Source organism: Bos javanicus, chromosome X (genome assembly GCF_032452875.1).
Source record: "Bos javanicus breed banteng chromosome X, ARS-OSU_banteng_1.0, whole genome shotgun sequence".
Lineage (NCBI taxonomy): Eukaryota > Metazoa > Chordata > Mammalia > Artiodactyla > Bovidae > Bos > Bos javanicus.
In genome coordinates this window covers 3,068,296-3,356,653 of record NC_083897.1, presented here as the reverse complement: position 1 = coordinate 3,356,653, position 288,358 = coordinate 3,068,296, and the positions used below count along the sequence as shown (strand labels likewise).

The window sequence follows — 288,358 nt, the reverse complement described above, 5'->3', positions numbered from 1 at the left end:
TCCTCAAGTGTATGGGTACCAAGGAGGGAAAGAGGGCAGGTGGGATGAATTGGGAGATTGGAATGGACATATATACACTGTACTATGTATAAACTAGATAATTAATGAGAATCTACTGTATAGCATGGAACTCTACTCATTGCTCTGTGGTGACCTAAATGGTAAGAAAATTCAAAAAAGAGGAGATATATGTATACATACAGCTGACTCACTTGGCTGTACAGTAGAAACTAACACAACATTGTAAAGCAATTATACTCCAATAAAAATTAAAAAAGGAATGATTTCTCCCAAGTCCAGCATCCCATGAGGGATGGGATGGGATCCTCTGCACCCAGGAACGTGAGCAAACAGAGGTTCCAGAGCTAACTGGTTGGCCTCGAGCCTGCTGAGACATGCTGCCACCCTGGCCCCAGCTGTGAAAATGCCAGTCATGCTGACGACCTCAGAAAGCCCTGATTTGTGCATGGAAGTAGTCAGAGCCTGGGTGGAACTCAGCATCACAGCTGTACCACTCGGAGTGAATGCTGCCAGTCAGTGGGGTGACTGGCCATGTCAGAGACATTCTGATAACTGGTGGGCTTGTTAGGTGGGACTTCTAGAGCTCGTTATGTGATTTGAGGGGCAGCTGTCTCCATCATGGAGTCCAAGGGCCACATTTCAAGAATTGGCCAAATCTTTGGTTTCCTCCCACCAATCTCATGCAAGGAAAAGAGGAAGGGGGAATGATCACGTTCCATTAGAGGTTAGCTTATTTTACAACTAGTAAGGGGAAAAGGGGCCCTTTCTCATACTTTCATTTCAGGGGGAGCCCTGGTTCCTCAATGAGTTGGCATCCTGGCAAAAGACACTTCCTCTAGACATAGCTGGGTGCTTCTCCTCCCCCTTCCCAGGTCATGCCTCAGAACGATCGGCCCAAGAATCTACATCCACTGGTTGGTGGTTACACAGCACACACCTGGCTGAGGGGACAGAGTATAGGCATATTTGAAAGAAGTTGGTGACGTTCTCTTAACAAAGTGAGCCTTCAGGGTTTTCACCTGTTCTAATATTTGCAAGGTCTATCTAACCTGCTCAGCTGACAGGCCACTTGCGAGAGTGGTAACCTATGTTCTTGTGCTTGTGGTGGGATGGGTTGGGGAAGGGGATAAACAGTCCCCTCATGGACCTCTTACCAAATTCTGCCTTGTGGCTTACATGGCTCCAAACCTGCCCCACTTTTTACTTCATTCTCAATTGCAGCTGGGGCCCATAGGACTTGTATTTGTATTCTATTCATATTCATGTTCATTGCTGTGCAACAAATGCCAAAAATTTGAGTGTCCTACCACACAAATTTATTATCTCTCAGTTTCTATGAATCAAGAGACTAGGCATGGTTTATCAGGCCCTCTGCTCAGGGCCTCACAAGACTGCAGTCAATGGATCAGACAGGGCTGAGGGCCCATCTGAAGTTATTTTCCAAACTGACTGCTTGTTGGCAGAATGCAGTTTCTCTGAGGCTGTGGGGTTGAGGTCCCTACTTCCTTGATAGCCATCAATCAAGGGTTGCCCTCGGCCACTGCTGTTCTCTGCCACTTGGTCCTCTCCACAATATGGCAGTTTGTTCCTTCCAGGCCCACAGGAGAGTGTCCACTGCAGCTTTGAATCTCTCTGACTTCTATATGTGATCTCTACACCCACTTTTTTTTTTTTTTACTTCAGACAGCAAAGAGCATTTATTCACTAAGATAACTATATTGGTAAAGATGCTTTCAGATTTTTATGAAATTATTTCCAGTCATATATCTGAGACATTTAACAACTGTTAAATGTCTGTTTAACAATAAATAACTGTCACACTGGGATTTCTTTGGAAGGAATGATGCTAAAGCTGAAACTCCAATACTTTGGCCACCTCATGTGAAGAGTTGACTCATTGGAAAAGACTCTGATGCTGGGAGGGATTGGGGGCAAGAGGAGAAGGGGACGACAGAGGATGAGATGGCTGGATGGCATCACTGACTCGATGGATGTGAGTCTGAGTAAACTCCGGGAGTTGGTGATGGACAGGGAGGCCTGGCGTGCTGCGATTCATGGGGTCGCAAAGAGTTGGACACGACTGAGCGACTGATCTGATCTGGTCTGATATTACAGTGTACAGGTAAATCTTACCACTGTATTGCATGTGTGAATGCTAAGTCTCTCAGTCGGGTCCAACTCTTTGCAACCCCATGGACCATAGCCTACCAGGCTTCTCTGTCCGTGGGATTCTCCAGGCAAGAATACTGGACTGGGTTGCCATGCCCTCCTCCAGGGGATCTTCCTGACCCAGGGATTGAACCCAAGTCTCAGGCACCTCCTGCATTGGCAGGCAGGTTCTTTACCACTAGGGCCACCTGGGAAGCCCCTACTGTATTAGCTATGTCATTTTGAAAGTATTATTGTGCAACCTTTTTAACAAAAGTTCTACTAGAAAATTTTGCCCTAATGTCTTAAGACACATTATATATAAAGAATCCCATGGCTGATTCATGTGAATGTAGGGCAAAAACCACCACGATATTGTAAAGTAATTAGCCTCCAATTAAAATAAATAAATTAATTAAAAAAATAATTAACTTCTTATGATCCTCAGGGGAATTGATAAAGTAGCCATTCAAACATTGTTTGTAAGGCTTGTTTCTGGCTAAATCCCAGTTTAGAGGGTCCATTGATGACCAATGACTTTGGTACTGTTTCTTCCAAACTACCTAAAAATAAAGATCAGCATCAAAATACTGGGCAAGCCAATGTCTTATTAACGATATAAGAGTTTTGTATGAAATATGAAAACCTTTTTAGTTGTATCTTTGGGGTGAAGGACTGAGATCTAGAAAATGAAATACGGAAACACTAGTCAAATTTTATGATCACATCCATAAACCCACTGTGTTTTAATTGGAGGAAAATTGCTTTACAATGTTGTGCTGGTTTCTGCCATATAACAATGCAAATCAGTCATAATTATACATATATCCTCTCCTTCTTGAGCCTCCCTTCCCCCTCCTATCCCATCCCCCACCTCAAGGTCATCATAGAGCATGAGGCTGGGCTCCCTGTGCTACATAGTAACTTCCCTCTAGCTATCTATTGTACACGTTGTTGTTCAGTCACTAAGTTGTGTCCAGCTCTTTGTGACCCCGTGGACTGCAGCACGCCAGGGTTCCTTGCCCTTCACTTTCTCCTGGAGTTTGCTTAAACTCATGTCCATTGAGTTGGTGATTCCATCCAACCATCTCATCCTCTGTCACCCCCTTCTCCTTTCCTCAATTTTTCCCAGCATCAGGGGCTTTTCCAATGAGTCAGCTGTTCACATTAGGTGGCCAAAGTATTGGAGCTTCAGCTTCAGCATCAGCCCTTCCAATGAATATTCAGGGTTGATTTCCTTTAGGATGGACTGGTTGGATCTCCTTGCTGTCTAGGGGACTCTTAAGAGTCTTCTCCAACACACATGATAGTGTATATATGTCAGTGCTACTTTCTCAATTCGCCTACCCTCTCCATCCTCCGCTGTGTCCACAAGTCCATTCTCTATGCATAGATGCACTTTTAAAAGAGACCACCTGATTAGGCCAGGTCCACCCACACTCAAGGGGCAAGGATTTATAAGGCATGCAAACCAGGGAGGCAACAACCTTGGGGGTCATTGTAGAATTCTGCCTACCACAGACTCTATGAAAAACATTTTAATCTATCAAATTTTTAAAATGAGGCCAGCTGCTTCTCATTAGCATTCCCCACTCTGGGAAGGCAGCAAAGCTGTCTAGCAAATTGTACTGAATCTTTAAACATGACCAGGCTGTGGTTAAAACATTTCAACAACCTTGGAAGACAGGCCTTTTTACTTGTTTTTTCTCTCCTCCCCTCGCCTCCCCAGAGCCCTTGTTCAGCTCTTAAGTCAGATGGTTTGAAAAGGAAAAGGCTGTTCTGGGGCTTCAGCATCTGGGGCTGGCCTAGAGAGAGTTTCTATTTCTGCTGGGTCAGGCTTCCCGATGACCGTTATTACAGGGCTTTATGCTCTCTGGAAGTGGTTCTGAAGGCCTCTCATCCTTTGCTGGATAAAAACATACATTATCTCCTTTTTCCGTACTCAATTTGCCAGCTTTTTCATGGGACTTCATGTAGAGGGTTTTTTTTTTTTTTTTTTTTGCTGTGAGTGTATCTCAAGTTGTTCCCATATGTTTAAGCAAGCAAGTAATTCTCCCTGATTCCTATTTGTCACTACATCCCCCCTCTCCTAACTCCTGCACTCATCCATCCGTAAACAGTGGGCACCTTCATGAGCCTGGTATCATGCTAGGTGCTGTGTTAGTTGGTCCGTCATGTCCAACTCTTTGCAACCCCATGGATTGTAGCCCGCCAGGCTCCTCCATCCATGGGATTTTCCAGGCAAGAATACTGGAGTGAATTGCTGTTTCCTTCTCCAGGGGATCTTCCCAACCCAGGGATGGAACCTGGGTCTCCTGCATTGCAGGCAGACTCTTTACCATCTGAGCCATTAGAGTGCTAGGTGCTGGGGATCTCCAGATAAGTGAAATGGGGTCCCTGTCTTCAAGGGGATATCAACTACGACAGACACGTCCAAGGGGCCAGGGGCGGGGGCAGAAGGGGCAAGGGCGTGGGGTGAGGGCAGTATCTTTGAGCTGGATTTTGAAGAATGTGTAAGATTTCAAGGATGCGGGGCCAAGGGAGGCGGTGTTCTGGGCCAAGTGGACAGCTTGTGTGGAGCACAGACAATGCAAAAGAACACGCTGTGTTCAGGCAATGACGAGTGATTCGGGGAGACCAGATCATGAGGGTGCGAGTGGGGGTGGACTGCTGGAGAACAGAGCGGGCGGGGAGCACCTGCTAACTGAGAGCTTTGTTAAGATCTTGGCTGTGATCCTGCAGGCAACAGGAAGGGGGTGAACTCGTCTAAGCTCATGGTCAGATTGAGATAGCACTGAGGTGACAGCAATTTTTGCTAAACATCATAAATAAAACTATAGACCAGCCCAGAAGCAGTGCCAAGGCCACCGTTAAAGAGCACTGGTATAATTAAGGAACCAATTCACTTTAAACTTCTATAAGCCATAATGAGAAACATGAAAGTAATGCAGTCTGGGACTCCCCTGGCGGTCCAGTGGTTAAGACTCTACACTTCCACTGTGGGGGACATAGGTTTGATCCCAGGTCAGGGAACTAAGCTCCTGCATGCTGTGCAGTGCAGTCAGAAGAAATAAATTAAAAAAATAAATACAGCCTTTCCTCCTCTCTGAAGAGATACTGGGGAAACAAAGCTCTGGTTAATAAGGTCAGCCTGGGGGAAATGGAAAGAAGTTTTGCCTATGGTGGTGGCTGGAAAGGAGGATGAGGCAGACTGTGTTTCCCTGAAATCTCATCTAGGAGGACCTGGGCCTCGCCTGGCAGAGTGGGGCTCCACACACAGGCGTCTCGTGCCTGGGAGCAGAGTCTCTGTGACAAGGACAAGACAGCTTGGTTCCGTGCAGGTGGATAACCTAGTGGCGGGGCCTGCCTTGCTGGGAGCTACTAGGCTAGTGAATAAGAAGTTTCCTCTCCCAGGACGAGTCTTCCTTTGCCTCCTGTAGCATGCCTCGACTTCTAAGAAACTTCTGACCACAAAGATGGTTCTTTCGTTACTTCTCCTTTTATTGAATCTAGGCATTTACTCCACAAACATTAATCAAGTGACTTATATATCTGCCTGTGATGCAGGAGACCCAGGTTCAATACCTGGGTTGGGAAGATCCCCTGGAGGAGGGCATGGCAACCCACTCCAGTATTCTTGCCTGGAGATTCTCCATGGACAGAGGAGCCTGGTGGGCTACAGTCCATGGGGCTGCAAAGAGTCAGATACAACTTAGCAACTAACACTTTCACTTTATATATGTACCAGGTACATTCCAGGTGCTGGGAGATCCAGTCATGATCAAAACGGACAAGGCCCCTGCCCTAATGGAATTTACATTCTAGTAGAGGAGACAGATAAGACGTTGTAACTAAATTAATATAGAATATAATTTCAGAGAGTGATGACCAGCAAAGGATAAAGTGACAGAGACTAGAGGCTTTAACTAGAATGATCACAGAGGTTCTGTCTGAGAGGTAACCTCGGAGCTGAGTTGACTTCTATAAAGGAGGCATTCATGCAACCATCTGGGGAAAGAGCCCTCCGGGCAGAGGGAGCAGCAAATCAAAGACCCTGTGATTGAAAGACGTTGGGCATGCTAGGGATTAGCATGAAGGCCAGTGAGGCTACAGCGGAGGAAGAAGGTGGGAGGGTAGCAGGCTTGGTGGTCAAGGTGGGCATGGTTGTGGGACCAGAGCACATAAAACCCAGGAGGAGTGAGTGTGAGGGGACCCAATCATCTGATACACACTGTTAGGTGGAAATGTTGGCTGCATGCATGCGTGCTTAGTCACTTCGATCATCTCCAACTCTGTCCGACACCCTGGACTGTAGCCCATCACGCTCTTTTGCCCATAGGATTCTCCAGGCAAGAACACTGGAGTGGGTTGCCATGCCCTCCTCCAGGGCATCTTCCCCATCCAGGGATCGAACCCATGTCTCTTAGGTCTCCTGCATTGGCCAGCAGGTTATTTACCACTTGCACCACTGGGAAGCCCCCAGAAATGTTGGCTACACAGCTGCTATAGGAATGTGGAGTTCAGGGATGAGGCTCAGTCTAGAGACAGACATTTTAGATTCTAGTGTCTAGATAGTATTGATAAAGGATGAATGAGATCATCTAGAATATGGATAGTGAAGGAAATGGCAGCCCACTCCAGGATTCTTGCCTGGGGAACCCCATGCACAGAGGAGCCTGGCAGGCTACAGCCCATGGAGTCACAAAGAGTCAGGCACAACTGAAGTGGCTTAGCACACAGAATATGGTAGTCAGTAGCCCCATGGTGCTACTGAACATTTGAAATGTGGCCAGCCCAAATTGAGAAGTGCTAGACATATAAAATACAAACCAGATTTCAAAGACAGTATATAAAAAAAAGAACATAAAATACCTCATTGATATTATTTTTATAATGATTATGTGTTGAAATGATAAAACTTTGGTTCTACTAAGTAAAATACATTATTAAGATTAACTTCACCTGTTTCTTCTTGCTTTTTAAAATGTGGCTGCTAGAAAATTTTAAATTACCTCTGTGGCTTGAAATTGTGGCTCCTGTTAACATTTCCATGTGATGGTGCTGGTCTAGGAAATCACTGTACATACAGAAAAGGGCCAAGGGTAGAGCCCTCAAATGCTACAACATTTCACATCCAGGGAAAGGAGGAAGATACAGCCAAGGAGGGTGAGAAGGAACAGCCAATGAGGTAGGAGGAAAATGAAGGGAGTATGATGTGATGTTCAGAAAGGCAAGTGATAAAATTATTCAACAAGGAGGGAGTGTCAGATGCTGCTGGGAAGGCAGTTCAAGTAGCAGAGGGTTGGATTGAACATGAGCAGTTTTACTGCAGTGGTTTGGAAGTAGTTGGATTTGGAAAGCTGGTTGGAGAGAGCACAGAAGTGAAGACATAAGAGTGGTAAGCTAAGAGAGCTCTTTAAAGTTTGGCTTTAAAGAAATGCAGAGAAATGGGTGGTAACAGGAAGAGGATTTCAAATCTGGAGAAGGTTCATGTGTTTGGTTGTGGTTGTTGGTTTGTTGGTTTGGAAGGGGAGACAGCTCTGCTGATGGTGGTACTGTCCTCAGGGCCCTCAGTTGGGGAAATAAGGCAAGTATGCCAGAAAGAATTTGAGACAGTTGAAACTCAAAGGTTATTTAGATTGAATGATTTTCTTAGAGCTCTAGGAACACAGATGCTGGCAGGATGCCTTCTTTCTTTGTTTTCCCTTTGTCTTTCATCTTTTTTCTTTTTGGTTGTCCTTCCCCTTCTTTCTTCTACCCCTGACAGTGGTGGGTCAAAAGCAACGTTTGCCAGTCCAGGTTCCATGCACGGTACTGGATGCTTGGGGCTGGTGCACTGGGACGACCCAGAGGGAGGGGAGGGGAGGGAGGAGGGAGGAGGGTTCAGGATGGGGAACACGGGTATACCTGTGGCGGATTCATTTCGATATTTGGCAAAACTAATACAATATTGTAAAGTTTTAAAATAAAATCAAATTAAAAAAAAAAAAAGCAACGTTAACCTGCTGTGGCCTGGTATTTTGGAAAATGAGCTCCTTTTCCATGGGCTTCTTTAAAGCTCAGAGATAGTTTATTTCCCAAGTGTCTAAGAAGCCTTTCTTAGTGGCAGGGGAAAGGGACACGGCCATGTTTTTTAAGATGTCACAGGGACTCACCAGTGATGTGAATTGTTCCTGGCCTAAGGAATTCTCCTGTTCTCCTGTTGAATTTCTGAGGGGCTTCTGAATTGCTCTATCCCTTTGCTTCTTCCAGATCTCCAGATGGAACTTGTGTGTGTGTGTGTATGTGTGTGTATATATATAGTTTGTGTCATAATTAGTGAGTACTGTGTGGATCTGGGGTTGTCATCTTTGGGCAGAATTGTGATATTGGATTATAGACTTTGAGTGATTTGAATAAAGTGCCAATACCTTTCAGTCAAAGCCCACCTGGAACACATCTGCCATTGAACAAGCTGGTTTTATTATTCATTGCAGTGAGAAAGAACACAAACCCGTGGGGAACCATGAGACTTTTCAGTGAGAGAGTCTCAAGTCATTTTGATACCAGGACCCTGTCAGCTTTCCATGTGGTTTGGAAACTTTTGCTTGCCAAGGCCTCAGTCACTCTCAGTGGGTGACTGCTCAAGTTCACCTTCACCTCAGAGCCTGTGGTCACCACATCAGAGCTTACGGCTAGAGGGCAGTGCAGGCTGGGCCTGGAGCCCATCTATGAAACAGCAATGGCAGGTTGACTATTTCTGGAAGCAGAAGAGATCCAGGGTAGGGAGAGGGAATCCAGAACCTACTGAATTCAACTTGATGGTACTTGAATCAAGACCCCAAGGGGAGCTATGATAAGGAGCTGTGATAAGTCCCTGCCTGCCTCTCCACAGTGATCCTGCTATACGTGAATATAGCATCCTTTCTCTGGGTTATGGTACTGATCAGAACCCTTCCCCTCCACACACCAACTCTGATTAAAAATGTCAGCATAATTTATTGTAAAGTTTAAAAATAAAATAAAATTAAAAAAAATGTCAGCATAATTTAAAAAGTGTGATTATCAACTGATATGCTTCCCTAGTCGTATCATCTCTAGCTTTGGCTAGAATGAATGGAAAATGTATTATGATTAAGGTTAATATAAAGGGAAAAAATCTAAAGCATTATATTGTTGTTGTTTTAGTTGCTAAGTCATGTCTAACTCTTTTTGACCCCATGGACTATAGCCCTCCAGGGTGCTCTGTCTGTGGAATTCTCCAGGCAAGAATACTGGGTAAGTTGCCATTTCCTTCACCAGGGGATTGTGCCTAACCAGGGTTCAAAACTGGGTCTCCTATAGGTTCTTTACCACTGAGTCACTCGGGAAGGCCAAAACATTATATAGGAATACCTATATCTTGATAGCAAAAGCAGTACAGAAGATGAAAAATAAAATGAAATTTCAGAGTATTATTTTTAGATATGTAAGTAATTCCTTGTGCTTTTGAGTCTACAGAGGCTAAAGTTTAAACAAAAAGCTTGTTGAAATTATTGCTATGTATTATGCATCATTTCTTTAAATAAAAAATTTGAGACTTGCCTAAAAAAAAGAAAATGTACAGTAGACTCTCAGTTGATTATCTGCACTAATGGAAAGGAGGCCAAGGATAGATAATTCTCCTATGACGTAGAATCAGAGTCAAGGGAGAATTACCCTTTTGATGGTCACTTTGGCCGTTTCTCATTTTGGGCTACTTAAAACAATGCTGTAAGAAACATTCTTGCATGTATATTTTTGTGTGCAAGTGTGAGTATAGCTACAGGGTAAAGTTCCAGTTGTGATGTTACTGTATCAAAAGGTATGTATATATTTTTTATTTTGATACTGTGAAATTGCTTATTCAGAGAGCAATTTACACTCCATAATGTATGAACATGTCTATTTTTCCCATCTTTGTCAGCATGGAACATCAAAATTAAAACTTCTTGACAATCTGATAGGTGAAAATGTTGACTTGATATTTTGATTTACATTTTTTAAATTATGAGTAGGACTGAGCATTTCTTTATGTATTTCTTTTTTGATAAACTTCCTGTTGTATCATTTGCCCCATTTTATATCCAGTTGTTTGTCTTTTATTGATTTATATGCACTCTTGCCAGTTAAGAAAATCGACCCCGAAATCTATATTTGCTGTAAGTATTACTTCCTAGTTTGTTATTCATTTGCTGACTCTACTTTTTTTGGCCAAAAGTTTAAAATTTTTATGTAGTCGGGTATCTTAATTTTTTCTTTATAGCTTATCAATACAATTCTGTCTGCCTGGGTACACCCATGAATAGTAAAAGGCCTCCAAATCTAATGGGCCCCCACACAAAGCAATAGATCAGGTTTTGTATATTTGTCTTTTATTTTTTGGTAACAGCTTTATTTATTTCTTTATTTTTGGCTGAACTGCATGGCATGTGGGATCTTAGTTTCCTCACCAGGGATCAAACATGCACCTCCTGCATTGGAAGCATGGAGTCTTAACCACTGAACTGCCAGGGAAGTCCCAGTAATAGCCTTATTGAGCTGTAATTCATATATGATACAATTCACTCTTTTAAAGTATACAGTTCAGTGCTTTTTAGTATATTCAAAGATTTGGAGACTTCCCTGGTGGTTAAGAATCTGCCTTCCAATACAAGGGATTCACGTTTGATCCTTGGGGGAACTAAGATTCCACATGCCACAGAGCAACTAACCTGCGAGCCACAACCCTCTCACCACAACAAGGATCCTGGGTGCCACAACTAAGACCCTATGGAGCCAAATAAATAAAATTTTTAAAAAACCAAAGATTTGTGTGACCATCACAATTAATTTTAGAATATTGTTATCACTTCAAAAAGAAATTCTGTATTCTATCACTCAAAAAACACCTCTAGCCCTAAGCAAAATACTTTCTGTGTTTACCTATCTTGTACATTTCATGTAAATGGAACCATTGTCTTTTTTAAAGGAAGAATAGTTCTCTCTAATGGCAATTCCCTTTATATATCTTTTCTTGCATAGTTTAAGAATCTAACTGGAGGATAAGGAGTCAGGTAAAATGATTGTGTAATATACTGGATATTGAATGATTTTTTTTGGTTTCTTGCTCTATATTTTATTTTAGTGAACCAATTATGTCTGAATCACCAAGTGAAGTTTCTGGCAGTGTGGAAGTTCTGGAGACCAGTGATGAGGGTAAGTAACCCAATATAATCTTGATAACTAGAACTAGACTTGTTTAGTGTGTTTAACCCTTAGAAGACAGAATCAAGTCACAAGAAGACAAGTTCATATCAAATTTCTAATGATAATACTCAGTCAACATTTACTTTTCCATCTTCTAAGCTCTTCTCTTTCATCTCAATCTCTGATAGTCTAAAAAGTTTTGTCTAGACCTTGCAGTCTTCCTTGAAGATGGTTACCAGGTTCTGTTTACTAAGGCAAAAGAAGTATTTCTGCTTAATCAGAAAAAGAAATAAGAACAGGCCATGATCTGAGAGATTCAATTGAGGTTTTGCCATAGATAGTAATCCAGATCTAACTAATAGATAATTTGTAATTTTGAGGTGTAAAGGGGGTATAGTAACAAAAGACATCACCATAGGCTTCTATTAAATGGGAACAATTTACAAAAATTTCTTTTGCAAAATCTACTTAGATGTGTATTCATTTAAATTATAATTATAAACTATGAATCACCTGTGAGTGATAGGAGACCATGGATGGGGTAATAGGCAAAGGTCACTAAACAATGATAAGTTTTACTGACACTGAAAAAAAATGTGGAGGGAAGGGGAGGAACCCAAAGGTATAAGGTGAGACATTGAATTTAAAGACAGAACTGAATTGAAGAGTTCACTGGGTTGTTCTTCAATGATTGCTGAATTTTCTTAGTAGTGTGTTGGGCAGAAGACTTGGTCTGGAAAGACAGAGAGCAGGGAACCTTCTTGAGGCTTCCCAGAGGCCTGATTTCACTAATGAAGTGAGTAGGGGGATGCTGAACATGGTGCACGGACCCCTGAGGACAGGGCTTGGGTCTTCATCTCTGTGTCACCATTGTTCAGTATTGGGCCTCAGAGAGCGTGATTAGACGCTCAAAAGTTTTAAAGAAATGAATGAATAAATAAATGAATGATAGGCCTCCTCACCAAGGCAGCCCCAACAACCAAATGAACTGACCTATCTTTTTGGATATGAGCTAGACAGATGTCTACCAAAAAAGATGGCAATGCAGTGCATCTTGATGAAGAGTGGAGGTAAGGAAATACCCTTTCTCTATTCACAATCCTTTTTAAGAGACCAAACATTTGGGTACATTTGTAGTATGAGTCATTGCCAGACAGAGAATACAGTGGCTGTTGGGAAGTTGAAGGGAAGAAAGGCTAATTAGAAGAGTTTTCTTTCCAAGAAGCAATGCAAGAGAGCAAGGTCACCATTATGTGCCTTGCATTTTGAAAGCTCATTAAGTTCAACCCAGAAGGGCCTGTGTGCATGGTAGGTAAGCAAATACACAATCCGAGGTGATAATTTCTTCATTGGAGTTGTGTTTTTTTCTCTGGGGGAAGGTCAGGGGATGGCTTCCATGGGCTGTTTCCTGGCATGTGACATACTGCCGGCCCTCAGTGGATGGGGATGTTGAAAGCTACTGCCTGTTTGGGAATATGTAGTCCTTGGACTTGGACAGGGAGGTCAATGGCTTTGTTACAGGAGAAATCCAGACAGCTGTCAGCTCACTGACCATCACTGCTGTGCCTTGTAGGGGAATAAGTTACCCAGTGTATAGGTGTTGTTGTTTAGTCACTAAGTCATGTCCAACTCTTTGCGACCCCATGGACTGTAGCACACTATGCTCCTCTGTCCTGGAGTGGGTTACCATTTCTTTCTACAGGGGATCTTCCCCACCCAGGGAATTGGGAAAGCTCATAAACCCAAATGAGCTTTTTGGCCAACCAATATTTTACATCCTCATGGGAAAATAAGCTGTTTCTGCCGAAATGGAAGATTGGAGGGAAATTGGAATGTGTGCATACTTAAGTTTTAACACCTGTTATAGTTCTTACAGAGAAGGCAATGGCACCCCACTCCAGTACTCTTGCCTGGAAACTCCCATGGACGGAGGAGCCTGGTAGGCTACAGTCCATGGGGTCGCTAAGAGTCAGACATGACTGAGCGACTTCACTTTCACTTTTCACTTTCATGCATTGAAGAAGAAAATGGCAACCCACTCCAGTGTTCTTGCCTGGAGAATCCCAGGGATGGGGGATCCTGGTGGGCTGCTGTCTATGGGGTCTCACAGAGTCGGACACGACTGAAGCAACTTAGCAGCAGCAGCAGTAGTAGCATAGTTCTTAAGTCATTAGTCGTTTGGTTAATTTAGGAACATAAAAATGTGTCAAAACATAATTTGGTTTGTACAAATTATGAAGTTTTGTACAATTATGTTTGGTACACTCAGTTTTACAGCCTGAAAAATTTATTGGAAGTGTTTTTATTCAGTTATTAAGTGTTTATAGATTGTGTCACGGATCTAGCTACCACCTGCTGATTCTCTCCTGGCTCTCTTTGCTGGTATGTAAGAAGCAGGTTTGCAACTTGAAATCCTCTAGCTTTGCCCACCTCCCTTCCCTTATGGGATTTCTAGGCAAGAAGGACAATAACCATTATGGTTCCCGACACTGAGCAGAAAGTTGTTCTCATTTCAGAAGGCCAGAAGGAGATCTGCCTGTCAAGAATCAATAAATCCCATTCCTTCTGTTTGAAAAATGGCAGTGGCTACAAAGGCTCCTTCCTGTTTGTGAGATGGCACTGCCCAATTCTTAATCACTGGGCAGCAATTATTTAGTGGTCTGTTGGAGCTGGCTCAGGCTGACTTGAGAGGCTGTGCATGTCTCTTCCTAAATGTCATATTACTAGCTTGAAATTGACCACCGTGGGAGTATTTACACCACAGAAGTAGGCAAATACTACAGATAAGGGCATTTATCCTGAGATCTAATTGGTAAATATATCCCAGTAAAAAACTGAGTATAGTCATTAACAGAGTATAGTAATCAGGATTTTACATTAAAATATCCCTATTGCATGGATTTTAGGAATCCTTAGGGGGTGGGAAGATTAGAAAGCTGGGGAGCAAAATGCAGATTATTTTAGGGCCAGCCTACTCTGTCCTGTATACTTTTCAGCACTTTCACGTTGAATCCTCAAACATCATTTTAAATAATTCATTATCCTAGAAATTCGTTTAATTTTTTTCCTTAAAAAATTAAAAAAGGGAACTTGGGAAAATATATATTTCCTAATGCGTCTTCATGCTTTATTCTGTCTGTCTCAAGGTACACTTGCCAAATTTATCCTAACCATGACCCTATGTAGGTATATCCTAGTAAATGAGAGATTCCTCAGACCTTTCAGAACTGAAGTTACTTAAGCAAGGATTATCAAGCATAAATACTGCCATCTTCCTTCATTGCCCCAATGGTGCTTCTCTTTATCTATAGATGGTTAGATGGTTAGAATTGATAGATCAGTTTTATAGATAGAATTGAATCTGGTCTTAATAGACAATAATTGATTCCTTAATTCTAGCTCACTTATTAGCATTTACTACATGCCAGATCCTATGCCAAACTCTTTCCTACATTATTTACAATTTATATCAATCGTGATAAGGGCCAGCATTTAAATGATAGGATGCTTAAGAATGGCTGTGCCCAGTGATCTCAATTTAAGGAAGGGATGTGACAAGCTATGTTGGTTCTCTGCACCCCTCAGTGGGTTCAGCTGTCTCTGGAGTGTCACCGTGTGTTTGCACTGTGCTAGTTGCTAAAAAGGATGCTAAAGAGGGCCTGCCTACAGCCCTGAGCTGGGGGACAGTAGCTAAAACATAGAACCGTATCTTATTCCTTTCTCATTGATACACAAAACATAGTAAGTGCTTGACGTTAATAAATGTTCACTGAATAGTTGAATGAATGAATGAAGGCACAGACTAGAGACCATTCAGGTGCAAAATGTGTGGTGCCAGCAGTCAAGTTTTAAGTGTGCAAAAAGGAGCATGAATTGTAGTGATGGTGGAAAATTGGACTTAAGGCAGGCCTTGAGGTTTATAAACCTTTCTAAAGGTTCTAGACTAGGCAGGCCCAGGAGCAATCAGTACACAGACAGGCCATAGTATTTCAGCACTAGAAGGAGCCCTACTTCAGCATTTGCCTAAGTGTGTTTTGCTAGATGTTCTGCATACATGCATCGGGGAGACAACACTGATACCCAGTTTCTTGGCACTTCACCATCCACATAGGCATGTTGAAGTTTCAGAAAAGTTTTGTTGGAACACAGAGCCCTAAACTGTGTTTAATCAACATTTTCCAGATTGACTAGACTGCAGAACCCCCTTTTCATGCAATAGACCTATGAGCATCCCTCTGAACACGCTTTGGGAGACACTGATTAGCATGATCCCCTTATTTTCCAGCTGAGCCCCAGAGAGGTTGAGTGACTTGCCTGAGGTTACAGAGCTAATCGATAGCAGAGCCAAACCAAGCTCAGTATTCCAGAGTTTTCTTACTCTCTGGTGGTGTTTTCCATCACACCACTAAGCCTATCTTATAACAGTCTTGTTGGCTTCCAGAGACCAGGCTGTTGGGAATTGGAATGAGACACCTGAGTTGGTAAATTACTGCATGTGAAACAGTAAGAGCAGGTTCCTTCTCACGGATGAATGCAGCACAAACTCCCCTGCCCTCCCCCTCTTCTGAGCCGGGAGAAAGATACATGTGCTTATTAAGAAACTCAAGAAAACCCAGAGAGAGCCTGAAGAGCATTGAAAACTCACATTCCTCACTGCTGCCCTGTTTTGTTTTGTTTTGTTTTTAATGACAGTAGACCAAACTTTCAATTATCTGCATTTGCAGAGGGCAGCAGCCTTGTAGGTAATCTGAACCAATCAGCAATAATTGAGGAACAGTGCACATAATACACCCACACATACATGCACACACACACCCTCCCTTGCAAAATTCTTTGGTGATGTTGTCACGCCTTTTGCACAGGGTGCTTCTTTGCCCAGCACCCCTTTCTGCCCAATTCCTGGCCCTCTCCCTTCCTCATAAAGCCCTTCTTAGAAGACATCTTCCATGACCACACCAACCCCCTGCACTCGTTCCTTGGGTCTGCATCCTTGCAGCACACAGGTTGGGCAATACCAGCTCCCACATGGATTTCCAAAGGTCCTGAAGTATCTGTCACATGTGGAAGCTTGGCTTCCCAGCTGCATCACAAAAACTCCAGTGATCAGGGTACCAAGTGCTTATGTTGGCTCAAAAGTTGCTGTGTATGAATGAACTTCTTAGGGCCAGGGAAGAGGTGTGTGTTAATAGTTGAAATTGAGAGGCAAGTGAATGCAGGGTGAGTTGAGCATGAATAGAGGCTGCCTGGAGGCCACAGGCTGGGGCCTGAGCTTCTGCTTTCACCAGAAACTCAGATACTTTGTTGGTGAGTTCCTAAGAAGAGAACAAAGCAGATGAACAATGCCAGGGGCACTGGTGCGAAAGCTAGGGCCTTTTGGGATCCTACTCCTCATTCCCATCATGAAAGCCATTTCCTCTCCTGTGTTCCCTTCCACCATCACACTCTGTCTCACTTGCATTTATAACTTCCAGGAAAAAAGAAATCCAGATTTAAAGCCTTCAAGAGCTTCTTTGGCAAGAAGAAGAAGAAAGAGCCCAAAGATGTCCGTGGAGGGAGATGGCTCAAAACAAGCTTGTCCAGCAGCAGTATTGACATCTCTTTTCTGAAGTCAGTTCAAGGTCAAGAAACCATGCCAGGGTAAGCTCAGGACGGGTGGGGGCTGAGGACAAGGCAAAGGGCAGGGAGCTACAGCCAGGTCCTCGTTTGGCAGCTGAATCATCACTGGCCTTTGGTCCCCAGGGGCTCTTGCTCACCCTGTCTGTGGGAGGTGGGTCTGCAGCCTTTGCCAATGCAGCCACATCCTGGGGGGTTTGCCCTGTGCTCATAGATATATGCTTGCTGTCTGGGTTTCACAGCTCAGTGGGTTGGATGGGGCATACCAAATGCATATCCCACTCCCCTAAGAGCACTGGGTAAGAGGGTGTGGGTAGATCAGGGCAATCCTGCTGTGTCACAGCTACAAGCACTTGAGATGTGGAGCCTACCACTAGAGAGGAGCTGGTGGCCTCTGTTTCATAAGGGAAGGATAGTCTCCATCGTTTTGGAAGCTTGATCTGATTTGCTTGCACTGCCCTCAGACTCCAGATCTCATAATGTGTGATTAAAATCTTAGATGGTGAAGCCATCTAGCTGGGTTGAGACATAAGGGTGAAATCACTGTGTTAATTAAAAAAAAAAAAAAAAACAATAACAACAAGCAAGCAAGGAACCCAAGTCTATTTCTCCCTCCATCCCAAGAGACTGGGGCAAATGCTGTAACTGATCATATAAGTATGGGGAAGACTGTTTCTCAGCCACCACTGCCATTCCTATTCAGACTTTCATCTTTGAAGCCCCAAATTCCACATCTTAGAAATGTGGAAAATCTGGACGCCCAGTACCCCCCAGGCTCTTTCTGGATCAATTGAATTGCCCTCTATGGAGTTCCACTTGGGCCTGTTCCCCTGGCCTTAAACCCCAGACTTATCTGAAATCCCAACAAAACTCAAGTGTCCTGCTATCCATTGCCTCAAGGCTTTGCTTGGAGGTAATGAAAGCTAGTGGAGGTGATGGAATTCCAGTTGAGCTATTTCAAATCCTAAAAGATGATGCTGCAAAAGTGCTGCACTCAATATGCCAGAAAATTTGGAAAGCTTAGCAGCGCCCACAAGACTGGAAAAGGTCAGTTTTCATTCCAATCCCAAAGAAAGGCAATGCCAAAGAATGTTCAAACTACGACACAATTGCACTCATCTCATACGCTAGCAAAGTAATATTCAAAATTCTCCAAGCTAGGCTTCAGCAGTATGTGAACTGAGAACTTCCAGATATTCAAGCTGGATTTACCAAAGGCAGAGGAACCAGAGATCAAATTGCCAACATACATTGGATCATAGAAAAAGCAAGAGTACCAGGAAAACATCTACTTCTGCTTTATTGACTACACCAAAGTCTTTGATTGTGTGGCTAACAACAAAATGTGGAAGATTCTTAGAGATGGGAATACCAGACCACCTTACCTGCCTCCTGAGAAATCTATACTCATGTCAAAAAGCAACAGTTAGAACCAGACATGGAACAATGGACTCCAAATTGGGAAAGGAGTATGTCAAGGCTGTATATTGTCACTCTGCTTATTTAACTCATATGCAGAGTCAGTTCAGTTCATTTCAGTCACTCAGTCATGTCCAACTCTTTGTGACCCCATGGACTGCAGCACGCCAGGCCTCCCTGTCCATTACCAACTCCCAGAGTTTACTCAAACTCATGTCCACTGAGTCGGTGATGCCATCCAACCATCTCATCCTCTGTCATCCCCTTCTCCTCCCGCCTTCAATCTTTCCCAGCATCAGGGTCTTTTCAAAAGAGCCGACTCATTGGAAAAGACTCTGATGCTGGGAAAGATTGAGGGCAGGAGGAGAAGGGGAAGACAGAGGATGAGATGTTTGGGTGATATTACAGACTCAATGGATGTGAATTTGAGCAAGCTCCAGGAGTTGGTGATGGACAAGGAAGCCTGGAATGCTGCAGTCCATGGGGTCGCAAAGAGTAGGACACAACTCAGCGACTGAACTGAACTGAACTAATAAGACAGTTAGCAAATGTGTTATACTGCTTACTAACAGCACAGAGGTCTCATTAAAATGGACCTTAATGAGTGCATTGAATGTGAGGAATTTCAGATAGCTTTACTGGGGAGGGAGATGGTTTTGCACTGAGGGGCTGGCTTCATACCTCACAAACCATACATTATAGACCATTGCCTTATAGGTCTCAGTCAGTTCAGTCACTCAGTCGTATAGGTATAAGGAAGACTAAGATTAGCTCTACTAAAATCCAGAGGGTGGGGTGGAAGAGGGAAGATCTTTTATAACTTTCACCTTAATAATAGCAAGACTCAGGGTCTTCCTTCCCCTTCCACAGTGTTGTCACTGCTGAACTGTATACTTTCAGTGGTGAATTATATGGTATGTAAGCTATATCTCAGTAAAGCTATTATATATAAAAAACTATGTGTGGATCATTTGAAAACATTAAAATTATGCAGAAGTACGTAGAGTATAAAATGAAAGTACTCCTGCTGTTCCTAGTGCCATTCCTCAGAGGGAAACACTGCTAACAATTTGGTGGATATCCTTCCAGACTTTTCTCTATGATCAGAAACTATATATGTATGTAATATATGTGTGCTCAGTCACTTCATTCATGTCTGACTCTTTGTGACCCCATGGACTATATATAGCCTGCCAGGTTCATCTGTATATAAGATTCTCCAGGCAAGAATACTGGAGTGGGTTGCCATGCCCTCCTTCAGGGGATCTTGCAAACCCAAGGATCGAACAGGAGTCCCTTATGTCTCCTGAACTGGCAGGCGAGCTCTTTACCACTAGCGCCACCTGGGAAGCCCATGTCATATATGTATATGTATTAAATGGGACCATACTATTCTTTATTTTCCTCACTCAGTATCTCATGGAAGACTGTGTGTGTCAGCACATATGCTTCTGAGGTGTCTGTGGTAGGCCATAGTATAGACACACATGTATCTTTGGTTTCCTTGGCTGCTTTCATAAGACTTTTTCCTTCCTGGCCAGGGCCAAGAGCAGAATGGGGATCAGAGCCCTGTCTCATGACAGCATCTTTATGTTGGAGCCTGACCCTGAAAGATCAGAAAGGAAGCTGTACCCCTCTCCAGAGATCCCAAGAGGCAGACCTTTGCAGGTAATGGCGAACTGGAGCATCAGCTCATACTTGGACTCCTGATTCCACCCCCACTGTTGTAAACACTGGATAAGAGAATATCTAAGTATATGATGTGCTTCCCTAGTGCCTGACACACAGTATTGGCCAGGATCACCATCTTCACTTCTCTTTATGCACCCCGAAAATGCTCTGAGTATTATAATGGTGACATTAATATGCAGGCATTCCAACCCCCATGTTTTTTCTTTCTTCCACAGAGATCTCATATTTCTACTACTCTGCCTAGAGCTGGGACTGGTAGCATGCCTGAAGCTATGTTTGGAACTGTGCCAAGAGGTGCAGCCAGAAGTGAATTCCATGTTGCAGGCTACAAGACCACTGAGGTAATAAAGTAGAATTGTTCAAAGTCAAACAGGCAGACCTATGCTTGAATCCCTGCTCTACTATTTATTGGCCCTGTGACATTGGGCTGATTACTTAATCTCTCTGAGCCTTCCTTTCTTCATCTATAATGGGTATAATATAAATATCTAGTTCAAGGGGTTGTCTGTGAGGATTGAATAAAGACTCAGAGAGATTAAAGAAATTGTTCCAGCTGACCGTATAGTTAGTGGTAGCCCTGGAACTCTGACTCAAATGTGTCAACCTCCAACCTATTAGCCTTTCCATTAGCCCAGTCTCTAAGGTGTTGAAATTCTCTGGCCCTGCCTCAACAGGAAGGAGGGCACATCTTTAGTCTCCATTGTCTGAGGAAACCTCACAAATAGCTGAGGAAAGAAGAGAAGGGAAAGGTAAGGGAGAAAGGGAAAGATATATCCATCTGAATGCAGAGTTCCAGAGAATAGCAAGGAGAGATAAGAAAGCCTTCCTCGTGATCAATGCAAAGAAATAGAGGAAAACAATAGAATGGGAAAGACTAGAGATCTCTTCAAGAAAATTAGCGATACCAAGGGAATATTTCATACAAAGATGGGCACAATAAAGGACAGAAATGGTATGGACCTAACAGAAGCAGAAAATATTAAGAAGAGGTGGCAAGAATACACAGAAGAACTGTACAAACAAGGTCTTAGGTAACCACGATGGTAACCACATTGGCGTTATCATCTATCACCTAAAGATAGATAGATATCCTGGAGTGTGAAGTCAAGTGGGCCTTAGGAAGCATTACTATGAACAAAGCTAGTGGAGGTGATAGAATTCCAATTGAGCTATTTCAGATCCTAAAAGATGATACTGTGAAAGTGTTGCACTCATTATGCCAGCAAATTTGGAAAACTCAGCAGTGGCCATAGGACTGGAAAAGGTCAGTTTTCATTCCAATTCCAAAGAAGAGCAATGCCAAAGAAGGTTCAAACTACCACACCAGTAGTACGCATTTCACCTGCTAGAAAGGCCATGCTCAAAATCCTTCAAGCTAGGCTTCAACAGCCTGGAATTTCACACTATGTACTCTGCATATAAGTTAAATCCGGAATTTCACACTATGTACTCTGCATATAAGTTAAATAAGCAGGGTGACAATATGCAGCCTTGATGTATTGTTCCCAGATCTACCTGTTGCTTCTTGACCTTCATACAGGTTTCTCAGAAGACAGGTAAGGTGGTCTGGTATTTCCATTTCTTTAAGAATTTTCCACAGTTTGTTGTGATCCACACAGTCAAAGGCTTTTGAGTGTTCAGTGAAGCAGAAGTAGATGTCTTTCTGTAATTCTCTTGCTTTTTTCTATAATCCAATGGATGTTGGCAATTTGATCTCTGGTTCCTCTGTCTTTGCTAAATCCAGCTTGAACATCTGGAATTTTTCAGCTCACATACTGCTGAGGGAAAAAATGGAAACAGTGACAGTCTTTATTTCCTTGGGCTCCAAAATCACTGTGGACAGTAACTACAGCCATGAAATTAAAAGACACTTGCTCCTTGGAAGGAAAGCTATGACAAACCTAGACAGCATATTAAAAAGCAGAGACATCACTTTGCTGACAAAAGTCTGTCTAGTCAAAGCTATTTGGTTTGTCCAGTAGTCATGTATGGATTGTGAAAGTTGGACCATAAAGAAGGCTGAGAGCCAAAGAATCGATACTTTTGAACTGTCATGTTAGAGAAGACTCTTGAAAGTCCCTTGGACTGCAAGATCAAACCAGTGAATCCTAAAGGAAATCAACCCTGAATATTCATTGGAAGGACTGATGCTGGGAAAGATTGAGGGCAGGGGGAGAAGAGGGCGACAGAGAATGAGATGGTTGGATGGCATCATGGACTCAATGGACACGAGTTTTTGCAAACTTCAGGTGATAGTGAAGGACAGGGAAGGCTGGTGTGCTGCATTCCATGGGGTTGCGAAGAGTCAGACACAACTTAGTGAGTGAACAACAAAAGCCAAGTAAAGCCTTCCGTAAAAGTTAACTTTTATGGAATAATATAATATTCTGTATTATATTAATTATATTAATAGGATAAATAATAATCACTGCCATTATTACAGTGATTATTAGTACAATTGTGCTTTGGGATTGTTAATCCCCAAGGTCTGTTGTTAAGAACCCCCAGTGGGGCCTAGTAGTCATAAGAGGGCAACGTAGATGTTGGCCAGGAGTACTCCACAGACAGAAACTCAATGTGGCTCCTTTTCTTTGGCTTTGAGAGTTTGACATCCATCTGTCCTGAGCAGGAGCAGAGCCTATGACAGAATCAAGCATGTCAGCTCCATGTCAACAAGGATTTTGTTTTGTTTATTGCTATAGACCCAGTGCCTAGAATGGTGTGGCACATTGTACATGCTTAGCCAGTATTTGTTAAAAAGATAAAATCAGGGATTCTGATACACATCAAGAGGATCATGGCAGGGGCCAGTGCCTCAAATTCAAGTATAACATGAACTCCTAACTGGAATCAGCTAAATCAGTCTGCTGAAGCTCAAGGTAAAACCAAATGAACAATTTTTATCCCCTTCAGAAAACTAGTCATCCAGTTCTAACCAGGAATAGTTGTGTAGATTTTCTAAAATTGCCAGAAAATCAGTCTCAACAGGCTTAAGATAAGCAACCAACACAGTCAAGATTCCATCCAGACGATTCCTGGACAGAGAGAATGATAGAAATAAAGATTGTAGCCTGGATGCCAAGCCCAGAACATAACCCAAAGACTCATCTCCCCAAGATCTGGACTTCCAAAGATAAGACCAAAATCAAAACAAAGATCGGACTCAAATAAGATTTCTAGTTGGCATCATTAGGAGATAACACCAGGGTTCTGGTTTTGAGCAAGGAAGCAATTTGAAGTTTCTATCTTTGCGATTGGCAAAAGTGTGCAGCAACCCAGAGTGTGAACCCAGGCTATTTATTAGTCTTTGGTTTGTGTAGGTACTAGAAGTGAAGACAAGGAAGTAGGAGATTCTTTCCTTGGCTCGTTTTTTTTTTTTTTTTTTTTCCCACTTAGGGTTCTTAACCCTTCAACCTTTGAGCAACAGGTAATTTGGGGGAAGGCACACAGTTTTTAACTTTTTCTTTCTATACTCTTCCTTGACAGATCCCACTACTGCATCCATGCCAACCCAGCATCAGCTCACATCTCATTCGATCTGACTCCATCTCTAAGGATCTTGAAGAAATGTCTGTTAATTATGAGTCACCTAAGAAGAGTTCATCATACAACATCTTGACAAGCAAGGAGGTGAGTGTTAGTTCCAGCCAAAATTGCAGGTTAGGGGCAGCGGGTGCACAAGTCAGAGGCATCATTTCTTCTTACCTTTCTTTTTTCCTGCTGCAGCTCAATACTAAGGGGATGTTTGGGGAAGGAGCCGCCATTTTGGGCTTTTGATTTGCCTGTTGGTTTACATTTTCTGTCCAATTCTAAAAACCAAATAATCAGCACTGTAATTTATAAGGTATGGGAGACAGTATTTTTGGAAAAAAAAAGTTTGTGGATGTTTTCAGTTCTTTCATGAAGAAAACTGATAGAGATTTTTATGGAAGTAAAGCCTCTACAATTTCAAATGCCAAAAATACCAAAGGTTAGGGCATATAGTATGGTTTGATAAACACATATCCGTATGAAAAATCATTTGACATGAGAGGGCATGTATGTGTATTTCATGCATCTAGCTTTGGCCAGCCAACAATACCCATCAACAATAGGAAAATCAGTAGACTGTCCTCATTAACACTTCCATTCACAAACTGTGAATGGAACTGTGGTTAATTGGATTGGCTTTTTCCACATCAATCGTGATGATCATATTATTTTTCCTTCATTCTTTCAATATGGTATATTACATTTGATTTTCATATATTATATAGTGATTTTCATATGTTAAACCTCCTAATTCTGGGGTAAATCCCAGTTACTCATCATGTATAATTGCCCTTAAAATGCTGTTGGATTTGGTTTGCTAGTATTTTGCATGTGTATTCATGAGGGATTTAGGTTATACCATTCATTTCTTGTGATGCCTTTATCTGGCTTTGGAGTCCTGGTAATGCTTGCCTCGTAGAATCAGAAAGTGTTCCCTCTTATATGTGTTTTGAAATATTTGTGAAGGATTGGTATTATTATTTAAAAGTTTGGTAGAATTCACCAGTGAAGCCATCTGGTCCTGGTTTTTTCATTGTTTTGAGGTTTTGATTACTGATTCAATCTGTTGCTATAGGTGTATTCAGGTTTTCCATTATTTTTTTATTCAATTTTAGTAATTTGGATGTGTCTGGGAATTTATCCATTTCATTTAGGCTATCTACACAAGTATTCATAGTACTGTTTTATAATCCTTTTTATTTCTGTAAGGTTGGTAGTAATTGTTTCCTTTCAATTCTGATTTTAATAATTTGTGTCTTATTTTTTCTTAATCAATCTAGCTAAAGATTTGTCCATTTTGTTTTACTTTTTAAAGGATAGACTTTTGGTTTCATTGATTTTCCATATTGTTTTTCTATTCCCTATTTCATTATCTCTGCTTTAGTCTCTATTATTTCCTTCCTCTTTCTAGCTTTGGGTTTAGTTTCATCTTTCTGGGTTCCTTAAGGTGGAATAGGAGAAGGCAATGGCAACCCACTCCAGTACTCTTGCCTGGAAAATCCCATGGGTGGAGGAGCCTGGTAGGCTTCAGTCCATGGGGTCGCGAAGAGTCAGACATGACTGAGCGACTTCACTTTGACTTTTCACTTTCATGCATTGGAGAAGGAAATGGCAACCCACTCTAGTGTTCTTGCCTGGAGAATCCCAGGGACAGCAGAGCCTGGTGGGCTGCCATCTATGGGGTCGCACAGAGTCAGACATGACTGAAGTGACTTAGCAGTAAGGTGGAACATTAGGGTAGTGATTTGAGAGCTTCTTTTTTTAACAAGCATATACAGCTATGCATTTCTAAAGACTGTTTTTGCTGTACCATATAAGTTTATGTTGTGTTTTAGTATTAATTCATGTCAAAGTATTTTCTAACTTTCCTTTTGGTTTCTTCTTTGACCCATTCATTGCTTAAGGGTATGTTGTTTAATTTCCACCTATTTGTGAATTTTCCAGTCTTCCTTCTGTTATTGATTGTGTAGTTTTGTTCTGTTGTGAGCAGAGAAGATATTTTGCATGGTTTTAATCTTTTAAAATTTATTAAGACTTATTTTGTAGCCTAGTATATGGTTTATACAGGAGAATGTTCATGTACATTTCAGAAGAATACATATGCTCTTGTTGAATGGAATATTATACATACAAATATATATATATATATGTTAGGTTTGTATTATTGTTTCAAGTTCTCTATTTCCTTATTGATCTTCTGTCTAGATGTTTATTCATTATTGAAAGTGGGATACTGACATCTCTATTATTGTATAACTGTCCATTTCCTCCTTCAATTCTGTCAATTTTTGCTTCATGTATTCAGGAGTAGGTCTGTTTTTTTTTTTTTGGAGGGGGGTCTGTTGTTTTGTTTATGACTGTTCTATCTTCCTGATGGATTGACCCGTTTATCAATGTATAATGTCCATCTTTGTCTCCTATAACAATTTTGACTTGAAATCTGTTTTGTTTGATTTTAGTATAGTCGCCCTTGCTCTCTTTTGGTTATCATTTTCTTAGAATCCCTTTAATCATCCTTTCACTTTCAACTTGTTTGTTTTTGGATCTAAAGTGAGTTTCTTGTAGACAGCATGCAAATAGATCATGTTTTTAAAATTCATCTTGCTAATTTCTGCCTTTTGATTGGAGAGTTTAATTAATTTACACTCATAGTAATTACTAATAATGAAGGACTTCTGCTGTTTAGCTCTTTTTTGTACCTCGGTTCTTCCATTACTATCTTATTTTGGATTTAAAAAAAATGTATTTATTTTAATTGGAGGCTAATTACTTTACAATATTGTAGTGGTTTTTGCCATACATTGACGTGAATCAGCCATGGGTTTACATGTGTTCCCCATCCTGAACCCCCTTCCCACCTCCCTCCCCATCCCATCCCTCTGGGTCATCCCAGTGTACCAGCCCTGAGAACCCTGTCTCATGCATCGAACCTGGACTGGTGATCTGTTTCACATATGATAATATACATGTTTCAATGCTATTCTCTCAGATCATCCAACCCTCACCTCCTCCCACAAAGTCCAAAAGACTGTTTTATACATCTGTGTCTCTTTTGCTGTCTTGCATATAAGGTCATCATTACCATCTTTCTAAATTCCATATACAACTGAAGTGACTTAGCAGCAGCAGCAGCAGCATACTGTATTGGTGTTTTTCTTTCTGGCTTACTTCACTCTGTATAATAAGCTCCAGTTTCATCCACCTCATTAGAACTGATTCAAATGTATTCTTTTTAATGGCCGAGTAACATTCCATTGGGTATATGTGCCACAGCTTTCTTATCCATTTGTCTGCTGATGGACATCTAGGTTGCTTCCGTGTCCTGGCTATTATAAACAGTGCTGCAATGAACATTGTGGCACGTGTAGGTGTCTCTTTCAATTCTGGTTTCCTTGGTGTGTATGCCCAGCAGTGGGATTGCTGGGTTGTATGGCAGTTCTATTTCCAGTGTTTTAAGGAATCTCCACACTGTTCTCCATAGTGGCTGTACCAGCTTGCATTTCCACCAACAGTGTAAGAGGGTTCCCTTTTCTCCACACCCACTCCAGCATTTATTGCTTGTAGATTTTTGGATAGCAGCCATTCTGACCAGTGTGAGATGGTACCTCATTGTGGTTTAGATTTGCATTTCTCTGATAATGAGTGATGTTGAGCATCTTTTCATGTGTTTGTTAGCCATCTGATGTCTTCTTTGGGGAAATGTCTGTTTAGTTCTTTGGCCCATTTTTTGATTGGGTCGTTTATTTTTCTGGAATTGAGCTACAGGAGTGGCTTGTATATTTTTGAGATTAATTCTTTGTTCATTGCTTTGTTTGCTGTTATTTTCTCCCATTCTGAAGGCTGTCTTTTCACCTTGCTTATAGTTTCCTCTGTTGTGCAGAAGCTTTTAATTTTAATTAGGTGCCATTTGTTTATTTTTGCTTTTATTTCCAATATTGTGGGAGGTGGATCATAGAGGATCCTGCTGTGATTTATGTCAGAGAGTGTTTTGCCTATGTTCTCCTCTAGGAGTTTTATAGTTTTTGGTCTTGCGTTTAGATCTTTAATCCATTTTGAGTTTATTTTTGTGTATGGTGTTAGAAAGTGTTCTAGTTTCATTCTTTTACAAGTGGTTGACCAGTTTCCCCAGCACCACTTGTTAAAGAGATTGTCTTTTCTCCATTGTATATTCTTGCCTCTTTTGTCAAAGATAAGGTGTCCATAGGTGCGTGGATTTATCTCTGGGCTTTCTATTTTATTCCATTGATCTATATTTTTGTCTTTGTGCCAGTACCAGCGTGTGTCTTGATGACTGTGGCTTTGTAGTATAACCTGAAGTCAGGCAGGTTGATTCCTCCAGTTCCATTCTTCTTTCTCAAGATTGCTTTGGCTATTCGAGGTTTTTTGTATTTCCATACAAATTGTGAAATTATTTGTTCTAGTTCTGTGAAAAATACCATTGGTAGGTTGATAGGGATTGCATCGAATCTATAGATTGCTTTAGGTAGTATAATCATTTTCATTATATTGATTCTTCCAATCCATGAACATGGTATATTTCTCCATTTATTAGTGTCCTCTTTGATTTCTTTCATCAGTGTTTTATAGTTTTCTATATATAGGTCTTTAGTTTCTTTAGGTAGATATATTCCTAAGTATTTTATTCTTTTCGTTGCAATGGTGAATGGAATTGTTTCATTAATTTCTCTTTCTGTTTTCTCATTACTAGTGTATAGGAATGCAAAGGATTTCTGTGTGTTAATTTTATATCCTGCAACTTTACTATATGCATTGATTAGCTCTAGTAATTTTCTGGTGGAGTCTTTAGGGTTTTCTCTGTAGAGAATCATGTCATCTGCAAACAGTGAGAGATTTACTTCTTTTTTTCTAATCTGGATTCCTTTTATTTCTTTTTCTGCTCTGATTGCTGTGGCCAAAACTTCCAAAACTACGTTTTGAAATAGTGGTGGTGAGACTGGGCACCCTTGTCTTGTTCCTGACTTTAGGGGAAATGCTTTCAAGTTTTCACCATTGAGGATAATGTTTGCTGTGGGTTTGTCATATATAGCTTTTATTATGTTGAGGTATGTTCCTTCTATTCCTGCTTTCTGGAGGGGTTTTCTCATAAATGGATGTTGAATTTTGTCAAAGGCTTTCTCTGCATCTATTGAGATAGTCATATGGCTTTTATCTTTCAATTTGTTAATGTGGTGTATTACACTGATTGATTTGTGGATATTAAAGAATCCTTGCATCCCTGGGATAAAGACCACTCGGACATGATGTATGATCTTTTTAACATGTTATTGGATTCTGTTTGCTAGAATTTTGTTAAGGATTTTTGCATCTATGTTCATCAGTGATATCGGCCTGTAGTTTTATTTTTTGTGGCATCTTTGTCAGGTTTTGGTATTAGGATGATGGTGGTCTCATAGAATGAGTTTGGAAGTTTACCTTCCTCTGCAACTTTCTGGAAGAGTTTGAGTAAGATAGGTGTTAGCTCTTCTCTAAATTTTTGGTAGAATTCAGTTGTGAAGCCATCTGGTCCTGGGCTTTTGTTTGCTGGAAGATTTCTGATTACAGTTTTGATTTCTGTGCTTGTGATGACTCTGTTAAGATTTTCTATTTCTTCCTGGTTCAGTTTTGGAAAGTTATACTTTTCTAAGAATTTGTCCATTTCTTCCAAGTTGTCCATTTTATTGGCATATAGTTGCTGATAGTAGTCTCATGATCCTTTGTATTTCTGTGTTGCCTGTTGTGATCTCTCCATTTTCATTTCTTTTTTTTTTTCTAAATTTTATTTTATTTTTAAACTTTACATAATTGTATTAGTTTTGCCAAATATCAAAATGAATCTGCCACAGGTATACATGTGTTCCCCATCCCGAACCCTCCTCCCTCCTCCCTCCCCATACCATCCCTCTGGGCCGTCCCAGTGCACCAGCCCCAAGCATCCAGCATCATGCATCGAACCTGGACTGGCAACTCGTTTCCTACATGATATTTTACATGTTTCATTGCCATTCTCCCAAATCTTCCCACCCTCTCCCTCTCCCACAGAGTCCATAAGACTGTTCTATACATCAGTGTCTCTTTTGCTGTCTCGTACACCGGGTTATTGTTACCATCTTTCTAAATACCATATATATGCGTTAGTATACTGTATTTATGTTTTTCCTTCTGGCTTACTTCACTCTGTATAATAGGCTCCAGTTTCATCCACCTCATTAGAACTGATTCAAATGTATTCTTTTTAATGGCTGAGTAATACTCCATTGTGTATATGTACCACTGCTTTCTTATCCATTCATCTGCTGATGGACATCTAGGTTGCTTCCATGTCTTGGCTATTATAAACAGTGCTGTGATGAACATTGGGGTACACGTGTCTCTTTCCCTTCTGGTTTCCTCAGTGTGTATGCCCAGCAGTGGGATTGCTGGATCATAAGGCAGTTCTATTTCCAGTTTTTTAAGGAATCTCCACACTGTTCTCCATAGTGGCTGTACTAGTTTGCATTCCCACCAACAGTGTAAGAGGGTTCCCTTTTCTCCACACCCTCTCCAGCATTTATTACTTGTAGACTTTTAGATCGCAGGCATTCTGACTGGTGTGAAATGGTACTTCATAGTGGTTTTGATTTGCATTTCTCTGATAATGAGTGATGTTGAGCATCTTTTCATGTGTTTGTTAGCCATCTGTATGTCTTCTTTGGAGAAATGTCTATTTAGTTCTTTGGCCCATTTTTTGATTGGGTCGTTTATTTTTCTGGAGTTGAGCTGTAGGAGTTGCTTGTATATTTTTGAGATTAGTTGTTTGTCGGTTGCTTCATTTGCTATTATTTTCTCCCATTCTGAAGGCTGTCTTTTCACCTTGCTAATAGTTTCCTTTGATGTGCAGAAGCTTTTAAGGTTAATTAGGTCCCATTTGTTTATTTTTGCTTTTATTTCCAATATTCTGTGAGATGGGTCATAGAGGATCCTGCTGTGATGTATGTCAGAGAGTGTTTTGCCTATGTTCTCCTCTAGGAGTTTTATAGTTTCTGGTCTTACGTTGAGATCTTTAATCCATTTTGAGTTTATTTTTGTGTATGGTGTTAGAAAGTGGTCCAGTTTCATTCTTTTACAAGTGGTTGACCAGATTTCCCAGCACCACTTGTTAAAGAGATTGTCTTTAATCCATTGTATATTCTTGCCTCCTTTGTCAAAGATAAGGTGTCCATAGGTGCGTGGATTTATCTCTGGGCTTTCTATTTTATTCCATTGATCAATATTTCTGTCTTTGTGCCAGTACCATACTGTCTTGATAACTGTGGCTTTGTAGTAGAGCCTGAAGTCAGGTAGGTTGATTCCTCCAGTTCCATTCTTCTTTCTCAAGATTGCTTTGGCTATTTGAGGTTTTTTGTATTTCCATACAAATTGTGAAATTATTTGTTCTAGCTCTGTGAAGAATACTGTTGGTAGCTTGATAGGGATTGCGTTGAATCTATAAATTGCTTTGGGTAGTATACTCATTTTCACTATATTGATTCTTCCAATCCATGAACATGGTATATTTCTCCATCTATTAGTGTCCTCTTTGATTTCTTTCACCAGTGTTTTATAGTTTTCTATATATAGGTCTTTAGTTTCTTTAGGTAGATATATTCCTAAGTATTTTATTCTTTCCGTTGCAATGGTGAATGGAATTGTTTCCTTAATTTCTCTTTCTGTTTTCTCATTTTTAGTGTATAGGAATGCAAGGGATTTCTGTGTGTTGATTTTATATCCTGCAACTTTACTATAGTCATTGATTATTTCTAGTAATTTTCTGGTGGAATCTTTAGGGTTTTCTATGTAGAGGATCATGTCATCTGCAAATAGTGAGAGTTTTACTTCTTCTTTTCCAATTTGGATTCCTTTTATTTCTTTTTCTGCTCTGATTGCTGTGGCCAAAACTTCCAAAACTATGTTGAATAGTAATGGTGAAAGTGGGCACCCTTGTCTTGTTCCTGACTTTAGAGGAAATGCTTTCAATTTTTCACCATTGAGGATAATGTTTGCTGTGGGTTTGTCATATATAGCTTTTATTATGTTGAGGTATGTTCCTTCTATTCCTGCTTTCTGGAGAGTTTTTATCATAAATGGATGTTGAATTTTGTCAAAGGCTTTCTCTGCATCTATTGAGATAATCATATGGTTTTTATTTTTCAATTTGTGAATGTGGTGTATTACATTGATTGATTTGCGGATATTGAAGAATCCTTGCATCCCTGGGATAAAGCCCCCTTGGTCATGGTGTATGATCTTTTTAATGTGTTGTTGGATTCTGTTTGCTAGAATTTTGTTAAGGATTTTTGCATCTATGTTCATCAGTGATATTGGCCTGTAGTTTTCTTTTTTTGTGGCATCTTTGTCAGGTTTTGGTATTAGGGTGATGGTGGCCTCATAGAATGAGTTTGGAAGTTTACCTTCCTCTGCAATTTTCTGGAAGAGTTTGAGCAGGATAGGTGTTAGCTCTTCTCTAAATTTTTGGTAGAATTCAGCTGTGAAGCCGTCTGGACCTGGGCTTTTGTTTGCTGGAAGATTTTTGATTACAGTTTCAATTTCCATGCTTGTGATGGGTCTGTTAACATTTTCTATTTCTTCCTGGTCCAGTTTTGGAAAGTTGTACTTTTCTAAGAATTTGTCCATTTCTTCCACGTTGTCCATTTTATTGGCATATAATTGTTGATAGTAGTCTCTTATGATCCTTTGTATTTCTGTGTTGTCTGTTGTGATCTCTCCATTTTTATTTCTAATTTTGTTGATTTGATTTTTCTCCCTTTGTTTCTTGATGAGTCTGGCTAATGGTTTGTCAATTTTATTTATCCTTTCAAAGAACCAGCTTTTGGTTTTGTTGATTTTCGCTATGGTCTCTTTTGTTTCTTTTGCATTTATTTCTGCTCTAATTTTTAAGATTTCTTTCCTTCTACTAGCCCTGGGGTTCTTCATTTCTTCCTTTTCTAGTTGCTTTAGGTGTAGAATTAGGTTATTTATTTGACTTTTTTTCTTGTTTCTTGAGGTGTGCCTGTATTGCTATGAACTTTCCCCTTAGGACTGCTTTTACCGTGTCCCACAGGTTTTGGGTTGTTGTGTTTTCATTTTCATTCGATTCTATGCAAATTTTGATTCCCTTTTTGATTTCTTCTGTGATTTGTTGGTTATTCAGCAGTGTGTTGTTCAGCCTCCAGATGTTGGAATTTTTAATAGTTTTTCTCCTGTAATTGAGATCTAATCTTACTGCATTGTGGTCAGAAAAAATGCTTGGAATGATTTCTGTTTTTTTGAATTTACCAAGGCTAGCTTTATGGCCCAGGATGTGATCTATCCTGGAGAAGGTTCCATGTGCGCTTGAGAAAAAGGTGAAATCATTGTTTTGGGATGAAATGTCCTATAGATATCAATTAGGTCTAACTGGTCTATTGTATCGTTTAAAGTTTGTGTTTCCTTGTTAATTTTCTGTTTAGTTGATCTATCCATAGGTGTAAGTGGGGTATTAAAGTCTCCCACTATTCTTGTGTTATTGTTAATTTCTCCTTTCATACTTGTTAGCATTTGTCTTACGTACTGTGGTGCTCCCGTGTTGGGTGCATATATATTTATAATTGTTATATCTTCTTCTTGGATTGATCCTTTGATCATTATGTAGTGTCCTTCTTTGTCTCTTTTCACAGCCTTTGTTTTAAAGTCTATTTTATCTGATATGAGTATTGCTACTCCTGCTTTCTTTTGGTCCCTATTTGCATGGAAAATCTTTTTCCAGCCCTTCACTTTCAGTCTGTATGTGTCCCCTGTTTTGAGGTGGGTCTCTTGTAGACAACATATGTAGGGGTCTTGTTTTTGTATCCATTCAGCCAGTCTTTGTCTTTTGGTTGGGGCATTCAACCCATTTATGTTTAAGGTAATTACTGATAAGTATGATCCTGTTGCCATTTACTTTATTGTTTTGGGTTCGAGTTTATACACCGTTTTTGTGTTTCCTGTCTAGAGAATATCCTTTAGTATTTGTTGGAGAGCTGGTTTGGTGGTGCAGAATTTTCTCAGCTTTTGCTTGTCTGTAAAGCTTTTGATTTCTCCTTCATACTTGAATGAGATCCTTGCTGGGTACAATAATCTGGGCTGTAGGTTATTTTCTTTCATCATTTTAAGTATGTCTTGCCATTCCCTCCTGGCTTGAAGAGTTTCTATTAAAAGATCAGCTGTTATCCTTATGGGAATTCCCTTGTGTGTTATTTGTTGTTTTTCCCTTGCTGCTTTTAATATTTGTTCTTTGCGTTTGATCTTTGTTAATTTGATTAATATGTGTCTTGGGGTGTTTTGCCTTGGGTTTATCCTGTTTGGGACTCTCTGGGTTTCTTGGACTTGGGTGACTATTTCCTTCCGCATTTTAGGGAAGTTTTCAACTATTATCTCAAGTGTTTTCTCATGGCCTTTCTTTTTATCTTCTTCTGGGATGCCTATGATTCAAATGTTGGGGCATTTAACATTGTCCCAGAGGTCCCTGAGGTTGTCCTCATTTAATTCCTTTTTCTTCTCTGCTTAATGCATTTCTACCATTCAATCTTCTACCTCAATTATCCTATCTTCTGTCTCTGTTACTCTACTGTTGGTTCCCTCCAGAGTGTTTTTGATCTCATTTATTGCATTATTCATTATTGATTGACTCTTTTTTGTTTCTTCTAGGTCCTTGTTAAACATTTCTTGCATTTTCTCAATCCTTGTCTCCAGATTTATCTGTAACTCCATTTTGTTTTCAAGATTTTGGATCATTTTTACTATCATTATTATGAATTCTTTTTCAGGTAGACTCCCTATCTCTTCCTCTTTTGTTTGGTTTGGTGGGCATTTATCCTGTTCCTTTACCTGCTGGATATTTCTCTGCCTTTTCATCTTGTTTATATTGCTGTGTTTGGGGTGGCCTTTCTGTATTCTGGCAGTTTGTGGTTCCTCTTTATTATAGAGGTTCCCTCCTGTGGGTGGGGTTGGACGAGTGGCTTGTCAAGGTTTCCTGGTTAGAGAAGCTTGCATTGGTGTTCTGGTGGGTGGAGCTGGATTTCTTCTCTCTGGAGTGCAATGAAGTGTCCAGCAGTGAGTTTTGAGATGTCTGTGGGTTTGGTGTGACTTTGGGCAGCCTGTATATTGAAGCTCAGTTCCTGTGTTGCTGAAGAATTTGTGTGGTATGTCTTGCTCTGGAACTTGTTGGCTCTTGGGTGATGCTTGGTTTCAGTGTAGGTATGGAGGCTTTTGGATGATCTCTTATCGAATAATGTTCCCTGGAGTCAGGAGTTCTCTGGTGTTCAAAGGTTTGGGGCTTAAGCCTCCTGCCTCTGGTTTTCAGTCTTATTATTACAGTAGCCTCAAGACTTCTCCATCCATACAGCACTGATGATAAAACATCTAGGTCAATGGTGAAAAAATTCTCCACAGTGAGGGACACCCAGAGAGGTTCACAGAGTTACATGGAGAAGAGAAGAGGGAGGAAGGAGATAGAGGTGACCAGGAGGAGAAGAGGGGGAATCAAAAGAGGCAGGAGCAGTCTAGCCAGTAATCAATTCCTTATATGCTCTCCACAGTCTGGAACCCTCAGAGAGGTTCATGGAGTTACATAGAGAAGAGAAGAGGGAGGGAGGAGATAGAGGTGACCAGGAGGACAAAAGAGGGAATCAAAAGGAGAAAGACAGATCTAGACAGTAATCAGTTCCCTAAGTGTTCTCCACAGCCTGGAACACACACAGAGATTCACAGAGTTGGGTAGGGAAGAGAAAAGGGAGAGGGGAGATAGAGGTGACCTGGAGAAGAAAAAGGAGAGTCAAAAGGGGGAGAGAGTAATCGGGCCAGTAATCACACTCCTAAGTAAAAATGGGTATGGAAGATTGGATTCTTAAAGGTACAAAATTGATAAAAAATACCAAAAAGCAAAGATTAAAAATCTAGAGTAGAGGTTAGACTCTCAAAAATACAATATTAAAAAACAAAAACAAAACAAAATCATAAAAATTATAAAAAAATATATGAAGTTTGCTTTAAAAATAGGGTCTTTTTTGCAAGGTAATAGTAGGTTATAAAAATGAAAATTAAAGGAGTAATAGAGGACTTAAAAATAAAAAAAATTAATTAAAAAATTATAATAGTAAAAATATATCTAGGAATTTCTCTGCACCTGTTGTGGCAGTGTGTGGTCAGTTCAGTTTCAGATAGTTCCTTGTTCCAGCTTATACTTCTCAATGTCTCTGCTGCTGCTGCTAAGTCGCTTCAGTCATGTCCGACTCTGAGCGACCCCATAGATGGCAGCCCACCAGGCTCCCCCATCCCTGGGATTCTCCAGGCAAGAACACTGGAGTGGGTTGCCATTTCCTTCTCCAATGCATGAAAGTGAAAAGTGATAGTGAAGTCGGTCAGTCGTGTCTGACTCTTAGCGACCCCATGGACTGCAGCCTACCAGGCTCCTCCACCCATGGGATTTTCCAGGCAAGAGTACTGGAGTGGGGTGCCATTGCCTTCTCTGCTCAATGTCTCTAGGCCCCTTCCAGTGTAATCAGTGCTAACTACAGGGTTTTAATCTGTTGCACCTGTCACTTCCAAAGTGGTTCCCTCTGTTTATTTTGGCTTCTTCTGTTTGCAGGTCTCTTCAATGTCTAATTTCTGCCCTGACACAAAGGGGCAAAGGTGGTCACTTATTTAGTCTCACTTGTTCAGTGGGTAGGGAGGAACACTGCAAACAAATATCACTGGCATGTGTGGGGAGTGCTTGCAATGTCTGGGCCACACTGGGTTTGCCCCCGCTCACAGCGTGTGCACTTTCCCAGTCTACATTGCTCAGGCTCCAGGTTGCTCTGCAGGGGAACTGTCTAAAGCGGGCCCTGGGTTGTGTGCACTGCCCAGGTCTAAGCCACTCAGGTTCAGGTTCTTGGGTACTCCACAAAGGTGCAGATTCAGTTGGGCCTGCGTTTTGTGCCTTTCCCAGGTCCAAGCAGCTCAGGTGACCAGGTGCTTGGTGAGCGCACTCTCCCCAGGTGGGGAGATGAGTCCTATCGCCTCCCCCGTCCCAGCCGCTTGGTTTCCCAGGTGCACCGTCTCAGGTGTGTCGTGTGTCTCTTCTGGGGAGCTGATCTGTGGCTGCGACCCTCCAGGCGGATGTCAGTCATCCAGAATCCCAGGAAGTCTTGGTTAGCAACTGGGAGCCTGCTCGCAGTTTGGTAGAGAATGCCGCCTCTGGGGCCGAGTTTGCCTCTCACCTTCCAGCTCTGGCTGCCCCCTGCTTGCCTCCCTGCCTCCGGCGGGGGATGGGCTGGTCTGCAGCCAGCTAGCTCTCCTCTGGGATTTGCTCAGTCCTTTGCTCTGTGAATGGGCCTGGCAGTGCCTTAGTTTAGGGCTTTTCGCAGGATAGTTCTCTCTCTCTCTCTGGCTATCCCACAGTTTGGGTTACTATTTCATGTTAGCTCCCTCAGATTGCCCTCAGGGCATTCAGGCCCAGTCCTTACCCTGAGCAATGCAGCCCGGGCCTCCCTGTTTAGCTCCCTGCTTGCTGGTGGTGGATGTGAGCATCTGGGCTACTTCTCTGCTGGGAGTTGCCGTTAGGCACATAATCTGTGGGTTTTATTTATTTATTTATTTATTTATTTTTCTTCCCAGTTATGTTGCCCTCTGAGATTCCAAAACTCCCCACAGACCCACTGGTAAGAGGGTTTCCTGGTGTTTGGAAAATTCTCCTCTTTTAAGACTCCCTTCCTGGGATGGGTCTCCATCCCTAATTCTTTTGTCTCTCTTTTTATCTTTTATATTTTGTCCTACGTCCTTTCAAAGACAATGGGCTGCCTTTCTGGGTGCCTGATGTCCTCTGCCAGCATTCAGAAGTTGTTTTGTGGAATTTGCTCAGCGTTCAAATGTTCTTTCAATGAATTTGTGGGGGAGAAAGTGGTCTCCCTGTCCTATTCCTCTACCATCTTAGGACTGCCCTCCCTTATTTTGGATTTAATTAGAATTTTCAGTGTACTATTTTCATTCCCTTCTCATTTCCTTCTTTATATATTTTTAAGTTATTTTCTTAGTGGTTACCTTGGGGATTACACTTAAGAAAATTAACATTTTAAAACAGGTAGTTTTCTCTTTCTTTTGAGTAAGCTAACTATATATTTTATAGATTAATGAATAGAGTTAACCTATTTATAGTCAACATTTCCTAACATCAGTCTAAACATTTGTCTTGCTTAACGTAGTAAACTCTCTATTAGTAAATTCAAGAATTGAGTCAAGTTGTTATAGGTTAAATGTTGGGCTTACAGGAAGAAATTCTAATCTCTGATGCTCTCCCAAGCATGAGAGTTTCTTAGCTATTTCTGCTAAGTTATTGCTCTGGTTTATTAGTTAAGGAGGGTGAATACAAGGAGGGGGCATGTGGCAGCAACAGTAGCAATAGCAGCAGCAGTAGCATCCCATGAAGGAGCTTTAATCACCATCCCAAGCAGACGTGCTGGCCTGGATGCTTCTCTGAGCTTCTCATAAATTATGACACCCCCATCTCTTATATCCCCAAAGGCCTCCCCACAAACCCAGCTCCGACTGCCTTCTCACTAAGCATCAAGTAGGGAGCTAGGCAGAAAACCAAATCAAATAGAGAAGTCAGACTAAAGATGACCAAATCTCTATCCTCTCAAAGCGTCTGCCTGCAATGCGGGAGAGCTGGGTTCAATCCCTGGGTTGGGAAGATCCCCTGGAGAAGGAAATGGCAACCCATTCCAGTATTCTTGCCTGGATAATTCCATGGACAGAGGAACCTGGTGTGCTACAGTCCATGGGGTCACAAAGAGTCGGACATGACTGAGTGACTAACACACACTACCCTCTCAGTCTTTCCAAGTTTGCTGTTTTCTTCTTTCTTTTCTGAGCTGCTGCCTCCAACTGGTGACACAGGGAAATACATGTTATCTCTCAAGGACCCAAAGCTTACTTTTTCCTCCAAAACCCCTGGGGCAGAATGGGAAGGACTGCCTTAAGGCCTTGTTGTCTAAGACTACTTCTTCCACACTTCCTTGGGTAAAGAGTTGGGTGCCTTGTCCCTTTCAGTTCCAGTTTAGCAAAGCCCCCTCTTTCTTCCCCATCTTCGGACCAGAGGAGCCTCCTACTTAGAGCTTCCCTGACCCCTGCTACCTTCCCAACCCCGTTCATCTTCTTCAGTGAGTCAACTTCATATTCCCCAATGAGTCCGTAGAATATTTTTCCTCAATATGGCTTTTTATGGAGAAAAACAATTGTATGGAAAAGAAGTCATGCATTTTCACTCTTGAGAAAGAGCTGTATCAGTTATTTTGGTGCTTAAAGCTTGAGCTGATTAACTGCCTAAACTTTAGTCCCATTGCAGGATAAGTGTTGCTAACATTTAACATGGTGGTGGTTAAGTAGCTTCCAGTTATTCCACTGTATTGGCTAATGAAGAGTTCATTTAGATTGCTGCAAGGTTCTCCCCTTATCATGTCTCTTGCTTTGCCCATGATGGCTTACTTCATAATTCACCATTATTATTTACAAATAGGTCTCCAAATTGCTTTGCCCATGATAGCTTACTTCATAATTCACCATTATTATTTACAAATAGGTCTCCAAAGCCCAGAACAATATTCTTAAAAATCCTCTGATATATCAGAAGAGAGCTTAATACCCACTTCCCCATTGCTGCATAGAAATTTGTATAGATATAGGTGCATTTCATTCTCTCAAAAACTCTGAAACGTAGATAGGGAAGATACTATTATTCCCATTTTGGGTGGAAAAAACTGAGGTTCAGAGAGGTGAAATGACTTGACCAAGGCCGCAGTGCCAATCAGAGATACAGCTGGGACTCAAACTGAGGATTCCTCCCCAAATCCATGCCAGTTTTCACTCAGCCACGTGGACTCTAGCAGTTCTCTAAATTTGGACAATCAATGCCCACCAGTAACAATAGCAGCTAATACTTGCTCAGACTTTCCTGTGTGAAAGGCACTTCACATGTATCATTTCATCTAATTTTAAAAACAGCACACTAAAGTGTATATTATTATTATCCCTATATTAAAGACATAGAAACTGAGGCTCAAAGAGGTTAAGTAACTTGTCTCAGCTCAAACAGTTTTAAAAATGGCTTGGCTAGGCCCTCAAATTCAGGTCTTTTTGACTCCAAAGTTCATGTTCTTATTCTCTATACTACTTAAGAAACTGGGGAGCTTCAGATAGCAGGGAGCTCCAGGGGATATGTGAAATTCTACCTCCTACAACTTTCAGGATGGCAAAATGGCACGACACCTTTTATGAAACAGAAATTCTGAGTGAGGCTGCAGCTGCACAGGAATTCCCAGGAATGAGTACATAATGCACTTTGAAACACTTGGGAAATTAAAGTCCTAACAGCCAGTCATATCCTGTGCGAGCATACCATGGCAGAGAAGTCTCCTACTGAGAACTACTTTTCCCACCAAGAGCTGCTGCTTCTTCTGGAGATGTTCCAAAGACTACTTGCCAAATACTACTTACTACTTTCAGCTGAATGGCTCATACAGAACCTAGCTCCCTAGCATCCCAGTGTCAAAACCTCCCAGATAGTTTCAGAGTGAGGTTTTTCCTAAAGTGACAGCTTTTCAGGCCAAAGGCTTGATAAAATCTGGCCTAAATAGCCACCAGGTAATGCCATTATTTAAGATACAACAGTTGGGAACAGATAAGCTATCTCCTGCACACGCTGAATCTAGAAATTGCTAGAATTTTGCTGAGCTTGATTTGTTTGATATTCCAAGCAGCAGCCAAACTTCTCTCTATCCCCACTCAAGTGTTTCTTATCAATAGTTAAAATGGGAAAACCCTGACACCATACAACAGACAAAGAAACCATCAAAAGCATGATCAAAAGGGTGCATGTTTGATTGAACAATTTTATACAGGGTTCAGAAACTTGACAGAAAGGGGAAAGGAGCTAAAACGTGTTTTAATTGTTCAAAGAGCACTCCTTACCCCCACTAACAGCATATGACTGTCCAGCACCCCTCCCAATCAGTGCTGAAGGATCCCCTCCCCTGCCCTAAGTCCTGACCCAGGTTCCTTCCCCAGGAAGGTTCTGGGTTAGTAGCTGCCAGGCCGGGCACATCTCCCAGATGTTGAGGTGAAGGGAGCTCATTTCACTCCAGCTGTTAATTAGAAGCTGTCTGTGCTAACTCCCCTCTAAATCACAGGAGAAGGAATGAAAACGTCTTGGCCTTCCTGAATAATATGCACCTTGGGTGTGTTGGCTCTCCGAGCACAGAGAAGGAGGAGTGGGGTTGCAGGAGGGGTGGCAAAGGAAAAATAGAGGAGGGAGTCCCATTTCCTGCACTTGTTTTCTTTCAGGAAAGGATTCAGTTTGTTTTTCCTGGGTAGCCTGGAAAATCCTGTGGTTGATTCCTGTGGTAACTTTTCTAGGTTTCTCCTGACTAATGTGGCTGGAGGAAAAAGCAGGGCCTAAGAAGGAACCCCGCTTCCCAGAGGGAACAGATATGGCTGCCTCCTGTTCTAAGGCACCTGATGTGATTATTTAGGAGCTTGCTGTGCTTCTGTTTGAAAACAGGAGCCTTTCTCTTCATGGCAGATGACTAGACAGTGGTTCACAACTCTAGCCCCCAGAAGACTCACTTGGAGAACCTGTTAAGCCTATTCTAAGGCTCCCCTCCCCTGATAGTATTATTCATCAGATCTTAATGTGTCTGTAAAAGTGCTTTTTTAGCACTCACTCCAGGTGATTCTGATACTGGGGGTGGGGCGGGGGTTCCCAGACCATATTTTGAGAAATATTGCCCAGCATTCCAAAGAGCTTATTTGAATAGTTTATTTAATTCACTGGTGAATTTAAGGGAAGTTGTAAAATATATACAACGTACATATTCTAAACCCAACCACAGAGATGCTCTTAGGGCTGTTTTGAATCACATGCCTGAGCTTGAGTGCCATAATCAGGTGGAGATGATGCTTGATGGCTTCACACTCTCATTTTTTGTCCAGGTTTGAGGGTAGCTGTGGGCCTGTGTATAGACTGAATGCTCAAATATTCCTTAATGACACTCCATCAGGCATAAGGAGACTAGTGGCCATTATTAAGTTTGACGGACTCTTGGCTTAGGCTGTGATTGGGAACAGATAAGCTATCTCCTGCATACATTCAATCTAGTAATTGCTAGAATTTTGCTGAGCCCGATTTGTCTGTTACGCTATAAAATGTGTTTCATGAAACAGTGCTTTTACCTATAGTGTTTTTATTAAGTGTGCATTTACTTGCTGAATAGGCATCATATGTCAGTTTTCATGCAAAGTAGGTTACATGGTATCCTCTAGAATACCATGATATCCTCTAGCAACTCTATTTCTAGATCCACAGACTGCTGAGACTTTTTCCATCTATCTTTGGCTGGAGCTAGTGAGTCTCAGAAAGAATAACTAAAATGATACAGAGAACAGAGCAGCTTTTTCTGACGACCTCTCAGAAGGTCAATGTCTCTTTGGAGCTTTTAACATAATTAATTCACCCAATCAACAAACATTTATTGAGCAACTACTGTGTACTAAGCACAGTTGTAGGTGTTAGGAATACAATAGTAAATAAAACAGATGAAAACTCTTTATGGAGTTTATATTGCAGTGGAGGGCATGATATGGACAATAAACAAGAAAATAGGCAAGACATAGAGTATGTTAGACAGTGATAAAAAGTGCCAAGAAGGAAAAAAATAACCAAGGGAGGGGGATTGTGACGTGTCAGCGTAGAAGGCTAACATTTCAAATAAGTTGGCTGGGGAAAGTGTCACTGAGAAGGTGGCTTTTGTATCCAGACCTGAAGGGAGTAAGTGAGCTAACACTGACATGGGGGAAACGCAGAAACAGCAAGTGAAAATGCCTTGAGGAAAGAGTATGCAAGAAATGTTTGAAGAACAGCAAACCAACATTGGGTCTGGAACAAAAAGTGGTAAAAAGCCACAGTCAGAGAGGGAGTAGAGAGACGGATCACGTGAAGTTAGTGGGGGCACAGATGTTGCCATCCAGTTCCAAAGACCAGAACCCTAAGACTACTCTGAAGCATGAAAAAAAATATTCAGAACAATAAAACAAGAGCCACTAGTCTGTATACTGAGTACTAAGTTCATAATTCCAAGAGATAACAGAAGCTAAAGATAAATTAATAGTCTCAGGATGAGGTGTTATAAATTCATGGATGGCAGTTACCTAAAGAAGTTAGAAAGGGCTTGGGACCACTCTATATTTTGTGTGATGGGCCCCACAAAGATAACTATCATTCCGCTCCCTTTCCTAGAATCAACAAGAGGATGGTGAGCTGAATGTATTAGCAGTCTGATCCGCTAGCTATGTTAAGTCCTCAGGCGTTGGAATCACAGGCCATAAAAGAACCATTTTGGGAGCTAAGATAGTAACTAAGGTTATCACTGGATCAACATATAATGGTCAGGGGGAAATGTGAAGGGATGTGAAAACTGCAAATACCCTAGCACTGCATAAAGCTACTTTGGGAAGAACTAGTGAGTAAACACACATGGAAGTTCTGTCTACCTGCTAAACTGCATCATTTGCCACTGACATTCAGGAGAGAGAGGGGTCATCACCTTGACTTCAAAGGGGCTTCTGCTAGCACAAATACCTGGAACTTCTTAGAAAGAAGAGGTGCTCTGGGGTGTCTCTTCAAGGTGTAGAAAAAGCCATGTCAAGAAGCCTGGAGCTGTAAAGCAATTATCCTTCAATAAAAAAATTAATTAAAAAAAAGGAAGCCCAGAGGAGACTACTTTGAAAGTCCTACAGAGGAAGCCAACTAGGAGTCCCCTGGCCAGATAGTTTGGAGGCATAGAGGCCAGCCATAGCAAGGACAAGGCGACAGGCTCCATCCCCACCCTGTTGGTGGTGGCGCACTCCATCCCTCTGGGCACTGCCATCAGCCTTGCATCCAGAAACCGTAAATATAAGGTAGTGTACTGTCTGTGCAAATGCAGCTTTCAGACAAACCCTCTTCCAACCAGATTTCTTCCTTCCTCCAAGCACTCCTATGGAGAAATCGCTGAGCTCTGATGGGTTTTACTGACATAGATTGTGCCTCTCACCCCAGTCAGCCCCTTCTGTTAATATAAGAGGGGTACAAGACAAGAGAACATGCAAAACCTTTGACCTTGTGAACTCCGTATAATGGGGTTCCTATCCTGAGGGCAAAGGGGAGCTCCTGAATGCATTCTAACCAGGGGAGCAACCTGAACATTTTGTTTCTTGTTTTCACCTGCAAGGGAACCAGTTGAAATTGTGCACCTTGCCTCCAATGGGTCCATTGACCAGAAGCTTGACTCTAGCTGTAGGAAAAAGGGACAGCAGATCATGAAGGAGTTCGCTAGGAATGTTTCTTCAGCCAGAGGAATTTCTAACTTTGAGACCAAGGCCAGCATACAGAGCTGACTCATTTCTCTTTTCCTACTCTCTCCAGAGTGCCTTTGAGCCCTCGTCTGGACTGGTTCGCTCACAGTCCTTGATCACGTTTGCCATGCCCTCCTTGTCCAGCAGCACCCAGGTGCCTGTTGGCTTCAACACCCCAGCCACCACCCAGAGCTGTTTGGATTCCTCAGCTGCTCAATACAAGATGGCTTCTCTAGCTGTAGGAAAAAGGGACAGCAGATCATGAAGGAGTTCGCTAGGAATGTTTCTTCAGCCAGAGGAATTTCTAACTTTGAGACCAAGGCCAGCATACAGAGCTGACTCATTTCTCTTTTCCTACTCTCTCCAGAGTGCCTTTGAGCCCTCGTCTGGACTGGTTCGCTCACAGTCCTTGATCACGTTTGCCATGCCCTCCTTGTCCAGCAGCACCCAGGTGCCTGTTGGCTTCAACACCCCAGCCACCACCCAGAGCTGTTTGGATTCCTCAGCTGCTCAATACAAGATGGCTTTAGATCCCTGGAAACAAAAGAAGAACATCCAGGTGACTGTAAGTCCTTCAGGAGGCCTGGGAATACACTCCCATATAAGAAAATATGAGTTCTAGGAGTTCCCTGGTGGTTAGGATTCTAGACTTTCACTGCTGTGGCCTGGGTTCAATATAAAGTCAGGGAAGCAGAATCTGCAAGCTGCGCTCGTGCCCCACCCCCCAAAAAGATGAGTTCCAACCTTTGCAAACTGCTCCTAGGGAAGTGGTATGGTTTGGGGGATCCATACCCTAAGTAGGGATGGTAAAGTCAAGGACACTGTCCCAGGTTTGACAGCCCTGGAAAGAGGTGAGCACACTTGTGTCTAGAGCCTGGGATGTTCCATGTAGAGGGAACTTACATAAAAGGGATGGAAGAAAGCAGAAAGAGTGACCTAAGTCCTAAGAAATTGCTTACTGGCTTAGTATCTGGGAATTCACTCAGCGCTCTTTGTAGAAGACATTCAATCATAGCCAAGATCAGGATTCTGTTTAATTATGAACCAGATAAGACCCATGAGTTATGGCAGCTCTGTTCCACTTCTTTGGAGGTCAGGCTTCCAGCAATGCCAAGCATTCAGAACTCAGCTATTAGCCCCTCCAAAGACCTCTCCGTGTCACATACAGGTCGCCAAGTTCTTATGCTTTCTAGCACACTCAGGCAAGCCAATTATGTTTAAAACATGGCCACAGACCCAAATCAGATCTGATACCAAAGAGAAGTGACATTGGATAGCAGAAAGAAGTGACACAAACTATCTGGGGTCCTTTAGTATAGGGATCAAGAACCTTGGCCACCTGTATCAGGGCCACACTGTATCAGCATCCAGTGTAATAGGTCATGTTCACTACTCATCCACATCATCAAGAAAGTTGGACTATATTCCCTGATCTGTGTTTAGGAGGATAGGGAAGTAATTCCTTTGAAAAAGATTTTTTTACTAAAAACTAAGAATTAAATCAAGAACTTCCAGATGTACAAGCTAGATTTAGAAAAGGGAGAGTAACTAGAGATCAAATTGCTAACATCCATTGGATCACTGAAAAAGCAAGGGAATTCCAGAAAAACATCTACTTCTGCTTCGTTGATTGCAAAAGCCTTTGACTGTGCAAATCACAACAAACTGTGGAAAATTCTTAAAGAGATGGAAATACCAGACCACCTTACCTGCCTCGTGAGAAATCTGTATGCAGGTCAAGAAGCAACAGTTAGAACCAGACATAGAACAATGGACTGGTTCAAATTTGGGAAAGAAGTATGTCAAGGCTGTATATTGTCACCCTGCTTATTTAACTTATATGCAGAGTACATCATGCGAAATGCTGGGCTAGATGAGTCACAAGCTGGAATCAAGATTGCTGGGAGATATGCATATCCATACATGAAGGCTGATTCATGTTGATGTTTGGCAGAAACCAACACAATTCTGTAAAGCAATTATCCTTCAATTAAAAAATAAATAAAATTAAAAAAAAAAGTTGCTGGGAGATACCCGCTAAGGGCAGAAAGCAAAGAGGAACTAAACAACCTCTTTGACAAAGGTGAAAGAGGGGAGTGAAAAGCTGGCTTAAAATGCAACTTTCAAAAAACTAAGATCATGTCATTCAGTCCCATTGGCATTTCCCTTCACGGCAAATAATGGGGAAAAAATGGAAACAGTGGCAGATTTTATTTTCCTGGGCTCTAAAATCACTGTGGAGAGTGACTGCAGCCATGAAATTAAAATTAAAAGCTCCTTGGAAGAAAAGCTATGACAAACCTAGACAGCGTATTAAAAAGCAGAGACATCACTTTGCTGACAAAAGTCCATATAGTCAAAGCTAAGGTTTTTTCCAGTAGTTATGTACAGATGTGAGAGTTGAACCATAAAAAATGCTGAACACCAAAGAATTGATGCTTTCGAAATGTGGTGCTGGAGAAGACTTCAGAGAGTCCCTTGGACAGCAAGTAGATCAAACCAGTCAATCCTAAAGGAAATCAACTCTGACTATTCATTGGAAAGACTGATGCTGAAGCTGAAGCTCCAATACTTTGGCCACCTGATGTGAGGAGCCGACTCATTGGAAAAGACCCTGATGCTGGGAAAGATTGAGGGCAGGAGAAGGGGGTGACAGAGGATGAGATCGTTGGATGGCATCACCAACTCAATAAACATGAGTTTGAGCAAACTCTAGGAGATAGTGAATGACAGAGGAGCCTGGCATGCTACAGTCCATGGGGTCACAAGGAGTCAGACACGACTTAGTTACTGAATGACAACAACAAAGAATTTTTAAAATTTGGTATTTTAAAGAATGTGTCGGTTAGCTGGAAGAGTCACTTGGCTGAGTCTTTAGCCTCTAACTCTGGGATATAAGTAAAGGGCTATAAATCAGAGATGGAGGAGATGAAAAGATTTAATAGTTACAGGCATTTTACCAGGAAGGACATTAAAGCGCAAATAGATGTCCAAGGTCATACACTCTGGTAATGGCAGAAGTAGGACCAGAACCCCATCTTCTGACTTCCAGTTCAGTTCTATTTTCACCCCCATCACGTTGCCCCTAGCTTAAACATTGCAGTTTTGCTTTAGTAAGAGAATAAAGTATAAGATCAAAGAACAGCTGGCAGAATGGTGGGCCTAGGAGGAAGGTCTTCTAGTAGCACTGAGAGAATCTCCTTGGTTCAATGTCAAGCAGAGGGTGATCAATCACTAGGCCATATACATCCAGTCCTGTATATGCATGATCACCTGGACACTTCACCACAAACCTGGACACATAGGGAATGTTGATGAAGGAAGACTTAGCAAGACCCTTCTTTCTGACTTCTTTCTGCATAGCCTAATTGAGGTAAGGCCTGGGTAGCACTCTCTAACAAGGTCAGGGCATCTACTTCTTCCTTTTGCCTCTCTCCCTGACACATGGATGAATGAAAATAAAAGTGTGCAGGATCCTTTATGACAGAGAGGCTGCTGCTACTGGCTCCCTGCTTTGGAATTTCTTAGATCTTTAAGTCCCACAGGAGGGTTCCCCTTATTCTTAATTTATAGATGTGGACAGAGATATAGAGAGTAACTTGCCCAAGATATACGGAGAGCACGTGATGGAGCAGAGATCTGAACCCAGGTCTATCTGACCTGATCCATTCAAAAGTAAATAATTTTGAGCTGAGTCTGCTTACCAAGGCACTTCAAGTGGTAACATAGAGCTGTATGTTTGCCTTTAGATGTATATCATGGTTGTTATCAGGCCCCACAGCCCCATCATCAGGTTGATGGCCTTGCAGTGCAGGTCAGTGGTTTCTGGGGTGTTTTCAAGAGTTCCCTGCAGCGTATCACTCAGAGACCAGAAACTTCAAATCTAAATGAAGTACTGCCAGTAGGTAAAATGATCACCAAGTTATGGATACTACTGAAATAATTTCCATTGTGAATGGTATTGTTATGCTCCCAACACAGCCATTTGGATAGCAAGGATTTTTTTTTTCCTGATGCTTTTTTTGCTTTGGCAACCATGCAGGGGTGGGTGGAGAGCATTTCAGCCTGATTCAAAGTCTTTTCCTCTTCTAGGTGAAACCAAAACAGGAGGAGCCAAGCCTCCCAGTGGCTTCTGAAGAAGAGAAAAGCACAACCAAACTGAAAGAAGCTGACCAAAAGAAGCTGAAAAAAGACAGCACAGGTTGGCATATCTTCGCCATCACCCATAAACACATACTTAAGCTTAATGGCACAGTGCTATGTGACAAGAACTATATAATGGAGAATTGCCCAGGCCTCTATCCTTGGTCTTCTGAGGGCTTAAAATTTAAGATGCATATTAATGTGGTCCAAGTTTCTCCGTTTGAACTGCCCATTTAATATAGTTGCCACCTGTGTTAGGTAAAAGGCCATACCTCCAGTATTCTTGCCTGGGAAATCCCATGGACAGAGGAGCCTGGAGGGCTAGAGTCCATGGGGTTGCAAAGAGTAGGACATGACTGAACACATATAGTAATATTACAGGGAAGAGAAGACCGACCTGTAGAACTGCTGCCTTGTGTTTGACCTGAAGCCTGTGGATCAGTGCAAATGTTAAGGCTTTTCAAGAATTTCTTTGCATGTATATTATGCATGTATATTAGATTATTTTAATAAAGAGAGTTGAAAGCAGAAGTGGGGAGGGCATAATCCTACCTTGCAGATAACCCCTGTTGACACCTTTCTTAAAAAAATAAAAATACCTGTATATCATGTTAAAATTAAGTAGAATTAAGTAGAAAATATAAATACTAAGGAGGAAGTAAAATTTCCTTTCACCCTGTCCCAGTCAGTTTCCTAAAAGGTAATTGTTGTTACAAGTTCAAAAATTGCTTTTTGATGTGTCTTACTTCTAATGGTGGAACAGACTGTTGATATGATGGTGATGTGCTAACCTTGGAATCAGTTCATAAAACTGAATTTCATTTATATTTAAAAATTTCCAACTGCAGAAGGCTAACAGTGACCTAGTCATTCTCTATCTTTTGAGTAGCTACTTCTCCACACTAGGGAATTCAATAGCAAATAGGTACCCATTGGGACAAGGCAGAGTATTCTTATTTTAGAAAATCAAAAGAACACATTTTTCCTTTCCTTCCGTTTGGTACAGGTGCCTCAAGCCAGGAACAGAGCAACAAGACTGAGATTGCTAAACAGAAGACAATGGATCCGGCTACAAACACAGATGCTACTGAGAGTCAGAGTTACCCATTTCCAGCAGCATACATGAAACGCCGTGGAAAGAAAAGCTCAAGTACTTCAGGAATGAGTGAGTGTGGATCCAAAGGAAGAAGCTTTAAACAATCCACTGGAGTGCTTGGCCTAAGTGATGGAGCTGGGTCCCCACCTGCTGATAAGAACGCCAGGGATTGCCATTTCTGGCAACTGTCCTTGGAGAAGCAAGTCATGGAGCAGCCCACAACACCACAGACAGAGAGCACTACTCCTCAGGAGCTGCTGTCAGGTAAAGATGACCCAGGAAGGGGAATTGCTGATGCAGATTTTGAAACCAGAAAAGCATCAGTATCACAACTCAAGCCTGAAGACATGGAAGAGCCCGTGGTGGGTGGTCTGTCACCATCCCATGAAGATGGGACTTCTGGAGCCAAGAAGCCAGAAGCCAGGGCTGCTCTATCACATGTGGCAAGAAGGCCATCTACACCCCAAGATGCTCTCTCGGCGGCAGTGTACAGTCAGATGTTTATGGAGCCTTCTCAGAGCCAGCCAGAAAAGGAAGAAGCTTCTGGCTTTGATGTGAAAAGTGTCCAATTTAAAATGAAGTCCGCTCAAGAGACCCTCAAAGAAAAGCCTCCCAGAAGTGTTCTACAGGCCTTAACAGCAAGGATCTCCAGGAGCGTGAGTGCCTTGGTGGAGGGAACCCTTTGTGCCGGGAGACCACCTCCCAGAAGCCTTTCAGGGTCCTTCGGGAAGTCAAAAGCTGAAGTCATCATCGCAGATTCCAAGAGCACTTCAGAGGAGGGCGGTGATTCTGAGCAACAGCTGGCTCCTGGACATTCTTCCCTACCGTCCAAGATGCACAGGAATGAAGACATCTTCCCAGAATCAAAAGGTTCAGCTGTGGAGCTGAGCAGTCTCGAGCAGCAGCAGGCCCCTACGTATTCTTCACAGTCCTCGGGGAAGTCCAAAGCCACAGCCATCTTCTCTGATTCCAAGAGCACTTCCAAAGAGGGCAGTGATTTTGGCCAGCACCAGGCTCCCACACCCTCTCTCCAGCCCCTGAGCAAGTCCAAAGATGGCCAAGAAGTCTTCACAAAATTGGCTTCCTTGGGACAGATGAGTGGTTCTAATGAGCCACCGACTCCCACGTGTGCTTCTTGGGCTGTGGGAGAGCCTGAAGACAAAGTCTGCACGGGATCAAATAGCCATGTGGAGAAGTACAACAGTGCCAGTGACACAAAAGAAGTCTCCCTGGCTTCAAAGACCATACCTGAAGTGCAGGGTGCTTCTGAGTGGCAGGTGCCTCCCGGGGACACTTTCCAGTCCTGGATGAGCCCTCAATTCGAGCAACACGCGTCCACAAGCCCACAGAGCGTGGCCATGGAGTGGGGCATTTCCATGGAGCCACTGCCTCCCAGAGTGAATTCTAAGCGCCTGAGGAGGCGAAAAGTTGAGCCACCAGTCTCCTTGGATTCAGGAGTGATAACACTTAAAACGATGACTTCTGCCGGCGTGCTGCCTCCGAGACATCCTTCTCAGCCTTCATTGAAACCAGCAGCTCAGCAAGAAAGCTCTGTACATCCAGAGAGCCCCGATGTTGAGAAGACCACACCTGCACACTTGCTCACTTTCCCACATCCTTCCCAGCCTGCGGTGAGGCCAGCAGTTGAGTACCAAGACTCCATGGGTGCGGAAAGCACTGTGGTTGAGAAGAGCATTTCTATGAAGCCACTGCTTGCCAAGCATCATTCTCAGCCCCCAAAGAGAGCTCTAGCCCAGCAACAAGTCTCTGTGACTTATTGTGAAGCTGAACAGAGTGTATTTGCAGGTTTGGAGGGTTCTGTTGCTCAGAAGATCAGTCTGGTGGAGAAATTGCTCCCCAAATATTCTCCCCAGTCCTTGACAAATCCTCGAGCCCAGAAATCCTTGGAGAGCACTGCTGTTAAGGAGGGCAGCATTGTGGAGGTGCCACCTCCCCAGCCCTCGGTGAAGTCTAAATTCCAGCCACAGACCATTCCACTGGAGTCTGTGAGTGCTCCCACAGAGTGGAGCAGTCCAGGGGTGCCTGTGCCTCCCAGATCCACCATCCAGCAGTCCTGGGAGATCCCCATGTTTGAGCAACCAGCCTCTGAAGGTCCAGAGAGTGCTGCCTTCGAGTGGAGCATTATCATAGAGCCGCTGCCTCCCAGAGGGACTTCTCAGGCCTCGATGAGAGCAGGAGTCAAACAAGCAATCTCTGAAGGTCCAGAGAGTGTCGACACTGAAGGGGATGCATCTACTGAGCTGCTGCCTGACAAACATCCCTACTCCATCGTGAGACAGAAAGTCCAGCAAATATCATCGAGTTTTGAGAGTGCTGCTGCCAAAGTGGGCATTTCTGGAAGGCCACTGCCTTCCGTATATCCCAGACGAGTGCTTAAAAAGTCAAAAGTTCTGGAGATGTCCTCACGTCTAGAGAGCATGGCCAATAAAGAAGTCATACCTAAGAAATCGGTGATTGTCAAGCGTCCTTCTCAGTCATTTGTGAAGTATATGGCACAGCATGTCTTTTCAGAGAGGCCTGCTACAGAGGAGGGAACTCACATGGATCCTTCATCTTCAAATCCACCTTCCAAATCATTGAAGCCGAAAGTCGAGCAGCAAGTTTCCTCAGGCTGGGAGAGTACCAGTGTTGAGGGAGCCATTTCTTTGAAGCAAGCGCCCATGAAAAGCCTTTTACCAAGCTTAGCGAAGCCCAAAGGCCTGCAAGAAGTCCTCTCCCATTCAGAGAGTGCTCCTGCGAAGCTGAGCAGTTTTAAAGAGCAGCTGCCTCCCAGACATCTTGCCCAGACACTGGGGAAGCCTGAGTACCAGCAAGAAACCTCGTCAGCTTCTGAGAGCTCTCCTGAAGAATGGAAGAGTTCTGAAGAGTGGCTGCCCGGCAAATGCCCCAGCCAAGTCAAAGATGGAGCTGAGTTTCAGCTACTGATGCTCTCAACAGGCCCAGTGAGTGCACCTGTGAAGCGGAGCCGTTCTGAGCAGCATCTGCCTCCCAAACAAATTTTTCAGGCTCCTGCAGACCCTGAACATCAGCAACAGGTTTATCCAAGTCCCGTGAGTGCTGCCGCTGAGGGAACCATTTTGGAGAGTGATCCTAGCTGCTGGTCTCTACCCAGAGATCTGGCTTCTCCAAGCAGAATCAAGAAACCCAGCCAAAGCTCTGAAGACCTCTCTAAGAACGTCACAACTGCCCCTACCAAGCCCATGCTGGCCACTGCTCCTTTCTTGCAAGCGCCCACTTCTGGAAGCAGTTCCTCTCAGGAGGAAGTTCCTGAGAGTGATGATCAAAATAACAGCTATTCAGATTCATCCAACAATGGGGCTGATGTTGAAAAGCTTTCTGGAGTCCGACTGAGAAGAACCTCTTCCTCACAGAAGTATAAGGGTAAGAAACAAGGTTTTACCAAGCTTTCTTCACCCTCCTTGGGCTCAATTTCATCCTCTGTAGGTACAGCCCAGCCAATCAGAAGGGCTTCCAAGAGGGCCCTGGGCACCATGCAAAACCTCACCACAGTATCTGACTTGGCAGAGAAGCAACAGAGGAGGCCCAAATCTGAAAGGATGGCCAAGAAGCAACCTGGTTACAGGATTCCAGGTGAGTCTTTATCTTCCCAGATGGGCAGCAGGTATCAAGAGGAGAGAAGAACCAGAAAGCAAAGTCTTGAATGGGAGGAAGTCTGTTCTAGCCTTGCCCATTGCCTTGTGGCTTTGATAGGGCTGGTTTGGGGATTTAGGGGCAGAATAATGCTCTATTCTAGGTGAATAGATTTGGAGATGGTTAACTTGAAGTCTTCTCTTTCCCAATGGGGTCTCCTTTGGACATTTGTCCATATTCTGTAATGGACACGTAACCATCTCCCCACCCCTCTTACCCCATATACATGCAGATGGGATTTTATGCCTTTCTCAAAATACCTTTACATGTATTATGCTCCCTTGAACACCACGTAGCTTTTTATTTTTTACTTTTTTGTTTTTTTTTTTGCTACTCAGCATGTGGGATTTTAGTTCCCTGACCAGAGATCAAACCTGCTGTAGTGGAAATATGGAGTCTTAAGCACTGGACCTCAAGGGAAGTCCCCCATGTGTATTTTTGAAGCCAACTCATTAATAGAGCACTATATTCAGACTCTCAGCTTGAAGTCTTAACTTATTGTAAATGTTTGTACTTCCACAGCTTCTTAACTCACCTGAAATGTCTAAGAATCAAGAGCTAGGTGACTTTTTGAGCATTTATTCCTCTCCAAGCCTTTGTACCTTCAGAATTATCATCACATAGTCTTGTACATGCCTATAACCATATCCATAACCACACACTTTCATTAGAGACCATGAAGTAACAGATGCAATAAGATTTTCCTTGGAGTTAGAGAAATGACATCAGTGGCTTAATCATCTGGCCTCCTAGGAACTTCTCTAGCTCACTTGGAAACCATTGTCCTACGTGAACTGGGGATAGAAAGAGAGATGGACAAGGGAGGGAAAGGGACCAGGAAGAGGACAGTTGACAAACTTTGAAGTTGTGGGGAAGGCACTAAAGAATGGGGCCCCTCTCTATATGTTGTTTATTTTCATTTGGCAGTTAACAAGGATCCCATTTGAGACATTATTGTGGGTAGGTCCCAGTCAGTCTCAAGACCCAGCCTGCCTCACTTTAGTTCTACTTTCTTTCATTCCTTTCTCAGGAAAAGCTCCTGGTCGATGGTCAGAGTATGCCGCCTCAGAGGCAGCTTGGATAACCGCGATAAAGCAGGAGCAGGGGAGCTTCCAGGCCCACATTCCTCCCAAAGAGCCAAGACCCAAGAGTAGAGCTGCAGCCAAGGCTGAGAGGAAAGAACCCAGACATGGAGTAGGACCTCGAGCAGCCTCCAAAACACTCCAAAAGGTCATTGGAGCCAATTGATTAAGCTGGTGTTAGGAATTTTGCCTAATAGTTCCTCACTTCCTTGGGTGCATTAATCAAGGCAAAGGGACTTTGGAGGGAAAAAACTTGGTTTGTACTCATAGAAAGGTGCCCCCACTTTATGTTCCTTAAGGATTTGTGAAAAGTGGTGCATAGAGAAGATTCTATAAATCAAATCCTGTTCTAAATATTCTAGAATAGGATTCCTCCAAATTGGTTGAGGCATAAGTAGATATAAGAAAATCCCAAAGGTCACCACTGGGGTGAGTTGAATAACTATTCTTACAAATATTTTAGCCTCTAAATATGTACATGCATTTAAGAAAATATGAGTGGAATTAAACTATGTTTTTTTCACTTAACATTTTATTTCTGGGCACCTTTCCATTATCAGTACATAATGATTTACCTTTATGTAAATAAAGGTAATGTTTGATGTTCAAGCCTCCACATATTGATTTGGTTTGGTCTGGCACCTTCCTATAGATTAAAAGTGAAATTATGTGATAAACTAGGCTAATGGATCAGAACATGATAGGATGATGTCTTGCTTTTAATGTCCCATTTGCAATGTCTTTGGAAGTTTTAGAATGAGGACCCCTCTTGTCAGCCTCAAGAAAACTCAATGAAGTTCACATAACAAGAGATGTCTAGGTTCTTATACTTTTAAGTGCTTAAAGAATTTGTTGAAGAATCATGTGAAAATCTGTTTTCACTTTTTGCTTTAAAGATCTTTTCATTTCATCATTATTATTTTTATGGGAGCAGGATCATACAAGTAGAAAAGTCTACCTTGGTTAAAGTTTTGTCAGAGGGAAATACACTAAGATATGTAAACTAATTAATTTAGATCAGTTGTGGTGAGGTTAATTTGGAAAGCTTAAACTGTACCATTTTGAAAAGACCTATAGTTATATCATTTTCTAATGCAAGGCATGAACACAAAATGTAAACAAGTTTTGTTGTGTAGAAATCTATGGAACCCAATTAATTGATAAGATTTGTTTGCAACCACCACATTTCAGTTAGCTTTCTGTTAAGTGCTGGTAAACTGCTAGAGAAAAGGTTGTAATCGGGCTAAGTAATTCTCATGTTAACCTGTTTACACTGTTTATATGATTAGATAACCTTTTCTCACAGCTCAGAAAGGTGATAAAGTTGAACCAGCTTAGATTTTGTGATCCTAAATTCTAAACCTAGGTGCTTTCTGTGCTCTTTCCTTCCTTACCTCTCTCTCTTTCTTTTTGGTTAATGTTGAACTTATAATACCCAGGATTGGACATGCACCTATGATCTGACTAAGTAATTTGCTATTTTCATATCAGGACTTATAAGATCTTTCTCTTTTCATTTTTGTATTAAAGAGAACTGGCCTTGTAAGTGAAAGCCAACCAAGAATGGTTCCCACTTCTGATGTCAAGAGACAAGAGAAGATGGCACCAACAAAGCCTCCAAAGTCTACCAAAACAGGTAAAACAAAAACAAAAACAAAAAAACACCCTATCCCTCGACTCTCAGAAGAGCTCTCATAGAATGTGAAACTTCCCATTTCAAACTCAGGCAATACGTGTCTCTTCCCCCAAATCAGCTTGTGATTCTCTCATGGTACTTCCATTAGATACAGATATTAGCTTGTTTTAGGAAAATCCAACTATTATGACTAATATAAGTCAGTCCAGTGTGTAACTTTCAGAGGTCCTTTCAGTCTTTTACCCCATCAAGGAATCTGTATAGGAACAAAATTGTGATCATGCACTAGAAGGTTCCTGTGGCTGGTATTCAAAAGGAGAGAATACCAAGCCACTTTCTAGTTCACAGCAAAGTGGTATTTTCTCACCCTCTACATTCCCAGTGAAACTGTGAAAAATAATCTTGTATAAATGCCCAACAGTATTGGAATTTTAAAAACTATTTAAAACGCTTGTTTCAACCCCTCCATATTCTGAGCAGGGGTATGAGAGGTGGGGCATGTTGAAAGCTGAGAAAAACACTGTGCTGTGATAAAATCGAATGGGGTCTCACCAGTACAGTTATGTGTCATAGGGATTTTTTTTTTTTCTAGAAGGAGCAGGGAGAGGGGAGGATAGGTTTATACTGCGTCATCTTTGTTCTCTTCCTTAGTCTATCTCATGAAGAAATTAGACTAGGAATTTAGGAATCCACTGTCTGGCCATGATATAGCAGCACAGCAGGTCAAGTGAATAGCCTCTCATGGGCATGGTACTCTTATCAAGTGGTTTTCAACTCTCACTATGTGTTAGAATCACCTGATGTGATTTTTAAAAAATTATATATGGTCTTGGATCCATTGCTGGAGATTCTAATTCAGTTAGTTCATGAAATAGCATGTGCATTTGTATTTTTAAAGAGACCCTAGGTGGTTCTAATATGTGACCAGAGTTGAGAACCACTGGCTGACTCTAAGCCGCTAAGTCAATCAACCGTAAAGCAGGATGAGGAAGGAGGTACTTGTAGAACTGGGGCATAGCGAGGTAGTCTGCTCAGTAGGAGCAGTTGATATAATGTTATTTAGCATAGACTTTTCTTGGGTGGACCTATTGAGTCATCAACAGTGATTTCATACAACATAAGGGATTGGCAAAACAAAAACAATGTTACCTTATTTGAAATTTTAAAAACTGAACGGATACCATATAACATGTTTCCGCTCTGGTCTCAGTTCAAAAGTGTAAGACAGTCCAATAATGATGACCCAAAGATTGGCAGTTACAGCTGCAGGTATTTATTCTCAGGCCTTCCAATGTCCAGGCCTCTGTGGTTCTAGCCATATTGACATTACTCCTTTCACATACCACCCTATAGCATTGCCCATGCACTGACTTTTAGAAACCAGAGGAAACCTAAAAGGAGGAAAATTTTTATTGCATCCCATAAACATACTTCAGTATCTCTGGGGCTTCTTACTGCTTATGTGTTATTTTCTATGGTTTGGTTCCAGTTGGATTTGAAGATGAGAAGATAGTTCAAGTACCTTCGATGGAAAAAGAAACCAGGTCTGCTACACTTCCAGCCATGCTACCACAGCCGGTTGAGCCAGCTGAACCAGTCTGGTTCTCCCTGGCCAAGAAGAAAGCTGAGGCATGGAGCCATATAGCAGAAACGATGCAATAAGCCGCTCCTGGGTGGAGTATCAGCATTTCAAATTATAATTGCCAATAGCTATATTAATGCCATGTAGTGAATTATTTACAGTAGCCATTTTTATTAAGCATAAGAGCCTTAAAATGGGCATTAAAGCTAATAATTATTTGAATTAAATAGATGCCATGAATGCCTAACCTTCAGTACAGTCACTGCCAGCATCTGAAAACCCAGCATTTCCTTTATAAAAACTATGTAAAATGTTTGCACTTCTGTTGAATTGAGAAATCTTTAACTTTGGACCATAGACTGTAGAAGGGAAAAAGCTAAAACATTTTGTTGGAGCAACTAAGAGGTGGGCATTTCCCTTGATCAAATAAATTCACTCTAATGGAAATATCCAGATGATCTGGTCCAGGGATTGGCTTATATGTTTTATGAGCCTAATTAAATGCTTCAGTTCTTTCCTTGTTGCTCTGACTTCGTAAAGCCTCCTAAGAAGAGGTGGTATTGATAGAAGTGAAAATTCTGGGTTTCCAAGAAAAAATTTGCACAGCCAGCTCCCCAGTCTGTCCATTGCCCTTTGAAACACCTTGTTTGTATCCCTGAGGGCCCCCAAGCCCTGCAACTTACACAGAGCTCTCTTTGCACATGCCGCATGTCAACCTGTCGCAAGTCTGGCAGCTGTGAGCACCTTCCTATGAGGCATAACATTCCTTGGGGACTATCATACTCCCCTGAGGGCTTAGCCCTCCAATGTTTGACCTCTTACACCAGTGCTATTGTGGTCCTGTCTAGTTGCTCAGAAGCATAGTGCATGTCATACACATCCTATTTGTAAAGCACTTAAGGCCCTCTTAAAATTCAAAATTCTGCAGATGGGGGCTTCCCTGGTGACTCAGACAATAAAGAATCTGCCTGCAATGCAGGAGACCTGGGTTTGATCCCTGGGTCAGGAAGATCCCCTGGAGGAGGGCATGGCAGCACACTCCAGTATTCTTGCCTGGGAAATCCCATGGACAGAGGAGCCTGGTGGGCAACAGTCCATGGGGTCACAAAGAGTCAAACACAATTGAACAACTAAGCACAGCACAGCACAGCAGAGGCCAAAAGCTGTGCTTTTAATCAAGCAGATGGGAATCCTTCCACGAAGGAAGTCTGAGGCTCCTGGACACTGTCTTATGCCCAGGCTCCCAGTAGCCCAGTTTCTTGTTGCTTTCCCTCAGCAGCCTCTGTTTCACAAGATTTGGGCTCAAAGCAAGATTGAATTCTCAAAGCCACAGAACAGGTCTTTCTGCTAACTGGAAGCCTGGAGTGATTGAATTAGCCTTTCCCTGCCCTCATTCCTAGAGGCACACACACCCAACACTCACTAGGCTGGACAGCTCCCACCTCCCCAGTGAACCACTCACTCCAAGTCCTTGCCCTCCATTCCACTCCCCACCAACCTGCCACACACACACACACACACACACACACACACACACACACACACACACCACTAACGGAGAGCTCCTTCTGGATGCCTGGACAGTACCTAGCTCATTTTCTCAGGGAACCCAGAAGTGTCTTAGTATTACACCTTTCATGGTATCTGCCTCTGTCACCATGGAGCTACTTTGTTTAAACAGAAATGCAGCCCTAGATGTAACTGTGCCTTTAATTTCTGAGTAGGATGCTGCCTTATGCAAGAAAAATTCAGGGGCTATAGGGTGGCAGAGGTAATTTCAACCCTTGGTGCTTGGTTTTCCTGATGATGGTATAATGTGATACTGTACAATCATTTGCTGGATTTTGCATTTTCTCTATAAAACAAGTACTTTTCCTTATACTATATTTTTGCCTTTTTGATAATGCTAGGTTTTTGATTGATTGATTGGGTTTGATTTCTGTTGTATTTCCATAGTGAACAGTTCATTAAGGTAGATGCCTTTACCCAGGTAATCCTGGTAGGTTAACTGTTACACCTCCCTTTTCTCAGGCTGGACCATAATTAGGTTATTCTCACTGTAAGAACTCTCCATTAACAATTTCTTTTTCACAGTTAACAACAAAAAAATATGTTTTAAGTAAAGAGGTTAAGTCTTTTTTAATGCATAAAGGTACATTTTGATAAGTTTTCAGCTTCTTTTAGTATTCTTGATTTCTGCTGTATGCAAAGCAAATAAATTCAATAAAGCTTGTTCTATAGTCTGTCTCTGTCTGTCACATAGGGAGGGAAATTAAATAGGTTATTGACAATTTAGACCCAAGGGTTGTCAGAAGAGCAAATGATCTTGAGAGGTTGTGTGGAGCAGAAAGGACCCCTATGCAGGTGTGCCTGACCAAGCTGATGGCCTCCAGGTGGGCGTCTATATGAGGGAGTGGTACTACTAAAGAGGGGGTTTTCATATGTGTAAACACATGAGGAGCAAAGAGATGGGTGGGAGAGAAAATGCAGACAGGCGAGTAGAGGGGACAAGATGGAGGTTATACTGCAGCCTGGCTCAGGGACTAGGTCTGAGTCTTCCTGCAAGATGAGCTTCTAGAACAAGCCATTATCAAAAGGAAGGGGCCCCGCTGTGCTCAGCTAACAAAGTGTAACACAGAGTGAGCAAGGGGAAAGAGTAACAGAGCAGATATTTAATCTGGCATGTCCATAACATTTGTCCTATTTGCAAGGTTCAAAAAAAAAGAGTTTAGTTAGGGATCCACATAACATGTCTAAAAATATTTGAAATGTTCAAATCAAATGATAAACCATTAAATAAGTTGTATCTCCTTCCATGACAAATGTACCTTCCTAATGAGCTGAAAGGCCAGGTTGGGATTTAGTATTCTCAGACTCCTCTAAGTTCTGCCCTGATGGCGTGAGAAGAGCTGCCCTCCTTCCCTTCCCCCGCCCATGCCCTGGCTCCTAGGCCAGGCCGCATCCCCTTCTGGGCCTACAACCCCTCCTTGGGCCTGGGAGCACCCACCCCAGCAGTGAGTGCAGTCAGCCCTCCCCAGGACAGGTCTAAGAGGAGCACACGGGCCCTGGAAGCAGGCTAGGGACTGTTCAGGGCTGCCAGGTACCTGGAGCATGGGCTAGCAGGGACACAGCCCTTGTTCCCATGGGCTGGGCTCCTGGCCCTGGCGGGAGGGGTGTGGCTAGAAGAGGACCAAAGTGGCCCTCTAGAGCATAGAGCTCAAGACAGAGATACCTCTGCCTGGGCCTGGAAGCAATACTGTTTTAACAACTAGCAGTGCAGAAATACTAACAAATCAGAACCAGGTTGAAGGGCCTCAAATTGTCCTAGTTGACCTGCCCTTTCAGTTGAAATAATGGTGACAGGGAGTGTTTGCCTTCTGTCTCACCACGTGGTTCTAGCCATAAGGAATAATATAACACATTTTAAAACATCAGCATCAGTGACAAAAAAATGACAGTGTAAGTGTTAAGTTTACTTTGACAGATATTAGTGGAGCACCTACTAAGTGGACAACTCAGTGCCTAGGACTTTGGGAAGGATAAAACATTTTAAGGCCCCAACCATTCAGAATCACAGTCATGGGGGACGTGAGCTGGGGGCAGGAGATACACACATATGTAAATCATGTACAAATACTTGGACATACTATTCACAATAATCAAAAGGTGGAAACAATGCAAATGTCTACCAACAAAAGGAATGGATAAACAAACTGTGGTATATACATACAACAGAAATATTTTTCAGCCCTAAAATTAAATGCTGATACACTCTACTATGTAGATGAGCCTTAAAAACCTTATGCTAAGTGAAAGAAGCCAGACACACAAGTTCACATATTGTATGGTTTTGTTTATAGGAAATGTCCAGAATAGGTGTTCATTGATATAGAAAGCAGATTGGTGGCTGCCAGAGAATTGGAGGGTGAGGACATGGTGAATTGACTGCTTAATAGGTACAGAATTTTGGGGTGATGAAAATGCTCAGAACTAAAGATGTGGTTGCACAAAATTGTCAATGTCATTGAATTGTTCACTTTTAAATGGTTGATTTTAAGTGAACTTTACCTCAATTAAAAATGCTAATATAAGTTGTAATATAAGATGTGCTACCACAGAATATGAGAGAAGGTATCAATGTTACCAAGAGAGCACTTAGGAAGCTTTAATTAAATGCAGAAATGAGCCTGTCTAGTCTCAGGTCCCCAGGCCCATCCCCTTCTCTGATCCTCTGATCAAATGTGACTTATCCTTTTTTCCCTCTTAAACAGAGTCTAGATATCAAGCTTATTCTCTCCCTTTCCTCTATTTCACTCATTTTTAATTATGAAATATTTTAGACCTACACAAAGGTATAGAGAATAATACTGTTGACATCTATGTACTCACCACCCAGCTTAAGAAATGTAATATTACAAATATAGTTGAAGCCCACTGTGGATCCCTCCCCAATAGGATCACCATCCTTTTCTTTCCCCAAGGGGCAGCCACCATCCTAAATGCAGTGTTTATCTTTCCACTGCATGCCTTTCTGCATGCTTGAGTACACACACATCCTCACAGGCATCGCCTTTTACTCTGTGTCTATATCCACCATCCGTACCTGGTGAGTGAATGTTCTCTTAGACTTCATATACCTGGTATCTTGTCTGTGACCTTCTGAAACCAGCTCTGTCCCTTGGATATTTTTCTGGAAGTGTTAGTCATTCAGTCGTGTCCAACTCTTTGCGACCCCATGCACTGTAGCCTTCCAGGCTCCTCTATCCATGGAATTCTCCAGGCAAGAATACTGGAGTGCCATGCCCTTCTCCAGGGATCTTTCCAACCCAGGGATAGAACCTGGGTCTTCTGCATTGCAGGCAGATTCTTTACCATCTGAGCCACCAGAGAAGCCATCTCCTATACACAGCCTCTCTGTGTCTCAGCCCCTGTGAATCCTAATCTCCTCCCCAGTTCAGCCACTACCGTCCTATTCAATTTTTCTCCAGCATCCCCAAGCCAGTGAACGAAGGCTGGTCCTACCATAGATGGATCTCAACTTCTCCCCCTGTGGCTCTCAACCAGCACTTTTCAAACCTTAGCTGCGTCAGAATCCCCTGGAGGGCTTGTTAAAACACTGGGCCCCACTCCCAGAGTTTCTGATTCACAGGTCTTGGGTGGAGATTAAGAATTCCTGAGTGATGCTAATAATGCCATTCTAAGGACCAAACTCTGAGAACCAGTGCTCCAGATCAGCCTCTGGGCTGAGGTTCAGCAGCACCATCTGGCCTCCAGGCTAGCTGGGCCATCCATCAGGTTTCCTTCAAAAGCACCCAGTACTGTGAAATACACATATAACACAAGTCATGTATAATTTTAAATGTTCTAGTAGCCATAGTTAAAAAGTAAAAAGAAACTGGAGAAAGTCATTTTAATGCTATATTTAATACTAAATTATCATTTCAATGTGTAATTAGTTATTAATGAGACTTTACATTATTTTTTTACACTTGCAGCAGATTTCAACTCAGGTTAGCCACCTTTTGAATGTTCCACAACCACACGTGGCTAGTGACTAATGTAGTAAACAAGCTCAGTTCTAAAGGCTTGATATCCATTTCTGTCTTTACAAAAATTGTTTTAAACTTGATATTTCAATTTATTTGGGGCTGCAATAAAGAATTTAAAGCAAGCTTACCAAATGGTGGAAAGTGATGCCTTCCAATGAAAGTAAAGTGGGTCAAACAAGAGGGAAAGAGATTTGAGTCAGGATTATTTATCTAAACAAAATCTGCCTGCACTTAAGTTTATTAATGTAAAACAAACTTATTTTTAACTAGAACAAACACTCTCAAACATATCTGTAGATGAAAGAAGTCATGTTGTTGGATATCACTTTTAGGGAAATGAATTTTGGGATGGAATCAGCATTAATAACATTCCCATGGGCTTCTGCAAAATGAAAACCCTGAAAATCAGGATCCTTCTTTCGCCATCTTTCTAGTCTTCCAAACTGCAGGATGAAATGAGAGAAAATGAACAATTATTCAGCATTAACCAGCACCAGAGACTTTCTTAATCTAAGAAAACAGTTGGCCCTATCTATCTTTGCTGCTATCTATATCTGAGGGCTGTCATCTCAACAAGTAGGGAAGAAAAACATATTTTCCTCTTGTAACCTGCATCATAGATATTGGTGCATGTACAACCTGATGGCTTCAATTATGTGATCCTACCAACATTGTCTCCTCTTGCCCAACACCATAAATGTTTTTTCCCTTTGAGAGGCTATTCTGGGACTTAAATCACTCTTATCACCTTAGAAGTCTGTGCTCAGTCCACAGATGATACTCCCTTACTCTCCCAGACCCTCAGTTTCCATATCTACCATATGAGAAAGAGGCTGTTTTGAAATACACCATTATGAAAATGAGGGAAAAAATGTTAATCATTAAAGACAAGATATATCTTGTACCTTCATTATCAGCTCAGTGATAAGCAACAGTCATACTATGACAAAGTTGCTCTTCTTTTAACTGTCACATAAAATTTAAAAATCTACAACTGAACAAATGTTTAGCTATTAATCACTAAATGTGGTCCCTACTTGAAATTCTGAACTTTTTGCTATTTGTAAGTAGTCACATTCTAAAAGATGTCATCTCTTAGTGCAGGAGACTCCACTTCTGTGGTCAAGAAATAAACACTCTACTAGTGCAAAGCCCAGTTACTTTCACTGATGCTTCTAGTAACTGTTTACTAAACAAATACTGGTCTTAGGTATTGATACATTTACAACTTGTTAGTAGTCTTACAGGTAGAGGACAAAAGACCTCATAAAAATAAATGAGGAGCCATGAAGTATATTTCAGTACATAATGCACTTTATATTACTAGGTGCACGCTGCTGCTGCTGCTGCTAAGCCGCTTCAGTCGTGTCCGACTCTGTGTGACCCCATAGACGGCAGCCCACCAGGCTTCCCTGTCCCTGGGATTCTCCAGGCAAGAATACTGGAGTGGGTTGCCATTTCCTTCTCCAATGCATGAAAGTGAAAAGTCAAAGTGAAGTCGCTCAGTCGTGTCCGACTCTTAGCAACCCCATGGACTGCAGCCTACCACGCTCCTCCATCCATGGGATTTTCCAGGCAAGAGTACTGGAGTGGGGTGACTAGGTGCATGAGTGTTCTATAAACATTAAGTAGGCAAATTTGAATTGCTGAACTAATTTTAAACAAACTTTTTCTTAATTTACTGGGAGAATTAAAAAGCAAAAACAAAATTTGTAAATGCCTGGGAATAGCTGGGTTATTTTCAAAGCTATACACAGATACCTGGATTTTCTGGGCTTGTCCTTTGCTGGGTCCAGATTCTTTTCTGGTTCTTCTTGTTTTTTGTTATACTTCTCTTCTTTCCCCTCACTTTCAGTGTCTTGGACCTCTTTTTTGGAGTTCTCATCCTGGTGCTTGGCTATTTCTTTAGTGAAGAATAATACAGACTTTAGGATCAGAGGTTCACAGGAAGAAAAAAAAAAAAATCCCAACTCATAAGGAATAGCAACAGACATCCTGAACTCTACCCTCAGGAGAAGCAGGAGGATAGGAGCAACTAAGAAAAGAGTAACTGGGGGCCTTCCTTCTGGTGGATACAATACTTCCATGGCCCTCACTTTGCTGCTGCTTGATCATTTTCACAATCACATTATTTCTTCTCTAGTAAATCTGTCACCCTGTGCTACTGATTACTTCTGGCCAAAGATCAGAATCCTCTGGGTCTGATGCATTCTATATGTTTTGGTCAGAACTTTCTCACCAAAATATGTTTCGCCTCAATGACAAATTCTATAGTGAAGCTCATTAGTTCCTCAACCCCCTGAAACTTCATTTTGATCAAGTGCTCCTGTATCAGTTCATAGTATTTTGGGATCAACTTTCCAAGAATCTTGCCATTTTTAAAAGCTATGAACCAAGTATGAGGTATGCCACTTGCTTGTTCTCTTCCATGTCCTCTCAAGCTCCCTCCCAAACACCTGCTTTCACTGATCTTCACCTGTGGGCTTATAACTGGCACCGACCGATCATCTCAGACCTCTTACCAGGGTTGGCAGAGGGAAGCTTATTTCCTTCCTCCCCCGCCCCAAACCAGAGAGGTCGTTATGGAGTTGGGCTTCTACTGGGCCCCTCTGGCCTTCGATTCAAGGAGGCCCTGACTCCCAGCCTCCCTTCCCAAGGCCCTCCTCTGAGCCTGCCCCCCTTCTCGGGATCCCTGGTCCCCAGACCCGGCCTGCAGATGCCAGTGTCCCCGTCCACCCCAACCACCCCTCCCCGCCCTCCTGAAGGCTCACCCTCAGGGGCAGCCGGCTCCTGCGCCATTTCCCACAAGCTGGACTCCTCGGACTCCTCGGCGGCTGTCTCCCATAAAGAGGCTTCCTCGGCTTCCTCGGCTTCCTCCGCCTCCTCCACCTCCTGGGCTGGGGCCTTCCCCGCCGGCCCCTCCCCCGGTCCATCCGACGACACCAGGGGCTCAGAGAACTCGGGAACCGCGGCCGAGCCTTGATTGGATGAGTGCTGCCGGGCCCGGTGCTGGGCCGACACGTGGCCGTTGTGGGGCCAGATGAGGATGTAGTCGTTGTAGTAGATGCGGTTCAGCACGGAGCGCACCAGGTCCAGCAACGTTAAGCGAAAGCCAGCCATGGGAAAGTGGTGCGCTTCCACCGTGAGGTCCAGGCTCCCTGCCTCCTCTTCCCCCTCCTCAGCGCTCCCGCCCTCCAGGGCCGCCTCCCTTGGGCCTCCTGAGGACACGGCGATTCCGCCCGCCCCAGCCACGGCATCACCCCTGCGAGGCCCGGAGTTGCGGTCCACACCTTCGTGGGCTCTGGACGACCCGGCCTGCACCCCAGCCATGCCTTCTGGGCCTTCCTGCCCATCAGGGCCTGGATCTCCACCCCTCGTGGTGGACATGGCACTGGGCAGTTACCTCAATTGGGCGGGTGATGACGGCAACAGCGCAGGTGGTGGCGCCTGAAGTGGCTGCCCTGAGGGGAGGCTGAGGGTGGCAGGATGGGACGAGGCGGCCACTGAGAGGACGACAGGAGGCCCCACGACAGGGAGGGTAGGCAGCCAACGGCGGGAGCGTCCCACCGAAAGCTGGGCCTCAGACGGCAGTGGAGCCAGGCCTGACACAAAAGATTCCCCTAGGTCACAGAGGAGGGGCGGGGCCAGAAGAGTAGCCAATAGGACGTGCCCTCACGTCACGAGCTCTGAGCTCATTTGCTGACAAGTGAGGATTGACGTGCCCTGTGTCCAATGAACAATCAAGGCACTTAGATTGTAGAATTGTTCACAATCGTCTCCTGGTTCTTTTGACGCCCTGGGTTTGGTTCTAGCTTACATTTAAGTCCCTGTCCTTTTAGTTTTACGATTGTCCAAAAAATCCACAATGGTACAATATATCTATAACATGGGCTGAGGAAACTTCTGTAAAAGGCAGAGAGTTAACATTTGGGGCTTGGAGGTGCTCAAAGGTAAAATCAAGATGGTTATTATGCAGGTACTTACATAACAGAAGTCCACAACAAATGTCCACAAATGTTGCTGAAACTAAAAAATATTAATAATTGCTTACAATGTTTAAATAATATAGATCTATTAGTGAGATGAATGAAATTCTTTTGGCAGAATATAGTTTTGCTTAACTGAAGATCAAAGTGTTCTCTGTCATCAAAACTGCATATGTTCATCTGTTCTGTAATGAAGTTTTACATACCACCTTTGCAAATGTCTTTTCACACAGATATTGGCAAGTACTGATATCAGGCCATGAGATAGGTACTTCTAAATACTGGTATCAATCCACAAGCATATGATTTTAATTTAGCATATTCATTATTTGGAAGAAAATTATAGAATTCTATTAGGTTCTTTTGATATTTGCCTTTTAGCATGTCATTACACTGCAGAGTAATCACTTTCATTTGAAGTTTATGTGGAAGCTCCTCAACTGCACAGTTTAGTGGATCTGAAATATGGAATTTTCTTTGTACTTGCATGGTGGTGGTGGTGGTGGGTTAGTCGCTAAGTCGTGTCTGACTCTTGTGACCCCATGGACTGTAGCATGCCAGGCTCCTCTGTCCATGAGATTCTCCCAGTAGGAATACTGGAGTGGGTTGCCATTTCCTTCCCCGGAGATCTTTCCAACCCAGGAATAAAACCCGGGTCTCCTGCATTGCAGGCATATTCTTTCCCAACAGAGCTATAAGGGAAGCCCTTGTACTTGCATAGAGGACTGAAAAAAAGCTGCTGGAATTATAATATGAGCTTGAACATATATCTACTGTAAATTTGTATGTGAATAGAGAGCGCCCTTTGGAGAAGGCAATGGCACCCCACTCCAGTACTCTTGCCTGGAAAATCCCATGGACAGAGGAGCCTGGTAGGCTGCAGTCCATGGGGTCGCCAGAGTCGGACATGACTGAGCGACTTCACTTTCACTTTTCACTTTCATGCATTGGAGAAGGAAATGGCAACCCACTCTAGTGTTCTTGCCTGGAGAATCCCAGGGACAGGGAAGCCTGGTGGGCTGCCGTCTATGGGGTCGCACAGAGTCGGACACGACTGAAGTGACTTAGCAGCAGCAGCAGCAGAGAGCTCCCTTAATTTAACTTTTGAAAGCATCTAAAGATTATAAAGCAGTCTGACATTACTTTGATTCAAATAATGTTAATTGTCATTGAAATGACTTTACCACAATATGTTTTTTAATATAAGCACTGTTTGCTTTGTAATTTTAGGTTTAGTTCATTAAGAAATATTATCAAACCTGGAACAAAAGCTAATTTCCAAATCCATTCAGTGTTAAATGGTAATTGAGGGAGATGTTCTCAATCAAAAATAATTCAATCTCCACCATGAGCTTAAAAAATCACATACACATGGACATACACACACAGAGTGGTAGAGAAATTCAGGATATCCAACTTCTATTTCTCACAAAAGTTCACAGAACCATGATGGTTAAGTTCATGAGAGTGAATGGTGTTCCTCATTAACACGGTCAGTTTAATAACACATGAGAGATTCAAATATTGTCTGCAATGTGACTGCTGATAAATAATATAATGAATAACCCAGAGTTAAAGACCTTATATTTTCACAAATGTTGTATAGTTGTTCACTAACTCTTTTCTTCTCCACTCATATTTGTAACACCATCGTTTGTAACATCTTAACAGATTCCACTTCAGGTTATACTAAGTGCTTTTTCAACTTCTTCAAAAACATTCAACCCAGAGTAGTTACATGCAGATTGTTCACAGATACTAATTCTTCAGTCATTATAAACTGCAGTCACCAACCTCTCAGTCCTAGTCTGCCCAATTCTGTTATTGCCAAATTCATTGGATGACAAGTATGAAATTTTTGACATATTTTGTTAGACAATGCAAGTATTGATACTACCAGGAAAACCTCAGGCAGGCCTCGAAACTCAAGTCTCTCTCAAAGTAAATAAAAATGTTGACTGACTATATCTCTCAAATTTCTTAAAGAAAAGTCATAGCTCTGCCACTTGTCACCCCAAAGATGAGCTCATTAGGAAGCTGCCAATAAAAAACTATGGCTGTGAAATGACAAAGGTTACTGGGACTAACCATTTCAGAGCTGAGTCACTAGTGACTAATTCACACATAAGGAACAGTAGTACCAATATAGGATATGATGCAAAACAGTGCCTCTGTCCATACAGTGAAAGGTGATCTTCCATTTGGGGTCTAAGCTACCTTCATGTCCCTTACTGCTCACTCTGATTTAACAATAAACAGCTACATAGCTTAACATCAGAGTCAAATCTCTGTGATACTCAATATGAAGTGGACACAGAGCAACTACATAAAATTCATTCAAGGAATTCAGAGAAATCACTGGCAAAATTTTTGGTAGTGAATATCCACTGGTAGAAAAGCTTGAGGGGTATGTGGGCCTTTGTATAGTGACAGTGGTTTCTTCAATTTCTCTTTGTGATATTTTGCTGTCAATAAATAGCTGGCAAAGATAAGTATTTTATTCATGAATGAGCACACTGCTTCACCACTTCCAGTTCATCAGAAAGTTTCTCTGCTTCTTACAATCAGAGACAAGAAGCCTGGCTATAGTTATATGAACTTGTTAAGAAAAATCCAGTCCAATGCACTCTGCCCTTCATAAAACTCATACATGAAGAGAGTACCAGAAACACGATGTAAAAACAACAATTTAGCTTGACTCCTTAAATAAACAACAACCCAACAATATTAATATCTGTTGACCCATGAAGTTATAGAACATACACTACAGATACTAGCCATTCACTCACCAGGCAAGTATTGAGTACCCATCTATATACTCGGGGTTGTGCTAGGGAGGCCTCTCTCACAGATGTCTAAGACTAATGACTTGCTCTAGTTCGCGGTCTAGAGGGGAAGACAGACACTTGGACAATAATGACCCAAGTGACAAGTGCTAAAACAGGGATGAACCCAAAGTGCTATGGAAGTATGGGAGAGAGAATGATTAATTGGGAGGGGAAAGGAAAGAGGGGAAGGAAAAAGGGGAGGACAAAAGGGGAATGGAAAGAAGTAGAATAATTAACTGGGAAGGTACTCAAGGGGAGACATTTCACCTGGATCCTGAAGGATCTCTAGGAGTTTACCTAGCAATGAAGGATGGCAGGGAAAGAGGAAGAATGAGGGAAGGAGGTCTCTGCATGGAAGGAAATAGCCTGCATAGTAGAAGAGATGTGTGTGTGTGCATGTGTACCTGTCCAGGGAATGAAATGGCTCCAGGATGGGCAGAGTGGCAGATAGGCCTGGAAAACAGATTGAGGTCATAATGACTGCTGCTGCTGCTGCTGCTAAGTCACTTCAGTCGTGTCCGACTCTGTGTGACCCCATAGATGGCAGCCCACTAGGCTCCCCCGACCCTGGGATTCTCCAGGCAAGAACACTGGAGTGGGTTGCCATTTCCTTCTCCAATAATGACTGCTACTAATAATTAATTATTCCTACTAAAATTATTACTAAGAATGTCTTCTACATAAGGGCATATTTCTCTTTGTGCCATTAATCCCTTCCCCTCTCACTTAGTGCAGTGCCCTCCTATCTTTTTTGCCTCCTACTCAAACTCATCAGTTTTATTCATCAAATCATACATTTACACATCTACCAAATTTATTGGGTATCTTCCAATGTACCAATGCCATGTGCCATTAGAAGTGTCATTTGGATCAGTTTATGTTCGACACATAAAACTCAAACAAAGCAGAACTGTCCACAGTCCCCATCCTACTGTATCCCCCATCATCATTCCTGGGCCCTTGCTAGAGGGGTTGGCTGAGACCTCTGGAAGCTGGGCCCTCCCAGCTGTGTACAGTGTTGCTGTTCTGATATATTTGTCAAGATTCTATTTATACTCAATCACATCCTCTCCTGTTGATTCCTCCACTTATCAGTAGGGCAGAAACACAAGAGGATGTCTGCTGTCAATGAGGAAGTCTCTGGTAACAGATTGTGCACCTAGAGCCTCTTCTCTGTGTAGGGAGGTGGGATGGGACACCAGGCTTGCCATGGAGAAAGCTATTGTCATGGAGCAAGCTGTTTCCAATGAAAACCTGTGACTATGAAATGATGGGAGTATAGAGGATCCTGGAGGAGGTGGTGCTTTGGCAGCTGCAACAAGCTATCTCCCAAAGAGGTTGGCATTGGGTCCAGATTCCTGGGAGGAGAACTAATTTGCACCAGCAAACAAAGAAGAAAGGAAGATGCTGAGCAGGTATCCCTTTGCTGCTGCTGCTAAGTCACTTCAGTCACGTCCAACTCTGTGTGACCCCATAGATGGCAGCCCACTAGGCTCCCCCGACCCTGGGATTCTCCAGGCAAGAACACTGGAGTGGGTTGCCATTTCCTTCTCCAATGCATGGAAGTGAAAAGTGAAAGTGAACTCGCTCAGTCGTATCCGACTCTTAGCGACCCCATGGACTGCAGCCTACCAGGCTCCTCCATCCATAGGATTTTCCAGGCAAGAGTATTGGAGTGGGGTGCCATTGCCTTCTCCAAGGTGTCCCTTTAGGAAATAGGTAAAGCAAAACTGATGGATATCTCCTCTTACCTCTGACCTGGGACTCTCTTCATGGCAAGTGTGTGTCCCAGAAGTCCATGGGTCAGTCTCCAGGGCCTCATTCCTCTGCCTGAGCCTTCCTGTGGCTGCAAACCCAACCAGGATATCCAATCCCCTATCACTGGTGTTTGGTTGCTGCCTACTCTCCGTCTCAGCCATGACTTCTAATCTTCTCCAAGTCAGGAAGTTGGCACAATCTGGGGTTTCCGATTTTTTTAAGGGAAGGTGCTCGCTTTCCCCGCCCCACTTCCTGTTGGTCAACAGAAGTGGCCACATCCTTTCCCTTTGCAGATCCATCATCAGGGTAGGGAAAGGAGAAACAGGGGAAGGACCCAGGACAACAACAGCTGGAAGAGGTCTCTGCTTCCTGGCGGGCATGGCAGAGCACACTCCCTGACCAGTCCTGAGCTCTGCTTTACAGCCCGGCCCCAAACTCACCCCTCCAGGAAGCCTTCTCATCTGTATCTGCTCCCCCTGCAACCCCCACAGGCTCTCCTGGTTGCACTGAGATGTGTGGACACTGTTTGGCTCCCCTGGAAAAGCACAGGCCCTCCAGACCTTCTTCAAGACCCCCACGGGGTCTGCACAGGTAGGTGTCTGTTGACTGAATCACGGGGCTTTTGAATCCGTCTCACTGTCAGTGGTGCTTCTCTTCTACCTGCCCAGGCCTGGCTGTCTCCAGAGGGTCTTCCCGCCCTCTTCCCATCTCGCTTTGGCTCCTCTGCAAGGCCTCCCGGGAGGTTTCCACACCTGTGGCCAGGTGTGATGCTCGTGCTGCTGTGGTGGTGGGTACAACGAGGGCCTGCGCCCCCAGGTGAGGCCCCAACCCCACGGCCACAGGGAGTGACTTGTGCTGTCACTGGCCTCCTAGACCACGTGTCACGGCCAGACCAGGCTGTGGGTGCTCACCGAAGAGAAGCACACACACAGGGGTGCCATCTCCTTAGGAGAGACGAAGCCCTGAGGTAAAGAGCACAGGGTGCTGAGTCCCAGCCCCTTCTCTGTTCACGGAAGCCGCGGGAGGGCAGGGAACCAGCAGGCCTGCGGGAGTCTCTGGATTCGACCTGGCCTGCACATCTCAAGGGGGTCACTGCCCAGACCTGTGGCCTGGAGCCCAGCCCCTGGGAGTGGGGTGGAGTGTCAGGGCTCCATCCTTTCTGCTGAGCAGAAGTTCGGCCCTGAGGGGTCCTGGTCCTGGCCAAGTTGTCACTGCCTGTGAGTGAAAAGGGGCCATTGGCAGTGACCCCCTAGCTTGTGGGGTTTACACTTTCTCCTCAAGGCTCAGTTGTCCTCCCTAGGCTGAAGCTCGTTCATCATTCTTGGTGACTTTAACATCCACTTGGATGAGCCGTTGCACACCCTAGACTTTCACTTCCATTACATCCTTTTTATGTGTGTGTGGTGAAGGCAAGCACAGCAGTTACTTCAAGGTACCGAGCAAAGAGTAAGGGGCAGCTAATGCTAGAAAGACCTGAATTCCCTGATGGCTCTCAGGGAAGGGGTTTAAAGGCAAGGTGAGGGAGAGGATCATGGGGAATGTGATCACCTTATGCACAGTTCTCTGATCAGTGGGTGGTGAGGTAACCAGGTGAGGCCACAGGGTTTACCATTACCAATGTCCAGGCTCCAGTCCAAATGTGGGCTGTGTGCTTACCACTCACCACTCTCCATTTGAGAGGGGTCTGGTTTCTGCAAAACACCTCTGAAATGCATCAGCTGCTTCTTATTTCTCTGAGGTGTGCTTTTGATTTGTAATTCTACATTTCTACTGATCTTAGAGAGTGTCCTGGAGGGCAAAAAACAACTGTAGCTCACCTGGGAACATAGACACCGGTGACAGCCATTCCTGGGAGCTCCCTCCACCATATGGACACCTGGACCAGCAAGAGCCATCCTGGAGTTCACCCTCTAGCTCATCCACGCCAAGATCTCATGACTGCTTTATCTGGTCTTTTCTACAATTTTACATCAGATTCTCACCTCTATGATGTGATGCTACCCTAGCCTTTGTCATCATCAGAAGCTACATCATTTTGAAAATTTCTACTGTAGCGCTACAGTTCTTCAAGCTCATCATATTACTTCTCCAATTCATTGATTGCACCACTGTTTCATTTTTCATCTGCCCACTGTTTCCTCCATTTGTCTCCTTACCCAGTACAGAGTCCGTGCATTGGTATCATCATATCACTTTGTAGGGAGAATGATGCCTCCCACAAAGATGTCCACATCCTAATCCCTGAAATCCTGTGAATATTTTAGATTATATGGCAAAGAGAAATTGAGGTTAAAATGGAATTAGGGTTGCTAATCAGCTGACCTTAGAATAAAAGGAGATTATCCTGGTTTAGGCAGATGAGCCCAGTGCAATCACAAGTTTCCCTCAAAGTGGAAGAGAGGATTGGAAGAGAGAACTGGAGAGATGGCAGCATGAGAAAGACTCAGCCCAATGTTGCTGGCTTTTAAGATGTAGGAGGGGCTATAAGCAAAGGAACACAGGGAGCTTCTAGAAGCTATTAAGAGAAAAGGCAACGATACAGATTTGCTCCCAGAGTCTCCTGAACGAATGCAAACCTGCTGACACCTTGATTTTAGCCTTGTAAAACACATTTTGGACTTCTGATTTCCAGAACTGTAAGATAGAAAAACTTGTACTTTAAAGTCACTAGGTTAGTGGTAATTTGTTACCTCAGCAATAGGAAACCAATACACTCTCCCTTGTTAGTCAGTCCATTTCCTTTCTCCTCTTAGCTCCCTATCATATTCACTAGGCAATCCACAGTACTACTTGAACCACATGCTTCTCTGTCTGTATTGAAGCAGCTGAAAATACTAAAAATTGTATGGCTGGGCTGACCACAAATTTATGATCACGAGCACACTCAAGACTGCCTGGGGCTTCCCTGGTGGTCCAGTGGTTAAGAATCTACCTTGCAATGCAAGGGACACTGTTCGATCCCTGGTCTGGGAAGATTCCACATGCCACGGAGCTACTAAGCCTGTGTGCCACAACTACTGATCCCACGTGCCACAACTGCTGAGATCATGTGTTACAACTATTGAAACCTGGGCACCTAGAGTCTGTGCTCCACAGCAAGAGAAACTACCACAATGAGAAGCCCACACATGGCAACAAAGAGTAGCCCTCGCTGACCACAACTAGAGAAAGCCATATGCAGCAACAAAGACTGAGCACAGCCAAAAAATAAAATACATAAGTAAATCTTTAAAAAACACAACTGCCTGGCAACCTTACTACACTTCCTCTCCACCTCAAATCTTTGACAACTACACCACACAACAGCCAGCCCCCTCTGTGTCTTAGCTTCCTCATTTCACATGATTTGTCATCTACTCTACCTTAGTCGCTCATTTCTGGTGCCATGCCTAGGGTCCCAGACCTTCTTAATGAAAATCGATATTAGTTCCAAAAATCTCAACTTCAAAAATTCCACACTCTTATTTTTCCAGTCTGGTCCTCTTCTTCTTCTAATCCTCAATGATCACCATCTGGTCAAAGTCATGGATCACTTTTCTAATTCTTATCCTTTTTGATCCTTTAGTCACAGCTGTCCATACAATTTACATTCCCACCAAAAGCATACATGGGTTCCCTTTTCTCCACATCCTTGCCGACACTTGTTATTTGTGTTCTTATGGGGATAATCATTCTGACAAGTGTAAAGTGATAGCTCATTGTGGCTTGGATTTGCATTTCTCTCATGATTAGTAACAGAGAAGGCAATGGCACCCCACTCGAGTATTCTTGCCTGGAAAATCCCATGGACAGAGGAGCCTGGTAGGCTGCAGTCCATGGGGTCACTAAGAGTCAGACACGACTGAGCGACTTCACTTTCACTTTTCACCTTCATGCATTGGAGAAGGAAATGGCAACCCACTCCAGTGTTCTTGCCTGGAGAATCCCAGGGACGGGGGAGTCTTGTGGGCTGTCATCTTTGGGGTCGCACAGAGTCGGACACGACTGAAGCGACTTAGCAGCAGCAGCAGCAACAGCATGATTAGTAATGTTGAACATCTTCTCATGTGCCTGCTAGCCATCTGTTTGTCTTCTTTGGAAAAATGTCTATTCAGGTCTTCTGTCCATATTTTGTTGTTTTTCTTTAAATTGAAATATAGCTGATTTACAGTATTGTGTTAGTTTCAGGTATATAACAAAGTGAACCAGTTATGTGTATACATTTTTCAGATTATTTTCCATTAGAAATTATTACAAGATATTGACTATAGTGCCCTGTGCCATACAGTAAATCCTTGTTGCCTATGTATTTTATGTATAGTAGTTTGTTATTCCCATATTCCTAATTTGTCCCTCCCTTCCTTTCTCCTTTGGTAAATGTAAGTTTATTTTTTATGTCTGTGAATCTATTTCTGTTTTGTTTATAGATTCATTTGTATTATATCTTAGATTTCATGCATAAGTGATATCATATAATATTTGTCTCTATATTACTTACTTCACTTAGTATGATATTATCTAGGTCCATCCATGTTGCTGCAAAAGTTGTGCCCATTTTTTAATCAGGCTGTTTGTTGTTTTGATATTAAGTTATATGAGCTGTTTATGTATACTGGATGTTAACCCCTTATCAGTCATGAAGTGAAGTGAAGTGAAGTCGTTCAGTTGTGTCTGACTCTTTGCAACCCCATGGACTGGTAGGAGCCCTACCAGGCTCCTCCATCCATGGGATTTTCCAGACAAGAGTACTGGAGTGGGTTGCCATTTCCTTCTCCAGGGGATCTTCCTGACCCAGGGATCGAACCTGGGTCTCCCTCATTGTAAGCAGAGGTGTTTACTGTCTGAGCCACCAGGGAAGTCTTTAATCAGTCATATAATTTGCAAATGTATTCTCCTATTCTGAGGGTTGTCATTTCATCTTGTTTATGGTTTCCTTTGCTATGCAAAAGCTTTTAAATTTAAATAGATCCCACTTGTTTATTTTTGCTTTTATTTTCATTACTCTAGGAGGTGGGTCAAAAACCATCTTGGTGTGATTTATGTCAAAGAGTATTTTGCCTATGTTCTCTTTTAGGAGTTTTATAGTTTTAGGTCTTCCATTTAAGCCTTTAACCTATTTTGAGTTTGTATTTGTATGTGGTATGAAGAAATGTTTTAATTTTGTTCTTTCACATGTAGCTGTCCAGTTTTCCCAGCACCACTTATTGAAGAGACTGTTTTTTCTCCATTGTATATTCTCGCCTCCTTTGTCATAGATTAATTGCCTATAGGTATGTGGTTTTATTTCTGGGCTTTCTGTCCTGTTCTGTTGACCTATGTGTCTGTTTTTGTGCCAGTACTATGGTGGTTTGATTACTATAACTTTGTGGTATGGTCTGAAGTCAGGAAGCCTAATTCCTCCAGCTTTGTTCTTTTTCTCAAGATTGCTTTGGCTATTTGGGGTATAATTGACTTCTTATCCTCCATGTCTCAGTTCAGTGTCACCTCATCAAAGAGGTCTTCTCTTACCTCAGTTGCTTTCTGTCTCAACACCATGTCCTTTTCCTTCATAGAGCTTATTGCCATCTGTACAGATTTGCTTGTCTTCCTCACTATAAGCTCACTGTAAGACAGAAGCCTTATTTGTCTTGTGCAGTGTTGTATTCCCAACACCCAATACATAGCGTTCACTGAGAAATGGCAGTTGATGAGAAAGAATTAAACTCCTGATGAGAGAATGGAAAAAACAAAGTGATAGCCTACATTAGCACCTTGCCTAGGTGCCACCTGCCATTCCAGCTGGCACCAGGAAGTCTCTATGTCATAGGGAAAGTGCAAATTTGGCCAGCCATTCTCAAATGCAGCAGCACATCAGAGTCCCTGAGGATTAAAAAAGAAAATGGGACCTAATTAACCTTAAAAGCTTCTGCACATCAAAGGAAACTATTAGCAAGGTGAAAAGGCAGCCTTCAGAATGGGAGAAAATAATAGCAAATGAAGCAACTGACAAACAACTAATCTCAAAAATATACAAGCAACTCCTACAGCTCAATTCCAGAAAAACAAATGACCCAATCAAAAAATGGGCCAAAGAACTAAATAGACATTTCTCCAAAGAAGACATACAGATGGCTAACAAACACATGAAAAGATGCTCAACATCACTCATTATCAGAGAAATGCAAATCAAAACCACTATGAGGTACCATTTCACACCAGTCAGAATGGCTGCGATCCAAAAGTCTACAAGTAATAAATGCTGGAGAGGGTGTGGAGAAAAGGGAACCCTCTTACACTGTTGGTGGGAATGCAAACTAGTACAGCCACTATGGAGAACAGTGTGGAGATTCCTTAAAAAACTGGAAATAGAACTGCCTTATGATCCAGCAGTCCCACTGCTGGGCATACACACTGAGGAAACCAGAAGGGAAAGAGACACGTGTACCCTAATGTTCATCGAAGCACTGTTTCTAATAGCCAGGACATGGAAGCAACCTAGATGTCCATCAGCAGATGAATGGATAAGAAAGCAGTGGTACATATACACAATGGAGTATTACTCAGCCATTAAAAAGAATACATTTGAATCAGTTCTAATGAGGTGGATGAAACTGGAGCCTATTATACAGAGTGAAGTAAGCCAGAAGGAAAAACACCAATACAGTATACTAACGCACATATATGGAATTTAGAAAGATGGTAACAATAACCCTGTGTACGAGACAGCAAAAGAGACACTGATGTATAGAACAGTCTTATGGACTCTGTGGGAGAGGGAGAGGGAGAGGGTGGGAAGATTTGGGAGAATGGCATTGAAACATGTAAAATATCATGTATGAAACGAGATGCCAGTCCAGGTTCGATGCACGATACTGGATGCTTGGGGCTAGTGCACTGGGACGACCCAGAGGGATGGTATGGGGAGGGAGGAGGGAGGAGGGTTCAGGATGGGGAACACGTGTATACCTGTGGCAGATTCATTTTGATATTTGGCAAAACTAATACAATTATGTAAAGTTAAAAAAAAAAAAAAGAATAGTAACATGGGCACTCCTCCCTGCAATGTCAAGTTTCTGATGTAATCTGAGTGGCTCTGGTAGATATCCTTTAGGCACTATCTCAAGATTGCCACTGGGTGGAGCAGTGGGACTGTGTTTTGGAGTAGAGATAGGGCTCTGCTATAGGCAGATTTGTTTTGGGTGTTTGTTGGCAACTCTTACCTCAGATCTTATTCGAGGAGTGTTGGCTTGACAGTGCCTCCAGGAAAGTTCTAGTCCTGGTTTCTTTTCCTTGTCCTTTCAGGTTCACAATAAAAGAAAAAAACAAACCCTACCCAACCTTTCCTCACCTCTCCTAACCTGCCCTTTCAAAGCTCCAGCACCATTCTCTCACTTCTGCCCTCCATTTTCCTTCCCCCTGCCCACCTTTATTGAAATACAATTGACACATAACATTGCATAAATTTAAGATGCTCAACATGATGATTTGATACATGTATATGTTGTGAAATGACTACTACAATAAAGTTAGTTAATACCTTTATCACATCACATAGCTACCACTGTTTCTGAGAACATTTAAGATCTATCCTCTAAACAACCTTCAAGTATTTAATACAACATTGTTAACTATAGCCACCACCTTGTACCCTACATAGCCAGAATTTACTCATCTTATAATGGAAACTGTGTATGCTTTGACCAATATCTTCCCATTTTCCCCAGTCCCCAGTCCCCAGTCCCCAGTCCCTGGCAACCACCATTCTACTCTGTTTCTATGCTGCTGCTGCTGCTAAGTCACTTCAGTCGTGTCCGACTCTGTGTGACCCCATGGACGGCAGCCTACCAGGCTCTGCCGTCCCTGGGATTTTCGAGGCAAGATTACTGGAGTGGGTTGCCATTGCCTTCTCCACTTTGTTTCTGTAAGTTTGACTTTTTAAAAATACTACATATAAGTGAGACAATATGGTATTTGTCTTTCACTATCTGACTTATTTCACTTAGCATAATGCCTTCAATGTCCATCCATCTGTATTGTCATAAATGACAGAATTTCCTTTTTTATGGCTAAATAATATTCCTGTGTGTGTGTGTGTGTGTGTGTGTGTGTGTGTGTATCACATTTTCTTTGTCCATTCATCCATCTATGGGCATTTTGGTTGTTTTCATGTTTTAGTTATTGTGAATAACGCTGCAGTGAACATAGGTGTGGTGTACAGAAATCTCTTCTAGATAGTGACTTCACTTTCTTCAGATATACCCAACCAGAGGTAGGATTGGGAGAAGGCAGTGGCACCCCACTCCAGTACTCTTGCCTGGAAAATCCCATGGATGGAGGAGCCTGGTGGGCTGAAGTCCATGGGGTCGCTAAGAGTCTGACACGACTGAGTGACTTCACTTTCACTTTTCACTTTCAAGCATTGGAGAAGGAAATGGCAACCCACTCCAGTGTTCTTGCCTGGAGAATCCCAGGGATGGCGGAGCCTGGTGGGCTGCTGTCTATGGGGTCGCACAGAGTTGGACACAACTGAAGCGACTTAGCAGCAGTAGCAGTAGCAGACGTAGGATTGCTGAATCACATGATGGCTTTATTATATTTTTTATATTTTGAAGACCCTCCATACTGTATTGTATAGTGGCTGTATCAATTTACAATCCTATCAACAGTGCACAGAGGCACACTGCACTCCACATCCTTAAATAACACTTGCTATTTGTTATCTTTTTGATGTTAGCCACTCTATCATATGTTAGATGGTATTTCATTGTGTTTTTGATTTGTGTTTCCCTGATTATTATTGATGTTGAGAATCTTTTCATATACCCATTAGCAATTTAGATGTGTTTCGTAGAAAAAAAATGTCTATTCAGGTCCTTTGCCTTTTTTTAAATTGGATTATTTGATTTTTGCTATTGAGTTCCTTATATATTTGGATATTAACTCCTTACACATATATGGCTTTCAAATATCTTCTCCCACTCTGTAGGTTGCCTTTTCATTTTTTATTATTTCTTTTGCTGTGCAGAAGCACTAAAAGTTTGATGTCATCTTGTGTGTGTGTGTGCTCAGTCGTGTCCAACTCTTTTCAATCCCTTGGACTGTAGCTTGCCAGGTTCCTCTGCCCATACCATTTTCCAGGCAAGAATACTAGAGTGGGTCGCCGTTCCTTCTCCAGGGCATCTTCCCCACCTGGGGATCGAATCCAATGTCTCTTTTGGCTCCTGCATTGGCAGGCGGGTTCTTTACCACAGCATCACCTGGGAAGCCCTACTTGCTGATATTGTCCTGCTTATTAATTTTTGGTTTTGTTGTTTGTGCTTTTGGTGTTTTATACAAAAAAAGAATCACTGCCAAGACTAATGTGAAGGCGCTTTTACCTTACGTTTTATTCTTGGAGTTTTACAGTTTCAGATTTTATATTTAAGCCTTTAATCCATTTTGAGTTAATGTTTGTGAACTGTGTAAGATAGGAGTCTACTTTTATTCTTCTTCATGTGGATATCTAGTTTTCCCATTACCTTTTATTGAAGAGACCATCCTTTCCCCATTGAGTATTGTTGGCTCCCTTGTCAAGTATTAGTTGACTGTATACAGGTTGGTTTATCTCTGGCCTCTATTTCTATTCCATTGATCTATTTGTCTGTTTTATGCCAGTGCCATGTTATTTTGATTACTATAGCTTTGCAATATAGTTGGAAATCAGGAAGTGTGATGCCTTTTATTTTGTTCTTTCTCAGGATTGCTTTGGCTATTTGTGATTCCATATGATTGGACTATTTGTCTTATTTCCATGAAAAATGTCATTGGAATTTTAATAGAACTTGCATTGAGTCTGTACATCCACTTTTCTTTCTCTTCTTTTTTTTAACCTTTTTTGTCTTCTCTTCCTCTTTTTCTTTCTGGGAACCACTCTGCAGCATGTTTTTTTTTTAAATTTTATTTTATTTAACTTTACAATATTGTATTGGTTTTGCCATATATCAACATGAATCTGCCCAGAGGTATACATGTGTTCCCCATCCTGAACCTCCTCCCTCCTCCCTCCCCATCCATCCCTCTGGGTCATCCCAGGGCACCAGCCCCAAGCATCCTGTATCATGCATCGAACCTGGACTGGCGACTCGTTTCATATATGATATTATACATATTTCAATGCCATTCTCCCAAATCATCCCACCCTTTCCCTCTCCCACAGAGTCCAAAAGACTGTTCTATACATCAGTGTCTCTTTTGCTGTCTTGTATACAGGGTTATTGCTACCATCTTTCTAAATTCCATATATATGCAGCATGGTTTCTTTACCTGTAAAATGAGGATAAGAGTAGCATTGTGAAAGTCTAAGGAGATACCACATGCCAAATTGCATTGATCTATCTTCATAAGCCCTCACAATGCTTTGATAATCTGCATAGTAGTGGTAGCTCTTCTGTTTAAGCAAACATGGTTTTATTAATGTTGTTTTTAAGAGCATGTATTATGTAAAGTGAGTTATACTTGAAAAGTATTTGGGGAGAAAATCTCCACACACCACTCCCCTGCCTTTTGCTATCCATCATTAACCAGTCTCTTAGTTAAGTGGATGGGGAAGGGGTGGGGGGTGGGTAACAGAGGGTTAATAAGAGGTATTTTGTTTTCACCTGAAAAATGGAGATCATAATAGTGCTTACTTTGTAGACTTGTACTAAACGAATTAACATATGCAAAAACTTGAAACAGAACCTGAAACATAAAAAACATGAGTTTTCAGCCTATGATCCCTACCCTCAAACAGTTTAGGTTTCAGTTGGAGAGGTAAGTCTCTTGCAGTAGAAGATCTTTTAACAGTACATGTTACCTCTTATCATTACATACATGGATTGCATGTAGTGTTAGACCCTAAAAGTGCCAATCAGGTAGACTAAACAATAAAAGCACCAAGATCAGAGCAGAAGAAAGTCCTTTGGAGTGGAGTGATCAGAGATGACTTTATGGAAAATGTAGGACTTGGGATAGGCCCCAGAAGTATGCCAGGGGGTGAGTAGATGGAGCTAGAGCAATGCAGTCAGGGCAAAAGAACATGGGTTTAGAGACAGAAATGCCTGTAGGGTGGAGGGGGAGGTCAGACCTCTTTGAAATGCATTTAAGGAAGCCCCCTTTCACATGGCCTATTGGTAAAACACCAAACTAAAAAGAGAAACATCTCCTAACATCCAAGAGCTAGCCTAGTACTATCAGTTGGCCTTGGTGTTGGTAGGTGCTGGCGCCTGGCACTAGTAGCAACACCAAACTAAAGCTTGGTGTTCTGTCGATCCCCCCAAATTATCAGTATCAGATCAGGCAACTCTGCAACTATGATGGATCAAGACAAATCAAGACTACTCCATAATGTCTGAACCCAGACAAAATACGAACATTGTCCAAACCACAGAAATGACTGAATATTTCTCCTTCCTGACTAATATGAGTGACCACTGCTTCTTTATCAATTAGTCTCATTCTAGTCTGTCCCCCACCCTTGATAAAATTGACTAAGATACTCAATCACAGGACAGCTCTGTTTTCTGATGGCACCCAACCCAGACTGAACCACAGATTCCTTTGACCCTCCCCCAAGTCACTCAACCAAAGCTCAAAGCCTAGAATAAGTTTGTTCGGCGCCCTTTTTTTCTTGAGATGCCTCACAGTTCTCCGTGGTGTAGATTCTCACTAAGTGACAAACCCACTTTGTATGTGTGTTCCTGGGAGTCTTTGGCTAGTGGTGGTTAAGTCCCTAAATCATGTCTGACTCTTGTGACCCCATGGACTGTAGCCTGCAAGGTCCCTCTGTCCATGGAATTCTCCAGGCAAGAATACTGAAGTGAGTTGCCATTTCCTTCTCCAGGGGATCTTCCTGACCCAGGAATCAAACCTGGGTCTCCTGTAGAGCTTGATCAGTATATGTATGTTCCCGGGAGTCTTTTGCTAGAGGACATTGATATCATCACTAAAATTACTGAAGTCTATGGATGAAGGTCTGCCACTCAGTTTCATTTCAAGAATTCCCCAGACACATCCAAGAAACGTCTGAAACATTCACAATACAACACAGCATGATAAACGAAATGACAGAAGCAATTGCAGGCACTGTGGAGACAGAGAAAGACTACTTTTAGTAACAAATCACAACCCCACAATCCAGTGTGCATCATACTTCCTTTTGTCCTGATCACGCTCGTTACAGAGGTGACTCAGCTTCTATCTGCTGTTGTTCCTACACCAACACCTGTGCAGTGTCTTTTCACTTCCCAACAAGACTTTCAGCCACAGCTGGTTTTTCTCTGTAATATCTGCTTACGGGGAGACAGGTCCACACTTCAGGGTGGTTAAATACAAAACCCAACATAATTTGTTAACTAATGCTCATGCAGGAACCATCTTGTAGCTATTTTTAATGCTTTAGAGGAACATCAACTTTATGTTGATGATATTCCAAAGTATATTCTCAAGTGTTGTTGAAGATTTCTTTGGTTCCAAACTTTCCTAACCCACTGAGAGGGTGGACAAGGTGGTGGAAGTATTTCATGCTAACCTTATTCTCAAGGAGTGTACCATCTGATTTAAGAGACAGCAAATCATTGACAAATCAAATAAGAATATGGGAGAGTGTGCTAATTACATGGTTCTTTGAAAGCTACCTGAACTTGCCCCATAAATGCATGAGGAATTCTCACAGGAAGCTCACCATGTGTCAAGTGAGTCTAGGATGGCTTTGTAGAGAAAGAAGAGAGGGTAAAAGATGCTTTAGAGCAAAGGGCTTTTTTTGGAGAGGGGAGCATTTCATGCTTTGATTGACTTTAGTATAAAATGAATTGGGATAATTAATTAAATTTGAGGGGATAATGCAGTGCTCCTTTAAGACCACTGTAGCCAACCAAGGATCTCACAAAAACAATGTTAAAATGTTCACTGTTTACTGTAATCCTAGTTCTCTTGAGAAATGTCGCCAAGCAGCTATCTGCACATTTCATCAAATATGAATTTTCTTAGATTAGAAAAAACCACAAAATCACAAGTGTGCAAAGGCTTGCAACTTCTGATTGGAAGAGTTGCCAAGGAGAATTCCTACATCAGTGGCATCTGCAAACCCACACCTGTCACAAGTGATGGAATTCACTTTCACCTTCACTGTCACTATATATTTTTTAGTTATTCTGGTAGGTGTCATGTATTTTGGTCATATACTTATTTTTATAGAGAACAATTTGTATACTTTGTTCCCATGCATGTCTCTGTGGTTTCAATTTTTTAAATATATTACACACAGGATTCCATATAGTGTAGTTATTTTATATGCCCAGTTTCTGATCACAGTATAATTTTCTTTAGTATAATAGTAAGATGTCCATAATGAACTAAAAGTGAAAACTTCTTTCCAGCATGGCTATTAACATGATTTTTTTCAAATTTTTAAAAATTTTAAAACAATTTTATTTTATTGTTGTGAGAACACTAAACATGAGATTTACCTTAGAAAATGTTTAAATGTGTAATATGTTACCGTTGACTACAGGTGAAATCTTATACAACAGATCTCTAGAACTTATTCGCCTTGTTTAACCAAAACTTTATGCCAATTAATTAGTAATTTCTCATGTTCCCCTCCTCTAAACCCCTGGGAGCCATCATTCCATGGTTTGATTGTATGAACTTGACTTTTTTAGATACTTCATATAAGTGGAATCATGCAGTATTTGTCTTTCTGTGACTAGCTTATTTCACTTAGCAAAATGTCTTCATTATGGGAATACCAGACCACCTTACCTGCCTCCTAAGAAACCTTGTATGCAGGTTGAGAAGCAACAGTTAGAATCAGACATGGAACACAGACTGGTTCAAAATTAGGAAAGGAGTACATCAAAGCTGTATATTGTCACCCTTTTTATTTAACTTCTATGCAGAGTACATCATGAGAAACGCTGGGCTGGATGAAGCACAAGCTGGAATCCAGATTGCCGGGAGAAATATCAATAACCTCAGATATGTAGATGACACCACAGCTATGACAGAAAGCAAAGAGGAACTAAAGAGCCTCTTGATGAAAGTGAAACAGGAGAGTGAAAAAGCTGGCTTAAAACTCAACATTCAAAAAACAAAAATCATGGCATCTGGTCCCATCATTTCATGGCAAATAGATGGGGAAACAATGGAAACAGCGACAAAGACTCTATTTTCTTGGGCTTCAAACTCACTGCAGATGGTGACTGCAGCCATGCAATTAAAGGATGCTTACTCCTTGGAAGAAAAGCTATGACCTACCTAGATAACATATTCAAAAGCACAGACCTTTGAAGGTCTGTATAGTCAAAGCTATGGTTTTTCTAGTAGTCATGTATGGATGTGACAGTTGAACCTTAAAGAAGGCTGAGCACTGAAGAATTGCTGCTTTTCAACTGTGATGTTGGAGAAGACTCTTGAGAGTCCCTTGGACTGCAAGGAGATCAAACCAGTCAATCCAAGGAAATCAATCTTGACTATTCATTGGAAAGACTGATGCCAAAGCTTAAGCTCCAATACTTTGGCTACCTGATGCAAACAGCTGACTCATTGGAAAAGATCCTGATGCTGGGAAAGATTGAGGTCAGGAGGAGAAGGGGACAACAGAGGACAAGATGGTTGAATGGCATCACCGACTCAATGGACATGAGTTTAAACAAACTCAGGGAGATAGTGAAGGACACAAGAGCCTCATGTGCGGCAGTCCATGGGGTCGCAAAGAGTGGGACACGGCTCAGCAACTGAACAACAACATCTTCAAGGTTCATCAGTGTTATCATATATTGCAGAAACTCCTTTATTTTTTATAACTTTCCTTGTTTATTCTTTTTATTTTGTGTTTTTTTTTTTTTACTTTTTATTTTTATTGGAGTATAGTGGCTTTACACTGTGTTAGTTTCTGATGTACAGCAAAGTGAATCAGCCATAAGTATACATATATTCCCTCTTTTTTGGGTTTTGTTCCCATTTAAGTCACCACAGAGCACCAAGCAGAGTTCCTTGTAGGTTCTCATTAGTTATCTATTTTATATATAGTACTGTATTTTCTATGATGAGTATCAGTTCAGTTCAGTCGCTCAGTCATGTCCGACTCTTTGTGACCCCATGAATCGCAGCATGCCAGGCCTCCCTGTCCATCACCAACTCCCAGAGTTTACCCAAACTCATGTCTATTGAGTTGGTGATGCCATCCAGCCATCTCATCCTCTGTCGTCCCCTTCTCCTCCTGCCCCCTATCCCTCCCAGCATCAGGGTCTTTTCCAATGAGTCAACTCTTCTCATGAGGTGGCCGAAGTATTGGAGTTTCAGAGTCAGCATCAAGGAGAGATAAGGAAGCCTTCCTCAGCAATCAGTGCGATCAATGATGAGTATATGCTACCTTCAAAATCATAAATATTTTAAAATCATAAAAATATTAAGGTTAACTCATAGAAAAAGAATATCACACAGTAAAAACTAAAGTTTATTGAGTCTAAAATACAAAATATTTTGCATATTTTATAGATTTTAATTTCATTTGTTATAAAATAAGTGTTAATTTATCTTTTATGGATAATGACTCTATGGCCTTTTAACTTTAAGTAATTTAAATTAATTTTAGTGTGATTTATTTCAGTGTAAACTAGTAAAGTTTTGGGTTGATTTTCAGTTTTTTAATATTGTCCCATTTGTTTTTCCCTTGTGTTTAGCATAGTCACTTTTCAACAGTGTCACCAGTATCAAAATAATATCTAGACGAGAAAATCAAAAGTGCATACAGAATAATTGTTAATTGGCAAGGTGTTCCTGCATAGAAATATTTTAGTTTTATTTTATGTGCCTACTCTACATTGAAAACATGCTTACATAATACATTGTCAAATTTTTTTCTTTAATCTATTAAAAAAATATCTGGAAAAAATAGCTAAATTTTTACTTAATCTTTTTACAGATAATAATCTCATTATGTAAAGTGACATAAGTTGGACAGAGAAAGACAATACTCTATGTTAGCGCTTATATGTGGAATCTAAAATATAAAAAACAGATGAATATAACTGTCACTGGAAAAAATTAATCAATAGTCAATCTAATAAAGAAATGGAAAATTTTATCCAAGCCAACCCGAGGATTATAACCCATGAGACAGTCTTTCAGAAAGCTCTGAGGTCAAAGCACAGTTATATAACTTTGGGGGACAAAGGATAATGCATCAAAAGGTTTTACCTCAAAGTAGCATCTTGACAGTGTAAACTGTCCAGTGGGTGGGTAGTGGGTCATCGTGACCCCTTACAGGAAATGTTATCTCCCAAAGAATTACTTAGCTTTTTTATTTCCTGGTGAGCAGGTCTTCCAGTGTCCTCAGTGAGGATCTGCTGCTGCTGCTGCTGCTAAGTTGCTTCAGTCGTGTCTGACTCTGTGTGACCCCATAGATGGCAGCCCACCAGGCTCCCCCGTCCCTGGGATTCTCCAGGCAAGAACACTGGAGTGGGTTGCCATTTCCTTTTCCAATGCATGAAAGTGAAAAGTGAAAGTGAAGTCATTCAGTTGTGTCTGACTCCTTGCGACCCCATGGACTGTAGCCTACCAGGCTCCTCTGTCCATGGGATTTCCCAGGCAAGAATACTGGAGTGGGTTGCCATTTCCTTCTCTAGGAGATCTTCCCGACCCAGGAATCTAACCCACATCACCTGCACTGCAGGTAGATTCTTTACCACTGAGCCACCTGGGAAGCCAAAGAGGAAGAAGTAGTGGCCCAAAAGGAGAAAGAGATAATTTTATGTTTAAAATTTTTCTTATTTTAAAAATAATTTTATTTCCTCATAACAGAAATAGACTTAGATGTACAGAGAAAAAACTAGTGGTTACCAGTGGGGAGAAGGAAGGGAGGAGGAACAAGATAAGGGTAGGGGATTAACTACTATGTATAAAATAAATAAAAGATAAGGATAGATTGTACAGCACAGGTAAATATAGCCACTATTTTATAATAACTTTAAAAAATATAAAAAATATTGACTCCTCATGTTGTACACCTGAAACTAACATAATATTAAGTTCGGTTCAGTTCAGTCGCTCAATTGTGTCTGACTCTTTGCGACTCCATAGACTATAGCCCACCAGGCTCCTCTGTCCATGGGACTTTTCAGGCAAGAATACTGGAGTGAGTTGCCATGCCCTCCTCCAGGGGATCTTCCCAACCCAGGAATCGAATTCAGGTCACTTACACCTCCTGCCTAGGCAGGCAGATTCTTCACCACTAGCACCACCTGGGAAGGCCTCTGAAAGGATAACTGAGACTAAAGTCCAACTCTACAGATTACCAACTCCATCCACTAGCTCAAACTCTACTTCCAAGAAACAATAGAATGTATGGACAGTGTCATGGTGATTTGAATGGAAACTGAAGGAGGTATTCAATAAATAGTAAAACAGGGCCTCATAGACTGTACATTCCAGCATGGTTTCCCTTGCGGACTTTTGCTCATATAAGAGATTAAATGAGTTGCTTCAAAGTGTTCTTTATGGTTTATCTGGGTGATACAGAGGGTACCTAGTGCTCAGTTGCAGAGGAGGAGGGTAGGATGTGTGTATGAAGATATTTTGTGGGGGGAAAGCCTGATAGGTACAAACAGAGAGGATAGATCCATTACCTCAAGTGACTTATTCACTTGGCTTTATTCTAACAAAATTCAATGTGAGATTTATGAATAACTGGAAAAAACAAATGGAATAAATGGATGTATTCTTTGCAAACATGTCAGCATACCAATTCAATCAATATTTTAATTCTTCCATTTTACCTTCCCCTTTTCATTCCAACGTGTGCACATTTGCAAAGGCTCATCATAGTGGTGAATATCAGTGAGAGAATTCAGAAGGGAGAAGAACCTCCTAGAAATAGTTTTGTACGTATTAATGCAGAAAATTACAGACTCAGGATACAACAAAACAAATGTACAAATAACTTCTGACATTCTGCCTTGTAGAGTATAGTCAATGTAAATATCCCCTGTAGTCTGAGTACTTTTCTTCTTGGATTAGATTAGTTAGTTTAGTAAATTAAATATTAAGAGTTTTATGGTATGATGTGTAACCTTGGCTCAATTACTTCACATTTCAAAGCTTCCATCTCTTTGTCTTATAAACTTAGGAAAATATAAATCCCGACCTCTTAGTGTTGTTTTGTGGATTGAATACAATAATGTACTCAAGTACTTAGCATAATTCCTGGCACGTAGGAAATGGTCAAAAAGTATTAGCTGTTATTGTCTAAGGTAAAACAAATGCCATTACAGTGGAAAGTACATGCTGTTCCAGAAAGAGCACTGAACTGGATGGCAAGAGTCCTGGATTCTAGTTCTGATTCTGCTATTAAATTGCTGTAATGGCCTCGGGAAAATGACAAAACTCTCTCTGGACCTTAGTTGGTTCACTTGTGAAAAATAAAGACATTGGACTAGATGATTTCTAAGGGCCTGTCCAATTGTAAATATCATTTCACGATAATTCTATAACTCCCCTATGACAAAAAGTCCACTCTCTCTGTCTCCTACTAGCCCCAAAGTAAGTAGAACTAACAGGTGTAAATTACTAGATTCAAAAACAGGATTCACGAGATGATTAGAGGAAAATCTGTACAGGCTTGTCAGCTGTGCTGCACCACTTTTCTGCCCATGGCTGTAGTCTGTCATGACGAGGGGATGACAGTGCAAGCCGTGCAGAAACCTACAGGAGAAGGTGGCACAGGCCAGGAGTGTGTCATGAGCCTGCCAAACGAGGTTGTGGAGCCCACGCCTGATCATTGACATTTATGTGCCTCTACCTTTTACACCCATACAGTAGTTCTTTGATGACTGTGTCTGGAACAATGAAAACATAGCACTAAACATGCCTTTGGCTTTTGTGGATGAATCATTACTGCAAATTTGTTCCTGAAAAAAAAAAAAAAAAAGCTCTCTCCAGAGTCTGGAAGCATGTAGATTTCTCATGGTTATCATCTGGGATTGAAAGGCTATGTGGGAAATTGGTCCCTACTGATTATTTTTTAGTGGGGGGATATTAAAAGCACACCCAGTCCTGAAATTGTGTTTCTGCACCTGTTGTAGAAAAGACTAAGCAACATTTTATAGAAGCTCACTTGTAGACTTCCTTTTCTCTGGGGGCAAAACATAAAGAAAAAACAATAAAAAGTTAAAGAAGTTTAGAAGGAAATATCTCGATGAATGTGCTGTTTCCAGAGAAAGAAACTAGCAAAATATTGACACTTTCAGTCTGAGTGCTGGTCAGTTCCATTGGTTGAGTGTGTTGTCAGGGCATCCAAGGGACACCTACAAGGGATGTCAAGTATCCATAGAACCCAGGGGGCACCCAGGTGGCCAAAGGACAAGTTTTGCTGACAGTGAGGAACAGCATCATGTTTCCATATGAACTGGACAAACCATTCCATCAGCATAAATGTGGGGAAATCTGGGGCACCACTCCCCTCACAAAAATCTAAGAAGTGGAAGGTAGTTAATGCATAATTGACTCCTTATCATGTACAAGGAAGGCACAAAGACAAGCCCATATGTTGTTTCATGCACAGTTTTGTGGGGTATGTGTCTTTTGCTGTGGTCAACACATGTTTAGGGTCGGTCCTTCACTTTCAGGAGTGAGAAGTTAGATTGTATCCCTACCTCTTCCTCCACGGTGATGAGGTTCTGAGGAAAGGATTCTCAGTAAGCAAGTTCATAATAGAGGAATTTCCAAAAATATTTCCAAAATAATTTGGGGGAATGACTTAATAATGACTCACACTCATTCGGTACTTATGTGTGACAAGGACTCTGAACATTTCTTTGGATGATTGATCTCATTTAAACTTCACAATCATCCTCGGGAAATTAAGCCTCAGACAGAGGAAGTCTTCTATATGTGGTAAATGACAGGTCTCTGTGACTCCAAAGCCATCATGACATTTGTCATAATGATAATAGAAGACACAGCCCCTTCCTCGGGTAACGAGGAAGAATATAGGGAGGGGATAAGGACAAGGCTTATCATCAGAAAGCACAGTCTCTCTCCTGCCTATGACTCAGCTGCAGCTGTGACTCATAGAAGACTGAAGGTCACTCAGCAACTTGGAAATGGCCCTGGACTTTAGTATTGGAGCCAACACATGAGTGCTGTGATGCTGGCTGTTATCCCAAACTGACCTGCCTTTCCGCCACTCCCACGGACTTAAACATTCTTCCGCTTCCCACACCTACCTTCTCTCAGACAAATGTGATCAAAGACACAAATAAGATGCCTGGGTGTGCTGTTTGGGGGATGGGGCAGGTAGAGGTGGGTTCTGAGACACAAGAGAAGCTGACAAAGAATCAATTTCCAGGTTCCAGGAACTGAGCAGTGCCCCCCCCCCACCCAGATTCATCTCTCAGCATTTACATGGTAGGTGAGACCCCGGCCCCTCTGGTTGATCAGGTGACAGACATTCCTCCCACGGGATGCTGAGGAAATAGAATGTATCTCTCTCTCTCCTTCATCGTCTGACCAGACTGGAAACAAATTTCTCTAAGCTAAACCCCGTTCTCATCCTCAGGTGCAAAAATAAAATAGCTGCCTTATGTAAGGCTCTGCAGTTCCCCCACATTAAATGACAGTGGGTTGATCTGGTTTGCAGAGGTGTCACTGAGATCAAAGCCACTAATGGTGGGTATTCACTTCCAGCAGTCTCTGTATTAATCATCAATTTTCTACCTGACACGAGCAAGTATAAATGGAAATTTCCAGTTGTTGTCATAGATCGTGGAATGGGGAGAATGAGGGCTGCAGGGAACGTGTCTACTGGGCAGCTTAGCCCTTTTAACCTTGGAAAACTCTCAAGTTCCCAAGGCTAGGTCTTTTGTTGTTGTTGTTTCTTGGTTTTTTTGGTACCTACCATCCTGATCTTCCTGTGTTTTCTTGCCCACACATCACTTTACAGGCAAGTATTGGGCTGGCCAAAAAGTTTGTTCAGGTATGTCTGGACAAACCGCAATGAACTTTTTGGCCAACCCAATACATCTGGCTTGTAGTCATCTCTACCCCCACCCCACCCCTGCAAAAAAAAAAAAAAAAAAAAAAAAAAGGAGGCCTGCCCGTTCTTGCCAAGGAACCAGACTAGCAGGGATTACCTAGTCTGAGTAGCACCAGGCTTTTCAGAATTAAGCTTTAGGCTTTCTGCTTTTTGTTCTTTGTCCTCCCACTCTTTAAGGCACTCTCCCCAACCCCACCTCATCCTGAAGACATGTACACAATATATATCCTCCCAACCTCCACTCCCCACTCAGAATTGAAGGCCTTCCTGACAATAGGGCCATATGACACAGCCTCAGACATTTGTAAATACCTACTTGTCTCCTCCTTGTTGAGTGGGCTGTAACCTTCACTTATTCCAGTTATATAACCATTGGTCAGCCAATTCCCATAAGGCCCTTCTCTGACCTAGTTGCACCTCATAATTTAATGATTTCATAGGTTACAAGAGGTGCGGCTGCCAGGTTGCTATAGAAACTTTTGCTCCACTGACCTTTTCTCCCCCTAATAAAATGTTAAAACAAAGTTAAGTCAACTATCCAATGAGGGATTGGGTATATTTTAAGCATAATGTGTTCTTTCACACTGGTGAATGCTCGAAAGCCTTCTACCTCAGACAAAGTCAATTTGTCTCTTGGGTTTGGGTTTTGTTTTGTATTTTTACATTTTCAATCAAATAATCCTATTGAGTTCCCCCAAGGGAGAAATAACAAGCTGAAAATTACCCCTAATTGTGCATGCTCTTGCCAAAAGACTGACTTCATTGTCATGTCCAGACTCCACAGGCTGGAGTAGAAGAGGAAAAGCCAGGGAATTGATAAGATATGGAAAAGAGAGTTGGAGGTATGGAAGTCTGGCAAGCTTGAGGTCACACTGAAAAATGATCAGCTGAGAGTATGTTCTAGGCCCAAGGCATTAGGCCATGAAACCCCTGAATCCTGTGCCTGGGAGACCAATGAGCAGAGGTAAGGGGCCAGACCAGAAGTCATGCCCCAGGCAGGTGGCTGAGGAATAGCATAAGTCCTTAGAGCAAAAATTGAACTTGGGGCCGAATAACTGCCCTCTGACATAAGGTTGGGGGCCATAGGTGCCTACTGTCCAGCAGTGGGGCCACCAATGAGTAGACCCCCTTAAATCCATCTGTCTCTCAAAGTTACTCTGAAATAAAAATATGAAAAGCCTTCTTTCATAAGGACAACCTATATTTTTAAATATTCGGTAAAGTATTAAAAGGGCTTCCCTGGTGGCTCAGTGGTAAAGAACCCACATGCCAAATGCAGGAGACATAAGAGATAGGAGTTCGATCCCTGGGTCGAGAGGGTCCCCTGGAGAAGGGCGTGGCAACCCACTCCAGTATTCTTGACTGGAGAATTCGATGGACAGAGGAGCCTGGCAGGCTACAGTTTATGGGGTCGAACAGAGTCAGACACAACTGAAGAAACTTAGCAAACTTAGGGCCACACAGAGTGCCCCTCTGTCTTGGCCCACCTCACCATCTCCCACTTTTTGTGGCCTTAATGTGTGTTAATCATTCAGTTGTGTCCAACTCTATGCGACCCCAGGGACTGTAGCCCACCAGGTTCCTCTGTTCATGGGATTTCCCAGGCAAAAATACTGGAGTGGGCTGCCATCCCTTCTCTAGGGGAATCTTCCCAACCCAGGGATCATACCTGCATCTCCTGCATTGCAGGCAGACTCTACTGTCTGAGCCACCAGGGAAGCCAGATATTCTTCCTTTATACAGATTCTAGAGCTGCCATGCTGTCTCAGGCTAATGTTTGGTTCCAAAGTAATAGAGAATCAAAGTTTACACAGAAATAATGTTGTATTATCCTTATTTACTAGTCTTCATGTCTGAGTCCAAGCAGGGCTGAGATGGGGCGGAAGGGGATGCATTCTAAGGCAACTTTCACTCCCAAGACAGCTCAGATTGAGCAGGGCTCACAGCTTGCTTACTCCCAAGGGCCTAGGGCTGAACAATGTCTGTGGAGTCTAGTGACCTAGCCAAAGCATTGGGCTAAGGATGAGTAGTAAGACAAATGAGGACCAAAGGAAGTAGGAAAGAGAAAAGAGAAAAGAGTTCCTCTTGCAAGTGTCTCTGATGGTTGGAGCACTGCTCAAAATTGCCTCAATCCTGGGGGACTTCCCTGGCAGTCCAATGGTTCAGACTCTGAGCTTCCACTCTAGGGTACATGGGCTTGATTTCTGGTCAGGGAACTAGGGTCCTGCATGTGGAGCAACGCAACAACAACAACAACAACAACAACAACAAGAAATTGCCTCAATCCTGGGAACACTGAGGCCATCACCGATCCAACTTTGAATGTCCCTGACACCTAGAAACACTTGTGGTTGATTTACTCTCAGGATGTAGATGTAGACCTGAATCGTAGTGGTCACTGGTCTTGATTATAAGCCACAGAAACCACCTCTTATTTAAGGGAGAAAATGTATTCAGTACTTATTTATAGGTTCTTGGTAGCTCACAAAATCCCTGGGGGAGAGCTAGCCAGCCCAGGACATTCCGACAGTCATCTTCCATGGTACTAGACACTGCAGCCTGGCCCCTTAATGCTCTCAACATTGAACTCCAACTATTGCTGCTGCTAGAGAGGCTCTGCCTTCCCCAGTACTCATCAGTGAGTGAAAGTGAAAGTCACTCAGTCGAGTCCAACTCTTTGCGACCCCATGGACTGTAGCCCACCCTGTCCATGGAATTCTCCAGGCCACAATACTGGAGTGGGTAGCCTATCCCTTCTCTAGGGGATCTTCCCAACCCAGGAATTGAACCAGGGTCTCCTGCATTGCAGGTAGACCAGCTGAGCTACCAGGGAAGCCCTCATCAATGAGGACTTCCCCCAAATATTAGAAGGAGCTTCAGAGTCTAGAAAGTTAAAAAAAGGAGGGGGGGGGAGGGTATTCATTTGCTAGGGCTATCAGAACAAAATAACATATATGGGTGGATTAAACAACAGAAATGTATTCTCTCACTGTTCTGGAGGCTGAGTCCAAGATCAAGGTGTCAGCAGGTCTGGCTCTCCTGAGGCTTCTCTCCTTAGCTTTTTCAGATGACTGCCTTCTCACTGTGTCCTGGTGCATCTCTTCCTTTTCTTATAGGAACGCTGGTCAGATGGGATTGGGGTCTACCCTAGTGGCCTCATTTTTACTTCATTACTTCTTTAAAGGCACTCTCCCCAAATACAGTTGCATTCTGAGGTACGGGGTGGTGGGTTAGGGCTTCTTCAGCTTATGAATTTTGCAGGGGACACAGTTCAGCTTGCAACAGGGACAGATATTTGTTCTGTTTTTAGATCTTTTTTTTTTTTTTTAATTTGATTGGGTCATGCAACTTATGGGATCTTAGTTCCCTGACCAGAGATCGAACCTGTGACCCCAGCAGTGGAAGCGTGGAGTCCTCACGACTGGACTGCCAGGGAAATCATCTGGAACAAATGCTTATTATTAAAGAAATTACCTTTAAGTAGGTAATTAAGTGCTTCCCTGGTGGCTCAGATGGGTAGAATCTGCTTGTAATGTGAAAAACCCGGGTTCGATCCCTGATTGGAAAGATCCCCTGGAGGAGGGAACAGCTACCCCACTCCAGTATTCTGGCCTGGAGAATTCCAAGGACAGAGGAGCCTGGTGGGCTATAGTCCATGGGATCGCATAGAGTCAGACACAGGCAAAATGAGGCCATTAGTGTGGACCCCAATCCCAAATTAACAAGTGCTTATTTCCCTGAATTTGCCACCCTGCCTTGGGCACTATTAGTTTGGAATGGCTCGTTACTCCATCCCCTTGACCCTTCTAGGGCCAAACCAGGTTGTCTTCCCCTCTCACAATCTTGTCTAATGCCACCTACATATCTTTCTCTACTAGTCTTCTATTGAGGTCCCCACAAGCTTTGTGGGGCACTTACTCAGATTAAAAGATCTGGAGTTCTTAAATCTCCTGATCTGATATTCTTTTAGATAAACTATTGAACTTTAAATTCCATCCTCTAATGGCAGCTAGTTCTTCTGTGAATATCAGTGCATGTCCCAAGGACCAGAGGGGTGGAGATATCTAGGAAGATTTGACTCTCATGTTCCTCAACAGAAGTTCTAAAGAAAACAATTTAGAGAGTGGTCCTGCTGCCCTTGAAGGGATCACAGTGTATATGCACCACGTGTGCTCAGTCACTCAGTCGTGTCCGACTCTCTGTGACTCCATGGACTGTAGCCCACCAGGGTCCTCTGTCTATGGGATTCACCAGGCAAGAACCCTGGAGTGGGTTGCCATGTCCTACTCCAGGGAATCTTCTGGACTCAGGGATTGAACCCACATCTCCTGCATTGGCAGGTGATTCTGGGAAGCCCCGTGTATGTACCACTGGGAAGCTAAAAAAGTTTAGGTAAAGAAGCCATGTTTTCATGATCAGAAATACACTTTTTCTTTGTGCAAGGTTCTTCAAGGTCAAGGAGGCATGTTAAGGCAAGAGTTTGTCTATCTAATGCTTATTTTGCAAAACTTCATAATCCTGTTTTGTTAATTGATAGTCATTAATTTTCCCCAATGGATGGCTATTAATATAAGTAATCTAGCTAAAATTATATTTCAAGAGAGTAAAATGAGGTCATTTTATTTGTGAACTCCCCACATATACATCCCTGGGCTCAATCTTAGGGCCTCTTTTCTTTCGCCAAATAGGCAGAATGGTCTAGGCTTTAACCTCACAGCTAAGGGATGGAAGACATGCGGAAAGTGTAAAGTGTAAAGCTACTCCTGGCAAATGTGGGTTTTTGAATGGTGGAAGCCAGTGAAGGAAAGAAGGGGAGCCAAAACAAGACTCTTAAAAAAATATATCAACATGGCTTCCTGAGGTGTGGGTCTTGTTTTTATTTTGGCAAAGCCAAAATTGATGAGAATTATAATCAAAATGCAAATATATATTGAGAAGCCATAATGAAACTCTTCAGGAGAATAAGGCAAAGTCCATTTGTGTGAGATGCTGGGAACCTTGAGCTGAGCCAGGCATGCAGTGTTCAGAGGCTATTGGGGAAAAAAGGCACTGAAACCAAAAGGCCAGAACAGCATGGTGTGAGCCTCAGAAAATAATAGCCAAAAGTATAAAGGAGGGAAAGTGAATGGAAACATAACTATGGATCCAAGATGGGAGCACTTGGGTGTGTGGAGGTAGGGAAGCGGGCAAGGACAAAAACTACCAGATGAATAAAACAGAGGGGAAACCAGGAACTGAATGTCCAGTTGTCTTTAGCTTAGACTCTAGAATCGGAGAAAAACTATTTCAAGAAAGGCCCAGATCAGGAGCCAGAGAATATATAGAGCAGGAAGGTCCATAAGTGCATGTCAAGGGGGTCTAAGAGTCTGCAAATATATGTGCCTATGTATATGGCTTTCAGCAGATTCTCAAAGGCAGAATGACTTATATACATTTTCTATTTACACAGAATGGCCTCAGAGAGAGCCCATGAGTATTTATGTTTGCTTGTTTTCTGGGTTAATTCTAGGCTGTAGCCAAATAATCAGCATGCTGGGGAGACTAAGTCAGAGGAGGGTGTTGGGGGCAGTCTCTAAACTGGTCAGACTGTGAAAGTTGGGAGTTTAGCTCAAGTTCAAATTTAGCATGTTGTCCTGATATGCTGAACCAGCATCACATCCCTGAAATATTATGGGGCTTTCATGTTAACTTTGGTGACCCCAAACAAATACTATTAGTGTGGACTTTAGCATGTAGAAAGTTCTTCCACAGAGAGCACATGAATGGGCTTCACTGATCCGGAGGAGATCTGTAGACTGCATATATGCAAAGTGTATTCAAAATAGTGTGTGTGCCTTTTTCTAGAGAGCAGACACATAATGTTCTGCACTTGTAACACAATAAAGGTGATGACCTGTGACATACAGAAATATAAAGAATGATGAAACAACAAAGTCCTTCTGTATAGCACAGGAAATTATATTCAACATTTTATAATAAAGTATAATGGGAAAGTATCTGAAAATGAATATACATCCAGTTATTCAAGCTGGATAACTTTACTGTATGCCAGAAGCTAACACTAAATTGTGTCAATAAATCAACTATACTTCAATTTTTAAACTTTTTTTAAAAAAAGAATGATGAAATAAGGTTAAACTTTGTGTTTGAATGATCAAAAAAGTTAAGAAGAGGTTGTCTTGGCCTGGAAGGACTTTCAAGCTTGTGGGGTCCCTCTGGAAGCTACAGTATAGGTCAGAGCTATGAAACTGCGTGTGAAATTGACAGCACTTGTGAGAGGTCCTCTGCTGCCAGAAGCCTTATGTCAGATCAGGACAAAACATGGCCGGGGCAACTAGGAAAGCCATTTGATCAAGGCCTTACATTCACGACCAACCTCAGTGTTTGGGGTTATCTCACAACTAGGCTATTTTTCATACATTCACAGAGTTTCATTGATAGGTCTGGATAAGCACAATATTCGCCATATAGCTTAAAGCTTGTGTCCCATTTTCAGATGACACTACATACTGCTAAGTCACTTCAGTCGTGTCCGACTCTGTGCGACCCCGTAGACCACAACCCACCAGGCTCCCCCGTCCCTGGGATTCTCCAGGCAAGAACACTGGAGTGGGTTGCCATTTCCTTCTCCAATGCATGAAAGTGAAAAGGGAAAGTGAATTCACTCGACACTACATACAGTGCAATACAAATAAATTTCTATATAAATACTGGATTTAGCCTGTGAATAGCAAAGTCATACTGTATTAAACTGCTCTGTAATTAAATATATGAATGTGTTACCACAAATTTTATAACCTTATCTTTGACTTTTCCTCATTTTTTTCATATACTTGCTATAATTTTTTTAATTGCAGTAAAAAGCATTTAACATAAAATATACCATCTTATTCAACTTTAAGTGTAAAGTTCAGATGTGTTAACTATGTTCATATTGCTGTGCAACAGATTCTTAGAACTTTTTAATCTTTAAACTATCCTCATTGGACAAATGCCCCACTTCTCTCATGACTCACAAAATTATATTGCATTACGTTTCTCTGTATTAAATGTGTGAATGTGTCACTACAAATTTTGTAACCTTATCTTTGGTATTTCCTCATATTTTTTTTTTGTTGTAATACACTGGAAGAATCATAAAATGCAAACAGTCTGGGACTTTCTCAGCTTCTGTGATTTTCTCACTTAATGGTCAAATTCAGCCATACATATAAGCCCCGAGGTGTGCCATCCCTCAATGAACAGGGAGAGAATACAGTCTGGTCAGAGAGAGGAGTGGAGGAGTCCCGGCCAAGCCAAGGGAAGAACCATGAAGACAGCTTTGATGGGACCAAGCTCCCCTCCATGATGAGAAAGGAGCAATCTGGAAGCCGACTGCTTGGATCCCTAGCTCCCTCCATGGCTTGAGTGCTCTGTGCACAGGTTCCTTAACCTCTCTGAGCCTCAGTTTCCTCTTCTATAACATGAGGATGGTAATGGTATTTGCCTTCCAGGATTGCTGTGAGCACTAAAGAGCACTACCTGGTACATAGTAAGCACTCAATATATATTACCTGCTACTGGTATTGTTATTATTATGAACCTCTCCAGCTGGGAACACCTGGGCTAAGGACTTGTCAATCCATCTTAGTGAGATGAATGATGAAGAATCAACTGTTTAATTCCACTGAAATCCTAGGCCAGGAGAATAGTTTCAGGCTTGTGGTTTGAAGGGGGTGGATGTTGAGGGATGATCTTAAAGAAAAGCATAGAAGGGATTGTTGTCTATTATGTCCATCTCAACAGTGGTTGAAAAGGTTGGTCTGAAAATGTCTTGTCAATCACACCATCTTGGCATCCCCCCAAGACCTCTCTTAAAGCACGAATAAATTATGAGTCCACCAGAAATCTGGACTCCTAACACTTTGCATGTCCACACACGCTAGTTTTCAGGATTGCTGTTTCCTGAAAACAGCTATTGGCATTAGGGGTAAGTTGAGAGATGGACAAAGGAAAATGACCCAGAGTTGGTGCTGTGCTGGTAAAAATGTAGCAACCTGTTCTCTGGAAGAGAAGCCCTAATTTCTAGTGTGCTGTACATCTCCCACCATGGCTGGTTTCAGCTACCAACCTGATGTCACTGAACGAGAGGTGCTCAGTGAGTGGCGTACTGTGATATAGCATTTCCACCTACACATGCGGGAGGGCTCAATAACTTCAACAGCATGAATGAGAGTGAAAAGTAGTACAACAATTAGGAAGTGATAAACTTGGAGTATCCATTACTTTGTTTTTAACATAATTTATTTAATTGTAAGTTTATACAACTCATTTAAAAATAATGGCCATGTTTAACAACCAGCTTGTAAAATTTCTGAAATCTTAACAGTTGTCTTTCATGAGGTCAATAAGCCAGCTCTAGTGCCCCACTATAGGGGCCCCGTTTATGTCTGGTTGATCAAGGTGAGAAGATTCATCTGGGTCCATTGTGCTAAAGCCTCCAGATCTTATAAAGCACAACCCTTCACTCCAGCCCAGCCAACTCCTTTCTTTCCCTACTCTACCATGGCCTCCCCACTTCTGAAGGTTTCAATCACTCCCCAAAACATGTCCCTCCCACAACCATCCCAGCTTCTCTTTCTCTCGTCTGGATCATAACAGGGCTCCTGGGCTCAACAGCAGGAGTCAGGCTGTGCTGAAGCGGCTCCCATGGCAGTTACCCCATGAACCCTGACTTGGCCGGTAGGCTGGGCTCTCCCATGCTAGCCCACCTCCTTCTCCCAGAAGTTCACTGCACAGGTCTCCCCAGACAGTGGCTGGTGCTTTCAATCAGGATAAAACAAAAGTGTGAGACACTGGGGCCTGCTTCCCTGTCAGGAATTGCCAGGCCTTGGATCCTGTGCTCTGTTGGACTGAACTGTTCACAATATTACACACCATTGGCTGATGCTCTCTTTATGAACTTAATAGATTTTTTTTCATGTGTTTCTTCTGCCTGGAATGTTCTTCAATCCCTCTCCATACTTTCCTCTGGAAAACTTCTCATTCTTTAGGATTCAGCTTCTATATCACCTCCTCCAAGAAGCCTTCCCTGAATACCTCCCCAAGCAAAATTAGGTACTTTTCCTTTGAAGAAAGTAATGCTCTGTGTATCTATGTAATACCCTGCATTTTCTTCTCTAGGCTGTGAGCCTCTCAAGGGCACAGATATGTTGTGTTCTTCTCTGTAGCCCAGTGCCTGGCATATAATGTGTCCTGAAAATACTTGTCCTGCCCTTGCAGGACCTGGACTAAGAATTACCACTGTAGCTGAGCCTCTGTTTTGCTGCCAATTCCTATAGGTGGAAAGGCCTCTGGTGAATACCCTTCCATCTGAACTTTGAAGGAGATGTGAGCATCAGAAGATCCATCCCCTTTTCACTTATCTATTTTTCAAACACAAAGATTGTGTTTAACTTACAATTAATGAGGGAACCGGTAAGATGTCACAGGCTATTCTCAGGAGAATGCAAAACACCTTTTTCAACTTAAAAAAAAAATCCTTTCATCTGTGGATTTATAGTCCTGTATTATGGATGGCCGACAAAACCCCACCCCTTTTGGCACCTGGCTCCCAGCGGGAAGGATGAGGTAGACAGCCTTCTTTGCGAAGTTGTTTCATTAATGATGAGGCTTTAAAAACATTTAGGATGGACTTCCCTGGTGGTCCAGTGGTTAAGAATCCACTTGCCAATGCAGGGGACATGGGTTCAATCCCTTGTCCAGAAAGATTCCACATGCCATGGAGCAACTAAGCCTATTCGCCAGCCATAACTACTGAGCCCGCGCTCTGGAGCCAGTGCTCTGCAACAAGAAGCAAATGCAATGAGTAGCCCATGCACTGCAACGAGAGTAGCCCACGCACAGCAATGAACACCCAGTGCAGCCAAAAACCAACACAAAAGACAAACAAAACAAAACAAAAACATTTGGGAAAGATGGAAACAGACCAGGCACTTGATGGGATTATTGGACCTAAGAACCAACCTGAAATCTCTTGCTTCTGGTCTTCCAATAGGAAGATAGATGTCTTTTGGTGGGGGGTGGGGGGCAGCTGTCAGAATATAGGAAATGTGAGGCCTGAGAAATGAGAGTGGCGGAGTTCATGAAAAGCAGTCTAAGGACTGTGGAGTCAGACAGCCTGGATCCCAAGGTCAGCTGCATGGCCTTCAACAAGTTGCATTCTTTTTCTGAAGTGCAGCATCCTCCTCTGTAGAACAGGGATGATAACAGGACCCACCTCAGGACTAAACATGATAATGTGGAGCACAACACCCCGCATGTCGTTCATTATCGGTCAAGGGGCGCTGCTCGCACAGAAAATGTTGCTATCACCCTTTCTGCAGGTTCCCCAACCAAGTGTCCACCAGGTGAGTCTGTGGCACCCTGTGGGGGGAGCTCACAAAAGCGATGAAGGTCGAGGGCTCTGGAATCAGATTGCCCAGGTTTTCATCTGTATGACCCTAGGCAAGTACTGTAACCAGGCTGTGCTACAGTTTACTACCTATAACATGGGACTAGCGATCTACTTCACAGATTAGAGTGAAGATCTCATGAGAAGCTAAATATTTGAAAACCTAGAAAAGAGCCTGGCATGCTGGGAACACTCAGTGTATGTTAGTTGGGCCTTTGAACATCTAAGGGTGTAAGAACATGACTTGTGCTTCCTCAAGACATGACTTCAGTCTTGGTTTGGGCATAAGTGGCATCCCCAACCAGGATGGAAGATCAAATCCAGTCACCATGAGAAGAGGATGCATGAAGTTCTTCTCAGAAGGCAGTAAAAGGAAGTCACGTGAGTTGTCATGATTAACCTTTTCCTCTTTCCCTCCCTCCAGTTGGAACTCATCCTTGTAGACTGCTGAAACCAAAGTGCTTAACTCCATTTGTAGACTTCATGCTCTCCCAACCCTCAGCCCTGGTCCTCTTATGAAAGTGCTCACTGGAGCTTGTAGGAGAAGCACATGGTCCAAAGGGTCAGTGATCTCCCCTTTTCCTGTGACTGTGTTGGATGGTCCCATAAAGCACCTCTAAAAGCCAAGAGAAGCAAGATTTTATAGCAAAACTTGACTTCTGTTAAGTAAGCTATTTGGGGACTTAATTTTGTTGCACTTATGGTATCCAGAAATTGTTGATATTGACTTATTGAGAGGTAGGTGGTGTTCTGCAGGGGGGCTAGTGGGAAGCACTTCACTAAGTAGAGGAAAGGGTTTTTTAGGACTTTGTAATGCAACCATGACATTGGGTCATACATGTCTGGACAGTAAACATGACTAACCAGTCAATGTGAGGATCAATTGAAACGGGGAGATCAGTAGCAGAAAACTGGAAAGGGTGGGAGAGGTGAACTCTGAGATCTAGAGCAGGGCTCCTTGGGGCCTCCCCCTCCTCTGCCTTGACCAGGGCATGGCTCTGCAGTGGGCTGACCATGGACAAGTCTTGCTGGGAAGTTTCTGCATTGCCTGGAAAGCAATATGGAGAGTATTGACATCAGCTCTTTCCCATCCCACCCCAGTCCCTCCTAGGAGTGAAGAAATCATAGAACATAAGAGGGGACAGGAAAGTTTAAACATCTGGGAGCCTGTGGGTTGAGGGCATTTGTCCATCCCTTCTCTGGCTCCTGTTTTGTTTTGAGACCAGGAGTTCCTTCTAGGGAGGCATCTTTGGCCGTGGGGAACTCAAAGGGTAGATCCCAGAAGACAGAAAGCAGAAATGTTGGCTTTGGCTTTGATTGAACAAGACCTTCTTTTTAGATGATTCAATCCAGTTCTCCAGAGAGAATTAGGTGGCATTCTGGGCAGAAGCCCTGCCTTGAAGGGAAGACTGTGCCTTTGGCCTGTGTGTGCTCTATCTCATGAGAACCAGAGAGCAGCAAATGAGGCACAGAAGGGCCATGTCCAACAGAACCAAGCATTCCCTCTGGGACCTGGCTGGTAGGAGTTCGGATTTTTCTCAATTACCAGAAAGATTCTGTTACAAAGAACAAGGTCAGGCCCAAGTGGAGTTTTCTATCAGTTTTTTAATTGTTCTACTCCTATGTTTTTTTTTCTTCAGCGGTAAAATGGAACCTGTGTAAAGTCCTCAATGGCATGAGACTAACACCCATATGCTAAAGGAGGTGAGATGTTACTGAAGCTCTTACGCCAGTGTCAGCTCAGTCAACATCACTCACTGTCCTAGCCAATTTGACCAGTTTTCCTGTCAAACGGCTCATGCTGTGGGCCTTAGGTTCAGCCTATTGTTGAGACACCATTGAATCGAAATAAAAACATGTAATTTGCTTTCATGAACATTTTATCATGCCAAAGAAAATATACTAGGTATTGTGCTCTGCTTTAAACAAACCCAATATATGAACGGATTGACAAAGTAGTGGCAGGTTATTAGCAAAAAGTTTCAACATAATTAGTAACAACAAGCTTTTCTGGTGCAGTTTTAAACAATTAGTTTAATCAGTTCACACCTGCCTCGCTGTCACATACATAATGTCTATTTCCTTGAAACATCTTCCAGTCAAATGTATTACAACCAATAGGAACAAGAACAAAATCGATGTTCTTATCGTTTTCAATTCAGCTTCTGACAAAAAAATACTGAAGTCATTGGGGCAATTCTTGCCCTACAGTATGGGTAGAGTTGTGTTAGATACAAAGTGAGACAATAGGAAACATTTTTAAATGAACAACAAGCTTTCACAGAGACTGTCTCTATCACATTGTTATTACAACATAGATGAGCTGAAACTTCATTTGTATAGATTTAGAGGAAAGAAGACCCTAAAGAGACAACAAGCATATAGAGGTAGTTGAATAGCAATATGGGAAGAAAAAAAAGAAGCATTATATTTATTCCCCGTTTGGGTCATTACAATGCAAGAGTAAATGGCTGCTTAACAAACAATGGGAATTACAAACACAAAGACACATTTGCCACTGTTTAAATGGCTTGCTTGATATTTTAATCCTGGCATTACCAAGAACTGCATAAAATGATGGAACTAGTTTATCTAAGGTAAAGCCTATGAAGCCACACTGAACTATTTGCTCTCCTTTGATTTTGTTGTTGTTTATTATCATTGCTTTGACTATAGATAAATGTCAAGCAACTTTTAAAATGAAGCATAAGCTACAGTGTTGCTTTGTAAACTTGTTAATCACATTTGCTGCGACAAGGTTTTAAACGGCTACACAATCACGAAGCAAAAGCTTTAAAATGACACCAGGAACAGAGATTACAGGCACTTCTCTCTCAAGGTTAACTTAGCGCATTTGAAAACACCCATTTGTAAGGGGAAATGTCTTCATTTCACCTCTGGTTGTGCATAATCCAGATTATTAAATAGTTGAACAGTGGGAGCTATCATTCTAAGAGGAACCAAATGCATACATTTGACTTGGCTCCTTTTCCTTCTTTCTTGCACTCAGAAAAGGCCACAAATTGCAGGCCATGCAGCCGGCTGCTTCTCAGAACTGTCTTCGATCAAATCAAAACCTCATTCCTCATGCCCAAGAATGGGCTGAAAATCTGTCCTTTTCTCTTATTTGGGATGCCTTCTATTTGCATCTCGATTGCACATCTCTGCTATGATTCTGCTTTGGGAAACAGAAATGGATGCAAAGTCAACATGTTAGGAACTCAAGGAACGAGTCCCTGAATAACACTCCCATCTTGGAAAAGGAGTTGGTGAAGGGAAACATAGTCCCCAACGGGTTCCAGTCCATCAACAGTATGTGATCTATTGGCAGTGAGAGACCTCTGGGTGCTGTGAACCAGCCTCAGAGCTCCACCGCTGCAACACCCAGTCACAGGGGACTATCTGAACCCAGTCCAGCTCCACAAGCAGAACTGGAAGCGCCACACGCGCGGTGATTTGGCTAGCCCCAGAGTGCTACGCAGCAGTGGGCTAGGTGCAGTCGTCCTTCAGAAAAGGCGAATTGTTGACATAGTCAGTTCTCTACCCCGCTACAGAAGGGGCAAGCACTCTTTTCTCCAAGTTATCTACAGAAAATTAGCTTTTATCATTTTTCATTTTCTACATTTTGCTGGTTATTAGCTAGCAGCAATAATAGTACAGTACAAAGCAGAAAGGCATAATGTCTGCTTGGTACCTAATATATATATACACAAGTACACACACACACAAACACACACACACACATATATATGCACATCTATATACACCTATATACATCTTTATACACACACACACACACACACACACACACACACACACAGGGAAAATAACCTACTAGGAAAAGACTAGGTGAATCACAATAAACTAGCTGAATAAATGGCACTGACTACCAAGGGGGAAGTCTTGTCCTTCTGGCCTAGATTTAATTTTATGTTTTTACTGTGTATGCTCTTTATTCTTAAGCTTTGCAGCAAAATCAATTCACAAGCAGCAAAATAGTCATGTCCAATTGATTACCCCATTCAAGTACATATCAAAGAAAGTCAAGGCTTAGCTTTGCACCTTGCCTCCCACCACTACTGAAACAAAAGCTTGCTATAAAACAATCCAAATGTGTACCAAGGGTACTGGGAAGCAAGTGCATGTCGGCCTAGCCAAGATCTATTGCTACAGTTAGTCCTCACTCATCAATGTGAAATATCCTATGATGTGGAAGTTTATACATTTTGGAGAGCAAGAAGTGATGAGTTGGTTATTCTATGGAGTTAGAATTTAAGGATTCCATTTTACCAGAAATTCTAGACCTCCAAACAACACTACTTTTTAGTCCTCTTGAAAGAGGGAAAATTTGCTGGCATGGGATTTCCCCCTTATTTCTAACCCTCACTTGTTTTCCAGTCTTTTCACTTTCCCAAACAGACTTGACCCCCAAAAGAATTACATGTAAATCATCAAGTTATGGTCTGAAAATCAGGGGTGTGAATTCCCTCAACCAATTGTAAAGGGGTTGGAAATGGGTATTGTATGTAAAGGCAGGGTTTTATGGAAATGTAGCCCCTGATGATATTCTGTAACTATGAATAATCTAATCATAGCAGTTACTTGTTGAATGACTCCTATGTGCTAGGCACTATGCTAAGTGATGTATGTATATTATCTCACTTAATGTTGTATTAATAACAACCCTACATGCAGTATTCGTCATCACCATTTGCTAGATGACAAACTGGTTCTCAGAAAAACTGAAATCACAAAAGTAACACATCTAGCATCAGAGACACTTATGACCCTCTGCTGCATTTATGCCAGATAATAGGAAACTATTGTCCTAGGACTGTATTCTGACCATCTGGTTGGGCACCAGGTGCGAACGGGAGCCTTTCATTTCCTCCTCCCTGAGCCTGGGAGAGTTTGCGTGGGCAGTAATCACTCCTATACTTCCATTTTTTACTGGCCCAGTTGGGCTCCAAACACCCAACCTGGGACCACAATGTTCTGACAACACAGTGTTCGTTAAGAAAGTGCAGAAGAGGTTATTTGGTTTCTGCTTACATGAATCTCTTTTCTGTTGCCTGGATCAACTCATTCTCCCTTTTGTGTTTCTGGCCACAGGTGGTAATGGAAGAAGTCAGGCTGATTACTTGCGGCAATAACCTCTCACGGGAGTGAGATGGGCTGCACATGAGTCAAGCATCACAGCTGTCCAGAGTCACATGGGGGATTACTTACGTGAAGGTAGGAATAACACAATTCATTTCTTCCCTGCCCTAATCTTTTCACTTGGTTGTTATAACACTCCTGTTTTCAGGTTGTCCTGGCACTAAAGAAACCAAACTGCACTAAGCAAGCTAAACAAGACCTCACTCTTACCCTCTTATCACTGTTCCTCCCCTGTGTTGAAATCTTTAGCCCATCACAACAAGGAGGGAAGATCATGTTTATATAAAATAATGGATTAACTGTCTGCTTCCTTTGAAAAGACTTAAAAAGCAAAAAGGTAGTTGGAGAGTTTTTTTTTAAAAGGGTTCTACATCTTTTTTTCCTGGTTTCTTTACACTTTTAATAATGAACCATCCTCATCAAGTGTTTCCACACATGCTAGCCAGGCCATGATCCTCACAACCCTGACTGACAAGAGGCGGGGTATGGAGGCTAACTGGGCATGGCTGTGACATGCCAGACTGAAAACCATCACCTCTGAAGAGTTACATATTCTCCTGCCTTCCCATTCTAACTGAATTGGGGAGAAATTAAGATATAATTAGATTGCTGAAATAAATGCATCGGGGAGATTGTAATAAAATATACTCCGCTAATTCATCTCTTGAGTCCAGAAAAATAATTCCTTCATCCTACCTCCATAGCAAATGGATTATTTTTATTGCACCCTGGCTTATTCCATAACCTATGCCGAATCCCATAAGTGTTTTCTACTGTTGCATTCAAATTGAAAGCAAAATAGCATCTGTAAAGATAGATGATCTTAGCATGATGCTGAACTTTAAGCATCCAATTGGATAGATACTGAAATGGTTCAAGAACTGGGGTCACATGTAGCACAAACCATTAAAGCAAAAACCACACATTTCTAGTATTGTTACTTCCCCCTAGGTACATGGTAAACCACAGCAATAAATAAAGCAGTATTTTTCAGTAATGCACACTTAAATAGTTACAAACACACATGTAGGGGAAAAAAAGATATTGTGGTGCAAAAAATAAATTATTAAAACAGAAAGAACTATGAACATTATTTTACACAATGCTATATAAAATCTTAAAACATTTGGAATGAGATCTCAAAAGTCAGTAAGATAATGTAACAACATGATTAGGAACTGGGTATCACATTTCAACCACACAGTCATTCCTCTATGAAAGACAGAAAATTAAAGCAAAACCACTTTAAACTTTGAGAAAATTTTATGTCAAAATCAAAAAATTTTTTTTCTTCTGGGCTCTTAAACAACCTCTGCTGTGCATGTAGTTGTGCAGCATGTCAAGAAGCATCTTCAGGAAGAAAGTTGCAAACAGATCACATTTTTCTGGTCTTTTCACATAATTTCTCTCTGATCAATAGCAGGAGAGTGATTCTGTTTGATACTTCCTTCTAAGATGTTATTGCAATTAGATATATTTACAAGATGACTCCCCCGCAGTGGTGGGGGAGCGTGGGGGCTCCTTTTCAGCAATCCACTCACTAGTTCTGGTTTCGGGATATAAAGGCCAGGACTCGCCGAATACCATTCAGCCGATCCTTCAGGGACCTCATTGCTAGGAACGGGAGCTGAGCTCGGCTTTCCAGTGGAAGAACTGCTAACGTCCACCAGCACCAGGCCGGGCCATTCGGGTTGATCTGCAACAGAGAAATGGTATGGGTTCATCCTATTCCCACAGAAGCAATCCCAGTCTGCAGGCTTCCAAAGCTGCCAGGAAACAATCCAGGTGGAACTGCTTCTGTGTATGGCAGAGACTGCTAATTACACCCCATCCCCAATATCTATTTCCCTTTAGCTTAGCTGGGCATACAGCCACTGGGGCCGAGGCGGGGAAGCTACATTGCTCAGTCTCCCTTGCAGCCATAAGACAAAGTCCTGGCTAATGAGATGTAAGAGGCATTGATGCGTATAACTTCTGGGTCATTCTCTGGGAAAGGGGCATGTGCCCTCGCCTTCATCTTTTTCTCCCTTTCCCCTGGCCAGAGTGTGGACATAGTGATGATCATTTTCTTCACTCAGGAGGATGAGGGCAGCAGTTACAGGAGGGTAGAGCTTTGTCAGGAATGAGCCTGGGTGTCTGAAGATCTCACGGAATACGGCTGCCCTAGCTCCCCATCTCTATGACTTTTGCTCTCTATCTAGTTTACACTACAGTTATTTTTGGTAGTGGTTAAAGCAGACACATTGATACCTTAACAAATACCCCATACCTTCTAGCCAGTGTGAATTCATGAGCTGAACTAGCTACTGCAGTCAGCCCTCCATATCCACAGACTCAACCAACTACAGATTGAAATTGGTTGGCTGAATCTGCAGACGTGAAACCTGTAGATGCAGACGGCTGGTTGTACTCATTGCTCTGCATCACTTTATAGAAGGGGCCTCCTGGAACCAATCCCCCGTGGAGACTGAGAGATGACTATTGAGCCTCTTCCACCTCTTAGATTCTGTTTAGGCCCTTTGGCCTGGTATGCAAAGCATGTGAGCCTTCAGTTCTTATGGCTTCTTAGGCTTTGTGTGTCTCTTACCTCCCTTCCTTTCCCTGTTTCTGGCTGAAGGCAAGAGTCTACATATGCCAGGTCACTATATGGGCCACAGTTAGCTTCTCCCCAAAAACCAGAGCCAATGGTTCACAGTCCCAAAGGAAAACTTTGCAAAAATTCCAATTGCAAAACACAGTCACATGGAAATATATTCCACCCCAGGTTTCCTCAATAAAGAGCTTTCCCACCCCACAGAAATCCTGCACCCAAATTCTGTCAGCAGTGGCCCAGGCACACATTGTAGGCATTGATGACTTATTTTCTTGTTTGTTATTGTTTAGTTGCTCAGTCATGTCTGACTCTTTTGCAACCCCTCCAGGCTCCAGTGTCCATAGAATTTTCCAGGCAAGAATACTGGAGTGGGTTGCCATTTCCTTCACCAGTGATTCTTCCCCACACAGGGATCAAACTCATGTCTCCTGCGTTGCAGGTGGATTCTTTACCACTGAGCCACCAGGGAAACCCAACTTATTTCCTGCTAAGCCCCAAATGAGCTTCCTGCCCACATCCTTGGGAAGGTTGGCTTTAGGACTGCAGAGAACCACGTTCTGGTCAAACCATCTACACATGGGATTATTTGCCTCCAAATTGGTCACCTAATTTTCTCCCAACCCTTGCTTCCTCTTTGCTTCTCTATGTCTCTAGATTCATTTGGATTCTTTTTGTCCCTCGCTGCAGTCTGTAACATCTCCTCCCTCCTCTGATAAGTTCTGAATGTTAGATCGACATATCCTGAACTGTATTTCCCAAGATCATTAAGAAAGATACTTAAGCTGATGTTAATACATGTGGCAGTTTCTAAGAAACCCCCTCTGGAGCCTTAGAACATTCTTATTAATGGCACCACTGGGGCTTATAGAATTGAATTGCTCAAACTAGATGTGATTTTTTTTTTCTGCTGGTGCCGCCAAAGCAACATGTTAACAGTCCTCATAAGAAATGAAACAGAACCCAAGATTTCAGCTTTCTGTGTCACTGAGCCCTTATGAATCGCTCTGTGGCATCTGTGTTTTCTTTTATGGAAGATGCTGTCACCATTACTGATCTCTATCTTCTGCCTGACTGGGGGAGAATGCTTTCCAGAAGATGAAGGGGAATATTCAACTTGATCGTGAGCTTTCTCAGAGCTCTGTCATAATCATGAGTCACACTGGCCCAGAGCCAGGAGCCTGATCACTGGGAAGCATTTACTGCCCTTCTCCCTCCAACATTCATGATGCCTTTGAATAGGGGGAAGGAGCCACATTTGTGGTCTGGAGAAAACAAGACACTTCAGCCCATTAGGGAAGAGATTGGTGTTTTACAGCCTCAGAAGGCAAGAGGAAGAAGGAACTTTAGAGACCTCGTTGTCTACCTCCCTCATTTCAGAGATGGGGGGAAAGTTGACAAAAGGGAAAGGACTTGCTCAAGGTCACATAGCTAGATGTAAGGAGGATCAATCTTTTAGCATGGATGTCAGAACCTACATACTCTATTTAACTATTGTGACAGAGTCAACAATGAGTATAAGTCAAGAATCAAGGAAGTTATGGGGATGATATTGCAGAAGCTAGCTCAGAATGTGGAAAGGTGATGGTGTGAAAATATTAATATTTGACTACAACACCTCCAATCTTGTCCTAGAGAGACAGTATTCCCTGATTTACACTAGGCATGGAAAGCTTAAGGAAAATTAGCTACCGTCACTTTCCTGGGGAGCTTTTTTCTGATCTGTAGCTGGATCTCTCACATGGACCTATCCCTCCAGGAAATGGACTGATCTGTTAGAATCTAGTGAGCTCTTTTATAGTAGAGAAAAGGGTAGATTTAAGGATTGGGTCAGTTTTCTCAGGAAACTTGCTCATCCATAACAAGGACAATGATAAAGGTCTAGACCTCCAGGGCTAAGCTTCGAGGGAGCTGGGTATGGAAAGTTTCTGTGGTCCTGCAGCTGGAGCCTGAAAGGTGGCTGGCCCTGAGCAATGGGGAAGAGAGCAACCAGGAAGAGAGTTCTGAAGCCCCTGAGACATGGCAGCCTTTGGTCTCAGTTTCCCTAGATCCCCTTCTTTTAGGCCTGGCCTTTTGTGATTCCTGTCACCCTAACACATCACCACAGTGGGCATCTGGACTCCCATGACTTTTCTGTTGATGGTGCCTGTGTTCCCATCCTCTCACCTAACTAATCTCTCAAAACCTGTCTTTGATCCAAATTCCTACTGCTTTACTTTAGTTACCCCAAGTCTGACTTGGGGTCCTTTTGTTCTTAACCATGATGCCCATTGCCTAGCCAAATGAGACCAATTTGGATCCATCTTCCCCTCTACACTAAATCTGCTGGATGGAAAGCACACACCCATCTAATCACAAAACCCAGGCTCTCTTACCTGGTGGGAATGACTGATTACAAAAAGACATTCTCATATACCTGGGGGTCAGCATCCTTCTCTGGCATTGGGCCAAAATGACTGAGTATCCGGTTCTTCAGAGATGATTTGAGGGAATGGAACCATGATGACGCTTGCTCATAAACACAGCTATGTAATCCCATGAGCTCAGCACAATCCTCTCCTTGAACCTGAAAGTACCAAAGTAGAAGGAAGTGTTCTGTAGCTTCTCCATCACACCTAGAACCCGTTTTGACACGTGGCTCTTTGAGCATCCCTCCTGCCACCCTCTGGGAAGGCTCACCCTTCTGGTTGTCTGCTGTGTGATGTGTGAAAGGCTCTTCAGCTGGATGATGGACTGTGTGGAAATACTGCTGAGGGTGGTGGATTGGAGAAAGGTTCAGCTGGGTAAATGAGCTGAAACAGCCAGACATATAGAAAACTAGCGATGCAAACTGGCCTGAGTGGATGCGTGCTGTTCAGCTAGGTTGTGCTGGTTCACACCTCTCTCCTTTTCATTTTTACATCTGCTTTCCCATTGCTCCCTGGGAAGAGGGACATGAATGTGTCTGTGTCTCAGCATGTAACTCTATCTTCCAAGGCAAATACATTTATTCACTGAGCAAATGTTTATTACTCTTGTACTATGTAGTGAATATAAATATCAATGATTATGCGATAATTTACCCATTAATTCAGAAAACCCAGGATTAACTGGACATGTCCTCTTTCTCCCTTATGGAATGATGGATTATCGGGAAGGGCTCTTGGCCACGTTGCATGTTTAAAAATAGAAATGTGCACGTGAATCTACAATTGTCTCAAAGGAAAAAGTTGTAAAAGATAAATAAATAAATCAAATATATATACACACACACACACACACACACACACACATGTAGATCGAGCTCCAGATCTTGGTATCCCTGTCAGAGACCCAATTCCAGTGTGAATGGGCTGCAGGGTTGATCTGGCTCGGAACCTTTCATGCACAGATACAACTCAGCAAGTAAGCAGGGGAAGGCTGGACACGGCTGTGCACTGCTGCTCCACAATTGAACTGCAACCCGGCAGCATTCAGTGTGGCTGCAGCAGATGGGGAAGAAATCCCCAGGCTCCCATCAGTGCCGAGAAATCCTCCTGCAATCATCTTGATCTGCCAAGCTACATGGAGAGCCTGGCTTCAGAATTCTTGGCACCGGCCACCCTCACCTTTTGGTCTTCAATGTATTCGATGTCAGCTGTGTTGTAACCATCCCGCTGGCCCTGATGGAGGACCTTGAAGCGCCTCTTGCCTATGCTGTCGACCACTGAGCGGCCATCAGCAAAGAACTGAACATTTCTGATCTCTAGGATGCAGCCATATTCTGCAAACCTGTTTAGAGGGAATGGAGTTATGAAAGTAAATTCTTGATAAGCTGTTTCCCTTACCCGCTATCCCCACTCCATCTCTATACCCCATGTTGTGTCTTGAGGGACTTCTGCCTTCTTGTCTGTCCCAGGGTCTATGGCTGCAATAACACCACAGGCAATGCTTGTGTGAAAACTGATCTTAATGTGTAACTGTTACCGTTTATTGTGCTGTACTCAGTACTTTATCAGAGAAGGCACTGGCCACCCACTCCAGTACTGTTGCCTGGGACATCCCATGGACGGAGGAGCCTGGTAGGCTACAGTCCATGGGGTAGCTAAGAGTCGGACATGACTTCACTTTCACTTTCATGCATTGGAGAAGGAAATGGCAACCCACTCCAGTGTTCTTGCCTGGAGAATCCCAGGGACGGGGGAGCCTGGTGGGCTGCCGTCTATGGGGTCGCACAGAGGAACACGACTGAAGCGACTTAGCAGCAGCAGCAGCAGCAGTGCTTTATGTGCATTATTAACTCCCCAGTCCTTCCAACAAACCAGAGAAGTAGGCACTATTATTGTACACATCCTACAGATAAGGAAACGGAGTCACAGAAAGGTTGAGTTATTTGCCTGAAGTCAAACTTCCTCCAAGGCTGGAGCCAGAATATGAACCCAGGCAGTTTAATTCCAGGGCTCATACTCTTATAAAACAAGTTTTAGAATATGTATCAGCCATTTAACAAAAGGTTGATCCTGGGGTGCCTTTAAATAGGCAGCCTCTTACATGATAAAACTAGGGGCCAGAGGGATCCTGATCCTTACAAACGCACCTGGAAGGGCCCCGAAGTAAAACCACAAATCCTTTCCACCCAACCTCCCTTGATGCACCTAACTCCTCGCTTACCCTTTGACAGGATCTCCAAGGCACATGCCAAACTGTCGTGTGCCTGTCTCAATGCATCTACGGATCATCAGACGGTAGCAAGGCTCAAAGATGTGCAGGGGACAAGGAACCGTGGGGTAGGCCATGGTGCACACGAAAATAGGCACGTTCTTATTTAAGCTGTCAGGAAGAGCAAATGACATGGATCTCACAGCATGGGAGCAGAACAGAGAAAGGCTGGTCGAATTTCACCATGTGGATCCCCCACAGGAAGACAAGGAGGCATAAAGTGTGGACAGCTGATAAAAAATAGTAAAATGCATCTGATGCTGTAGGCTGAGTCCCATTACCTGATGCACAGGTTAGCCTAAGGGCTATGATTAAAATGGATATTCTATACATTCTAATTTGGGTAATGAAGTTGTCTAGTACCTTAACATTGTCGTTGATAGTTATACCTCATATTTTTATTTCTTTCATACTCTCCACTCCAAACAATCTCTCCAGGTGTCTTGCTGGCAGTATGGGGAAGGGCACTGGTGGTAAAAGTGAACCCAGCTCTCCAGAGGGATGGTGGGAAAATCTCTGCAAGATCCCTGTGAGCATCTCCCATTTGCAAAGCTCCCAGAGGATGTGCATGGCAGGTCCAGCTGGGAGGAGGGAGCAGTAGAGAGGCAAAAGTAATATAGCCCAGTGATGCTCAAATGCTCCCGTGCATTTGAGTCACTGGAGGACCTTAAACACAGACAACCTGGCCACTGCACCTCGCCCTCCCAGAGACTCTGGTGCAGTGGCTCTGAAATCAAGACCTACGAGTCTGCCTCTCAATCTGTGCCCATGAAGATTCAGACACAGCCTGATGGAGAACCACCAACCAGGCCAGCTCCTCCCGATCACAGTTCTGTTTGTCCAGTAAATCCAAGGGACATCTGAACCTAAACCTGCCAACAAATATAAGATTGTCTGCCCAAATCTCAAAAGGATTAAATTTGATTCCCCTAAAGGAATATCCCCAGTAAATTCCAGTTTTTATTAATAAGACATTAAATGATACGTGAGGGTTCAGAAAGATTCAAGGTGAACTTAATATCAGAAAGAAAGATAAAGACTCCTGCAGTAGATCTAATATGTCAATGAGAAAAGAAGGACTGCACTTCTGGCTTCCCAGGGAAACATGTTAGTCAAAGGGAGAGGTGCAAACGAACTGGTTTCAGTTTAACAATGTTTTCTATGGGGTGGGCATAAACCCAGAACAGGCTCCTCGGGAACTTCATCCTCAGAACACTGTAAGAATTCCACTGGGAATGGGGAGATGAGTGGGCAGCAGTACGAGAGGCAGAAATTAGTGACTTCCCGCTGCTTTTTCTGCTACCTGAGGCAGAGAGTTTGGAGCCCTACTTCCATCTCACCCCTACTCGCTACCTCTCACAACACCTGTGATGGAAGAGGAATCATAATAACCAGAAGCATTCTTACCATTACTTTTATTAAGTGCTTATTCTGCACCAGCTCATTTGATCCTCATAATGAGTCCTTGAGGTAGGAACTACTATTATCCCCAAGTTACAGATGAGGAAACTGAGGCCCAAAGACATTAAGTGACTTGTCTAAGGTCATGAAGTCTACTCACTTTGTGGCAAAACTGTGTCACAAGCCCAGGTCTGACTGACATCAAAGTTCTTAACCTCATAGAACCTCCTTATGTATCTGAAGACTGTCTCCAGAATATAGCTGACCCTTGAACAACTCGGGGGTTACAGGGACTGACCCTCTGCACAGTTGAAAATCAGCATGTAACTTAGAGCCAGTTCTCTTTATCCATGCTTCCCTGGTGGCTCAGCTGGTAAAGAATCTGCCCACAATGCAGGAGACCTGGGTTCAATCCTTGGGTTGGGAAGATCCCCTGGAGAAGGGAACAGCTACCCACTCCGGTATGCTGGCCTGGAGAATTCCACGGACTGTATAGTCCATGGGGTCAGAAAGAGTTGGACACAACTGAGTGGCTTTCACTTTCATTGATCTTTATCCACGGTTCAGCATCCATGGATCTGACCAACCACACATTGGATCATGCAGTACTGCAGTATTTACTACTGAAAAAAATCCACATATAAGTAGAACTGCATGATTCAAATCCATGTTGTTTAAGGGTCAACTATACTTCATTCAGTTCCCCTGATAACGTATTCCAATCTAATCCTGCCCATGACACCCAGCTACTAGTGCCAATAACCTGGTCAGTGGTTTGACTTAAGTTTCTTCAGTGGTGAGCTGGTAAATGAACAATCAGCTTTCTAGGGGTGGGGAGGGGAAGTCCTTGTTACTGCATTTGCCAATTTTCACGGTGTCAACACTCTCACTGTGGCCAATTTCAAGCTATCAGCATGGTATCATTAAATGGGGAAGATATGTGCACTTTCAGTTCTATGAGCTGGCGTGAATGAAACTGAAAACAGCAGTGTGCATACTTAGAAAGTTCTTCCATTTCCTCTTCATAAAGCCTCCTTCGTTCCTTGAGTTCTTCTGGAAGGAATTTAGCTATTAGCTCTTCCATTATGACGTTTTTGCTGTACTTTCTTGATGCCAAGCACTACATGGGGAACAAGGCAGTTAGATATTATGCAGTCATCAGAGAAATACAAAGCACTGCTGATGTAATCAGTAGAACATTTCAGTGACCAACATACTGGAGTAACATGGATAGACACATTGGCAGCTCATATGATCATAATGTATATAATCTCTGGAGGTTAGAGTTTACCTTAAAAAAAACACATGCAATGAATTACTTTTATAATTAGAACAAATATTTTAACAAGGAAAAACACCTGCATTGAAGTTTTAAAAATGCCATAGCCTTCCTAAAACACTGAAATTGATTATGATCATGTTTCTTGTCAATTAAGGGAGACAATCCTTTCCTTTCCTTTTTTCTGATTATTGTGTTTATAAGCTCCCAGAATGTTCTCCACTTGAGATATGCTGCAAGTCCGTGGTCAAATGGTTCAGGGAACTAAAAAGCAATTTTAAAATCATTCATCCTTTCCTGCCCTGCCACACTCTCAGTGCTTGGCTTCTGGATATTTTGAGTCTATATATTATAACTATTTTTCTCCTCTAACTTAAGTATTTTTAAAATAAACTAAATACTGGTGATTTCATTTCCCATTTTTTTTTTTATTATAACATCTAGATATCATTAAATTCACGTTATAAACCCTGATTTCAGAACCTAACTCAGGCTCAACTGTCACTATTACTCTTATCCCAAACACCCCTAGTCTATGCATATCCAAGGAGCTGTAAGGAGTGGGTGTTAACAGCATGAACCAGACAATGGGGATGACAACATCTGCAGAGAATTGCTGGTTATGGAAACTACCCACACAGACCCAGCAGGGGGAGCTCCTGAGTATAACACTGCAGGCTTCAGACATTTTCCCCTTTGCCAACGTCTGTCTATTCCGCAGTGAACATGATCGGAATAAGATATTTCTCTCTCTGGAAAATGGTGCAAGTATGACCCCAGGTGAATACCCAGAGACAGGTGGAAATAACTTCTAGCCCCTAAGTCCAGGATCCCACAGCCTCTGCTTCCAGGATGCCTTCTTAGCCACTGGCATTGCCTGGCTGAAGGAAAATCAAAGGCTTGCCCAGTCTTTGGGAGAAAGCAATGGCTCAGAAGGTAGCCTATCCAAAAAGGAGGTGACATCTCTGCTGATGCTAAAACAAAAACCCAGGAAAGGCACATATTAAAATGTCAACAGTATATTTTCCTTCTTTCTGCTGTTCTGAATGTTGTAATGTTCCCACAACACGAATGCATTATTTAAGTATAACAGCCATGGGCTTCTCACCTACAATCAGTACAGCAATCCCCCCTCTTTACCCAGGCCAGACATGACACTGACCCTCCCCCCATCCCAACACACACCCTCAGGGCTATCCTGGGTGATTATCTCACTTCCTTCCCTTAGTCTAAATGGTGGGGTGCTGGGAAAGCTCAACATGTGACGTCTCTGGATCTACATTCACCAAGAGAGAGTCTTGCATCATCTCCAGCTTCTCCTCAGGGATGACAGGGGTCAAGGAACATGAATACTAATTGTAAAATGTGGCAAACAAGTCCCTGGCAGGGGGAGAGGGGTGACAAGACGGATTCCCAGATCTTCTTGTGCTATAGAAAATTACAGCAAATCCACTTGAAAAGCAAAGGTGGCTGTTTGTGTGATTCATTTTAGAGGACCTGGAAGCCCCAGAGATTTTCAAGCATACAAATACCTGCTAATAATAAAGGAGGCAGCTGAGGAGAGGGACAAAGACCACAATGAAGGGCTGTGAGGTTTTCCTGGGGACCTGGGGGTGATCTCTTCAAACTATGGAATAAACACTGATGATAAAGGAACACTGGAGCTCATAGATGAATGAGCCAAGGCCAGTGAATCAGGGGCCATGATGGGATTAGAACCAAGATCCATGTTTATCATCAATTTGATCTGTGTTTATCACCACTTTGATTCATGTTTATTATCATTTTGATGTTTTTGTTTCCAACACAGATTGATCTCACTGCTAGCAGTTCATAAAAAGCTAGCTGTTGCCTCATTTCTCTGGAGGACTTTGTGGAGAGAGGAGGGGTGGCTCTAAGACAGGAGAAATTGATGGTCTGAAGGGGTGTTTTGCTCTAGCACAGTGCAGTGGCTTGGGATCCAATAGGATACTGTCTTCATGCCCAATTCCAAATAAACTAACCCGATCAAGAAAGAAACAACGTTTTACCTGGGAAAGACCGTCTTTGCACAGTGGACACTTCGCATTGTGATCTAGACATCTTTCAAGGCATTTTAAGCAAAAGGTGTGCCCACAGGGTGTTGTGACTGGTTCGTAGAATAATCTGAAATTTAGGAATCAAAATGGAAGAAAATTGCAATCAAACCAAACATAAAAGACAGAGCTATTGAATGTTAAGGTTTTTACAGTATTATTTGAGAAAGTCTATGCGTGGGAGTAAGAGGGGGGTTCTTTTTCCTTTTTAAAAAACAATCCCTTACACTTTAGAAAACCATTTGCTTTTTATTTCTGAGCTGGATTTAAATGCATCAAATAATGCATTTATTAAAATTTAGGACATAGCTAGATCATTTTATAACATTAGTTCTAGTCAGTCTCTTCCAGAGCATCCAGATTTTTTCCCTGTCAGGTCCCAGAAAAATGAAGATGAATGCCCAGAGTATCTGATTAGATTCCATTCTAAAATACTTAGCCAACCTGTTCACCTGGATATACGTAAACACATAGATAAAGAGACACAGAGATAAATACACACACTACCATATTTAAGCACTTCATATAATATTAAATGGGAAAGACTAGGTTTATTTGCTAACCTTGATTCCATTTTTCATCTAAACAATGTTTACAGTCTGAAGGATCTCCAAATTGCACCTGTAACAAACATACTGCCTTTTACATGGATGGACCGTTTACCCAGGGGCAGTAGAGTAAGATTATTACTATGCTTATTAATAGACAGACAGACACATACATAGATACATGTGTATACATACATATTCTCTAATTAGATCCTATTTTAATTGCTTTGCAGGAACTGGCTATTTTTTTCAAAGCAATCTGAGCCTCTTTTAAAAAGCTGTTCTGTACATTCAGAGATTCGTGGATTTATTTTGCTTAATGAAAATCTCACCTGCAGCAGGACCACTGGATGGAGGCAGCTGAAGATGATGCTTCAGAAGTGGAGCTCGCACTCTCCAAGAGGACAGAAAGAAGGGAAAGACGCCAGAACAGCTTATTTTGACCTCACTAGAGTGTTCAGTTGAGAGGAAGAGGCTGCAAGCTGCACAGCCCCCTCGTGTGGCCAGGAGGTGCACCAGCAGCCTGGCCACACAGCCAGGCGAGCAAAAGAATCAAAACATCAGAGCTGAAAAGTACTTGAGAAAACATCGAGCTCACCAGCCAGAATGAAACAGATCCAGAGTGAATGAAAGTCTTTCCAACTTCCCCTTCCAGCCGTATGCCCTTTCTATTAGAACAATAATTCTCAACCGTTGCTGTGTTTGAGAATCATGTGGATTGTTTTTTCTTTAAGTAGCTTTTTAGATATATTATTGACATGCAATAAATTGCACATACTTAAAGTGTACAATTTGATAAGTGTTGACACATGTACACACCTATGAAACCATCTCCAAGATCAAGATAATCAACATACTTGTCACCCCCAAATGTCTCCTTGTGTCCCTGGGCAAACCCTCCCTCTTGCTTCTCCCTAGACCACCCTCCCCCATCACCTGGGGAACTTTTAAAAACTATAGAGGCTGGACCTCACCTACAGAGATTCAGATCAGTTGGTCCAGGGTAAGAGCCAGGCATAAGGATTTTTAAAGCTCCCTGGGTGGTTTTAATGTGCAGCCAGAGTTGGGAGTCACTGAATTACACAATCCTACTAAACTCTGCATGGACAAATCTCCATTGGTCTCTAAACCTAATTATCAGAGTCCCCTGTGGAACTTTAAAAACACAGACATGGCAAAGTCTCACTTGATAAAGTTTGCAATTCAAGAGATTTGTTATTTTTAACAAGCCAAGAAAGGTCTGGACCTGGGAAGAAGTTTTTCATATATTTACTGTTTTCTACTTTTTAAATAGTATCAATGTGTTTAAAAAGTAGTTAATGTATCTAACTGAGTTAATAAATTTTAGTTACTAAATTGGGCAAAAAGTAAAATTAATTTTCAAAAACAGATCTTTAATGGAGGTCCTAACCAGTGTACTAAGGCAAGGGATAAAAAAAAAGTCTGAAAACTGAAAAGGAAAAAAAGCTGTTGTTATTCATAAATGGTATGATGATGAACTTAGAAAATCTAAAAGAATCTTAGAATGATTATTAAAATTAATAGGAATTGAGATAATTAGCAAGAATGCTAGACAAATACACATACACACAACTGTAGTTCTACATACCAACAAGAAGCATGAGAGAATAGATTTTTTTAAAGATGACATTTACAATTGCTTTTGAAAATCAAGTGCCCATGAGTGAAGTCAGACAAAGACAAATATGGTATCGCTTAAATGTGGAATCTAAAAAAAAAGTAGAAATGAACTTATTCAAAAAACAGAAATAGAGTCACAGACATAGAGAACAAAATTATGGTTACCAGGGGGTAAGGTGGGGAGGGAGATTCGGATTGACATATACATACTACTATATACAAAATTGATAACTAATAAGGACCTACTGCAGAGAACGCGATGGCAGCCCACTCCAGTACTCTTGCCTGGAAAATCCCATGGACGGAGGAGCCTGGTAGGCTGCAGTCCATGGGGTCGCTAAGAGTCGGACACGACTGAGTGACTTCACTTTCCCTTTTCACTTTCATGCCTTGGAGAAGGAAATGGCAACCCACCCCAGTGTTCTTGCCTGGAGAATCCCGGGGACAGGGGAGCCTGGTGGGCTGCTGTCTATGGGGTCACACAGAGTCGGACCTGACTGAAGTGACGCAGCAGCAGCAGCAGCAAGGACCTACCGGGGGCTTCCCAGGTGGCACTAGTGGTAAAGAACCCACTTGCCAATGCAGAAGATGCAGGAGACATGAGTTCTATCCCTGGGTCACAAGATTCCCTGGAGGAGTGGCAACCCACTCCAGTATTTTTGCCTGGAGAATCCCACGGACAGAGGAGCCTGGCAGGCTACAGTCCAGAGGGTCACAAAGAGTCGGACCACGACTGAAGTGACACAGCACACAGTGTTCAAGGACCTACTGTATAGCAGAGGGAACTCTACTTAATACTCTAGAATGGCCTATATGGGAAAAGAATTTTTAAAAGAGTGGATATATGTATACGTATAACTGATCCACTTTGCTGTTGAAATTAACATAACATTGTAAATCAATTATGCTCCAATAAAAATCTTTTCAAAAAGACAACCAAAAAATGAAAAAGAAAATCAAGTGCCCAGGAATAAATCTAACAGAAGTTCATGAGATCTCTATTGTAAGAAACTGCAAACATTTCATTGAAAGTAAAAGAAGACCTAACTAAGTCCCAATGAAAGACCCCAATGGGTTATTTCACTTGTTTGTTTTTGTGGAACTTGGCAAGTTGATTTCTAAACTTCATAAGGCAAGGCAAAGTGCCAAGAAGAGCCAAGACACTTTTGAAGAGCAGCAACGTGGGAGAACTTGCTCTACCAGACATGAGAATTTATTATAAAACAGTACTGATTGAAAAGCAGTAAGACTAGCACAGGAACAAACAGATCTGTAGAATAGAATACAAAACCCAGAAATAGATTCAGACCCAGATTCTTGATTTTTAAAACTGTGGCACTTCAAAACAGAGAGAAGATTTTCCACACATAAATAGAATCCTCAATAAGTGCTATTTGGGATAGTTGGCTATCCGTAGGGGGCAAAGAAGTTGGACTGATTCTCATACCATACACAAAAAGCAACACCATGTGGGTTGTAAAAATGAATGTGAAAGACAAAGAGTAAAGCTCTTAGAATACAAGATAGAATATCTGTATGACCTCAAGGGGAAAAAAAGATTTCCTAAACAACACACACACACACACAAATGCTAACTGTAAATGAAAAGATTGATCATTGTTACCATATTAAATTTAAGAACTTGTTAGTGTATTGAAAGATGCCATTAAGAGACCTTTCATGTTGAAAAATGTCTTTATTTAATAAGCCTCATAGAATGGCTTTCTTCCTTAAACTATATGCATGTACAACTTCGATAAAAATTGAAAAACCAAATTAAAAACTAAAGGCCATTAACAGGAAAAAAAAAAAAAAAGAAAGGTGCCATTAAGAGAGCAAAAAGGCAAGTCACAGAGTGGGAGAAGATATTTGCAACAAGGTGACTAATGAAGGATTTACATTTAGAACATACGTAGAGCTCCTACAAGTCAGTAAGAAAAAGAGAGATAACCCACTGAAAATGGGGAGAGTTATATATACACTTCCTTGGTGGCTCAGACAGTAAAGAATGCGGCAACGGCTGCAATGCAGGAGATCTGGGTTCGATTCCTGGTTGGGAAGATTCCCTGGAGAAGGGAATCTTCTACCCACTCCAGTATATTCTTGCCTGGAGAATTCCACGGACAGAGGAGCTCAGCAGGCTGCAGTCCATGGGTTCACAAAGAGTCAGACATGACTGAGCAAGTAACACACACATATATACACTAGTAGACATAAAAACTGTTCATAGTAGCATTGTCTGTAATAGCCCTAAACTACAAACAACCCAAATATCCATCTAGAATATAACTGATTTTGTTAAATTCATACAATGGCACACTATACACTAGTGAAAATGAACAAATTTCACCAACGTGCAATAACATGGATAAATCTTCATCCCGAGGAAAAGAAGTTACAACAAAAGAATCCATTCTGGATAATTCAACTTACATTAAGTATTTTTAAACAGGAAAAAATGAAATTGCACTATTTAGAGATACACACAAGAGTGGTAAGACTTTTTTTTTTTTTTTTTTAAAGAAGAGATAAAATTCAAGATAGTGATTTTAGGGGCAGTGGCGGAGGGGGTGGTGATTTAGAAGTGACATATGGGCAGCTTCCGGAGTCCTGGTAATTAACGTTTTCTTTCTTGGGCTGAAAGGGATTGCATGAGTAGCCTCTTTACAGTATTTTATGAGAATCCATTCCTATTTTTATGTACTTTCCCAGTGTATCTATTTCACAATTTAAAGTATTTCTCAAGACTGTGACTTGCAGGCTGACTTTGTGAACCACTGCTGTGATCTAACTACTAGAAGCAGCCAAGACAGACGATCTCATTTCCTCAGTAATTTGAAACCTGTTAATCTGAATGCCTTTTATACATTATTCGATGACATTAATGATGAAGACTGATTGATGAACCTGTATCTGTAAAACTATTTTTTCCTGAGAATTTCAAAATTGGGCCTTTTGTTCACTGAAGAATGTAATCCACATACAAATAATAATGATATAGCTGGCCAGTTAATTGCAATAACTACTGACATTTAATGAGCAGATGAATGTAGCAGACACAAAAGGATACAGCAACTCTTACCAAGAGCTATGATTAAAATGCCCCTGATTCGAGTGGTCGCAAACAAGAATGCTGCCACAGATGCTACATAATTATTGCTCTGAAATAATTCAAGGTTCAGATGCTTAGAATGTATCATCTTTCAATACTCAACCCACTTCTATTCAGGCTGACTGAGTAAAGAGACTGGGAACAGATGGAATGCATTTCTCTTGCTATCAGGAATGTGTGCATTGCTGTTTTTCATATCAATTAGCTTTATATAGTCATAGGCAGTAGTTAATTGGATTAGCTCTATTTTACTATGGAGGAAATTGGCTCAGGCAAGTTAAATAACTTGCCCAAGGCCACACAGCTAGCTAGTAAATAGCAGCACTTGGGATGTGAAGTCACATGTGATTCTCAAGCCCATCTTCCTTCTCCACTAGATGACACAGAGACGACTGTGTGTGAATCTAGATCTTGGAACAAACACCATCCATGTACATGTAGATACACACTCACACACAAACACACCCTTTTCTCCTTCTCTGTCTCTCTCCCTTCCCTTCCCCACCACCAGAGAGAGCGAGAGAGAAACTCTATATAGACATAGAGTTAGAAATATATACTCAAATTCCTCTCCCTTTTATTTATCACTTTAGAATGATTTCAGAAAAGACTTCAGGGAGGGATTTATAAATCAGTGTAGGGCCAGATTTTCTCACAAGAAAGCATTTTACATTGTCAGGGTGATGGAGTAAACAATAGTAATAATAAATGCTTTCAGTTAGATGTCAGCCCGGATAAAATGTTTGGCTTGTCTGGAAATAGCTATCTTTTCCCACCAGTTACATCCTTGTATTGTGCTCTTGTGTGGCTATCAAATGAGAGCAAAGGGGGAACAAGGAGGAGGGAAGGGGTGGAGGGAGGGAGAGAGAGAGAGAGCAGTGAACTGACTCCATAACACCCAGCTACTTGAGCAGCTCAAACTAGGTTAAATATAAAGCTTTTCATTTCAATGGACAAAGGGGCCACTGGGCCATTAGGTAACTGGTTCAAATATCCAGCATTCCTGCTCCACAGCAGGCCCAGAGGTGACCCCAGGGCAAGGGTATCCGGAGCAGGTAAATCTCAAGGGAGGATTGGCAGTCATTAAAGACGGAGGAGGAGAGTTCTGAGGTGTTGGAATCAGAGAGCAACTTCCCCCAGCAGATCTTGTTCCGTCCAGCAAGGGGGACTCGGAGACTGGGAAGTTTCTCTTTAGCTCACCCTTCAACGGTTGTTCCATTCACTCTTTCCACCATTTTCCCCTGAGGAATTTATAAGCAACTCCTGATTTTCTCTCTAGACTCACAACAGATCAATTCCTACTCTAACTCGTCTTCAACCAAGACAGCACCACGGCATTGGATTTTATTCTTGAAACCTGCACAGGAGGTACACATGTGTAGTTTCATGACCTGGCAGATTGCTTGAAAATATGTCTCACCATAAACTCTCTCCACCAAAGAGACAGGACAGTCATGACAGAACCTAAGAATAATTCTAATCATGATTAGAAAAATAAAAACACTACAGGAAACAGGAACTTTTTCAAGACTGCAATAATTCAAACTAAAGCATGTATCTGAAATGGCCTCTGTCAACATACGATTTCTGACTTGGAGACAAGCCCTGCTGGAAGGGGAACCACATGTTTCTGAACTAGGGCTCCAGATTTAAGAGCCTTGAGATCAGAAATGTTCTCTAGACTTGGCAGGTTTTTTTTCACCATCAAGCAGCTCCCGAGTGTCCCCCGTGTAACTCAGCAGCCCATACAATAGCTGCTCCAGGCAAAGATGGGTTTCTGCTTTGAAGTCTCATTTAGAACAGAGGGGCAGGATAAGGGAAATAATGGCTTTTCAACTCAGAGTGAGCAAACTCGAAGGGGGTCTTATCCTCTTGGTGTTTATTTCTTGGACCAAATTACTAACCCTTCTCTGAAGCCCCCTGTTGAGATCAGGGACAAACAAGATGAAAGGGAGAAAGCAGACGGAAGGGAACAAAAGAACTTCAACCTCAGAATTCTTAGCCCTCAGGGAAAACACAAACAGGATGAGTCTGCATGTTTGATTTTGCATCCCCGGGATGTCGGGAGGCGTGTCCAGGAGGATAAGCTGAATCAAGTCTATCAAAGTCTGACATCTGAAAGACCCTGGCTCTCATCACTGCCTGAACACCATAATGACATTACCTGTGGGGGCCCACACCTCAGCTTGGAAAGCAGAGCTTGTCTGTATCACACCTTGGCTCTGGCTTGACCCACCTGCTACATCGTTGTGATGGGGAGGGGGCACAAGGGACCGGGTTATACAGCTGGTATAACCCACTCCACCTAGAGCTCTGACAATATATGCAGGGCTTGCTTCAAGTGCTGCTACATTCCTTATCAAGTCTGTCTGAGCTTACAAGCAAATCTGACAATTCTTTTTTTTTTTGAGAGAGAGAGAAAAAAAGGAAAAGTACGTGTTCAGGTAACAGCTGCCTTACTCATTTTTATTCAGAGGACAAGAAAAGTCACTTTGAGCAGTGACAAATGCCTGGGATTGACATGGAAGGCATACGTACTTGTAAAGGGCAAGAAGACATCTGAGGGGCCTCCGTTGGCTGGACCAAAAGATTTTCCTTGACATCTCTTGTCTTGGTTCAGGCATCTTAACAACTTTTGTGCAAATGTCTCAGCCTCCTTTTAAAGCTCTTTTGCCAAGGGGAAGGCGCATTTGAGAATCTACTGAAAGCTATGGACCTTGTCCTGGAAAACTCTCTCTCTCTCTCTTACACACACACACATACTTTTACATATAACATCAGGGAATTCCTAGATTTACTAGAATCCATACACAGAACCCCCTCAGGGGTCAATGGACCTAAAGCTAAAGAACCTCTGGTCTAGGAAAAAAAAGTTAACATTTACTGAGTACTGACTAGTCAGGCACTCTTCTAAGTGTCTCAAATAGATTTTTGCAATTAATCATAACAACACCATAGAACAGGTACCACTGTTCTCTGTTTTACTGATGAGAAAACAGTGGTGGAGAAAGTCACTTGCTCCAGGTCAAACAGCCAGTAAGTGGCACAGCCTGGGTGGAAACCCAGGCCATCTGTTTTTGGAGACCTCCTCTTAGCCACAAAGCCACGGTTGTGAAATGAAACAAGTGAAAGTCATTTGTTTTTGCAGACCACGACTGCAGCAGTTTCCTATTTGTATATGTTGCGCGGTGGGGGTGGGGGGAGGCATGTATCTCTAGAGATCTGAGAAAGTTGAGACAATGTGGCAGTAGGTGGAGGAGAGACTCTTAGCCAAGTCGTACATGCCCACTACTGACCGCTGCGCAGGCAGGTATAGACCAAAAATGAGTCCAGCCCTCTCCTTGGCTTCCAGAGAATAGGCCTGTGAGGCTGACACTGGCACTCATGCTTTGAGATCTTGATCTAGTAGCCAGTAGAAATTAGTTCCAGGGTCCCAAACTTAAATAGAGGCCAGGAAAGTGATGCAAATGTGTGAGGAAGGCAGTGGCCAAGGGAGGGGGGCCATGACGAACTGGAGTGAGTGTCCTGTCTCTAAACATTCACCTTAACAACAACCTCCCAAATCCCATGAGGCCTGAACAAAAGACATCCAGCTTGTGGACTGTCCGTTTGACCTCTGAGTAGACAGTTTCCTTCGTGCTCTCTAGGTATTTCCAAGGCAGGAGTGTGGGGCATGTGATCCGTAAACAACGGACACAAGCTCACCCGTGTGACAGTCAACGTGACTTCCATTTTGTTAGAAGCATGCTTTTCTGTGCTAACCAACCAAGCCATAGGTCACTAGCAGAGAGGTGCAGACACCAGAGGGGAAGACCTCTCGGGCAGTAAGCAACAGGGCACCTCACATACCTCATACAGAGGGAGCATTCAAGGTCAGAGGCGTCAAAAGATGCCAGCGGGACACTGAGCGCAGGCCTGGCCCTGGGGTCAGTGGAAGGATCTGTGATGTAGAGAGCAGAAGTCAGAGGGGAACCAACCTTGGTGTCACAAGACAGCACTTCTAAGGCCAAAGAACCCAAATATTTTTTTTCAGTCAGCCACTCTCATCACCTCCCCGAGAATTGATTTAGTGGCCAAGTGAGCCACTGAGAATGGGGTACCCTGATACAGGCATGTGGAGGCTTCCAGCAGCCCCAAAGAAAGAAATGTGTAGGTCAGGGATTGTCTGGGAGCCCTGAGGGGGCTTCATTTAAATGGAACAGGCACCTCACTCTTGACAAACAGCTGCAACGACTCCACGGACTGAGCCAGGCCTTCATAGCTGACACTGAATCTTGGCACTGGCAGCCACTCTTGGAAAGATACCAAGCTGCAGCTGCTGCTTCTCAGATGCCTACGTACGGGGACATGACTGGGAACGAGCAGGATGAGGCGTGATGGAACTGCCCGGGTCTGACTTCCCCAGAATGGGGAAGGGGGTGCAGAGAGGCTGGCCTGGAAGGAAGTGACACCATCAAGGGCGTGAGATGTCATTACTTGACACTATGCTTGCCCATAAGCCCTGGCTTTCCCTTATAATTCATATGGGGCACCGGCAGGATGCTAGGAACTGCTTGCTCTCACAGAAACCCCACAGCCACCCTAGAAGTGGCAGAGCAGAGGAGCCATCGTGTGGAGGGTAGAAGCCTCCACACACTGCTGAGCCCGGGCTCCCTTCCAAGCCCCCAACTCCCTGGGTAGAGTCTGCACCTGGCTTAGACGCTTTATTAGGCCTCTCTGGGTCTTGGGGTTCAATTTGGCAGTGCTTCCTTTTCTTCTCCTGGCATTTGCCAGTCTTAATGGAGGCAGCTTGGGAAGAGGCAGCGACCCCCTTCTCCTCCTCTGCTCCAACCGAGTCTTCCGTGTGGTCCTGCGGCCCATCCCCTGTCACTGTGACTGGGTTCATCAGGCTGCCCCCCTGGCCCCTGGCTGCTGCCCCCTCCTGACTGGAACAATGTGGGCGCTCGGGCGTTTCCTGGAGGAAGAAAGAGCCAAACATCAGAATCTACTGGGGCCCAACATTGTCCTCTGATAATTGTCTCCAGAAGGGACGAGGAGAAAACACTGCCCAGTCCTGACCATGTAGAGGACAGGTAGCTTAACTGGGCGGCAGTCATAGGGCACAGAAGGCCCAGATGGGGCAGAGTAAGGCATGCAGGGAGACAGTCCTTGGGCAGCAGTGAAGGCAAGATGCCAAGTGCAGTGCCGGTCTCCACTCCTCTCCAGTCAGTCCCCAGTCACCACCTGAGGGGCACCAAGGCATGCAGTGCAGTGAGGGTAGATCCTGCCACTCGGCCCTTCCTCTCACCCTCACTGCCATTCCCAGCCATCCTCCAGTCCCACATCCAGCTTCCAAAGAACTTTCGGGAAGGTTCTGGTGCAGGTGTGTTCACAGGCCTACCAAGTGCCCTCACACTCCAGAGCTATGTTATACTGGTCAAAGGAACTAGGAACAAATGAATCCTTTCACTAGATTTTGGGCAAAAAGTCTGAAAAAGAGACAAGATCATCTGGCAAAATGATCAATAACATCTCTAGCCTTTTCAAGAATTTTTGTCCAGGAGAAAAAAAAAATCCAATGACAAAGTGTTTATGCAGTTTTACGTGGAGAACCCCTCTCTCTACATTCAAAGTGTATGGGTCAAAATGTTCAGATTGTTGTGTTCCCTCCAACTCCAATAAAAAAAAAAAAAAAACAACAAAAAAAAACCCTGGTAGATAGATGAAAAATGGGGAGTGCACAGCTGGGAGAAAATGATGAGGTGAGGAGGAAAAGACTTTTCTGAGTCTCTAACCTGGGGAGTTCAGGGTTTTATCAGCACTATGGCACTGCCGCATCCTCAGCTTTCCATGAGCCCTTGTCAGAGTCTACACAGAACAGTGCTTTGCAAGGCAAAGTTTGGGTAGAAACCCAGTCCCTACTCCTCAGCTTCGTCATACAAGAAAGCCAGGGGTGCTTTTTTTCTTCATTTCTAATTGGGCTGCAATTAGAAGTCACTCCAGGTACTTGGGTTCAGTATTATGGTTCTCAATTCGGTAATAATGATCTCAAAGAAGTATTGAAATGTAGGTGGTGCTAGTGGTAAAGAACCCGCCTGCCAATGCAGGAGACATAAGAGATGCAGCTTTGATCCCTGGGTGGGGAAGATCCCCAGGAGGGATCCCATGGACAGAAGAGACTGGCTGGCTACAGTCCATGGGGTCGCAAAGAGTTGGACACGACTGAGTGACTTAGCATGTAGCACTGCTTTGATTTCAGGATATACTCTAAGTTCTGCCCATTACCCCCCCCCCCCCGCCCCCACCACCCAGCCTTTTTGAGTCACGCACTGCATTTTGTTCATTCTCCAGAGCAGGGAAAGAGGTCAGGGAAATATGAGATTTTCACCTGTCAGAGAACCAAGAAGCCATGGAGAGCCTAGGGCTCACACACGGGAGGAACACAGGGCATGGACAGCAGGCAGGCAGATGCTTCGAGCTGCCTAGATCTTCAGAGCCCGCCTCTGTCTACATATCTGTGCTTCTGAGCCCCAGCTTCTGCCCACTTGCCCTCTGCTTGGAAAGTTGGGGCCTGGAGACCATGGTTTTCAAAGACTCAAATCCCAGAAAGTTAACACTTTCTAAGTTGCTTCCCTCTCCCCGGCTCCACATATGTGCTGGAAGTCTACTTACATGTAAGACACAGTGCAGGAATATGAAATGACCTCCACTTGGGGATCAAATGGAGATGTCTTTGCACAAGGAACTCAGCTGGTACTCAAAGACCAGCAGCTTGAACAAACAAAAAGTAGGACAGGAGGGGCTGTCAGGCCCTCTTCCCAGGCTCTGCCCCTAAGCTCACCCCAACCGAATGGCTCCTGGGGAAGTGGGCCTTTCTAGTTCTGTCACCTCTCTCAACTGGACCTGATAAAGAATTGAAAATTGAACATAATAAATCATCAACCTGGGCCCCTGCCTGAAATCCAGTTTTATCTTTAAATAGCCTTTCAGCAAAGAAGACAGCCACTAGCAACTCTATTTCTTCTTTCTCGGGAACCAAACAAAGTAGGAGGGTGAGGGCTTACTCTCCATGTTTGCCCACAAAACAGCCAAACGAAGCGTCAGGAGCGAGCTGGGTGAGTGGAGTTTTACCTGTGACAACTTTGGTAGATTATGGATGGTGCCTTCAGTAGCCAATGACTCTACGTGTTCCTTTAATCTAAGGTGAGGTGCCAACAGCTTCAGTATATCGGGAGAATGTTCCTGAGAGGCCCCCGGGAATGATGGTGTAAAGAAACTAAGGAGAAGCTGGGACATAAAACAGAAGACTTCACTACTTAAGTTTCTACAGGTGCTTGGGTGAAGGGCAGGGGTGGGAGGGCAGGAAGGGACAAAGGGTACAGCTTGTGGGGCAAAACCCCAGGGAGGAAGCCTTGGACCAAAGACCCCAACACAGTGGGGCAGGGATCCTCCTTCGGCTCATCAGAATCACCTGGGAAGTTTATGAGACTTCCAGGTTCCAAGTTCCCATGCCTGGCTCCCCTGGGTCTGAAGTGTGGCCAGGAATCTGAATTTTGAAAAGGCACTACAGATCTGCCTTTGTCTCCCTAGCCAGTTACACCACTCCGCTGCTACCCTTCCACAGAAAGATCTGCAGGGGGATTTCAAAACCTGTCTAGGAGGAAAGAGGCCGAGGAGAAGGCAGGAGCCCAACATCAGCTGGGGGACCTGGAGTCGTGTCCGAGATGCCCCCCTGGGTAGAAGGCAACAAATGTCACCAAGGTTCCTCTGTATTTCTTCCCTCCCTGTCTGCCTGTCCTGCCTCTCCTCCCCGACCATCAGCCCTGGATCTTGAATCCCTTCAGCAGTGATGTGTTTGTAAAAGCAGAGCCAAGTCTTCTTCCCTCTTCTCCCAGCCTCTCTTCCTACTTTCTAGCCTTCACTTTCCAGAGAATGTCAAGTCACTTCAATGATTGGGGTGGAGGTGGGGGGCGGCAGGCTGGTCTAGTCTATGGTTGGCTTCCTTTGCAACTGGATAAGCTGGGGATGGGGGTGGGGCAGATAAAAGATCCAGAAGGGACTGGGAGTCAAAGATGCATGATCTAGTGGAGGCTGCCCCATCAACCGCCCACATCCTTGCTTCAGTTCTCTCCTGTGATAAAGTGCCAATTATCTGTATACATAGGTATTTTTGTATGTAACACATAACCCAGGAAGGCAGGTCACTTGCTTCTAAAATATATTCACATGTTTTCTGCTGAGACCAACTAAAGGATGCCCTACCCCTTCCTCTAGGTAACAGGGTATTAACTGATCAGGGGAATCTGACCGAAACTGGGATCAAACTCTCTCCAGTTTGATTTCTTTCCTTACTGGGCCCCAGCAGTTCCTCATGATGTTTCTTCTGATGCCAGCACTTTCCACGTGGCTAAGCCTTGCTCATCCTTCAAGGCTCAGCTCCAGGTCTCCCATCTTCTCTTCCTCCAGTCTCCCTGATCTCTCCCATCATTCCGTGTTCTCAACTGCACCAGAAGATAGTGCCTCACCCTCCCCAGTCTGGTGTTAGCCTCAAATTGCATCGCAAATGTAAGTCTTGCTCTCTACAGATGCTCTGTTTCTGGAGGGCACACGACTAATGTCCAGTAAATACTCATCACACTGGACAGAACTGAGTTAAGACACTAGCCATCCTAGGGCCCAGAGAGATGCCTAGGGTTCAGGCCCAAAGTCCCCAGATGACAGATGTCTCTGTTTCCTTCCAATTCTAAGTTGGTGTAGGAATGAGATGGGAGGTTCTCACACTGACCAGGGCTGTAAATGCCAGCTTTCAGAGACTCCTCCTTTACTGGAACCAAACTGGGCTCTCAGGGGGCTCTGAGTGACCCACCAGGAACCACCTCTGAAGCACTCCCCCCTGGAATTCTCCCCCAGAGAGAAGTAGCAAGCCATAGGGAAACCCCCAGGTACAAGGATACGAGGGCAGAGTGTGGTGGGAGGGGAAGCGAGGCAGAAAGGGAAGCTCGAAGGAAACTAGGCAAAGGAACAGCAGCACTGAGCTTCCTCTTCCGCTACCTAAGACCTCATTGAAGGCCTTCCCAGTGGCTTTGGAAAACAAAAGTTGGGGTCAACTCTCAGTGAAAATGAGCATTCCACATACTAATGGAAGTCAACTTCACTTCAGCGTCAGCCTTGAAAAGGCCCAAGTGGGCCAAGAAGTCCAAAAAGAATCTGAAGTAAAGACAAACATTAAAAAGAAACCCAGGCCTGTAAGTGACAAGGGCAGCTAATTCATGGCAAGTGAACCTGGACCATCTCTGTCACATCTTTATCCCTGGAGAGGGGAACAACCCAGCAAACAAGCACAGAGGGTCCTCAGCGTTCCTAACTAAGTGCCATGTCCTCACCTCCCGCCGTCGAAATTCGCCTCTAAATTCTCACCTTAGCTTCAGAACTCTGGAACACTCATCACAGGCAAATGTTCGATTGTATTATCTGGCATTTATATCACATTATAGAACCAGTGCAAGAGTGTAAGGTCCTGGAGGCCTGAGACTGTGGCTTATGCCTCTTTGGGTCTCCAGAGCTTAGCACAGTTCTTGCCCCATCCCATTAAGGCAGCTGTGGAAATGACACTGCATGCATGCTTACATGCTAAGTCGTTTCAGTCGTGTCCAACTCTTCTTGATCCCATGGGCTGTAGCCTGTTAGGCTCCTCTGTCCATAGGATTCCCCAAGCAAGAATACTGGAGTGGGTTGTCATTTCTCCTCCAGGGAATCTTCCCAACCCAGGGATCGAACCTGCATCTCCTGCATTGGCAGGCCGATTCTTTACCACTCAGCCACCTGGGAAATGATACTAGGTGGTCTATAAAGTGGGTGGGAAAGAGGATCAACCCAAATCATGACACCAAGAGCCTCTCAGGCCAACTGGGAAATGGACAAATGAGAGTAAAGAAATCACTCTCTCCCAGATCCACACCTGCCTCTGTTGGTCTTTGCATACTCTGTTCTTCTAACCACCTTTGTGCATACATCCCAGAGCTGGATAACCCCACTGCTCCTCTCCCCCAGTCTCAGCAGTGGGTGCTGAGACTCCTGACTCAGCCTCCCGGGCCAGTAGGATAGTGGAGCAGCTCACAAGGCAGACTCTGGAAGCAGGAGGAGTTGGGTTTGGTTGCTCTTCCACCGATCATTAGGTTCATGACCTCAGGAAAGGCACCAAGCCTCAGCTTCCTCATCTGTTTCATCTGTAACATAGGGATAAATGATAGTACCTACTCTCATAGGGACGTTGTGGGGATTTAATTATAGCTTCCCCATAAAGTCCACAGAACAGTGCCCAGTGCACAAGAAACACTCAATAAATGCTAGTCATTATTACTATTACTCACACTGTGGACTACAGTTAAGATTTGGGGAAGGGTCCACAGCTTGGAGCAATTCCCTGCCACCAGCCAACAGCTGGTTAGCTCCTACTAACCAGCCCAAAGTAACTTCCCAGAACCTCCGGTGCTCAGCTGCCCCTAGTTCAATGATTTTGCTGAAGATTCCTTTCTGGAGCCTTCAGAAACCAGTCCTGTCTCTTGCTCCCTTTCTTCATCCACTGCTCTGCCAAAGCACCCTGGGACAGAGGCACCTAGGGCGCGGTGGTGAACAGGGGGTGGGGCACAAGCATAGCAGAAGTCCCCACTGACTGTCAACATCCCATTGCCAGGCCAACGAGCCAGACACTGAGAGAGCACACTGCAGAACAATAAGCAACAAAGTCTACGAATTGAGGATGCTTGAGCATTCACTAATGTGCCTAGTATCTCATGCAGTTAAAAAAAAAAATAACAACCACATCCTCCAGCGACTCAAGAGTTGGGATGATTGGATTATAGTGTAATGGTCCCCAACTTATATCACATATGTGTTTCATTTCTAGCAAAGAAGCTGAAGGTTGGAGTTCTGCATATGGCAAGGCAGATGGGACCCAACACCCCTTGTGAGGAGCTGGCCACCCTGTGTGGCTGGTGAAGCTGTGACTCAGCCCAAGGAAAGTTCTAAAACTGCCTCACACCCGGGATCTCTGGCCAACAGCTGGAGTCTCCTCCGTGGGCCTCCATCTCCACGTTAACTTATTTGGTTTTATTTTTTTTGTTTGTTTGTATTCTTACTGACCACCCAGACCCTGAGTCAAAGAATCAAGCACATTCCTCACAGGCTCCTACAGAAATGTAGGAACTGCTCAATCTGATTGTATGTGCCAAAAGGATGGTGTTTCTGGGTCATCAACTGGCACCTGTGTCTTGCTCCTGTCCCCTTAACCCAGGGAACCATCCACTCTGGACCCCCAACCCTAGGGAGCACAGTTCCCTCACTCCCTGCCCTGGAGAGGACAGAGGGCTGGAAGCCCATTGGGCAGCTGGACCTGACGTCATCTCAACTCACCCTTTGGGCTTCAGCTCTTGCTCTTTTGTTCCTTCCATCGAGGGATACACAATATAGAAACTCTCTTAGCGCTTCCTCCACCTTGCCAAGGGTGGCTAAGGCTTGCGCTTTTCTGAAGTGTGCCTGGAAGAAAACATGAACATTCAGTCCCATTCTTCTCCACCTCTTGACATTGCTATCATTCATAACATCAGCTAAATTACTTCCTGGGTGTTCACTGTCATGTGAGGGCTTTAAAAGGACTATGTTATCCACAGCCTTATTGTGTAAGCCAGGGCTCTCCAACCCCTAGGCCACTGTACCGGTACCAGTCTGTGGCCTGTTAGGAACTGGGCCACACATTAGGAGGTGAGCGGCAGGCGAGCAAGCAAAGCTTCATCCATATTTACAGATGCTCCCCATCACTCGCATTTCTGCCTGAGCTCCTTCTCCTGTCAGATCAGTGGCAGCATAATAAATGTAGTGCACTTGAACCATTCCCAAACCATCTCCCCCCACACCCCCCAACATCTGTGGAAAATTTGTCTTCCATGAAACCAGTCCCTGGTGCCAAATAGGTTGGGGACTGCTGGTGTAGGCAATTGTTCTGAAGCCCATTTTCAAGAAAATAAAACTGAGACCCAGAGAAGTGACTTGCCTGAAGTAACCTGGCTGGAAAATTGTGGAATCAGATTGACAGCCTGGGAATGACTGATATAGAAGACCAGATTCACAACCACTGTGCCATACTACCACCACCCCCCACCCCCTGCCCCACGATTGTATTGGAGGAGGCATCAGATGTAGCAAGAACTCCCATCTGAGGTCACACTAACCAGCTTTCAGGACCTGCCTGGATGGGCCTTCCTGTTAACCAGTCTGTCAAGCAGAGACCTAGTCCATGTTACTGGCTGAGTGACCACCCACACTCAGTGATCACTTATTAGAGGAGGCCCAAGTGAGCCAAGCCATGTGACCTCTCTAAGACCTTGAAGGCAGCTAGTGGCAAAGCTGGAACTAGCACTGGGAGCTTCCCCACCAAGCCCTTCTGAACGCTAACCAGGGGCTGCACAAATGCTTTGGCTCCAGTGAACTCAGCTCATGTCTGCTCCCTCACCACATCTTGAAATCGTATAAGAAATTTTAGTGTTTCTCAGGGTCCAAGTCAAACTGCCCTGGGGGAGAACCCTTAAAGGGTAGGAGAGGAGCATCCTGGGGAAGATGGGGGAGAAAGAAGAGAAGTGAGAAGAGGGTTGTCTTCTCTCCATGCCTGGCAGCTTGGCTTAGAGGCTGCCCCTCAGTGGCCTGCTCCCCAGGCCTTTGCCTACATGCTGACCCCGAGTCTAACTTAGGGAAGGCAACAATCCGGGTTGTGGCTGCTGGACACTCTAATACATGGACCTCCCCTTCGGACATGCCTCTGTGGGCCCTGGTGCCTCCTGGCTTGGGCCTGGCTTACAGGAGCCAGCCAGAATCTGCCTTCTTGAGCAGTGGCCCCTGCTCCAAGCCTCTTGGGGGCCTCTCCTCGAATTGTGCCCTCCCCCTCCTTCTGGAGCTGGATGCTCCCAGCAGTGCTTGCCAGAGCCCTCTGGAGAAAGGCCTGCCTGACATTTCAAGGTGGCTAGAGGGTGTTAAGTGCTGGGAGACTGGCAGTTTTGGGGATCTGACCAATCACACCAAGTAGCAACCCATATACTCCACCTGCTCAGGGCAGCCAGCTCAGTTGTCACGCTTGCAGGAGAGTTCCAGCCCTGGCTGGGTGGCTGGAATAGGGATGAATGAAGTGAACACCTCTCATAGGAGCGTTGCATAAAGAAATGGTGGGAAATCCATAAACTGGGGTGTGAGGTGGCTTTGAATCAGAAGCATCAGTTCCAGTCTTCCTTCAATTCCCAAGTCCATAAAGTTCTATCATCACTGCCTCTCTGCTTAACCCAGCACTTAGGGAAAATGAACTTCTGTTTAATATTTTCACCAACTCTTCCTTCACTGGGTAAGTCACTTTTCCCATTTCATCCAAAATGGTCCACTGCTTACTTAGCCCTGTTTCCCACTGCACTATCGAGGTCCCTGCCCCGATATGGTTTAGAATGGGAGCAAAAACAGTTACAAGAGACGTCCTCTTAACCCCAGGTAGCTCACTGGCCTGCACTGCTACAAGGCCTGAAATACTCCCAGTGAAGTTCCTTTTGGTTAAGACATTGATGAGTTTGAATAAACCGTAAATGTGTTCCTTGGGAAAGAGGATATACTAATCTATCATCACGCATGAAAACTTTCTTATGAAAGAGTATGAGATTCACTCTGACATTAATGACCCCAGTATGCAGCTCCCCAGTGTTTTATCTGAAGTTCCCCAAATCCAAAAAAAAGGCTGATAATCCAACATTTTCATAGGCTTGACATCAAAAGTCATTAGGTGGCAAATCTTGATCTAAAACGATATGTGTTACAGTCTTCTTCCCACTTAGTGTGAATTTTCATGTAATATGCTGCAGAAATATTATTGTGTTTGACTATGGGGCACTGTCCAGAGCTGATACCTGGTCTTAGTGAAATTGGAAACATTCTGGATTCTGAACATATCCAGCCCTATGGGATTCAGATAAGGGATTATGGACTTGGCCTTGGATGAAGTGGGTTTCAGAGGACATCATCCTGGGACATCATCCTGGGGCTGCGTAGAGAGAGCACTACACCAAAACCCAATGTTATGGTTCACAGAACAGACTCTTGGTCAAGCTGACCTGGAACCAGCACTGCCCCCCTGCAAGGTGATTACGGCAGAGAGCAAGATCTATGTTTTGCAAACAAGGACACCTAGGGTTCTGAGAGTGAAGTGACTTCCCCATGGTCACTCAGCTTGCAGGTATAGAGTCCAGGCTCAAATCTAATCTTCTAAACCAACTATAGACATGTGGCTGAAGGCTAGTCCTGAGGGAGGCCGGACACAGATGCAAGAAGTGACATTGTGCATCCTGGCATCTTGAGAGAGGCTGAACCTGTCTTTCTCCCCTCCCCACTCCCACCCCACACCCTCATGTGACCTACATGTTTAGGGAAAGCAGCAGGCTGACTGACTACATTAAGGACTTAAGATGGCAGAACCAAACTGCAATGTTTCTCTTCCCCTCCTCTCTCTAGTGTCATGGGAAAATAATGGTGATGATGCTGATGTTGGCAAATACATACAATGCTATATGCCGGGCATTGTTCTAAGTATCTGCCTGCATTAGCTCATGTAGTCCTCACAACAGGTAGTCTCCCCCTGTTAAGCAGATGCTTTGAATATCTTCATTTTATAGGTGAGGAGATGAGGCACAAGGAGGTTAAGTAATTTGGCCAAGGCCACACAGCTAGTAAAAGTAGCAGGGCTAGGACAGAAACTCGGGCAGTCTGGCTCCCAAGTTCAAGTTCTAAAGAATCACAAATTCCAGGCTGCTTTGCAAGTCATCAGTCTAAGATCAAATTGGGACAGAACTCACCTCTCTCGCAGACCCCTAAGTCACCCTTTGTCAAGGGACTCCCCCCACCAGCTCCTATGAAGAGCCTTTCCCCTGCTCTGAGTGCGCCCTAGTGCCCCTACCCACCGCTTCCCCCCACCCCCAGTGGCAGTCCTCCCTGCCACTTCCTGTCCTCACTACAATTCCTTCCCATCCTTCTCATCCCACACTCACCTTAAACCCCATGGGGCGGAGCTTACATGCTATTTCGGCATCATGCAATGCGTCCTCATGAGACTCCAAGGTGAAATAAATTTGAGACCGGTTGCTGTAAAGCAAATGGTCATTTGGAGCTGCCAAAATGAGAGGAAAAAAAACCTTGAGCAAAATGGCAAGTTATCTAGGACTTCTCTAGTAAGGACCCAAAAGAGTAAACTTAATCTCCAGCCCTAGTATTGCCCTGCCTACCACACCCCCAGCCACTCTGGGTCTGAGCTTTCCCAACTGTAAAGAAGTCATTATCCCCCCTCTCTCAAGCAGTTCCTTAGAGGGCCTGTGGGGTCAGTAGTGATTAGCAGTTCTGACACAGAGCAAATTCTGGCGCCCTGCTTCATGGCTGTGGCTAGGAACTGGCAGCCTAGCTTCTGAGTGAGGTATTGCCCACAAGGAAACAGGCCAGGGAAGAGGGAGAAGGTGGTGGCTGGATGTGATCCCCATTCTTGCCACCAGGAAGACAAGTCCAAGTTAGTCTTATCAGCAACATCTTTGTCTACAAACCCCAACACATATGAAGTTTCTCTTAAGAAAACAGAAATGCATTTGCAAGGCTCCATCATCTCATTATAGATGGGCAGATATGAATGGGCTGGAACAAGGCTTCTGGGAATAAAGTGAGGTTGGCTCTCATCAATACTCTAAATCGGTAGACCCAGGGCTGGAAAGGCCTTTAGGGATCATCTGGTTCAAGCAACCCAATCTTCAAGGAAAATCAAGTTTGAGAGCTGAAGGCATCTGCTCAAAGCCTAGCTAGCTGGTAGAGTCATTGCTACCGTGACAGACTTTGAATCTGGGGTAAGAGACAGGTTCCTTTTTTTCTGAAGTACAGTATAGCACTTAAAATAATAGAAAGAGAGACTGGCCACTTTCTAGCACAACGATACTCTTTGTTGGGGAGGCCCCTGGATTCTCTGGTGGTCCAAGGATGAACCCCCAGGGAAAAGTGATGACAGTAACCAAGACAGAGGAGGAAGAGGGAAGGAAAGGGCTTTCCTGGCTCTTAAGGGGCAGCTGGGGCTTTCCTTGTGGCTCAGCTGGTAAAGAATCCGCCGGCAATGCCGGAGCCCTGGATTCGATCAGGAATGGAACCTTCCTTTGAGATCTGGGCTTCAGCAGGCTCTGCCTGTCTCCTTCACACTGCCCTGCTCTTCCCTACAGACTGGGCTCCAGCCTCTGCTGTGGGGACAGGCTTTGTTGTTGTTTTCCCCAGGAGTGTGCAGAGGGTTTGCGTGGGTGCCCATTACTTGCTCTTAAGACATCAGTTAAGAGTTTACAGCCTCCTCTGTTCATTTCCTGCAGCACAAGCCAGCCTGGTGGCAGCTGACAAGGTGCTCTGCTTGGGCACATGCGTCGGGGCTTGGGGGGTGCCAGTGTTCCCCAGTCCACCTTCATTCTTCCCCCTCCCCCATTACCTGTTGCAAGGTCGGGTGAAGATTCAACACGTGGAGACTGCAGCCCATCCCCTCCTTCACCGTCCAAGCAGGGCTCAGGGCACCCTCGGATCCCAGAACCCTGTCTGCCCAACCCTGTCGCCTTCTCCCTGGCACGCCTCGCCAGACACCGCGCCCCACCGCTGAGCTCCTGGCAGCCGCCCGAGCTGGGCAATACCCGTCGCTCGTCGCTGGGCGGCCACTTCCTGGGTCCAGACGTGGGGGGTTGGGGTAGTCGTTGCCTAAGGGAACTCAGGCGCCCTAGTGCGGCCAGCGGCGTGGGGCTGCCCACTTTGCCCTTGAGGCCGCAGAGCCCACCCACCCATCCTCAGGCGGCACGGAAAAGCTGGGCAGAGGCGGTCCCCTTGGCAGTCAGTCCAGTGTCCTCAGGGATCCCTGAGCCGTCGCCTGGCCCGTCGCCCTCTGGGCTGGAGGGCTAGGGTTCGAAGCGAGGGCGCAGGCTGCGGGCAGGCGGCGCGGGAGGGGGGACGGGGAGGGCATCTATTTCAGCCGAGAACCGTGTGATAGGAAGCGGTGACAATGAGTCACAGGGCAGCGGGGCGCGAGAGCTCCTGCCCGCCGCCTCCCCCCGCCCGCACACGCTCCCGGGATGGTTTCCGAGGCGAGCGTGGCCCACTTCGGTTACCTCAGCCGTTACACAATCCCGCCCGCCCGCGCGGAGGAGGGGCCGCCCGGCCCGGGCCGCTCGCGGCCCTTATGCAACCAGTGCTCTCCTGACCTAATTCCATGCCGGACCCACCCCACCGCGGCCCCGGAAGGGACAACTCCCGGCCGGCAGGGCGGCCCCGGACCGGGAGGGAGCGGCAGACACAGGCGCCGACAGAACATCCCCGGCAGTCTGGAGCGCAGGGGCCCCGGCGCGCCAGTGGGAAGGGTGCGAAGTTCACCTCCCGATTTGCAAGGTGCGGGCAGGTGTAAGAGGGGCTGGGGCACGCAGAGGGAGAAGGAGAAGGCGAGCCCGAGAAACAGAGACGGTGACACCAACCAAGAGCCAGAGTGACAAAGATGCGGAGAGAAAGGAAAAGACAGAGGAAACAGAGTGACACAAAGAGAAGCAGGGACTGAGACACGCAGGAACACACGAGCTCACAGGAGACATGAGACAAAGAGCAGGGAGACATACAGAGACCCAGAAAAGGGGCAGACACAGAGAAAAAGTCGGAGAGGGAACTCCAGAGTTCCCCGCCCCCACTCCAGTCGCGGTCCATCCCACGGTCTGCGCGCCCTCCTCCGCCGGAGTCACCCTCAGCTCCCCTCCCGGATCCAGCCCCGGCCCGCCCCGGCCCCGGCGGTACGGTGGGCTCACCCAGCCTAACTGCCTCGTTGTACTTCAGCAGGGCCGCCTCCACCTGGCGCTCGCGGTACAGCCGGTTGCCCTCGTGCCGGAGTTGCGACGCCCGAGCTGGGCCCGGGAACAACTTGCCAAGGAGGCCACTGAGCACCACGTTGACCCGCAGCGGCGGCGGCGCCTGCTGCCCAGCCCGCCGGGTCCCGCGCGCCCGCCCGGTGGTCACCATCAACGCGGAGAGTTTGACGCCGCAGAGCGCACAGCGCCGATCGGCTGCCCGCCCGCGTTCCAGGCACAGTTTACAAAAGGTGTGGCCGCAGGACAAGGACACGGGGTCTGAGAGAAATCCATGGCACTTCCGGCACTTGAAGCCATCCCACACCTCGGTGGCCTCGGCGGCTGTCACCGCCCCTGCTTCTTCCGCCGCCAGCGCGCAGCTCCCAGCGCGGCTCCCGTCTGGGGGCTCCGGCGCCGGCTCCTCGGCTTGCGGGACGTTCTCGGCCAGGCAGCGCACCAGCTGCTCCAGCTGCTCGGCCACCAACTGCTGCCGCTCGGAGAGCTGTCGGTACACCTCGAGGGCTTCTCGGAGGCGCCCCCCAGACGCCAGGGCGTCGGCCTGCGTGAGCAGGACTTTGCACTCCGGCGTCGAGGCCCTCGGAGGCTGCTCCTGCTCTGGCGGCCGAGTCGGTAGAGGTGCGGGGCCTTCTGCAGCCGCCTCCGGGTGGGGGCCCGTGTCTCCGCGGGCCGCTGATGCTGCCGGTTCCTCCAGCTCTAAGTTGTTGCTGCCGAGCTCGGCGGGCAAGCTCAGCATCTGTCCAGCCTGAAATGAATCCATAGGGAGAGGGACACGCGTGGAGAAGAGGCGTCTAGGGGCCGGGAACGCGGAGCTGGGAGCGGCGGCTGGAGGGAATCGGGGCTGCCACCGCCGCCGCTCTGCCGCGCGCCGGTCCCTGCCGCGCCTCCGCGAGCTCCATGCCGGCCGCCCCGCGCCGCCTAATAACTGTCTTGTCTCAGCAAAGTGTTATATAAAACGGCACCACGTGATGCGCCGCCTCGCCGCTCATTGGCCGGCGGCGGGGCGATTGTTACAAAACCAGACAGTTTTGTAACAGTGTTGCGCTTGCTTCTTTTGGCTTCGCTTTTCTTGGCTTCTTTTTGCGGTTGTTTGTGTTTACACTCTGTCTTATTTCTCCCCTCGCGATGTGGTTCCTTTTTGGGAAAGTGAAGAAGAAGAAACAACAACAACAAAAAGCACCAGTGTCTACTCTTGGGCTTCTCCGTCTCCAAACCCTACTCCATCCCACCTCCAAAGCCGTCAGCAAACAGGTCTCCGCCAGCCGCTCACTAACTGCCCCCTCCCCGCTCGAGAAGCACAGTCCTCCAGGTCTTTAGGTTCTTAGGAGGTTTGCGCTCCCAGGGGCGACAGCGGCTGTCTGCGAACGGAAGCACCTTGGGAGTGTTCGGGGCAGCCCTTCACCTGGGTCCCTGCCCCAGCTCCTCTCATGCGGGGTCCCCGGCCACCTTCCCCAGGGAATCCCCCAAAGGTAGTAAGTGTGGTTATCCGAGGGCGCTTGGTCTCCTGTGCTGCGAGTGACTCCGAGCAGCGGGCCCGGCGGGCTCAGCACTTTGGCTGCGCTCGCAGAGCGGAAAGAACAAGCGGAGAAGATGCGCTAGCCGGCCCGGACCGGGAGGAGGCCCCCCGCGCGCCCTGCTTCTTCACCTCTCTCCCCTCCAGCGATGGAACCTGCGCCTGGGCGGGCGGCCGGCGCCCAGGCCCTGGGGGCCACCGGCTGGATGGGCGCGGCCGCGAGCCCAAGGCCTGCTGGGTCAGTGGGTATTCTGGGGGCGTGGGAGAACCGCGAGGGGAAGACAGGAACCCAGAGCGCGGCTCAGGAGAAAGTCTGCGAGTCCCGGCGCGCTCCAGCGGCCGGCTCAGCTGCCTCCAGGTCCGCTGCTCCAGAACGGAGAGTTCTGACACTGGCACGTCACAGTGGGGTGGGGGGTGGGGGACAGGGGGCTGCGCACAGCCTAAGTGCTTGGCTTACTGTGTCGAGGGTGCCCCGCTTACTTGCAGAAGGCCAGAGTGAACCGCCCACACTGTGTCTCCCTCCCGCCCCCACACTTCGGAAGGGAGCCAAAAGCACAAATAAGCAGACAGGCTCAGAGACTTAAAGGAATAACGCACTTCCCCTGGGGTCCCGCTACACCGAGCAGGGAGGGGGGGGTCTGGGCTCGCTTCTGGCTCAGCGGGCCTCGGGAGTCATCGTGCCCTGGATATTGCCTGGAGCGGTGTCTGGGGAAGAGTGCTGTCCCATAGGCCTGAGGACATACAATGGGCTTCTGCTATGGCCGTTTCTGAGCTGAATGACCTTGGGTAAGTGATCCAAGACTCTGAGAGGCAACGTTTTGGCTTCTGAACCAATGTCAAGAATGACAGGTTATGTTGCGGAGCTAAGAACCACAGGATCCATCCAGGCTATGTCTGTTTCCACTCTTTAATCCCCCTTGAGTCAACCCCAAGGTCCCAGAGAACAGGTACTGTGCAGCAATCCTTAGAGTCTCCCTCTGAGACAGTTCAGGGGGAGAGGGTCAAAGGGGAGAAGGGACACGGGCACATAGCAGGAGGGGACCAAGAAAAGAAACCGAGGAACTCAGGATATAGCCAAGAAGGCACACATAGGAAAACTTGGCTAGCAGCCCTGGCTTTGTCATAACTTGATGTGAGACTTTGGGCCAGTCCTCCCACAAGGTCTTACCTTGACAAGCTCTTGGTCCTAATGACCAAGTTCCCCTTGAACCTTGAGTGCCTTCTATCCTAAGACTAGATGTCATGATACCCAACTCAACTAATTAAGTACAAAAGACTAGTCCAGATGCTATAGGAGGTGGTGGCTTGGACAAGGGGGTGAAGTCAGCAGTACTGGTGGAAGGGCAGGTGATTAGATGGCTGTCCTCTTTTTCAAGTTCAGGCTTGAGCCAGATTTTGAAGCTAGGGAAGTCAGGGGACTGGCCAGGAGGCAGAGGAGAGGTCTGTGCCAGGCAATTGTGGAGAATCTGGGGCTCCTGTTGACTTGCTGTCTAAGGGGAGCTCCTTTTATCTTTCAGTTTCCCCTGTTATTCAATGGGGTCCATCTTAGTCTGTTCAGGCTGCTATTACACAATGTCATAGACTGGGTGGTTTACAAATAAAAGAAGTATTTCTAATAGAGAAATTCATTTATGGAGGCTGGGAAGTCCAAGATCAAAGTGCTGGCAGATCCACCGTCTGGTAAGAATCATTGTCCTGACTCAAGCCAGTTGTCTTTGTGCTAACTTCACATGGTGGAAAGGGCAAGGATCTCTGTGAGGTCTTTTCTAAGTGCACGAATCACATTCATGAGGGCTCCAGCCTCATGACCTAATCACCTCGCAAAGGCTGCATCTCTAAATACCATCACATGGGGGATTATGTTTCAACATATGAATTCAGGTGGAGGACACAGTCTGTAGCAGGATTCCCAGTATTAATTATCTGCCTGCCTCTTCTGGCACCTGTGAGGTGGGATAGTCTGTGGGGCAGGTAAAGAGATTCATATGAAAGGGCCATGAGATGGATAATAATGGAAACCTCTTAATTCAAGAATCATATCTCTTTGACAAGTTTTAAAACTAGATATTGGTTATCCAAAATTGTCTTCCGGATGCAGATTTGGGGTGTGCTTTGTTCCCTGGACCACCTTGACAAGTCAGCATCCCCTGAGTTGGCTTCCCTCCCTTACCTGTCATGGGTGGAGAGACAAGGAGAAGGCCAAGTCAGGCAGGCCTGCAGACTTGGAATAGAGATGCTCTCATTAGGTAGCCCCTCTGGGCAGCTGTGGGTGCCCATGGCTAACCATGAAGTTAGGATTGTTCAAACTACAGGGAGCAATGGTGCAAAAGGCAGAACCATCCACTCACCAGACTCCATGAGAGTTTTACATTGTATTTTCAAATCAAGACTGCCTGCAGGATGACACCAAATGGGTTTCTATTAAACACTGGAAAACATTACCACAATGCTTCTCTTTCCTTCTTTGTTTAAACAATTCCATTGATATTCATTGGTGAACCAACTTAAACAAATCTACTCAAAACTTCTTTTTCTCTGCCCTTAATAACTGAAGTTCCTAGAACTTGATGACGCTAAGGAGAGAGGAGAAATGGATGACTCTTTTTCAGATGCGAATATTCTCTTTAGAGGGCTGGATCCTTCAAACTTCCAATTTTATTTTATTTTTTTTGGCCAGGATCCCCTCCTAGCTAAGGTTAACCAGGAAAAAGCCCACGAATTGATCTGTCCCTTCTTTTCAGCTTACTCACAGCAAGTTTCCCACCTGAGCTCTGAGGATCCTCTCTGGGGCCCAGAGGAGAGAGCAGGCAGGGCTTGACTCCAGCTCCCCTCAACTGGGGCAACTGGGCATTCACCAGTTTCACCTAGTGAGCTTCGGGGATGATTTCATTGAAGAAAGGCTTTCCCTTCCTTAAAATTAAAAAGTTAAAACGTTGACAGTTTTCACCTCTTTTAACAAATTTGTTGAGCATCTTCTCTGAACCAGGCACTTGGCTCCCAGGTCTTCCCTTACATATGGTAGCACAGCTTTCCCCAGGCTGGCTAGGGGGCAAGGACTGGCCTCATGTCCTTCATCTCCTCCTCAGGGAACAACATGGAAACAGATTGTACTGAACATTGCAGTGGACATTCTGGCCCTAGATAGCAGTGAGCAGAGGGACAAGAGGAAACCCAGCTGGTCTATGTCACACCTTTGCCCTGGATTGTTCACAAAGAGGGTGGGCAGTCCTACACTTGGGAAAGACTGGTAACAGCTCTGGAAGGGAAGAATCCAGCCCTAGCCAGGGAGCTGCAGTGAGGAATGAGCAACCCCTGCCCCGCATCCCCTCCCCACACACACACATTAGGGGTGGAAGCTTGGCCAAAGCATTTACTTGTTCTTTAGTTGAGTTTCTCATTTTATAAACTGGGAGTGATCCATCAATGACATAGTTCTTACAGGAAAAAAAAAAAAAAAGTAAGGCATGGTGGACATTAAAGACGTTGACACGACAAAGGCTGCCCCTGGCTAACCACAGTAGTGAAAAAAATCCAGAGCTGAAAGAAACTTATATATCAGTCCTGGTTTCTCAAGTGAGGGACCGAGGGCTAGAGAAGGCAGGCGACTTGTTGCAGGTCACAATGGGAGTTTGTGACAGTGCCAAGATTGGAAGCTAGGGCTCTTGCCTCTTTGTTTAAAGTTCTTTCCATGTGACCAGAAAGCTTCCAAAGGACACAGAACCCCTCCCAAATAAATAAGAAATGATTTCAGATTTCCAAATTACAAGATCTGCCATTCAACAAATATTTATTGAAGAGGTACTAGGTGCTAATGGAGCTGGCATTTTGGGGGGTCAAGAAGAGAAGGGCAGGACACTGTTTTTATCCTCTGATAGCTAACTGAGGAAATAAGAGGCAAAGATTTGAAACAGTTAAGTAAAAATAACAAGCAGTATGTGAGAAGTGCCAAAATTGGGAGAACAGGGAGTCCAAGGGGGAGCTTGAAACAGAACGCAATGTCTCCCATGTCCTAGCAAAGGTTCCTTTAAGCTGAGTCGAGAGGATTTAAACAGAAAGGTTAAAGACCACCCCACTGCTCAACTCGAGGGGGTTCCCTTCATACTGGGGGCCACTTGGCCAGGAGAACAGAGAAGAAATCCAAGTAAGCCAGGTTGGTCAAGGCCCAGGAATTTGTATTTTTAAAGCCCACCCATGTGATTATGTTCAGCCGGGAAGTTCACCCGTGTAAAGGATAATGCAGAATAAACTGGATAAGGGTACACCGATCCTCTCCCTAGCTCATCCACAGCTTCTCTGGGGTAGGCACCAATAACTCTTTTCTACACTTTACTGAAGGGAAACCTGAGGGTCCAGGGACTTGCAATGATGTGTTCAAGGTCATTCAGTAAGTAGGGGGCACTCAGTTTCCTGCCAATCAATAGAAACAGGAAGACCACAATATACCGTCCCAAGGAAGATTTTGCTTCATTTCTCTGCAAGACAAGTTGGACCCTCTTGGTTAACCAGAGAGTTCATGGCCCAGAGTACGAAAAGGAGAAAGTCTCTGGAGCTGCCAGGTGTGCGGGATAGAGCCCAGGATGAGGCCAGTTGCTGGGAGTTGGGAGTTCTAACTTTGCTGTGTGACTCAACCCAAGCCACTTCCCCTCTCTCTTTGTCCTTCACCTATTAATAACGATGCCCCACGTCACTGTTGGGATAGCTACCAGTGATGGAAAATGCACAGCGAGCTTTGTCCTGATGTGATTCCTGGGATCCACAGCCATCTGCTGACTGTTGTGAGTAAAATATGTGCTGGCTGCCTTCAGAGTAGAGGTATTTTCTTCCCCAAAAGAGAGAAGGCTAGAGGCCTGAAGCTGGACTCTGCCTCTTTGGGGGCACTGACCGATGTGAGGCTCTGGAGATCTTGGTAGAGAGCAGTCTAGTGTCAGGAGGAAAAAGAAAGAAAAGGGAGGTTATCTGGAGGGAAAGCAGCAAGCATTCATCAGAAGGAAAATATCAGAAGCCTTGGGCAGGACTGGGAAATGGTTAAAATTAAGGCTTGGATCTTCTTTTACAAATTGTGGTAAAATATACAAAATGCAAAATTGACCATTTTAGTTATTTTTAGGCATACAGTTCAGTATTAAGTTCATTCATATCCTTATGCAACCATTGCCACCACCCATCTCCAGAACATTTTTTTTCATTTTGCAAAGCCAGAACTCTGTCCTCATTAAATAACCACCCCATTCCCCACTCCCTCCAGCCCTGGAAACCACCATTTGACTTTCTGTCTCTGTGAATTTGACAACTCTCAGTATCTCAAAGAAGTGGAATCCTGTGGTATTTGTCCTTTTGGGATTGGCTTATTTCACTTAGTATAATGACCACATTGTTTATTCATGTTGTAGCATGTGTCAAAATTTTCTTCCTTTTAAAGGCCAAAAAATAATCTGTTGTATGTATATTCATTTATCCATCAGTGGACACTTGGATTATTTCCACATTTTGACTGTTGTAAATAATACTGCTATGAACACAAGTATCAAATATCTCTTCCAGACCCTGCTTTTACTTCCTTTGGATATATATACCTAGAAGTGGAATTGCTGGATGTACAGTAATTCTATTTTTAATGTTTTTGAGGATCCACTATACTATTTTCCACAGTGGCTCCTACCAGCAATGCATAAGGGTTCCAATTGCTCCATACCTTGCCAACATTTGTTATTTTCTGTTGTTTTCTTTTTTATAATAGCCACCCTAGGGGGTGTGAGGTGGCATAGCATTGCAATTTTGATTTGTGTTTACCTAGTGATTAGTGGGAGAAGGCAATGGCACCCCACTCCAGTACTCTTGCCTGGAAAATCCCACCGTGGAGGAGCCTGGTAGGCTGCAGTCCATGGGGTCGCTAAGAGTCGGACTCGACTGAGCGACTTCACTTTCACTTTTCACTTTCACGCATTAGAGAAGGAAACAGCAACCCACTCCAGTATTCTTGCCTGGAGAATCACAGGGATGGGGAAGCCTGGTGGGCAGCTGTCTAAGGGGTCGCACAGAGTCAGACACAACTGAAGTGACTTAGCAGCAGCAGCAGCAGCAGTGATTAGTGATTTGAGCATCTTTCCATGTGCTTATTGGCCATTTGTATATCTTCTTAGAAGACTTGTCTATTAAGTGTTTTCCTATTTTAAAATAAGATTGTATGTGGCTGAATGAAATTTTGCCATTTGCAACAAGGTGGATGGAATTAGAGGGTATTGTGATAAGTGAAATAAGTCAGACAGAGAAAAATGAGTACTGTATGATCTCACTTATATGTGGAATCTAAAAAATACCAACTAGTGAATATAACCAAAAAAAGCAGATTCACAGATATAAACTAGTGGATACCAGTGAGGAAAGGGAAAGGAGGAAGGGCAACATAGGAGTAGGGGATTAAGGGGCACAAACTATTAGGTATAAAATAAGCTACAAGGACATATATAATACAACATAGGGAATATAGCCAATATTTTATAATAACTATAAATGAAGAATAATTTGTAAAAATTGTGAATCACTGTATTGTACATCTGTAACATATAATGTATATCAACTATATCTCAATTTAAAAAAAGAATGAAAAAAACTGGGTTGTTTGTTGTTGAGTTTTAAGTGTTTTCTGTGTATTCTGGATATTAATCCCCTCTCAAATATGTGATTTGTAAATATTTTCTCCCATTCCATGGGCTGCTTCTCACTCTGTTGATAGTGTCCTTATCTGAAACTCTGGCAGAACTGAGCGATGATTAGAACCAGGGTTTGGATCATGAACTCAAAGTTTCTGGATTCAAAATCTGGTTATTTGATATTGGGAAAGCTAATTAACCTCTTTGAGCTTGCCTTACTTTTTCCATCTGAAAAATGGGAATAATGTTTATAATAGCACCTAGCTTGCTATTGGATTAGCCAGAAAGTTCATTTGAGTTTTTCTGTAAAAACCTGAATGAACTTTCTGGCCAACCTAATATAATCAGGAATAAATGCAATCACATCTAAAATCTCACCACAGAATCTAGCCTAGATTAGCTGCTCAATAAATGGTAACCTTTATTAGTATTGGGCATAATAAGGGACCAGGATGATGTAACTGAAATCTGATATTAGTTATTATAAAATGGGTGAGTAGGCCAACAATATTAACCAACCTGAACACTGTAATATTACATAATACTTATTAACACTGGTGTAGCAAGTTGTAGTTTATGAATCATTTCAACATACATCGTTCATTCAACTTGTCTTTGCTGGAAACATAATGATGATAAGTCACAATCCTGCAGAGCTGAGTCGGAGAAAACAAGGCAAAAGGTCATTTCAATCAGGGCCATGAGTGCCAAGGAGTCAGAAGCATGGGATGCTGGGGAGCACAGAGAAGGAGCAGGTCAGACTGGGAGAGGACTTCCCAGGTGGGTGGAATGGATATTGGATTCCACAGGACTACAGGGTTAGGGGGAGGACAGGGTGCTGGAGCGGGCTGAGTGTTCTAGCTAGAAGTAAAAGCTATGCAAAGGCTGGAGGTGAGAGAGGCTGCCTCATTGGGGAACAGCTACTAGTTTATTGTGGCTTGAGCCTGGAACTTAAGAGAGAGGAGCAGTGTGAGATAAGCCTGGAGAGATAGACAGGTGCCAAAAAATGAAGGGCCTTGTAGACCAGGGCCAGGATTTGGGTCTTATCCTGAGAGTAATAAGAAGCTATTGAAGGGTTTTAAGCAGATTCACCATGTAACTGGCTTTGAGTTTTAGAAAGATAGATCTCTTTGGCTGCAGTGTGTACAGCAGAATGTAAAGGATGCAGCCTGGGGCAGACCAGGTAGAAAGATGAACTAAAGAAGGAACCACAAGGACAGAGAGAAGTGGGGGGTTCAAAAGACATTTAGGATAACATGGAGCAGATGTAGGGACTGATGGGATGACCTCAATTGACTGGGAATAACTCTGGTATTAGCATCATTCCTTCATTTGAGATGAGCAGCAGAGGCTGAAGAAGGTGAAATAATTTGTACCAGGTCCCAGAGCCAGAAAGTATCTTATCAGGACTCTGACTTTCCACCCTGACATCTCCTGTTCACTCCTCCCAAATATGCTGTTAGACGAATCCCTAGATCTTTATGTATAAATCCCCTTGCAGGAACTCAAGTCCTGTTTCCCCACTGACTGCTCTGCAGCATATAATCCTCTTAGAGGCATTTTATCTGAGTTTTTAATTGGTTGTCAATGTCCTAAGCCTTCACACCTCTGAGCTTCAAGACATTTTCTTTTCCTTCCATTCCACTTAGTGTTTAAACCTCAACCTGGAAGCAAACCCTGACCAAATCCCAGGGAGGCTCAGATGAAGAGTCCTGGACTCAGAAAGAGTGAGCCCAAGTCCTAGGCTTAGCCACAAATTAGCTATGGGATAGAATGAGTCACTTTCTTTCTACAAACACCTATCTGAAAACCCAGGGGAAGAGAACAAGCAAATGCATAGTCACTCAGATTCAATAACTTTGGAATCTCTTTAAACAAATATTCCTTTAAATTGTGAAAAACCACTCTGTCATGAATGTTGGGTCAAGTGGGTTTCTGACTCCGTAAGATGCTCATAGATATTAGGGATTTGCCTTGAAACCCAACTGTTTGCTCAGCAGGGCATATGTCCCTGTTCTGTAGTTGCTGAGCACGGTGTTATCAGACTTAAACTGCCGACCAAGATGTATGGGAATGTTTGGTTCTCTCTCAGACACTTGTACTGGCTAAGACTTTTTTTTTTGGTTGGGGGAAGTGCAATTCTTTGTTATAAAGCCAGCAGGAAGAGGGAAAATGAAGAGGTGAATTTACAGTTTATGGAAAAAGCCCACCAGGCAATATGCCTATCCTGAGGCATGGAGGAGACGGGGGAGGAGCAGTGTCTATGAATGGCGGGACCCTCTCCACCTAGACAGTGAGATGACACAATTATTCTTGCTTCAAACCCCACAAGCTAGGGGAGGCTGTGAGTGAAAAGGGGCCATTGGCAGTGACAACTCAGCCAGGAGCAGGGCCCCGCAGGGCCGGACTTCTGCTCAGCAGGAAGGATGGAGCCCTGACACTCCACCCCACTCCCAGGGGTGGGGGTAGGCTCCAGGCCACAGGCCTGGGCAGTGACCCCCTTGAGATGTGCAGGCCAGGTCGAGTCCAGAGACTCCCGCAGGCCTGCTGGTTCCCTGCCCTCCCGCGGCTTCCGTGAACAGAGGAGGGGCTGGGACTCAGCACCCTGTGCTCTTTACCTCAGGGCTTTCGTCTCTCCTAAGGAGATGGCACCCCTGTGTGTGTGCTTCTCTTCGGTGAGCACCCACAGCCCGGTCTGGCCGTGACACGTGGTCTAGGAGGCCAGTGACAGCACAAGTCACTCCCTGTGGCCGTGGGGTTGGGGCCTCACCTGGGGGCGCACGCCCTCGTTGTACCCACCACCACAGCAGCACGAGCATCACACCTGGCCACAGGTGTGGAAACCTCCCGGGAGGCCTTGCAGAGGAGCCAAAGCGAGATGGGAAGAGGGCGGGAAGACCCTCTGGAGACAGCCAGGCCTGGGCAGGTAGAAGAGAAGCACCACTGACAGTGAGACGGATTCAAAAGCCCCGTGATTCAGTCAACAGACACCTACCTGTGCAGACCCCGTGGGGGGTGTCGCAAACTTGAAGAATGTCTGGACCGTCCCCCTAAAGGGCCTGTGCTTTTCCAGGGGAGCCAAACAGTGTCCACACATCTCAGTGCAATCAGGAGAGCCTGTGGGGGTCGCAGGGGGAGCAGATACAGAAGAGAAGGCTTCCTGGAGGGTTGAGTTTGGGGCCGAGCTGTAAAGCAGAGCTCAGGACTGATCAGGGAGTGTGCCCTGCCATGCCCGCCAGGAAGCAGAGACCTCTTCCAGCTGTTGTTGTCCTGGGTCCTTCCCTCGTTTCTCCTCTCCCAACCCTGATGATGGATATGCAAAGGGAAAGGATGTGGCCACTTCTGTTGACCAACAGGGAGTGGGGTGGGGAAAGCTAGCACCTTCCTTTAAGGAAATCTGTCATTGAAGTCCAAGTGTCTTCCCCTCTAGACCATGAATTAGGGCAAGTCACAAATCCTGGACATCTGTCAATCTCCAGCCCCCAGCACAACTCCCAGTAAATAGTAAGTGCTCAGTAGATGCTTAGAGAATGGCTGAATAGCTAGGGTCTGGAACATTTGTCCTGTAACTTCAAGTGGACAAACCAGCTTTTCATGACCTGAGAAGACACTTGTTTTCCTATAATAACATCCCCTTCCTTCCCCCACCCCAAGACTCAGGCTTTTATTATAGCCAAGGAGACTCTGAGACGTCATGTGCACTTTAACACAACATCCTGCCTTTCTGGCCTCGCTCAGTCAGGGGATGCTACCTTCTTCTGAAACTCAAGTTCTCCATCCTCTTGGAAGACTTTCCTGACAAAAGCCCTCACACAGTGACTCCTCCTACCTCTCCTGGCTGCACAGTTGAGTGAGTCATTCGTTATATTATAGGTAAATGTGTTTGAATCATAGAGATGTTTCATGTACGGCCTTTTCTCCCAAAGAGATGGTGAACCTCTTGGTGAGTCAGAGATGGTAGTCCCTGCTTTTCTGTGCCCAGGAATGTCTCCCAAAATGTAATGCACACAGTCAGTTCAGTTCAGTCGCTCAGTCGTGTCCGACTCTTTGCGACCCCATGAATCGCAGCACACCAGGCCTCCCTGTCCATCACCAACTCCCGGAGTCTATTCAAACCCATGTCCATCAAGTCGGTGATGCCATCCAACCATCTCATCCTCTGTGGTCCCCCTCTGCTCCTGCCCTCAATCTTTCTCAGCATCAGGGTATTTTCAAATGAGTCAGCTCTTCGCATCAGGTAGCCAAAGTATTGGAGTTTTAGCTTCAACATCAGTCCTTCCAATGAACACCCAGGACTGATCTACTTTAGGATGGACTGGTTGGATCTCCTTGCAGTTCAAGGGACTCTCAAGAGTCTTCTCCAGCACCACAGTTCAAAAGCATAAATTCTTTGGCACTCAGCTTTCTTTATAGTCCAACTCTCACATCCATACATGACTACTGGAAAAACCATAGCTTTGACTAGACGGACCTTTGTTGCAAAGTGATGTCTCTGCTTTTTAATATGCTGTTTAGGTTGGTCATAACTTTCCTTCTGAGGAGTAAGCATCTTTTAATTTCATGGCTGCAATCACCATCTGCAGTGATTTTGGAGCCCAGAAAAATAAAGTCTGACACTGTTTCCACTGTTTCCCCATCTATTTCCCATGAAGTGATGGGACCAGGTGCCATGATCTTAGTCTTCTGAATGTTGAGCTTTAAGCCAACTTTTTCACTCTCCTCTTTCACTTTCATCAAGAGGCTCTTTAGTTCTTCACTTTCTGCCATAAGGGTGGTGTCATCTGCATATCTGAGGTTATTGATATTTCTCTTGGCAATCTTGATTCCAGCTTGTGCTTCTTCCAGCCCAGTGTTTCTCATGATGTACTCTGCATATGTCAAATAAGCAGGGTGACAATATACAGCCTCGACGTACTCCTTTTCCTATTTGGAACCAGTCTGTTGTTCCATGTCCAGTTCTAACTGTTGCTTCTGTTGCTAACTGTTGCTAGTGGAGGTGATGGAATTCCAGTTGAGCTACTTCAAATCCTGAAAGATGATGCTGTGAAAGTTCTGCACTCAATATGCCAGCAAATTTGGAAAACTCAGCAGTGGCCACAGGACTGGAAAATGTCCGCTTTCATTTCAGTCCCAAAGAAAGGCAATGCCAAAGAATGCTCAAACTACTGCACAATTGCACTCATCTCACATGCTAATAAAGTGATGCTTAAAATTCTCCAAGCCAGGCTTCAGCAATATGTGAACCGTGAACTTCCAGATGTTTAAGCTGGTTTTAGAAAAGGCAGAGGAACCAGAGATCAAATTGCTGACATCTGATGGATCATCGAAAAAGCAAGAGAGTTCCAGAAAAACATCTATTTCTGCTTTATTGACTATGCCAAAGCCTTTGACTGTGTGGATCACAATAAACTGTGGAAAATGCACACAGGTGTGCAGTAAATACTTGCTGATTGAAGGGAAGGCAGAGATCTGATCGTACGTTTTAGGGATCCACAAGGCCCAGACATTCACTTGGACTAGGTAACTAACCTTCAGCTCTCAAGTTGCCCTAGAAGCTGCAGAGGTGAGAAACAATCCTGTTTCAACTTCAGATTGAGAGATCAGGAAATCCTGGTTATAGACCCGATTCTGCCACTAGTATGAACTTTGGTAAGCCAGTTAGCTGCTTTTGGCCTCAGTTTCCTCAATTAAAAAATAGGGATATTGCTACATCTAGCTAAGACAGCACAGTAGAATTTGTACATACCCTCCTGCATGAAACAACCGAAAGAAAAAAATCCAGACAATATGAAGCAACAATTTTCAAGACACTATATATTAGGCAACAAAGAACAGTGATCCTAGAGAGATGGAAAGCAAATGAGATGAGCCCTATGAATGACTAGCTTATTTTTAAAACAACTTTATTGAGATATAATTCATATCCATAAACATTATAATTAATTATAATTCACATTCATCCATTTCAATTATACAATTCAATGGTTTTTAGTCTATTCACCAACATGTGTGATCATCACTAATGTTAGAACATTTTCATCACCTCAGAAAGAAATCTCATAGCCTTTAGTTTTCTATTCCCTATTCCCTCCAGCCCTAAGCAACTACCAATCTACTTTCTGTCTACAGACTTCCTTATTCTGGACATTTCAAATAAATGGAATCATATAACATGTGGTCTTTTGTAACTGGCTTCTTCGACTCAGTATAATGTCTTACAAGATGCATCCATGTTGTAGCCTGTATCAGTAAGCACTTTGTTCCTTTTATGGCCAAACAATATTCCATCGTATGGATATAGCACTTTATGCCTTCATCAGTTAATGGACATTTGGATTTGGGGCTTCCCAGGTGGCACCAGTAGTAAAGAATCCACCTGCCAATGAAGGAGACGCAAGAGACACAGGTTCAATCCCTGGGTCAGTAGGATCCCCTGGAGTAGGATATGACAACCCACTCCAGTGTTCTCGCTTGGAAAATTCCATGGACAGAGGAGCCTGGCAGGCTACAGTCCATGAGGTCACAAAGAGTCGGAGAGGACTGAACTATTGAGCACACACACACATACCTACCTTTTGGTTATTATGAATAATGCTGCTATACACAAGGTTTTTTGTGGGCATATATTTTCCTTTCTCTTGGAAGGAAGATATTCTTCAATTCTTGGAAGAGATTGTTGGATTTATTTTTTTTTTTAATTGAAGGATAAACACTTTACAGAATTGTGTTGGTTTCTGCCAAACATCAACATGAATCAGCCATAGGTATTCATATGTCCCCTCCCTGTTCTTCGTTTTCAAGATTCCTTTGACTATTCTGGGCCACGTGCAATTCCTTGTGAATTTTAAAATCAGCTTGCCATTTGCTAAAGAGAAGCCAGCTGAGATTCTTATATAGATTGCATCAAATCCACAGATCAATTTGGAAAGAACTGCCATCTTAATAATATTGTCTTCCAATCCATGAGCATAGAATGTGTTCCCAAATAATTTATTTCAGTAGTCTTGTAATTTTCAGAGTATAAGTTGTATATTCCTTCTCTTAGCTTTATTCCTAAATATTTCATTCTTTTTGATGCTACTGTAAATTAAATTTGTAATCTTCTTGGATTGTTCATTGTAAGTATACAGACACACAATTGATTATTGTATATTGATCCTGTATTCTGCAATCATGCTGAACTTTTTAATTACTTATAGTAGGTGTTTTGTTTTCTTTGCAGATTCCTTGAGATTTTCTACATACAAGATCATGTCATCTGCAAATAGAGATAATGTTACTTTTCCCTTTCCAATGCGGCTGCCTTTTATTTCTTTTTTCCCACCTACTTTCTCTGGATAGAATTCCATTAAATTGTTGAGCTGCAGACATTGTTTTGTTTCTAAGTGTAAGGGTATAAAGCACCTATACTTTCACCATTAAGTAGATTAGCTGTGGGTCATAGAAGTCCTTTGTCAAGGTGAGGAAGTTCTTTTCTATCTCTAGTTTGTTGAGTGTTTCTATCATAAAAGGCTATTGGATTTTGTCAAATTCTTTTTTTTTTTAATCTATTGAGATGATCATGTGATTCTTTTTTATTCAATCATTACAATATACTACATTAATTTATTTTCAGATGTTAAACCAACTGTATATTCCTAGGATAAATCCCACTTTTCATAGTGCATAAGTGAAGTGAAGTGAAGTGAAGTCACTCAGTCGTGTCCGACTCTTTGCGACCCCATGGACTGTAGCCTACCAGGCTCCTCCGTCCATGGGATTTTCCAGGCAAGAGTACTGGAGTGGGTTGCCATTTCCTTCTCCATAACTCTTTTATATGTTGTTAGATTCAGTTTGCTAGCATTTTGTTGAGGATTTTTGTACCTATAGTCATAAAAGATAATAATCTATAATTTTCTTTCCTTGTGATATCTTTGGTTTTGGTATAAGGGTAATACTGTAACTCTGAATATTCACTGAAAGGGCTAATACTGAAGCTGAAGCACCAATACTTTGGTCACCTGATGCAAAGAGCCAACTCAGTGGAAAAGACCCTGATGCTGGGAAAGATTGAGGGCAGGAGGAGAAGTGGACAACAGAGGATGAGATGGTTGGATGGCATTACCAAATCAATGGACATGAGTTTGAGCAAACTCTGAGAGATGAAGAACAGTGAAGCCTGGCATGCTGCAGTCCACAGGGTTGCAAAGAGTCGGACATGACTGAGTGACTGAACAACAATATATATATACACATATATCTATATGGTAATTGTATTACATGTTCTTAATTGTAAAAGTAATTGTATTACATGTATATACTCTATATACATATAATGTATATACATACTATATATATAGTAATGTGTATACATATATGCATATATATATATATATATATAATGTGTGTACAGGTATACATAGAAATGATACATACAAATGTAGCATATATATAAACACATGTATGGGAATGTTTGGAGAAGGCAATGGCACCCCACTCCAGTACTCTTGCCTGGAAAATCCCATGGGTGGAGGAGCCTGGTAGGCTGCAGTCCATGGGGTCACTAAGAGTCGGACACGACTGAACGACTTCACTTTCTCTTTTCACTTTCATGCATTGGAGAAGGAAATGGCAACCCACTCCAGTGTTCTTGCCTGGAGAATCCCAGGGATGGGGGAGCCTGGTGGGCTGCCGTCGATGGGGTCGCACAGAGTCGGACACGACTGAAGCGACTTAGCAGCAGTAGCAGCATGGGAATGTTACAATTTTCCCTGGTGGCTCAGATGGTAAAGAATCTGCCTGCAATGCAGGAGACCTAAGTTCAATCCCTGGGTCAGGAAGATACCCTGGAGAAGGAAATGGCAACCCCCTCTAGTATTCTTGCTTGGGAAGTCCCATGGACAGAGGAGCCTGGCAGGCTGCATCCCATGGGGTCATAAAGAGTCAGACACAACTGAGTGACTAACACACATGAGGATGATAGCACACTTAGGACAGTGGCTATCTCCTGGAAGGTGTATTAGTTAGTATGCAGTATAACCAATTACTCCCAAAACTTAGCTGCTTAAAACACACTTTCAGGAATCCAGGCATGGCTTAGCTAGGTCATCTGCTTCAGGGCCTCTCACAAGCCTGCAATCAAGGCACTGGCCAGGGATGCTGCTTCACCTGAAGGGAAGGATCTGCTTCCAAGTTCAGTCACATGGTTGTTCGCAGGATTCCGTTTTTCATACACTGTTGGACAAAGGATTCAGTTCCTCATAAGCTGTTGGCCACAGGCTTCCTTGAGTCTCTGGATGTGGGTCTCCCCATACAGCACGTGGAGATATGGCATCAAGCTTCATTAAAGTAAGAGGGCAAAAGAGGGTGCCAGTGGGATGGCAGTCACAATCTTCTGTAACCTAATCACAGAAGTGCCATCCCATTATTTTGCCACATTCTCTACATCAGAATAAAGTCATGAAATCCAACCTAATTAGAGATTTCTCTAAAGACAACATACAGATGGCCAAGAGGCACATGAAAAGATGCTTAACATTGCTAATTATTAGAGAAAATGAATATCAAAACTATGAGGTAGCACCTCACACTGGTCAGAATGGCTATTATCAAAAAGCCTATAAATAATAAGTGCTAGAGAGGGTATAGAGAAAGGGAAACCCTTCTACACTGTGAGAATGTAAACTGGTACAGCCACTATGGAAAACAGTCTGGAGGTCTCTTTAAAAACTAAAAATAGAACTACCATATCTAGCAATCCCACTCCTGGGCATATGTCTGGAAAAGATGAAGACTCTAATTCAAAAAGATACATGCACCTCAGTGTTCACTGCAGCACCATTTACAATAGTAAAGACATGGACACCTTAGTGTTCATCAACAGGTGAACAGATAAAGAAGATGTGGTATATATGTGTATATACACACACACATATGTATAATGGAATATAACTCAACCACAAGAAAAATGAAATACTTCCATACACATATCATACTAAGTGAAATAAGTCAGGCAGAGAAAGACAAATACATATGTGGAATGTAAAAAAAAAACAAATCAACTTATTTACAGGACAGAAACAGACTCAAAGACATAGAAAACAAACTTATGGTTACCAAAGGGGAAAGAGTAGGGGAGGGATAAATTAGTATGGAACTAATAGATACACATTAACGTACGTAAAATAAACAACAGGATTCGCTGTATAGCACAGAGAACTATATTAAATATCTTATAATAACCTATAATGCAAAAGAATCTGAAGCTATACACCTGAAACTAATACAATATTATTGATCAACTATAGTTAAATTAATAGATTAAAAAAAAATAAAAGCAATATAGCTTTCCTGGTGGCTCAGTGGTAAAGAATCCATCTGCCGGTGTGCAGGAGACAAGGGTTTGATCCCTGATCTGGGAACATCCCACATACAGCAGAGCATTTAAGTCTACTGTTGCAACTATTGAGCCCATGCTCTAGAGCCCAGGAGCTGCAATTACTGAGCCCATGTGCTGCAACTACTGAAGCCCGAAGGCCCTAGAGCCTGTGCTCCGCAATAAGAGAAGCCCCCACTCCTTGCAATTAGAGAAAGCCCAGGCAGCAACAAAGACCCAGCACAGGCAAAAATAAATAAGATAAATAAAAAAAGTAGTGCACCAGGAATTAAAGCAGCCATAGTTGGTGAAAAATTCATTTTCACTACCCTTAGGAAGTTCCAGGTAAGGTTGGAAACTCTTGGCATCGTTTGTATCCAATAAGGGTGTTAATCGCACACATGCTCAGAATGCAGATTTTCTGGCCAACATCAATACACTTTATGATTGCTCTACTCTATGAGCCACAGAGCAGAATAAAATCCTTCACTTTAGGACCAACTGTTTGGAGGAAATAGCCTTTGGAGGAAAATGAAGATGACAGCTGTATGCTCATTCTGTACAACTTGGAATGGTATGTTGCCCATTCTCCAAATAGTAATTACAAACTTTAAGCAGGAAATTCAGTTCAACCAAGCAAATCTGGAACAAACGCCAAGTATAGCATGTGGAGGCTCCAGTTACGACTGCCATATTCTCTCTCCCTTTCTTAAGAAAACACATCTGTGGCTCCATCACAGTTCTCTTAAGAATTGGTATGGAAATCTCACCTTTCTCTCTTGTGAAAGAGAAACCTTTCAGTACATACCCCACCCACTGCTTGCCCCTTGGGCCCAGAAGCACAGAACATGCCATTTTGGAAAGGTTTCAGGCCTGTGCTCTTTTTCTTTGCAATTATTTTAATTCCCCCAAATAATCCTTTGACTTTCCAATTCTCAGAAGAGAAACTGAAAAGATGAGGAGAGGGCAGAAACATCTAACCACACTGTCTCATACTATGCTTACGACCTCAAGCCCATTTCTTCACAAAGTGAAGCTTCTGCAGAATTCATAAATGAGAGCCTTAAGCAGGCTTTGAGAGAGTTTTCAAGCACTTCTTAAAATTCCCAGAAATAGGATTTACCAAATGTTCAAAAATAATTATGATGAATCACAATCGTGAAGAAACAGTTTTCCATCTTTATTACAAAGTTATTTTTAAAGTGTTTCTTCATGAATCATACAAAATAACTGATTGCAACACAAATTGTCATCTTCATAACTATTTCTGAGAGGGGGAAACTCTGGCTTAAAAAAAAAGGCAACCAATATTTTAATTGAAAAAACTAATTTCTGCACCATAAAAAATGATACAGTAATGAAACAATGCACTCCTCAAGTGTAAATTATCTCATTATTTAATGTTACTATTCTTAAATTTTGATGCAATTCTAATCCAGAGTAAATCACTAAACTCTCTGGGTAAAATGGCAAATTCTTCCAGATTATTCAATTCTTTCAGGATCAGAGCAATACTGTATGTCAGTTTTTGAAACGGGAACTGTAAACAGAGAGACATATTGATGATAGAGTCTATGAATTCTCTGTCCAGACAGGTTTCTATTCGGAGTGAAGGGATGAGCACTAAATACTTTCACAGGGACTGACACTGCAAACCATTCTTTTTTTTTTTTTTTAAAGGGGGAAGCATTTTAGTAAAAAGTGTGATCTCTACTCTCAGGTCCTTCTGTTCTCATCACTACTATGAATATCAAGCATCTGGTTGTACTGACACTCCTATTCTCAGGACACAGTGTTCTGAATGAAGTGGAGGGTGTTTGGTGCTTTATAGAACTGTACTGAGATGTTCTCCCTACTAGAGCCCTCTTCGTGTCAGCTGTTCCTCCCATCATGACCATTGGCATTTCTGAGAGCACCCATCAGACTTTATTATGACAAATTATACATCGTATTTCCTATTAGACTGTGAACTTCCTGAAGGTAGGGATATGCCTTTTAAGTATTACCTTAAGTGTTTTCTAACACAATGCCTCAAACATTGTTATGATGATAATAATCATAATATGATGCCCTTACTATGTGTTGTTGTTCAGCCGCTAAGTTGTGTCCAACTCTGTGACCCCATGGACTGCAGCACGCCAGGCTCCTTTGTCCATCACTATCTCCCAGAGTCTGCTCAAACTCATGTCCATTGAGTTGATGATGCCATCCAACCATCTTATCCTCTGTCACCCACTGCTCTTCTTGCCCTCAATCTTTCCCAGCATCAGAATCTTTTCCAATGAGTCAGTCCTTCGCATCAGGTGGCCAAAGTATTGGACCTTCAGCTTCAGCATCAGTCCTTCCAATGAATATTCAGGGTTGATTTCCTTTAGGATTCACTGGTTTGATCTCCTTGTAGTCCAAGGGACTCTCAAGAGTCTTCTCCAACACTACAATTCGAAAGCATTGATTCTTCAGTGCTCAGCCTTCTTTATGGTCCAACTCTCACATCCATACGTGACTGACTACTGGAAAAACCATAGCTTTAACTAGACAGACTTTTGTCGTCAAAGTGATGTCTCTGCTTTTTAATATGCTGTCTAGGTTTGTCATAGCTTTTCTTCGAAGGAGCCAGTGTCTTTTAATTTTGTGGCTGCAGTCACCATCTGCAGTGATTTTTGAGCCCAAGAAAATAAGCCCTTACTATGTACCAGGTCCTGCATTCTAAGCACTTTATGTGATTAACTCAACTGATTTGTCACAGTGACCCTACGTGGGAAGGACTATCCTGATTTTACAAATGAGGAAACAACAGGTTGAGTAACTTGTCCAAGACTATACAGGTAACTTAGGTACAGACACAGGATTAGAACCCAAGCAGTCCAGCTCCAGAGTAATGCTCTTAACCTCTAAATAGCACACTCTGTTCCCTAGAGTAGATGTTCAATAATTTTTAAGAGAAATATTTGAGTTTTCTCTAAACACATTTTAAACTTAAACATATAAATGAACTAGTCTTTCAAAGATACTGCCCTGGGAAGCTTCTATTGCTCAAAACCTTTTGTAATTCCTTCTTTGGAATTGTTTTCAAAGTCAGTTTATGAATTTCAGAGGAAAAGTAATCAATACATTGTGATCACAGGTCATTTTAATTAAAGACAGTGTCATTCAGTATGATGAATACCTTATTTTCCCAACAAATAACAAAGATACACTGATCCAAGCAGGGCTTGCTCTATTCTTGAGGCTTACCTGACCTTAAAAACCAAACAACCCCAGGATCACACAAAACTGTCCTCAGAGAGAGAAAAGGGGGCTTAGGAGGTGGGTAAGTACTGCTCACCATGGGTGGGCTCAGTGCTTAAAGAAGATGAGAGATGGAGGAAAGTACTATGGATACCCAAGTTGCATGCTGAGGCAAGAGTGTGAAGGCTCTCTTCTCTGTAATGCTCATTGGCCAGGTGGCCTAACCCTAATTTTGTGAAACCTTTGAAGAATGCAAGATAAGGAACACATAATGAGGAAGCTCAGGTGAGGTATGTGATGCTGCCTAGGAAGAACAGGCCTTTCTGGGATTTGAGAGTGAAACCATGGTGAGTCAGAGGACACAATGGGCACTCAGGAGACAGGACCACCTGCTCAGCAAAGGGCACCAAAGGCAAACTTGATCTGTTTCACAGGTCTGTCTAGAGCTGGGCCCAGTGAGCTCAAAAACGAAGGGGCAAGAGATGGTAGGATGGAAAAAAATATTTGCTCATGTACCATTTATCCATTGAGCACATGAGATGTTTAAAGAACTGTGAGAGACAGCTGGAGGAGCTACAGAAAAGAACGTAATACAGTTCCTGCCCTCAAGCAGTCTGTGATCCCAAGGGACTCCAAGGCTGTGCAGAACTTCTGTCTTGTTGGTAAGATATAGAACAGTGAGAGATGTCTTCTCTAGACTTGCCACATCTTCTCTCTAGCACTACCATTCCTGGGGGTGGAAGGTGAGAGCAATCTTCTCTGGAAAGTTCCCTCTCAGTCTTAGAACTCTACTTAAGAGGCTGAGAATCATTGGGGTTTTTTGTTGGCTTTTGTTTGTTTGTTTTGGCCGTACCACACTTCTTGCAAGATCTTAGTTCCCCAACCCAGGACTGAACCCATGCCTTAGGCAGTGAAAGTACACAGTCCTAACCACTGGATCACCAGGGAATTCCCAGAACCTGCATTTTCAAGCATGGCCTCAGAATCCTTTAGATTTTACAAAGGATGTAGGAATAGTCCTTCAAAAGATTTCCCTATGTGTTCCTAGTTCATTGGAAAATGTATTATTATTTTTAAATATAAATTTATTTAAACTGGAGGCTAATTACTTTACAATATTGTATTGGTTTTGCCATACATCAACATGAATCCACCACGGGTGTACACGTGTTCCCCATCCTGAACCCTCCTCCCACCTCCCTCCCCGTACCATCCCTCTGGGTCATCCCTGTGCACCAGCCCCTAGCATCCTGAAATTTTAAAAATCTATATTCAATTTTCCAATAACTTACTGTGATGATTTAATTTATGTGTAAACTTGACTGACCTAAGGGGTACTCAGATTAAACATCATTTTGGGGTGTGTCTATGAGGGTGTTTCTGGATGAGATTAACATTTGAATTGGTGGACTCAGGAAAGTAGACTGCCCTCCCCAATGTGGGCATCATCAAATCCATCAAGGGCCTGAATAGAACACCAGGTAGAAGGAGGCATTCATCCCTTTTGCTTCTTGTATGCTTGCCTGAGCTGGGACATTGATCTTCTGCCCTTGTACTGAGATTTACAGCACTGGCTTCCCTGGTTCTCAGGCCTTCGGACTTGGACTGGACTTCATCCATTTTCTAAGAATTATACCACTGGCTTTCCTGAGCCTCCAGTTTGCAGACAGCAGATCTTGTGACTTCTTACTTCCATAATATTGTGAACCAATTCTTCATTATATTATATTATACACACACACATATCTATCTATCTTATTGGTTCTATTTTTCTGGACTAATAGAATTTGCCTGACTAATACATTTGCCTATTGTATAAGGTAGTGTTATTCAAACATTTTTCTCTTACTAGGAGTTGAATTCATTTTGTAAACACATTTCACAGAGAAAATCCACACTTAAAACATAAAACAGAACAACTCTGACTAAGGTAGGGTGAGGTCTAAAGCCTCCATTTCTCAGCTCTTTCATCCATTACTGATAATAACTCTCAGCAAGCTAGCAATACAAAGGAACTTCATCAACCTGATAAAGAGCATCTATGAAGAACCTATACCTAACATAATACTTAATGTTGAAAGACTGAGTTCTTCCTCTATAAGAAGATCAGTAATAAATCAAGATGTCCATTCTCACTGTTTATATTAGCACTGACTAAAGGTTCTGGTTCCAAATAGGAAAAGGAGTACATCAAGGCTGTATATTGTCACCCTGCTTATTTAACTGATATGCAGAGTACATCATGAGAAATGCTGGGCTGGAAGAAGCACAAGCTGGAATCAAGATTGCTGGGAGAAATATCAATAACCTCAGATATGCAGATGACACCACCCTTACGGCAGAAAGTGAAGAGGAACTAAAAAGCCTCTTGATGAAGGTGAAAGAGGAGAGTGAAAAAATTGGCTTAAAGCTCAACATTCAGAAAAGGAAGATCATGTCATCTGGTCCCATCACTTCATGGGAAATAGATGGGGGAACAGTGGAAACAGTGTCAGACTTTATTTTTTGGGCCCCCAAATCATTGCAGATGGTGATTGCAGCCATGAAATTAAAAGACGCTTACTCCTTGGAAGAAAAGTTATGACCAACTTAAACAGCATATTAAAAAGCAGAGACATTACTTTGCCAACAAAGGTCCATCTAGTCAAGGCTATGGTTTTTCCTGTGGTCATGTATGGATGTGAGAGTTGGACTGTGAAGAAGGCTGAGCGCCGAAGAATTGATGCTTTTGAACTGTTGGAGAAGACTCTTGAGAGTCCCTTGGACTGCAAGGAGATCCAACCAATCCATTCTGAAGGAGATCAGCCCTGGGATTTCTTTGGAAGGAATGAGGCTAAAGCTGAAACTCCAGTACTTTGGCCACCTCATGCGAAGAGTTGACTCATTGGAAAAATCTCTGATGCTGGGAGGGATTGGGGGCAGGAGGAGAAGGGGACGACAGAGGATGAGATGGCTGGATGGCATCACTGACTCGATGGACGTGAGTCTCAGTGAACTCTGGGAGTTGGTGATGGACAGGGAGGTCTAGCATGCTGCGATTCACGGGGTCGCAAACAGCCGGACACGACTGAGCGACTGAACTGAACTGAACTGAAAGGTTTTGGTCAAAGCATTTGGGCAAGAAAAGATGTGCAAAACTTGTATGCTGAAAACAATAAAGCTTTGATGGGAGAAACTAAAGAAAATCTAAAAAGTGATTTATACCTATTCATGGGTCAGAAGACTCAATATTGTTCAGACAACAATTCTTCCCATATTGATTTACAGATTTAATACAATCCCTTTCAAATTCCCAATAGGAACTGTTATAGAAAATGACAAGTTGATTTGAAAATTCATATGTAAATGGAAATGACTGAGAACTGTCAAAGCAACTTTGAGGAAAGAACACATTCAAATGGTTTACACTACCTGATTTTAAGGTGTATTACAGGGACTTCCCAGAGTTTACTCAAACTCGTGTCCATTGAGTCAATGATGCCATCCAACCATTTCATCTTCTGTCACCCCCTTTTCCTCCTGCTTCAATCTTTCTTTTATGGACATCCATAGGCAAAGGTATTAAATGTAATAAGAAGACTAGACCTAAACCTCATACCTTACATATAAATTGACTCAAACTGGATCACAGATTTAAATATAAAATTATATAATTTTAGAAGAAAACATAGCAGAAAATATTCATGACCTAGCATTAGGCGAAGAGTTCTTACACATGACACTAAAAGCACAATATATAAAAGGAAAAAAAATCAATACATTGAACTTCCTCAGAATGAAAAACTTTGCTCTGTGAAATACCCTGTTAGGAAGATAAAAAGACAAGCTATGGACTGGGAAAATATATTAGTAAGTCACATCTCTAACAAAGGATTTGTACACAGAATATGTCAAGAACTCTTAAAACTCAACTGTGCCTTCACAAGAAATTGCAAAAAAAAAAAAAAAAACAGAAAATACTACAGAGAGGTTGCATATACTGACCATCTAGCGTCCCTCATCAGTAATATTTTCCATAATTAGAGTCATTGTCAAAACAAGACAATTAATTGGCACAATACAATTAAGTAGAGGCACAGTTATTTCCAAATAAAAATTACAAATTGATACTCAATTAAATTATTAGAAAACTTTGACCTATGTTTGGAACAACTTGATTTGGTGAATCTATATTTTCAACTGTAAATTTTATGAAATCTAAGTATAGATCAAATATTCCTGGTGAAATTTATCCTCCACATTGAAATGTGCTGTAAGTATAAAAGACACACCAGATTTCAAAAACTTCATATAAAAATATCTCATTAATAATTTTACAGTGATCATATATTGAAATGAAAGCAGATCAGATTGATATACACGATACATCATTAAAATTAATTTCACCATTTAAAAAAACTGTTTTAACGTGGCCACTAGAAAATTAAAAACTAGTATTCACATTATTTTTCTATTGGATACTGTTCCTCTAAGGTGCCACAAAGGTAAAAACTGCAGGGAGCAGCTATCACCCTGGAGCTTCAGGGGTGTGGGAAGAGAAGAGTTTGTAATTACTAGAACTTGGGAGAGGGGCTCCCTGGAGCTAAACCTCAGGCTTCTGAAAAGGGGGTACTTGCCAACTGATGCCAAGATGTCTGAATTTGGAGGAAGGTGCCTGTGTTGCTGGAACCAAGACTTCTGAAGAGGGGGGACAGATTGTTGGTAGTGTCTCTGAGCAGACATGATGAGGCAGATTCTTCCAAGTGTTGGAAAAACTGCAACCAGATTCAGCTGACGCTACAGGAAGGCACTGCTGTTTGCAGGGTGAACACACAAGGCTGCAGTGATACAGGAACCACAGACAGGAAAATCCACCACAAGCAAATAGGCAGGAAGTCTCTACCTTCTCCAGCTTTGCGGTCTCCTTCTACTGCCCCCTATTGGCAGAACCTAACAAAGCTACAGTTTTTCCAGTAGTCAAGAAGGGATGTGAGAGTTGGACCATAAAGAAGACTGAGCGCGGAAGAATCGATGCTTTTGAACTGTGGTGTTGGAGAAGACTCTTGAGAGTCCCTTGGACTGCAAGGAGATCCAATCCAGTCCATCCTAGAGGGAATCAGTCCTGAATAGTCATTGGAAGGACTGATGCTCAAGCTGAAGCTCCAATACTTAGGCCACCTGATGTGAAGAGCTGACTCATTTGAAAAGACCCTGATGCTGGGAAAGATTGAGGGCAGGAGGAGAAGGGGGCGACAGAGGATGAGATGGTTGGATGGCATCATGGACTCAATGGGCATGAATTTAAACAAACTCTGGGAGATAGTGATTGACAAGGAAGCCTGGCATCCATGAGGTCTCAAAGAGTCAGACACAACTGAGCAACTGAACAACAACAACAACATACAGTTGGCCAACAAAGCAGAAATGTGGCTCGTAGTGCCTTACTGCCGGCATTACAAAGCAGAGTTTGGAGTTGAGGTAAGAACTTAGTTACTACCACAGTACAACTTCGACAAAGTCACTTAGGTAGCCTCCAAATATCTATATTGTCCTTCCATCATTCCTGAGATGTGACTGGGAAGTGGCTCCACAGACAAGAACTACCGTTTCTCAGTTTCCTTTGCATTTAGGTGGGGCCTTCCTGACAAGTCCTTGCCAATGGAATGCTGGTAGAAGGGGTGTGGGTGACATTCAGGCCACTCTAAAAAGCTCACCTCCCTTCTCTACTCTTTCTGTTTTTCCCACCTATTGGCTGGTTATCAGCATCCAGGGTGACCTTGGATGCTGTATGTTGAAACGACAAAATTAATGTTACCTTAATGGATACATAATTCTTCAGACACTCTACTTTGGCCCCTAGGTAGAAATGGGCATAGTATCCCTAGTTGCCATGAGGTCACCAAGGAGGCATTTTTAAAAATTTTTAATTAGGGGATAATTGCTTTACAATTTTGTGCTGGTTTCTGCTATACAACACCGTGAATCAGCTATAAGTATACATATATCCCCTCCCTCTTCAGCCTCCCTCCTACCCACCCCCATCCCACCCCTCTAAGTCATCAAAGAGCACTGAGCTGAGCTTGCCAAGGAGGTTTTTAAATCTACCAGCAGGGAATTCACAAATGCTTATCAAAACTCTACTCACATATATATCCATTTTCCATATAAGAAGAAATATTTCTTTTACCTTTTGAACTTAAAGATTATTTAGCTGGGAAAATGGATACTCTTCCCAAGAGTTTTAGAGAATTTATTCATGTATTCTAAATTGGAGAGTACTTAGCATTGATAATACTTCTGGTATAATATTGCAATTATGTTATAACAGCATACTATTAAACTTGTTAGAAAATCTGAGTAATTTTATGTTAAATGTACGTTCAGGATGAGGTGATGAGGGTGAATTCTAGCACCTATCTTCACCACAACAAAAGTGTTTTGTTTTTTAAATGATTCATATGCCAAATTATTAACAAGGGGTCATCTTCAGTCTCTGATTAAAGTCATATGTTAACATGGATTTGAACTTCCACCAACCCCTTCATTTAACACAGGTGTAAAAGGTGGGATTTTGCTATGGGAATGGCCCTTGGGCACCAGTGTTATGGTGCACCAGTGTTGTTGTGGCTCAGTCCCTAAGTTGTGTCCTACTTTTTGAGACCCCATGGACTGCAGCACGCCAGGCCTCCATGTCTATCACCAACTCCTGGAGTTTACTCAGACTTATGTCTATAGAGTTGGTGATGCCATCCAACCATCTCATTCTCTGTCGTCCCATTCTCCTCCCACCCTCAGTCTTTCCCAGCATCAGGGTCTTGTCCAGTGAGTCAGTTCTTTACATCAGGTGGCCAAAGTATTGGAGCTTCAGCTTCAGCATCAGTCCTTCCAGTGAATATTCAGGGTTGATTTCCTTTAGGATTGACTGGTTTGATCTTGTTGTCCAAAGGACTCTCAAGAGTCTTCAGCAACACAATTCGAAAGTATCAATTCTTTGGCACTCAACCTTCTTTACGGCCCAACTCTCACATCTGTACACTACTGGAAAAACCATAGCTTTGACTACACGGACTTTTGTCAGCAAAGTGATGTCTCTGCTTTCTAATACCTTGTCTAGCTATCTCATAGCTTTCCTTCCAAGGGAGCAAGCATCCTTTAATTTCATGGCTGCAGTCACCGTCTGCAGTGATTGGAGCCCAACAAAACAAAATCTGTCACTGCTTCCACCTTTTCCCCTTCTATTTGCCATGAAGTGATAGGAGCAGATGCCAATGTCATGTAAAGTATAATCAGAATTCTCTCAGATGTGCAGACTAGATTCAAGGAGATGGAGAGGGACTTCCCCAGTGGTGCAGCAGGTGCAGGTTCAATCCCTAGATGGGGAGTGAAGATCCCACATGCCTTCCATCCAAAAAACCCAAAGAACATAAAACAGAAGCAATATTGTGTGCTGTGCTCAGTCGTGTCCAACTCTTTGCAACCCTATGGACTGTAGCCTGCTAGGCTCCTCTGTCCATGGGGATTCTCCAGGCAAGAATACTGGAGTGTGTTGCCATGCCTTCCTCCAGGGGATCTTTCCAACCCAGGGACTGAACCCAGGTCTTCCATATTGCAGGCAGATTCTTTACTGACTGAGCCACCAAGAAACCTTGGGCTAATGCTACCAGTTTCTCAGTGTGGTGGAGTCCTCACTGAGGCCACATCTGGAAAACATGCATCAGTGAAGCCCACCTTAGGGTCTTTGTACTTGCTATTGCCATTGTCATGATATACCCATGACTGGCTTATATTTTCACTGCCAGTTCCTCTGGATTTTCCCAATCTTTTTTTAAAAGATAATTTACTTATTTTTATTTTTGGTTGCACTGGGTTTTCATTGCTGTGCTCAGGCTTTCTCTAGTTGTGGTGAGCAGGGGCTGCTTTTCATTGTGGTGCTCAGGAAGACTATAAAAATGGTCCACATAAAAAAAAATCTTAAAAAAACAGGAGATGGAGGAAAGAGGATTTTTTGAGCTAGTCAAAGAGAACAGTTGCTTTAAAACCTTCCATGCATTACAAGAGGAAGCCTGGAACCTCCACAACAATGTCATAAGATTGCCCTAAATTCCTTTTTAGATGGTTATAAAGTTTAGAATTTCTACTTTCAGATTTTGAAATAGCATGAAGAAACTGGTTAAATATGTTTCTAGAAAGACAGTCAGCAACCTCTCATGATATTCATGTTGAGTGTTGGCTAAAGAGGCCAGAGAGAATGGAAAGAGGATCTATACCAGTGTCTTCATGGAGTGGCCCGAAGGTCTTCCAGAACTGTACAACTCTGTTTTGGAAGATAATGAAGATGTCTCTGTCTTTCTCCCTCTCACCACTAGTGCCATGGACAGGCTCTCTTGTATAGACCTGAATTCCCACTCTGCTCATTGATCCACTGGAGTGCAGATCTTCTCCACGCCAGCTCGCTTTCCTTTCACTTGCTTTCTCTCTGCCCAGTTCTCACTTCAGAAATACTTACTGATTTAAAAGGATATTGCCACTCTTTTCAGTGTTATCAACTGCCAGTTCCTTCTTCCAAGTGAGGCTCAAAAGGAGTGATACATAGTTCATACATACTGCTGCTGCTGCTAAGTCACTTCAGTCGTGTCCGACTGTGCGACCCCATAGACGGCTGCCCACCAGGCTCCCCTGTCCCTGGGATTCTCCAGGCAAGAACACTGGAGTGGGTTGCCATTTCCTTCTCCAATGAATGACAGTGAAAAGTGAACGTGAAGTCGTTCAGTCCTGCCCGACTCTTAGCAACCCCATGGACTGCAGCACACCAGGCTTCTCCATCCATGGGGTTTTCCAGGCAAGAGTACTGGAGTGGGTTGCCAGTGCCTTCTCCGTCATACGTACTAGAGGTCTATGAACCTCTAGTTCTAGGGGTCAGAGTGGATTAAGGCACACAAAAAGATTAAGCTACCTGTATCTGAGATCAGCTGCCAACCTCCAAATTACTGCCCTCATTAGTTCTCCACTATTCCTGAAATTCCCACCAATTCTCCCTCTTAAAGGGCCTGCCAAAGGAATCCAACTAGGTTTTCAGGCTCTGAAAACAAAGCAGTGAAGTAGTTCACATTTGGCTTTAGCACAGTTCCTGCTCAATAACTGAGGAGTGATTTAACCTCTCTGAACTTTGGTTTCTTCATTTGTTAAAAAGAATCCTTTATCTTCAGTGCACCTGACACCTATTTCTTGGAGTCTCTGAGCAGCTGGCATTTATTATTCAATAACATGCAAGATTGCAAGGCTGAAAGTGGTCTCTCTTCCTGTGGTATCTACATTTTCATAATAGTATCTCAGTAACTTATATCTGATGGATATTTGTAAGTTTCCACTGAATCCTCCCACCAGCTCTGTGTGATAGTCTGATTACATATCTATCTCTAATTAACTGTCAAGAAAATGGTCTAAAGTGGGTATATATGACCTGCCCGCCATTATGGGACAAACTGGTGGTAGAACCAGAATGAGAGACCGCATGTCCTCATGTCTGGCCCAGTGCACTTTTCTAGAGATGAACATTTCTGATCTCTGTGTTTCTGGACCCTCCAGGATTTATTTCTGATCATCTGGACAGAAAAAGAGAGGGGAATCCCAGGTTTTGCTCTAAGCATAAAACTGCTAGCCTCACCTCTAGTTTATTACACGCTCTATGGTCTCTGACTCATGCCCAACGCCTTTTCCTCAACTTGGGAAGCCCCTGCCATCAGAAATCTACCAACTCTTCACCATCTGCCTGGAGACCTTCTTCGGGCAGCCTGCCCTGACCAAACCCACACTCCAGGCATTATTCCTTTAGCATCTAAGCATCCAGAATCCTCAGTTAGTTGCACATTTTTTGTGTTAATGGGTGAGGTTCTTCTAAAAAAGAGAAAAATGATAGCGTAACAATCAGAGATTTAATCAAACTGTAAGATTTTAGGTTATGATCAGGATTAATACTGATGAAATAAAAATTCACATTTTAAGGCAAGTAAAGAAAAGCATAAACATAAATTTTTCTCTGCCTTCTGACCTCCTCCCTCACATCTAGTGTGCATTATGCACCAACCGGATCTCCCCAGTGGCAGAAATACCTGTTCAACCGTAAAGAACAATGTTCTCCCGGTGTGGGCAAGATCACTTCTAAGGAGACCAACATTCTTTCTTAATCTTGAAAGAGGTCATGATGACATATTACTGGATAACTCCTTTAGGAGATAATATTCTGTCTTAATGCTGGCAAAATCACTTTTTAGGAGACCAACATTCCTTCTTCATCTTGTAAGGGGTCATGATGACATATTACTCGATAACTCCTTTAGGGGATAATATTCCTTTTTAACACTGTAAGGGGTCACAGTAACCCAGTACTTTATAGGTACACATCTGAATTATGTAAACCATCAATATCTGATGTATAACCCTTTGTCTCAAAAATGGATATAACTGTTCTTTGATCTCTAATTGTCAGAACAGTTCTGAGTTCTCTGAGAGAGATTGTCTCCCAGGTTATAATCTTCAGGTTGGCTTAAAAATTTCCATTCTTTTTGATATTTGGCAAAACTAATACAATTATGTAAAGTTTAAAAATAAAATAAATTAAAAAATTTCCATTCTGTTCATAGATTGACTATTGAATTTTTTCATCAACAATTCAAATCTCTGGGATACTGGGAAGGAAATTTACATAGGAATTTCAGAACCCCAAAAGGTCAGAGATTTGATAAGAATGGATAGCCCTGGGGAGTTCTGAATCTCTTGGTCTTTTTCATTTTAATTTTTTAGCTGTACTGGGTTTTCATTGCTGCACGCGGGCTTTCTCTAGTTGTGGTGTGCGGGCTTCTCATTGCGGTGGCTTCTCTTGTTACAGAACATGGGCTCTAGAGCGTGCAGGCTTCACTAGTTGAAGTGCTTGCGCTTAGTTGCCCTGCAGCATGTGGGATCTTCCAGGACCAGAGATCAAATCCACGTCCCCTGCGTTGGCAGGCAGATTCTTATCTACTGGACCATCAGGGAAGTCCTGAAGCCTTTTCTAAGAAAAGGAAATGAAATGGAGTTCTCTTTTCAGTTTGAAAGATGATGAGATGACTTAGGATAACAAGACTCACTTCAAGGTGATGAGCTATCCTATTTGAGCTTCAGCTACAATAAAACTAATGGTTGCAAGGACCAGAATGATGCGCTTGTTCATTATATACCTGGAGAGTTCCAGGGCTATCTATCCTTTGGAGGTAAAACTCATAAGTTCCCTAGCAAAGTGAGACGGCACATCCTGTTTTAACTACAGGGGAGCAATTCTGAAGTCGTACACACAAGATATACTTCAGATATCTATGTCAGTCTACTGATTTCCATAATAGTTCAGTTCAACAAGTATTTCTCAAATGTTTGTTTTTCAGGCACTGTGCCAGTTGCTAGAGATGTGGAGATAATAACTATTTGTAATAATCAAGCATTACCAAGAGTTTTTCTTTTTTTTTTTTAAAGCTATGTCAGACCCTGTGCTAGGTGCTTTAGACATATCATCTCATTTCAGTTTTTCCATTGCCCCATGAGGTATTCTTATTCTCACTTTACAGATAAGGAAAAGGAAGCATGGAAAGGTTGAGTAAGGTTAGACAGCTTAGTACAGAGCAGAGGTGGGACTCAACCCCAGGTATGGCTAATTCCAAACTTCATGATCTAACCCTACACCATACTTCAGAGACTATTAAGCTTTAAGGTCCTGATGGCAAAGCCGCAGGCACATACTCAAAGAAGGAACTTCAAACTACTATACTAAATGCTGAGATAGAGGTATGTATATGGTGCTATGAAAACACAGAGCATCGCTTATGGATTTCTATACACACAGACTCTGCAGCCAGACAGCCTGGGTTTGAAGTGTGACTTGCCACTCATCAATTATGTGAACTTGGACAAGTTAAACCTTCATCTGCCTCAGTTTCCTTATCTAAAAAGAGGGATAATAATAGAACCTAATTCACAGAGTTGTTTTGAGGTTGAAAAGTGCTTAGAATAGTTCCTGGCATATGTAAGTGCTATTCAAATGTTAAATGCATGCGTGCATGCTAAGTTGCTTCAGTTGTGTCCAGCTCTGTGCTTAACTCCATCAGGTTCCAGGGAAGACTTCTTTAAAGGGTTAATTGCCTGAATTGAGTCATAGAGGGTGAGTGAGTATTAGCCAGGTGAAGGAAAGAGCAAAGGTGGGCTAGGCAGGTGGGGAGAGCATCATGGGTGGGGCTTCACTACAAGTGACTTGGTAATTCTAGACTAGAGTGTAAAGTACAGAAAAGAAAGTGGTAGGGGGTTGTCTGGCAAGGCCTTGCATGTCACTTGAAAGAGTTTGGACTTGATTTTATAGACAACAGGGAACCATGAAAGGGAAGGGTTTTATGCAGGGGAACAATATGGACAGATGTCCATGGGGAGGATAGATTTGTTATATAGCCTGAAATTTACCTTGACTCAGCACAGGGACTTCCCTGGTGATCCAGAGGTTAAGACTTCGCTTCCACTGCAGGGGCTGTAGGTTTGATCCTTGGTTGGCGAAATAAGATCCCACATGCCATGCAGCCAAAAAACAAAACAAAAACCTCAGCACAGACAATGCAAGATACACACACCCCTATACATATACATGAACATATAGATAAACTCTAAGGACAGTTACTGTCTGAAGCACCTCAAAGAGGAACACATTCTAGCAGTGCTTAGTTTGCATCTGAAGGGCTCTAATTATGAGTTCATGCTCCAGAAGCAGCTACTGGAAAGCTTCAACCACTCTACCTAAATCTACACTAGAGGGTTTGCTCATTACATACAGGATGGTAGAAATAAACTTTCACTTGTTAAATAAATAGTGTTCCAGATTTATGGACTGTTGCTTTTGTCTGCCCTTGCATCAAGGGGGCCTAAAACACTGGTACTTCCAGAGTGACATTCTAGGTCTAGAAATCCATTCGGTCCTGGCTCCTGACACTTGATGGATGAGTCTGCTGCCTGATTTGACCAGAAGTTTAGCTAAAATGATATTGCTGGAGAATTGCTAAATGTGCTTCAAATGAACCTTTCCTGCGTGGGGCTTCCTGGAGCTTATGAGGACAGGTTGTAGGACTATGCCCAACTGCTAATAAATGTATGCTTGGCAGAATTGGGTCGAAGTCCTGTTTTCAGTGGAACATACCAGCCGGTATGGAGGCCCTGAGGGATGAAGACTACAACCCACAGATAATTCTAGACATTGGAAACTACTGATATTCACTGAAAAGTACCTGATGGTGCTAGAGGCTAAACTGGCCTAGGTCAGTTTGCAATAGAATTAAATGAGGGCAAGAATGGAGGCAGGGAGACAAGTTAGGAGGAGGCTGCTGCAAGTGGTTCAATCAATAGATGATGAAGATCTCAACTAGGGCAGTGACAGTGAGTAAGAAGAAAAGAGAACGGAGTTTAGAAATATTTCAGAGGTAAAATCTGAAAGTCTTGGCGAGCCATTGGATGGCAAGGTCCAGGAACAATTTGTGATAACCCCCAAGTTTCTTTGTTATTATTATTATTGAAGGATAATTGCTTTACAATGTTGTGTTAGTTTATGCCTTACAACAAAGTAAATCAGCGATTAGTATACATATATCCCCTACTTCTTGAATCTCCCTCCCACCCACCCCTTCCCACCCCTCTACAGGTTTCTTGTTTGAGTTATTAGGTAGACATTACTGACATTCACTGATGAAGGGGCAGTATAATAACCAGAGGAAGAGCAAGTCTGGGAAGGACCAGGGGCAAGCATTTTAATTATGCTCTGCATACGCTGAGCTTAACATCCACATGGAGATGTCCAGCAAGCATTTGGATAATATAAGCCTGAAGCTCAAGGGAAAGTGAGGGTTGGAAATATAGATGGAAAGTCATCAGCACACAAGGCCTAGAGAATACTTCAAGAGTGGATGGATCTTCAGCTACCATAACACAAAATCAGTAAATGATGTTTAAAAAGTGTTTGATAAGAAAACAGTAGAATGTGGAAAACAACACAGTGCTCCTCAGAAAAGCAAACACTCAATTACCATATGATCCAATAATTCCATTTCTGGAGATATATATATATATCCCAAAAAAATGATAGCAGAGGCTCAAACAGATATTATACACTTGAGTTCACAGCAGCACATTCATAATAGCCAAAGATGGAAATAGATCAAATGTCCATCAATGAATGAAAAGATAAATAAAATAAGATGTTGCATGTGTACAAAATAGAATATGTTTCAACCTTTAAAAAGGAATGAAATTCTGATATATATGACAACATAGACAACCCTGGAAGACATTTGCTAAGTGAAATAAGTGTGACAACAGAGGACAAATATTGTATGATTCCATTTATATGATGTACCTAGAATAAAATTTATAGTGACATGACCTAGAAGAGTCATTACCAGGGGCTGGGCAGGAAGGGAATGAGAAGTTATTGTTTACTGGACACAGAAGTTCAGTTTGAGAGAATGAAAAACTTCTGTAGATGGCTTGTGGTGATGACTGTACCACAACACAACTGTGCTTAATGCCACTGTACACATAAAATAGTCGAAATGGTAAATCTGTGCAATGTATATTTTATTGGAAAAAAAACAAAGAAACAGTGGGATAATTGGGAAAAAAACAAAGAAACAGTGGGATAATCATATTCTTTTCAATGACTGAGGTAAACACCATAAGGAATACTTCAAAGAGAGATTGCTTTTGGGAAGCATGAAAGGGGTGGGCATAGGGTCTTCTGCTTATCACTTTGTATAAGCCTTTTTTTTTTTTTTTTGTATAAGCCTTTGGTATGCTTTTTTAAAAAGAAAAAAACTATATGCATCAAATAAAAACATTTTAAACTGAAAAAAGAGTGGAGGAGATCACTCAGGGTGAGGTTGAGGAAGTGGTGGAAGAAGAGATTGTTGTTGTTGTTCAATCGCTAAGTCATGTCTGATTCTTTGAGACCTCATGGATCCCAGCACTCCAGGCTCCTCTATCCTCCACTATCTCCCGGAGTTTGTCCAAGTTCATGCCTATTGAGTCGGTGTTGCCATCCAACCATTTCGTCTTCTGTCGTCCCCTTCTCCTCCTGCCTTCAATCTTTCCCAGCATCAGGGTCTTTTCCAGTGAGTTGGCTCTTCACATCAGGTGGCCAAAGTATTGAAGCTTGAGCTTCAGCTTCAGCATCAGTCCTTCCAATGAATTTTCAGGGTTGATTTCCTTTAGGATTGACTGATTTGATCTTCTTGCAGTCCAAGGGACTCTCAAGAGTCTTCTCCAACAGCACAAAAGAAGAGGTACCTTAGGATAAAAGTGGCAAGAAACAAAACCCCACTAAAATAAGGTAGTGAAAAGAGAGAGTCATTACAAGGATCCAGGAAGTCACGTGGAAATGTAGTGCAGCCAGCACCACAGCCCCTCACAGAGAGTCAGAACTCCCCTGGGTGCCCTCTCCCATGCTTCCTCTCCTCAGTCTCATCTCCCTCCTGTTCCTCTCACCATGCTTCCCCCTCTGCTACTCTGTCTGCTCCTCTGTACCCCTCCCTGTTTCAGGATCTCTTTCCTGTTTCTCAGGCGGAGTTGCCTTTATTTCTCACGCTGCCTCCTCTGCCCAGAAGTGCCTTCTAGTCACTCATCCACTCACACAATCACAACCATAGGGTCAGCCTCTGAGTCGGTGTGACCCCTCACCCGAGTTCCCTGCCGTCTGCTTCCTTTATCTCACTGCATTCTGGGGGAGAAAGAACGGACTCCCACAGGTATGGTATCCACCTCCCATTAGAGAGCCATCACTAGACCTATTGACTGTGTCGGGGGCTTTACCATCCCTTCCTGAGAGATTATGGGTTTGGGAAGTACTGCAGTAAAGGAGATGTAAGCTGGGTATGAACCCAAGATATAACTACTATCGATTAAGATCCTTGAGGGACAGAGGAGTAGAAGAATCCAGAGAAGAAAAGTCAGGAAAAAGAGTTTCAGGCAGACAAATACAGTGAGAAATGCTGCAGAGCAAGATCCTGTAAAATAAAGACTTAAAAGGTGCCCGTTGAGTTTGGCACTGGGGTGAATGAGAAGGAAGGACTTAGAACATCAAATACAAACCATTCTTTCAAGAGGCTTGGCTGGCAAGGCTTGGAGGGCAGGGAGACATAGGTTGAAAAGATTTTTGCTTGTTTTTATTCAAACAAAACAGAGGTTTTGTTGCGGTTACAAGTACAGCAGGGTATAAGGGAAGAGCAGAGATTTGTAAAGAGATGGACAGGTGACAAGGTGGGTGTTGAACTAGAGAAGGGATGAGTTATCCGCTGAGACAGGTAGAACAGCCTAAGAATTGCAGTAACATTTTACAGAAAACCCAAATGAAACTTTTGGCCAACCCAACAGGAGACAATCAGGCCAAGGACAGTACCTAGCACCTAGGGCAATGCCAACACAACACAAACGAGCGCCAACTCCAGATCTGATGGTCCAGGGGGAATGTTTAGTTTCGGTCTAGGTTCCCTACCATCCTACAGCTCTGTGCCACTCCTTAACCTAATTGGCTTTGTGCCGCAGGAGTGCCTAGTAATAACTTTTACAAATTATCATCAGAAAGGAAAGTATGGAGCACTAAAATCATATATCACATTCCAGAAAGAGGACAGAAAGGGGAATTATGACCCACCTTCCCTCTCGGGGTCTCTGTTTCCCCACGGTGAAAGTGAAGGGCTGGGACTTCCCTGGCGGTCCAGTGGTTAAGACTCTGAGCTACCACTGCAGGGGGTCAATCCCTGGAAGGGGAACTGAGATCCCACATACTGAACAGTGAAAGTGAAAGTGAGTCGCTCAGTCGTGTCCCATTATTTGCAACCCCATGGACTATACAGTTCGTGGAATTCTCCAGGCCAGAATACTGGAGTAGGTAGCCTTTCCCTTCTCCAAGGGATCTTCCCAACCCAGGGATTGAACGCAGGTCTCCTGCATTGCAGGCAGTTTCTTTACCAACTGAGCTATGAGGGAAGAGCGGCAAAAAACCAAAACAAAACAAAATAAAAAACAACAACAACAACAAAAACCACATAAACAAGTGAAGGGCTGGTCTCAGTTGTTTCTCTGGCTCCTCTGGCTGGAACACTCTGATTCTTTGACTTCTGGCTTATCTCTGCTCTTCTTGTAGCTGTATTGATATTCTCCTACATTCATACAAATGGGGGAACCTGACTACATTCTTTTACAAGCTAATGATAACAGGGGAAAAAATCCAAGGAACCTGAACAATCACAAAATATGATCAGTAAAAGAAAAGGAGAGTCAAAAGGAAAAAAATGTGATTGGCTTCTTGCTACTAATGTCCGTGCCCAGCCGTGCAACACTAAGGCTGCGTTCCCTGGAGATCAAATCAATGGCTCAAAAGGGGAAAACAAACCACCTTTTTTCTCTGGTCAAATCAAGATTTTCTACTCCAATAAAAATAAAATTAAGTAAAAATAAAGAATAACTTAAAAAAATCAAGACTTATTCCCTGTCCCTGCTAACTTTTGAGGAGACAGTGAATATGTTCCTCTCTCTGTAACATCCCTCACAGTTGTCATAAGCATTAAGAGTATTTTAACATATATAAAAGAATATATGCTTAATTATTATTCTAACTCACCAACTATTCTCACCAAACTTTCAGAACTTCATGGGCAGGGGGAGATTAGACTAGGGACCGTATGCCCTGTCCACCTTCTTCCATGCTGCCTGCTTGCAACAATTTACCAGTGTCAACGCCTGGATTCCTCACTCCTAGTCTGAAGTTTAAAAATACTTTTGAGTGGGATTACAAAGAAAGATCATGCTGCCATTTCTACAAAAAGATGGTACAACTGATTTGTGTATACATCAGATCCTTTCAGTTCTTTTCCCAGGGTCAAGGATGGGATTATTCAGTCTTGTCTACACCCTCAACCCTCTTGTGACCAGATGGCTTTTAATTGTGTCCAGGTGGCCAGGGAGAGAGGTAAAAGTGGTGGTCAAGAAATTCCCTTGTTCATGTAGATCAGACCTAGGCCCATGAATCAATCACAGGTGCATGGACCCACACAGGAAGGTAGTTTAGCCAAATATTTCACCACACAGGCTGAGTCCCCCAACTTCAGTATTAAACATCATAGGCAAAGGCTCCAGTCTGGAGAATGGGTCAAGTTCTCAGTTTCTGCTTCAATCTGTGAGGCTGAGTCAGTCCCCTGAGTAGGGCACAGGGGACAGTACACTGCCTTCTGGTTCATGTACCAGGGCAGGTAGAGGCAGGGAGATGGTAATGGCTCAGCTGCCAGCCTTTTCAGCAGATGGTATCACCACCATGAGATAATTAGTGCGCAGTCCCACAGTGGGGCTGGGTATAGAGAATGAACAACTGAAATTGAAAATCAGATGAACAGAAATGTAGGGGAGATTGTGGCCCAGTTGTAAATGGTCATGCCTCAACATGAAAGGCTCCAATTGCATCAGCTCTAAAGATGCAGAGCTTTTTCCATTGGCATTTGGGTCTCAAACACTTAACTAGCTTCCTGCTGTTGAGTAGCTAAGTCATGTCTGACTCTTTGAGACCCCGTGTACTGTAGCCCGCCAGGCTTCTCTGTCCATGCGATTTCCCAGGCAAGAATGCTGGAGTGGATTGCAATTTTAGTCTCCAGAAGATCATCCTGACCCAGGGGTTGAACCTGCACCTCCTGCATTGGCAGGCGGATTCTTTACCACTGAGTCACCAGGGACGCCCAACTAGCTTCCTAGGTCTACTTTATTTCTGCTCTTTCTCAGAAAGCACTGTCTCTGCGATTCTTTCTTTGCAAAGGTTTGAACCATCTTGCAACTCAGTTCTCCTGCTCCCTGGGCAGCCCCTCAGCACACCTGCCTAGAGCCCTAGGTGCCATGGCCAGAAGCCCTTAGGAAGGAGCCTGCGCTTGCCCCAGCGCTTCCACCCTCTGCCTGTGTGCTGCTTTGCTTATTTAACCAAGGGCTGCCGTTGAATGTTACCAAGATGATAAACTGCACTTTTGACTGTTCCTTTGTTGTTTTAAACATCCTTTTGATGCACTAAGAGCCACTTATATATACATAAAATAAGTGGCCCTCTGTTTTATGAACCGTTAGACTGAAAATGTGTCAGCTCAAGTGCAATCTACCAATTTACTGATTGTTGGTCTATGACTAATCAACAGAAATGAGCTGTGTTACTGGCAGACGTGCCAACAGTTACTTCATTAGTTGTACGTGTCTGCGTGGAGCAAGAGGTTGTAAAATAACAGTGGTGAAGAAGACCAAGGCCCCAGCTAACCCCAGGCTAAGGGGGCCCTGGCTTGCTAAATGGGTGTGCAAGGGTCGTCCTACTGCCCTCAGTTCGGGGTAAGTCTGACCACTCGAGGCTGAGTTCCCTCCCTCACAGGAAATGAGTTGGTTTACCCTCCACCTAGAGTCTCTGATACTTGGCCATCGAGTTGCTTTTATTAATACAAGCAGGACTTTCAGAGTGACGTGCCTTTGGGGAGAAGGAGAAAAGACTATAAACATAAAAGAAAGGGAAACTGAATAAAAAAGGAAAGCCCTCCTGCAGTCGGAAGGTGGCTTCCTCCTTCACACTGGCTAAGTACACTGGATTCATAAACACTCTTATTGAATTGGGTTTCAGAGCTTCGACTTCATATTGACTTAGTAGATAGATAAGACAGAAGCAAACACAGCCTCTAGCGATCTGACTCCAGAGTGGGGCCACCAGGGCATGACCTGGCTGTACTGAGGACACAGGCAATGTTTGTTCTTAGCATGTCCCACTGCCTCTTTTGACACATTCTCCCCACCCCTTTTCAGCCCACTTCCCTGGGTCCCAGTGTCTCCTGCTGTTAATGCAAGTTCGTGCACCTGACAGTGAGGTTAAACAAACTGAAAAGGTGGAGTTTGGAATAGGGAAAGGTTTACTGCAGGCCCATGCCAGGGGGCGGGTGGCTCCTGCTCGAAAAAGCCTTGAGCTCTCTGAAGGGTTTCTACAAAGCACTTTTAAAAAGTCAGGTGGGGCACGGGGTCGACAGGTATGTGATCAACTCACACAGGATTCTCTGATGGCTAGGGAAGAGGATAGTGCCACAGGGGTTAAGTCCTTAGGCTCCGGGAGGCCTGGGGCTATGTGCTCCTGATCATCAAGTACTTAACATTTTCAATTTGGTGGGGGGTTTTCACATCTGTGTGAAAAGGAGTACGTCAAGGCTGTATATTGTCACCCTGCTTATTTAACTGATATGCAGAGTACATCATGAGAAACGCTGGGCTGGAAGAAGCACAAGCTGGAATCAAGATTGCTGGGAGAAATATAAATAACTTCAGATATGCAGATGACACCACCCTTATGGCAGAAAGTGAAGAGGAACTAAAAAGCCTCTTGATGAAGGTGAAAGAGGAGAGTGAAAAAGTTGGCCTAAAGCTCAACATTCAGAAAACTAAGATCATGTCATGTGGTCCCATCACTTCATGGGAAATAGATGGGGAAACAGTGGAAACAGTGTCAGACTTTATTTTTGGGGCTCCAAAATCACTGTAGATGGTGATTGCAGCCATGAAATTAAAAGACACTTACTCCTTGGAAGGAAAGTTATGAACAATCTAGATAGCATATTCAAAAGCAGAGACATTACTTTGCCAACAAAGGTCCGTCTAGTCAAGGCTATGGTTTTTCCAGTGCTCATGTATGGATGTGAGAGTTGGACTGTGAAGAAAGCTGAGTGCCGAAGAATTGATGCTTTTGAACTGTGGTGTTGGGGAAGACTTTGAGAGTCCCTTGGACTGCAAGGAGATCCAACCAGTCCATTCTAAAGGAGATCAGTTCTGGGTGTTCATTGGAAGGACTGATGCTAAAGCTGAAACTCCAATACTTTGGCCACCTCATGCGAAGAGTTGACTCATTGGAAAAGACTCTGGTGCTGGGAGGGATTGGGGGCAGGAGGAGAAGGGGACAACAGAGGATGAGATGGCTGGATGGCATCACTGACTCGATGGACATGAGTTTGAGTAAACTCCGGGAGTTGGTGATGGACAGGGAGGCCTGGTGTGCTGCGATTCACGGAGTCGCAAAGAGTCGGACACGACTGAGCGACTGAACTGAACTGAACTTTCACATCTGCAAAACAACTGAGGAAATCTGCATCAAATCCTATCATCTAGGTACTTCAGAGAGGAGCTAAAGCAGAGGACATGGGAGAAGAGCTCTCCTGGGAAGGCCTCATAAAGTCCTGCTTGTTACACCCCTGCCACTTGGCCCTGTAGAGTCATCTGACCTCACCTCTAATTTAAGCTGGGGTGCCAGGTCTTAGCACTGAGCTCCACTCCAAATCTGGCCTCTGCCTCAGATCAGAAGGTTTTGTTTCAGCCCTTCAGGGCCCAACTTCATAACGGGATATCCTCCTATGTGACATGTTTGCATTTTTTAAAGAGAGGTCTTCTGGAACTCCTTAGCCTAAATGAGTGATTCTAATGGTAGAAGTTTCTGCTATGACAAATCTTTAGTAAAAGACATTTGGGGTTCCTCAGGAGGGCAGTTCAAGAATTCCTTAAAAAGTCACCTTAGGGACTTCCCTGACAGTCCAGTGGTTGAAACTCCATGATTTCACTGCAGGGGATGTGGGTGCCATCAGGGAGTATGGGTGCGATCCGTGGATTGGTGGTGGTGGGGATGTGACTTTCTAGACAATTGTACTCATTCTTCTGTGTGAAGCTGGCTCGAGAATCAACAGGAAGGCTTCTGCGCAGGAGGCATGTGTCTAGAGGGCCACGGCTGTCCTGGTAGGTTTCTCAAGTGGTGAGAGAAGTGGTTTGAGAACAGTTCAGGCAGTCAGGGGTACTGCTTGCTGGTTTTAGAACTCTATGATGCTTGTTTAGAAATTATTATCTACTTCTTGCCTCTTCTGCTTTTTTTATCAGCAGAAACGGATGAAGAACTGGATAAGAAAAACCTTAGTAACTGTCAGTCATTTTACCAAAGGTGATTTCATTGCATATAGATTATACTGTTGCTACACTACTACAAAGCCTGCTTAGAAAACTAATGAAATTGGGGAGTAATTCTTAAGTAAAAAAGGATCTTAAATGAACTACTGATAGATACACCAATGTGATGAATCCTGAAGACATGATGCTGAGAGAAGCCAGTTTTAAAGTTCTCTACTGTATGATTCCATTTCTATGACTTTCTCAAAGAGAGAAAACTACAGTGATGGGAAACACATCAGTGGTTGCCAGGGTTTGGGGGGGTGTAACTACAAAGGGGCAGCATGAGGGAGTTTGGGGGGAATCCTGATATAGGCGTTTCCCTGGTGGCTCAGATAGTAAAGAATCTGCCTGCAATGCAGGAGACCCAGGTTCGATCCTTGGGTCGGGAAGATCCCATGGAGAAGTGAATGGTTACCCACTCCAGTATTCTTGCCTCAGAACCTAAAACCTTACGGAAGGTCAAGGTTTTTAACCTGGCCAATTTAGTAATTTAGATATTAAATCATAAAACCAAAGCAAACTTCCAAATGATCTCTTTTGCAGACAAAAAATTTGTGAGGACTTTAAAAAAAAAAAAAAAAGCCAATGTTGCCAAGATTAAATTTGAGTCACTAAAGAAAAAAAAAAAACTACTATTAAGGGGAAATGTGCTTTCCCCACTGTTTGTTTAGTCCTCTGTGAAATGAGGTTTCTCTTTGATCAGAGCAAGTGATAAGTTCAAGATGTTCCAGGTCTGAAGAACAAGCAGGAAAAGAGCTTTTAGGAAAAGATCATAAAAACCCTCTAAGCTCTTCTTAAGGAAGATGTTGAATCTTAAGGTGGCGTATCCGTTTGGAGCCCTTGGCCGAGCAATGGAATGGGGTTTGCAGCCAATCGTCCACAGCCTCTCATTCCCCCTCAGCGTTTCTCAATGGTCTGAGCCTTCTGGTTGCCCAGGGTTAGGGGTGACAGCTGTTCACTATACAGACTTAACAGGCCCATTCAGATCTCAGACATTGACTGTATGAAGAATGATCAGGCTGGTGATTCCTGTTTTGGAAGGGCTAGGGTATGGAGAGGTTAGAGATACCCTATTTTGATTTTCTAGTGTGGTTCTCCAAGATGAAGATTTATATAGCAAATGTTTGTTATTTCATGAAAGTGATTTTCAATTACATTTGGTCATTGAGAATTTCCAGAAGGTGAACAATACCTCTTTGGATTATTACAGGCTCCCAAAGGGACTGTATCCCCAAGTTGGGGGAGTTACTGTTCTTCATAACTATCTACTCTGTAGTCAGATGGCCAACTAGTTTCATGCCCGCAAATGAGCCAGATTCCATAGTTCAGCTTCTGGCGAAATATTCAAGGCCCCAGTTGTTTTTTTTTTTTTTTAATTGAACTTTGTATTTTGAGATCATTGTAGAGTCACATGCAATTGTAAGAAATCATGCAGTGATACACCATGCATACTTTACCCAGTTTCCCAAAGTGGGAACAGCTAATAAAACTGTAGTACAATACCACAACCATGGCACCAATACTGCCCATGAACCATTGATCCTGCCTAGATATCCCCAGCTTTACCTGTAATCATTTGTTTGTATATGTCTGTGGATTGAGTTGTTTGCAATTCTATCACATGTGTAGGTTCATGAATCAACCAATAAGGTCAGAACTGTACGATCACAAGGATCCTTCCAGCTGCTCCCTGTGCATTCATACTTACCTTCTATCTACCCCATTTTCTAACCCCTGTGGCACCCACTAACTGTCCTCCATCACTATACAGTTTGTCATTTCATTAGTATTATATAAACAATCATACAGTATATAACTCTTTAAGACGTATTCATCCAAGTTATTACATGAACGGATACCCTATTTCTTTTTATTGCTGAGTAGTATTCCATGGCACATATGTCCTGCAGTTAATTTAAACATTAATATGTTGAAGAATACACATATGAATGATCCAGTTTCTCTGCATCCTCTCCAGCATTTGGTATCAATATTTTTTATTTTAGCTGTTCTGATAGGTGTGTCAAAGCTATGGTTTTTCCAGTGGTCATGTATGGATGTGAGAGTTGGACTATAAAGAAAGCTGAGCATTGAAGAATTGATGCTTTTGAATTGTGGTGTTGGAGAAGACTCTTGAGATTCCCTTAGACTGCAAGGAGATCAAACCAGTCCATCCTAAAGGAAATTGGTCCTGAATATTCATTGAAAGGACTAATGCTGAAGCTGAAACTCCAGTACTTTGGCCACCTCATGCGAAGAACTGACTCATTGGAAAAGACTCTGATGCTGGGAGGGATTGGGGGCAGGAGGAGAAGGGGACAACAGAGGATGAGATGGTTGGATGGCATCACTGACTCAATGGACATGAGTTTGAGCAAGCTTTGGGAATTGGTGATGGACAGGGAAGTCTGGCATGCTGCAGTCCATGGGATCGCAAAGAGTCGGACACGACTGAGTAACTGAACTGAAGTGATAGGTGTGTAGTAATATCAGACTGTGGCTGTGATTTGCACTTTCCTGATGACTAATGATGTTGAATATCTTTTCATGTGTTATGTGTCATCTGTATATCCTCTTTAGTGAAAAGTTTGTTTATATCTTCTGTCCATTTTCTAACAGGATTGTTTGAGTTTTCAGAGTTCTTTATATATTCTGGATAAAAATCCTTTTCACAGATGTATAGAACAGTCTTTTGGACTCTGTGGGAGAGGGCGAGGGTGGGATGGTTTGGGAGAATGGCATTGAAACATGTATATTATCATATGTGAAACGGATCGCCAGTCCAGGTTTGATGCATGATACAGGGTGCTCGGGGCTGGTGCACTGGGATGACCCAGAGGGATGGGATGGGGAGGGAGGTGGGAGGGGGTTCAGGATGGAGAACACATGTGCACCCGTGGCAGATTCATGTCAATGTATGGCAAAACCAATACAATATTGTAATTAGCCTCCAAAAAATAAAGAAATAAAATAATTTTCAGATATGTACTTTGCAAATAATCTCTCTAGTTTGTAGCTCATATTAATAGGATCTTTCATAGAACAAACTTCATTATTTTGATGAAATGCGATTAATAGTTTTTCCTTTTATGGATCATGTTTGTGGTTATTGAGTCTAAGAACACTTTGTTGAGCCCTAGACCATGAAGATTTTCTCCTGTGGCTTTTGTTCTACAAGTTTCATAGTTTTACACTTTAAGTCTGTGATCCTTGTTGAATTAGTCTTTATATACAGTGTGATGTTTAGGTCAAAATTCACTTATTTTGCCCATGGATGTCAATTGCTCCTGCACTATTTGTTTAAAAGGCTATCCTTCCTCCACTGAACTGATTTGATAACTTTCAAAAATCAATTGAACAAATTAGTGTGGATGTGTTTCTGGGTTCTCTATTCTGTTCCATTTATCTGTGTTATCATACTGGCTTAATTACTGTAGCTATATTGTAAGCCTTTACATTGGTTTATGCTTTATAAAAGTTTGCTCTTTATAAAAGTCATTTTTAGCTCCTCTAGGTCCTTTGCTATTTCATATAATTTGGCGGGGGGTGTTGCACAGAGTGGCTTGTGGGATCTCAGTACCCTGGTCAGGTACTGAACCCGGGTCACAGCAGTAAAAGCACGGAATCCTAACCACTAGGCAATCAGGGAATTTCTTCCACATAAATTTTATAATAAGCCTATCTCTGTCTACAAAAATCCTTGCAGGGGTTCTGATAGAGACTTCATTAACCTATAAATCAATCTGCGGAGAACCGACATCTTTAGTATGTTTAATCTTCCAGTCCATGAACACAGTCAATCTCAAGTTCTTTCATTAATGTTTTGTAATTTTCAGCATACAAATCCTGTACCTGCTTTGTTAAGTTTATACCTAAATATTGATATTTCATTGTCTTTGGAGCAATTGTAAATGGTGTTATTTTAGATTTCCAATTACTATATAGAAATGCAACTGATTTTTGTGTTGATTTTATATCATATGGACTTGCTGAGTTCAATGTTTAGTTCTAGGTTTTTTTTTTTTTAAAGATTTCTTGTGATTTGTTGTGCAGATGATCAAATTTTCTGCAAGACAGTTTTGCTTGATTATTTCTAATCTGTATTTTTTTAATTTCTTTTTCTTATCTTGTTATACTGTCCAGAACTTCCAGCACAATGTTGACTAGAAACGATAAGAACAGACATGCTTCCCTCGTTCCAATCTTAAGAGGGAAAGCATTCAGTCTTTCACCATTAAACATAATGTTAGCTGTTATGTTTAGATGTTCTTTATGAAGTTAAGGAAGTCCCCCTCTACCCCTAGTATACTGAGGGTTTTTATCATGAATAAGTGTTGAATTTTATCAAATGTGTTTTTCTTTGCTAATTGATATGGGCATGTGGATGGGGCTTCCCTGGTGGCTCAGGAGGTAAAGAATCCTCCTGCAATGCAGGAGACCTGGGTTCAATCCCTGGTTCAGGAAGATGCCCTGGAGAAGGGAAGGGCAACCCACTCCAGTATTCTTGCCTGGAGAGTACCATGACAGAGGAGCCTGGTGGGCTACAGTTCATGGGGTCGTAAAGAATCAGATATATATGGTAGCCTATGTTGACTGATTTTTTTTCAAGTTTTATATGTTGATTTTAAAAATATTGAACCAGATTTGCATACCTTAATAAATCGCACTTGGTCGTGGTGTATAATTCTTTTATACATTGTTGGTTTCATTTTGCTAATGTTTTGTTGAACATTTTTCTAAGTTCATGAGATATTTGTCTATAGCTTTCTCCCTTTTCTGCACTTTGATTTTAGTATGCTTCTGGGACTCTGACATGGATCTTTTGTAATTTCCCACAGGTTTCAGAGGCTCTATTTTTTTTCCAGTCTATGTTTTTCTGTGTTGCTCAGATTGAGTAAATTCTATTGGTGTATCCTCAAGTTCACTGATTCTATCCTTTGTCATCTCCACTACACTATTGAACTTAACCAGCAAGTTTTTAATTTCTGCTATTGTATTCTTCAGTTTTATAATTGCTGTTTCTTTTTTATAACTTGGTGTTTCTTTGCTCTGACTTCCTATTTTTTTTGCCTTCATTTTTTGGAAGAGACATGGCAATTGCTTATTGAAGCTTTTTTGTGGTGCTGCATTAAAATCCTTGTCAGATAATTCTCAGTATGGTACTGGCACAAAAACAGAAATATAGACCAATGGAACAAGATAGAAAGCCCAGAAATAAACACATGCACCTATGGGTACCTTATTTTTGACAGAGGAGGCAAGAATATACAAAGGGGCAAAGACAGCCTCTTCAATAAATGGTCCTGGGAAAACTGGACAGCTACATGTAAAAGAATGAAATTAGAATACTTCCTAACAGCACACACAAAGATAAACTCAAGATGGATTAAAGACCTAAAAGTAAGACCAGAACCTATAAAACTCTTAGAGGAAAACAGGCAGAACACTCGATGACATAAATCAAAGCAAGATCCTCTATGACCCACCTCCTCCTACTGCTGCTGCTGCTAAGTCGCTTCAGTCGTGTCCGACTCTGTGTGACCACATAGACAGCAGGCCACCAGGCTCCCCCATCCCTGGGATTCTCCAGGCAAGAACACTGGAGTGGGTTGCCATTACCTTCTCCAGTGCATGAAAGTGAAAAGCGAAAGTGAAGTCGCTCAGTTGTGTCTGACTCTTAGCAACCCCATGGACTGCAGCCTACCAGGCTCCTCCGTCCATGGGATTTTCCAGGCAAGAGTACTGGAGTGGGGTGCCATTGCCTTCTCCAGACCCATCTCCTAGAGTAATGGAAATAAAAACAAAAGTAAACAAGTGGGACCTGATGAAACTTAAAAGCTTTTGCACAGCAAAGTTAACTATAAGCAAGGTGAAAAGACAACCCTTAGAATGGGAGAAAATAATAGCTAATGAAACAACTGACAAAGGATTAGTTTCCAAAATATACAAGCAGCTCCTACAACTCAATACCAGAAAAACAAACAATCCAATCAAAAAGTGGGAAAAAGACCTAAACAGACATCTCTCCAAAGAAGACATACAGATGTCTAACAAACACATGAAAAGATGCTTTACATCACTCATTATTAGAGAAATGCAAATCAAAACTATAATGAGATATCACCTCACACTGGTCAGAATGGCCATCATCAAAACGTGTACAAACAATAAATGCTGGAGAGGGTGTGGAGGAAAGGGACTCCTCTTGCACTGTTGGTGGAAATGTAAATTGACACAGCCACTATGGAAGATGGTATGGAGATTTCTTAAAAAACTGGGAATAAAACCACCATACGACCCAGCAATCCCACTCCTAGGCATATACCCCGAGGAAACCAAAATTGAAAAAGACACATGTATCCCATTGTTCACTGCAGCACTCTTTACAATAGCTAGAATATGGAAGCAAACTAGATGTCCATTGACAGATGAATGGATAAAGAAGTTGTGGTATATATACACAATGGAATATTACTCAGAAATAAAAAGGAATGCATTTGAGTCAGTTCTAATGAGGTGGATGAAGCTAGACCTATTATACAGTGAAGTGAGTCAGAAAGAGAAAGATAAATATTGTATTCTAACACACATATACAGAATCTAGAAAAACGGTACTGAAGAATTTATTTACAGGGCAGCAATGGAGAAACAGACATAGAGAATAGACTTACGGACATGGGGAGAGGTGGAGAAGGCAATGGCACCCCACTCCAGTACTCTTGCCTGGAAAATCCCATGGACGGAGGAGCCTGGTAGGCTGAAGTCCATGGGGTCTTGAAGAGTTGGACACGACTGAGTGACTTCACTTTCACTTTTCACTTTCATGCATTGGAGAAGGAAATGGCAACCCACTCCAGTGTTCTTGCCTGGAGAATCCCAGGGACGGGGGAGCCTGGTGGGTTGCCTCTATGGGGTCACACAGAGTCGGACATAACTGAAGTGACTTAGTAGCAGCAGCAATGTAAGTTTCCATGTTACTCTTTCCATAATCTCACCCTCTCCTCCCCTCTCCCCATGCTGCTAAGTCTGCTACTAAGTCACTTCAGTCGTGTCTGACTCTGTGCGACCCCATAGATGGCAGGCCACCAGGCTCCCCGTCCCTGGGATTCTCTAGGCAAGAGTACTGGAGTGGGGTGCCATTTCCTTCTCCAATGCATGAAAGTGAAAAGTGAAAGTGAAGTCGCTCAGTCGTGTCCGACTCTTAGTGACCCCATGGATTGCAGCCTACCAGGCTCCTCCGTCCATGGGATTTTCCAGGCAAGAATACAGGAGTGGGGTGCCATTGCCTTCTCCGGAAACTTACATTGTTATGCTATGCTATGCTATGCTAAGTCACTTCAGTCGTGTCTGACTCTGTGAGACCCCATAGACGGCAGCTCACCAGGCTCCCCGTCCCTGGGATTCTCCAGGCAAGAACACTGGAGTGGGTTGCCATTTCCTTCTCCAATGCACGAAAGTGAAAAGTGAAAGTGAAAGTGAAGTCGCTCAGTCGTGTCCAACTCTTAGCGACCCCATGGACTGCAGCCTAACAGGCTCCTCCGTCCATGGGATTTTCCAAGCAAGAGTACTGGAGTGGGGTGCCATACATATGTAAAATAGATAGCCAAAGGGAATTTGCTGTATGGCTCAGGAAACTCAAACAGGGGCTCTGTATCAACCTAGAAGGGTGGGATGGGGAGGGAGATGGGAGGTTTCAAAAGGGAGGGGACATATGTATACCTATGGCTTATTCATGTTGAGGTTTGACAGAAAACAACAAAATTCTGTAAAGCAATTATCATTCAGTAAAAAAATAATAAATCCTTGTCAGATAATCCTAACATCTGATTCATCTTGGTAGTGATGTCAGTTGATTGTCTTTTCTCACTCTAGTTGTGATTCTCTCGTTCTTGGTATGATGGGTGATTTTTCATTGTATTCTGGACATTTGGCTCCTATGTTAGGAGACAATTTAAATCTTTTATTTGAGTGGACAATGTTTAGTTTTAGCACACAAATCTTAGCCTACTTTGTAGGCTGTGGTTTCAATGACAATTTACTTTTCAGAGCCTCTGTGGTGCAATTTTGTTCAGCTTGGTTAACATGGTGCTGACGGGGACCTCACTGGTCCCTGCTGGTGCTGCCTGAAGGAGCAGAAGATGCTTCACCAGGCTGCGCTGCCTCATGTCTCTAGGTGGAGGAGGTGAGTCTCTAGTCTTTAAAAACAGCACATCTTACCTGGCTTTGCTTATTCTGGTGGCAACTCCCCCACCCCTTGCCAGTGCTGTATGCCTGGTATATCTTTTGGGGAGAAGGGAATCCTTAAGATCATAAGGACAAAAGGCTTCCTGAGCCAGACTGCTTGTTCCAATAGGATTTCCCCTTGATGGTGCCCTGTTTGCACAGTATCTTTTCGAGGCCTAGGGGAGTCTCTGGCCTGGTGGGAAAGGAAAGCACTTCTCCTGACTGCTTATTGTCAGTGGGGCTCCCTGCTACATTTCCTTGCTGGAGTTGCCATGTTCACTTGGTATTGTCAGCAGGACTCCCATTCAATCCAGAGGAGCCTACCTGAGCAACCATCTGTTGCTAGGTTGGGAGCTGGGAAATGCTGGGCCTGTGTTGCCTTCTGTTGGGTGTTAAGTCATAAGGCTACCATGGTGTTTCTCCAGTCCTGGAATTCCCAGCCACTATGCCTTCTTCTTTACCTCTTTTAGAATTCTCCTTTGGTTGCCTCTTGAATTATTTCTAGGATTCATAATTATACTCAGCTGAGAGGAATAGGGAGCAATGAGTCTATGCCATCTTGTCCAGACTGAAAGTAGAAGTCCAATTTCACATTGGTTTCTGCTTCTGCTTCTCCTAGGAATGACTCTGGCTTTCATCTGCCACCCTTCTCTTGGTAAAGAGATGCTCAGGAGGCTTTGCTTTGGGTAATATAACAAGTTCTCAGTTCAGGAGGGTTTTTTCTGTTTATGACTGTGGTCTGTTTGTTTTTTAGAAGAAAGGCTGGCAGAGACCAGCCCTGAAGCAGCAACTGTGTTACCATGGGGAAGCACTCTTGATTGGAGGCTGAATCAGCTGTGGATCTGTCTGGCCTATATGACACTCTAGTGGCCCTGTACTCACAGGATCATATTTTGAGGAGTCAGAACAACCAAAATTTGGCATTAATATTTCCAGACAGGATGTAGGCAGAAAATCAGAAAATAAGATTTTAAAATATTCTCCTTTCTCTGCAGAAAACCTTGGCATATCAGTGTGCAGCATACTCTGTGCAGCACCGATCTTCAAGGAAAACAAGAGGCCACTGGAGAAGACTGCCCGTTCCAGTACGCTGAATCGTGACCCCCAGAGATGTCCACGTCCTAATCCTTGGGATCTGTGAAGATATTACCTTACATGGACTTTGCAGGTGTGATTAAGTTAAGGATTTAAGATGGGGATATTATCCTGGATTATCCAGGTGGGCCTAATCTAATTACAGAGTCCACATAAGGGAGAAACAGCAGGGTTAGAATTAACGAAGGCAATGTGAAGCAGGGGTCAGACACCCAGAGAGAGGTTTGAAGATGCTATGTGCTGGCTTTGAAGATGGAAGAAGGGGCCAGGAGCCAAGGAATGCCTGGGGCTTCTGGAAGCTGAAAAATGGATAATTTTAGACTTCTAATCTCCAGAAGTGTAAGATAATACATTTATGTTGTTTTAAGCCATGAAGCTTGTGGTAATTTATTATAGTAGCAACAGGAAGTAATACACTAACAGAGGGCAAGGAAGGGTCATGATGGGGGTGGAAGGTCAAAGAGTACTGTAGAGTAGTAGGAAGATGGCTGCTGTTTAAATGTTTGCTGCACAAGTTTCATGTTTAAAACTCCAGTCTGAGAGGAGACTGATTCAAAGTCTAGACCATGGCTGAAAATTAGAACTTTTTATGATGATGGGAAGGTTCTGTATCTGCACTTTCCAATACACTAGCCATTATTAGGCACATGTGACTACTGAGAACCTGAAATGTGGCTAGGGCTAATGAGGAAATGAATTTTTAATCTGATTTACTTAATTACATTTAAATTTCAAAAGTTTCATGTAGCTAGTGGCTGCTTGTATTGGACTAAGCAGGTCTCTACCATTAAAAAGAGCATGGATAAGGTAAATACAAACTTATTCATTCAATTCTTCAATGCTAGAAAACTAGCTTGCCAAAAACAGCTTGTATCAAATTAAAGAAGCACCAACACTTCTCTGGAGATCAGATTTCTCATAACCTCTGCCATAATACAAGCACAAACCTGGAAGAGGAAAAAACATCTAAACAAACTGCCAAACTGCTATCATAAAATCCATGAACTTCACAGGAGATATATGAGGTCAGCCCTTGGTGAAACATCTATACATTAGAAGAACCTAGAATACACTGGTCCCAGCCTCTGACACCAAAAAGAGTAAAGCTGGAAACGAAACAAGATAGAATTTCAAAAGCACAGAAATCTGGGACCCATTTAACAGGGAAAGACATATTACTACATGCCTCAGAGGTCCAGGGCAAAAGCAGATGGTCATAATGGCGACTCTGAGTCACAAAGCAAGGTTATATTATGTTCTGAGCCATCTGTTTAAGAAGGCAAACAGTGAATGATGCAATTTAAAAAAGAAAGAAAACCTTAACAAAGAAAATGGGTAAATGCAAAATAAAACAAAAAACTATGTTTCCAGTGTCATGCAAAACCCCTACTTTTTTTCTTAAACTTTTTATTTTGTACTGGAGTATAGCTAGTTAACAACATTGTGATAGTTTCAGGTGAGTGCCAAAGGGACTCAGCCATACATACACATGTATCCATTCTCTTCCAAACCCCCTCCCATCCAGGATGCCACATAATACTGAGCAGAGTCCCATGTGCTATATAGTCATTCCTGCTGGTTATCCATTTTGAATACAGCAGTGTGTACATGTCCATCCCAAACTTTCTAACTATCCCCCCTCTTTCTCCTGGTAACCATACGTTCATTCTCTAAGTCTGTGAGTCTCTGTTTTGTAGGTTTATTTGTATCATTGCTTTTTAGATTCCATGTATAAGTGATATCATATAATTCCTATGTCTGACTTACTTCACTTTGTATGGCAATCTCTAGGTCCATCCATGTTGAAAATGACATTTGTTGTGTTCTTTTTAATGGCTGAATACTATTACACACACACACACACACACACACACACCACATCTTCTTCATCCATTCACCCATTGATGGACATAAAGGTTGCTTCCATGTTTGGCTATTGTCAACAGTGCTGCAATGAACATGGGCAGAACCCCTACTTTTAAGGTACTGACCACTGTGCTATGTCACCCATTCCAGCTCTTTGTCTCTGTGGCTGTCACCATCATGATATGCACCAGGGCTGGTAACTCACTTCAAGCATTCTCTCACCATTACCACAACACCATTCTCACCTTATCCTTCTGCTTTAACTGCCACACAACTTCCAAATCTGGATCAATGCAATCAGCCACCACTGCTGTTTCTGTGTCCATGCTGCTGAGCCCTGGGGGAGGAAAGAGCAGAGTGGTACAGGACAGGATCATCTTGAAAAGGATGGTCTCTGTGGAATATTACATGTGGTTATATATGCAAGAAATCTATAAGTGCTAATATGGACAAATATTCAACGCACCCTAAATTAAAAAGCAAGTGATATCACACCCTGAGTATGGCAATCATCAAAAAGATAGATAACAAATGTCGCTGAAGATGTGGAGAACCTGCAGTCCTCTTGGGCTCCTGGTGAGAATGTAAAATGGTACAGCCACTTTGAAAATGTGTGGTAGTTTCTCAAAATTTCAAACATAGAGCTACTGCATGTTCCAGTGTTAGGGAAATTAAATGAATAGTCTTGTATAGGCTTCAGAGAGAAAGCAGAGCAGATCTCTGACCTTGCTTCTAACCTGCCTGGACACTGCCCTGACTGGGAGTGACTGGGAGTGACTGCCTGCTGTGAGTGCAAGACGTGCAGCACCATAGATAAGATGGGGGAGGAATCTTGAGATTGTTGAGAACCTGGAGGGGGCCTGGCCAACCAAGCCCCAGGCTTAGCAGTTCAGTTCAGTCGCTCAGTCGTGTCCAACTCTTTGTGACCCCATGAATCGCAGCACGCCAGGCCTCCCTGTCCATCACCCACACCTGGAGTTCACCCAAACCCATGTCCACCGAGTCGGTGATGCCATCCACCCATCTCATCCTCTGTCGTCCCCTTCTCCTCCTGCCCCCAATCCATCCCAGCATCAGGGTCTTTTCCAATGAGTCAACTCTTTGCATGAGGTGGCCAAATTATTGGAGTTTCAGCTTCAGCATCAGTCCTTCCAAAGAACACCCAGGACTGATCTCCTTTAGGATGGACTGGTTGGATCTTGCAGTCCAAGGGACTCTCAAGAGTCTTCTCCAACTCCACAGCTCAAAAGCATCAATTCTTTAGCACTCAGCTTTCTTTACAGAAGTGTTGCTATAGGCTTAGCAACATTCCAAGTTTTACAAGACAAAACACACAGCATTAACAGGAAACCAGGCTTGCAATTTGGTCACAGATTGATGATGATATCAGTTTGTGTCCATCCTGGGATTATAAGCAGGAATGCTGAACTGCCATCTTTGACGTCTCACCCACGGAGTGGACACACTGCCTGGGACCCTTTTCCCAATCGGGACTCCAGATGTGCTGTGACACAGGACTTTAAGTCTGGATGTTGGTCAAAACCCAATTTTGTGATGTATTCTCTGCTCTTTCTAGTTCTCTTTTCTTTTAATGCTAGTATGTTGAAAATTATTTATATTTATCTTTAAATTTATATAATTCATAAAAATTATCTATATTTATTAGGTAATCCTCTAATAAATATCTGTATTATTTATTTGTATATAACGAGTGGCTTATTTTGTTAACAAATCCTTTGAACCTGAGACAAAAGTGAAAACTTTCAGCAAAATACCAGCGATTCCACTCCTTGGTATATATTCAAGAGATATGGAAATAAACGTCCACACAAAAACTTGTAATTGAATGTTCATAACAGTATTATTCATGACAGCTAGCAATATGTGAACTGTGAACTTCCAGATGTTCAAGCTGGTTTTAGAAAAGGCAGAAGAACCAGAGATTAAATTGCCACCATCCGCTGGATCATGGAAAAAGCAAGAGAGTTCCAGAAAAACATCTATTTCTGCTTTATTGACTATGCCAAAGCCTTTGACTGTGTGGATCACAACAAACTGTGAAAAATTCTGAAAGAGATGGGAATACCAGACCACCTGACCTGCCTCTTGAGAAACCTATATGCAGGTCAGGAAGCAACAGTTAGAACTGGACATGGAACAACAGACTGGTTGGACTGGTTCCAAATAGGAAAAGGAGTACATCAAGGCTGTATATTGTCACCCTGCTTATTTAACTGATATGCAGAGTACATCATGAGAAACACTGGACTGGAAGAAGCACAAGCTGGAATCAAGATTGCTGGGAGAAATATCAATAACCTCAGATGTGCAGATGACACCACCCTTATGGCAGAAAGTGAAGAGGAACTAAAAAGCCTCTTGATGAAAGTGAAAGAGGAGAGTGAAAAAGTTGGCCTAAAGCTCAACATTCAGAAAACTAAGATCATGACATGTGGTCCCATCACTTCGTGGCAAATAGATGGGGAAATAGTGGAAAGAATGTCAGACTTTATTTTTGGGGCTCCAAAATCACTGTAGATGGTGATCGCAGCCATGAAATTAAAAGACGCTTACTCTTTGGAAGGAAAGTTATGACCAACCTAGATCGCATATTATAAAGCAGAGATATTACTTTCCCAACAAAGGTCCGTCTAGTCAAGGCTATGGTTTTTCCAGTGGTCGTGTATGGATGTGACAGTTGAACTGTAAATAAAGCTGAGTGCTGAAGAATTGATGCTTTTGAACCGTGGTGCTGGAGAAGACTTTTGAGAGTCCCTTGGACTGCAAGGAGATCCAACCAGTCCATTCTAAAGGAGATCAGTTCTGGGTGTTCATTGGAAGGACTGATGCTAAAGCTGAAACTCCAGTACTTTGGCCACCTCATGTGAAGAGTTGACTCATTGGAAAAGACTCTGATGCTGGGAGGGATTGGGGGCAGGAGGAGAAAGGGATGACAGAGGATGAGGTGTCTGGATGGCATCACCGACTCAATGGACATGAGTTTGAGTGAACTCCGGGAGTTGGTGATGGACAGGGAGGCCTGCTGTGCTGCAATCCATGGGTTCGCAAAGAGTTGGACACGACTGAGCGACTGAACTGAACTGAAAATGTGGAAACAACCCAGTGTCCACTAACTGATGAACTGATAAAAAAATGTGGTGTACATGTACAATGGAATGTTATTCAGCAGTAAAAAGAATGAAGCTCTGATTCATGCTATAACATAGATAAGCCTTGAAAACATGTGCTAAGAGAAATAGGCCCGTCAGAAAAGACCATGTATTACATGCTTCCATTTATAGGCAAGTCCAAAATAGGCTAATCTATAGAGACAGAAAGGAGATCAGTGGTGTCTTTGGGCTGTGGGTGGGCACTGGGGATAAGTGAGTAACAGTTAAAGGGCTCAGGGTTTTGTTTTGAGGTGATGAACATGTTCCAAAAACTGACTATGATGGTGGTTGTATATATCCATGAATATACTAAAAACCACTGAATTGTACAGTTTTAATGTGTGAATTGTATGGTGTGCAAAGTACAGCTCAATTCAATAAAGCTGTTATTTTTTTAAAAAAGCAAGCGCTAGAATAATGCATGTACTATGAGTTCATTTACATAAAACCCCAAACTACATATGCATGCAATATAAACATTTGTGAATGTATGTAAATATATAGAAGATGATTTGGAAGGCTCCCCACCCATCTGTTAGCATTGGTTACTTCTGGAGAGGGAAGCAGGACTGCCTTCTGTACTCTCACACTTTCTGGCTTCTCCTCCTACCACCCTGGTTGTTCCTTCAAGTTGCTTTTGTAAGCATCCCTTCCTCTGCACATCTCTTTGGAATCTCATTTTACTCTTCAGGCTCTCCTTGAAGTGATCCTAAGATCACACATTTCCCACAGCTTCAACTTCCATCCATATCCCGACCCATTCATTCAGCAAATATTCATTGAGCACCTACCAGGTACTGTACAAGTACCTTTGATCCTTCCTTTCCCTCACCTCCCATCCCTCACCCAGCAAATTCCACCAGTCCCCTCTCCAATAAACATACAGTAAGACCCCTACCTATGAATGAGTTCCATTCCAAGAATGCATTCATAAGTCCAGTTTGTTCCTAAGTCCATTTGTTGGACTAAGAGGAAGGAATTTTTACAAAGGCAACTTGAAGGAACAACCAGAGTGTCTGACCCTTGTTTCTCACTGAAGCAACTAGACAGACAGTGTGTGCCACTGAGACTGGAAGACAAGGGGAGGAGCAAGCAAGTTCTGGACATATTAAATTTGAGATGTGTGTGAGTCATCCAACTGGAGATCCTAAGTAGATGGCTGGCTATAGAAGTCTAGATAGACCTCAGTGAGGTGGTCAGGGCTAGAGATGGAAGTTTAGAAACTGAACTTATCAATATAGATATAGTATTTAAAGCCCTGGGAATAAATAACCTAGGAAGAAAGTGGAGAATGAGAAAAAAGGGGCCTGATGCAGAGTTCTAATTTCTCCCATATTTGTATGTCCAGTGCTAACCTCCTTCTTCCACGAGTTCCAAATGCCTTATATAAACCTGATATGGCCCCAAATGATTCCATCGACTTCCTCTTCAAAACTGGTCCTCCTTCTGTATTCATCAGTCAATTCAATCTCCAGTACTATTCCCCATCTTTCCATCCCCATGACAGTTACTTTAGGTCATCAACCTCATCATCTTATGCCTGGATGACTACAGTAGTTTCTTAGCTTGGCATCTCTGCCTCTAGTATTTCCCCCCAACTGATGCCAGTACTGCCGCTAAGTCGCTTCAGTCGTTTCCGACTCTGTGCGACCCCATAGATGGCAGCCCACCAGGCTCCACTGTCCCCGGGATTCTCCAGGCAAGAACACTGGAGTGGGTTGCCATTTCCTTCTCCAATGCATGAAAGTGAAAAGTGAAAGTGAAGTCGCTCCGTTGTGTCCGACTCTTAGCGACCCTATGGACTGCAGCCCACCAGGCTCCTCCATCCATGGGATTTTCCAGGCAAGAGTACTGGAGTGGGCTCCCACTGCCTTCTCCGATGCCAGTAGGGTCCTTCTAAAATGCCCAATCATGGTATTTCCCTACTTAAAACCTTTTGATGATTTTCCATTGTTCAAGATAAAGTACAAATTCTTAAACCTAATGTATAAGGTCTTTTAGGATTTGTTTCCTGCTGACCTTTTCAACCTTATCTTCCATTTATTCCCTCTCCTTTACATCCTAGGCATACCAATTGATCAACTGCCTTTAGTTCTCTGGACACATCATTCTTATTTATTTCTACAAACATGTACCTACCTTCAACGCACCCCACCACTAACTGTTCACCACTAACTGTTCTCCAGCTCTATTAAAAGTTTTCATATTGCCCTCCAAGCCAACTTGGATCTCTTCTTTCTTGATGTCCCTTCAGTATCCTGAGCATGCTTCCATCTTTATTGTCTATATCTTATTATATTTCTATTTCCATGTAGCTTTCTCCCTCTACTAGCCGATAACCTTAAGCAGTGATGGTGCTTGTTTTACCAGCACTTAATATGGTACTGAGCATATAGTTAATTACATCAGCCAATATTTATCAAGTGCTTATTATTCAATTCAGTTCAGTTGCTCAGTTGTGTCCGACTCTTTGTTTCCCCATGAATTGCAGCACGCCAGGCCTCCCTATCCATCACCAACACCAGGAGTTCACCCAAACTCATGTCCATTGAGTCGGTGATGCCATCCAACCATCTTATCCTCTGTCGTCCCCGTCTCCTCCTGCCCCCAATCCCTCCCAGCATCAGGGTCTTTTCCAATGAGTCAACTCTTCACATGAGGTGGCCAAAGTATTGGAGTTTCAGCCTCAGCATCAGTCCTTCCAATGAACACCCAGGACTGATCTCCTTTAGGATGGACTGGTTGGATCTCCTTGCAGTCCAAGGGACTCTCAAGAGTCCTCTCCAGCACCACAGTTCAAAAGTATCAATTCTTCAGTACTCAGCTTTCTTCACAGTTTATTATTAGTACTAAGTGATTTGATAAGTGCTTTACATGCACTGATTCATTTAATCTTTAAAAAAAATTTATTGGTGTATAGTTGATTTACAATAATGTGTTAGTTTCAGGTGTACAGCAAGTCAATCAGTTATACATAGATATATATCCATTCTTTTTTAGATTCTTTTCCCATTTAGGCCACTACAGAGTATTGTGTAGAGTTCGTTACTGTGTAGGTTCTTATTAGTTATCTATTTTATATACAGTAGTGTATGGGGCTTCCCAGGTGGCTCAGTGATAAAGAATCAGTCTGCCAATGCAGGAGTCTTGGGTTCAATCCCTAGGTCTGGAAGATCCCCTGGAAAAGGAAATGGCAACCCACTCCAGTATTCTTGCCTGGAGAATTCCATGGAGATTTCAAAAGGAGCCTTGTGGCCTATAGTTCATGGGGTCGCAAAAGAGTCAGACATGACTGAGTGAATGAAAACACACATACGCCACCCCAGTTTCCCGCTAGTAACCATAATTTTCTGCATCTGTGACTCTATTTGTTTTGCAAATAAGTTTATTTGTACCACTTTTTAAGGTTCCATGTATCAGTATTATCATGTGATATTTGTCTCTCTCTGACTTACTTTGTCCAGTATGACAGTCTCTAGGTCCATCCATGTTGCTGCAAATGGCATTATTTCACTCTTTTTATGGTGGAGCAATATTCCATTGTATGATTCATTTAATATGTACAACAGCCCTATGAGGCAGCTGCTATTACTATGCTCAACTGAGAAGTAGGAAATAGACACAGAGAGGTTAAGTAACTTTGTCCAAGCCACACAGCTAGTAAGTAATGGATACAAGCCCAGTCAGTCTAGCTCCAATGTCTGTGCTTGTAATCACTAGTCTCTCAGCAAATAAATGCCTGTTCAATGAATGGAAAATTGGGAACGTGGGACATGTGATTTTTTTTCATGTTATTCTGACCTTGACAATTTCATCTTTTCTTTCATTAAAAAACCTCATTTCATTCAGAGCTCAGACTCAATAAAGCTACAAAATCAAATAACAGATCCTGTGCTATGGAGCTCAAGGGAGCCAATAAGGGCAAATGTCATCATCCTCACACCTTCAGGCACTTAGCAAGTCAGGTTGATTTACTGATGTTCAATGACTAGGACCAAAGCACAGAAAAATAAGATAGGTCTAAACATCATTACATCTTAACATCAAAACATCCTGACAGTAACCATTTAGTGAGCACGTCACAGATGTCAGGCACTTTGCTGAGAGTTTTACATGAATTACCTCATTCAATCTTTCCAACAGCTTTCTGTGGTTTATGCACTGTTAGACTCTCCATCTTACAGATGAGAAAATAAGCTCAAAGAGGTTGGGTAACTTCTGCAAGGTTACAAAGTTAGTAAATGGCAAACCAGGATTTATGCCAGGGCTGTCGGCTGTAGTCAGTACTTTACAGCTCTGCAGTGGACGGCCCCATTTGCCTGAGTCAACTGTGACTCTAGGGCTGTGATGTCCCACTGGAGAAACACTAACCACATGCAGGTAGGTCAATTTATGTATTTATTTTTTACATTTTATTGAGGTATAATTTATTTACAATATTGTGTTAATTTCTGCTGTACAGCAAAGTGAGTCATTTATACATACATTATATATATACATACACACACGCATACATATACACACATTCTTTTTCATATTCTTTTATATCATGGTTTATCACAGGATATTGAATATAGTTCCCTGTGCTCTACACTAGGACCTTATTGTTTATCCATCCTATATATAGTAGTCTGCATCTGCTAATCCCAAACTCCCAATCTTTCTCTCCCCCACCCTCTTTCCCCTTTGATAAGTTTGCTTTCTATGTCTGTGGGTCTATTTTGTAAGTAAGTTCATTTGTGTCATAGTTTAGATTTCACATGTAAGTGGCATCATGGTATTTGTCTTTGCTATTTACTTCACTTAGTGTAATACTCTCCTGATTCGTTCAGTTGCTGCATATGACATTATTTCCTTCTTTTTATGGTTGAGTAATATTCCACTGTATATACACACCAAATCTTTATCCATTCCTCTGTCACTGGACATTTAGGTTTATTCCCATGTCTTGGCTTTTGTGAATATGCTACTACAAATATAGGGGTGTGTGTTATCTTTTCAGATTAGAGCTTTGTCTGGATATATGCCCAGGAGTGAGATTGCTGGATCATATGGTAATTCTATTTTTAGTCTTCTGAGGAACTGCCATACTGTTTTCCATAGTGGCTGTACTAACCTATACTTTCATCAACAGTGTAGGAGGGTTAGCTTTTCTTTATACCCTCTCCAACATTTATTAGAGTTTTTAATGATTGCCATTCTGACTGGTGTGAGGTGACACCTCACTGTAGTTTTGATTTGCATTTCCGTAATAATTAGTGATGATGAGCATCATTTCATGTAGGTCAATTTAATTAAAATTAACTACAACTAAAAATTCAGTTCCTCAGTCACACCAGCCACATTTTATGTGCTCCAAAGCCACATGTGGCTATTGACCACCATATTAGAGAGCACAAAGAAACACTGCCCTCATTACAGAAGGTCTCCTAGGTCAGTGAGGCATCAAAGTGCGCTGCCTATGACAAGATAGGCTCTGCAAGCTTCTTCCAATGTTATGTCCTTCTCTCTACCCTGCCAATCTGGCTCTTCTCACTTCAGAGTCTTGAGGAAACTCTGAGGTATCCTTTAAGGTAATAATTTTCATTATCATCCTTTCCATCATTCACCTCTTCAGTAACATCACTCTTTCTATCCACTGCCCACAGTTCATCCCAGTTACCCCCGCCCCTCTCCAGTCCTGGGGAGACAGAGGTCCTGTTGTTATTCATTCTCATTTTGCCTCCAATCAACCCAGATGGTCGGGCGGGGGGACAGACACTTCACAGCCACAAGTAGGAAAGGTCCCCCAAAAGCAGAGATCCCCAACTGTTGTCTGCAACTATGCCCTGTCTCCTCACCTGCTGCTGGCTCAGCTCTCTTGGGGAGGGCTCACCCCACCCCTGGCCCAGCTTGCTGCAGAGGTGCAGGCTCCTGTGGCCATCATGACTCTAATATAATTTTAGAGCTGGTGAAAAGGACCTGCAATCTTTTTGAAACCACATGTTACCCAATGTCAATGAAATCTGATAGGATGCTAGAAGACAGGCTGGTTGTATATAATCTGCTATACACACAGGGACGAGTTGGGAAGAAAGGAGACAAAGCAGCCAGGAATAGGGGAGCTAAATAAGATCAATTTGATTATCTACAGTCATGGAGAATAGACATGGCAGCTTATTAAAGCCCCTTGATAATCCCAAAGGCACTCTGGAATTCATTATATGACGTAGCCATACCCTACCTCTGAACCGCAGCAGACTTATCCACCTAATTAATTTTTCTCAGACTGATATTAAAATGGGCATGTATTTTCCAAGCTGATTGTAACTGATGGCTAGATGAAGTGGGCAATGGCATGCAGACTAGGAAGTGTAAAGACAGCTTAAAATGATCAATTTGCCACTAAAAATCTCAATGGAGAGTATTGCAGAGTCACCTGTGTACACCGTCCAAAGAAGGATTCTGCCTGTCAAGGCAACTACAGACTTGAGACACCTGAGACACTTTTCAGAGGCCCAAGCCAAAGATGTAGGAAATGGTCAAGCTGGATGTCTCTTAGTTCAACATGCCACCAGTCACAAAATCAGAGACACCCTGCAGATCTCCAAAAGGTTCTCATGCAGAAGCAAGCTCACTACAGCACATGGCACTTAACAGTGGGGGCTGTACTAGGGAAAGAAAGTGGTGGTTCATTGGTTAAGAATCTGCCTTGCAATGCAGGGGACACAGGTTCGATTCCTAGTTGAAGAACTAAGATCCAACATGCTATGGGGCAACCTAGCCCATGCAACAAAACTGGAGAGTCCATGCACGGCAAGGGAAGATCTCAAATGACACAGTGGAGATCTCATGCATCACAGCTAAGACCCAACACAGCTCAGTAAATAAATATTTTTTTAAAAAAAGAAGAAAAAAGAAAGGAAGGAAAGGTGGGCAGGGTCTGTCCCCATCCCTGTGATATGTGGGCCATGCTGCCTCTGAAAATACAGCTGTAAAATGGGGACAGCAAGCAACACTCAGGGTTCTTCTCCAGTCATGCTTGAAGTGGGCAGAGCAGAGTGATAATGGAGCAGGGAAAGGATGAGGGGCCAGAAGACAGAGTCACCATTCCTCTGAGCAAGAGTTCTCGCGAGACATTTATTGGTTTCTGTCTTTCCTCTGAAGGGGAGAAAGTAGGTCAACACACTCAAAGAACTGTGACCAGGAACAGTGGGACTGAGAGGGAGCTGCTGGCTAAGCCCTGCCAAGATGAAGCGGTGAGAGACACGCCTTTCGTTTTCAGGCACTTGGCTGAGGTCACTCTTGGCCTTGGGAAAAACTTGGGCTGTGGAGCCCTTGGTGTGTATTCTCTGCAGACCCTCGGAGTTGGGTGCAAGGGGAGCCTCACATTTTAAAACTGATATCTAAATGGTTGGCTGGCATGAGCTGGCAGGCACAGAACATTTATAAGCAAACTGCCTGCTTTGGCTTTCAGTCAAGGTGGACAAGGCTCGGGGCAGCTTGGCTAAATATAGACAGCACAGGGGGCCCAGGAAGCCAGAGAGCTCAGTTTCATGCCCAGGTCTCTTGGCTAACCTGGGGCAGACTCCCAGAATGTCTTTCTTTCATGGGCCAATTTGTTCTTCGTAAGGCAGGAGCACTGAGTAAGTCTTCCCAGGTCTACAGAAAGGTGGGGGGTGGTGGGTGTCACACTGAGTCTGTTGCGTTTTCTGGCCTCATCTTCCCTTAAAAGATCCCAGTTTAGGGAAAACACCAGTTGTGATCAGGAGGAAGGTGGAGTAGCGGATACACGCATGGAAATAAGACAAAGTGGTGATGACCCACTGGCAGCCACATGAAGCCCCCTAAACAAGGTTGCTGGTTAGTCAGAGCCAGAAGGAGGCTGCCTGAGCCCTGGTATAAGGGTAGAGGTGGTACAGCATACCAGAGATGCCAAGTTGGAACTCCTGTTACATAGGGCACAGCTACGAGGCAAGCAGTGTGAGACACAGGAATTCAGGGAGGCAATTTTAGTAGGAAATTAAAAAAGCAGGCCGTTCCTGCCCTTTGTCTCTGCCCATATGCTATTCCTTTTCTCAGCAAGATTCTACTTGTACAGAAGCACAGAACGCAGACCAAGGTGGCTGCTTGTCCAGTCCAGTGAAGGGGCAGTGTTCTCAGGCAAAGTGTGGACTAGCCACGGAGCTGGGGAGGCCGAGCCTCAGGCAACTCTTCAGTATTTCCGGCCCCAAGGCCCTTGGCCCTCCCTTTGCTCCTAGAGACTTCTGCCAGAAGTCGGTATATCCTTGGGTGGCAGGAATACCTGGGAGGAGCTGCTGGTTTTTTCTGATCATAAAACTGATAAGTGATGGTTGTATAAAATTAAGAGTATAAAAGATAATTTAAAGTAGAAAAAAGAAATCACTATAATCCTATCACTTAAAGATTATTACTATTAACAGCCTATATGTAAATTTAGAGTATTCAGGCCTGGATGCAAGCTCTGGCTCTACTGCTACTTACAGTGTGACTTTGGGCAAGTTCTATAACTTTCTGAACCTCAGTTTTCTTATCTGCAAAATGTGAATAATCATAGTACTCACCTCAAAGCACTGCTGCAACGATACAAGAATTCATTTAAAGAGGTATAGTCATCCCTGGCAAATAGTAAGTGATTAATAAATCCTGGCCACCACTACCATCATCATTATTCTATGTGCCAATATACAAAACCATCCATGCTGATGGCTGCATAATATTCTACCGTGTGATGATACTATTTCCTGAGTGTTAAACATCTCTGTTGTTTCCAAGATTTCAGTATTACAAAATTGTTGCAAGGCACATTCTTGCATGTAATCTCTCATCATTTCCTTCACATAAATCTCCTAGAATTGAACTTACTGGGAAAAAGAATATGAACATTTTCAGACCCTTGTTCCAGACTACAAACTGGGTTTCTAGAAAGGTTGTAATCATTTACATTTCTACCAGCAGGGCATATAAGTACCTGTGTCTTCATACTTTGGCCGACACTGAGTAACAACATTTTTGAAAAGTCTCTGCCAATTTGATAAGGGAAATGATGTTTTGTTTTCATTTGTAAGACTCTGACTATAAGTGATGATACACATTTTAAATTCTCTGTTAAACTCATACAGGAACTTACTTGTTCCCAGAGACAAAATCCATAAGGAAGTCTTCAGGGATCCTGAAATGAAAACACACAAGGGTATCTGCATTAAAATAATTGACATTTGAATAGTTGATATACATATTTGTAATTACTTTAAATTATAAAGTATAACATATAAAACACTGCACATCTTAATAGAGCATTATAAAGTCATACCTTCTTATTCTCATCTAGGTCAAGAAGTAGAACCTTGCCAGCTACCTCAGAAACCTGATATATATACCATCCCAATCCCTCTTTGCATTCTTTTAGTTTTCTTTTTTAATTTGTACCCAAGTTGCAACCTCGGATAAGGCAATGGCAAGCCACTCCAGTACTCTTGCCTAGAAAATCCCATGGATGGAGGAGCCCGGTAGGCTGCAGTCCATGGGGTCACTATAAGTCGGACGCGGCTGAGCGACTTCACTTTCACTTTTCACTTTCACACAATGGAGAAGGCAATGGCAACCCACTCCAGTGTTCTTGCCTGGAGAATCCCAGGGAACGGCAGAGCCTGGTGGGCTGCCGTCTATGGGGTCACACAGAGTCGGACACGATTGAAGCGACTTAGCAGTAGCAGCAAGTTGCAACCTTAAGCACTAAACTTTAGTTTTACTTTTTAAAAATATATTAAGTGTCTTTTTCTTAATAACTGAAATACTTATCAGCACATAACTGAAAGAAACAAATGCTTTAAAAAAAATGGAGCTTTGATGTTGTCATTTAGTTATCATGTCCAACTCTTTGCAACCCCCTGGACAGTAGCCTGACAGGCTCTTCTCTCCATGGGATTTTCCAGGCAATACTGGAGTGGGTAGGCCATTACCTACTCCAGCGGATCTTCCCAGATCAGGGATTGAACCTGTGTCTCCTGCATCTCCTGCACTGGCAGGCAGATTCTTTACCACTGAGCCATCAGGGAAGCCCAAGCAGATGAGTATTTCAAATGAAAGACGATGGTGGTTTGGACCAGACTGGTTGACAGAATGAGAGGTGGTCACATTTGGGATACACCTCAGAGTGAGAATCAATAGTAATTACAGGGACTTCCCTGGTGGTCCAGTGGCTAAGACTTCACGCTCCCAATGCAGGGGGCCCAGGTTTGATCCCTGGTCAGGGAACTAGATCCCACAAGCTGCAACTAAGAGTTATGCCACAACTAAAAATCCCAAGTGCTGCAACTAAGACCTGGCGCACCCAAATACATAAAAAAAATTTTAAAAATAGGAATTATGGATCGACTGTGGATGAGGGGGTGAAAGGAAGAGGAGAATCAAGGATGATGCCCAGGTTTGGGGCTCAAGCAATAGAGTGAATGATGCTGACAGTTACTGAGATGGGGAAGAGTGGTGGCGGGGTGGGGGGTGTTGAGGTTCAGATTTTGACATATTCACATGCCAGTGTCTAGGGGACTGGAGAAGACAAGTAGATAGTGACGTGTATCTGAGCGGAGCTCAAAGAAGAGGCCAGGTCTTGTGTAGCCCCACGCTGGGCACACTGAGAGGGGACATGAACTGTATCAGACACAGTTTAGAAGAAAGAGTTAATACAGAAAGTCTCGTGTATCAGTCCTTGTATGTCTCCAAGGGACCCTGGCATCATAACTGACCCGTGACCTATACCCCTGGGACAATGGCCCTCAGCAGGTTCTTTATGTCTCTGATTGACCATGCTGTCCAGAGAAATGGTGTGTATTGTACCAGCTCAGGAGGTCCTCTCAGGCGTGTTTAAGAAGAGTTATGATGTACCTGGCTTTAAGTACCTTTCATTTGAGACTTGAGTTTTGTCTTATAAATGCCTCAGACCTGGAGACTTGGTGGACTTCCCTGGGCACAGACATGTCATGAGTGTCCCTGTAGTTTGCTGTGAGTTGTTCCTGTGTGGCCCTGGGTAGGGAAAAATTCAGAAGGTTATCCTCGAGCGATGTGTGTATTTTTCCCACTGCCTTCCTCTGTATCCTTTGCTGTAAGACCTCAGCTGTGACTAAAACCTGCTGTTGCATCTTGTGAGTCATCCTTCTAGTGAATCACCCAACTTGAAGTGGTTGTTGTTGTTCAGTCACTAAGTCATGTCAGATACTTTGCGACCCCATGGACCTCAGCATGCCAGGCTTCTCTGTCCATCACCAACTCCCAGAGCTTGTACAAACTCATGTCCACTGAGTCAGTGATACCATTCAACCATCTCATCCTCTGTTGCCCCCTTATCCTCTTGCCCTCAGTCTTTCCCAGCATCAGGGTCTTTTCAAATGAGCTGGCTGTTTGCATCAGGTGGCCAAAGTATTGGAGTTTCAGCTTCAGTATCAGTCCTTCCAATGAATGTTCAGGGCTTTCTTTTAGGATTGACTGGTTGGATCTCCTTGCTGTCCAAGGGACTCTCAAGAGTCTTCTCCAACACCACAGTTCAAAAGCATCAGTTCTTCAGTGCTCAGCTTTCTTTATAGTCCATTCTCACATCCATACCTGACTATTGGAAAAGCCATAGCTTGGACTATACAGACCTTTGTTGACAAAGTAATGTCTCTGCTTTTTAATACACTGTCTAGGTCTGTCATAGCTATTCTTCCAAGGAGCAAGCCTCTTTTAATTTTGTGGCTGCAGTCACCATCCACACTGATTTTGGAGTCCAAGAAAATGAAATCTAACACTATTTCCATATTTTCCCCATCTATTTGCCATTGTGGAGCCCACAAAATATAGCCTCTGTCCTCAATGGGGCTTCAGTTTTAGCTGGAGAGAAGAAAGGAAGAAATATGAAGCCACCATGACCCAAGCAGGAAAATATATACAGTACAGTCTGCCTGAGGAAAGGGACTACATATCTATTCATCTTTGTATCCCCCAAACAGGGCTGGGGAATGGCGAGGTCCTCAGTAAAAGGTTGCTGAACTTCAGGCAAGAGGTGGAACTTGCTGGATTGTGAGGGTTTTAAATAAGCTAAGAAGAGAGGAAGGGCATGCCAAATGGAGAAAACAACTTGATGCAGGCCCAAAAGCCAAGAACAGGCAGGGTTTGTTTGTCAAAAGCTGCCTTCTTAGTCTCCCTGCTCCACAATCTCTGGCTCAGTTACCAGACAGTAGGCATTTAATAAAGTCGGCCATTTGTCAGGGATCCATGACCAAGCTTGCTGCCACACCCTCTCCAGCCTTCCCTTTCCTTTCTGGGAAGTGCTGAGGATGAGAGGGAAGGGCACAGCCTAGTCCTCCTGCACCCGCTCAACTCACGTGCAAGAGAGTAAACTGAGGCTGAGATGTCGAGTTCCAAACCTCACTGTGACATAGACGGGTAGCTGGGCTGGTCTGCCTGCTGTTCAATGATAAACTTTCAGATGGGACTACCATATTTGTATTAATCCTGGATTCCACATCAGTTCCAAAATAAAAACTCCCAGAACTCAGGCATCGAGAATACAATCTTGCCATATTCCCTGGCCAGCTTTTCAAAGAAAGAGATTCAGAATTTCTTCACCACAAGAGAAGCTCAGGTGAAGCGAGATATGGAGACAGAGGAAAAGAGAAGGTATGCTCAAAAATGGCCCATTTCTGTCTGTATGAACAGGACAGAGAATAGAAGAGTGAGCACTTGGACCTTCGAGATCATTGAATGCAACCACTGCCCCTCCCCCTTGGGCAGAGGAGTAAGAGCTCTAAGACCCCACAGCTGATCCAGGACCAGAACCCAGCTTTCCTGATTTCCAGTCCAGTGCTTTACCACGTTTTAGTGCCCCATTCAGTAGTCCTACTGCCATGAGAGTCATTCCCAAACAAGGAGGATGGGGTAAATGGACCAGTTAGCAAGCACCCCTTGGTGAAGTGCATTAAGGGACAGAACAGGGCGGAGGTAAAGGGCTGGGCCAGGGCATCATGCTGGCGAGGGCTAAGGGAGCCACAGTTCTGCCTGCTGCATGGGCTCTGCAGCCTCACTCTTCCTGTGCTTTGAGCTGAGGCAATCACGCTCTGTGTCATAGGGTGGGGAGTCAGGCAGTAAGAGGGGTGAACAAAAGACTTTGCTGCCAGCAGAGGTGTGTGCCCAGACTATTAATCAACCACCAAAAGGAGGGAGGTGATTGCACATGATTGGCTTAAAACTCAACATTCAGAAAACGAAGATCATGGTATCTGGTCCCATCACTTCATGGCAAATGGATGAAACAATGCAAACAGTGACAGACTTTTTATTTTGGGGGGCTCCAAAAATCACTGCAGATGGTGACTGCAGCCATGAAATTAAAAGGGGCTTGCTCCTTGGAAGAAAAGTTATGAATAACCTAGACAGCACATTAAAAAGCAGAGACATTGCCAACAAAGGTCTGTCTAGTCAAGGCTATGGTTTTTCCAGTGGTCATGTATGGATGTGAGAGTTGGACTGTGAAGAAAGCTGAGCACCGAAGAATTGATGCTTTTGAACTGTGGTGCTGGAGAAGACTCTTGAGAGTCCCTTGGACTGCAAGAGATCCAACCAGTCCATCCTAAAGGAGATCAGTCCTGAAAATTCATTGGACAGACTGATGCTGAAGCTGAAGCTCCAAAACTTTGGCCACCTGATGTGAAGAACTGACTCATTTGAAAAGACACTGATGTTGGGAAAGATTGAAGGTGGGAGGAGAAGGGGATGACAGAGGATGAGATGGTTGGATGGCATCACCAACCCAATGGACATGAGTTTGAGTAAGCTCCGGGAGTTGATGATGGACAGGGAGGCCTGGCGTGCTGCAGTCCATGGGGTTGCAAAGAGTCAGACACGACTGAGCGACTGGACTGAACTGATCACAGATGCCTCTGACAGCAGCAGAAAGCCCTGGCCCAACCAGTGTCCCTCCCACCCAAGGACTGCCAGTTCACAGCAGCTGGGCAGAGAGCTCAAGGCCATGAGAATGGGACAGGCTGCCAGAGTGGAGTCTGCATATTAGCCTCTGCACCCTGCCCAGACTTCTGACTCAGAGGTGGTGACAACGAGGCTGGGCTGGTTCATTGGCACAGTGAACCCAGGCAACAGGCTGGCAGTGACTTCTTTGAGGCCTGAGGTCACTTCCGGTTTGGTATCCCCAAGCCCTGAGCTGCCCTCCCATGCAGCTCGGGCCTCCATGCAGGATCACAGGCAGCTCCTAGGCCAATCACCAAAATGTGAGCAAAAGCCTAGAGGTAGCTGAGGGAGCCTCAGATGAAGTCTGAAATGGGATGCCTCTACTGAGGACCACATCTGAGAATGAATGAATCTAGGATTCAAATCACATTCTTGCTCAATGCCTGAATCACTCTCATGCTGCTGCTGCTGCTGCTAAGTCGCTTCAGTCGTTTCCGACTCTGTGCGACCCCGTAGATGGCAGCCCACCAGGCTCCTCTGTCCCTGGGATTCTCCAGGCAAGAACACTGGAGTGGGTTGCCATTTCCTTCTCCAATGCATGAAAGTGAAAAGTGAAAGTGAAGTCGCTCAGTCGTGCCCGACTCTTAGCGACCCCATGGACTGCAGCCTACCAGGCTCCTCCATCCATGGGATTTTCCAGGCAAGAGTACCGGAGTGGGTTACCATTGCCTTCTCCGAATCACTCTTATAAGACAAGACAATTTCAGCTTTGCTCAGGGCTTCAAATCTTACTATCAAAAAGCATTATATTGTCATTGCAAGAAATAGTTCATAATTCTGGCTTAGGCAAGGTATAGCAGTTAGAAACAACTGGATTTGTACAGATAAGCAAATCGTATCCTTTAAACATCAAAATGTTTAAAGATTATCTCTGATGACATGAAATATACATGTATATATTACATGCTTCCCAGAGTTCTTAATTCACTTGAATCTTTTCCCAGCTAACTCAGGGTAATCAGAATCAATATGCTTTATTATGTTGTGCTATTTTGTCAGTATGACTTCCCATCAGTATATCTGAGCTTCTTCCCCCGGCTGCCCACGCCATCCCCCACTCCAATATCTCTTCCTGTTGCTTTTAATCTGTATAGCTAGGAAACAGATGACAACATTCTTTAGAGCTATGTTGTAAGCAAGGCACTAGAAAAGGCCTGGGGAATAAAGTTGGTGACTCCAGTGCTATCGCTCTGTGTTTGAGGGAGTTTATGTCTATTTTCTTCTTTCTAGGTTTAGAGCAAAATTCCAGAGGACAGAAGTTGCCAGAAGCCTGACCTGGGGTTAAGTGCTGTGCTACTGGATATCTGCCTGGAATCAGGCCAGGCCTCAAAATCCCCTGTCCCCACACCAACTCCCTGGCTCAGACAGCTCTGAGTGACAGTAAATTGGGAAGAATAACCAAGAATAAACATGAAGCTGTGCCAGATTCTTCTTTCAGAGAGCCAACGCAATACTGTAGATCAATTATCCTTCAATTAAAAACAAATAAATTGAAAAAAATAAGAAAGGGAAGTGCCAACAAAGTGGGGGTAACATGAGCTTGGGGAATCTGCTCTAACCTGCAACTGAGGAACACCTCTGCCTTTTCCCCAAAACTGTGGAATGCTGAGGAAATTAAAAAGGTGACGTCTTGACCTTAGGCAGATCCAGAGAGAAACCAGATGATATTAAAAAAAAATGCACTGATAAATTTTTAAGCCTGTGATACCTTATTGCATTTCAGTCCCAAAGAAAGGCAATGCCAAAGAATGTTCAAACTACCACACAATTGCACTCATCTCACACGCTAGCAAAGTAATGCTCAAAATTTTCCAAGTTAGGTTTCAACAGTACATGAACCAAGAACTTCCAGATGTTCAAGCAGAATGTAGAAATGACAGAGGAACCAGAGATCATATTGCCAACGTCTGTTTGATCATAGAAAAAGCAAGAGAGTTCCAGAAAAACATCTACTTCTGCTTTATTGACTATGCCAAAGCCTTTGACTGTGTGGATCACAACAAACTGTGGAAAATTCTTCAAGAGATGGGAATACCAGACCACCTGACCTGCCTCCTGAGAAACCTGTAGGAAGGTCAAGAAGCAACAGTTAGAACCACATATGGAACAACAGGCTGGTTCCAAACTGGGAAAAGAGTATGTCAAGGCTGTATATTGTCACCCTGCTTATTTAACTTATATGCAGAGTATATCATGCAAAATGCCAGGCTGGATGAAGCACAAGCTGGAATCAAGATTTATGGGAGAAATATCAATAACCTCAGATATGTAGATGACACCACCCCACCACCCTTATGGCAGAAAGCAAAGAGGAACTGAGGAGCCTCTTGATAAAAGTGAAAGAGGAGAGTGAAAAAGTTGGCTTAAAACTCAACATTAAAAAAATGAAGATCATGGCATCTGGTCCCATCACTTCATGGCAAATAGATGGGAAACAATGGAAACAGTGAGAGACTTTCTTTTCTTGGGCCTGAAAATCACTGCAGATGTTGACTGCAGCCGTGAAACTAAAAGATGCTTGCTCCTTGGAAGAAAAGTTATGACCAACCTAGATAGCATATTGAAAAGCAGAGACATTACTTTGCCAACAAAGGTCCGTCTAGTTAAGGCTATGGCTTTCCCAGTAGTCATGTATGGATGTGAGAGTTGGACCATAAAGAAAGCTGAGTGCCAAAGAATTGATGCTTTTGAACTGTGGTGTCGGAGAAGATTCCTGAGAGCCCCTTGGACTGCAAGAAGATCAAACCAGTCAATCCTAAAGGAAATCAGTCTTGAATATTCACTGGAAGCACTGATGCTGAAGCTGAAGCTCCAAAACTTGGGCCACCTGATGTGAAGAACTGACTCACTGGAAAATACCCTGATGCTGGGAAAGATTGACGGCAGGAGGAGAAGGGGATGACAGAGGATGAGATGGTTGGACGGCATCACTGACTCGATAGACATGAGTTTGAGCAGGCTCTGGGAGTTGATGATGGACAGGGAAGCCTGGCATGCTGCAATCCACGGGGTCGCAAAGAGTCAGACACGACTGAGCAACTGAACTGAACTGAACTGAACTGAACCTTATTGTTAACTGTAAACACTATTTGTAATTCAGGTCTCTGGAACGTTCTCATACTGTATAGCTGTAACTTTCTATCCACTGAATACCACCCCCTCCCCCATACCCCCATCTTCCCACCTCCTGGCAACCACCATCCTTACTTTTGACTATTTTAGAGGTCTCATCTAAGAGGAATCTCATGTCGTATTTGTCCTTCTGTGACTGACTTATCTTACTTAGCCTAATGTTTTCTAGGTCCATTCATGTGTCCAAACTCACCAGATTATATATATTAATTATTTGCAGTTTTTGGCATACAATTATACCTCAGTGAAGCTGGAGAAAAAATAACTCAGCCATGGGCTCTACGTTCAAGCAAAACAAAAATGCCCTAATCAGAAGGTAAGCAAAGTGAATTTTGAAGTTTCTTAACCTGCCTCTTGAGAAATCTGTATGCAGGTCAGGAAGCAACAGTTAGAACTGGACATGGAAAAACAGACTGGTTCCAAATGGGAAAAGGAGTACGTCAAGGCTGTATATTGTCACCCTGCTTATTTAACTTACACGCAGAGTACATCATGAGAAACGCTGGACTGGATGAAGCACAATCTGGAATCAAGATTGCCAGGAGAAATATCAATAATCTCAGATATGCAGATGACACCACCCTTATGGCAGAAAGTGAAGAACTGAAGAGCCTCTTGATGAAAGTGAAAGAGGAGAGTGAAAAACTTGGCTTAAAGCTTAACATTCAGAAAACGAAGATCATGGCATCTGGTCCCATCACTTCATGGCAAATAGATGGGGAAACAGTGGAAACAGTGGCTGACTTTATTTTTGGGGGCTCCAAAATCACTGCAGATGGCCACCTGATGCAAAGAGCTGACTCACTGGAAAAGACCCTGATGCTGGGAAAGATTGAGGGCAGGAGGAGAAGGGGACGACAGAGGATGAGATGGCTGGATGGCATCACCGACTCAATGGACATGAGTTTGGGTAAACTCTGGGAGTTGGTGATGCACAGGGAGGCCTGGTGTGCTGCGGTCCGTGCAGTCGCAAAGAGTCGGACATGACTGAGCGACTGAACTGAACTGAACTGAACTGAACTACAGCAATACTTGAGATCTTTGATGTCCTTCTTTAAAATCTTGGCAGAAAAGCAACTCATGCAATTTATAATGCAATACCAATGGCCATCATGTGTTTCATACTTTTACAATTTAGAAACCATTTCACACTTGACACTTCGTTTGATAAGCTGCCGAGGTCATTCTCCCTTGCACCCTCAGCCATCACTTGTTACTTTAAGAAGCAACACTTGAAATTTTCTACTGTTTATAATATTATTGACAGCTAAACCCCCACTGTGTCCACATTCTATGTATAAAAGTATGACCACAGGATTCTGCTGGGAGTGCTGGGTCAGGCCCCGAAGACCCAGCTACGCACAAAATATGAAAGTAGGATTGCCTAGATGCTGGGGTCCCTATCTTCTGGGGGCCTCTAAATCCAGAGTCCTGCCTCTGCCAGACCATTAATCCACACATGATGGAAAGCAGTCTCCCTCAGCCTGTCCTAGCATCATTTTTAGCTTACAATGGAGGGAATAATGCAGAATCCATAGGCTAGCAATTTCTTACTTTGGCCTGGACATCAAACAACAATCAGGATGATGACAACGGAAAAGTTATCACCTCTGCACCTTGATTTGACCATTCTTGAGAGAGAAGGAAGGGACTTCCACGGTGGTCCAGTGGCTAAGACTCTGTACTCCAAACGCAGGGGGCCCAGGTTTGATCCCTGGTCAGGGAACTAGATCCCACATGCTTCGTCTAAGAGTTTGCGTGCCACAAATAATGATCCCGCATCTAGCATGCTGCAGTGAAGATCAAAGATCCCACATGCCTTAACTAAGACCCCACAAGGATAAATAGACAGTCTTAGCATTTAATGATGCTATGTTCATTGAACATAGTATTAAACACGTTAAAAAAAAAAAAAAACTAACAACAACAAAAGGGAAGACAGAAGGGATAAAATGTGCCCCTACCTAGTTCCCAGATAGAGATGATAAACACAGTACTACAATGGACTATTTTAGTTTTTAAGGTGAATTACTTTGAAGTCCTTAGAAAGATCACATAAGTCAGTGAGATTCTAACTGGCTCAAAGTTAAATATCTTTGATCACTTAAAAAAAAAGTTTTACTAGAATTCATACACAACATCTCAAACTGAAGACATGGAAAAGAGAAGAAGGCTTAGGTTTCAATGTTGGGAAGGGGGAGAAAACTTAGTGAGGAGAGTGGCAATTAACAGCAGGAATATGAAACACAAAGAGGAAGACATGAAAATGTCAAAGTGAAGAATTAAAATTTTGTTACTGGGAAAGAAAGAGAGGAACATAAACAACCACCATTGAATGATGTTTTCCCAATAAAGAAAACAAAGACATTTTAAAAAGTGGTTCAATCTGGAATAACTGTGAAACAATGAAAAACATATAAAGGACATAATGCTCATATGTATGAAATACATTTAAATGGTAGACTCTAACCGAGGTGAGTGCTGTACCTCGTCTTAGAAATCTTTTAACCATAATGAGCTTGTCAGTGACTCGAGAAGGTAAAGGGATGTGATTTGTATCTAAGAACTATTTGGATGAGTCTCGTCCAGATTCAAGCTAACAGGACCCACACAGAATATCACAATGAAGTCAAAGGAGAGAAAGGAAAAACTCATCATCATGACTCTCTTTCAGATAAAGCCATGCTAACCCCTACCTCATTACATTGCTGACCCTCCTACCCTTCGAAGCCAACCACGTCATCAGCCACCCAGCTACCCTGTGGATAACTTACATCGGGTCCAGGGCTCATCTTGCAGAGAGATACACATGCCAGAAACAAGGAAGATGGGCAGCAACTCTGGCAAATATACACTCCTTGGATTGGTCTACACTGACCCCAGCCACCCCTATCCTCTGGAAGACACTAAAAGCCAGAAGACTCAATTATTTCCTTAGTTTGCTTGCACCTGAGATTCCAAGGGAAAACAACAACAAAAAGAAGCAAATTGTTCCAAGGGCTGGGCAACCAAAGTCCCCAAGCACCACAGGACTGATTTTTACACACACACACACTCTAATATACTCTAGTGGTTATGGTTCAGCTACACACGATAAGTCAGGTCAGGAGCAGCCAACCACTTTTTAACTCTCAGGTCCCTTCTGGGAATTTGGTCTTCACCTCTAGAGAGAAATCTGGAAATGGCTCCATTGGTCATCCTCCTCCTGGGAGAAGGGCCACCATAACTAAAGAGAACTCGGCATTGGGAGGGGAGTAAGTCCTGGCTCTCAGTGATACTCGTGGACACTGGGGAACTCTGCTCCCTCAGTCTCGTCAGAGGGTTTGCTGTAGATTAATTTATGGTGCCTCAACTCTGGGGCCTGAGGACCACTAGAGACAGGGACTGCCTGCCCAGCCTTGTGAGAACTTTGGAAAGAGCAGCTCTTCCACTTTCTCACTTAATACTCCCACAGCTCCAGCCAGACCTGGATCCTGGGACCAGAGTGGCAAAGGTGTCTAAGCTGGGAGCCATTCTTACATGAGTGTGAGTCTTGAGACAGAAGCAGAATGAGGATGTGAGCGATGAGGGAGGACAAGGCAAAGGATTGCAGCTGACAAACAGGTAAGCACTGCCTGTCCTGTGTCCTCTCGTTAGCTACAACTAGCGCTGTCTGTCAGGTTGCAGAGCTGGTTTGGTGTTTGCAGAATTAGGAAATCAACATCACTCATACATTCCCTCAGAGTGTGGTGGCAAGTTAAGGGTCAGCTGGTCCCCAGAGGATACAGGAGAGACTCTTCACAGCCACCAGATAGACCAGGTATGCTTCTACATGACCCTGCCACTAGACCGGGCAAAGTGATAAGTTCTTGCCACTGAAATATGTGCAGAAGTGATGTGTCAATGCCAGGGTGAGGCAATGAAGGCCTGTGGGCTTCCACCTGTCTTTTCCTCTGCCACAGTGCCCTTGGAGGTCATGTATGCCAGATGGCACTACTACAAGATTAAAGAGAGCCAACCAGTCTGCATCAAGTCTTATTTATGTGAGCGACATATGCGTTCCCTATTTGTTACTGCATCAGAGTCTGGGGCTTCCCAGGTGGCTCAGTGGTAAAGAGTCCGCCTACCAATGCAGGAGATACAGGAGATTTGGGTTTGATCCCCAGGTTGGGAAGATGCCCTGGAGCAGGACATGACCACCCACTCCAGTATTCTTGCTTGGAGAATCCCATGGATAGAAGAGCCTGGTGGGCTACACTCCATGGGGTTGCAAAGAGTCAGATATGACTGAACGACTGAGCAGGAGTCCCTGCAGAATCTAGCTTATCCTGACTAATATAGGAGACAAAGCATTGGACCATCCCCGATGCTTGAGACTTTAGTGCACAAAATTAACCTAGTCACACTCATAAACTCTATGAGGATGACTGTTTCTCACATGTTTTCCAAGACTTTCTTCAACAAAACCTTGTCTCTGAGAAAGGAGGGTCCATCCTGAAACAGTAACTTCAAGTGTAAAGGCTGCCTCTCCCAAGACATGTGTCTTCTAAATATCATAAAGCATCTACAACTCGTTCAATAGCTCATGAAACCTCTGCCCAGGCACCTATAATCTCCTGCTGTCTCCCAATGTACTAATATGACCAGACACAAACGCTGGCTTATAGCCTCTATAAACACAACATCCTCATAAATTCAGGTTGCCATAAAAATCAAACAAGAGAAAAGTGAAAAAAAAAAAGAGCCACAACTAAGTTTTTCTCTATCAAGACCATCGCAGGTTCTTGAGAGCCTTGGCTCAGTTTCCTAAAGTTTAGAACAGGAGAAAGAAGAACTTCCCTCATTCACTGTCTCTAAAATGTCTGTATGTTTCTCAGGGAGCCAGTTAAGACCAGCGGGAGATAGGCGGTACGTGCTTTAACGTTAGAACCTAAAGGACAGGGGACAGTTTGGGCTGGGCACTCTTCAAAGTCCTACATTTCAGAGCATCTACCTACTGAGATGCCAGGGACCCTATACATGACTGTCTGTTGCAAATGACCACAGTGTGTCTTTAAAAACAGGTCTTTCAAATGCAGGTCACGTTATCAGTGTGAGTTGGAGAAATTACACACACATCTATTTTTCTGGGGCTGGGACTTGATGGAAATGTTCAACCCCTAAGGAGAAGGCCTGTCTGGTGGTTAGGGGTTGCAGGAAAGCCATGGCTTAGGTTCGCACTCCGCGCTGGAATCTGCTTCTGGCAGGAGGAGACAGAGCAGCCCTTACTCCCTGACCCAGAAGGCCTCTTCTGAGCATTGCCCAATGCTCCTGTTATACAACATGCAAAATAAATAACCAACCTTAAAAGTCAGGCAGCCAAAGCTCCACTCAATAATAAGCCCTTTTACAAGCTGCTTATCACTTGCCAAAATCAGCTCCAGAGGAACACCAGGAACTTTGAATTCTATTGTTCTTATGAACTACTTGGGGAATATAGACAAGCGTCACTGGCTTTATTGGTTTTCTAAGAGAAAAGACCAACATTTTCATCTACCCCTACCCTGTCCTTGATCTCAAAAATGTTAATATAGCCCCATCCCACCATCTCGGAGAGATCTCTATGAGAGGTGGGAGTGAGAAAAGGGTCCTGGCCTTTTCTTAGGAAACATGTCTCTCTGCTTTGCCTGTCACCTGATGGTGGGGGTGACGAAGGGAAGAGAGTGCCAACCTTTTCAGAAAATCCACTGGGAGGGAGGATGAAGGCAGGCCAGAGGCCTGTGGGATGTGCTCCTCTGCTCATGCGGGCCCTCTGGCTTAACGACAAAAGGAAAGAGGAGTTTTGCTGAAGGAAAACTGTTTAAAACCATTTTTGGTGCACTTAGGTTGGACTGATGATGCGTTGTTGTTGGCCCAGAACAGTTTCTCTCGGTTTCAAAATAGAGGGTGGGACCTCTCATAAAGGGGTCTTATTCAGGAAATCAGTGGGAGACGTCTGTTCTAAAACTCATTTCCAATGAACCACAAAAAGGATTTTGATACCTATTTGACATTCTTATTCCAGGATCCGCAACCCACAGATTTCAAAGCTCAGGATGTATCTGCTCCAAAAAGCCTTGCATGGGTCCTCAGTGGCTCATCATGCCTGACTCTTTGCTACCCTATGGACTGCAGCCCATTAGGCTCCTCTGTCCACGGGATTCTCCAGGCAAGAATACTGGAGTTTGTTGCCATTTCCTACTCCAGAGGATCTTCCCGACCCAGGGATCAAATCCAGGTCTCCTGCATCTCCTGCATTGCAGGCAGATTCTGTACCACTGAGCCACCAGGGAAAACCCTAAAAAAACCTTATGACCCTCCCTTTTCCCCTCACTGGTCCCTCTCAAAAAGTTGCTCCCTTCCTCTGCTAGGCTCTATACCTACTGACTTGCTGCCTTCCCCAGCAGAGGGGTTCTCTTAGAGCAGGAACCAAGCCTTACTCATTTCTGCATCTCTGTTGTCCAACACAGTCCATAGAACATTAGAGGTATATACTAAGTCACTTAATTAATAAGATTAGAAATAGATATAGTTAACATTTGAATGTTTAGTAACTGTTTAACTTCCTATATTTTTTCCTCCTTTTCCAGATGAGGAAGCTGAGGCTAACAAGCTAGTAAGTTACTAAGCAACAACACAGACCAAGGCATCAGGTTCTAGAACCTTCATTCTTAACCACTACACATTGTGGAACACAGCAATAAATAAGTGAGCTGATGAAAGGGCCATACACATATGAAACTGTTAAACACGAACTTGAATTTGATTTAGAAACCTGTTGAGTCACACAAATATATATTAAGCACCTAGTGCTCTGTGCCAAGCTCAGTGCTAACAAAAGGGCGTGGTCTTATTCCTCAAGGAGAAGAGAGACAAATAACAAAAGCTTATACTGCTGTACACCTAAAAGTAACACCACATTGTAAATTAACTCTACTCCCATAAAAATATTTTTTAAAGCTTATTGAGCACTTACTACATGCTGGGCACTGTTCTAAGTACTTCACATGTATTCATTGCTTTCATCTTACTACTTACTACATCATGAGACAGAGGAGAAACTGAGGCACAAGGAGATGCAGCCAGGACTTCCCCGGTGGTCCAGTGGCTAAGACTCAATGCTCCCAATGCAGGGGGCCTGGGTTTGATCCCTGGTCAAGAAACTAGATCCCACATGCCACAACTAAAGATCTCATGTGCTGCAACTTAGACTTGGTACAGCCAAATATATATATATATATATATATATATATATATATACATATAATATTATATATATTATATCATTATAATTATATATTATATATGTTATTATAAATTATATAATATATATATATATTATTTATATAAACCCAAGCATCCTTGCTCCAAAGCCTGTGTTCTTATCCACTGTACTCTGCCATCTCTTGCATTCACAGGCAGACCCACCTCAGTGTTACAGGTGTGAGAAGAGAGAAAGAGAAAAAGTGGTCTGGAAACTCAGGGAAGGAAATGATGCATTTTGTCTGAGATGGGGCTCACAGAAGGTTCTGCAGAACAAGTGACACTTGAGCTGGGCCTTGAAGACATGAGACATGGAAACAAGTTCAAATACAAAAAAAGAACATGGTGACTGGTGATCAGTGAAACTTGTATGTGTTCCCAAAGCCATCGCTCCTAGTACACACAGCTAATAATTGAGCCCAGCTAGACAGGGGGTTCTGCTGTGAAGCCCACTTCTGCCCAGGGAATAAGGACATCATTAGTGGTCAGTTCAGTTCAGTTGTTCAGTCGTGTCTGACTCTTTGTGACCCCATGGATTGCAGCACGCCAGGCTTCTCTGTCCATCACCAACTCCTGGAGCCTACTCAAACTCATGTCCATCAAGTCGGTGATGCCATCCAACCATCTCATCCTCTGTCATTCCCTTCTCCTCCCACCTTCAATCTTTCCCAGTATCAGTGTCTTTTCCTGATGAGTTGGTTCTTCACATCAGGTGGCCAAAGTGTTGGAGTTTCAGTTTCAGCATCAGTCCTTCCAATGAATATTCAGGACTGATCTCCTTTAGGATGGACTGGTTGGATCTCTTTGCAGTCTAAGGGACTCTCAAGAGTCTTCTCCAGCACCACAGTTCAAAAGCATCAATTCTTTGGTGCTCAGCTTTTTTATAGTTTAACTCTCACATCCACACATGACCACTGGAAAAACCATAGCTTTGACTAGACGGACCTTTGTTGGCAAAGTAATGTCTCTGCTTTTTAATATGCTGTCTAGGTTGGTCATAGCTTTTCTTCCAAGGAGCAAGCATCTTTTAATTTCATGGCTGCAGTCACCATCTGCAGTGATTTTGGAGCCCAAGAAAATAAAGTCTCTCACTGTTTCCACTGTTTCCCCATCTATTTGCCATCAAGTGATGGGATGGCAGAAAGTGAAGAGGAACTCAAAAGCGTCTTGATGAAAGTGAAAGTGGAGAGTGAAAAAGTTGGCTTAAAGCTCAACATTCAGAAAACGAAGATCATGGCATCTGGTCCCATCACTTCATGGGAAATAGATGGGGAAACAGTGGAAACGGTGTCAGACTTTATTTTTCTGGGCTCCAAAATCACTGCAGATGGTGATTGCAGTCATGAAATTAAAAGACACTGACTCCTTGGAAGGAAAGTTATGACCAACCTAGATAGCATATTGAAAAGCAGAGACATTACTTTGCCAACAAAGGTTCTTGTAGTCAAGGCTATGGTTTTTCCTGTGGTCATGTATGGATGTGAGAGTTGGACTGTGAAGAAGGCTGAGTGCCGAAGAATTGATGCTTTTGAACTGTGGTTTTGGAGAAGACTCTTGAGAGTCCCTTGGACTGCATGGAGATCCAACCAGTCCATTCTGAAGGAGATCAGCCCTGGGATTTCTTTGGAAGGAATGATGCTAAAGCTGAAACTCCAGTACTTTGGCCACCTCATGTGAAGAGTTGACTCATTGGAAAAGACTCTGATGCTGGCAAGGATTGGGGGCAGGAGGAGAAGGGGACGACAGAGGATGAGATGGCTGGATGGCATTGCTGACTCAATGGACGTGAGTCTGAGTGAACTCCGGGAGTTGGTGATGGACAGGGAGGCCTGGTGTGCTGCAATTCATGGGGTCGCAAAGAGTCGGACACGACTGAGCGACTGATCTGATCTGATCTGATCTGATGGGACTGGATGCCATGATCTTAGTTTTCTGAATGTTGAATTTTAAGCCAACTTTTTCACTCTCTTCTTTCACTTTCATCAAGAAGCTCTTTAGTTCTTCTTTGCTTTCTGCCATAATGGTAATATCATCTGTGTATCTGAGGTTATTGCTATTTCTCCCAGAAATCTTGATTCCAGCTTGTGCTTCATCCAGCCCGGCATATTGCATGATGTACTCTGCATATAAGTTAAATAAGCAGGGTGACAATATACAGCCTTGATGTACTCCTTTTCCTATTTGGAACCAGTCTGTTATTCCATGTCCAGTTCTAAGTGTTACTTCCTGACCTGCATACAGATTTCTCAGGAGCCAGGTCAGGTGGTCTGGTATTCCCATCTCTTGAAGAATTTTCCACAGTTTATTGTGATCCACACAGTCAAAGGCATTAGTGCTACTGTGGTACTGTGACCTTAAATTTTACGTCAGTTTTCCTACTTGCTTCACACCCCACCTGGGGTTTTGTCATGTTCACAGCATCTACAAGAATTTATTTCCCTCTCCCTTCTGTAAATAATAATAGATAATGTTTCTGGAGGTAGATGTACAGGCTGTCTTCAGTATAATGGAGGCCAGATCCACCAAAGTGGGCACAGGAGGCTAGAATCACCCAGTAGACTAGGGGGCTGGCTATAGCTCATGACCCCAACTGTTTGCTTCCACACGTGGAGGTACTCTCCCCTTTCCTAACTGTGGAGGTTCTGGGTCCAGTTTTATTAAAGGCTGTCCACGGGTTTCCTTGGAGTTTGTTCCAGTCAAACCTGCTGGCAATTTCCCCTCCCTCAACACCTTGCTTCTCTGAGAATTACCAGAAACGTATGTGACCAAGGACTAGTGAACTCCGATGACCGGTGAGTACTCCTGGGGCAAACGTTCCATTATTCCTCCCACCGTGAGTTTATTTTTGTCTATGGTGTGAAGGTATGTTCTGACGTCATTGTTCTGCATGTAGCTGGCCAGCTTTCCCAGCAGCACTTGCTGAAGAAACTGCTTTTCCCAGCATATTTTCTTGCCTCCTTTGTTGTAGATTAATTGACCATAGGTGTGTGGGTTTATTTCTGGACTCTATTTTCTCCTATTCTGATACTTTCTCTTGATCCTCCCACACACCATTCCAGTTCCTGCCTCATCTCTCTCCTATTCTTGACAGCAAAATTCTTCAAAATATTTGTCTATATTCCCCATGTACAATTTTTCTCCTTCCCTTCTCTCTTGGCCCCACTCCCATCAAGCTTTTGTCCACTGAAAAGGCTTTTATCCAGGTCACTAGGGGCCTCTATGTTGCGAGAGTCCATCGAACATTCTGGGCCCTCACCTTGCCTGGCCAACCAGAAGCACTTATCACAGTTGATCATCCCCTCTTCCTGGAAGCACCTTCTTCACGAGGCTTCGGCTGCACCACATGCTTCTGGTATTCCTTCCACCTTACTGGCCACTCCTTGTCAGTCTCCTTTGCTAGTTCCTCATCATCTTCCTAATCTCTGGCTGGCAGAGTGCCCCAAGTCAGGGTCCGTGGTCCCCTCCTCTTAACTATGCTCACTCCTGGAGATTTCATCTATCTCAGAGCTTGAAATACTATCTGGACATCTGTGACTTCATAACATTTACCTCCTGCCCTAACCACGCCTGTGAGTGCCATGTTCCTGTACCCTGCAGCTCACTCATCAACTCCACTTAGATGTCTGACTGGCATCTCAAATTCAACACATCCTCAATTTAACTTCTTTTATCCTGTTTTTCCCACAGTCTTTACCACTGCAGTTAGTGCTAACTCCATCATTTCAGCTACTCAGGATGAAAACCTTGGCATTGTCTCAAACAGAAACACTGTGTTGTGTCACTCCAGAGAGCACCAGCCACATTTTAGGCAATGCTATTGGTGCTATGCAACATGGTGACTCTGTTTTCCTTGATTCCTCTTTCACATCCCACATCTAATCTGTCAGCAAATCCAACTTCAAGATGCACCCCCAAATCCAACAAGTTCTCCCAAATTTCACTGTTACCAGTCTGGCCCAAGCTTATTCTCTTAGATATAGTGTATTATACAGAAAACAATAGTGATCCTTTTAAAACGTGTCAGATCATACCATTCCCACTCAAAATTCCCCAATGCTTCCCATGTCATTTATAGTAAAAATCAAAGTTCTTACAATGGCCTATTAGACCTTGCATTGTCTTTCTCCTTTAGCACTCATCCCCATCTAATATACTACACATTGTATCTATCTATCTTACATATTATCTGTTACCCACCTGCGTCCACCTCATGAATTCCATGTGCTCAGAGACTTGGTAGGTTTTGTTCACAGATGAAGCTCAGCATCTACAATACTTGACAGAAAGTACATGATTGTTATATATCTGTAGATGAAATAAATGACTGGGGAGAGGGAAATCTTTACACATGGGCCAGAATCATACTGAGACCCAATATGACAAATGAAATGGTATTTGGGCCAACTGGTGCTGGAACCAAATCAAGTCCCAAGTCCCAAGTTCCTACTTCCTATTGTTTGTATTCCCATTGCTTCAATATTTTGCCTGATGAAGTCTCCTTTCTTTTGCCTCTAAAGAAAAAGAAATTAACCTAGATATGGTAAGGAGCTCCCCCTGGTGGAAGCAGTTCCATCAACACCATGGCAAAGAAAATCATAGAACACAGGCTTTAAGTTACAAAGGAGATTGCTGGGGACAAAGGAAATGACTCTAGTATTTTCACAGGAAAAGTCCTCACTAGAAACAAGAGAAACTAAAGATTAGATTCCAAGTACACTGGGGAACTTATCAACTTACCTCACTGTTGAACCTCTTTTGTACCTGATGATGAGAAAGAAAATTATTCATTTAAAGTTGAACAACCTAAGTACCTTCCCTTAAGGAATTTAAAATCAGGTAGAGGATATAAGTCATGAATATGAACAAGTACAGGGACTTCCCTGGCAGGGAAACTAAGATCCCACATGCTGCGGCATGGCCCAAAACAAAGCCAAATAAGCACAAAGCAGTGAGTATGACTGTAAAAAAGTGAATGGGGTCTAAATAAAACAAATAAACTAAGAGCTATGAGAATCCCTTGGACAGCAAGGAGATCAATTCAGTCAATCCTAAAGGAAATCAACCCTCAATATTCATTGGAAGGACTCATGCTCAAGCTGAAGCTCTAATACTTTGGCCACCTGATATAAAGAGCTGACTCACTGGAAAAGACCCTGATGCTGGGGAAGATTGAGGGCAGGAGGAGAAGGGGGTGACAGAGGATGAAATGGTTGGATGGCATCACCGATTCAATGGACATGAACTTGGGCAAACTCCAAGAGATGGTGATGAACAGGGAGGCCTGGCATGCTGCAGTCCATGGGGTCACAAAGAGTTGGACACAACTTAGCAACTGAACAACAACAAGATTTATGACTTACCTCAGAAAAAGAAGGATTACTTTGGGCTGAGAAAATCCAGGAAGACAACTCGGAGTGGGTGGTTCTTGAACTGAGCCTTGCAAAACAGATAAAATTTTATTGAGTGTATTCCAGGTAAAGACCTAAATGTAGAGAAAGGCACATCACAGGGAAACCCAAACTAACCAATGGGGCTCTGTAAAGGTCACAATTTGAGTGAGAACACAGAATTCAAACCCTTTCATAATAAAAGCAGAGAGACGGTTTCCCTGGTGGCTTGGTGGTAAAGACTCCGCCTGCCAATGGAAGGAGACACGGGCTCGATCCCTAGTCCAGGGAGACCCTACATGCCATAGACCAGCTAAGCCTGTACGCCACAACTACTGAGCCTGGGCTCTAGAGCCCAGGAGCCGCAACTAGTGAAGCCTGCGTGCCCTAGAGCCCGAGCTCCGCAACAAGAGAAGCCAGCGCAATGAGAAGCCCCCGCACCACAACTAGAGTAGCCAGCGCCTCACTGCAAGTACAGAAAAGCAGCAACTAAGACCCAGCACACCCATAAATGAGTAAGTCAAATCACTGACAAAAAAGACATAGTCCTAAGTTTAAAAAAAGAGCAGACAGGGATTCTCAAGACAAAAGTCCTTGGCAGAAGCAAACACAGGAGGGAACCAAAGAAAGCTTCTTTCCTAGTTTTCCCTTGGATGAGAGGAACACTACTGAAAACCATAGAGGAAAAAAAGATAAAATAGAGTTTCCATACTCAAGAATTTAGAATCCAGAAAACTAACAACAACAAAAAGAACCCATATGGACATGCAGGGTCTCTTCTGCTCTGTATTTTATCTGAAGATAATGCCCAGAGAACATCCTTTTCAGAGGAGATGGTTCTCCCTTCTATTCCTTCCTACTCAATGTCCTTCTGGTGGAGATGCCAACAAGTATCCTGAATCCATCCACCCATCTCGATCTCCACTGCCATCCCCTTGTCTGAGCCATCATCATCTTTCTCCTGGTCTACTGCCACTGTCTCCTGACTGATCCCCCACTTATACTCTGGCTCCCCTATAAGCCAAACTGCAGATTGCAGTCAGATCACCTATGGCTATTTGGGGGTGTGGTAAATGACTCCCATGTCACTTTCACCTTTTCATTTTGAAACTACAGAAAACAAAAAACAGCTGCAAAATAGCCCCAAGAATCCTCACATATCTTTCACCCAGATTCTCCAAATGTTAACATCTGCCATAATCATGAAATAATACTATTAATATAGATCAAGAAATTAACATTCATACAACACAATTATCGAATCAATAGACTGTATTCAGTTTCCTTCAATTGCCCCAACAATGTCCTTTTCCTGGTCTAGGATCACACCTGTCCCTTTCAGCTCCTTTAACCTGGCATAGTTCCCTAGTCTTTTTGTTTGTTTGTTTTTTGGTCTTTCATTACCATGACACTTTTGAAAAATACTGGCTGTTTCAATTTTGGGTTTCTCTGATGGTTCATCATGACTCAATGTAGACGATTTGTTTTGGCAAGAATACTAGAGATGTGACACTGTGTCCTTTTCAGTGCATCCTATCAAGAGGCATATGATATCAGTTTGTTCCATAACTATTAATCTTAACTGATCATTTGGTTAAGGTGGTGTCTGCCAGGTTTCTCCACAGTGAAGTTACTAGGTTGCCCTTTGTAATGAATAAGCATTTTGTGGAATGTACCTCAAAATTACCAGTAGAACTGCCATATGGCCCAGGAATTGACTTCTGAGTATTGATATGAAGAAAACAAAAACACTAATTGGAAAAGATATACGCACCCCAATTTTCACTGCAGCACTATTTATTGAAACAAAAGCAAAGATATGGAAGCAAGCTAAAGGGTCCGTTGATACATGAATGGCTAAAGTAGATGTGCTATACACACACACACACACACACACACACACACACACGATGGAGTATACTCAGCCATAAAAGTTCTCCCATTTGCAGCAATGTGGATGAGCCTGGAGAATATTATGCTAAGTGAAATAAGTCAGACAGAGAAAGACAAATACTGTGAGCTCTCACTCATACATAGAATCTTAAAAAACAAACAAAATGAAAGCAGATTCACAGATACAGAAAACAAATGGGTAGCTACCAGAGGGAAGGAGGGCGGTGGGAGCAAAATAGATGAAGGGAATAAAGAGGTGCAAACCTCCAGTTATAAAATAAGTAAGTCACATGAATGTAATATACAGTATAAGGAATATGGTTCATAACACATAATAACTGTATGGGAACAGATGGCTCCTAGACTTAACCAGGGCAATCATTTTGTAACGCATGCAAATATCAAATCACTATATAGTACAACTGAAACTAACATAATATTTCATGTCAACTATATTTCAATTTGAAAAAAAAAGAAATCCAATCTAAAGAGTAATCTAGAGTCATCTGAAACTGGGAATACTGACACATGCTAATAAAGCTTAGAAGAGAATGAAGTTTATAAATTAGAACATCAATTTATTAATTTAACTGTAAAATGGGCATTCTCTCCCCCACAGGCTCACCTACTAAGACAGTTTTCTTGTGAGCCTAGAACAGAGATCCATAAACTTGTTCTTTTTTAAAGGGCCAGATGGTAATTTTTTTTATTTTGTGGGTCATATACTTACATCTGTCACAACTACTCAACTCTAGCATGGCGAGGCAAAAGCAGTGATAGACAATATGTAAAGTGTTGCAGTAAGACTTTATTTACAAAAATAGCTGTCAGGGTCTATGGATCCCTGGCCTAGAATAAAAGGAGTAGGAGTTACATGATTTAAATGCTTGATCACATCTGGCTTCAGTATCCTGATGTGTCCATCACTGGAGGAGATAAACCTGTATCCACTATCAGATTAGGCATGGTGCTTAGCTGAACATAGTCAACCTTGGCCTTGCTAGGCCTTCTTTTTTAATGCCAGCCATCCTACAGAATCCCACCCCATTTTAAAGCCCAGGGTATAAGAAAGCTCTACTTACCAGTAGGGAAATGCCAGGAGCCTCCGTTTATATTCTACAGCCATTTCACAGAGCAAGACTGAACCTTTGTTAGCTTCTGGGGAGAAGAGCACCCTCCATTCTTACTTGTGTTTCCCTAGGAAAAAAAACGACAGATTTGGCAATATTAATACTTAAAGGGGCACTAGCAGGTAAGCACCATGAAGACAGATTATGCTTTAAATTAGGAAGAATCTTTTATTTTTACAAAAGCAATGTATATTTGTTCATTGTGGAAAATTAGAAAATAAAAATATTAGAAACAAGAACAGACTTGTGGACACAGTGGGGGAAGGAGAAGGTGGGATGAATTGAGAGAGTAGCATTGAAACATATATATTACATATGTAAAACAGATAGCCAGTGGGTATTTGCTGTATGTTGCAGGAAGCTCAAACCGGTGCTGAGTGGGTGGGATGGGGAGGGAGGTGGGCTGGAGGTTCAGGACGGAGAGGACATATGTATACCTGTGGCTGATTCATATTGCTATAAGGCAGAAACCAATACAATATTGTAAACAATTATCCTCCAATTAAAAACAAATAAATTAAAATTAACAAACTGTCTATTTCTATCACCCAGAAAGTGTCACTATTAACGGCTAAGTATATATCCTTTCAGATCTTTTTCCAAGTATATATAATATATATATGTATTTTCTACCAAAATGACATAACACATGCACACAATGCTTTGTAACTCTATAACTGCTTTTTCTCAATTATCAACCTCTACCATTCCATGTTAAGAAGCTTCCACTGCAGTGAACCTAAGATCCCACATGCCATGCTGCTGCTGCTGCTAAATTGTTTCAGTTGTGTCCGACTCTATGCGACCCCATGGATAGTAGCCCACCAGGCTCATCCATCCCTGGGATTCTCCAGGCAAGAACACTGGAGTGGGTTGCCATTTCCTTCTCCAATGCATGAAAGTGAAAAGTGAAAGTGAAGTCGCTCAGTTGTGTCCGACTCTTAGCGACCCCATGGACTGCAGCCTACCAGGCTCCTTCATCCATGGGATTCTCCAGGCAAGAGTATTGGAGTGGGGTACCATGAGGCATAGTCAAAACACTTAAAAAAAAGTTTTCATCTCATCTAAGACCCATCCATACTTATATTTGCCTACTTTCCCCCAAAATTCCCTATAAAGCTAGTTTATTCAAATTAAAGATCCAATCTCAGATCACACATTGCAACCTAAATCTCCTTTCATTTAGAGCAGTATCCTTCTTCAGGACAAGAACATTGTTTCCTGCTGTATCCTCAATACCTCTAACAGTTCTTAGAACACAGTAGTATCTCAAATATTTGCAAAACTAAATCATTTATAAAAATTTAGGGGATGGACGGGTTTTCACTCTAGAGCTTATCTCATCCACCCATCACCCTTTATCTCTATTTTATAGATAATAAAAATCAAGGCCAGAGAAGTAAAGTGACTTCCCAAGGCCACCCAACAAGTACATGGCAACTGCTTTCTACGTCTGTTTATTCTACTAAACCAGGAGTTGGCAAACTTTTTCTGTGACGGTCAGATAGTAAATATTTTAGGCTATATGGGCCAAGAAGCAAAATTGAAAATACTATGTAGGTACTTATATAACAACAGAAAAAAACAAATTTCCATAATTTTTTATTGATGAAACCCAAAATATAATAATAATTGATTACATGGTTTTGTAATATGGTCTACTAATGGAAAAAATGGAATTGAAAAATTACACTTTTTTTCATTATGATTGAGCTTGGGATTAACAGATACACACTACTATATATCAAATAGATAAACAACAAGGACTTATGTACAATGCAGGGAACTATATCCAATATCTTGTATGTATTCAATATCTACAATGGAAAAGAATCTGAAAACATATGTATAGAACTGAATCACTTTGTTGTATACCTGAAACTAACACAATATTGTAAACCAACTATATTTCAATTAAAAAAATTAATACTTTCCTCCATCCTCTCCCCAGGCTACGTTAGGTTTCTTCTGCTCCCCACAGATCGTGGGGAGCTGTGCTCAACTCCTTCAGAGCATTTAACACACTGTAACTGTAATTATCTGTTTCTCTACCTGTCTCCCTGAAGGAACTATACATTAGCTCCTTGCAAAGAGTGACCATGTGTTATTCATTTCAGCTCCTTCATTAAAATATTAAAACAGGTATTCATTAAAGTGAAGTAAAACTAGCTAAACCAACTACCACTCAGTCTGGTCAAATTAACATCACAATAAGATACTGACAATAAGACAAAACAAGTGTTGGTGAGGATGTGGAGAAATTGGAACCTTCATACATTTACCAGTGGGAATATTACATGGCAGCCACTTTAGAAAAGTCCGGAAATTCCTAAAGAAGTTAAACATGCAGTTACCTTATGATCCAGAAATACCACTCCTAGACCAGGGAACAAGTGAACATGGTCCTTGCCCTCTCTAGAGGAGAGACAGAAAATGAACCCAAGCTTACTCTGCAGTGTGTTAAGTGTTATAACAAGGGTCTGCTAAGGGTGATATGGCAGCACCGGAGCAGAGCAGTGAAATCAAGAGAACTGAACACATATGTCATCATATGTGTTCACAATAGGATTATTCATGATAACCAAAAAGTGGAAATAAATGTCCTTCAGCCAATAGATGGGTAACAAATGTGCTATATCCATACCACGGAATACTATTTAGCCATAAAAAGCAATGATGTACTGATATATGTTACAACATGGATGAACCTGAAAAACATTATGTTAAGTGAAAGAAGTCATTCACAAAAGACTACATATTGTATGATTCCATTCACATGAACTGTTCAGAAAAAGCAACTACAGAGACAGAAGGCAGTTTACATGGCTGCTCAGGACTAGAGGCGGGAGGAGAGATAAACTACAAATAGTCTTTTGTAAATTTAGGGGGTGGAGTGGGGTGATAAAAATGCTCTAAAACTGGACTGTGGTGACAATTACTAAAGTTTACTAAAAACAAGTGTACACTCAAAATGAGTGAATTTAATGGTATCCAAAATATAAGGCTCTTATACCATTAATTTATTACATTATTTCGTTTTTATCTAAATTAACTTTTGTCCTCCATGGCAAGACCTGGTAAGAATTGTGGTGAATGAAATTTCGGATGCATTTTTGTCGACTGGGGCTTTGGGTTGTGCTGACAGAAACAGCAAAGTCAGCATCTCTGAATACTGCACGATGAGGTGTAGAATCCATTTCCGATTGGGTGATCCCAGTGTGTACTCTGGACAATCTGTGGCCTGCCAGTTTAAGTGTGAGTGTGCCTAGGCCCCTACTCCAAGCAATAAACTGTAGTCAGGTAACAAGTTCATTTCTTGCAGCTCTCAAGCCCTGTTCATAAACGGTGAATTGTTCTATTCTAGCATATCTGTGAAAATGTTAATGATTTTTCTTTGTTTGTTTGGGGGTTTTCTGGCAATTTGGTTAATCCTTACAGGGCTAGGAAGTACTGCCAGAACAGCTGAAAGATCCAAACTCCACTCCCCCAGGCCCGTCTCCTGGGATACTCCAGAGGAGAGCACACCCCTCCAAGGGCAAGAGGATGGAAGGGCACCTCTCCGATCTAAGGGAAAGGTTGGGACCAAGTCCCTCCTTTGCGTTACAGGATGGCAAAAACTGCCACAAAGTCAGGGTGAGGTGTCTCCTCCCAGGGCCTCCTGGTACCCGGGAAACTCACGCTGCCGCTCCTCAGGGTTGCCAGGAGGTTACAGCGCCCCAACTTCAGTCGTTTTCACCGCTGCAGTTCCACTGCGTGGCCCGTGCACAGCGAAAGGAGAAGGTGATGGAAGAAGAAAAGCAGCTTGAGTAGGCTCGCAGCCCTCCCGGGCTCCAAGCCACGGTCCCCTACGCCCCAACGCGCGGCTCCCGGACCACTTGGCCGCCGCCCCTCCTAGCACGTGCGATTGGGTCCTAGCGCCCCCTGGTAGCCGGAAACCAGAAAAACCGGCGCGGCGGGCACCTGATGGTCGGAGCATGCGCGGGAGGGGGTGGGGTGGCTTCCGGTCTGCCGAGCAGCCAAATCCGAGGCGGGGACCTCTGCAATGAGAGGGGTCACCGACCCCAGGGTGAAGCCGCGATGTCGAAGGAAGCTGATGGTGCTGCTGTTGCTTAGTTGCTCAGTCGTGTCCACCTCTTTGCCACCCCATGGACTGTAGCCTGCCAGGCTCCTCTGTTTATGGGGATTCTCCCCATGGCTAGAATACTGGAGTGGGTTGCCATGCCCTCCTCCAGGGGATCTTCCCAACCCAGGGATCAAACCCAGATCTGCCGCACTGCAGGCGGATTCTTTACCATCTGGGCCACCAGGAATCCCAAGGGGGGGGGGGGTGACCCAGATCCAAAGTGGAGCAGATGGAGGCTGCCTCCATCACTTCCTCAAAGAGGACAGAATGGCCAAATAATCTTGAACCTGGATCCCTTCGGGGGGGGAAAAAAAACGAATAGAATAAGGCAGCTTTGTTGAAGTTGTGTTTTCCTGATGTTCTGAAAAAATGAATTAGTGCCAACTTCACAAGGTGTTTGTGAGAATTAAATAAATAATCCACCTAAACGGCTTAGCAAACTGTTAAAGCTAGCTATTTAATTAGTATCTCAGGGCTTAGCAAACACCTAGTAAGAAGAGTAGGTGTCATTCCCCGGGGTTCAGGGGAACAGAAGGATCATGACACTACAAAATAAACGCATACCTAAGGTCAATTATTTGTAAAATGTTTTGTGTATGAGAATTAAAACAGTCCATCCCCACACTCAGCCTGGACACTAAGAAACTAAGTGAAAGTGATGTCACTCAGTGGTGTCCGACTCTTTGCGACCCCATGGACTGTAGCCTATCAGGCTGCTCCGTCTATGGGATTTTCCAGGCAAGAGTGCTGGAGTGGATTGCCATTTCCTTCTCCAGGGGATCTTCCCGACCCAAGAATCGAACCCAGGTCTCCCACATTGCAGGCAGATGCTTTACCGTCTGAACCACCAGGGAATTAGCTACATAAATGTGACTTTGTTAGTCCACTGTCTTCACTGACATTACCTTTCCAGGAAGTTCCTCCCATCAGGAAGCTTCCACAAGCCTCCTAGCCTTATACACCAGAGGGCAGAGAGAATGAAAACCACAGTCACAGAAAACTAACCAAACTGATCACATAGATCACAGCCTTGTCTAACACAATGAAACTATGAGCCATGCCGTGTAGGGTCAACCAAGATGGATGGGTCACAGGTGGAGAGTTCTGACAAAATGTGGTCCACTGGAGAAGGGAATGGCAAACCACTTCAGTACTCTTGCCTTGAGAACCCCATGAACAGTATGAAAAGGCAAAAAGATATGACACTGAAAGATGAACTCCCCAGGTCAGTAGGTACCCAATATGCTACTGGAGAAGAGTGGAGAAATAGCTCCAGAAAGAATGAACAGGCTGAACCAAAGGGAAAACAACGCCCAGCTGTGGTTGTGACTGGTGATAGAAATAAACTCCAATGCTGTAAAGAACAATATTGCGTAGGAACCTGGAATGTTGGGTCCAGGAATCAAAGAAAATTGGAAGTGGTCAAACAGAAGATGGCAAGAGTGACCTTGACATTTTAGGAATTAGTGAACTAAAATGGACTGGAATGGGCAAATTTGATTCAGATGACCATTATATCTACTACTGTCAGCAAGAATCCCTTAGAAGAAATGGAGTAGCCCTCATAGTCAACAAAAGAGTCCAAAATGCAGTACTTGGGTATAATCTCAAAAACGACAAAATGATCTCTGTTCGTTTCCAAGGCAAACCATTCAATATCACAATAATCCAAGTCTATGCCCCAACACCTAATGCCCAAAAAAGCTGAATTGAATGGTTCTGCAGTGACCTACAAGATCTTCTACAACACCAAAAAAAAAAAAAAAAAAAGATGTCCTTTTCATCATAGGGGATTGGAATGCAAAAGCAGGAATTCAAGAAATACCTAGAGTTCCCCATCCTGATATATGGCAAAACCAATACAATACTGTAAAGTTAAAAAATAAAATAAATTAAATAAAAAAAAGAAAAGAAATACCTAGAGTAAGAAGCAAGTTTGGCCTTGGAATACAAAATGAAGCAGGACAAAGGCTAACAGTTTTTCAAAAAGAACACACTGGTCATAGCAAATATTCTCTTCCAACAACACAAGAAGCGACTCTACACATGGACATCACCAGACAGTCAATACCGAAATCAGATTGATTATATTCTTTGCAGCTTAAAATATAATCAGCAAAAATAAGATGGGGAGCTGACTGTGGCTCAGATCGTGAACTCCTTATTGCAAAATTCAGACTTAAATTGAAGAAAGTAGGGAAAAACACTAGAACATTCAGGTATGACCTAAATCAAATCCCTTATGATTATACAGTGGAAGTGACAAATAGATTCAAGTAATCAGATGATAATGTACCTAAAGAACTATGAACAGAGGTTCATAACATTGTACTGGAGCCTGTGAGCAAAATGATCCCCAAGAAAAAGAAATGCAAAAAGCAAAATGGTTGTCTGAGGAGGCCTTACAAATAGCTGAGAAAAGAAGAGAAGCAAAAGACAAAGGAGAAAAGGAAAGATATATCCATCTGAATGCAGAGTTCCAAAGAATAGCAAAAAGAGATAAGAAAGCCTTCCTCAGTGATCAATGCAAAGAAATAGAGGAAAACAATAGAAGGGGAAAGACTAGAGATCTCTTCAAGAAAATTAGAGATACCAAGGGAACATTTCATGCAAAGATGGGCTCGATAAAGGACAGAAATGGTGGGGACCTAACAGAAGCAGAAGATATTAAGAAGAGGTGGCAAGAATACACAGAAGAACTATACAAAAAAGATCTTCACGACCCAGATAATCACGATGATGTGATCACTCACCTAGAACCCACCATCCCTGAGTGCGAAGTCAAGTGTGCCTTAGGAAGCGTCACTATGAACAAAGCTAGTGGAGGGGATGGAATTCCAGCTGAGCTGTTTCAAATCCTGAAAGATGATCCTGTGAAAGTGCTGCACTCAATATGCCAGCAAATTTGGAAAACTCAGCAGTGGCCACAGGACTGGAAGAGGTCCATTTTCATTCCAATCCCCACAAAAGACAATGCCCAAGAATGCTCAAACTACCACACAATTGCACTCATCTCACATGCTAGCAAAGTAATGCTCAAAATTTTCCAAGCTAGGCTTCAACAGTACACAAACTGAGAAATTCCAGATGTTCAAGCTGGATTTCGAAAAGGCGGAGGAACCAGAGATCAAATTGCCAACATTTTGGATCATCGAAAAAGCTAGAGAAGTCCAGAAAGACATCTACTTCTGTTTCATTGACTGTGCCAAAATCTTTGACTGTGTGATTCACAACAAACTGTGGAAAATTCTTCAAGAAATGGGAATACCAGACCACTTCACCTGCCTCCTGAGAAATCTGTATGCACGTCAATAAGCAACAGTTAGATCTGAACGTGGAACAATGGACTGGTTCCAAATTGGGACAAGAAGACCTTAACGCTGTATACTGTCACCCTGTTATTTAACTTATATGCAGAGTAGATCATGAGACATGCCAGGCTGGATGAAGCACAAGCTGGAATCACGATTGCCAGGAGAATTACCAATAACCTCAGATATGCAGAGGACACTACCCTTATGGCAGACAGTGAAGAGGAACTAAAGAGCCTCTTGATAAAAGTGAAAGAGGAGAATGGAAAAGCTGGCTTAAAACTCCACATTCAAAAATGGAGATCATGGCATTGGGTCCCATCATTTCATGGCAAATAGAAACAATGGAAACAGTGACAGACTTTATTTTTGGGTGGCTCCAAAATCACTGCAGATGGTGACTGCAACCATGAAATTAAAAGATGCTTGCTCCTTGGAAGGAAAGCTATGAACAACCGAGACAGCATATTAAAAAGCAGAGACATTAGTTTGCTGACAAAGTTCCGTCTAGTCAAAGCTATGGTTTTTCCAGTAGTCACGGATGGGTGTGAGAGTTGAACTATAAAGAAAGCTGAGCGCCGAAGAATTGATGCTTTTAAACTGTGGTGTTGAAGAAGATTCTTGAGAGTCCCTTGGCCTGCAAGGAGGGCAAACCAGTCAATCCTAAAGGAAATCTGTCCTGAATACTCATTGGAAGGACCGATGCTGAAGCTGAAGCTCCAGTACTTTGGCCACGTGATGCAAAGAACTGACTGATTGGAAAAGACCCTGATGCTGGGAAAGATTGACGGGAGGAGGAGAAGGGGACGACAGAGGATGAGATGGTTGAATGGCATCACCGACCCGATGGACATGAATTTGAGCAAGCTTCTGGAGTTGGTGATGGACAAGGAAGCCTGGTGTGCTGCAATCTATGGGGTCGCAAAGAGTTGGACATGACTGAGAGACTGAACTGACTGACTGACTTTTCCAGGACTCCTCTGTCCAGGCAAATGGTTTCTTCACTACAGCATCCTCCCCAAAGATCCATAAACTTTTCTGTGGAACGCATCAACAGTTTACACTCTGAAATTCTTTAAGTCTCCCTCCTCAAAATCCTCCCCTTGCAGCTTCCACCAATCCCAGGCTTTTGGTTTCATGATCTATGCTATGTGTGCTAAGTTACTTCAGTCATGCCTGACTCTTTGCGAGCCTATGGACTTTAGCCTGCCATGCTCCTCTGCCCATAGAATTCTTCAGGCAAGAATACTGGAGTGGGTTGCCATGCCATCCTGCAGGGGATCTTCCCAACCCTGGGATCAAACTCACTTCTCTTATGTCTCTTGCATTGGCAGGCAGGTTCTTTACCACTAGCTCTACCTGGGAAGTCCATCAAGGTCCCTGCTGCTGCTGCTAAGTCACTTCAGTCATGTCCGACTCTGTGCAACCCCATAGACGGCAGCCCACCAGGCTCCCCGTCCCTGGGATTCTCCAGGCAAGAACACTGGAGTGGGTTGCCATTTCCTTCTCCAATGCATGAAACTGAAAACTGAAAGGGAAGTCATTCAGTCGTGTCTGACTCTTCGCGACCCCATGGATTGCAGCCTAACAGGCTCCTCCGTCCACGGGATTTTCCAGGCAAGAGTACTGGAGTGGGGTGCCATTGCCTTCTCTGATCAAGGTCCCTACTCCAATCCTAATCAAGTCCCAGATTAAAAGACCCTCAACCATAAACCATGCTTTCATTTCTCAATCCACTGGAACTTCCTTCCTCTCTAAAACACCAGCAAAGCTTTGTGAGGTGGGGGTTCTCGCTTACAGAGGTAAGTGATAAATTCAACTTTGTCATATCAACAGGTGTGTTGGAGATATTTGGAGAGTTGGCACTTGATGGTTTTGAAGTCCCCACTGACATCCAATGCAGCTGAGACCTCAGCACAACAGCTCAAGAACTTCAACTTGGAAACAGTGTGCTCCTCTGTCCTCTTGGACTGCCTGCTTGGGGCTCTCTGACCACAATGGTAAGGTAGGTAGGTTTCACACTGGTTAGATCTGATCCCTTTGATCTCCCAGCTGCTGAGGATACTAGTCCTATGGCCTACACTTGACACCCTGTGAGAAGATATTTCTGACCCCCTGGATTATAGGGCCCTTCTCTGTGTTCTGTCCCCTGGCTCCCCCTGCCATGGTTCTCATCACTCTTGTTTTATTCTAATTAGCTACTTTACTCAGGGCAGAGGATCCCTGCATTCTAATTGTGAGGTCAGTCTGTGATGTGGCTGGGGCCTGGGTGAATTTATAATCATGTCTTCCTCTCTACAGCTACCAAGCTCACTCACTATCTTCTAGCTTAACTTGAGTTCTGCCCTTTCACTCGTATCCTCTAAAAATAAAAAAGTTCTTCTTATAATTTTCCTTTCCTAACCCTTTCAGATTTTACATTAATGTCCCTCATTATTTTCAGAAATGTTCCCACCAATTCTTTTGCTTTGTCTGTGAAAATAATCATACTTACTACAGTTAATGATCATTATTTGTCAGCCAGTAACAGTTTACTTCTTGTAGGTTTTCTTGGTATGTTTTTATATTTGCTCAGATGTTACCACCCCCTTACTTCTCTTTTACCAATCTTTATTTTGTGCTTTTGAAGTTATTGTACTTGTTAATAGAAAAATAACAAATTTTACTCAATAAATCGTACATATATCTACACTCACACTCTCAAAGTTAGAAAAAAGATTTAAAAGAAATATGCCAAATGTTCAGTACTTACCTATGGCTTTTTATTCTTTCTGTATACTTTGATGCCTTTTAAAATATTAACCATATAAAATTTTTATATAATATTATGGTATTCTAAATATCCTACTTTTATAACAACTCTAAAATCATTTCGTGAATAAAATAGTTTTACCAAACATTCTGGCAGACAAAGAAGGAAAAAGTTTGTGTGTCAATTTCTTGAGCTTCAGAGATCAGTGATTCTAAAGAGATTCTATTTTCAATTATGTTTCCCTGAGCTAAATTAATCTTGGTCCATTCAGGATATTTAAAATCAACTTCCAAAAAAAAAAAAAATCAACTTCCATCATGTTCCCTCTAGTAAAATTTAAGTTCTTTCACTTACAGATTTTCAAACAGCTTTAACCTGTACTTGATGAACGGGAAATTGATCAGATGTTCATATCTGTCTGTTACCCCTGCCCCAATAACTGATCTTCTACTGTGATACAGGTTTTCTCATTAATGTTGACACTTTTACTTCAAATATATAATGGAAAGTTCACAGGCTTTGGTACCCGACTTACTCTGTGTTTACGGGCATATAGCACCTTAATCCTCTTGCTGTCTCTTACTGAGACCCATTTAACTCCTCTAAAATGGGGTTAATGATTCTTACTATATTACTGACATGTTCAACACATAGCAAATGAAAATAATATTCATTATTACTCTTTTTTTACATCTTAGGCTGTTTATTACACACATAAGTCTTACGTATTTTTATTGAAGTATAGTTGATTTACAATACTGTGTTAATTTCAAGTGTACAGCAAAATGACTCAGTTTCTTTTCCATTATAGGTTATTGCAAGTTACTGAATATAGTTCCTTGTGTTACACAGTAAATCCTTGTTGCTTAACTGTTTTATGTATAGTAGTTTGTATCTGTTATCCCATACTCCTAATTTATTCCTCCCCCCTTTCCCCTTTGGTAACTATCAGTTCATTTCCTATGTCTATGAATCTGTTTCTGTTTTGTAAATAAGCTCATTGTACAATTTCTCAGATTCCACAAAGGAGTGATATCATGTGATATCATAGTATTTGTCTTTGTCTGACTTACTTCACTTAGTACGATAATCTCTGGGTCCATCCATGTTGCTGCAAACGGCATTATTTCACTTTTAATGGCTGAGTAATATTCCATTGTATGTATAATACCACATCTTCTTAAACCTGTCATCTTTTGATGGGCTCTTGGCTTGTTCCCATGTCTTGACTATTATAAACAGTGCTGCTATGAACACTGGGGTGCATGTATCTTTTTAAATGAGAGTTTTCCTCTTTTCTGGATATAGGCCCAGGAGTGGGATTGCTGGGTCACATGGTAAGCTCTATTTTTAATTTTTTAATGAACCTCCATACTGCTCTCCATAGTGACTGCACCACATAATTATTCTTTTTACTTATCCTTTAGTAAAAGGGAAATAGCAAAGAGTACCCAAAACATCCAGGGCAGTTGTCTTTTAATACTTACAAGTGCACATGAAATTGGGAGTTTGAAACACCTAAACCTAAGATCTGTTGATGTGATATGGATGAAGCTACAAAGAAACCCATCTCTCTCTTTCTGCCTTGCTAGGAGTGAATGGTCCAACTAACAAGTCACAGAGAGTGAGTGGGAGAGAAGAAGCAAGCAGTTGATTTAGAATGTCTCCCAGGTTCCTGATCTCATCAACTCGATGGATGGCGGTTCAGCAGTATACACTGTTGTTTCCTTGACTGACTCCCCTCCAATAACGTTTCTTCTGGGAGCGTAGCAATAATAAAGGCTGCCATTCTCTGTGTACCTACTGTGTGCCAAGCACTTGGTTCGTTCCATTCACTAACATTTATTGAGATCCAGCTTATGTTCCAGGTAGTGTTCTAGGAGCTGGGGATACCACAGTGAACTAAGCAGACTAAAATGTTTACAGTCTAGTGGGGGATAGACAGGAATAAACAAATAATATAATAAATCAGTAGTTTATGTGTTGTGCTAGAAAAGAGGCATGTGATGGGCAAACAGAGGAGGGAAAACAGAATGAGAATGCTGGTCCAGGCATGCAGTTTTATTTATTTATTATTGATTCATAATGTGTTAATTTCTGCTGTACAGCCAAGTGATTCAGTTATATATTTCTTTTTTATGTATTCATTTCCATTATGCTTTATCATAGGATACTGAATATAGTTCCCTGTGGTATAACGAGGACTTTGTTTGTTCATTCCACACATGATAGAATGTGCAATCTGCTTCCATCTGCTAACCTCAACCTCCTACTCCATCCTTCCCCCACCTCCCTCCCCATTGGCAACCACCAGTCTGTTCTCTGTGTCCATGAATCTCTTTCTGTTTCATAGATAGGTTCATTTGTGTTATATTTTGTGTGTGTGGGTGCTTAGTCACTCAGTCATGTCCGATTCTTTGCAACCCCATGACTGTAGCCCGCCAGGCTCCTCTGTCCATGGGATTCTCCAGGCAAGAATACTGGAGTGGGTTACCATGTCCTCCTCCAGGGGATCTTCTGGACTCGGGGATCCAACCTGCATCTCCCACATCTTCTGCATTGGCAGACAGGTTCTTTACCACTAGCGCCACCTGGGAAGCCCGTCAAGATCCCTGTGCTGTGCTGTGCTTAGTCGCTCAGTCATGTCCAACTCTTTGTGACCCCATGGACTGTACCCCACCAGGCTCCTCTGTCCATGGGATTCTTCAGGTGAGAATACTAGAAGCCCATATTATATTTTAGATTCCACATATAAGTAATATCATATGGCAGCAGTCCCCAACCTTTTTGACACCGGGGACTGATTTCATGGAACACAATTTTCCCACAGACTAGGGTGCAAGGATGGTTTCAGGGTGATTCAAGTGCATTACATTTCTTGTGCACTTCATTTCTAATCTAATGCTGCCACTGATCTGGCAAGAGGTACCAGTCCACAGCCCAGAGGTTGGGGACCCCTGTCATATGGTGTTTGTCTTTCTATTTCTGACTTACTACTTCATTTAGTATGATAATCTCTAGCTGCATCCATGTTGCTTCAAATGGCAATATTTCATTCTTTTTATGACTAATATCCCACTGTGTATGTATATATTAATATGTATATATATACACGTGTATATGTGTATTGTGTATATATATATATATATATATATATATATTTGTTGTGGCTGTTGTGGTTGTTTAGTCATTCAGCCATGTCCAACTCTTTTGCAACCCCATGGACTATAGCCCGCCAGGCTCCTCTGTCCATGAGATTTTCCAGGCAAGAATACTGGAGTGGGTTCCCATTTCCTCCTCCAGGGGATATTCCCAACCCAGGGATCTAATTAATCCACATCTCTTGCATTGGCAGGCAGATTCTTTACCACTGAGCCACCAGGGAAGCCCACTAAACACTCGGGCATTTCTGATTTCACTCCTGTGCCTGCCAGGGGCCAGGCTCGGCACAGCTCCTGGAGCCCAACTGTCACAGTGTCAGATTATCACTGAATAAGCACTGTCTGCTTAGCAAAGACAGCATTTACTTTCCCCCATCCTTCCTTCTGTAGCAGAATCATGCATTCTAATGGAGTAATAGTTACCATTTTTGAAAGCCTGATGCTAATCACTCAGACACCAAGCACCTGGGGAAGGCAGGTCTTATCATCCTGAATTTAGAAACTTCAGTTTCCCACAGGCAGCTTCAGCAGCACCTACATTGTAGGGTGCTGTGGACACAGGAGAGCTAAAATATGTAAGAAGTGTAGGCTTCCCACCCTAGAGTGTGACCTCTGGCTCCACCACTAACTAGCTGCATACCCCTAGGCAAGTTTATTTAACTTTGCAGTGTGTTTCCTTATCTGTTGTTGTTGTTGTTTAGTCGCTAAGTTGTATCCAACTCTTTGGGACCCCATGGACTGTAGCCAGCCATGCTCCTCTGTCCATGGGATTTCCCAGGCAAGAATATTGTTGCCATTTCCTTCTCTAGGGGATCTTCCTAACCCAGGGATCGAACCTGTGTCTCCTGCATTGCAGACGGATTGTTTACTGCTGAGCCACCTGGGAAGCCCTTTCCTCCTCTGAAACATGTGCTAATAGTAATACCTATTTTATGAAATTGATGTGAGGGCTAAAGGAGCTCATGCATTTAAAGTAGGCGTCCCAAACCTCTGGGGTCTAATGCCTGATGATCTGAGGTGGAGCTGATATAAAAATAATTGAAACAAAGTGCACAATAAATGTAATATACTTGAATCATCCCCAAACCAGCCATTCCCCTCCACCATAGGAAAATTATCTTCCATGAAACTGGTCCCTGGTTCTAAAAAGGCTGGGGACTGCTGATAAAGGACTTGGTACAGGCATGCAATAAGCTCTTAAATAACAATTGTAATGATTTTGATTTTGATTACTAGTATGGAGAAGGAAATGACAATCCACTCCAGTACTCTTGCCTAGAGAATTCCGTGGAGAGAGGAGCCTGGTGGGCTGTTGTTCGTGGGGTTGCACAGAGTCGGACATGACTGAAGCGAATTAGCAGCAGCAGCAGCATGGAAAGATCAGGAAAAGGAAGAAGATTCAGCAAAGTAAACTGAGAACTGGGCACCAAACAGGTCAGGGAAGGGGGGAACCATGAGAGAGGGGCATCATGGAAACCAAGGGAAAAGAACGCCAGGAAGGAGGGATCCTTAATGCAGAAAGGCACTAGAAGGCCGGTTTCTTCTGACAAGACAAAAGAGTGATTTTCATCTCTTAGAGACCAATGAGAATGAAGGCAGAAAGGAAGAAAGAAGCCTAGAGTTTGAAATGAAGGCTTTTTTCGGCTAACCCCATTAGTCTGATCTGAATGCCCAGGTATTGGGGCCATGTCTCCTAATTAGGGAGAATATGTATTTCTCAAGTAAAGGAAAAGCCAGTGTCACACAAAGTGAAACAGAAAAATGTCAGATGACATCAGGTTGGTGAAATAAAAACCTAGACAGTCTCATACACCAGAGAAGAGGATGAAAGAGGGAAGAAAACGGGGGTGAATCACAGAACATATTTTTAAAGCAGTGGTCTAACTGAACTCCCAAGCTAACTCCAGTGAAAAGGAGGTTAGTGAAGTGGGCAGGATTTATTTTTGTCTTATTTCAGCTCTGTCTTCTACTGGGTACTAGAGAGACATGGCAACACAGAGTGTGTCTTTGGGCAAATATTCAACAAGTGTTTATAAAGTAAAATTATGAAAAGAGCAGAGATGGAGAGGTAGAGAAGAATTAAGGGCTAAATTCTATGTTATTGTTGTTGTTCAGTTGCCCAGTCGTGTCCAACTCTGCAACCTCCTGGACTGCAGCACGCCAGGCCTCCCTGTCCCTCACCATCTCCCAGAGTTTGCCCAAGTTCATGTCCATTGCATTGGTGATGCCATCCAGCCATCTCATCCTCTGACACCCTCTTCTCCTTCTGCCCTCAATCTTTCCAAGCATCAGGGATTTTTCCAACTCTATATGATCTGGGAAATGTTGGGGGTCCATGTGGCTTTGGGGGCCTGAGTGGAGCTGCCTCTTGCCTGGAGGTGAGGGAGGGGGGTCCCCTTCGGCTCTGGAGAGATGGTGGTGGCTATCAGGGTCTCATAGGTGCTGGGGATGGATGCAAGGAGAAGGCCTCTGGAGTCTGCACTCCAGGCCGGTTCTCAGCTAAAGGGTCCAAAGCAGAGAGGCCCTCCCAGTCTCCCTCTGGTCAGGAGGGTTAAGGAGGCTGAGGCTTAAGCCAAACCTGGGATGCTGGAGTCTGGGGGAGGGGTGATGGCAGAACAAGGGAGGCTGAGCCTGTACCCTCTCCACCGATGGAGAATGTGCCTGGGGGTGGGGGGTGGGGTGTTCTTTCTAAGCAGGTTCCAGAGGTGTGACAGCCCAGGAAAGGCTGCACTGGCTTCTTACAGCACCTGGTGTCTCCCTCTCCTTCCTCCCTCAATTGCTAACACAATGGGAACCCCACTGTCTCTCTCTGGGTGCCTCAACCAGTGCATTGCTGGTACCCTCAACCTGGAGTTGTATGCAAAACCTGGGGATCTGTGATTCCGACTAGCCTTCCTGTCACTGTCTCCTGTGAGTGTCCCTGATGGACCCTCACTTGCTCTCCTCTTACTCTCTAGCCCCTCATACACTCTCTCCAGCCACTGGGCTCCCTCCTCTCGGCTCTGAGGAGCACCGATTTCCTGTACACCAGCTCCTTCAGGTCCTCAGGTGTGCCCATTCCTTCACTCTGCCCCCTGTCTTAAATGCAGTCCTCTCCACTCCCGTGCCCCTGGCCCTATGCTGCTCACAGAGGTAGGTATTTATAAATCTACAAGAAGCGTAAGGACCTCGGGGTCTGAGGTCAGACATGTCCTCTTTTACCACCCTCTGATATCTCCAATATGAGATCAGGAGAAGGGACAGGGCAGGTTCCTGGGAAGGTGTTACCCCCATCCCCCGCCGCCCTGCTTCTCCCCAGGCCATGAATGTCCACCACTCCACTAAAATGTGGAAGGCTTCCTGCTCACCATGTTCCTTCATATGTAAAGGCAACTATATTGTTTTTCATCCCTCCCCACATATTCTCAGTTGCAGGATTGAGAGGGGTTGCCTTGAAGTCATTGGGCTGCCAGTGACCTCTAACATGTAACTTCAGGGCTTCTGGGGGCTGAGCCCCCTGACGCTGGCTCCCACCAGTAGCTTCTCTCTCCTTCCTTAACTGGGGGAGTGGGGTGGGGTAGGGGCCGCATCAGCCCACAGGAGAGATTTCCCATTGTAACCTGGACGGGGTGAAGCCATGGCAACAGCGATGTCAAAAACCCACCCAGAGCAGGGAGAGCTGCCCCTCCCCAAAGTAATCAGGAATGGACCCCTGGTATCCTCCGTTTGGGCTATTACCTCAGCACCAGCCTCCCCCGCTGTCAGAATCTTCTGGATACCTTAGAGAAGAAAGCCTTAAGTTGTCAACTAGTGGGTGCCACAGTTTGGCTCTGTGACCTAAGGGACAGGTCAGTGGTGGTAAGGGGCTCTGTCCATTTACCTCTGGGGAAGATTTCAGCCCATTTCTTCTTCCCTTTTCCTCATCTGCAAAGTGAAGTTAATCAAAACCCCACCTCAGTGTATAACCCCACCCTTTATAGCTTTTTACTGTATTTTTCTTATTCCTTTTTCCTTTACTTCCCCTTAAAATAATACACAGACAGTAAGCTAGCTGCTGCTGTTTATTTGTTGATCTAGAAAGAAGCTCAGAACATATATTATTTGCTGAAAAAATACAGACTTTAGAACAACACTTATATTTGCTCACTCTTATCTATACATATATCTATCTGGGTACATAGGTAAAGGGAACTACCTAGAAGGACATTCATCAAAGGGTTGACAATGGTTATTTAAGGGTTGGAGGGTTTGGGGTAATTTGTACATTTTGCATTTGTCTTTATTGTTTTAATATTTAACAATGAATTATATAACTTTCACAAAGAGAATAAAAGCATCAAGGAAAGGGGGGCACGCAGAGGGTAGACCCTTAGGCAGCAGGGGATTAGTAGCAAGGATGGATGTCAGGCCATCTCCCCCCACTATACCAATATTCAAGACCCTCCATCCTCCACCCCAAAAGAAAGTTGCTTTGTGGATTAATTTATGTGATTAGAAGCATCCTCTCCCCCCCATTTTTCCCATTGCTGGACTCTGCATATAGGTTAGGGTTCACTTAAAGCTGGGGGCTAGCACCTCACTGTAGCTCACAAGGGTCGCTGGGTTCGACAGGGGCCTCTCTTGACCTCTCCTCGGTATGTGCCAGCTCCTGCAGGGTGATGATCAGATTTTCAAACATCTGGGCCTTGTTGCTCTCATTGTCACAGGTTTCCTTTGAGTGGCCCTCTTCACCACAATATGAACAGCGAATTGTGTGTTTTCGCTTCCTGGTTCTACGCATATTCCCAGGACCATCATTCTTATACCCAGAACCCCCACTGGTGCAAGGAGATGGAAACTGGGAATTGTTGGGGGAATCAATGATTAGCACTTGATCCTGAGGTCTGGCCCTGCGTCTGGAGGGAGGAGAATCCGAGAATGAACGTGGAAGGTCCTGAGACTCCCCCACCAGGATCACATCCTCATCTGAGTCATCAGGGGTATCATCTATCTCAATCACGTTACAGTCTTTATTATCAATCACTATGGGTGGGGAGCCCCCAAATGCCACTGGGCTAGTTGCCCTTGCCACCACTGACTCAGATCTCTTGGCCCGCTTCTGTTTAATGAAAATGTCATCCCAATCCTCTTCCTCCCTTATCATCCTGATTAACTCCAGGAAACTGGGGAGACGCTCCTGCTCATTTGCATACATCCTGAGAAGATTCTTCAGCCTGAAGCGCAGGTCCCCATTCAGCTCAGCCCCTAAAAGGAACTGGTGCAGGCGAGACTGGTTGGCATCTTTCTGAGCTATGATCCCTGCCTGAATAGCATTCTGGAGCTGCACCTCTAAACGGATCACATAAAGGGAGGCTTTCTCCCCTTGCGCCTGCAGGGTGTTAAAAAATTTACTATGAGCAGTCACACTGCTTTCAGACTCCCCAAACACCAGTTTCATGGCGTGCAAGAAATCTGCCACGCTGAGATTGGGGTTGGCTGCCTGCAGCAAAAGCATCACCTCCCGCGCAGGGCCCCTCAGGGTTTTAATTAAGCGCCTGAGCTTTTCTTCTTCAGACATATTCCAATCTGGCAAGACCTCATTGACTTGGATCAGCCAGTTCTCAAAAGTTTCTTCCCCCTGGGCTGGCACCACCCTCCCTGAGAACAATTTCAGGTTTCTCTCTGCCAGGATGGCCATTAAAGGACCGAGACTCCTTTCCAGAGACCTTAGCATAGAATGGGCCCAAGGTGGCAAGGATGTGTTCTGCCGCCGGCTGTTACTCATGCGTGCAATGATGCTAGTCATGACGGATGATGACTGGGTCTCTAAATGTTAACAAGATTCTCAGGCTTTTACAAAAAGCCTAATCTGCAGGCGTGCTGGAGGGTTCTGTCGTCCTCCTGTCTCAGTAGGAACTGTAAAAAAGAAACAAACGAAACAAAACAAAAAACGGGAGCAGGGGTTATTTTCTCCCTTCCTGAATATCCTACAGTACATTTTATATCTGCCCACTACCCTAAAAATATCCTGCAGGAGACTGGCAATTAATTACACCTCACGGAGCCAGCCAGTGTCTCGTGTTAGCAGGATGCTTTTTACAGCCACTTCTATCCCTTCCCTCGGTTCCTTCAAGAGGGACGGCAACTGTTGCTTCTAAGTGTAACAGTGTATGGAGAGGATAGTGGGCTCTCAAAATAGAGCACAGCGGTCACAGATTTGTGGGAATAAATAAGATCTCATTAACCTCTTGGTTTCCGGTCTCAACCACACCCCCTTCTAAAAGTCCACCCCCCACCCCGCCCCGCTATTTCTCAGATTCTTACAGGAGCTCAGGAACAAGTGCGCGCCTTTATTTCACTTCCAGCTTCTGCAACCGGTGGCTTCCGTGGGAAAGCTCGCCTCCGGGCTTCAACTGATCGCTGTCCACCGGGGGTCGCCGATCCAGGACCTTAGGGCGTCAAGACTGCGCCGCCGCAGAGGGCTTGGAAGGGAGGGGAAGGGTCAGAAACAGCCTCGTTCCTCATTCTGCTTCTTCCTCCCCACCCCGCGGCCTCCGCAGTAGCCAGGTGGAAAACTCCTTCTCCCACCTTCTGAATACAAGCCAAAGAAGGCGCCCCCCCATTCCATTTCCCCCGGGGAAATCGTCGTCCTACCAGCTCTGTAATCAGCCGCACGGAATTCAAGTTCAGCTTCGGTTCTGGTGGCCTGCCACCGAGAAAGAGAATCGGAGTTGGAGACGCACACCCACATATTCCTCCCGCCGGAAGGGATGAGGAGATGCAAAGGGGGTTCAAGGCAGTTTGCGATTCTCCCACCTCCCAAACGCGCCCCTTGCCACCTCCCCCTGAAAACGCCCCCTTTCTCAATCCGGGCAAATCCTACCCATTCGGCAGCATCCAGTGGAACCCCACCTCCTCCCTCAGCGCAGCCAGGCCGCGGGAGGGCTCCTTCCCCGGCCGCACAACCCTCGGTTCCCTAAACTGGGAGCCGCCAGTCCTGGAGGGCTTCCCCCTCCTCTCTCCGCGCGGGGCAATCTTGCCCCGCTTTCTTTACCTGTGTTGGGCTGGTGGGCAGCGGACGCTCTGGCGTTGACAGCTGCGTCTCCGCCTTCGGTCTCCGCGGTCCTACAGGGGAAAAGGATGGGCGCCTCCTCAGCCGCTGAGCTAGCCGGGACCACCCGATGAAGCTGCTTTGCACTGCCGCCCTGAGACTGGTAGCCGAGTCGAGACAGCACGGTTCCCACGGCAGCCGCGGCAGCTTTTATCCTCAGCTAACCGAGACAAAAGAGCGTGACGGGCGGGCGGGCGCGGCCAATCAACCGGGCGCGGGGGCGGGCTTGCGGCGCAGCCTAGGGCTGGATACAAATGTGCGCCGGCGGTGGGGGGTGGCGATAAGCAGCAGGTCCCCGCGAGGTCAAGTGCGACTTGGTTGTGGGAACTGGAGGAGTTTTCTCGAGTCTTCCCTTCTCCCTCTCTCTGTCGGCTCAACTTTGGGTCTTGGAGCCAGGTGCATTAAACATGAGGCGGAATCCAAATCAAATAAGCAATAAAAGTTCTTCACCTTTGTATTAGGGGAGTGGAAAATAAAAGCGTTAGCGTTTTCTTTGTGCAAATAACTTGCACAGACTTTTTTTTTTTTTACTATGAAGAAGGTGGCAGTACTGCGTCCATTTAACAGTGAGGGCACTTGGGCCCTCAGACTCTTTAACCAATACTCACGAAAAGATGTGGGCAAGGCTGGCTGCCTCAATCATTTTGGGGTGCTTGTTACAAATGCAGATTCCTGGGCCTGGCCTGTGGGATATTCTGACTTACTAGGGCTAGAGTTAGGAGGTTTTGTATTTTTTTAATTGGCGTTTAGTTGCTATACGATGCTATGTTAGTCACCTCTTCGTCACCAGAGTATTGAGCAGAGTTCCCTGTGTTACACAGCAGGATCTCATCAGTTGTCTATTTTATACATAGTAGTGTATATATGTCAATCCCAATCTTCCAGTTCATGCCCCCTCCTGTCCCCTCTTGGTGTCCATCCATTTGTTCTGTACATCTGTATCTCTATTTCTACTTTTTAGGGGGGAAAAAGAACTGTATTTGATTCGGAGGTGTCAAGAGGATGGTGAATAATAGATCTGCTTCCAATGTATCTCTGGAAGGACTGATGCTGAAGCTGAAGCTCCAATACTTTGGCCACCTGATGTGAACAGCCAGATCACTGGAAAAGACTCTGATGCTGGGAAAGATAGAAGGCAGGAGGAGAAGGGGACAACAGAGGATGAGATGGTTGGATGGCATCACTGACTCAATGGACATGTGTTTGGTGGTGAAAGAGAGGGAAGCCTGGCATGCTGCAGTCCATGGCGTCGCAAAGAGTCAGACACGACTGAACTGAACTTCCAGTGTATATGTTCACAGCATACCTATGCTGACATGCAACGACAGAGCAGATATTCTTCCTGGGGTCCATGATCTTCCTGAAATTGTTTGCAAAGATTTTGGACTCTGTTGGAGAAGGCAATGGCGACCCACTCCAGTACTCTTGCCAGGAGACTCCCATGGACGGAGGAGCCTGGTAGGCTGCAGTCCATGGGGTTGCGAAGAGTTGGACACGACTGAGCGACTTCCCTTTCACTTTTCACTTTCATGCATTGGAGAAGGAAATGGCAACCCACTCCAGTGTTCTTGCCTGGAGAATCCCAGGGATGGGGGAGCCTGGTGGGCTGCCGTCTATGGGGTCGCACAGAGTTGGACATGACTGAAGCGACTTAGCAGCAGCAGCATCAGGAGACTGAATGAAAGTGAAAGTGAAAGTGAAGTCGCTCAGTCGTGTCTGACTCTTTGCAACCGCATGGACTATAGCCCACCAGGCTCCTCCATCCATGGGATTCTCCAGGCAAGAACACTGGAGTGGGTTGCCATTTCCTTCTCCAGGAGATCTTCCCAACCCAGGAATTGAACCTGGGTCTCCCTCATTGTAGGCAGATGCTTTACCATCTAAGCCACCAGGGAAGTCCACCCAAATACATCAAGGCCTAAGCGCTGGAACCTTCAAATGTTATCTTATAAAGTCAAAGAGTCTTTACTGTTCAGATCTGTTCAGTTCAGTTCAGTCACTCAGTCGTGTCCAACTCTTTGCAACTCCATGGACTGCAGCACGCCAGGTTTCCCTGTCCATCACCAACTCCCAGAGCTTGCTCAAACTCATGTCCATCCAGTCAGTGATGCCATCCAACCATTTCATCCTCTGTGATCCCCTTCTCCTCCTGCCTTCAGTCTTTCCCAGCATTAGGGTCTTTTTCAATGAGTCAGTTCTTCACATCAGGTGGCCAAAGTATTGGAGCTTCAGCTTCAGCATCAGTCCTTCCAATGAATATTCAGGACTGATTTCCTTTAGGATTGACTAGTTTTATCTTGCAGTCCAAGGGACCATCAAGAGTCTTCTCCAATGCCACAGTTTAAAAGCATCAACTCTTTGATGCTCAGCGTTCTTTATGGTCCAACTCTCACATCCATACATGACTACTGGAAAAACCATAGCTTTGACTAGACAGACCTGTGTTGACAAAGTAATGTCTGCTTTTTATTAACTTGTCTAGGTTGGTCATGACTTTTCTCCCAAGGAGCAAGTGTCTTTTAATTTCATGACTGCAGTCACCATCTACAGTGATTTTGAAATCCAAGAATATAAAGTCTGTCTCTGTTTCCATTGTTTCCCCATCTATTTGTCATGAAGTGATGGGACTAGGTGCCTTGATCTTCGTTTTTGAATGTTGACTTTAAGTCAGCTTTTTCACTCTCCTCTTTAACTTTCATCAAGGGTCTCTTTAGTTCCTCCTTGCTTTCTGTCATGAGAGTGGTATCATCTGCATATCTGAAGTTATTGATATTTTTCCCAGCAATCTTCATTCCAGCTTGTGCTTCAACCAGCCTGGCATGTCACATGATGTACTCTGAATATAAGTTAAATAAGCAGGGTGACAATATACAGCCTTGCTCCTTTCCAATATGGAACCAGTCTGTTGTTCCGTGTCTGGTTCTAACTGTTGCTTCTTGACCTGCATACAGGTTTCTCAGGAGGCAGGTAAGGTGGTCTGGTATTCCCACCTCTTTAAGAATTTTGTACAGTTTCTTGTGATCCACACAGTTAAAGGCTTTGGCATAGTCAATAAAGCAGAAGTAGATATTTTTCTGAAACTCTCTTGCTTTTTCCATGATCCAACAGATGTTAGCAATTTGATCTCTGATTTCTCTGCCTTTTCTAAATCCATGTTGAACATCTGGAAGTTCTCAGTTCATGTGCTATTGAAGCCTAGCTTGGAGAATTTTGAGCATTACTTTGCTAGTGTGTGAGATGAATGCAATTGTGCAGTAGTTCAAACAGTCTTTGACATTGCTTTTCTTTGGGATTGAAATTAACACTGACCTTTTCCAGTCCTGTGGCCACTGCTGACTTCCAAATTTGCTGGCATATTGAGTGCAGCACTTTCACAGCATCATCTTTTAGGACTTGAAATAGCTCAGCTGGAATTCCATCACCTCCACTAGCTTGGTTTGCAGTGATGCTTCCTAAGGCCCACTTGACTTTGCACTCCAGGAGGTCTGGTTCTAGGTGAGTTATCACACCATCGTGGTTATCTGTTTTGTATAGTTCTTCCATGGATTCTTGCCACCTCTTCTTAGTATATTCTGCTTCTGTTAGGTCCATACCATTTCTGTCCTCTATTGTACCCATCTTTGCATGAAATGTTCCCTTGGTATTTCTAATTTTCTTGAAGAGATCTCTAGTCTTTCCTATTCTATTGTTTTCCTCTATTTCTTTGCACTGATCACTGAGGAAGGCTTTCTTATCTCTCCTTGCTATTCCTTGGAACTCTGCATTCAGATGGGTATATCTTCCCCTTTCTTCTTTGCCTTTAGCTTCTCTTCTATTCTCAGCTATTAGTAAGGCCTCATCAGACAACCATATTGCCTTTTTGCATTTCTTTTTCTTGGAGATGGTCTTGATTACTGCCTCCTGTATAATGTCATGAACCTCCATCCATAGTTCTTCAGGCACTTTATCAGATCTAATCCCTTGAATCTATTTGTCATTGCACTGTATAATCATAAGGGATTTGATTTAGCTCATACCTAAATGATCTAGTGTTTTCCCCTACTTTCTTCAATTTAAGTCTGAATTTTGCAATAAGGAGTTCATGATCTGAGCCACAGTCAACTCCCAGTCTTGTTTTTGCTGACTATATAAGAGCTTCTCCATCTTCAGCTGCAAAGAATATAATCAATCTGGTTTTGGTATTGACCATCTGGTGATGTCCATATGTAGAATCGTTTCTTGTGTTGTTGGAAGAGGGCATTTGCTATGACCTGTGCGTTCTTTTGGCAAAACTCTTTTAGCCTTTGCCCTGCTTCATTTTGTGCTTCAAGGCCAAACTTGCATGTTACTCCAAGTATCTCTTGACTTCCTACTTTTGCATTCTAGTCCACTATGATGAAAAGGACATCTTTTTGTGTGTGTGTGTGTGTTAGTTCTAAAAGGTCTTGTAGGTCATTGTAGAACCGGTCAATTCAGCTTCTTAGGCATTAGGTGTTGGGGCATAGACTTGGATTACTGTGATATTGAATGGCTTGCTTTGGAAATGAACAGAAATCATTCTGTCGTTTTTGAGATTATACCCAAGTACTGCATTTTGGACTCTTTTGTTGACTATGAGGGCTACTCCATTTCTTCTAAGGGATTCTTGCTGACAGTAGTAGATATAATGGTCATCTGAATTAAATTCACCCTTTCCAATCCATTTTAGTTCACTGATTCCTAAAATGTCAATGTTCACTCTTGTCATCTCCTGTTTGACCACTTCCAATTTACCTTGATTCATGGACCTAACATTCCAGGTTCCTATGCAATATTGTTCCTTACAGCATCAGACTTTACTTCCATCACCAGTCACATCCACAACCAGGTTGTTGTTTTTGCTTTGCCTCCATCTCTTTATTCTTTCTGGAGCTATTTCTCCACTCTTCTTCAGTAGCATATTGGGCCACCTACTGACTGGGGAGTTCTTCTTTCAGTGTCATATCTTTTTGCCTTTTCATACTGTTCATGGGGTTCTCAAGGCAAGAATACTGAAGTGGTTTGACATTCGCTTCTCCAGTAGACCATATTTTGTCAGAACTCTCCACCATGATCCCTTCCGTCTTAGGAGGCCCTACATGGTATGACTGATCATTTCATTGAGTTAGTTAAGGCTGTGGTCCACGTGATCAGTTTGGTTAGTTTTCTGTGATTGTGGTTTTCATTCTGTCTGCGCACTGATGGATAAGGATAAGAGGCTTATGGAAGTTTCCTGATGGGAGAGAGTGACTGTAGGGGAAACTGGGTCTTGTTCTGATGGATGGAACCATGCTCAGTAAATCTTTAATCCAATTTTCTGTTGATGGGCAGGGCTTGTATCCTCTCTGTTGTTTGGGCCAAACTATGGTAGGGGTAATGACGGTAATGGCGACCTCCTTCAAAGGAAGGAGAATCCCATGGACAGAGGAGCCTGGAGGGCTACAGTCCATGGAGTCACAAAGAGCCGGACATGAATGAGCATGCATATGTGCATCTCCAAATACAGTCACATTCTGAGGTGCTAGGGCTTAGGTCTTCCACATATGAATTTTGGGAAGATGCAGTTCAGCTCACAACACTATCTTTTCCCTTACTTCTGGTTCTGGGAAAGTATGTCTACTTTCCTTCATGTAGATTGTGATTAGGAGGTCCCTGTGGCACTGTGGGGGTCAAGGTGGTGGCAGCATGTGCTGCACAAGTGGACTGCCCAAGGACACTGTTGTTGCTGTTGATCTTGTTCTTGGCTGTTCTTGCTTGGAAGCAAGTGAATGATCCGATGTCTTTTGGCTGCTGTGGGGTTCCTCTTTAGCCTGCCAAGGTACTTCATCTGCTCCTTTCTGCTTTCTTATTCCCAATCCCAATAGTTAGAATGCTTTGGAATAGACAGTTCCAATTTGGAGATGAGGCATCTTCCAACTCAGGAGTGTGGCCTTTATCTTGTGGACAGAACAGTAGGGTGCTGGTGGTGGAGAGTGGAGGGTGGTGGAGGAAGAGAGAAGGTAGGTTGGTCACCTGGCAGGGTCGAGGGTAATGCTGGCAGTAGCTTGTGGGTTACCTTCAGACTCTCCCTTCAGCTTCCCAGTGCTGTGAAATCTGACCCTAATCTCTCACCACACCCTTGTTCTGAATTTCTTATTAATTGGTGAATTAATTTTCATTTTTGGTTGTGCTGGATCTTTCTTGCTTTGCACAGGCTCTCTCTAGTTGTGGCAAGAGAAGGCTACTCTTCATTGCAGTGCATGGGCTTCTCATTGTGATGGCTTCTCTTGTTGCAGAGCACAGGCTCTAGGGCACGTGGGTTTCAGTAGCTGTGGCACACAGGCTCAGTAGTTGTGGCATGGGCTTAGTTACTCTATGGTATATGGAATCTTCCTGGACCAGGGATCAAACCCATGTCCCCTGCATTGACTGACAGATTCTTATCCACTGTACCACCAGGGAAGTCCCTTTGTTCTGAATTTGAATAGCTTTGACGTAGAAATTACTAGGCAGTCAGTGTAAAACTCTGAGACCTCTGTCTTGTGTTCTGTAAACATCCCACTCCATTGTCCTGAATTACAGAATATGTCTTTAATCTGATAAATTATCAGCACTCAGATCCAGGGAAGGGCAGTAATTAATTCTGTTCCATAGACTTCCCTGGTGGCTCAGATGGTAAAGCATGTGTCTACAATGCGGGAGACCCGGGTTTGATCCCTGGGTTAGGAAGATCCCCTGGAGAAGGAAATGGCAATCCAGTCCAGGACTATTGCTTGGAAAATCCGATGGACAGAGGAGCCTGGTAGGCTACAGTTCATGGGGTCGCAAAGAGTTGGACATGACTGAGAGACTTCACTTCACTTCACTTCCATATGCTTGAGGGAAAAACAACTGGTGATCATTAGTCTTAAACCCATACATCTGGTCCATGGGAAAATTGCCAGAAGGTATGAAAAAGGGTGGAGACTTAATCCAAGGATCAAGAGAGGCCATAAAGAAGTTAAGTATTTTGACCTTTAAATTGATTGGTTAGAAATAATATGATTTAAGGAAGGATATAAAAACTGCTGTAAGTCCCATCTTGGGGGGGACTCTTAACCTCCTATGAGTGTCTATGCTGAGAACTTTGTACTTTCCTCCTCTTTAATAAATCCTATTCACTTGCTACCATGAGTGTCTGAGTGTTCGTGGATTCCATTCTTCGGCTCTGCAGATAAAAACTCGGATTCCCATCTCAGCTTCATCACCAAATCAGGTGACCTGCAGTTGGACATGGTGACATCATAGATGCCAAAAGACAGACTGGACTTCAGAGATCTGGCAAAATGTTGGAAGAAAATGGATTGTGTATCATGGTGCCTGGGTGGGGTCATTAGATCAAAGACGGGGTCGCTCCATGTAGCACTAGGAGAAGCATGTTGGTTATTGAGCAGCATGGTCTCCGGTCTTATCTCTGGTCTCATGTTGCTAGGTGTCAAGGGACACTTTCAATTGCAAAGATTCAGGCTCTGATGGCTTGGAGGAAACCATATTTTATTTTCCAGCATTTAAAACCTGAAGATTAGGAGCTAAAGCTTTCAGTTGAAACAGTATAAGCTACTTTTGATGGCCTTACTCCTCTCTGTTACCTGTCTACTTTCATCTGTTACCTGTTTAAGCTTCTCCTGAAACTTTGTTGAGATAGACACTGTTCCCTCATCAAAGGACTGAGAGCATACAGGCACTTCACACTAGGGCTTCAACTCAGCCCTGGAAGTTAAAGCTGGGGTGAGGGTGCTTACAGGAGATCCTGCCTATCTGGGACCCTGAGGGCAGCATATTTCATGAAAATCTTAAACAAGAGGGTGAAATAAGGTATTTTTAAAAAACCAAAAACTAAGGGGGTTTGTTACCAGCAGACTGCACTAATGGAAATTTTAAAGGATGTACTTCAGGAGGAAAATGATTTGGGAAGAACTAAATGCAGGAAAGAATGAAGAGCAAGAAAAGCGATAGTATGTAGACAGTGTAAGGGAACATTGACGACAGAAGCAATCATAAAAAAGTCTATGCTGTTTTTTAAAAAATAAACTTTAAGTACTATACAGTAAGAAAAGATGTCAGAAGGGGCATAAATGGAGTTCAACTTTTCAAAGGGACTTGTATCATATCGGAAGTGATTTAGGTATTTATTAAATTTATACTTTGATAAGGTAGTTATCTATGTAAGAATTAATAGGATGTAACTATTAAAATGTGGGGTCGCTAAGAGTAGGACACGACTGAGCGACTTCCCTTTCACTTTTCACTTTCATGCATTGGAGAAGGAAATGGCAACCGACTCCAGTGTTCTTGCCTGGAGAATCCTAGGGACGGGGGAGCCTGGTGGGTTTCCGTCTATGGGATCGCACAGAGTCAGACATGACTGAAGTGACTTAGCAGCAGCAGCAACTATTAAAATAATAGCAACAGGGAATTCCCTGGGGTGGGGGGGAGTCCAGTGATTAGGACTCTGAGCTCTCATTGGGCAGGGTTCAAGTTTGATTACTGGTCAGGGAACCAAGATATCACAAGCCACATGGCGTGACCAAAATTAATAATAATAATAGTGACAGAATAATTGAATAAAAAAATTCTGAGTCAATTTTTTTAAGTCAAGAAAGAAAAGGTTAAAATAATAGAAGGAAAAAAGATAGATTAAAACCATACGAGTACAGAAACCCAAATATATTAATAATTTTATAAATGTTTCTGTATTACATGCTCAAGTTAAAAAATATTGTCAGATAGAACTACTAAATACACCCATATGCTTTTCAGGAGAGATTAATCCAAAATATAAGGATACAGATAGGTTGACAAAAAAAGAGGGAGAGAGACAAATCATACAAATAACATTTAAGTGATAGAAAACTTGTACAGCTGTGTTCGTATCAGACAAAATACATTTAAAAGCAAAAAGCATTATTAGAGATAGAAGGTTATTTTTAATGATAAAAGGTTCAATTCACTAGGAATGATTTTGCACTTATAACAAAATTCCAAAATACATAAAGGAAAAGTTAACTTATGTAAAGGAGAAATAGATACCACTCATAGTTGATCAAGGAGAGGAAAAAAATTGTCTCTGAGGATATAGAATATATATATATTATATTTGAACAACATAATTAATAAATTTGAGCTAATAGCCAATGTATAGAACAATGCCCACCAACGACTATAGAATACACACACAGAACATTTGTAAAATTTGAGCTTGTACTAGGACAGAAAGCAAGTCCCAATACACTTCAAAAATTGAAATCTGATCATAATGCAAATAAATTACAAATCAATAAATAGAAAAAATAACTGGAAAACCTCTATGTTTAGAAATTAAGATACTGACTCTGAAATAACAGATTGGTCAAAGAAGAATCATAGTGAAATTACAAAAATTTGTAGTTGAACAATAATGAAAATACTCACATCAAAACTTGTGGCATGTAGCTAAAACAGTGCTTAGAAGGAAAAGTGTCTTTTGACAATGATGAAAGGTTAAAAGTTCATGAGGTATCTATTTCAAGACTTGAGAAAGCAAAAAGTATAAGCCCAACAAAATTAGGGCAACATGAAATGATAAAAATAAGAATATAAATTAATGAAATAGAAAGCAATAAAGACAACAAGTCAAGAATGTCCTATCTTGAACTGGAGTTCTAGCCCAGGAAATCAGACAAGAAAAAGAAGTACACAGTGCTGGACTGGAAAAAAATAAGTAAAACAATCTATTTATAGAGGACATGATTTTGCATATAGAAAAGACTACAGAAACCATTTAAAAAAAAACTTCTAGAACGAATGAATTAGTTCAGCGTGATTGTAAGATATAAGATCAAGCCTGGGTGCTTGGTATACTGGGCAAGTTCATATAGTACACATAAATGGCACATATAGTTCATATATAGTTCACATATAGTTCATATAGTACAAATAAACCCACCCCAATATTCTTGTCTGGAAAATCCCATGGACAGAGGATCTTGGTGGGCTACAGTCCTTGGGGCTGCAAAGAGTTGGACACGACTGAGTGACTGAGCATACACTCTTTCAGAGAAAACTTTAGTCTCTTTCATTCAGTAGACAAGTGTTCTTAGAAGTTGCTTAAATCATAATGTAGACATTTCTCCAGGGATGGTATAGAAATGGCCAATAAACACATGAAAAGATGCTCAACATCATTAACCATAAGGGAAATGCAAATCAAAACCACAATGAGATACCACTTTATACCTACTAAGACATCTGTAATAAAAAAGAGACAAGTGTTGGCAAGGATATGGAGAAATCTGAATCCTCAAATATTGCTGGTGGGAATATAAAATAGGTGAATACCTGAGAGAAATGGAAATGTATATCAATATAAAAACTTGTACACAAATGTTCATAACAGCACTATTAGCTCCCAAAATGGAAACAACCCAAATGTCCATCAACTGATGAATAGTTAAGAGGAAGGAAGTTCTGATACATGTTACAATATGGATAAAACTTGGGGACATTATCCTAATCCATGAAAGAAGCCAGTCACAAAAAGGTCAGGTATTGTATGACTCCATTTATAGGAAATGTTCAGAACAGGCAAATGTAAAGAGGCCAAAAGTAGATCAATGGTTGCTAGGAGTTGATGGAGGAGGAAAAAGGGGGAGACTGTCAATGGGTACAGACTTTCTTTCATTTTTTTTTTTTTTGGCCATGCTAGGCAGCATGCAGGATTTTAGTTCCCAGACCAGGGATAGAACCCATGCCCTTTGCAGTGGAATATAGAGTCTTAACCACTGGACTGCCAGGGAATTTCCCATGGTTTTTTTTTGCAAATATAAAAATATTCTAAAATGATTGTGATGATGATTGCACAACTCTGAATTATTTTTAAAAACATTGACTTGTACACCTTAAAAGAATGAATTTTATGGATGCACACTGTAGCACAATAAAGCTGTTTAAAAAAAAGAATACTTGTGGTATGGATCCATTTATATAAAGCTCAAACACAGGTGAGACTATATTGTTCAGACATGTATTCAGAGATGATAAAACTAAAAGAAAGCAAGCAAATATTAAATATATACATATTAAATAAAGTCAGGATAGTGGTTACCCTGCAGGTGAGGGTGGAGTTTTGATTGAAAAGAAACCTCCAGTGGGCTTCCCCAGTATTTTATTCCTGACCTTGATTGGTGTTACATATGCATTTTTTTTTTCTGTTTGTTAAAATGTACTTATGTGTTCTGTGCACATTTCTATATAAATGTCCTATTTTGGATAAAACAATAAAATTAAATTCATTCATGTAAGTGTATGTGGACTACACCAAACTGTTAAAATGTTGGACTGAGCCGTTATTCATTCCAGATATTTAAAGAAAAGAATTTCTGTATTAACTGTCAGTGAGAGTCTAAGACATCATAGAGGTGGACAGGAAATAGGACAGAGGAAGAAAGAAGAGGATTTGACTTTCTTAAGAAGTACTACTCCTTGGGGTCCTGAGCAATGCACTGAAGATGGGGTAATTGTGGTTAAGTATCCAGATTCTGCAGCCAAAGCATCTAGGTTCAAATTCTGCAACTGCTACTTAGTTTCTGACTCCTCCTCTGTCTCAGTTTCCACATCTGTCAAGGGAGTTTATAATCCCATCTTGCTTTAAATGTTATTGTGAGGATTAAAGGAGACTATCATTGTAAGGTCTTGTGTGTTTGGTAACTATCATCTGTTACTATTTCTTCCTAAAACTCTTAATAGGGCTTCCCAGGTGGCACAGTGGTCAAGAATCTCCCTGTCAGTGCAGGAGACACTGACAGGGTCAGGAGACTTCCCTGGGTCAGGAAGATCCCCTGGAGGCAGAAAGGGCAACCTGCTCCAGTATTCTCATCTGGAGAATCCCAAGGACAGAGGAGCCTGGCGGGCTACAGTCCATGGGATTGCAAAGAGTCAGACACAACTGAGCGACTGAGCACACACACGTTCTTAATAAGGTGAAGAAGTTCATTCTGAGTCCCTGTTTTATGTCTGTGAGATACACAAAAGTAAGTTGTTGTACTTCTCCACTTGGAGCCCTGTCCCTTTTCCATTGACAAGGTGATGCCCCACAGGCATTAAATACCCAGTGTCCTCATGCTACTATGTTTCCCCTCACGCAGCCCTCTTGGTACCAATCATGAAAAGAATGAGAGCTGCCATTCATTGAGGGTTTTCATGTCCTTGGCACTATCTTCTACAGGCACATTCTCAGCTTGATCTTTGACTTCACCCCTGCGTTTAGTGACTCTTTTTTCTTGGGGAAAAATATATGTTAATGGCTGTAAAGTTTTCTTATCTAGGCCATAAGGCAAATCCAACTACAGGAATGGGCATAATTACCGTTGGAGTTTCCTTTCTCAGAATTCTTCTAAGGCCAACTAAAACCCAGTCTGGAAATTGTGTGGGAAGGGGCCCATCTGCCATTGCTGTACATCAGGCATGGTTGTGATCACTGAGGGCAAGAGCAAGGGCACAGCAGAAACTGGAGCTCTTTGTTCCTGAGGATGTTTCCAATGTTCTGAGGAATTAGCTAAGGACTCTTACTTTTGGTGGGCTCCAGCCCGTACTGAGGCCCTGAGGCTGTTCTATCTCTCTCACAATTACATTGCTGGGACAGAGTGGCTATCCTTCAAATCCAGGCAATTTTTTTTCAATGCTCTGTGACATTTAAAGAAGCAGATGGAACAACTTGTCAGATGTTTGTCTGAAGCTGCTCACCTGAGCCCCCAAATCCTTCCCCTCAGCCAATAGATTTTTCATAAACGAACATCAGTCTCTCTGGATCACCACCCTTTGCATCCCTACACCCTTAGATGCTGAGGCCATTTCTGGATTCAGAACCTTTGGGTAGGCTGTTTTATACCACCCTCTGCCCCTTGTAATTCTATCACAGTTAGAAAGAATAGAACTAGTTTGTGGAATGATTTTGATTTATTCAAAGTTTCCATGAGAGCAGATGGAATTGACTGTCTTCTCTGCTAAACATACCATGTTACTTTATTTCTTAATATTTTAGTGCATAATTTCAAAGGACAAGGACATTTCCACAGATAATCACAGTCCAGTTATCAAATTTGCACCTGCCACAAAGCAAATACTCAATCAGTATTTGTCAAAGAATGAATGAATGAACAAGAGAGAGCAAAGTAGAAATGAATAAATGTAATGTTCTCAAACTTTTGCAGAGCTGTCATACAGAAGACAGAGGATTTTTAAAATTAACTGTTTATTTTGAAATAATTTCAAAGTTACAGAATAGTTACAAGAATATTACAAAGAATTTTCATATGCCGTATTATACAGATCCCACCAATTTAAACCATTTTGACATTTTATCACTCTTGCTACTTTTTTCTGAACTAGGTCTGTTAAACATACCATGTTACTTTATTTCTTAATATTTTAGTGCATAATTTCAAAGGACAAGGACATTTCCATAGATAATCACAGTCCAGTTATCAAATTCAGTAAGTTTAATGTGGTACACTATTGCAGTTCTTATTCTAGTTTTTCCAATTGTAAGGGAAGATTTTTTTTTTTTCCGTTTGGTTCCCCAAGGCAGAAGGAAGATTAAGAGGTAGGCATATGACGAATGTAATTTTTGGCTATATAATATAAAGATTGTAGAATGGTATACCAATGAATAAAATGGCCTTTCTCTAAAGATAGGGAATGCTCTGTTGTTGGAGGTATTTAGGTAGAGACTAGATGACCTGTTAGGAATGAAGGAAGAGGAGATGACTTTTGAACATGAGCTACAGAACAAGCTTCTATGTACCTCTCTAAACTAGATGACTTACATGCAATATACTGGGCTTGATTCTTTTTTTCCACTTACCATTTCTTTTTTTTTTTTTTTTTTAAGTTTTTTGATGTGGACCATATTTAAAGTCTTTACTGAATTTGTTACAATATTGTTTCTGTTTTATTTATTTATTGTTTGTTTTTGGCTGAGAGGCAGGTAAAAGCTTTGTTCCCCAACCACGGATTGAACCCATGCCCCCTGCATTGGAAGGGGAATCTTAACCACTAGACCACCAGGAAAGTTCCTCATTTAGCATTTCTAGTGTCAGAGTTGGCCCTATGTGTAGCTGGAGTAGCCAGCCTCTTCCATGACATGGTGTTGAAGCAACCTCAGTGTTCCATTAGGCTGAAACTATTTCCTCTGACATGTTCTATAAATAGGTCAGCCCTGAAATAATAATACTAATGAAAGGTTGCTGCTACAAGCTGTGAATGACGCCAGGATTCTTGGCCTCCAGAGGAGAGGAATTTGATCTAGGGCCAGTGACAAGACTTGATCACTCAGAGCTTTTTGTGTAGCAAAGTTTTATTAAAGTATAAAGAGATAGTGAAGGCTTCTGACATAGACATCAGAAGGAGAGAGAGAGAGAGTGCCCTCTTGCTAGTTTTTAGAAAGAAATTATTTCCCTATTACTACTAAGTCACTTCAGTCGTGTCCGACTCTGTGTGACCCCATAGACAGCAGCCCACCAGGCTCCCCCATCCCTGAGATTCTCCAGGCAAGAACACTGGAGTGGGTTGCCATTTCCTTCTCCAATGCATGAAAGTGAAAAGTGAAAGTGAAGTCCCTCAGTCGTGTCTAACCCTCAGCGATCCCATGGACTACAGCCTTCCAGGATCCTCTGTCCATGGGATTTTCCAGGCAAGAGTACTGGAGTGGGGTGCCATTGCCTTCTCCATATTTACCTATTAGCAAGTTGAAAATTAGAGAAAGGAAATGCCTCAATACTGAGAGAGTTGCACCAGGCCCCTCACCCACAATATGCATTTTGAGATAGTACTGGCACAAGGTGAGTCATCCCAGGCCATAAAACAATTGACATGAATTTTGAAGAAAGCCAGATTTCCAAGCAAATACATAGTTCATTAAAAACATAGCTTAAGGACGACATTTCCATGGGAGAAACACGTTGATTAGCTCAACGTTTGAGATAAAGTTAAGCTCAAGTGGAACCAGATAACCACAATGGTGTGATCACTCACCTAGAACCAGACATCCTAGAGTGTGTGAAGTCAAGTGGGCCTTAGGAAGCATCATTATGAAGAAAGCTAGTGGAGGTGATGGAATTCCAGTTGAGTTATTTTATATCCTAAAAGATGATGCTGTGAAAGTGCTGCACTCAATATGCCAGCAAATTTGGAAAACACAGTAGTGGCCATAGGACCAGAGGAGGTCATTTTTCATTCCAATTCCAAAGAAAGGCAATGCCAAAGAATGTTCAAACTTCTGCGCAATTGCACTCATCTCACACACTAGCAAACTAATGCTCAAAATTCTCCAAGCTAGGCTTCAACAGTACGTGAACTGAGAACTTCCAGATGTTCAAGCTGGATTTAGAAAAGGCAGAGGAACGAGAGATTAAATTGGAACATCCATTGGATCATTGAAAAAGGAAGAGAGTTCCAGAAAAACATCTACTTCTGCTTCATTGACTATGCCAAAGCCTTGACTGTGTGGATCACAACAAACTGTGGAAAATTCTTAAAGAGATAGGAATACCATCTGCCTCCTGACCTGCCTCCTGAGAAATCTGTATGCAGGTCAAGAAGTCAAAGTTAGAACTGGACATGGAACAATGGACTGGTTCCAAATTGGGAAAGGAGCACCTCAAGCCTATATATTGTCACCCTGCTTATTTAATTTATATGCAGAGTATATCATGTGAAATGCCAGGCTGGATGAATCACAAGCTGGAATCAAAATTGTCGGGAGAAATATCAATAACCTCAGATATGCAAATGACACCACCCTTATGGCAGAAAGCAAAAAGGAACTAAAGAACCTCTTGATGAACATGAAAGAGGAGAGTGAAAAAGCTGGCTTAAAACTCAACATTGAGAAAACTAGGATCATGGCATCTGGTCCTATCACTTCATGGCAAATACATGGGGAAACAGTGGTAACAGTGACAGACTTTATTTTCTTGGGCTCCAAAATCACTGCAGATGGTGACCGAAGCCATGAAATTAAAAGATGCTTGCTCCTTGGAAGAAAAGCTATGACCAACCTAGACAGCATAGTAAAAAGCAGGGACATTACTTTGCCAATAAAGGTCCATCTAGTCAAAGCTATGATTTTTCCAGTAGTCATGTATGAATGTGAGAGTTGGACCATAAAGAAAGCTTAGCATCGAAAAATTGATGCTTTTGAACTGTGGTGTTGGAGAAGACTCTTGAGAGTCCCTTGGACTGCAAGGAGATCCAATCAGTCAATTCTAAAGGAAATCAGACCTGAATATTCATTGGAAGGACTGATGCTGAAGCTGAAGTTCCAATACTTTGGCCACCTGATGCGAAGAACTGACATTGGAAAAGACCTTGATGCTGGGAAAGATTGAAGGCAGGAGGAGAAGGGGATGACAGAGGATGAGATGGTTGGATGGCATCACTGACTCAATGGACATGAGTTTGAGCAAGCTCTAGGAGTTGGTGATGGATGAGGAAGCCTGGCGTGCTACAGTCCATGGGGTCTCAAAGAGTCAGAAACAACTGAGCGATGAATTGAAGTGAACTGATGACAATACAGGATTAGAAGAGAAAAGAAAAAGAAATGCCTGCCACTTGCAGTTTTATTTTCTCCTGCTGCTTGGGGACTTCTGGCCTCCCTACTTGCAGCTATTAATACTCTCACTAACACGTTCCACGTGCTTAAGGCCAGGCATTGCTGTAACTGGTTTGGATATGTTAATTCATTATGTTTCCAAAACCGCCCCCCCCATACATGATACAGTTATTATTAGCCCTATTTTAACAACAATGAATCTGAAGTTCAGACAGATTTTGATATCTTAATTTGATTCAAGTTCAATGTGCTAGAACACTTAAGACATTATGTTCTAGTCCAAGTGAGAGTATATGGAGATTTAAAAAATTGGTTTAATTCTTAGAAAAATAAAAATGAAAGAAAGAAGTAAAAATCTAGTATTTCAAGACTTCAAGAAAATTAATATTTCTTTATCTACTTATATCTATTCTTTTCTGAAAGGGGCAGCCTAATCTGTAGTTACTTTTTATCTCTACTATGTTTCCTGATTTTCTGATTGTCGCTGTAATTATTATTTTGATTTTAGACACATACTTTTCACTTTAATTGACATGCCAGCTCAGGATTAAAGGTTCTCCTAAGGATTGTCTGTGTAAAGCTTGGGATCTCCCTACTGCACTATCATTCTAGAAGACAGAATAACCAGGAAAATGGCTCCTTATTTGCCCAGCCTTATGGGTTCCATATTTTCCAGAATAGTTAACTCCTGGCTAATTCCACTAATCCTTCAAATTTCAACTTAAATGTTACATCCTTAGAAAAGTTTTTGCTACCCTTCAAGACTAGGTCAGATTACCTTGTTACCTGCTCTCACTGCATCGTGAAACTTTCCTTCATAGCAATGATCACATTTATATGATTATTTTTCTCCCTTTATAGTTAGACTGTAATACAACTTTTGAGGGGCCCCATTTGTTTAAGTATTTACTGGTATTATTATGAATAACAAGCTCTCTGTTAAATTCAAACCTTTAATTTTTTATTTTACCTATTTACTATTTGGTGGAGAAGGCAATGGCACCCCACTCCAGTACTCTTGCCTGGAAAATCCCATGGATGGAGGAGCCTGTTAGGCTGCAATCCATGGGGTCGCTAAGAGTCGGACACGACTGAGCGACTTCACTTTCACTTTTCACTTTCATGCATTGGAGAAGGAAATGGCAACCCACTCCAGTGTTCTTACCTGGAGAATCCCAGGGACGGGGGAGCCTGGTGGGCTGCTGTCTATGGGGTCGCACAGAGTCGGACACAACTGAAGTGACTTAGCATAGCATAGCATTTACTATTTGGAGCTGCACTGCACAGCATGTGGGATTACTTCCCCTACCAGGGATCAAACCCACTGCCTTGGAACCATGGAGTCTTAACCACTGGACTACCAGGGAAGTCCCAGGGTCCCATCTGTTTTTGCTTCTCAGTGTATCCTCAGCACCTAGCACACTATCAGTTCAGTCAGTTCAATCGCTCAGTCGTGTCGGACTCTTTGCGACCCCATGGACTGCAGCACATGGCTTCCTTGTCCATCACCAACTCCCAGAGCTTACTCAAATTCATATCCATCGAGTCAGTGATGACATCCAACCATCTCATCCTCTGTCGTCCCTTTCTTCTCCCACCTTCAATCTTTCCCAGTATCAGGATCTTTTCTAGTGAGTCAGTTCTTCACATCAGGTGGCCAAAGTATTGGAGTTTTAGTTTCAGCATCAGTCCTTCCAATGAATATTCAGGACTGATTTCCTTTAGGATAGACTAGTTGGATCTACTTGCAGTCCAAGGGACTCTCAAGAGTCTTCTCCAACACCACAGTTCAAAGGCATCAGTTCTTCGATGCTCAGCTTTCTTTATGGTCCAACTCTCACATTCATACATGACTACTGGAAAAACCATAGCTTTGACTAGATGGACCTTTATTGGCAGAGTAATGTCCCTGCTTTTTAATATGCTAAGTTGGTCATAACTGTTCTTCCAAGGAGCAAGTGTCTTTTAATTTCATGGCTGCAGTCACCACCTGCAGTGATTTTCAGTTCAGTTCAGTTCAGTCACTCAGGCATGTCCAACTCTTTGCGACCGCATGAATTGCAGCACGCCAGGCCTCCCTGTCCATCACCAACTCCCGGAATTCACTCAAACTCACGTCCATCGAGTCAGTGATGCCATCCAGCCATCTCATCCTCTGTTGTCCCCTTTTCCTCCTGCCCCCAATCCCTCCCGGCATCAGAGTCTTTTCCAATGAGTCAACTCTTCGTATGAGGTGGCCAAAGTACTGGAGTTTCAGCTTCAGCATCATTCCTTCCAAAGAACACCCAGGACTGATCTCCTTTAGAATGGACTGGTTGGATGTCCTTGCAGTCCATGGGACTTTCAAGAGTCTTCTCCAACACCACAGTTCAAAATCATCAATTCTTTGGCGCTCAGCTTTCTTCACAGTCCAACTCTCACATCCATACATGACCACTGGAAAAACCATAGCCTTGACTAGACGGACCTTTGTTGGCAAAGTAATGTCTCTGCTTTTGAATATGCTATCTAGGTTGGTCATAACTTTCCTTCCAAGGAGTAAGCGTCTTTTAATTTCATGGCTGCAATCACCATCTGCAGTGATTTTGGAGCCCAAAAAAATAAAGTCTGACACTGTTTCCACTGTTTCCCCATCTATTTCCCATGAAGTGATGGGACCAGATGCCATGATCTTAGTTTTCTGAATATTGTATTTTAAGCCAACTTTTTCACTCTTCTCTTTCACTTTCATCAAGAAACTCTTTAGTTCTTTGCTTTCTGCCATAACAGTAACATCATCTGCATATCTGAGGTTATTGCTATTTCTCTCTTGATTCCAGCTTGTGGGTCATCCAGCCCGGCATATTGCATGATATACTCTGCATATAAGTTAAATTAGCAGGGTGACAATATACAGCTTTGATATACTCCTTTCCCAATTTGGAACCAGTCTGTTGTTTCATGTCCAGTTCAAACTTTTGCTTCTTGGCCTGCATACAGATTTCTCAGGAGGCAGGTCAGGTGGTCTGGTATTCTCATCTCTTGAAGAATTTTCCACAGTTTGTTGTGATCTACACAGTAAAAGGCTTTGGCGTAGTCAATAAAGCAGAAGTAGAGTTTTTTCTGGAACTCTTGCTTTTTTGATGATACAACAGATGTTGGTAATTTGATGTATAGCATGCTATAGCCCATTTGTTGACTGAATGAATGAAAAGATGAAGGTCCAGTTCTGTTACTGAAAAGGAGACTGGCAAAAGAAAACATTCAAGTGGAGCCCCTGAATGCTAAATGTGGGATATTCTACAACAGTATCAAAAATCAGGACCAGCCAGTGACTCAGTCAAAATCAAGAATTCCATGGGTCCCATAAGGAGTTGCGGTCCAGGCTAGCATTTTGGTCAGTAGCTACAAGACAGCAAGGGCAGCATGAAAGATCTCAGTTTAGTGCTGTGATGCCAGACTGGAAGCAGTCTGTGGTCAAGGTGAAGCCCTTTAAGAAAGAAATGATACTATGGAACATCTGCCCCCAGGTTTCTTCCCTGGCGGCAGAGAAATAGATCTGGCGGAAAAGAATTTGAAGGGGAATTCCCCGGCCGTCCAGTGGTTAGGACTTGAGGATTTGGCCGCTGAGGACCTAGGTTCAGTCCCCATGGGGGAACTAAAATCCCTCAAGCCACGTGGTAGAGCCAAAAAATAATAAATTGAGGAAGAACTGTAAAAGACTTTTGAGAGGCGGGGTTTTTCTTGCTGGCTCAAAATACGTCCCCTCTCACTAAGAGGTTTCCACAAAGCCGCCGTTACAGTTTCTCCATACAGCCCCCAGAGGGCAGCAGTGCGTTAGTCTTCCGCTGGAAGGTCCTGCCTAGCGCTCTGACTCTCCGACTGTCCCATGACTACCCCACAGTAAGCTTCGGTTTGGAGTTTCTTCACCCTGTGCCCAGAAGGCTTGCAATGTGTCTTCTCCTGGGAGTGCCCCCCATCGGTCTTCCTGGTGTTATGCTTCGGAGACCCCGACTCTTGAAGTCACTCTCCTCTCACTGTCACCCCCGAGTGCCCTCCACCCTGATAGAAATCATGACCCAATGGTTCCAATAATCCATGTCAACATGTCCAAAACAGAATTCCTATTTCTCCTCTGCCTCATCCCCCACCCCCGCTCAAGCCACAAAAGATCAATAGATCTTTTCCGCCAGATCTATTTCTCTGCCGCCAGGGAAGAAACCTGGGGGCAGATGTTCCATAGTATCATTTCTTTCTTAAAGGGCTTCACCTTGACCACAGACTGCTTCCAGTCTGGCATCACAGCACTAAACTGAGATCTTTCATGCTGCCCTTGCTGTCTTGTAGCTACTGACCAAAATGTGTGCAGGCGCACATTTATCATCTTTTGTTTGTTTGTTTTGGCCGTGCTGCACTGCATGCAGGGATCTCAGTTACCCGACCTGGGATGGCACCCACATTCCTGGTTTGAAGTGTGGCATTTTAACCACTGGACGACCCGGGATGTCCTGTCTGTCATCTTAGACACCTTCCATCCATTCTTGGTGAGGCCACCTCTAAAATATTTCAGATCTGCACCCTGTTCTCCAATTTCTCTGGCACAGGAGACCCTCGCACCTCTTGCCTGAGCTCCTCTCTCATCTGTTTGTCTCCATCATCTCGCCTCCAAATTCCATCCTGGCACCATGATCTCTGCCTTCACTCCAACTCCTCCAAGGATAAGAGTGTCCCTTTTGATAATCTCTTCAAATTCTACTCACACTTCAAAATGCAGATCAACCAGTACTTTCTTTAAGAAATTTTTCTAGCTCTCCTCCCAGCCACGTAACCCATGTCACTCTATACCTTGCCTGTCCACAGCACTTGATTTGGACCTCTTTTTCTAGCTCTAATTTTTAGCATATTTGATTATTTATATAGATGAATACTTCCTTCTATCCCTTAGCCCAGGAGGGCAACTGTGTGGCACAAATTCTTCATCTCATCCCCCTGCAGCACCCAATAAGAGACATCATTATTAGATCCTAGCTGTAATCCTACTGGATCCAAATTCTATCTCAAAATCCTTCTTGAAACAGTACTCTAGGCAGAACCAGTCACCAAATGAAACAAATTTCCATCCCTGCCCCAGACTATGAAAAACATTAAGACAGAAAACATATGCTATTCTTCTTTGAATAATAGCATCTTAAATATAATCTATACTCATTTAAAGACTTCTTGAATGAATGAATTTAAAAAAGTGGAATGCAGCAGACCCTGGCAGCAGGAATGCTGTTCCCAGACTCCATGGTTCAATTTAATCACTTTTTTTTTCACACCAATATATCTGCTCTATCCTGCTGGTATATCCTAAATTATTGCCAAATTCAGACTGAAATGGAAGAAAGTGGAGAAAACCACTAGACCATTCAGGGATGACCTAAATAAAATCCCTTATGACTATACAGTGGAAGTAAGAAATAGATTTTAGAGACTAGATCTGATAGATAGAGTGCCTGATGAACTATAGACAGAGGTTTGTGACATTGTACAGGAGACAGTAATCAAGACCATCCGCAAGAAAAAGAAATGCAAAAAAGCAAAATGGCTGTCTGAGGAGGCTTTACACATAGCTGTGAAAAGAAGGGAAGCGAAAAGCAATGGAGAAAAGGAAAGATATACCCATTTGAATGCAGAGTTCCAAAGAATAGCAAGGAGAGATAAGAAAGCCTTCCTCAGAAATCAATGCAAAGAAATAGAGGAAAACAATAGAACGAGAAAGACTAGAGATCTCTTCAAGAAAATTAGAGATACCAAGGGAACATTTCATGCAAAGATGGGCTCGATAAAGGACAGAAATGGTGGGGACCTAACAGAAGCAGAAGATATTAAGAAGAGGTGGCAAGAATACACAGAAGAACTATACAAAAAAGATCTTCACGACCCAGATAATCACGATGATGTGATCACTCACCTAGAACCCACCATCCCTGAGTCCGAAGTCAAGTGGGCCTTAGGAAGCATCACTATGAACAAAGCTAGTGCAGGTGATGGAAATCCAGTTGAGCTATTTCAAATCCTAAAAGATGATGCTGTGAAAGTGCTGCACTCAACATGCCAGCAAATTTGGAAAATTCAGCAGTGGCCACAGGACTGGAAGAGGTCAGTTTTCATTCCAATCCCAAAGAAAGGCCATGCCAACAAATGCTCAAACTACTGCACAATTGCACTCATCTCACACACTAGTAAAATGATCCTTAAAATTCTCCAAGCCAGGCTTCAGCAATACGTGAACTGTGAACTTCCAGATGTTCAAGCTCGTTTTAGAAAAGGCAGAGGAACCAGAGATCAAATTGCCAACATCTGCTGGATCATGGAAAAAGCAAGAGAGTTCCAGAAAAACATCTATTTCTGCTTTATTGACTATGCCAAAGCCTTTGACTGTGTGGATCACAATACACTGTGGAAGATTCTGAAAGAGATGGGAATACCACACCACCTGACCTGCCTCTTGAGAAACCTGTATGCAGGTCAGGAAACAACAGTTAGAACTGGACATGGAACTGGTTCCAAATAGGAAAAGGAGTACTTCAAGGCTGTATATGGTCACCCTGCTTATTTAACTTATATTTTAATATAAATATATATTTATATATATTAATATATATTTAACTTATATATATTTTACTTATATGCAGAGTACATCATGAGAAATGCTGGGCTGGAAGAAGCACAAGCTAGAATCAAGATTGCTGGGAGAACTATCAATAACCTCAGATATGCAGATGACACCACCTTTATGGCAGAAAGTGAAGAGGAACTAAAGAGCCTCTTGATGAGAGTGAAAGAGGAGAGTGAAATAGTTGGCTTAAAGTTCAACTTTTTTTCAGAAAACTAAGATCATGGCATCTGGTCCCATCACTTCATGGGAAATAGATGGGGAAACAGTGGAAACAGTGTCAGACTTTATTTTTCTGGGCTCCAAAATCACTGTGGATGTTGATTGCAGCCATGAAATTAAAAGACGCTTACTCCTTGAAAATAAAGTTATGACCAATCTAGACAGCATATTAAAAAGCAGAGACATTACTTTGCCAACAAAGGTTCATCTAGTCAAGGCTATGGTTTTTCCAGTGGTCATGTATGGATGTGAGAGTTGGACTATCAAGAAAGCTGAGCACAGAAGAATTGATGCTTTTGAACTGTGGTGTTGGGGAAGACTCTTGAGAGTCCCTTGGGCTGCAAGGAGATCCAACCAGTCCATCCTAAAGGAGATCAGTCCTGAGTGTTCATTGGAAGGACTGATGTTGAAGCTGAAAATCCAATACTTTGGCCACCTGATGTGAAGAACTGACTCATTGGAAAAGACCCTGATGCTGGGAAAGATCATGAGCAGGAGGAGAAGGGGAACGACAGAGGATGAGATGGCTGGATGGCATCACCGACTCAATGGACATGGGTTTGGGTGGACTCCAGGAGTTGGTGATGGACAGGGAGGCCTGACGTGCTGCGATTCATGAGGTCACAAACAGTCGGACACGACTGAGCGACTGAACTGAACTGATCCTGCCAGTAACAGACATGGTGTATATCAATATTTCCCAATGGTATTCAAGGCAGAAACTTAATGAAAGCCGCATGACTAAGTGTACACTCAGCAGGTTTAAGGAGCACGTACTTAACCATGCATAACTTTTCTGAGCTTAATATTCAGACTCATAAACCTGTTTTTCTGCTTTGCTTTCAGATTTTCAGTGCATTTAAAAATATCATAAAGGGGTTGCACTATTTTGGTCTTAATCCATGCTGAAGTGCTCTTTCAGTATCACATTTCCAATATGCTTATATCAGTCATTATCCTGAGGGAAAAAAAATGATGCAACACATGTATGCTTTGTACTGCCATTTGCAAGACCATTCCCTAAATATATTAAAAGTTGGCATTTGGGTGAGTGTGTGTATGTGTGTGTGTGTGCATGCAAGCTTGCAGGGTTTTTTTTTCCCCCAATAAAACAATGTTGTGTAAGAACTTTGCGATTTCAAGGCCAAACTTGAGTTTTCACTTATTTCACAGATGTCTTACTGTTCTTATAAAGAATTTCTGGCGTCCAATTGGACATTTAACTAATGTTTAGTCACAGCAATCTGGAAAGGGAAAAAAAGCTACTTTGTGGTGACAGGGTCATATTCTTTACTGGCTGTCAACATTGTATGGTTTAAGGGCCAACGATTGTTTGTTTCCAAATCCTTGCCCCTAAGTATCACAGAACATCAGTATTCAAAAATCCACCATGAGCCTTTTTGGATCCCCACTTGAACAAATTAAAAAAGATTTATGAGACAATTAAGGAAATATGAACATTGACTGGATATTTGCTAGTATTAAGTAATTATTATTCATTTTTAAGTGCAATAATGGTATTGCTGTAACTTTTAAAATAAAAGGGTCTTCAGCTTTTAGAGATGTATGCCCTGATATGTTTGCTGATGAAATGATAGTGTTTGGGTTTTACTTTTTTTAGCTTTTTTTCTTTTTTGACACGGACCATTTTTAAAGCTTTTATTTGTTACAATATTGCTTCTGCTTTATTATTATTATTATTTGGCCACAAGGCATGTGGAATCTTAGCTCCCTGACCAGGGATTTGAACCTGCACTCCCTGCATTGGAAAGTGAAGTTTTAACCACTGGACCCACAGGGAAGTCCCTGGGACTTTAAAATAATTTATTGTGTGTGGAGTAAAGAATGGGTGGAGGTTTAGCTGAAACCAGATTTTCCATGTTGTTGAAGCCAGATGATGAGTACATGTTGGTCATTCATTGTAAAAATCTCTCTACTTCTATGCTGGAACTTTTCCATAATAAATGATTTTCCAAAATATATGAATCTTATCCAGGAATAATTATCCACAAATATCTTGGCCATCCTTGACTTTAGCAAAGATGAACTGATCAAATTTCTTAAAGGAGGTGGAGGCCAAAAGGAAGATGAAATGAGGCAGGTAAATCTGAAAAGAGAGGAAGTTGGGAAAGGCTTGGAACATAGATTCTTGCCAGAGTGGACAAGTGACTGCCAGCCACAGAGAGAGAGCATTTGGGAGTGGTAGTAGCTGGAGAGAGAATGCTGCGAGAAAGTAGTAGACTCAAAAGAAGGAAGGGATCCTGTGTATGCATGTTGGCGAGGGCTAGTGAGATGCAGCTGGAACGTAAAAGCTGTAAAACAAACTTACCTTTTGGGTCAAGCTGGCTTTGTCTCCCCTCTAGTGCCTTTGGAAACATCATGGAGATAAGGCATTTAGAATTCACTCCTGGTCCAATTCTCAAGTCAAACAGTAAATTATAGAATCATCTTCTGTTTTTGTCTACATTTTGAAATCTACAAGTCTTGGGTTAGCTGCTATTTTTCTATATCTGCTTTCATTTTTGGTCTAAAAACAATCAAAAGTTACCATTTTAATGATGGTGGATGGCAGACCTGAAGGGGCTCCTGTAGATCACTTACTCCTTTTCCCAGGAGAGAAAATAGAAACTAAGAGGAAGGAAGTGAGTTGCCTAGCATTGTACAGGATGGGGACATGGTGAAAGTGAAAGTGAAGTCGCTCAGTCATGTCCGACTCTGCTACCCCGTGGACTGTAACCCACCAGGCTCTTCCGTCCATGGGATTCTCTGGGCAAGAATACTGGAGTGGGTTGCCATTTCCCTCTCCAGGGGATCTTCCCGACCCAGGGATCAAACCCAGGTCTCCTGCATTGCAGGCAGACATGGTAGGCACTCAATAAATGTACATTCTAGTATAACTCTTCCCTGTGGCTCAAACGGTAAAGAATCTGCATGCTATTCATGTTGAGGTTTGACAGAAAACAACAAAATTCTGTAGAGCAATTATCTTTTAATTTAAAAAAAATAATTTTTTTTAAGTTAAAAAAACAGAATCTGCCTACAGTTCAGGAGACTCAGGTTCGATCCCTGGGTCCATAAGATCCTCTGGAGAAGGGAATGGCAATCCACTTCAGAATTCTTGCTTGGAAAATTCCATGGACAGAGGAGCCTGGAGGGCTACAGTCCATGGGGTCACAAAGAGACAGATATAACTGAGCGACTAACACACACAGTATAACTCTACCAAGAAATTACAGCTGGCATCAGATATGATTGGTTGGTGCCCATGTCACACAGTTTTAACACCATTCCTGGTTGGAAAAAATGAATAAATAAATAGAGAAAGCAAAGTTAGATCGTCCCTGACTTATAGGCCTTCTCTATAATTCTAGTTCTGGTCTCCATGGGATCCCTATGTGCAGACAGACCAGCTCTTGGCTGTGAAGGTCATAGCTAATCCAGGTTCAAGGTTTACACTGCACTCCCATAGTGAGAAAATGGTGAGTTGGGCACCAAACTACCTATTTTACTGTCAAGGAGTAGCTATATAGCATTATTTTTCCAGTTTTTAATCTACCCCAGGGCTGAGGGGAGAAAGTGAATCTGTGGAGTGTTTTTTTTTTTCCCCCAGCAGCTTGAAAAGTAGAAAAAAAAGGGGGGGGGAACCCTACTTTTAATCTTAAGCATTTTTAGAAATGTAAACAAGAGTTAAGCTTTGAGTTCTAGCATTCTAAGATTTTAATATTGCTAACTGGATTTATACCATATTTTTCTAAAACATTACAATTAGAAAATGTCATGCTATTACAAATTCAGTACAATGAAGGTTAATAGTATAATAAGATATTGTAAAAGCAAGATATATTGCTGCCACTAGGATTGTCATTTTCACATAAGAAGGAAAAAGGAATTGATGCTAGAAAAACAGTATATGCAATTATAGCCATCATTTATTGAAGTTCACTTTACATGGTTTATTTCATCAATATCTCAAAATAACCTGATGAGGTAGGTCCTTTTATCACCATTTTACAGATGAGAACTGAAGCTCAGACAGATCAAGTTGAGGAAACCTCCCAAAAGTGGAACCAAAAGATGATTAACTGGAGCCTGAAAGATGTGAAAATGAGAGAATCAGTCTAAGACATACAATATCCAATTTTTAGGAGTTCTAGAAATAGAGAAAACAAAAAAGATATGTGAGAAATAATACAATGTCTCAAAAATGAAAGATAAGTTTTTTGATTGAAAGGGCTCACAAAAGCCCAGCCCAGTAAATGGAAGACAATGGATAAGAAGGTATATTACTGTTTAATGTTAAAACACTAAAGATCAAAAGAGAACATTTAAAGTTTGTAGAAAAAAAGTTATATACAAAAAAATAAGAAATCTTAAAAAAAAAAAAAAAAGAAATCAATAGAACATCAGACTTTTCAAAAGCAACACTAGAACCAAGAACATTGGGATAAAGTTTTCAAAATTCTTACAGGAAATTGTTTCTAATTAAGAATTCTTCAACTGGTGAAACTCTGAATGATGTATGAAGATATATTCAGACACAGAAAGGTTTTCTTCAAATTACCTCCCATGTAATCTTTCTAAGAAGTTAGTGCAGGGTATGGTCCAGCAGAACTAGATCATAAAGCAATCAAGAGGACAACCTAAGATCTAGGAAATGGAATTTAACACAGAAGAGAAACAAAGGGAATTCCTGGGATGACAGCTGGGTAGTAGACAAAGAGGGCAACCATTCCAGAATGGAGAAGGAGGGCAGGGTTGTCTCTAAGAAAAATAGAATCTCATAGATTACCTAATATACTTGACCATACTGAGTGGAGTTTAATGGTTTTGATAGAAAGTTTGAGCCTGGACTCGAAAAGGCAGAGGAACCAGAGATCAAATTGCCAACATGGTAGGTTTATAGAAAAACAAATCAAACCAAATGTACAGTGTGGGGAATATAGTCACTAACTATGTGATATCTTTGTATGGTGACATGTTGTAACTAGACTTACTGTAGTGATCAGTTTGCAATATATAGAAACATCGAATCACTATGTTGTGTAACAGGAACCAACATAGGTCAATTACACTTCAAAACCAAACAAATAAAGTCATAGAAAAAGAGATCAGATTTGTGGTTACCAGAGGCAGGGGGCAGGGGAATTGGATGAACACAGTCAAAAGGTACAAACTTGCAGTTATAAGATAAAACAAGTACTGGGGATATAATGTACAACATGATAAATATTGATGTAATTAACATGGCTGTATGTTATATGTGAAAGTTCAGAGAATAGAGCCTAAGAGTTCTTACCCCAAGAAAAAAATTGTTTTTTCCTATTTCTTTAATTTTGTATCTATGTGAGATGATGGATGTTTGCTAAACTTCTTGTGGAAGTTATTTCATGATATATGCAAATCAAATCATTATGTTGTACACCTTAAATTTATGAAGTCAGTCAGTCAGTTCAGTCACTCAGTCATGTCCGACTCTTTGTGACTCCATGGACTGCAGCATACCAGGCTTCCCTGTCAATCACCATCTCCTGGAGCTTGCTCAAACTCATGTCCATTGAGACAGTGGTGCCATCCAACCATCTCGTTCTCCGTCTTCCCTTTTTCCTCCTGCCTTCAATCTTGTGCAGTTATCAGGGTCTTTTCCAATGAGTCCGTTTTTTGTATCAGGTGGCCAAAGTATTGGAGCTTCAGCTTCAGCATCAGTCCTTCCAATGAATATTCAGGACTGATTTCCTTTAGGATGGACTGGTTGGATCTCCTTGCTGTCCACTTATGAACTGCTGTATGACAATTATATCTCAATAAAACTGGAAGAAAAAAAACAAATCAAAGCAAAAGAGACGATTTGGGAATCACAAAATAAATGCACTACAGTTAATGGCATTTTACATGGATCAACTGTAGACCAATAATTATATGATATAATGTAAATACTGAATATTTAAGCTCAAATTTGTTGCATTTGTGGCAGGGAATTATGGGTGCATGTGGTGTGTATGTAAAGCTAGTTCCTCAGCTTCTATAGTAGAAATTTAGAAATAGATAATCTCTAAGCCTAAGTAAAAATAAAGAAATAGCATTAAGTATTAGGGTATTATTCCAAAGTAAAGAGTTATATGCCAAAAGAAACAGCTACAGATGTTAAAAGCAGTTTTAAATAACACAAATTTATTAGCTTACATTTCTGCAGGTCAGAAGGGCAGCCCAGCATGACTGAATTCTCTGCTCAGGGTCTCACAAGGTTGAAATCACACCAGGCTTGCCAACCTGTGCTCCTCTCTGGAGGAACTGGGGGAGAGTCTGTTTTCAGGCTCATTCAGGTTGCTGGCAGGATGCGGTTCCAACACTTTGTCCATGGCTTCTTCCATCCTTAAGCCAGCAACATTTTGGGTCCTTTCTGTGTTTTGAATCTCTCCTCCTCTTATGTTTTCAACCAGAGAAATTTCTTTGCTTCTAGGGGCTCAAATGACCACATCTGACCCACTCTCATAATACAAGATAATCTCCCCACTTAAAATTCTGTTATGTTAACCACATTTGCTGAGTCCTTAGAACCGACTCATTGGAAAAGACCCTGATGCTGGGAAAGACTGAAGGAAGGAGGAGAAGGGGACGACAGAGGATAAGATGGTTGGGTGATGTCACCGACTCGATGGGCATGAGTTTGAGCAAGCTCTGCGAGTTGGTGATGGACAGGGAAGCCTGGTGTGCTGCAATCCATGGGGTCACAAAGAATCAGACACGACTGAGTGACTGAACTTTGCCATGTAAAGTAACATTGTCATGGGTTCCAAGGATTAGGGTGTGAGCCTCTCCCCTGGGAGGAGGAATCAGCATAAGAGTGGCAGAGCAGGGGAACTGTTTTTTTTTTTTTTTTTTTTTTTAAAGCCCCGTGGTATTCTTTGATTTTTAAAATTGTTGTTGTTCAGTTGTTTCTGATTCTTTGCGACCCCATGGGCTGCAGCACACCAGGCTTCCCTGTTTTTCATTATCTTCTGGAGCTTGCTCAAACTCATGTCAGTGATGTCATTCAGTCAGTGATGCCATTTAGCCATCCCATCCTCTGTTGTCCCCTTCTCCTCCTGCCTTCAATCTTTCCCAGCGTCAGGGTCTTTTCCAGTGAGTCAGTTCTTCACATCAGGTGGCCAAAGTATTGGAGCTTCAGCTTCAGCATCAGTCCTTCCAATGAATATTCAGGACTGATTTCCTTTAGGATTGACTAGTTTGATCTCCTTGCTGTTCAAGGGACTCTCAAGAGTCTTCTCCAGCACCACAGTTTGAAAGCATCAGTTCTTTGGTGCTCAGCCTTCTTTATGGTCCAACTCTCACATTCATTCATACACGACTACTGGAAAAACCATAGCTTTGGCTATACGGATCTTTGTCCACAAAGACTTTTAAAATTAGGTACATGTTTTACGTTGATCAAATGAAATCCCAAAAGTTAATTGCAATGACCCAACTTCCAAGTATTGAATTCAAAGGGACTATTTTAGAGAATGCATCAGATATAGTAGCAGATGTACAAGCAATCTATATTATACAAAGTCCATTTTGGCACTTCTAGGCAAAATGACCTAAGACTGCAAAGCATGTTAAGAAATACTTGTTAGGTACAACCATGGCTGGGCCCTTGGGAAAATTCTGATTTGGATGAATCACAGGATTCTTCCAATGTATCAATTCCTTTGTTCTTACTGTTGCATTAAAGGACCAACTTTGGTTATTTTTGGCAGATACTGCTGATAGCTAGCTATCTACTGTAGCAAGAATAGGAGGTAACCATAAACATATTCTCTTGATATGTAAAACAAAAGTCATCATCTTAATTTTTGCAGGATATCAGAACAGAGCCAATCTAGTCCAACCTCCTCATTTTACAGATGAGAATACTGAGGCTGAGAGAGAGAAAGGAAGCTGCCCATGCCATTGCTAGTGCACACAGCAAAGATCCTCACTTCTAAATGAGCTCTACAGCTTATGGCCATTGTTATGAGCCTTGGATGGGATGATAAATCACTGTCTAACATCTCACTTTCTAGATGGGGAAGTAGATGCAGATAGGAAGAGATACCTGTCAAAGTCATTTGAAACTTCTAAATTCTAATCCAGGTCTCTTTCCCTGTACAAAGTAGCCTCTCCCTGACTAACCACCTGAAAGTGAAAGTGTTAGTTGCTCAGGCACGTCTGACTCTTTGCCACCCTGTGGACTGTATTCCATCCTCTGTCCATGGAATTCTCGAGGCAAGAATACTAGAGTAGGTAGCCATTCCCTTCTCCAGGGGATCTTCCCAACCCAGGGACTGAACCCGGGTCTCCCAAATTGTGGGCAGATTCTTTACCATCTGAGCCACCAGAAAAGCCCACTAACCACTTGATACCAAAACACACCTTACCCACTTCTAAATTCCTAGCGCCTAGCACACTGCCTGGCTCATAGAGGAATGAATGCACAAATGAATCTTAAGACAGTGTATAAAAGCTCACTTTGCAATGAAAAGAACCTGGAGAAGGAAATGGCAACCCACTCCAGTATTCTTGCCTGGAGAATCCCATGGACGGAGGAGCTTGGTGGGCTACAGTCCACGGATTGCAAAGAGTCGGACACGACTGAGCAACTTCACTTTCACTTCACTTTGCAACGAAATGATTTAAATTCTTAGTCTTCCAGTTGATAAGAAATCTGGTAATAATTTGAAATAAGATGTTTCTTCTTTAGTCTCCTAGGACAAATAAGTACATCACTGGCAGTATTATACAGGCTCTAAAGTCAGGCTGACTTGTTTTCCAATTCTGTCCCAGTCATGAGCTATGTGATCTTGCACTCCCAACTGAATCACATTATGCCTTGCTTTCTTCATCTGTAACATGAAGATAATAGCACAATTTATCTCATAGGACTCATATGGGGATTTAGTGAAATAACACATGTAACTTGGCAGACAGTAGCTACTGTGTAATTATTAATTTTCTCTTTTTATATAATGGTCTACCTAATAAATGTTGAAAACTAGCAGTGAAATATTTTCCTGTTGCTAATGGCAAACCAAGTGTGACCTAGAAAAGACAGCTAAGGCCAAAGAACCTTCAGGAAGAAATCATGTTGGGGATTGATACAAAAGTACATCCAAGTGTCAGCAAAACTCCTCCCTCACTTGAAGTAGAAGCATGCCAAGATTTTGCTACAGTATTTACAAAACCTGTTATTGCTTGATCTAATCATTAGGGTTTACAAGAAAATAGAGTCTCTGAAATAAGTGTTCTGTTGTTGTTCAGTCGCTAAGTCAAATCGAACTCTTGTGACCCCATGGACTGCAGCATACCAGGCTCCCCTGTTCTTCACTGTCTCCTGGAGTTTGCTCAAATTTGTGTTCCTTGAGTTGTTGTTGGTATCTAACCATCTCACCCTCTGCCACCCCTTTCTCCTTTTGCCTTCAATCTTTCCCAGCATCAGGGTCTTTTCCTATGAGCTGGCTCTTCGCATCAGGTGGCCAAAGTATTACTTTCTTCTAAAACTATTAATATTCTAGTAGCATGAAACACTACTCATGTGAGCACAAAGTTGTGCTTGTAAAAGAGTAGGACTGCATGGAAATGACAAAATGGTAAATTATCCTGGAAAGCAAATGGGCTTAGATCGTTCTGGCTCCTCTGCCCTGAGATGAGGTGAACACATTTGTAGCTACAGGAATTTGTTTTCTATAGATCTCATACAGATATATAATCTCAAGGGCCCCCAGTTAAATGTTTTCTGTCCTAATAGTGTTGATGTGTAGAGAATCAAAAGGCAGTTTCTTAATCAAAACTATACTTACCTGGAGATGGATTTCCAGAATCTTCCTGCATCATTTTAAATAATTACAAAAGTAACCTGACCCAGACCAGCACCTCCTATCCATACCCTAGGGCTTGGATCCTGGAAAGTTGCAGGGTAAGTGACAAATGTCAGATTAAAGACCCACTCCTAGAACATAATACAAATGAGAAACTCTCCATGACATTCAAACCATTTTGCTGTAGTTAAAGAAAACATGGATATATATTACTACTTCTTAAAAGGGAAACTTTTGTAAATGGAATTTCTTAGTCTCAAATCTAACTTGCTTATGTGATTCATTCATAACTAGAGCTCCCTCATCATGTATATACCATGACAGCTTCCTAGGTACACTGCACTCTGTGCTGTGCTTACTTAGTTGTGTCTGATGCTTTGTGACCCTATGGACTGTAACCTGCCAGGCTCCTCTGTCCATGGGGATTCTCCAGGCAAGAATACTAGAGTGGGTTGCCATGCCCTCCTCCAGGGTATCTTCCCAACCCAGGAATCGAACCCAGGTCTCCCACATTGCAGGCAGATTCTTTAACGTTTGAGCCACCAGGGAGGCCTGAGAATACTG

General features: G+C 43.1%; 4 protein-coding genes and 2 long non-coding RNA genes across 17 annotated transcripts; 2 read left to right on the top strand and 4 right to left on the bottom strand.

Moving 5' to 3' along the window:
* The first annotated feature begins 7,269 nt into the window (after positions 1 to 7,269).
* On the top strand, positions 7,270 to 59,451 carry KIAA1210 (KIAA1210 ortholog). Of its 2 annotated transcripts, XM_061408438.1 has the most exons (13): positions 7,270 to 7,567; positions 9,380 to 9,426; positions 11,294 to 11,364; positions 16,827 to 16,992; positions 19,929 to 20,055; positions 20,295 to 20,420; positions 23,566 to 23,709; positions 44,375 to 44,572; positions 48,100 to 48,208; positions 49,157 to 52,858; positions 53,949 to 54,148; positions 55,531 to 55,636; positions 57,126 to 58,739. In XM_061408438.1, the coding sequence occupies exons 3-13, from the start codon at positions 11,304 to 11,306 to the stop codon at positions 57,296 to 57,298; spliced, it is 5,112 nt and encodes a 1,703-aa protein (XP_061264422.1). In that variant the 5' UTR covers positions 7,270 to 7,567; positions 9,380 to 9,426; positions 11,294 to 11,303; the 3' UTR covers positions 57,299 to 58,739. The 2 variants fall into 2 exon arrangements, with proteins under 2 accessions (XP_061264422.1, XP_061264421.1); XM_061408437.1 differs by lacking the exons at positions 7,270 to 7,567; positions 9,380 to 9,426; positions 11,294 to 11,364; ... (2 more) ...; positions 20,295 to 20,420; positions 23,566 to 23,709 and having other exon boundaries at positions 44,359 to 44,566; positions 57,126 to 59,451.
* A 3,608-nt stretch (positions 59,452 to 63,059) lies between these two features.
* Positions 63,060 to 68,909, bottom strand: CT47C1 (cancer/testis antigen family 47 member C1). Its single transcript, XM_061408435.1, has 3 exons — positions 65,539 to 68,909; positions 64,529 to 64,670; positions 63,060 to 63,210 (listed from the first exon to the last, which is right to left on the bottom strand). Exons 1-3 carry the CDS (start codon positions 66,152 to 66,154, stop codon positions 63,198 to 63,200), a joined length of 771 nt encoding a protein of 256 aa, XP_061264419.1. The 5' UTR covers positions 66,155 to 68,909; the 3' UTR covers positions 63,060 to 63,197.
* A 35,888-nt stretch (positions 68,910 to 104,797) lies between these two features.
* Positions 104,798 to 144,081, bottom strand: LONRF3 (LON peptidase N-terminal domain and ring finger 3). 5 transcript variants are annotated; one of them, XM_061408429.1, is made up of 13 exons: positions 143,111 to 144,079; positions 140,312 to 140,430; positions 136,656 to 136,778; positions 132,375 to 132,530; positions 129,954 to 130,218; positions 129,114 to 129,204; positions 119,919 to 120,033; positions 117,608 to 117,729; positions 115,598 to 115,789; positions 115,161 to 115,319; positions 114,119 to 114,281; positions 112,948 to 113,097; positions 104,798 to 109,637 (listed from the first exon to the last, which is right to left on the bottom strand). In XM_061408429.1, the coding sequence occupies exons 1-13, from the start codon at positions 143,925 to 143,927 to the stop codon at positions 109,482 to 109,484; spliced, it is 2,628 nt and encodes an 875-aa protein (XP_061264413.1). In that variant the 5' UTR covers positions 143,928 to 144,079; the 3' UTR covers positions 104,798 to 109,481. The 5 variants fall into 5 exon arrangements, with proteins under 5 accessions (XP_061264413.1, XP_061264414.1, XP_061264415.1 ...); XM_061408430.1 differs by lacking the exon at positions 132,375 to 132,530 and having other exon boundaries at positions 143,111 to 144,078; XM_061408431.1 differs by lacking the exon at positions 115,598 to 115,789 and having other exon boundaries at positions 143,111 to 144,077.
* Positions 144,082 to 144,230: 149 nt separating this feature from the next.
* LOC133242331 (uncharacterized) lies at positions 144,231 to 158,696 on the top strand. The gene is made up of 2 exons (XR_009734849.1): positions 144,231 to 145,466; positions 158,553 to 158,696. It is a non-coding gene; the product is annotated as an uncharacterized LOC133242331 (long non-coding RNA).
* On the bottom strand, positions 148,439 to 238,014 carry LOC133242330 (uncharacterized). Of its 7 annotated transcripts, none has more exons than XR_009734848.1 (11): positions 237,759 to 238,014; positions 236,435 to 236,495; positions 234,033 to 234,147; positions 231,031 to 231,106; positions 230,408 to 230,431; positions 229,868 to 229,945; positions 212,179 to 212,302; positions 210,411 to 210,452; positions 198,356 to 198,447; positions 177,369 to 177,446; positions 157,217 to 160,647 (listed from the first exon to the last, which is right to left on the bottom strand). It is a non-coding gene; the product is annotated as an uncharacterized LOC133242330 (long non-coding RNA). The 7 variants fall into 7 exon arrangements; XR_009734844.1 differs by lacking the exon at positions 236,435 to 236,495 and having other exon boundaries at positions 157,217 to 157,706; positions 160,478 to 160,647; positions 237,759 to 238,013; XR_009734847.1 differs by lacking the exons at positions 157,217 to 160,647; positions 236,435 to 236,495 and adding an exon at positions 148,439 to 149,598 and having other exon boundaries at positions 237,759 to 238,007.
* Positions 238,015 to 251,449: 13,435 nt separating this feature from the next.
* On the bottom strand, positions 251,450 to 254,676 carry ZCCHC12 (zinc finger CCHC-type containing 12). Its single transcript, XM_061408404.1, has 4 exons — positions 254,440 to 254,676; positions 254,040 to 254,091; positions 253,710 to 253,867; positions 251,450 to 253,301 (listed from the first exon to the last, which is right to left on the bottom strand). Exon 4 carries the CDS (start codon positions 253,189 to 253,191, stop codon positions 251,983 to 251,985), a length of 1,209 nt encoding a protein of 402 aa, XP_061264388.1. The 5' UTR covers positions 253,192 to 253,301; positions 253,710 to 253,867; positions 254,040 to 254,091; positions 254,440 to 254,676; the 3' UTR covers positions 251,450 to 251,982.
* Positions 254,677 to 288,358: the final 33,682 nt, after the last annotated feature.

What these genes read in the sequence shown, in the direction of transcription:
- ZCCHC12 (XM_061408404.1), bottom strand. Translation starts at nt 253,191, where the DNA reads ATGACTAGCATCATTGCACGCATGAGTAACAGCCGGCGGCAGAACACA.
- LONRF3 (XM_061408429.1), bottom strand. Translation starts at nt 143,927, where the DNA reads ATGGATTCATTTCAGGCTGGACAGATGCTGAGCTTGCCCGCCGAGCTC. An exon ending in TCCGCCCCATGGGGTTTAAG is followed by an intron (nt 136,779 to 140,311) that starts GTGAGTGTGGGA and finishes GTTTTCTTCCAG; the next exon opens with GCACACTTCAGAAAAGCGCA. An exon ending in GAAAGAAATAAAAATATGAG is followed by an intron (nt 115,320 to 115,597) that starts GTATAACTATCA and finishes TCTTCCTGACAG; the next exon opens with CTTAAATAAGAACGTGCCTA.
- CT47C1 (XM_061408435.1), bottom strand. Translation starts at nt 66,154, where the DNA reads ATGTCCACCACGAGGGGTGGAGATCCAGGCCCTGATGGGCAGGAAGGC. An exon ending in GGAGCCGGCTGCCCCTGAGG is followed by an intron (nt 64,671 to 65,538) that starts GTGAGCCTTCAG and finishes TCTTCACTAAAG; the next exon opens with AAATAGCCAAGCACCAGGAT.
- KIAA1210 (XM_061408438.1), top strand. Translation starts at nt 11,304, where the DNA reads ATGTCTGAATCACCAAGTGAAGTTTCTGGCAGTGTGGAAGTTCTGGAG. An exon ending in TCTGGAGACCAGTGATGAGG is followed by an intron (nt 11,365 to 16,826) that starts GTAAGTAACCCA and finishes TATAACTTCCAG; the next exon opens with GAAAAAAGAAATCCAGATTT. An exon ending in GGTCAAGAAACCATGCCAGG is followed by an intron (nt 16,993 to 19,928) that starts GTAAGCTCAGGA and finishes CTTCCTGGCCAG; the next exon opens with GGCCAAGAGCAGAATGGGGA.